The sequence below is a fragment of the Strigops habroptila genome, chromosome 8, assembly GCF_004027225.2.
Source record: "Strigops habroptila isolate Jane chromosome 8, bStrHab1.2.pri, whole genome shotgun sequence".
Taxonomy (NCBI): Eukaryota; Metazoa; Chordata; class Aves; order Psittaciformes; family Psittacidae; genus Strigops; species Strigops habroptila.
In genome coordinates, this window is record NC_044284.2 from 20071048 (window position 1) to 20308716 (window position 237669).

A 237669-nucleotide genomic window follows, 5' to 3' on the forward strand; every position below is an offset into this window, starting at 1 on the left:
CACGTTAGAGGAAAGAATATGATTCAAAATAAAACAATGCCAACATTTCTGTCCAGCTGTGCTCTGGCTGGGACTTGGTGCTTGGTGAGAAGGGCAGGCTGTGCCAGTCAGAAGGACCACACCCACCCCCATGGCAGGAACACACCCCACTAAGTATTTGCTGCAGAACTAGAAATCCCAAACCCAAATCATCCACCATAGTCCTCTGTACGGCAGGCAGGAGGCATCTCCACTCCTGGTATCTTCCTTCTCCCACTCCCACATTTGAGCAGCCCTCAGTTAAGAGCTGGGACTCACAGTCAAACTCTCCTTTGTCAGCAGGAACCTCTGGCTGAGTGGATGAAACAGGAATTTCACATGCTGATTCACAGCAGCTTTGGTGGCAAAACATGCCAGCAAGTAAAGTAACACATGATTACAGCTCTGAGCAAAAGTTGAAGGTTTTGCCTGATTTTGCCTTAGGTCAAAAAGACAGATACATAAATGGAAGGACTCTGGTTTGGGGGTTTTTTTCTGATCAGCATATAGCCCATACATGACCCTCCACTTCTGAAAGAACATTGTGGGAAGGAAAAACTAAATCATTTTTAGAGCCATATTTGCAAACACTGGGTCCAAAGATCCAGAGAGAAGCAGTTCTGAAAGACGCCAGCCTGGTGTTTCATTCCCCATCCCACCATCTAATGCTGCACCTGAGCCACTCTGCCATTCCTGTAAGGGCAAGATACTGCTCCTACTCAGCAGAGCTCATTCCAACTGGCCAGGCGTGTGAGTGGGGTGGCATCTCTGCCACCTCCTGCAAAACAGAAATTATAAATCATGTCCACACATAGCCAAGTTAAAAAAAAAGAAATCTCACAGTAATAATTTACCTAAATATTTAAAAGAAAATACTTTGAAAATATAAATGTAATTATCATGGAGACTGATGTCATACTAAACGGAATAAAGCACCACTTTCATTCCACTAAATGAAACGAACACAGAACCCACATATAAAAAACAAAACCACAGAGTTTGCACTGGAAAGACAGTTTAAAAATCCCAAACTTTATCTCTAGACATTTTCTTTTTTATTAAAGTATGAATGTATTTATGCTGGAAACCGTTTACATACATTGTAAAGCAACAAGCATATTTTCAAGAGGTGTGGGCCTTCAATATGTTTCCATGCTCAATCTACATGCTTTAACATGGACTCACACATACACTCTCACATACAAACCTATAGACCCACAAAAACACAAACATAGAGCTATCTGCTTTGATTAGCTTTCTTTTAAGGCTTCTGTAAGGTGCCCTAGTGCCCCTAACATTACCATAATTACAAACAAAATTGTACAAAGGAGCAGCATTACCTGCAAACTATTGATCTGCTCTTGGCCTTAAAAAATATTAAGTGAAACAAGTTTTTCCATTTATTTGAGTTTTATTAAACATCTGCATTTAAGAAAGGCATGACTGTATATCTGCAAACAAGGAAAGAGACGGGAATCTTTAAGTGAGCTTCTCAACCAGAACAGATGTTTAAACCTGACTCCTAAGGGACCATTTCCTTTGATTTCTACAATACCGCAGCCCTGGATGTGTGACGAAGAACTACCAGCTCCATCCCACCAGGGCCACTCGACCAGCAATGCGGAGATCGGTAACACGGAGTTGAGTCTACCATGCTCATATCACTTCAGACCTGAGGTTGATGAGAAGTCACAGTTCAAATACTGACAGACCCAAGCATCCCTCAACTCCTACCAGTGGTCCCTCCCCTCCTCAAGAGCACAGCAGGGTTGGAAAATGCACAGATAGTGGTGCTGGCTCGCTGCACCCCTAGCCATCATGGAGCATTTTTGCCCACCCCTTTTTGGTATCCTGCAGTATATAGTCTGAAACTGCAGCTACTGGTGCTGGGTGAAAGATGTGGCAGCAGGTATATTAAGAAAATAGGTACAACGAATAAAATAATGGATAGCATATGATATAATGAGTACATACAAGCATCAATTTTTATCTGTGAAATGTGAATTAACTGCAGAATGCCAGGTCATTAGTCTAAAAGGCTATGTATGGCTGTCTTAGCCTATGTTATGTTCAAAGAATTTTTGTGATGCATCATGGAGAAAGATTCTTCAGGAGCCATTAGGGCTTTCCAGGTCTACTTGCTCTTGTGCACCAGCATCAGACCCCAGCTTGGAATGCCAGAGGAGCAACTAATAAAATTGCCTGACCAGTCTTATAAGACAAACAGGAATGACTCCACTTCTTAGTATGCACCTGAACTACAGAGATGAGAAAGGAACAGTGATGGGTTGGTGAGAGAAATGGGGGAGGGAGCTTTTTTCTCACTTTTACAACAGCAGCAGATTTCAATGTAAAGTAATTACTTTAATGATGCATATCTGTAGGTACTGAATTGCTCTTTTGATTTAAAAAGCTGGTCAGAGAAGTGTTTGTCAGTCCTTTCCTTCCCCACTTTCAATTGTTACTTATTCATCTATCAGCTCTCATTCCCTAGGCCATTTCTGCCTTTGCTGAACCGTGATTGAGTTCAGTCAGCCATCATCAGACTCAAATTCATGAGACACTTCCTCTGACGAGCTGTTCCTGTGGATCCGGCCATCGCTTTTCATGCTGTGAAAAGTTTTCTTAAAGGCCTCCATCATGGCATGGGCCAGCTTCTTGGCCTCCAGCTTGCTCTCACACTCTACAGCATGGCAGTCCATCTGGTAGGACAAGTCATCGTTGATCTCCCGATAGACCCAAGCAAAGATGTTTGGGCTGATGTTGTGGTCAGCAGTGCAGTAGGCTATACGTGCTACCTGAAAGGTATCCATGTGGACTGTCGCCTCACCTTTGAGGTCCAGATGATGCAGCCAGACTTGGAAAGGGCGAATTTCCAGAAGGGCATTAGCTGGGTAAATATCCTCCCTGGCGAGTGTGTGCTTCTTCCATAATTCAATGACTGGTTTCTCTGTGCACCCTGACAAAAATTGCATCCCTGTTGTGGAAACCTTACCCAAATATGTAACCTGCAAAGAAGAGCAAAGACAAGTGAAACACAGACAGCAGACTCCAGCATTGCTTTCTGCCAGCCCAGGAAACTGAACTTTATCTGGAAAAAGCACCACCTCATCCCACCCCCCCAGCAAGCTCCCCAGTTACCCCATTATCTTCCAGAAAGCAGTTTTCACACTGCTTTGCAGATTTTTTCCAGATGCTGACTTCATCATTCAAGCCTAGATATTAAAAATGTTCAGTCTCTTGAGTTCCAAGGGATTTCACTCTCTCCCATGTAAAGCCCAACCTTAAGAGCCCATAACTCTACCTCTAAGCTCATACTAGAAGTCTAAGCACCAGTGGAGCAGGCCCCAGGCAGCTGCAATACTAACCACTTTTATTTTCTTTCTACTTTATTCAGATGATTTATTTGTATCATATTTCAAACATTAATACTAGGAAGACTGAGACATTCTCAGTTTGATAATGCAAGGCTGCAAGGGGCCAGAAAAGCATGTCGATGGCAGAGGATTTTGAAGTGTTTGAATGTTTTTTTCCAAAGTGATCCTGTTTATCTAGCACTTTTGCTGTTTCTACTTAAATATTAAGCCAGGAATATCTCAAAGCTGGTCAAAACTCTAGATTTGAGCAGAGCTGAGACATTATTACATCAATTTAAGAAAATACGCTGTTAAAAATATCTGGTAATAAATCTACCTTAGTTTAATCATATCATCTCACGGCTTTTCTGTCTAACTTTCTCGAGTAAATATCCTGTTACCTAATCTGCACAGTAAAGTAACGTGGTTTTAATGCCCTTACTTTATTTTGTTCACCAAAATTCAAATTCACTGAGAGCTCCATATCAAAAATCTGTATCAAGCCCGAGCAGAAACATTCCCCTGAATCTGTGCAGCTGCTAAAGAGGCTTTCTTCCACTTACAGCTAAATGGAAGGATATTTTATCTAGAAAAAGGGATTTTCTCTAGAAAAGACAGATCAACACCACATAAATACAATTGTGCAGATTATTCTATTTATTGCTGTTATCAGAATGATACATTTAAGAACAACTATGTGTAAGCAAAATTGCTTACTTGTCTTTTGCAGCAGTAACTGCTTGAGACGGCATCTCATGCCTCTTGCTTGATGTCTTATAAATTCATGTGCATTTTACTGAAGGCGTTTGGAGAAAAAAAAAAAAGTAGTCGCATGCCCTTTCCAAACTAATTTCTTCAAAGTTCTGTATTAAACATACAGTATCAGCTATTTTTATTTTGTATATGCCTTAATAAATGCAACACAAAAAGGGATTTCCATATTTAAACACATTTAAAAAAATCATACCCACAAGGAATACAGGATTTGTATTCCATGAAAACAAAATTTTTCATAATAAAAATATTTTGCTGCAAGCTTCATAGGTTTTGTTAAACTCACAGACCAAAATTAAGTATAATTAAGGAAAAAGCTTACAAAACATTATTGGAAGTCTGTGTGGCTTAATCGCGCCCGCCAAAAAAGCAATTTCATAGCACCGACATTTCAAAATGGGCAGTGTTATTCTTTGCCTATAAATATCCATTCTTTGCTCTGGGAATATGGTATATCTTATAAACCTTTATATTTTTTGAACAATGGGAAACACAACATCTAGAACAGTTAACAAGGCAAGACCTACCAGTGTTTCGCTTTATTTTATTGGTGATGAGAGTTGAGTTCCCTAAAGTACTGTAGAATAACTTAAAAGAAAACCTCAGAGCTCATAAGGCCAACTAAATACATACAAACAGCACATACAAGACCAAAGAGGAATGTGTTTTCAACAGACTGGGGGGTATTTCGACATACATCCACAGTCATATTAATTTGAAAAGATCAAGAACAGTGTGCAAATTCGCACATTCAATATATTCTCTAAAGGTTTGCTCAGCCCCATTTCGTATTCACAAGCCAGCTAACAAATGACTAACGCACACTGTAAATTAAATGAGCATTTGAGGTTAGATTTAAAGCCCATTGCTAACAGAAGTCCTTCACTGACTTCAGAGAGATCCGCACAAAGCCTTTAAACCCTGAGGAACAGGGAATTAGCCTTTTGCTCATGCACTTTGTCACTGTCCAAATACAGTTTACAATCCCCAGCCACCGGAGAGATGCTGCCACCACTGCAACATTTTGTCCCTCCAACTGCTGTTTGGAGAAGACCAGTATCACTTGCAGCATGCCGAAATAAGCACTTCTTGTTAGAGTACAACAGTAAATGCAGGGAATTGTTTCATTACAGGCTTGTGTGCAAGAGGAAGTTGCTGACAGCATGTGAGCTGCCCTGCCACAACAGCATGAGGAATGGGAGAGGAGAAGGAAGCAAAGGCAGCTACATCCCACCGAAGAAGCACTACCATGGGTTTTCCCAGGCAGATAGCGCTGCTAAGCTCAGTGCTGCAAGTTCACCCCCAGCACACAGAGCATCAGCTTCCCAGCATGTATGACTGCCGAGTGATGCTTGGGGCACCTCTGGCAGCTGAGGAGCAAGCAACACCAGAGCTAGTTGTCACACAGGAGTACAAATTGAGTTTGTTTTCTCTGTTCCTTCTCTGCCACTAACTGCAACCCCCTACTGGCCACCAATCCGTGTGTGGCCTGACTAAGTGTGAAGTTAAAAAAAAAAAAAAAAAAAAGAAAGAAGAAGAAGAAAAAGTATTTCGTTACAAATAAAGTATTTGTATCTTATGAAGAAAAGCAGTGAATTACTCTGAAAGCAGCAAAGGCAAAAGTAACTAATAAGAAAGATGGGACAATGGCTTGTTTACCAAAATGGGATGTAATGGTCTGATTTACTGTCCCAGTTCTGTCAAAATATAACTGTGTAGGAACCTTTGGCAAGTTGCTTCCTCTAACACCACTTTGCAACTCCATTATATAAATTTCATTTTCCTTTGATGATGCATTCATAAATATTTATAAAATACTTAAATATTATAACAAGGAGTTCACAGGAAAGAGAATAAACAAAAAACCTTTTGTTTAGTGTCTCTCCTGTACTGTGTCTTACATAGAAACATCAACACCTACTAATGTTATTTTTTGGGGTTTTTTTAAACAAATGACCTTTCTTTTCCTAGTTGTGATGCAAGCATTTCACAAGAGTACCATTACTGAAGCTCTTAGTGATGACAGATGTCTAACATTTCATCGCTTTATGGTCCCCTGCTAAATACAGAACAGGGAAACAGGGGCTGACAAGACACCTCTAATATTTGACACAAAAAAAGGCAGCATCCTGTTAAGAACAAAGTTTTCTTCATGATTAACTATAATCTACTATAATCTACATTTTACCCATTCCATAGTAACCCATCCGACACTGGCCAATTTAGTAACTTAGATATTAACATCTGTGTAATTGCAGAGACAGTACCAGTAAAAGATGGATTTATAGGGCACTTCTCTCTGAGCTCTCAGTTACAAGGTTATTCTTGTAACTGATGCTCCCTGCATTTCAGCTCCTACCTCATCACATCCCACAGCACACCCACCTTTATTTAAATGCCTAGAAACCACTGACCACACACATCATTAGAGTAAAGCTATTACAGTACAACCATCTTCCTTTCCAATTTCCAAGTTTGCCAACCAAAGATCAAAGAATGTATTATTCCTTCCATTATCAGATGGAGAAGAAAACTATTTTGAGGCAAAAATTCCCACTGGTGGTCTTTTCCATTAAAACTGATGGCATCTCATCAGTGTAAACCCAGCAGGAAGTATATAAAAAAAAAATGCAATTTCATCTTTAATACTCGTAAGAACCAGATGTGAAGGGCACAGAAAGACATTGTTGATGTTGTTATTACGTGTGTATGTGCAAACACACACTGAAGAACTGCCTGAACAGAATCAGCTGTGTGTATAGCCTTTCTAACTAGAGAGTCTTTGGCAAGGGCTAGCAATGGCTACAGCTCAGGCTGAAAGCCTCAACTGTGATAATACAGCTCAGACCACCACCCAAAGTTCACCAGGACCGAATAATGCTTCCTCTTCACCCAACACCAGAGAGAGGTCACTTGGCAGCAAACATCAGTCCAGGAAGATAACTTATTTGTGACAGCATGCATGTCCTATAGCAAGTGCCATTCTATACATGCTCAGGCCAGCAGCTGCGTTCCCTCCTCTCTACCCTCAGTGCAAGACAGGGTGGTGGTAATGTGTAAATTATGATCAAGCTGTCGCAGCCTTTACTTGTTTCGGACACTGTATTTGAAATGAGAAAAGGAATGGAAAAGCCAGCTCAATGCGACTTTGTTAGTGTTAAGCAATAAAAGCATTTCATTCCGTATTTTCTTCTAGGGGCAGGACTAATTTTTTTTATGGCACTTTCAGTCCTTTGGTTTGTGTGTTCCATCTTTCCCATGGATTTCTAGAAGATACAACTCACAGCAACTTCTTGTGCATGTTAAAAATAATTCACATTCTCTCTGGCCTTTCTATGGCAAACTGGCATTTTCCATCTGATCCTTCACTCCCTGGTGAGCCACTGCCACCCAACATGACACAAAATACACCTGTGGTTTCGGCACTTCTATGCTTGCAAACATTCAAACCTTTAGCAAAAGCCAAGATGCTCTGAAGAGCTCCTTATTTCACCCTAGAGACTTGCCAACACCAGTGTCTTTTTCTGACAAAACTGTCCTCCACAGAAACATGCTGTGCCTTTGCCCTTTCGTAACACAGTTATGGCCATCTGACATACAGCTATGTCTCATGTCAAACAATATAAAGATTAACCAATGTCATCTTTCACGCACTGTCCTGAAAACACAAAAACATCTGAGTATTTTGACTTTGTTTTCAACTCCTTCAGTCCATAATGTAGACTGAATATATCTTTTAATAACTAGGCTCAAGAGATTACCAACTTTGAAGAGACCAATATAGTAGCTGCCATAGACATTTTCACTTCTAGCACTTCTGCATGATTTTTCAGAAGTAATAAGGGAGTTTTTCTTTCCATATTCAATTCATTTCTTTATCATTGAACTCACATTTTTTACTTGAGATGAAGAACAGCTCAGCTCCTGCGTCAATCTGACTTCAAATCTGACTCCCCTATGGATAAGTCCGTAATGCTCCTAACTCACGAGCCTCAGTTGGGCATCTGAAGTTAGGCAGCCCAATTTCTTTTTCTCTCTCTGTTCTTTATCCCTGGTGCATAGAATTATAGAATTAACTAGGTTGGAAAAGACCTTTAAGATCAAGTCCAACCATTACCCCAGGACTGCAAAGACCACCAATAAACTATATCACCAAGGGCCTCATCTACATGGTTTTCGAACCGTGATTCAGGTTCCAGGGACGGTGATTCCACAATTTCCCTGGGCAGCCTGTTCCAATACCTGATTACCCTCTCCATGAAGAAATTTTTTGTAATATCCAATCTAAACCTCCCCTGGCACAGCATGAGGCCGTTACCTCTTGTCCTATTGCTTGTTACTTGGGAGAAGAGATTGACCGCCCCCTCACTACAACCTCCTTTCAGGTATTTGTAGAGAGTGATAAGGTCCCCCTGAGCCTTCTCTTCTACAGACTAAACACCACCAGTTCCCTCAGCCGTTCCTCATAAGACTTATTCTCCAGACCCTTCACCAGCTTTGTTGCCCTTTGCTGACTATCACTGCTTCAAGAAAGCCGATCCAAGTTGTAAAGATCCATAATTATTACATTACACAAGGACAGATGCTCTCTTGGCACAGGACTCTGGCATAGAAACGTGTACGCGCACAGGTCTCGGGGCTCTCTCATTATTCTAGACCAGGATCAAAGGACCATATGGAAAAATAACTACTTAGTTATTTCTTTAATACAAGTATTTCTTCCACACCAGATAATAAGGGTCTTTGTCAACAAAATTAGCAAAGAAAATGAAAAAATTAAAACAAATAGAGTACTTAACTTGAGCCAGTAGGTATTTACTCTGCATATTTGCCATCACCAGAGGATGCACTAGAGGATCTTAATCTTATACGAATCTTAGTAGCAGGTGACTGTCTCTTTTTTCAATCTGTCTTTTAAAATAAACATTCTTTTAGCCTCAAATCTGGTCTAGTTGCAATTGATTGTGTTTGATCCGAGACGAGAAGATATTTCTCTCACTTAAAGGCAAGGCAAGCAGAGACAATGAGACATTTTGTTCCTGAAATCAGAGGATTTCTCCCATGGAAATTTCAGGAAGTGTGGTAATGAAAACGCAATTGGAAGGGTCTATGTCAGGAAATACAGGCATAGACCTTCCAGTCAGCAAGTACTAGGCAGCCTGGCAGGACGACCAGGATGTCTGTTGGTCCCTTTGGAACTGCAGCATTTGGAAAGCCAGCAAGGAAACAAGGTGGCCAGCAAGAAGCTCCACTGCAATGGCAGCATGCACAAAGCCCACAGTGCCTCCCATGCAGAGTGGGCAGGGAGGGTCAGGGCTCACCGAAGCATCGCACAGCTTTGAGTACTGAAACTGAATTTTTTTATGCACAGTGGAGCTGGGATACGAACAGGACAGGCCTGCAGCAGACTGACTAGCAGCTCAGTCAGCATCTTTCATTTCAGTAAAGCAAATTTAGCTGTAGAGACATTTGCAACATCTTTAATTAACACACCCAACTCATGGCACAGAGGGAGCGCTCTGTGCCAACCAGGGTGCCTGTCTCACCACAGCACCACAGCAGCGCAACTGTCCTCACCCTCAGGCACAGTGACTTTGCCTCAGGCTGGCGGCTTTAGGATTTAGAGACAAAAACTTCTTTTTGGCTCTGGAGGAAAAATAAAAATATCCCAGACATTCCACTGGATCACTGAGCAAATACCGTGAACTGCATTCAAGCAACGTTTGCTTAACTAAGACCCAACAAACTGACTCAGTTAAGGAAAAAGGCTGCACAGTTTCCCTCTGCCTGTCACTGCTTCCTCTCCCACATTGCCCACTATCCAGCCAAAGCCTTTGCAGCACAAACACAAGGGTCTTTGCAGGAACCACAGGGCTCCTCAGCACACAAAAGTACTCAGTAAATGCAGTAATGTGGCTTATACAAATATGTGCAGAACTGTTTTATTTTGAAGATGAAATTCAGAGCAAGAACAGACTGAGCTGGGCAACCATTTAACGGAAAATAGCCATTGGCTCTGACAGTTGCCCTCCAGTTTAGGAAGGAAAAAGAAAAAAAATCAGTAATGTCTGATTTATTCTGAGGAATCAAAGAGTAGCTCCAGAAAAAGCTGAAACTGTCAGCACCTCTTCAGCAGTTAAGTCAACAGCCAGCATCTGACTCCTTTAGTGGGAACAAAGCTGAACCTAAGTCTTAAAACAATGCTAAAATTCCTCCTCAAAACCAAAAATAATAAACAAGCTCAGCAAGAAATGCATTCAACTCTTTACATCTTCAGAACTCCTTTGGAAAAACAACTGCTGGGCAGCAGCTGCTCCTTCCCTCTCTTCCTTTGTCCATCCATCTGTCTCTACAGCCATGCTCACAGCAGTCCTTTACAGGTGCCTTTATTTTCCCATGTGTTTCTCAGCTGTGACCATGCAGCAGATCCTGCCTTAACTCAGTCCCACGAAGGGTTCATCACACAAGTAAGGTGTAAAGTGATAGCACGGGGCAGTAACTTTGGGCATAACTCAATTCTCCAACTAAAATCCTCTGAAGGACTCACCACCTCTGGTTATTCTTAACCCATCATTATTCTTCCAGGTGTTACAGACTCCATGCTTCCAGGTAGCTGTAGTAGGCGAAGGAGAAGGAGGAGCTGTAAAAAGTCCTTTTCTTGAAAAATACTCATTCCCAGTAAAAAGAAAAACATATTTCCAATTTCACTGCTGCTTCTGAGTTAGCCCAGGAACACCCATTAACATGGCAGCAGGCAGAGCAGCTGAGTTACTGTGGTCCAGAGTGGATATCCCAACATCCAGTCTCATGTCTGCCTCAGGCATAGGGCTTTTCTGAAGGAGGGCAGAGCTCACCCATAAAGAATCTCTAGTTCCTCAGGCACTGAGCAGAACAAACACTCCACAGACTGCAGACAACAGACATCGTGCACCAGGGCACATCTCTCAGATCCTGCCCCACCTCTGAGTGAAACACCCAAGAGCACACAGACATTCCACTGCCCCTCTTCCCGGCCAAATAACCCCCAGTCCTCCCGGAGCAGAGCTCTGCCAAGCCTTCCACTGACAGCACTTGGGGAGAGGAGCAGAAGACAAAAACTTCCATGGAGTGCTGACAGGAGCAGAACCCTCTTTACACCTTGTGACCAGCCCCACCGACACCAACCCACACTGCCAGGGGGAGTGGAGGGAAAACATTGGTATTTGGAAAGTTTAAGATTCAATAAATAAATGTACTGGAAGATTATAAAAAAAACCCAAAATCCCCTTGAGGCGTTAATATATAAGCTCTGAGAGAAACAAAAGCAAACAAGTAAAAGCCCAATAGCTCCACAGGCCAAATAGCCAGTGCAGGATAAATAAGACAGCAAGCAGAGCTCTCCTTCAGACACATAAGCCTGAGAAATGCAACAATCCAAGCTTTTCACCTTTCATTACATCAAGCCACTGCTCAACAAGCCTCTTTATAAACTACCCTGGGTATTAAACTACTATCCTCAGCTAGACCTAAGAGCGTCTAACTTATATCCAGCAACCAGGAGTTCTGCCTAATTGGCAAAATGGTTAACCAAGCCCAAACACAACTGCAGCAAGAGCCAGCTCTGTTCCATGCAACCTCCCATTAGCAACAAAAGGATCGCCTCTTGCATTTCATTATCCACTGGACAGGAAGCTCTTTTTGTGGTTTGGCTTGAGGGGATGAGTCTGAAATGAAATCAAGTGGAACTGGCAAACTGCAACTAGCTTGTAGTCAGAGAAACTTGAGTCCTGGTGTGAGTGGAAGATTTATGCTGCACTGTTTAAAACTCAAGAAATCAATTTAATTCTAGCAGTGATTTAAAAATGTTGTAGTGCAAGACATAACTGAATGAGCAAATACATTTATCATACACAACCTCAGTGGGGCTGCTGGACACCCTACCGTACAAGCTGATGATTACTTTTATTCCCAAATATTTTCTTTATGTTGCTGTTTAGCTAATTTTTCTCCTTTGTCTGCTTCCATTGCCTTACATAACTTCCTTTCTTTATGCCCTGTTACCACTGGGTTGAAATTAATTTTTGGACAAGCCGGACATTTCCCATTGCCCTTCAGGAGTCTTCCCAGTGTGAGGAGAGATGTGGAGGTAGCCAGGGAAAGAAGAAGAAAACCAACCCACACTTCAGTCACTACTTGCAATTACTTGGAGTTTCCTTCACACAAAGTCCTTCCAAAACCTCTCTTCTGCCACCTCAGAACCCTCACTTTGAGAACATCCCTTCTGCCAGAACATCCCCTGCTGAGACTGCAGTTTAAGTTTGTATGATCATGGTCTCCCCCCAAGTGGATATTTACCTTCATGTTTATGTTCAAATTACACCCAAGCCTTTTTCCCCTTTTGCATTCTTTATTTACGTAAGGTTGAAACTGAGCATGGAAATCTGATTAAGCAACTCATCATGTTTAAGAAAGCTTTTTGGTCCTGGGTTCCTCACAGCTGTTGTCTCGTAGCAGAAGGAAGGAGCCCACGGGCAGAGGAAGGGAGCAGGCTGTTTGCTTTTACTTTGTTCCCCTTCCTTTCCAACCCACAGAAGGCTCACTTTGGCACCAGTCCTACAAAAGCTTCAATTTCAGTTAATGGAGCATGCAAAGAGCAAGTACAGGAATGACTATATAACTTGGGCCACTGTTTCCATTGAGGCATGTGCATTTTACATACTCTTCAAGACTTTGGACACCAAAGTATGCCCAGAAAGCCATGCAGAGTGCATGTTTTTCAGGATCTTTTATGGCTATGAGGTCTGTTCTCAAGGTTCCCTTCTTTGAGCATTCCCCATGAGATCCTTCTATTTCCCCTTCAGTTCTTCCTTTCAAAAGAAGATGCCAAGTAATAAAACTGAATAAAGCCAGTGTTTCTAAGACATTCAGTTCTGGAGACCAAACATCTCAACTGCAATTGCTTCCTGGCACAACTTGACAACACCTGAAATTAAGAGCATAAGGGAAGGAAGCCAGCTTCAGGGACCACTAAAGATGACTACAAATTGAGTTTGTATTTCAAGAGAAGTGTCAGGTCTACATCACAGGGAGAACAGAAGAAAAATAATGACGACAAAACCATTTAAGTTCTTCCTCCCCGAGTGCCGTAAAACCAGTAACATCCAAAAAAAGAAAAAATTATGAAACAAACCACAGACACAAGAGACTCCCAGAAATGGCAGCACTTACTCCTGCTATCCACACACTGCAAATGAAACTCATTCCCTGAAGTGATCAGGGGAACAGAAACATCACCCTCCATATAAATATAACTATACCCACATCTACAGTCTCCTATTAACATACTCAGTCATTAGTTTTACATCTCCTTCATGTATCACTATGTGAAATGAGTTCCATGACTTAGCAAACCCCTTAGAGATTTTTCTAGCTCTCACAAGTTTTAGCATCTCCAGGAAAAGTCTTATTTGAAGACTGGAAAAGAAATACAGTGCCTACACTGGGATGGAGCTCTTACACTGCAGCAATGAAAACCAGACCTTGTGTATTTCAACTTAATACAAAGCACTAAATACATTATTAAAAAGAAAATATAGTTAAGCAACTCTTTTTATTGCTAAATGAGCCCTTAGATAAATATGCCTGAATTATTGTTTAAGTTTGTTTGTGTTACCAGATTCTGGATCAGTGCCATAGCAACACAGGCTCTGCACAGCCTGAAAGAATACAAAGTCACTGCCTCTAAGGTTTATGACACTATATTACAATTTAACCAGAAATTTCCCACTCAACAATGCAACAGTATGTTAGCAGACTAAACAAAAGATTTTAAAATAATAAATATGTCCCATAGAGTGTAATGATGGAAGACAATGGTGCCATACAGTTTTTAATTCATTTCCAAAGCCGTAATTTTCAGTGCCTCCAAGGTCCCATTTTCACAATGGATCTAGTGCCTGCCTGTGACTTCAATACAGTCACTTTCCTTTTGGATAATGTCTTTCCAACCAGTAGAGAAAGATTTGAAAGTGATCCTTAGCCCGCATGAGCACCCAGTTAATTGGGTATTCATGCAGGCTACCTGAGCACAGGGAGGTTGGTCTCCTGGCAATTTCTCCAGGCAGAGAGGTCTTTTCCAGTGACACAGAGGGAGGCTCCCTCCTTTTCCGGCTAATTTAATCACAGCATCACCTGTACTCTTGGCATATATTTCAACTCTAAGGTGACAAGCCTACATAGCTGCCAGAAAACAGTCCTTAACCACCTGGAGCAAAACCTGAGACATGGAGACTTCTACAGTGCTAGTTTCAGCCAAGATGAAAGGAAAGACCAAGCCTTGGTTTGGAGAGCCTGGAAGGTGGCACTCCAGAGTGGAGGACTGTCTAGAGGAAAGAAGGGGAGGGGGCAAAGGTCTTCTTCTCTGGGGACAGATCTTCTTAGCGCTGCTGCAATTTAGATGATCTACTACAGCAGCTTGTCCCCAGTACAATTCAGATGGCTGCAGGTCAGACACAATCACTACTCATATCAGTTGTACAGCAAACTCCTAGGAGCTCCCTTCATATCCATAGTTCATCTCTCCAGTACTACAGAGGCCATGGCTTTTACAAAGGGCAGAAAATTAATTTTTTAATTTTGCCTGATAAAGTTAATTTTGCAAACATAAAATCTATAGTTATAACCCTGCTGTTGATCTGCTTAACAAAGGACAAACCGGTGCAAATTTTAGGGAGCAAAGAAAATAAAGAAACTATTTACAACAGAAATATATAAACCCTTCACTGTTTTTTTCTATACATATTGTCTTCATGCAACAGTAAATACCTGCACTTAAAAATATAATACTCAATGCCATTATAAAAAGGATGCTGTCTTGCAGTTCTTGACCAACCAAAACTCCTGTCTGGGTTTAAAAAATTGCTCCAATTTAGATTTGCAGAGGACTTCCGTATTTTTGTGGATAGTAAGAAAGCAAGGATATAAAGATATAGTAGCAAAACACAATAGTGAGATCAACACTGATTCAGAGCAAATGCTGAACCTCCAGACCACCACATTCATCTACTCTCTATAGCCTATGCTGCTTTAGGGGAAGTTAGAGTAAAAGTAATACAACAGCAGCTCCACTCATGTCTATTTTCTGTCTTCCTCTTTGTATCCTGACAGTTTCTAGGACTACACGGCCAAGTTGGGAGCAGAAAGCCTACCAGATGCTTTGCCACTGAAGGTCAGACACCTTTACTCCAGCTACTGCTTGGCCTACCCAGGAACAGAGGGTCAGTTCTGAATAAAGTAACACTAACTATCTGAAATTGCTCTTCAACATAACAGAATACAGCTTCCTAAAGCTTTACAGGCTGCCTGTGACATTGTCTCTAAGCAAAACACACCCATCCTATGAAACACAGACCATTCCATAGCATAATAAGCTCAATGAGGTCTCATGACCCACAAGCTAACATATTGCTAACTGCAGTATGTATCTGGTAAGGATCTCGGAAGACTGATGATGGCTTTCTATATAAACAATTACTCAAACATTTTTCCGTTAACAAGGTGTTTCACAGTTCTGTAACAAGTAAATACTTTGTCTTAGCCATTTATCATCGTCCTACACTTCGAATTTTCCATATAGTTATTAAAATTATTTATTAGAATAAGCAGATCTTTTTAAGACCTTAATAGTTCTTGGTCATACCAAACTAAGAGTTCCAACCAGTACATAATACATTACAAAGTAATTTGCAGTATCAGACAGAAAGGGAAGAATAAAGAAGAAGAGTATGAACTGACAAAGCAATGGCCAAGACTGGAATAAACTGCCCACAGGGGAAGGTTTCTCTTCCCCAAATAGCAGGAACCAAATATTTCCAGGCATTTCAAGAAAGCCCACGGGTTTAGTGTTCTCTCCCTTTACTTTGAGATATTGACAGAGAGATTTTCAAAAGAGCACAGACAGCAACACGTGTCAAGCATTTTAAGAAAAGCTGACCACTCTTTCAGTATCTAGAAACACAGACAGAAATTTGGCTAGAGAGATCAGTGTGTGCATTAGCAAATGAGGAATTACTTCTTTTAAAATTCTGTAGCTTTCCCCATCTAGGCTGAAGCAAGCAAAGTTAAAACACCCCTGTTTCAAGGAGTCTGATACAACACTGGTACAAGACACAGCTGTACTTTCACGCACAGAATCAGAGCCCTTTGTAAGTCCGTCCTAACAGTCTCATTTCCTACCAAAGTTGTTATTATTTCAGTTAAATATTTTTAAATAGAAAATAACACATATTTTAGGTTTGATAATGCATGAGCTTAAATTTGACAACACAATAGAGAGAAAACAGCGTTTTGGGTAGCAGAATTTACTTTAGATTTATTTCATGCTAAAAATGTAGATATTTACAGTAAAAGCACACACAATATATTATTTGTCCCCTACCACCTGTCTCTAGCTTTCTACTCTTTTCCTCTGCTGCCTCTTCATCAAAACAAGTTGGTATCTCTTACACCAAGTAGAAGATTCTTTAATTGTAGTGCAAACCCACAAGCAGCATTAAAGTTCAAGCCATGTTTGCAAAACTCAAATCTGAACAGGCCAACCTAGCTATTCCTGTGAGGGAATCTTATTTACAGAAAAATATCTTGCTTCTACAAGAAACACACTAAAATAACAAACAACCAAACCAAACCAAAACAAAACAAAAAAACAAAGCACCAGGGAAGTCAGAAAGGAAAAAAACGTGTTTCTTACTCCAGGCAAGGGCAGCAAGCACATTATGTTTCTTTGGAGGATCTTGTTTACTTTTTCTTTCACAAGGAGAAAATGAGGCTAGTCCCCACCTGAAAACTGAGTACTATAGCAGGCAATATGGATTAAAATTTGTCTTCATGTTTTGTCATTAGCAAGGAAAGATTTTTATTTTCATTTAAAAAAATATAAATACAAAACAACTACACCTCCTTTCTCACAAAAGCACCAAACAGAGATTATAAAAATCTCCACATTTAAAACAGCCACAGCAAGAAAAAGACAGTCCCTCCCCACAGCAGCAAGATCACACAACATGCACAAGTGAACTGGAGCACAGCCCTTCTGGGAATGAACTTGCTAACGCCCAGAAATGGCATTAATGCATCATATTGTAATGCCTGTCACAGCCTTAGGGTCCTAAGATCCCAAATCGTTCATCTGTGCATATAGACAGCTTCCTATCTGCATGCATAAAGTGACACTATGCTATTCTACCAGGATATGATATACATATATATGTACTACAAAATAATTCCGTTGAATTATTTATAACACCTTTCTTCTTAAAGAAGCATTTAGTAAGCTGTATCATTAAAATACAAACAGCAGCTGCCTACACATCCCTGAATACCCCAAATCCAGAGTTTAGTAGAGGAGGTGACGAATAACCATTACTGAAGGAAACTGCAAGGGCAATTTAGGAGGGAGCAGTGTAATTAATGGAAACAGAAATTGGGCTTTAGCAGCCATGCTTAGAGTGCTACCCTTGCAAAAAGAGACACAGTTTTTTAATCACTGCAGTGCTCGAGACACTGTTCTCAGTCACAGCACAGTGTTGTCAGGAGTGATGTCTCCCATCAACATGACGGAGCACTGCCTTTACACCACCACATCTGCTACACTCCCACTCCCTTTGCAGAGCAGGTCCTGCTCCATAAAGACCCAAGGATCAGAAAATGCAAAGGAGAGGTATTCATGAAGCAGGGTATAACTTCACTACTTCCTTGCACCTACCTTCTTTCCTGCCTACCTGCCATTTGCTCTGCTTCCTTTCTTCGCTCCCAGGAAAGCGCACTCTTGGCAATGGGTAAGTGCCCCACCAGCACCGCCTGCATCGGCTGGGTGATGGAAATAGGTGTGAGCTGCATCTGCTCGGGACAGAGCCCAGACAGAGTGTGGAAGCTATGAAAACTACAGCAAGAGGGAACTTTCTATAGGGAAGACTGAAAATGTGTGGAACAGGGACAGAGCCATGACGCAACCCTGAGAAAGCTACTGCTGGGTATGCAGCTGTTTCCAGAGCGGATCACAAACCAGAGTATACCCTTCACAGGGAAGTGCATGGGTGCCCCTGGATGATCCGTAAAGATACTCCTATATAGCCACTCACATGGAGTTAATCTGATTATAAACCAATGATTAGAATGAACATTGAAAGGTTTACCCAGGTATTTTTAATTTAAGATATTGGATAGAAATTTTAGAAGGTGAACAGAAGAAATTCCATGGAGTGGTCCAAAGAAAGTCAATCTCAGGGGCAGGTCTACACTGTAGAGGATACCAGCCAGAAAGGCTAATAAAAACAGAGAAGCTGTGAGATCCCAGCAGAACTGCCACCTGTTTTCTCCTCAGCTGGTCCAAGAGGATGACAGCACAGTACCACTCGCCAAAGCAAAATCTACTCTCCATTATACAAGGCTGCTGCACTTTGGAAAAATACATAACCAGCACGATTACGTTTAGCAAGCGAGAACTTGAAAGCAGGCAAAAAACACTTTGGTTGCTACTTTGAGATTGGGTTTGGACTTGCGTTACAAACTGTCTGGGAGAGATCAGGAAACCAAACATCTCTCTTTGATGTAGAGCACAAACTGCTCTGTAGTTTCTTTTTAAAAGGAAAATAGCTTTTTCCTTTCATGCTTTAGGCAAAGGAGGCATAAAGTCCTTCACACTTTCCAACAAACACTTAAAACTCTCACACAACACCATGTCAGGTATAACCAAGATCTTGATTTGAACTAATTAAATCATGGACGCAATGGCAAGAACAGGTTTCATCTTGCTTGTGTTCTCCAATTCCAGCAACTAAGCTGCCACATTCAGGCACCTAATTCTTTTTGAAAGGAAAATAAATACACACAAACACACCGTAAAGGAACAGAACAAAAATTTGTATCCAAGGGTGTCCTGCTAGTGTGGAAAAGGAGATAAAGCTCTGGGCTTTGCAAGGTGGCAAAATCATCATCTTAGGCCTGGAAAAATTCTGCAAAAATCAACAAAAGACTGACACAAACTCTTCCGCATAGATGGATAAAGCCACACACATAACACTTAAAGACCTTGACATAGGTATGTGTACAGTCAGCCTCCTTGTTCACTATGTAACCTGTTAGGTAACACAAATGCTTGTAATCCCAGTTTCTTCTACTTCATATTCACTTCTCAGCAGATGATTCTCAGGTGAGCAAAGCCCTAATCACACCTGAAAGAAATTATCACATGCAATAGCACTGCCAGAAAACCAAACACCACCTGCTCTGAAGACCCACTGAATTCTTGGTTAAAAAGAGTTATCACTCTTCTCTTTTCCAACAGATGGATCAGCCTAAAGTTATTAAAATGTTTTTTTTTTAATTGAAAAAAGATAGACTAGTGTCCAGGTCCTCGATAGCAAAGCAACAGACAGCAGGAACTCACCAAGGTCACAGAACAAAAATGACCTCGGGCTTTCCAGGGCTCTATGTCAGCCCAGGTGCATTTACTGGGTGTTCTGGCAGCAGAACACAGGAGTGCTCTTCCCCACGCCCCTCAGAATGAATTCATTCAAAAGAGCAACAGGTGAAAAGTAAATGTGATTTTGTCACCCTTGAACATGAAAAGCTGTAAAAGCTGGGTAAGATACCTGAGCCAGGGAGAAAACCAAGGGCAGAGCTGAGGGCCCTAGTAACACATGAGGTAACTCCTGCTAGCAAACACCGCAGAGGGAAAACAAACAGTCCTCTGCTCAGCAACAACCATAGTAATACTTTCCCAAAAACCTTATGATATGGTCTTGTTTGAACTATCATAAGCAAGAAAAGCTAGCCAGTACAGCAACTTGAAGCAACTGCAAAGCCCTCGCTCTGGTTCATGGCTTGAATACCAAGTTGTCATATGGATGTCTAAGTGAAGTATTTCGTACTGCCCAAAGTTATTTCTAGTCGTTGCCTAAGAAGAAGGTTGTTTGGACTTTGACCTCCTCTGCGCTTAATCACCAGCATTTGTGAAGTGGAAGAAACAAATATGATTTTAACCTCTGGCACAGAACACAGCAGAAATGTAGTGTCCAGCACAGTCTCTTGTGCTCTGATGTCTGTCATTTGAAGCAATCACCATTTTTTAACCATGAAGCCTTTTTGAGTCTGCTCCTCCACTTCCTTCAGCTGCACAGTCCACAGCCACGCACATTAAAGGACTTAGACTGAAATGCAAATCTGAAAAGCTCACAGAGAACTCATTAAAAGACTAAAAAAGGCTTCAGAAACTATGTTTTCAGTGCAGAAATCTGTGTTTAGTGCATATAGCTAGATGCCTGATACACCAGGTTTATTCACAGTGTGGTAGTACATCAATGTCACATAGGGAAATGTGGGACTACTACGGCATCTCCCATAACAGTTAAGTCATGGTGCCATATGGTGAAGAATAACCAGGAGCCAAGATAAATACGCTGTGCTTGTCCCTAATGTAGCAGAGGCACCATTGTAACAGCTGTGTTGCACTAAAACCAAAACAGAAGGGGATCAAAATCCATTCTGTTGGCTTATAAAGTTTTCTGGCATGATCAAGCCTATTAGGAAGGAAAGCTCATGATCATACAATGACGACACATTTGCTTGGATGAGCTAGATTAGTAAGTTAAGTGCTGAGAAGTTATTGTGCAAGGCATGTGTGACCTCTCTAGGCTGAAGAGAAGGAAGGGAAAAGGACATTGTACACTAAGACAGAGCAACCAACAGCATCCAGAAATCCTAAGAGGTCAGACAGAGTGCTGACCTTCACCGTAGCACTGGTACAGCTGTAGCATGAGTAAGACCTCCTTCCCAGCTCCCAGTCATGCCCCACAAAACATTTCTAACCATCACGGGCTGGCCTGTTGGGGAGGATGGTGCAGGTGGGGAGCACTAGCCCAGGCAGAGATGGCAGCAGGGAGCCTAAACCTGACCACCCTCCCTAGCATTCCATGATACTCCCATGTTTACCCAAACTAGAATGGAGTAAGAGTAGCCCTGTACCACCTTGCCTCCTGGGTGGTGAGCAGGGTGCTTGCCCAGACAGCAAGAGATGGGGTTCAGACATTGTTGTCCTGTCTCCTAGCACCAGCTGGCAGAGATCCTCAGTCACTGGGACATGGGCTGGAGCAGCATCTGCTCCTTCAGAGATGCTACTGGGGTCTAAGCACCTCTACAAGACTGGGACAGGGAATCAGACCTTTTGTTTGCTTGCTTGTTTGTTTGTAAATAAATAAATCCAGAGTGATCAAAGTACATAACTGCTCAGCATTTTATAATCCACACATGTAAATGCTAAAATGTAAATGTATGTTCTTGTTGCATAACTATCAGAGAGCACCAATCAAAACTCATGATAAAGTGAATGAGTCCACCAGGTTACATGGAGTACTAACAGTTCCCAAATGTTTGGCTTAACTTCCTGAATGCCTGTTTCAACCCCTAAATCATCACTGGAAATCAGGTTCAAGAACAGAAACTCAAGACAAATTAGTCATACATTTTCCCATGACAGTCCATTGCTACTTAGAAGGAAAATGTAAAGTGTTTTCTTCATTTGTTAAGATAAAAATGAAGAATGGCTTCCCATCTTAAGCCTTTAAAAGATAAACTATTTCTGCTGCACTTCTGTTAAGCTTGTTTTATAGTTCTACTACCATGCAAAAAGGAACATCACACTTCCAAAATGATTGAAATTATCAGTCATTAAGAATGCAGCTCACAATGCAATACAAATCCCTTATTAAATATTATAACTTCAGCTGATAATGTTTAATTTTATCCCAATTAAGCAATAGTGTCCAGGGCAAAAAGCCTAAAAATCATTTGCCTTCTTAGCAACTTGAATACAAGCCAGAAAGCATAGGCAGATTTTGCTCTTGAAATGGTTTCATACCAATCTCTAGAGTATACAATGTCACAAGAAGACAGCCTCCATGGGTACCCATACCCAGTACACAGCCACTTGTGAGATGAACTTATATAACTTGAAAAGAATCGAAGATTCCTGAAAATATCAACAGAAAACACAATTGGTATTTGCAGTCAAAAAAAAAAAAAAAAATTAAGAAAAAAATTCTGAAGCTGAAATTTCAGTCCTGGTCTGACACGGCCTCCCATCACAGAAAGCTGACATTCAAAAAATTGTTTAGAGAAAGCTGGATGATGTCTGTGCCCAATGCAAATCTGTAGCCACACAGATGTCAGTGAAGCTGCAATCATTTATCCCACTTCGGGCTGTGTGATCACCACCAGGCACAATGTGAGACAAGGAAGCTATCTGCAGTAGATTGGACCAACTTTTCCCTCTTTTCCAAAAACAGTCATTAAACTTCACGTGCTCTGTGACAGACATTCTCCAGAGGGAACCATAATTCTTTCTTAGCTGCAGAGATATCCCATCTTCATTAGGAACTGGAGCTCTATCAAGTGCATTTGTTCAGAAATATTGCTGAAGTTCCTCTTCCAACAGCTGCCTTCATAGTTACATATGCAAAATAGTACGTTGGAGTTACCCATTAATCTCACAATAGAGAATTAGATTGTTGTCACGTAGTTTGAATAGTAATTATCAGATAGAAACTGTTCATGGTAATAAAAATGGTTATAAGCAATTCTAGATCCACAGAGTAGGATGGATGATTTGTTATGACACTGAATAATGTTTTAAATATTGCATTGACTAAATTCCAGCACACTGGACCATATTAAATTTAGGGTAACTTGAATTTGATTCACAATAGAATTTTGCTTGACCTGTAATACCTTAATACAAACATATGACTACAGCCAGGTACCCACAAAAGTTTTGCCAATGAGGTCTATGAAATGTGATGTTTTATTTGAATTTTGCTTGGTTAAAAAACAAATCTTGGGCAAACTACCAGGAGGTTCTGGTCCCATAAGCACAATGCAATCTCAAAGTGTCAAAATGAATCTTGGAAGCCACACTAAAGCTGGATGAAAAAAAAAGCACTGCCCAAATCACAATAGGTTATATCCAGCAACGGGTGCAGCAGCTTGATCAGCTGCCACCAACAGCGCCACTCTTCGTAACAGCACCTTCTGGGAAACAAATATTCTAGCAACCCAACCAAATATTGTTTTCAATGGATATTTTTAAATTTCAATCCATCTTTGGCAACTAGCTATTTTTTATGATTCCTCCTACTATTTTTCTGGAGTAAAAATGATGGAAAGATGTTGGTGTATTTTTGTTGCTGCCTGACAGCTAACCAAATTTGATGTTTATATTGTACTGAGATAATGAAATGTCAAAACGGTTATCATAAAAACATTTCTGAAGATAGTAATTTAACCTTCAGAAATTCAGTTTGATTCAATGGTGTTTACACATGCAAATAATTATATTTTAGATCTCTGCGACTTGATGGCAGAAATAGACCCTTCCCCTTTTAGATTGCTGGGTCTGGAGTGCCACTTGCTGGTCAAATACAAACACTCTTGTTGTAGTAGACACCTATCTAATGGCAGTCAAGCAGCCTCATAGAGTCTACAGTTTGGGATACACTGGATTTGGAAACAATCATTCTGCAGTTGCTTATATGACAGCCTGATACAATAAGAAACATTCTTGTTCCCCATATAAGCACTGGTCATGGGACTCTGGTGACAGTCAACTCGCCCTCAGTGAACTGGAGAACCTCCAACTCTAAAAGCTGAATCTCTCACCTATTGTGCAAAAAAAGCAGCTCCAGAGCCAGGCTGTAACAAATGTGTCCTCTGCGCACCAAGCACAGAGAGGGACCTGTAACCCATCCTCACCAGCGAGTAACTTTGGATCCTGTAGCACAGGGGTTCTTTGTTTATTTATTTATTTTAGCCTAAACAATCAGTTTCTTCACATAAGCCTATATGCCTATTTTAAACAGAGAAGGAATCAGAAACTAAGATGGGGCACATAACAGCAGCTTGTAGAGCTGTGAGGGTCTCATTATGGTATCATTTGTACACTACATCACAGGAAAATAAATTACTACTTATTTATTTGCTGTACCTCATGCTGTACCTCATAACTCCAAGTCAGAATTGAACTTGTATCACTCTGATCTGGCCAGTCTCAAGGGCAAAGCACACCCTGTACTGTCAGAAAACCTCCACTTTCCCTCACTCAGCTGCCTCCCAGACACTGAGACACAACAGGGGGTTTTGTCTTCTTACTTGCTTCTTTACAGAAGCAGCAGACACCAGCAGCGCTGCTCAGGTTCAGCATAAGCATCACACAGCAGGCAGGCGGTAAAGACAGAGAAAATTAGTTTATGCATGACCACACATTTGATCCTTCAGAGAATAAGGAAGAATTTCAAGTAACACTATGAAAAATTGATAACTTCCTTACAATCACCTGAGTTAGTTGCACTGTTCCCTTTTGTCTTGAATAGCACAATATATGGGAATGGAGAGCAGAAGTGAGTATCTTGGATGAATAATTTTAACTATAGAAGTAAGATTTAATTACATCAGTTTCAAACATGTATTATTATTAATATTTTTACTATGAGCTTTCCAACATGCTGGCCAACCTCCCGGAATGTTTATACCTCTTGTTTTCTCTTAAAGGTAAATGGCTCATGGTAACATTCAACAAATCTAATCAGAATGCACTTTTATGATAAATATTACTATCTGAACAAATCTCAATCAGATCAAATTAGCCGAATATTCAGCCTTCTTCAGTAACCCATCCACATGAGTTTAAAGAGATCAAAAAAATACCATCTTATTACAACTTCATATCAGACCATAAACAACTGTCAAATACAACACAAGGCAGGAAAAGACAAAGAATTCTTAATTCAACAAGACATTAACTCATCCTGCATCAATCCCCACCACTGGGCAAGGCTACTGCCCTGACATGGCTATTACATGTGCATCAATCTAAAGGAAGAAGAAGCTGCTTGTAAAGCCAGAAATTGCTGCATGGAAGACTTGTACCCATGTGAGGAAACCTCAGAGCCTCAGGACTTACTACTTAGGAAGGCATGTTTAACACTACCCATTTCAGCTGGGCCTGGGGTGCAGGAAATATTGACAATGACACAAAGATCACTACAACTGTGCCTAAACTGTGGCAGCACAAATGCCTTTATTTTAAAAAAGAAAGGGGGGGAGGAGGGGGAATGGGAGTAGAAAAAGGTAAAGGCATCAGAAAAACCCACATGACTTTCATAAGTCATGGGAGCTCATTGTTCCCTATGATTTCTTTGCATGAGGGGCCACAAGAAGCAGCTCTGAAATGCAGAAGGCTGAAATGCAGAAGGTGCTACAGCATCATTTTCTTCTAACCAGAAAGTTAGAAACAAACAGTGATGGTGTACTGAAACTACACCATCCTTCCACAGAGGAGCTGCTAGCAGAGCCTTGAAAGATGCCAACATTTCCACTAAATCAGCTACAAAGCCATCATTTGGTTTTGCCCTCAAAGATATCAAAAGCAGCATATTCCAAATACCTTTAACCCCTATGTCCTAATAAAAAACGTGGTCCAACCAGTGAACATCGGAATGCAGCTGCATCCTTTATTATTCAGCACTTAAGAATGAAGAAGAAAAACACGATCTGCTGAGAGTACGTGAGCTACACACCCGAGATGCCACATGTGCCACAACCGCTTTTCAGGGAGGCTCAGGTCCAACCAGTCTCATGCTTGAGGAGGGCAGTGGTGGGCTGGGACAAGCCCACAGAGCCCACTACACGGAGATGCAAAGCTGGTCAACTGCCCAATGAGTAGCGGCAAGCTGAGCTCACCAGCTCCTTACGCTTTTCATACAACATCAGTGAGGTGCTTAAGTACAGGAAAGCACAGGAACCTACCACATGCTCGTTGTATAATAGGAAACATTTACTTTTGTGAATGATTACAAACAGAAGGCTCTTGAAAGAGCTTATTCTCCAACAGGACCACTTAAATATTTACATTCTGCAGGCTGATGAGCAGCAAGGAGTGTTTACTGCCGAGGCTGCTCTGACCATGCTAGATGGAGAGCTTGCAAACAGCACACGGCTGTACTGCATCTATCACAGCAGGGGCTCAGCTTTGGGAAACAGGATGCCACGGTCCAGCTTCTGCCTAAACTGCCCCTCACATTCATTTGCAAATAAGCCACTAGTATTTTTATCTCCCAGGTCACAGCTCTGCAACCATCTCAAATGCCTCTGAGCAGCCCTGACTGGGGACTAGATGCAACTCTGCCCTTCACATCACAGCCTTCTCAAATCAGCAGAAATAATTCACTGCAACCGATAGACCTTAAGCGTAGGGGGTTCCTCCATCCCCCTTATTTTTCCTCCTATGGGAACTGAAGCTGACTGTCAAAAGAAGCTGCTAATAAAGCCCTTCTTTCCCTCCCAAATGCAATTAGTATATTGGTAAGCAAGAAAATGGGGAAGGAATGATACAGGGTCATTTAGTCCTTTTGAGTCACTTCTGTAACGTAACTGAAGCTTTTACTAATTGTGCACAATGCCCATTCACCATCCCATTTTTGAGATTTCCATTTAGAGAGAGAAGCAGACACTTGCCAAAAGCAAACAAAAATCCTGAAAATTCACAATAGGTGGTTCCTGTTCTGAGACAGCTCTAGTTTATCAACTTTTTCTTTATTGCTATTTAATGGCTCATATCATGCAACTCTTTCCCCATTCCTAACGTCTGCTGCTGCAGTCTCCTCTAGAGAGATAGTACTTGGACGCCTGAGGGAAAGTCAGAGTCTAAGATAACTACCAAAAAAATCACGGGAGTCATCATTTCCCTAGTCCACATTGAAACAGATACAACTTCCACTGTCAAGATCAGCTTCTACAGTACAGTATATGGGGAGATGGACAGATCTCTTTACATGGGATGATAGGATGGAATCTTTCCATCAGATATACAGGCAGACACATATGAATTAACTTCTCTGAAATCAGCTGAATTACTTTGGATTCACAGCCAGAAATCTAAGGTCTTACATGAGCTTGCTCTGTGACTTGGGAGCTGGAAAATCCAACTGATTGTCAGAGAGAAGGTGCGACTTCTTTTGGGATAAAGCCAAGAACTGTAGGCAGAAAAACAAAACCAGATGTTATCATGGCATAAAGACCTATTAGTTACTAACTAATTTCATGCATGATAACCTGTTAAACTAAAGTTGTAGCTGTCACAAATGGTCCTATACCTATTTCATCATTGCAGGTTATTTGATTCACCGTGGCTAAATATGAACCATACTGAACAAAGTTGCCATGAAGCCCAGCTCTTCACTTCCGTACATTGCCTAGAGTATGCAGAGCAGTCCTAAACATTTTGGTATGGGCTCTGTCATATCATAGCAACTAATACAGCTGCCTCTTGCTCTCAAAACTGCAAGTAATAAATTTGTTTCCACAAATGTGTATTGTTTCACTGCTGGCCAACATCCCTGGCAGCACAGGTAAGTGAAGATGTTTTATACACTACATAAAATGGGAAATCAGAGATTCATCTTGTGGAAATCAATAAAAAACACACGATTTCACAACGAGGCTTGCAGAGATACTTCAGGGATTTCCCTGGAGAGCTATGGTTAAGAATTTTAAAACTGAGGATATTGTAAAACCAATACTAAGGCATTTCCAAGTGGGCAGATGACTTAATTTAGACTATAACATTGCTATGACTCAGTAAAAGATACATCATAGCTAAATAAGAATTGAAACTCCTTTTGAATTAAGCCTGGCTCATGCTCTTTGACCAGTTCTGCACAGCTTTTGACAGCCAGCCAAGAAAACTGCTATGAGCAGGTCACATCCTCCCTTCCTGCCTGCCAGCACCTACCTTGCAGCCCTGAACCTGTGTACCTCACTGTTCTGCCCTTCAACAGTCCTTTGTCCCACCTGTGCTGGCTGGATATCCACAAATCTACCTACAAGGTACTCACTGGTGGATCATAGTATGGTCACATCCTCTATGCTTCCCCTGCCATGTGCAAAGGAGCACAAGGGGATTTCCCAGGTGGGACCCTGCAGGAAAACTGGAAAGAAAGCTGCATACTAGCAATTGCATGCCGAAAGAAACACTGCACAAGGTGGTAGAAAATATTTTCCATGTTTTCTATCTTCCTCATGAGTCTGTGGAAGTTGCACCAAAAACGTCTGGCTCCTGCTGAGAGAAAACAACTGCGCTCAATAGATAATATCTTTAGAAAAAACTGGACAGGAATGTATTCTGCCATGGACTGTGGCTGAAGCAGCAGACTGCCAGCCTTTTCACAAGCTTCATGAACCACTAAAGGAAATGAATTGCAGAGGTGAGCCCGAGGCTTCCCCCTGCTTCTCCAAGGTGGCATGAAGCAGTGGGATGCTGGGACAAGTCAGTGTGCAAGGACCAGAGCCAGACCACATGCACTGCATTCCTGAAGCTCCATTCACACCTACTCTCCACACAATACTGAAGGTGGGTTTGCCATAGAAATCTGCTGGGATTAAGATTCTTCCTACAGTCTACTACCCAACATTTTAAAATCTGGCTTGGTTTGACTGTAGTTACCTACTTCCCCACTGCTGCTGTTACTTCTTTTACACATCATTGACTACACAGATGTAGATCTATATAAAGAAGAAAGTGTACCCCTTCGTCCTCCAAGCATCAGCCGATGCTGCCTGTCCCAAGCTGCCAGCTGAAGCTCTACCCACCTTCTCAGGGCTCTTGCCATGCAAAGCCTCCAAACAGCATAATTAAAGAATTCCCCAACTAAGCAGGAAAGCAATTTATTCTTGCAATTATCAGAATGTCTCACAAACCTTCCAAGCACCCTTCAAACAGCACTGGATTTGAACTGACAGAAGGATTAATTGATTCCACTCTAGCAAAGGTAGAAAATTCAGGGACACATTAGAATTAGTCTGTGGTTAACACAGCTGAGATGAGGTGCCCTCAGGAACACCCTTGGCCTCCTCTAGGTCCAGGGACAAAACCATCCATGCTATAATGCTAAGCTGCTGGAGATGAGCTCCTTGAAGTGTAGGTCTTTCATCATGGATGCTTATTTGATAATCATCAGTCCCTAATGTAAATAACATTACCATTTCAATTGATAAGCATCATTTAGTGTGCATCAAAAGAACCTCTATTGGTAGAAGGGATTAGAGAACCAGGCGTTGACTTCAGAATGCTTTGAAGCTTTACTCTGATTAATCTCTTTTCCCACAACACCATCATTTGCTTATTTCTATTGCCATAAACAACATTATTTTATCCATCAAGTGTTGCAAATTCAGGTAATTTTGGTAGCAACTCTCCTTAGGTGAGGAACCCAAGCCCAGGGTTAAACAATGCTTTGCCAATTTTGTAATGTTATTAAAAACCAAGGAAAACATTGTGCTTGCCATGACTTTGATGTGAAATACATTTAAATGAAGAAGTTTAGGCTCAGCTTGGGGCAAAATTAAAACCCCACATGGGACACAACCACATAGGAAAGCAAATTCAATGAGCTTTGCAGAAATCATTATAGCAATCCAAGCAAAAAAACCCATTGTTAACTTGCTGTAAGAATGGCTAAATTACAAAGACAACAGTGAAACATTATAGTCAAAACACGTAATCATGAAAGAATTTAGGATTTTTTTTCCTTGAGACTGCTACAAGCCCAGGCCCCTAGTGGGTCTGTGCACAGAATTTCTATTGTCTTCAGCGGAAGACTTTTGTATGGAAGAATCACTAACCTAGGGACAACCCTAACAAATGCAATCCTTTAATCAAAACCAGTTCATTATTTTATATACTGGTTATAAAGTACAAGGATATTTTCATAACAAATTTTACACCAAATTAGTTTTGGGGGAAAGAAGGAGGTAGACCAAACAAACCCAGAGTAAACTTGGTAATAGAAAACGGAAAGGGTTCCACAGCAGCATTTTTATGCCATTGAAGCAGGTTTCAAATGTTTATATATAAATACATACATATACACAAATACACACATGCATATATATTTTTTCAAAAATTCTTCAAAAGAAAGTATTACAACTTTCTCAACCATACAAATTTTCTCAACCATAAGAACAGGAAAGGGTACCTAAAATCATTATCAAAAGAAAAACAGATTTTCTAGAAATAAAAAATAAATAATTTAAAAAAATAACAACAACAACAAAAAAAAAAAAAAAACCCAACACTTCAAAACTTCTTCCAGAATTCAGCTCATCTGCTAAATACTGCCATTTCTACTACTTTTCTTTTTCCTGAACCTATTAGACAGAAAGGTAGCCTACCTCCTTTGTAACTCAGTGAGCAAGAAAGCCATCTGGCCATATGTGGCAACACCTACTCTGATATCAGAAACTATGTATTGCTCTTCATTTTGACAAGCAACTTTAAAACAATAAATTGCCATGCCCTTACTATGCACTGCAGGACACCTCCTCAGACCAACAGCCCCTCTGCAGCAGTGCTGGCTGCAGCAATCATTGGGGCTGAGTGTAGTTGTCGCTACTTATCACCTCAGCAAAAGCGTGACCCAAAGAAGGGACCTGTCTGCCCCGCCACTGCAAAGATACCTGGAAGAGGTGTTCATCTTGGCCCATGCTGACAGTCAAGAGATTTGTGGCATGCTAGTTATCGTAGTTTTGACTCTATGGATGGGGTTTGAGATTTTCTGAGACTAAGAGAATGTTAAAATTAAATATTAATTACTCTCAGTATTTTGTTTAGGAACTGTTCCTTAAATAAGACAAAACTGCAGTCAAATCAACCAGGGTTTGTTAATCTGGGTAGCCCAACAGCATCATCCCAGTGCTTTGGGATGAAGCAATTTCACCATTGTGATCCATGGCCATGCTTAAGCCTTAAAAAAAGAAAAAAGGAAAAAAAAAAAACAGAAGAAACAAACAAAACAAAACAAAACAAACAAAAAAAACCCACACACACAAAAAAAAACACAACAAAAAAACAAAAAACTTTTATACATGGTTGCAGTTGGTTACCATGATCCAAAACTGTATGCCAGACGCCTTAAGATATTCTGCATGTTTGCATTCAGGCAGCCTGCAAACATTACCTCTTCTGCATATATGATGACCATTTATCCTGCAATGCAAAAACCCTCTGTAAGACAAAATGGAAGAAAAGGCCCAAGAATAGGCATGGATGCTCTGTTCATGGGCAGCTCTCACCATGTTCATGTTGCCATGGACATACTCCTATCCTTGGATATACACAGGAGTAACATGGCAAAAGTAAGCATCTGTGCAACACAGACCCAGATGTAAAAATAGTTAGTTGAAGTCATAATCTTTCTAAAAATACCCACTATAAAAATCTGGTTTATTCTGAGCATTGTTAAAACATAATGCAGTGCAAGATAAAGCAAATTAGAACAAAATCAGAGAAAGTTCAGGATCTAGAAATAGCAATGTAATTCTATGCTGGATTTTCATTCAATTTCTGCCCTGGAACAACTCCAGGTTTACACCAGCCTGACAGACTACAATTTGCCACCATATATGTGAAATCTTCCTCTGAGTCAGTGCAAAGAAACTCTACAAAACACTTGAAGAACTCCAAGAATCTCTGTACAACAAGACAGACACAAAAAGGAGTCCAAGAATCCTAAGCAAAAATATTTTCCTTTGTCCAAGTATGCACATGTGGAAAAAGTGCCTCTTGAAACTGTAGTTTCCAAAACACCAGCACACAGAAGTGCTGAAATTACCTCTCCATTGAAAAGCGAAGCATTTGCAGCTGCTGCTGTACCCTGTTCTGGTCGGTTGGAAACCTGCATGCTGCACTCCCTCCTCCTCTCCTAAACCTGGAGAGGAGAAGGCAGAGCCATGACCTTTCTGTTTGCTTTTGGCTTTTCAGAGCCAACTACAGTCTTTCTAAAAAATAAGCTGCGTGTCAAGAACCAAAAATTCCTATTCTTGACAGATGATTGCTTCCAGTCTGTGGCATGGAAGACCACCTTCTACTTATTAAAGCAGCTCCATAAAGCAAGCTATATTTTAATCAGCATTTTCTGCCTAGACAGTATTTTTCACTGAGAATTTTCCCTTAGGAGACTGTCCTGCAAGCTACCAAAATGTAAGTGTTTTAGAACCAGAGGCTTTTAGGACCATGAGATATGATCTTAAAAGCCTCCTGTCTCTGGCTCCACCGTCTGTTTGGGTGCCAGCCTTAGCAACAGCAGAGTTCAGCAGAGGGCAGGGACAGATGAGACAAGCAGCTCAGCCTTCCTAGCTGGCGTGTGCCAGGAAGAAATACCTCAAAGTTCTCGGCAAAGCCCATAGCAGCAGCAGCCCTCAGCCATGGACTGAGGACAGGCAGCCCGAGCCTCTCCAAGCTGTGCCACATCAGGGTGCTCTCACCCGCCGATATCACAGGGCTGTGACTCTGCAGTAAATGAGTGATCTCTCATACAAATTTGGAAGGCTGTGATGCTTCTCATTTTCTTGTGTTTGCTGGTTTGCATGTCCAGAAGTAGCAAAGGGCACTTTCACACCTCTGCTCTCAATCCGAAAGCAACACGATGGAGAAAGGACAAGCTCCAAAGAGGAGGGGCAAGGAAAACCTTGGATGCCCTAGCAGCCCTTTTAGTCAAAGAAGCAGTTTGCATGACTATAGGAGCCAACCAAAACTCAATAAGCATGTCAGATATAAAGGGCATATTCTGCTCAGCTCCAGCCTTTTCGTACCTTACCTCAAACCATGCCCATGAAAGCTGACTCAGGAAAAACATGAAGCAACATGACAGTGTGGGTGCCCTTGCTGACCATACCTTGTTATTCTGTCCATGAAAGCTATCTGTAATTCAACACACCCAGATGACAGCAAATCAAGAAACACAGCACAAGAGAAAAGCAACTGACATTTTCTCAAATAAGACAGATGTGTGTAATATCAGCAGTAACAAAAGGAAACTGTGTGTAAGTACGCCGGGTTAACAGATTTTTTTGTGAACTCCTTCCTTGCCCTATTCATATTTCTGTAAGACAAGAATACAAAATAATCCTGAAGGAAACAGTCCTCCCAAAATGATGATGTCCTATCAGTTGTCACATAATTGCACAGCTCTTCCCTCCGTGTGGGCACTCAAAAGCTTCTCTCCTCCTGTTTCACATTGTATCTAAAGCACATGCACAACAGGTCCATACTGAAGTGGAAAAAATTGCTTTCTTTGGTAAAGTCTCTTGACTTGCTTTTATAACAGCGTACATGTTTTACAGTTTTCCTTGTTCCTTCACCCTTCGGATCACTGTCACCTTGGCTCTTTTGCTGTGCTACTTTAGCTAAGGGAGGGGAAGAGGGTGGAAGAAGAGGGTCTAATTTTGACTCCAATTTACTCTCTCCAGAGAAAAGAGCCTGAAAACAGATTGGCTCCTGCTTTGGAGTTGACACTGCAGAAGTCCTAGGAAAATAAGCCTTTTCCAGATCAGAATCTTGGCAATTCAGCAGCAACATGCATCATTAAAATCTTTCCACTTCATCAGCAGAGACAGATCTATCAGTATGACCAGCATCTGGGGTCTCATGTTAGGAAGTGTATTATTGTCTGAATGACTGGAAGCAAAAAGGTGTCTTCGTCTGGATTACTTACTTTAAAACTCTTGTAATTATTCCTTGCTGCAACCTACTCAAAAAAAACATGCAGCACTGTCTGCAAAAGAGGCTGAACACCAGAGTGATGTCCCTGGTTCACAAGCCTTACAGAGAAGCCAGTCACTGAAGCCTGCAGCCCACATCCATGAAGAATCTTCTTCCCTTGCCTTATTCCCACAGGCTTCTTGAAACTGCATTACTGAACTCACACACTGGACAAAGAGCTATGCCTGCATGTGCAAAGTAAAATCTTATTAAATTGTTAGTCACACAGAGCCTTAGGACAGAGCAGAACAACATAGAATCATAGAATAGTTTGGGTTGGAAGGGACCCCCAAAGGTCATCTAGTCCAATCCCTCCACAATGAGCAGGGACATCTTCAACTAAATCAGGTTGCCCAGACCCACATCCAGCCTGGGCTTGAATATCTCCAGGGATGGTGCATCCACCACCTCTCTGGGGAACCTGTGCCAGGATTTTACCACCCTCATTGTAAAGAATTTCTTCCTTGCATCCAGTCTGAATCCCCCTTCTTTTAGTTTAAGACCATCACTCCTTGTCCTGTAACCAAGTTATTCATAGCTGTTTCAAAATTGGACACTGACTGTGATGCAATGATTACACTTTGAGTCAATGCTGGTTGGCCAATTTCTTCCATGCACAACACAGGGGCTGCCACCATGCTGAATACAGCCTCGTGGCAGCACATGAGAACAGTCCCACCATGTCCTCCTGCTCGAGGCCCTGAGACAGTCTCCCCCAACCTGCCCATGCTTGTCAAGGCCATGTAGAGCAGTCGTGGACAGTGACTGGGGCCAAAGCCACAAGGACTGTTTTCAAACAGACTTGTTAATCATGATCAGTGTATCTTTTCTTATCTGTATGGAACTACTGCCCCTTTCAAATTTGAATGAATATATTTTATTTCAACATGACTTTACAAGTCCTCCAGTGTGATATTCACTTCATCAGTGCTCTAATATTGCACAACAGTCATATGATCCAGTGTGTGTGTTTTATGAGACAGACATGACACATGAAAATTAAAACCAGGTTCCTTGTCTGGAATACAGAGAGGAACTGCAGGGGAAAAAGGAAAAAAACAATGAGAGCATGCACCCAGAGATTAGGGTGGAGGGAAAAGGGGAGGAAAAAACAGGATGAGACATCAGAGTAATTTCATCCTGTCCAGAGTGAAAACAGCTTTCATCAGTATGAAAAACAATTAATTTGCAGAAATCTACTGCAGAATGCAACTGAACTGTACTGCTGCTTTTCAGGACTGACACTGGAAATAAGGATTCCTATGCCTATGGCCCAGTCATCTATCAATAATTTACAACACTCCCTTATGTGACCAAAACTTTTTACTTGCCCTTGCACATCAAATGACATTTTCTGTATATGTTACATACCAGGAGAAATACGGACAATCGGGTTTTAAATGCACAAATGCAACCCATGATCTAAGCACTCAGAACCTGGAGGTATTTCCTACTATCTATCGACGGCATCCTTCTAAGTGTTCTGCTTAATTGGAGTATTCAGAGGTATTTCAAATATCTCAGCCCTGATCTGAATGCACCTCTCATTCAGACACATCCTCCGGATTGCAAGACTGAACCATTTATAAGACCACCAGCAGATGCAGTCATTTTTATCTGTTTATCTTTGAATATATTTGTATTGCCATGTATGCACCATATATTATACTGGGAACAGCACAGGCAAAGCAGGACACCTCCACCTCTGGAACACTGCGTAACAGATGTTGTCTATGAGATTTTGCATAGGTCACAGCCAGAAAAACCACTTTTACTTTGTCTGGCCTGATGTTACTGGCTGAGACAAAGAGGTTCCTTCTCAACCAAGTGTATTTCCTTAGTTAAAGGGTTATAAAATCAGGTAATTTTACGAAGTTAGGTAACATAGCAGGTGTTATATTCACAGCTATGTAAGCAAAACCAGAAAGACCTGAGGTAATCAAATTTCATGCCTGAAGGATAAGAGGATTCATATGATTACCAGCCAAGATCAGACACAAGTTACTTTATCCCACACCCTTTTAGACACTGAACAACTGGCCAGGTGCAGGCACTGTCATCTTGTTTACTTTTTAGCCTCTTCTTCAAGGCATCCACTGTTGAAGGTCAAATATGAAACAAGATGACAATCCAGGTCCATCTGTTTCACCCCATATGAGCAAGGCGCAGATGAGACACAAATACCTCAGCATATACAGATAGTGCAGAGGCAAGCCTGGCTAGCCAAAATGCTTGCACTTCTCCATGTATCTCAAACACATACCACAGGATTAAATGAAATTCAAAGCATTCTTCCAAACATGTGAATGATCCTTCACTTTTGCTGTTTCTCTCATTGGTAATATCCCTAGAGATACTTAGTAACATTCCTAGAGATACTTAGTAACATTCTTTTAGGTAAACATATGTTACACTGTACGGAGATAGATTGTTTCTCAAATGAGTTCGCCTCTGTGGGGGTTTTTGAAACATACACTTTTAAATTAATGCCATCACATCCAGATGCATTTTATGACAGTCTGCCTTCAAAAAATGTTTTTAAACATAGATGTTGATTTTATAGGAACTGAATGCCAAGAAGTAAATAAGCATAAAAATATATAACAAAAGAACAAATACAAACATTTCCTTATAATGAGAAAAGCCATTGAAAACAAACTCCTAAGAAGTCATTTTTATAACTTCTGTTCTACAAACTACTCTGGACATGCAATACACAGAACATCAGTGGGCTGTGCCTGCTTATGCAGTTATCCCAGCTATGGTTGCAAGGGAGTATTTCCGCCAGTAAACAACCACTACTGTGCCTGCTGGGACTCTTTGCATATACAAATATAAAGAAATAGACAAGTACCTCAAGTGTCTGATCAGTGTGAATTTTCAATTTGTTTTTCTCTGCTTTGCAGCTTCTTTTGTTAATAGATTTAATGAGTGATTTATCTTTGTTTTTTCTAGTATCCATGTATCTACAAAATGCCAAGGTCAGCATCTGCTTGTCACAGATATGTTATTTAATGGATAGAAAAGGAAAAAAAAGACTAACAGGAGTCATAAAATGCAATACTACCCCTTCAGTGCAATCCATGTACTACCAATATCAAAGGAAGATTCATCATGAACCTCAAACAGGACTAAAAATTGTATCTAAAACTACAATTAAAAAAGCAGCTTCCAGACAATGAAAGCAAGAGAACTGATTGTATGAACAGGAAATAATAGAAGTACATTGACTTAATGGAATCTACATTCATTGAGAATCAAGATCACCACTAAACTGCTTGCTTCGTACTCTCCACTGCTACTAGCGCAGAGTATCACAGCCTGTTTTTTCTCATCCCAGAGGAGCAATCAATGTCTATTCAATCTAAAGAAAATGACAGAGGAAAAAAAAGGCAATAACCAATTTTCTTCATGGCACTCTGCAAAGAGGAACAAAAGGGCCCCAAGATGGTATGATTTCTGTGGGCTTCAAAAGAAAAAAGGAAAAATATCTTCATAATCTTTTTTTAAAAAAAGAAAAACAAAAATAAACAAACAAACAAACAAACAAAAAAAACCAAACAAAACAACAAAATAAATTGGAAAATTGTTTGAGCCAATCTTTTGGAGAAAGGGTCATTGATAAATGTGAAAGTACATCTCCAGCCAATGCTACTTGCCTAAGACAAATCCATATTGCTCACAGTCCTGCAAAACTCCCTTGATCTGCTTCGAGACAGGTGCCCATTTTAGCTGTCTGGAAGGATGCTAAAAATACCACAAAGTAAACTGTAATTGTTCTAGTGTGAATATAACCTTCTGTGTGTATTTTACCACCAGGAAGAAACATGAAACCTGATTAAATTTTGTGCTTAAATGTAGGCAAAGGTAAATAAAACAATGTCTGTCTTACAGGGGGGAAAAAAAAAAAAAAAAAGCACAATGTCCAATTCTGTCATCACTTCATGTTGAAGTGAACCAGTAAATCAATTTTGGTTCACCGAAACTTTGAGAAAATGAAATAACTTCACTTCTCACCACAAGGAAACCATGAGGGTTTAGTCATGGTACCGATACCAGAGTGTAATGCTATATATCCAGCATAACCACTCTCCCAGTCTTTCTATATGGCTTCTACAAAATAATTCTGAGATGGACAGAACTATATGGCCAGGGTCTGTATCCGCAATGCAAAATCTGAAATCTAAGCAGAAGCTGCCTGCCCTTACCAGGAAGTGGTCAGAACAGATTTGTAGGGACACACTTCTAATGATGTGCAACCTGAAACCACCCTCACACCCGTCTCCTGCCTGAATCCATTCATTGGGTGTGCAAGGTAACTGGACACAGGGACAAGTCAGGGATATAGGCATTATTTACACTTTATAAGAGGATCAGAACAACAGTGGCCAATACTACCTTACCCTTCTTTTATGTTTAGCAGGGGAGAATGAGATACTGAATTAAGTTAATATATATTATCTGTGAGGAGTGCATAGCTTTTTAGTGGGGATTTAATTTTCTACTAAAGATCCCTGAATTTACAATTCGGAATAGCAGCCCAGGCCATACTTTTTTTAGATGCTGAATAAGCATCTTAAATATCTTACATACATGTTGATTACATCAAACTGTTCCAGACATGAAAAGACCATGGCTTGCTTTGTGCTATACAGCAGTGGCCGCAATCATTTATATGATCTGGACACTCAGCAAAAGAAATAAGAAACAGATTTCACTTGGTAGAATATGAACAATATGTCTTCTATATTACACAATATGTAGGGTTTTTTTTAATGTAACACTCATCTTGGAGAAACTTAAAACAGTGCTTTATATTACAGTGGTGGGATAGCAGAGCAATTCTACAAGTTTAGTGCAGTTGCCGTGGAGTTATACTGCTGTAAAACGAATAGGGAATTTGCTTATGATTATACAGCACTCTATTAAAAGCATCTTTTCATATCCGTATAATCAGGCACCACTTTCACCATCACCTGACACATGCATCCTAATATATTTCATGTTATTCATCTCATCAACTTTGGGAGACTTAATTGGAAAGATAGCCCCGAGATGTGAACCAACACACCACCTTAACCAAACCCGAGGGGTTAAACCACAGGGCATCTCCAGCTCATTCACAATGATGATTCTCATTTATACCATCAGTCATACCTCCTGTCAGCTGCAAATAAAGAAACACTGTTCATATCTTGAGGCTACAGTCAGGCATGACTACAGGATAATTTGTCTATACACTGTCTGATTTCAACAGCAGCATGAGATACTAGGAAACTGGGCAGTTTTTCCTATGAATTCCCTGCTCCCTTTATAACAACCTTCTAGGGAAAGGAGAAAATTAAAAAAAAAAAAAAAAAAAAAAAATGAAAAGGAAAAAGTAAAACTCCTCCTTATCACTCTGAAATCTTATAGACAAAGGCCACGTACTTTAGAGATGATATTTCTGACACCTCCCTCTCAACTATGGCCTGCAGTCTCTCCCCCTTCCTCTCCACCCCACATGTGATGATGACAGACTATCCAAGCATCATAAAGTCGCAAAGCAAGGTACCAAGCTATCACCCAAGGATCGGATCATGGCTCTGAGGAACTTCTGAGTTAGCCACATATTTGTGTGTTTTCATTGCACTTTCTTGGTCTTTGAAGACTACTATGGAGAACAGACTGCAGATCGTTTTTAGGGGATGCAAACTTCAAAGAAAGTAGTGAAGGCCATTTGCTCATTTCACACACAGGGTCGAATTTGGCATGCCTGCATTTTTGCATTGTCATGCTCTTAGAAGAAGAAAGCATCTATTTACAAACAAAAAAAAAAAAAAAAAAAATCCATTTTCTCTTTTCTTGAGAAGAAAGCAAGGCTTCCTTTCATGTACTGGGAAATGTCATTCCTTGTCTATGCAATTATCCAAGTACATCAACAATGTACTTGAAGTAGCGAAGTCAATTAATGTACAAATTACTTAATCCTTCGTAGTTGTCCTTCATGTAATAAACAAATCTTCTTTCTATCTCATACACTGTTTAAAGGCATTGCTTCATGAAGGATGTTCTACAACATACCACATAACCACTGCCGTTACTTTTATGTTGTATTCTGGTTTTCTTTCTGAGTGAAGGTTGTGCTGCCTTGCAAGGACACATAGTGCAGGATGGAACTGATTCACTGTGCAGCTACGGATTAGTCAAACCTCCCCGATTTGCAGTCTGCCCATGTGTATAATGGTGCAGCTCTGCACAGGATTGTTATAAGGATTAACTAAGTGACACTAAAAGGCTTTGAGACCTGTTCAGTAAAAATTATTTCTATAAAAGTGCATATGCATAAAAGCTAATTGATGCCAGCTGGCCTTTCATCCTGGGCAGCAAAAACAACTTCTTACCACACACATTTCCTTTAGTGGGCACCAGCAGCATATTTTTTACTTCTAAATTCCTGGGGTTTGCCTTAAAATATAACAACCATTTGATTTCCAGGAATACTACAATTAGGAGATTGAAGCAGAAATGTATTTCAGTGATTATCTTGATTAACCCTGCATAGGCAAGAACTGTAAACATTGTAACACCCTTCAAAATGAGAAATGAGCCCTATTTGCAGTGTACAGCTCTGGATTCAGCAATTTGCATCTTAGAGGGTCTGCAGTGAACTCTGCATTTCAATACAAACCTGACAACTGAGTTACAATAGCCCTTGAAATGAAGCAGAAAGCTGCTCTTCCTGGACTGGCCTTATACGACATGGCACCACCAAATTAAGACATATAAGTAATTATTTTTCCTTTTGATTTTCCCTCTGTGCTGCAAACGACCATTTTTTCTGGAGCCACTCCCTCAGCTGCAGAAACTTGGATGTGCTCCACCTGCTTATGTTTGCTGACAGACGCCAGAGGAATTTTCACTTCATCTGTTTCACAGATGCTCAGACTCTTTTCTCAAGACACGTCATACAAAAATGTCTCCAAAATAATTAGCAGGATTTCAGTCAGCATGACTGTGATGGCTGCATGTAAGGTAAAGCTCAGACAGCTCTTAAGAAATTGCAGCTCTGGAATGAGTGTCTGGGACCTTAATAGCACTCATTTAAATCTTTCTGCATGACACATTTATAGTTTTCCATGTAGTCAAAAGGGCAAAGGGGGTGGTATGCAGAAAGCTACTACAATGTGAGAAACATCATACACTTCTATAACCTCTTGCACTCATACTGACACGAAGGTAATCGCTAACGGAAAGCAAACATGCAATTTAATCCTAAATGGAGGGGGAAGAGGGGAGAGAAGAATTACAGAAGGATCTCTGTGTTCATAATCTCTATATCTCACTCCAAAATAAAATTCACGACTTTACTAAGGAGTTAATTAGAATAAAAATATTCTTACAAAATGTGTTGCATAGTATTATTTTAAATACTAAATTGAAAGATTCACCTCCCTTGGTCATCTGCCTTGCAGCACAAATGTCAAGCAGGACTCTTGACCATTACCAGCCTGCCCCTGCCTCGCTGCAATTCACCCATCCCCAGCAAGGCACCCATCAGGCGTGCCGTACTGAGTCACACAGCAAAAGATGACAGCTCAACTGCAAAATGAGGGCAGGCTAACAAATTTAAAGAGACAGCAAGAGTGCCTCATGATTGTTCACAAGGCTCACGCTACAAAGGCCAGGGGCGAAATTACCTACACTTCTCTCCTCCGGCTTCACAATGGACTTTCAGAGAGTCCTTTAGTGTCACAGTGGAAACTCAAACTGAAACTCTTTTGTCTGAAATGATAGGAATTTAATTCCCATTGCATAAACTCTTGATGAGAGTATTTCAAATGGCCACATCTCAGAGGGCTTTCTTTTGTTTCTTTTTTTGGGGGAGGGTAGGAAGCGCTTACTGCTGTTGACTTCAGTTATCAAGACGACAGAGGTTGCAGAAAAGCTGCAGGTGCTCACATACAGCCCTTGGGCACAAGCAGCTGCCTATTTCAAAGATGGTGATACATTTCTGAGCACACACAGGAGACTCAGGACCTGTCTCATACTGGCCCTGGCCCCTTGCTGTGGGGCATCGCTGGGGCCTGAGGAAACCTAGGTCAGCACAGATCTCTGAGGCCTCGGACAAGGCTGGAGATGTCCTCACCCTCCTCCGTACCCAGATGGCAGGAAAGAATGCCTGTCCCTGAAAGATAGGACCACCTGAAGGTGGAGAACATGCAAAAAAACCCAAACCTGCTCACTTGGCACTGCCAGCAGCCATCGAGAAACACACAGCCTCGCTATAGCCCCACCACAGCCCTGAGGCAGAACTCAGTGAAGGGCCCCGGGTGCATGGAGGCAATAGGCTGTGCTGGGCCTGGGCAGGCCCATCCCTGACGGATGGGATGAGCATCCCACAGATGCACACGAAAATCCCAAATCAGTGGTTTGTTCAACTCCCATTTATTTATTTACTTATTTAAACCCAGGCTCACTTGCCTGTGACATGACCACACACAGAACCTGAAAAGTTGACACAACTACACCTGCAGAGCAGGGCCAAGCCACAAAAATCCCACCATATGTCTTCCATGCCAGATTTTAGTCACCCACCCCCCTACACCCACCCAAAAAAACCCAACAACAACAAGAAAACCCCCACATTTGCACGTTATGTAAATATGCACGAGAGCATTCAGTCATGCAACACATCAGTGTTAGACAGCAGCAGCGTGAGCCGTGCCAGGGGCAAACAGGGCTGGGTGGGACGTCATGCAAGACAGTCCCTTGGGGACTGCAATCACTCAAAGAAACTCTACTGAGAGGCCATGCGACACCACAAAGCCAAGTAGTGACAGCAGCTGCTGGGATGAGATTCAGGCTCCTTGCCCCCAATGGGGGGTGCATCCGGGAGCGATGCCACATGCCCCTGCATAGGGTTTCTGCTGTGGGATGGGACAGCTGGGACTTCAGGAGTGGCCAATGCCCATGCCTTCACATCCCACCTCAGAAGAGTGGCATGGAGCTATCAATGTACCTCCCACTCCAGATAACACTCACCCGCCTGCTCCATGTTAAACCCCCTTCAGAGCACAGCCACAGCAATAGCTGTCCACTAGTCCCTTTTCCTGGGACAAGTTTCACCCAGGAGACACACACTGTCTACATAAAAGTGATAACATTAAACAAAAAACTATATACACAGATAAGGAAAGACTTGCAGAACAAAAGCCTCAGAGCAGTTCATCAGTAAGTCACAGGTAATTAAAGTCACTCAGTTTATCCTCAGTATTTCTAAGGAAGTGCTGAAAACTATTACAAACTTAAATTATATATACAACATATTTATTAGGTAATGCAGAGTCACTCTATTTGTTTGGCCTCGTATGAAGACCTCCAAATGCAACCCAAGGCAAACATCTGGGGTGAAAACACACCTTTCTTTAAATCACTATCAAGCTGTTTCATAAAAGTAATTTCAAGAATTACTTACTATTTTTAACATTTCAGCCTAATAACAAATGTCCAACAGCACTGGTTCACATATGCTGTACTCGATTACTTTGACTTCATCACCAGACTGCTTTCAATCACTAGCAATCCCAAGCCTCATGTCAAACTAAAAGGCCAAATTCTTAGGCAATCTAACTTCACATGGCAATCAAGTCAAAGGAAGTATGCCAATTTATACCATAGCAAAGCCAACCCCAAAACTGCATTTCATTAACAATAATTCCCATATGGATTCTGGCCACTGTAGTTACAAACAGGTGACAAAGCTGAAGTGTATTATTGTGCTATTTATAAGAGTAAGTCAGATGTCAGCACAACAGAATTACTTCCAGCCTATAGGTAATTCCATCAAGAACTAGAACCATTTTATTTTCTGCCCTTCCTGTCCCAGAGGATACTCAGAATAAACTTCTATGACATTCTCAAAATAATCAAGACACACATATCTTACCTTATTCTATTTTGTCTTTTCCTTATCACCTCTCTCAATTTAGTACTCAACCATCCCAGTCTTTATACAGATCCTTCTTTAATCTTGGAGATATTAATTTAAATCTGTTTCTGACTTGAAGCTTGCTTTTTTCCCCCCTCCTGTTTTCTCTCTGCTACTGAAAAATAAATTTGGGGATGGGGAAAACCACAACAAACACTGATATAAAACAAGTCTCTGAGGATGAAAAAAAAAAAAAAAAATCCACCAAATAACTACCCATTGACAAATATTTCTCAGCAGTCTGATGAATCTCCAGTGCATTTGATAAAGTACAGTTACAAAGACAGTTCCAACTTGCTCTTCTTCCAAAATTTGCTCCTTTTAATTAAAGTGGTTTACTTCTACTTGAAATTTTTGTGTATGGGCACCTGTTAAATGTAAGGTCATTCACATCCCATGTTTGTTATTATCAAGTCCAGGCCATTCAAATCTTGAGAGCATCTTAATCAGATCATGTCATAGCCTTACAGGTGAAAAAGCCCTGAAAAGCATAATGAATTAAGACCATCTTTCAGCTGATTAATTTCCCCCCTGCCACTCCCCAGTGTCTTATGCTGTAGCAATCACAAAGCGATCCAGATATCTAACAGGCAAACGGACATCAACTCCCAAGAAGGGATAGACCATACTCTCAGCGGATATAAAATGGGATTTTGTACTATCAAAGTCAACAGAACACTACAAATTCAACATTAGTTTTTCATTCACTGATAAAGCATGATAAACTTCATTCCAGATTTACATTACTGTGAAATTCAGTATCTTATTTCTGTCACAATATGTATTGTTTAATAGGATCTTGCTTTTAAATTATTGAAGATGAATAACAGAGATAACATGAAAAAAGTAGTACCATACTTCTGTTGCACTTCTCATTTCCTCATTCCTATACAACCTAGAATCTCAGAGAAGAAAGCTTACTGAATTACCACAAGCCTGAAGTCAAATATTCACAATAGATTACAATAAAGGTATTTATTAGCAATAGATAACATATATCAAAAGCCTTAAAATTGCTCAGAAGTATTGCCTAAAGATGGTTATTGTTATGAACTTTTAATTAACTATGCAAAAAGAAATATTTTAATGAAACAAAGAAAAAGTTAGTCTCTGACACTAACACCCAACCCCAGGAATGGAAAAATTTCTTTCCTCTTCCAAGCTAATGTATTTATACATCACAAACTATATTGCAATAGTACAAGAACAAGATTACTCCTGGGACCAACAGAAATGGAGGTGGCACACCCAGGACATTCTTTTCTCTGATGATATAGTATTATTTTGATTACCAAAAAAAAAATCTACATTCCAGCAGCCTGTGCATCTATGAACACGGCCAGCAGTACCTCATGTACAAAAGAATGGATCTGTAATCCAATTTCTGCCTCCATTTTTGCCATTATCATCTGCTTCAGTGGGAAGCTTTCAAGACACAAGATCAGTCCCAAAATAAGAACTGATGGCTTGCAGCATAGTACAGCTGTAAACAGAGATTATGAATTCCTGAGAAGGTTCACATTGGCTCAAACCAGTGTAAGCAGTGGATACTCACTGCCAAATGCAAATTTTGCAGTATTCTAATGGAAATCAAAGAAACAATATCCATGGCTTCAGGGGAAGAGCCACACAGAATACCTTCAGAATAAGCATACGTCTTTCTTGTGGAAAAGCATGCCTAGAGAGATCTGCCAACAGCTCTCCCAGAATGTTTCATGCTGCTGAGTGGGGAGGTGCCTACTGCAATAATACAAGGGAGCAACAGCCGCAGAACCAGAAATTCTTTTGATTTTGTTAAAGAATAACCTCACGTTCTACGTAGGAAGGGTGCCTCCTCTCCTGAAAGCCAGCTCACAGCACAGCCCATGCACCAAAGGGCCGCAGAGAAGTACCACCTTCCCTGTGCTCTCCAACAACACAAATCACATCTCCATCCTTATGCTGAAATAGCCACACTAAGATGGAAATGTTTCTCAAGGACACACTAGAACAAAACAATTGACAGTGTGTGCAACATCCAACATCTCAGGGTAACAACCACAATAAATTTCAATCTCATTCTAATTTTTATATGTCAAAAGCTATTAGGTTTTAGATATTTGAACCTTAATTACTATGGAAGCAATTAGCTCCTATAACCACAAGGCCTTGCCTGAGCAAATGTGATGAGCACAGTATTTTCTACAGTATAAAAAAATAAATATCCTAACGTGTAGCTACCTAAGACCCTACAGTTGCCGCTGTTAGTATCTTGGCTTTGTGCCAGAGTGCAAAAGATGGAACTTACTGGCATGAACTTACTATCTGGCATTATGTATTTGTGTAATTGAAGATTATCTCCTAAAGAATTCTGGAATTTAGACATTCAAAATTTAAATATTTCCTGCTGTAGAGAGATTAATTAAAAAAAAAAAAATCATATATTCTTTCAGAGAAAACTATTTTGGTATGCTATCTCCTACAAAGACAGCAATAATTAGACAACAATTCCAAGTACCTTGAAATGTGGGATTTCTAGAACTGACAAAAAAAACCCCACCACATTTTTGTTTCAAGATACAAAATTATTCCATGGAGTTTTATGTATCAAAGGAATTTCATTAATATATATTGCTTTTTAGTACCTTTTTTCGATTAATGACTACTTAATAGAAGTATGCATTTTAATTCTCAGCATCTTTTTTAGTTGTCACGTACCATAATTTATCCACAGTACAGTGTGGCCACCACACAGCCTTCCCCAGAGCTTTGGTGTGCTGATCTGACCTCTACAAACAGGGCTGCTGGCCGAGAAAGGCAGCTGAACAGCAGGCGACAACAGACCTGTTTTAGAAGGTATTTTAGAATCTTTCTGGGTGAGAAATACTATGGAAGTATAAATGACACATAGCAAAGAGCTGAGCATTCACTAGCACACAGTGCCTGTCCTCCTTGGTACCTCACAAGTCTCCCAGTTGCTTTTACAAGCAAGGGTGAAATTCTTAACCAAGTCTCGGGGAGCATTTTTAATTCCAATATATTTGCATTTTACACTGTGCTTTTTGAATGTCAATCACTATCTCTTCCATAACTAATTGAAATATAAACTGTTACTGCCTTGTTTTACGTTAAGAGGTTTGATTAAGATTACTTCTGCTGACAAATACAATTTGCTAATAAAATTGAGGGCTCATGACTTCCAATTCAAGCTTTTGTTGAATCAAAGGCAGCTAATAACATCAAAGCTCTGAAGCCAAAGGAAATGCTTTATTTCAGTCAAATGGATTTCTGTTTACGCTAAGAAGTCTTTTTCCCAGGCTCCATATCATGTATCGTCACCCATTTTCTTCACTGGGACTCACTGCATCCAGTACAGGCGCAGAACTACAGGGATAAGAAGAAATGTAAGATACACAGCAGTTTTGCAAGCAATACAACACATGTACCAAAGGGAGGAGTAAAGCAGTAATATGTTACTGGATGCTCTGATTTTTTATTTCCTTGAGCTTTTCCAGGGGTTTTTGTTGTTTAAGGGATATTTTCTGCAGCCTAATTCCAAGGAAAATGGGTTTGAACACATATATTTGAGCAAAGTCTGGCTTATCTGGTGCAACATTTCTGGTCCTATTTCTTCATGCAGGACAAAGCAGTGCGCAAACAAAGTCAGGGACCCTGGGCCTCACTCCCAGGAACAGCTGAGAAGACCCCCAGCACACTAATTGTCAGGACTTGGGAGGGACCTTTCTTCCCAGGGTACTGGTCCAGGCATCGTCTCCATGGTCCACAACAATTAGAAGCCTTCCTACACAGCCCAAGGAGTAGAGGACATAATCCTGTAGTCCTCTTGGGAGGGCACGTGCACACACATACACAACTATTTTCATTGTACATCCCTCTTGAAGCAAATCCAAGGGGAACCACAGGGAGAAGACCCTGCATCCAGGGTAGTTCAAGCCCTGTGCTGGTCACCAACATGCAGGGCTGCTCCCAGAAACCCTCCTGTCCTCCCCGTCACCAGCACTCTGCTCCCAAGGAGAGTGGAAGTCTTATTCTTTCTATGGAACTCTTTAAAATAGTTTGAGACACAATTCTTAATACAGATCCAAAAGTAAACAGAAATAGGTAAAACTGTTTTCCTTTAATTAATATGCATATATTCAGAGCAAAATAATTCCACCGTATGTAGAAAGCAGTCATGTATGTTCTCCTATAAAGGTATTTAATCCAGAAGCATGAAGCTGACTGAAATACATGACCATTTTTAGATGTAAGAACTTCCTGAATAACAAGATGCCCTTTACTTGAACCATGGCTTGAAAAATACTAGGAGAAAAATATACCACCAACGTATCCGACAGGACATAACTTCCACCGTTCTCGGAATACATTAGTCTTAGAATACCACTTTACCAGAAAGCAAATAAAATTACGCCAAAATACATCCAACACAGCAAAACTGAATACTGCAAAAAATCCTATTTAAAGCAGATTCAGTTTAAGATTAATTCAATTGCTTTAGCCAATTCATATTCTCCACTCAAGACTCCTGGACTACAGGAAATGAAGCATTATGATGCTTTAACTACATTCTCCACTCGAATCTACCCTTCATATTTCTATTAGTTCCTCTGCACTCATTTAAAGTATAAATCCTCACTGACGTAAATGGGTTTTCCATGCATGTAATAAAAAAAAAAAAAAAAAAAAAATCATATGCAAAAGAGATCCTCTCTGAAGCTGAAAGCTGAGAACAGCCAGTGCCAAACACCATGCAGTGTATGCTGCCTGAGGCAGGGCGTCTGCCATCCTGCATGGCTACATCCCACCGTGCTCATAATGGAGCCCACGGCAAAGCTCTCATTAACTTCACAGGTGCAGAACAGAACCTTACCATATAGTTACATGAAATCAGCACATGCAACTCTCCATTTTCAATATCAGAAGAAGACTTGGACAAATCATCTAAAACGCTCTGGGATACAGTCATGTGTAAGGCTTCTGCAAGCAGCTTACATTTCCCTAGCTTCACCATTAAGCTGTCTTTTTTTTTTTTTTTTTTCTGTAATACAACACTAAGTAAACAAGATACTTCATCTTTACATGGCATACTTGTTGGGGCATGAGTTTATTTGATGCACTTCACTTTTAAAAAACACATTATTAAAACTTCTGTATCTCTCACCAATGAGCACTATATCTAAATATACTGAAGATATTGAGATTTGTCGCATTCAAGAGTTCACGTGTCCTTTTGGTTCATTTGATGAGGGGAGAAAGAAGCAGAAAAACAAGCTCTCAATTCACAGTACAAAATATGTAATTCTGAAGGATAATAGCAGAAGGCCTTTAATGAGGCAAGAAGAAAATAAGCTCTGTGCTTCACACTCCCATTAAATATGGTGGAAAACAGTAGGCTGGGATGTGATGGGACAGTTTATCTTGTCTCATTTAATATGTTTCTTTATTAAAGTTAATGGCCATCTTAATATTACAGGATTACAAAATCGTAATGAAGAGCAGGCATGTAGCTGGACTTGTATTTACAGCTGGATAAACTGCACTCACAACAATCATTCCTGACAATGCTATAGCTGCAATGAGAACATTTTTATTAAGCTTCATAAGGATAAAGTGAGGCAGTTTTAAGAATATGTGCAGTGTCCAACCAGCTATGATTTCAGTAGCCAAAATAGCAATAAATGTTCAAGAGGAGTACGTTCTTTAAATTACCTACGGAACTTTCAGCAAAACACTAGACTGCTAACCACTCATTTATGTCATCTGGAGTTCCCCATCTCAGAAAGTCTTAGAGCACACTTTCAGCCCTTTTGAGCCAACAGGAGAGTACAAACAGGGAAAATCACCTTGGTCTCGGAGTATTTCAATGGGAAACAACATTCTCTTTGCATTAATTTTGATTTATTCAGTATTAAGACACACAAAACCAAACCATACCCAATAACAGTGCAGCAGTAGGGAGCCATTTGCCTTATCATCAGCTGGCCAGAGCAAAAATTTGGGGTTTGGGGATCAACGAAGAGGAAGAGGCACGGGGCTGGGGTTGGCACCACCAAAACCACACTGTGTGAGCTCCTGGGCTGCATGAAACTGGGAGAATCGTTCATCAATTTGAGCATTTTCTGAATGTTGAGGGGCCTCCATGCCTTGGAGATGGGGAGCACACTGTCTTCTGAAAGCTAAAACAATAACGTATTTGACCACCACCATGGCTGAGCTGATTAGGATGGGACACAAGTGGCACAGATTGCATGGGACAGAAATGCTGGGCAGAACAACTTGGGAAAGTTTCCTCTTGAGGAAAATAAAAACCAAACAAAACCATCAAGCCAAAATACAAAGAACAATACTCTAAGCTTTAAAAGTGCAATGACGAATAAGAGCAGCAACACAGCATTAATAAATTTGCTGTGGAGGCATCTGAGTAGAAGTGGGGTATTTTGCATGCATATGGTAAGACAATCCCACTGCAAGGCCTTTGCAATCAAAATTAACAAGGCAGAAAACCAAAAATAGGCAGCAATATCTGAGCAGACATTATTCCTAAATGACTCTCTTACACAAGGAATTAGAAACAGGCCTAGCAGGGCAATTTTAAGACAGTATTTTATTTATGTAATAAGTATCCCAATAAGAACATTTTATTTCTATGCATCATAACCAGACCATGATCAGTATTACTCACTATTCATTCTATAAATTCATTAATTGCTTTTCCTGTGCAGTCTAACTTCCAGTCTCTGCTACCCTGGTGTAAATCCTGTTGCTCAAGTATCTTGAGACAGTTTCATGTGCACAGAGATTTATTAGTAGGGCCCACCATTGACAGCATGCATTATGTCTAATGGTGAAAGTTACTTTTGAGAAAAGAATAAAAATAGAAGAAAGACAGAGACACAAAAAGGAAAATGAAAACTCTTGGCAGAGGCCAGCAAGGCCAGAACAGCAGCAACAAGAGCAACGGGCTGACCCAGTGGCTTTGGTGAAAGGGCACAGAGCTGCAACTGGAGGGCAGGCTGCAGGAATGCAGGGGCAGCTCCTTGGCATTGCACAGGTTAAGGCCCCTCGGGCACTGCCCAGCTCTCCCAGAAAACACCTGAAATCCAGTTAATAGGTTGACACAAGTGTAACAACATCAGGTGTGCCTCAGAGTTGCAATAGTCAAGCTCTGTACTTAACTGCTGATACTGCACTGTGCCAGGGAAGCCCAACCGTGGCCATGGCCCCTTCCTGCTGTACAGACCTTGAACAAACCACACTGTGCACACCACGCTGCAGCAAGGTTAGTATAGGAACCATTTTCTTTTTAAGTGAAGTAATTGAGCTATTCTGAAAGATGAAGCTCCATTTATTTATATTACTTCTTTGCTATTTTTTAAATCTCTATCAATGTGGGCAAGGCTTGATTTTAAAAAGCTAGTAGCACTCTAATGTCACTTATACAAATTGCTAAACAACACTTTCATCAATCTTCAACTAAGATACACTATCACAGAAATTTCAGCATTATACCTTCCACAAAGCCTGAGTTAATAATCTCACCATCTCAACCCAAGAAGACAGGCCTGCAAACACTGTATCATTAATATATATTTTCCCATTTAATAAAAGCCTAGTCTTAAGAATGCAATTATTTGCAGTGTTTACGCTCCCCTCATCTCTGCCTTCCAGCTGCTGAGAAAAGCTTGTCCACTGGTAGGAACTAGAGGAATAAGATCGTTTAACCCAGGTGGATAACAACAAGCTACTGATTATTCAGCACTGACCTCACTTTGGAAAGCCTTCCAACAGAAAGATTAAAAACAAATAAATAAATAAAAAGTTAAACCTATGACACCACTTCAAAAATCACAGGCAGCATTTTTAACCTCTGTCCTTTCATATTACTGCAGCAGTGCTAGAAAAGCTACAGCAGAAGAGGGAGCGTCATTCAGGCAGTTTCCTTCATGCCACCACCATAGCCCGAAGGGACAGAAAGCAAGAAACATTAGAATCAGTGTAAACCAATTAGAACATTAAGGAAGAATAAAACGCACAGAACTTAAATCAAATCTGTTAAAAGGCACAGAGAAAGCACACATTTCTGAGTAGAGAGCAACTTATTTTCTGGAGATACTCCAGATTTTCAGTTTCCATCTGGTGGTTCTTAGTGTTGTGATAAGGGAAGAGGGTTTCCAGCTGAAACACAAGAGTGCACAACATCTGACATGAAAGACCTACAAGCAGGACAGCCACAGTCTAATCAAAATCCTTAGAATCTAAACAAGGATAAACACATTTCTATATACACACATCTAAATCACAGTCATGCCTTTATATAGAAACATGCTCTATTTAAATAAAAACAAATTAGGAACTAGCTAGTAAGAACAAAAGACTTATTCTCACTCTTTTTTGTCCTTCCCCAGCAATGGGTGGTTTAGCTTAAAAGCTGATACTTGCCATTCACAAGTATACAATAAGCCAGTTGGGTTTTATCACTCTTCAGAGCAGCCTTAACTGCTTAACTGACCTTAACACTTGGTGCTCCAGCATTCACAAATGCCACATCCATCGCAGGGAAGAGGCAGGATGCACATGGGTGCTCAACTGTGGCTGCCAGAGATGACAACTCACTGGGCACAGAATTCCACTGCCCTGCCTCGGTGGTCTCAGCTGGAGGACAATGAGAAGCTGTGGTTTCTCTGGGGCCAGAGACCTGCCTCTCACCTAACATATACCATGGCTCAAACAAAAGCAAATGACCCTCCAGGAAAAACTCAGAGTCCGAATGCTTTATTGTACCCAGAAATCCTGCTCTGTTTTAGGCTGTCTGCTGAGTGGGGCTGCAACACCAGAGTGCAGGGCTGTTGGTACCCTGTTCACAAACAGGACTGGTGGGGAAAGGAGAGGAAGGGGGGCAAGAAGGTGCCCTTTGGGAACTACAGCCTTCGAGTCAACCCCTGTCTCTCTGCACAACCAGCACCACAAACCCCAAAACATGTGCACCTAAAGCTCTGTGCTGCAAATAAGTGCCAATATTGTCTATTTGTCCTGTTTAGTAAAATCCTGCCCACAATCCTACCCTTGCCCACAAGTCTAGAAGGGTGGGAATGGTGCCAGCAGAGGCAGCCCCAGCAGGCAGGTGTAAATGTGCAGTAACAGAAGGAACAAGTCTTCAGCCTCCTGCTGTAAGTAAAAATGTATTTTTTAGGAAACATGATGGTAACAAAGTTGCTTTGGATCTGGAATTGGACAGGAAAGAAAAGCTCTCCAAATTTCTCAATTATTTAACTTTCCAAATTTTGTGGGGCTTCCCCCTAGGCTACTTCAAGCAAGACATTTCTCTGCTATTCTTAAAACAACCCCATTCAGTTGCAGAATGAGATTGGATCTCAGCAGCAAAGTTTTGTTTCTTTGGAATCAGCAGCTAACACCAAATGAAAGAGCAAAGAGAAGCCTGTCTCACAGTGGAAGGAAAACGAAAAGAGCAATTGCATAAGAAAACCAATGCCCAGATCTCTGAACAGCAAAGCAATTGCATGTGTCAAATTCCCATAACAAGCTGGTGCCAGCTGAGGCTTATGTTAAAACTGTGCAATAAAATTAGATGTCTGGAGCCTCTGTCAGAAGAATGATGCTATCTCATTAATGGGATTACATAGAAAAATTGGAGCGATTTCAGTCAAGAGGAATAAAATGATTAAGGATCAAAAGAGTGTGACTCATGAAAGAAAGCGAAAACTGAATGCTGTGCTCTTGCCTGAAAAGCCCATGTCTCAGAACCAGAGACGCTCGGTGGTACCAGCCTTGGTGACACACAGCACCTCCCCTCCCTTACACCTGGAATAACAGTGGTAAATCATACCCCACTGAGCGAAAACTCATATTATAAAATACTGGCTTTGTTATGGCAACATTATTATCATATCACTCGACAAGAAACTAATAAGCAGAGGGAAAAGAGGAGAAGCCAGCTAATTATTTATAAACTGGAGCTAATTATTTATAAGCTGGAGGATACAAGGCCCATAAAAGAAGAATATATTTTTACAAAGAAAAAATAAAAAAAGGGGCAGGGGAGAAAGAAAGAGATTGCAACTAGACAGACTGGGTAAAATCAGAGCCTTTTAGTTAATGACTGGAGAGGGTTTCTTAGCCAGAGGAGCAACATACATGCAGAATCATCTTCCTAAGGCATTTCCCACTGGAAATCACAACTGCTGAATCATCTGAAGAGGGGTTGGCCGCCACCCCAAAAACACCACTAGGAGTCTCCAGCACTGGCAGGGGGTGAACTAGTTCACAGGGGAAGGGAAGAAAGTGAAACAGTGCAAGCAGGAAAGGGGGAGCATGGTGGCAGCAGATGTTCCCTAGTTACCACTATGCTACATCACAGGAAAAACAAATGAATAAATAAAAGAGATCTCTAAATATAAATGAGATCTTCTTCACTGAGGGGTTCAACGTCTCTCCGCAATCCATCTTTTCCAGTTGAAGAACTTCAGGTTAAGTAAAATGATTCACTTAAATTCTACACACATTCACAGAGATAAACTGATTTCAGAAAGTATTATTATGTCTGAACCCTCTCTCACTAGGGGTGAAAATTGGATACTTTGTGATCCATTTTTTTATGCTAGCTAATATTCTCTAAAAATTCATTAGGTGTCAACATAAAGGACAAAAGACATCACCATGGAAGAGCAGATGCTATGAGCTACCATCCAAAGCATATTAGGGTCACTTGCCCTGCATTCCTCTGTGTCAGCACAGGGCAGAACTGCTTCAACACCCAGCAGTGGTCTGTTTCTTGGCTACTGTGACAGGCAAAAATTCAAACAAAAATGACACTTCCCAAGAAGAAACTTTGCTGAGGAAGTGCCCAAGCAAAGCCTTGCACAGCATGCACACAGCCCCTGCTATCTGCACAGTATGCCAAGAGAAGCAGGGGAACACACCAGGAATCAATTTCTTCAACCCCATCTCACTCACTTCAGATCTTACAACAAGGAAAAATTCACGCATGTGTGTATATAGGGGAGGGGGTTAGGACATTTAATTGCACTTTGGACCTTTTCCAGTACATATAGCATCAGGCAACTGCTCTTCTAGAGCTGACACTTTACAGAGCAGTGGAGGCTGAAGCCCAGCCCTCTGCATTTTCACTAAGACCCTCAAGGGCAGGTGGATATTCCCTACAACTGACAGCTGGGCTGCATGAAGAGGACTTGGCTGCGAAGCCCCCTCAGTCTGCAAGGCTGCCCATGGCTCTGCAATGGTAGGCGAGCTCTGCCACCATAGAAAATGGCTCCAAGAAAAGATGCAAACAAAGCAGATTCGTTGGCTATTTCCAAATGGTTTCTTACCACAGAAGAACATACTCAAGGCTCTTAAGCCATTAAACTTTAAAGAAGAGCAGCTTTTCAGAAGCTGTGCTTTGATGTAACTGGGCAAATTCAAATTCTTGCTTAACCAAATCAAGATTTAAGTTTCCTCCCCACCTTTTTCCTTTTCTTAAAAAAAACACAAACCAAAAACCAATAACCAAAAAAACCCCAAACCAACCAAACAATAAAAAACCCCACCAAACAACTTTTTTGATTTAGAAACTTTATAGTAATAGTAGCAGTTAATGGGGTTTCCAGAACAACAAGAGGGACCACGTTGGTTACTTTGGGCTCTTTAGAGCCCTCACACACACATGGGACATCTCCAAGTGGTCTTATTCCTGAACATTATACCCCCAAGTACCTTGCATCCAGTGTGAGTCCGGGTCCTCATGAGAGGAGTTGTGGTGCACAGCTCAATGGCTTCTGGTTCATGGAAGATCACTGTCGGAAGAGGTTCTTTCCGAAGAGTTAGGACATTCAACTTAGTCTTTAACATGGTCTGAAAGTGCTAAACAGAAAGAAAAGCAATTATCTCCAGTTCTAGTGCAGAAAAATGAGAGTTAACAGTTGGACATGTCTGCATATTTCATTTGCTGTTCAGTGTCTTGGAGGTTTCCATGGGGAGAGTTAAGAAGTTTTATAATGTAAGACAGTGAACATACATTATTACTATTCACAATGTGAAGACTGTTTTTAATAATATATATATACACACACACAAAATAAAAGGATTCATTAGAATCCATGTATGTCCCAAAAAGGGTCTAAATTCAACCTCTGATCACTCCCAGGCATATTACAAAACTGCTCATAGACCCAGTTCCTCTACTAACGACCATATGGAGGAAAGAACAGGGGATCAAAGACCATTCAAAGAACTATGGATTCATCCATTCTTGTTTTCTTTCCTCTGTTCTTAAACCTCATCCCATTGACCTTTGCAGATGTTATTGTTCCCACTGAGTTGAATGCCTCATCAGTTTATCTCTAGCATGCGAATTTTAAATTCTCTTCCTTTGTAAGCAATAGTTCCTCTAGTCTCCAATGTAAATGCCACTACTGGTACTAACAAATAGGTATCATTCAAAACTTGTCACTTGCTATAATACACAAGAAATAACTCCCCAGGCTTGGGTGAAGAACTATCCAAGTGGACAGGAATGTCACTGAAAGAAAAGTTTCTCAGCAATTGCTTAGAGTGATGAAAGCCAGCCCTTGAAAGATTTCCAAATCAATTAAGTGGAATCAGGGGAGTCAGAGAGATTCTTCAACATTTAGATGTTTCTTTGAATTGATCTTCATTTGAGAAACTGAACATTTTCACTTTCTACGTGTATCTAAGGAAGAAAATATGCAGGTATGAATCAAATCAATGTAGTATTCCCAGCTAGTAACGTACTGCAGCACTGTCTAAAGAGATGTGCATTTATTAAAGCTTCATAATTCAACTCTTATAAATCAGCAGTTACTAGACATACGTGCAATGATTCCAGATCACTTTCATGAAAACCAAACCATTTGTTCTGTCTTCTGATGGGAGATTCTTAACTTGTTTTGCAGTCACCCCTTTCCTCAACAAGGCAGACAAACATTACATGGTCTGGCTTGCAGAGAGATGCTAAGTGATTTCCTAGAACTGTACAAGAAGTCTCTATCGGAGCTAGAAAATCAACTCAGGTCCTTGCTTTTCAGTGCTATGCTTTAAGTGAGGAAAGTGCCTATTAAATATTTTATTTATACACAGAGGATGAATCAACTACTCAGATACTATGCTGTTTTCATACGGATTTTTGTAGATTCAAGTATTCCACTGAAAATGCATGAGATTTTCTTGGAAAAAAACTTCCTCTTCAATTCATAAATACTTTACCATTAGCTACCTGAAAGCCTATTAATACACTTCTAAAATAATTTAATCCTTAGCTCATCAGTGGTTAGGTCGAATAATAAATATTATGATACTGGATCTACAGCACCTTAAAGACTCCCATAAGCTTGTTCAAGGCCTGTGAAAATAGTACTTGTTTTCCTATGTCACGCATGAAGTTACAGCCTGTTAGAACAATACTTTATGGCCTCTGTCCTGTTTGTGCAAGCATTCGAATTTCCATCCAGTAAAGAAATCTACTTATATTATTTTTCATCTGGCTCATATTACATGTTATCCCATTCACTCTCCTGAACACAGCTCCAACAAAAGCCTACTCCATTTAAGATGATTATACATTAAAGAATATTCGTTGACACATGTTTCTGAAGATAACAGCACTTTGCCAGCCAGGATTACTAAACTTACTAGAAAACCTATTTAATTTAAACCTTTCAGTTGCGATTAACAGCCTTTTGTTCAGAATTTCCTAGGCTTCTCTGGTGAAGTTGTTAGCAAAGGCTAAACAACAAAAAAACAGATGTGATGAGTGTAAAGCAAGCTTAAAGTTTGAGATCCTGAGTTTGAAGGAGCATCACTGATTACCAACCACAGCACTGGGCTTGCTGGTGCCATAAACTAATCATTGTCTACTACAACTGTAGCCTTCTCTATTAGCTTGACTTGCTTTTATATATAGGCTCTAAGTCTGTGCTAACTTGCTGCAGAAGTGGTATTTCCTGAGGAGAAATGTGCAGAAGGAGAGGGTGCTGCAGACCTGTTGTGCACAGGTTGTGGCAATTCTCCATCTGTGACTGGCCTCTTTTCAAGCATGGGGAAATGCTGTGTCCAAGGTCATCTGCTGCCTTGGGCATGCAGGTGATGGGAGAGGAAGGCAGAGGTGGAAAATTTACTAAATGTATTTTTAACCTGAAGTTGTACTATTTTGCTGGTGGGTAATTTTGAATCAAAGCAGAGACAATGGTTGCAAAATATCAGGTTGAAGAAGATCCTGTCCTAGCATTTAACTTCTCCCTCCCTGCGTGCTGAAAGAGCTCCATTTACCTAGATGATCTGTTTACAGAAGTTCTCAAATAAAGAACAGTGCTTCCAGTAGATACGCAATAGATGGAAAAAACTCTGTTTAGCCCCTCTCAGCACTAAGCTTGGATCTCCAAAATGGTGGTTCTCTTCTGCTAGCATCTCTATCAACTTCAGTGGGATTACTGACAGAGAAAGCAGAATTTGGCCAAAACCCAGGAAAACTATAACAACAACCTACTTTTTTTTTCCACATTGTAACAACCACACATAGTCTTAAACAAGGAAAAGACTACTCTCTGCCTTAAGAAGGCAATTCAATACTTGTATGAGCAGCAAGTTGGAGTGGTTGGGTGCCAAAAACACTAGAGCACAATTGGCAGCAAACAGATAATTAGTTGCCAGAGAAGTGCAGGGCGAATTGGGGGTGGACACACAAATAGCCTTTTGCTTTGGACTGCATAGCTAGCGCAGACAGCACTGTGCTCCCTGCACACAGGTCATATGACAGCTGCCATAAGAAAATCAAGTCTCTGCCAGGAGACATCACGCAGTGAGCCCCCAAATAAGCAAGTTACTTAAACACATGCCTAACTTTCACTGTGTGAGCAGTCCCAGTAAAGCACACGTGGGTAGTCAATGGGATTATTCATGTGCTTTACGCCAAGAACAGGATAAAGTGCTTCGCTCAACCCATTTCTTAGTTTCCACTCCAAACTGGCATCTCCTGCGGAAAATGTTGGCAAATGCTGACCTATAACAGTAGCCAATGTATTTTTTGAGAAGATGCATTAGCTCTCTGCTGCTGTGAACCCAGAATATTTCTTTAAAGTGCTTTACGTTCACAAAGCTCTTGAAAAGCATGACTTTGGCAATTCAGTGAAAAAAGGTTCAGGGAACATTATACTGTTCACATTTCATGTGCCAGAACTGCTAGGTTCATTTGGTAGCTCTTCTACTGAAAATCATAGAAAGAAGATATTCTTAACTGACACAACCGTAACAACGGTTCAAAACTGCACATCATTCATCCTTTTGTCTGTTTAAATGGTGCTACTGATACAGACTTCAATTTGAAAGAAATGCAAGGAGCAACATAACAGTAAGAAATTGCCAGCAAGTTTTAAAATTCCTTGAGCAAACAAAAATATTTTAATTGCCAATGAAAGGATCAGAGCTGTAATTAGTATTGTATTTTCCTATTTGCTGAACATGAAATAATTCAGAGTAAAATTTGCTGAACATGGGATAATTCAGAGTACAATTTAAGCAAAGCCTCTCATAACGTTGGAAAATTATCTTAATAAAAAAACCCCATAGTTTTGCTTATTCAAGGATTGAAGTTTCATCATTTTCTTTTGCTTAGTTTACCAGTTTTAATAGCATCCTCTCTCTCTATATTTTCTTTTATAGAAGAAAACTAAAGGGTGTATAACTGGTAGCCCAAACCCATAGCAAGCCAAGAATGTCACTACAGAGGTTGTACTTGCCTCCTTTGTGATATTCAAAGTGTTCTCTATTTCAATGAAAATGCTGTCATCACTAACCCTCTTAGCTACAGGTTAATTGAACATAAGAATCAAGATTTCTAAATTGTTTTCAACATATACTTTGTTATCAGCTCAACAGTCACACATTAACTTTAGATTACCTATTTCACAACATTCAATTTTCAAATTTTAGGTGCTATATATTTAGTCCAGGCAAATTTCTGTTGCTGTTAAAACTAAAAATTAACAGCATTTGGGTTTTGGTTAAGTTTGTCAGCAAAAATACAGTCACTGCCATAACTGAGGCCAAATGTCTTAGAGAAAACAACTGTGATTCTATACAATTAAACATGCCTTGGAAGATAAAAGTATGCACTGACAACTTGTAATAATAATGCTTCATACTTCTGCACAGCTCTTCATCTTCAGGTCGTAACTAAACAGTCACTGCTGTTCAGAATATTGACTACTCAGCAGCCAAGACTGGACCCAGTGGATCTTTTAATTTTCATGATGGAAATAAAACAAAAACTCAAATTCAATAAACTTAAGAAAGGCTTATCTATTGCATGTGAATATAAAAATAAATGTCAAGAAAGAGGGGAAATGTAATCTGTAATCCAGCAACAGGGGATCAGCAAAATGAACACATTCTACAGGCTAACCAGGCTGTGATATGGTGAACATAACAGTCTTCAGCACCTTTTGGGGCAACAAATCCTCAGCCTCCATTATCTCTTAACATCAGCATTACGACCAAAACAAAACTGCATAAACTGGCATAATTGTTTCCAGATGACCTGTATGTGGCCAAGTTTTGCCAAAGACACACATTGAGTGCAAACTCCAAAAAGATACTATGTTGACCTGTAAAAAAGAGTTATTCTAATACTTCAAAGCCTCTGAAAGAGCAGTTTGCCAGAATGAGAAGCAATCCTCTGGGCAACTCACCCTTCTACAGCACCTACAAAGGACTTCCCAGATGAAATCCACATTAAAGCATCAGCAAGAGATCAGTCCCTAGCAAATAATCTCAATAATTTACTACTTCAGTGCAAGTACTTCCTCTGCCTTTGAAATCCATTTAGTTCTGGAATGAAACCAAAACTTATCAACAGCATCCCACAGCAAGACACAGCAGCCTGGGAGAAAGTGAAAGACACAATCAAGTGCAATGAACTGCAAGAGAATTTTAGAAAGTCCAAATGTCCCTTTTTCGCCTGCTCCCAGTGGAATTTGACTACAAGTGTATCCAGTCTGAGATACAAGACCACTCTGTTACTCATGGTCAGAGGAAATGACAACACAGCAGTCCTTTAGCAATATGGTTACACCAACAGTGACATGAGCACAGCTGTAACCCAAGGACCACCCCATCCCAAGCCCAAGAATAATTCTGACACATATGAAAATTGATCCATTTCAAGGCTTTTTTTTGTCTAAAGCAAATGTTATCCAGTACAGATGTCCCATCTGATACATTTCTTGTTAAAAAGAATATTGCTAATACAGTTTAAATACTTTCCCCTCCCCATATTAAGCTTTACTGGTTTTATCCTTTTCTTTTTTTTTTTTTTTTTTTTACTGTATTTATCCTTTACTAGCAGTTCATATAAACATTGTACTGAACACTACAATAAAACCCGCTATAGAGGGGATGGAAGCATTTATCAAAGTCACAAATCATCCCATCAGCAGCCTGCTCTGTAACACAAAACTGACTGGCATGCACAAATCCGAGATCATGTCATGACTCTTTATACTCAAGCAGATCTGGCCTGAGTAATCTTCTTGAAACCAATCCAGCTCCAGAAATCTGGTTATAAAAAGTGTATCTCATCTAGCATGTCGAGAGCTATATTTTGCCAGCCTATCAAACCCAATCTCTTCAATCTCTTTCAGGCAACAGATGCTATTTCGGTGAAAAAGCAGATAATTGTGTCTGAATTTATGTCTCTCAGTCACAACGAAACGGCAACAGGCATGAGGGTAAGACAGACTTGCCTGCAAAAAGCCTGTGGCACACTCTGGAATTTGAGGAACTCAGGCAGGCCCATGACACAACTTGTCATGACTCTGTGTGCCTGCACAGTTGTACATCAGAAACTGAACCAGTGCTTGCCACCATTTCTCCCCTCATGTCCCCCTGCTCCTACCAACCCTCACCGGATAGCATAGCAGAGAGATCAGAGGGGTCAGAGGGAACATTTTGGCATAGAAAAAAGTAAGCACATTTGCCAGGGTAAACTCAAATCTGTATGACCAAGCAGAAGACGGCATCAGAGCAAGCAAGGCATGAGACTGGGGAAAAGAAAGTGCCAGGAGATGCAGCACCTAGCCTGCTACTAGCAATGCTGCCTAGTGCCAGGCAGAGACCCTCCTGGACTTCTCCTGCCGTTACTGAATGTAACAAGAGCATTGAGGACAAAGCTCTGACGGAAAAAACAATATACAGAGAAAAACAGATGAAAGGAAGGGGAACACTGCAGATAGAAAAGCATAACAAGGACATGGGGAACCTTATTAGGATGGCAAGCCCAGCTGCAGTGTATGGTACAGATGAAATCGAAAACAGTTGGTGTCAAAAAGCCTTTCAGCAAAGATGCTACTGGATCTTTGCATGCAAGTACTGAGAGCTATTCCATCTCACTCAAATACCATTTTCTTGAGGAATATTCTTCTTCCTGCACTGATAAGACATATCGCTTAAAAACACACCACTATCAAGATTTCATAAATAAAACTTGCACTCCCTATCAATAGGCCTGATCACACAGCTGCCTTTGTGATGATGCTCACATTGCCTTGTTTTCTTACAAGTTTAAAGAATTTCTGTTTCCTCACAATTTAATTCATGTGAAACGTTTTGTTCTCAGACCCTGTGTACTTTGAGTTTGCTCTGGCTGGATGCCTCCGTTCTGTTGCCAAGCTTATGCGATTCCAATCAGCAGGATCGCTGCCCAAACAAAACACAATCCCAGATACAAACACCCTCCAAACTGCAGGGAACTTCAGAGCCAGATGAGAATTTCATGACGGATCCTCTAACATCTCTCTACACTCAGCCACACTAAACCCCCTGACCTAAGCAAATCTGAATATACAGGATATCCAGAGACTAAAACCAGTTTAGCTATAATTGCTCAAAACCTGAAGTCCCATTACAGAGATTCACATCCGAGTAAGGAGGAGTCAGTATTTCAGGACACTCATAATCGTGAATACAAAATAAGACCTCCCTAAAACGTCAGTGGAAGAGGTAAAAGAAGTCACAGTACTGCAATAAAAAGTTCTCTGATCAGTCTCTATGTTACAGTACCTAAATTCCCAGTCCATTTTGCCAGTGGAAATTATGCATGTGGGTGGAACATGAACATCCAAATATGCCTGTTCAGATTTGGGCTTTTACAGTTTATTATCTTCTGATGACTGTTAAGTCTATTTTTAAATGAGTTGTAGTTTCCCATGTCTGATGTTCATGGCATATATTTTATACCAGAAGACTGTTTTTAGCATCAACAGAAATAAAGCATAATGATTTTCACCAATGTATCAACTGAACTGCTCTCTTCAATAACTGCTTCCCAAACTTTTGGCCCCAGAAATCACTGTTAACTCTCAAATTTTAGTAACTTTGTCTCAACTGAACCAGCTCTCATGCCACCCAAACCCCATCAAGAGAGCTTTGTTGTGTAATTTATTAAATGCAATCATTGTAAAGAACATTTACACTTGCAGTAACAACTCTGCCTTTTTCTTCTATCCCATCCCTGATGATGTTGGTCTTCCAACTACAATGAGAAGTTCAGCAACCAAAATCTGCCTGGGAAGCACAGCTCCATTACACAGAACTGAAGAAAACTAAAGTCATCTCCATTATCTGCTGTTCATCTTCCCATCACCAGAGGAGCAGTACCTCCCCAAAAGCATTGTGTCTGTATGCAAGCCTGGAATTTTAAAGTAGGTTACAATTTCAAAAGTACCAGTATGCTAAAATTTCTCTGTGCAAGCAGAGTTATGTATCAGCCCCAGCATTTTTCAGGATGAATGGCAGTCAAGATACAAGCCCAAGACAAGACAAACAGTTAACAAAAAGAAGAGTGGAAATAAATTAAGAAATAGGAACTGACAAGAAGAAAAAGAATAAAATAGGACATGCAGCAGCACAGATATGTCAAGTTCATTCACTTTGATTTTTAGCTGACCCCTTAGCTGCTTTCCAACATATTTTTCCCCTAACATGAGTTTCCAGTAGATGTATTATTTGGTGTAGTTGGCCCAATATTAAAACAATGGAATCCTGCAGTATGAAGATGGCTGTTGCTTTTTCAATTTGCTCTTGGAGGCTTTCCAATAATTTCTGTGTCAGACGATGCTTTAAAAAGTTCTTTCTCCTCACTCTGTGCCTGGCAGAGCAAGCCCATCTCATACAATACCTGCCAGCCAGCCACTGCATTCCCCAATACAGCCCTTTCAAAACCAGCATTTCACTCTCTCACTCTTCTTCAGCTTTTGCCATGAATCAATAACTTGTTTAGTTATGTAGTTCAGTGACCTCTCTCTCGCCTTTCTTAGACGTGTTGTCTGAGATTGGATGACATAGGTGCCTGCTACAAACGGAATTTGTACCGATTATTTGCTAGAGGTATCATTGTGCCAAAAACTATGCAGAAACAGATGGTAAAAAAAATAAAAATAAAAAAAGCTTATGTATTGCTTAAATATAAACCAAACAAACTTTTGGTCTAATGAATTACTCTATTTACAGCTACAGGATAATGAGAATCCACTCCTTCTTCTAAAGCCACCCATTTTATCACTGACCTCTTTGATGCTAATTTACAGCACTGCCTTTTCCAGGTCTGAAACACCTCCAGGATTTAAGCCCAGCATTCCCAAGGGTCTCAAAGAAGGCGTCCTCCTACTTCCCATGGACACAAGCCATCTCTAAGTGAACAGATCTGCTTCTTCAGCAAGTCAGCCATTTTGGAAAGCCTCCATTAGAGTGCATCCCCCCAAAATCAAAGCAGAAAGCAAAGAAAGAAGCCTAATGGTTTCAGTCTTCCCTCTCTCCACGAATCCCCATGAGCACCATCAGTACATGCTCCAGAGCATCCCCAGAGGAACCATGATTGGCCAGCACTGCTGTCGCATCACATGCACCTTCCCAAGGAGAACTTCCCAGCCCTAACTACACTCATGGGTATTTAATATCCTGCAATATTACTCCTTTCATGCCTCCACCAGCAAATTATTCAGCATGAGGGAACGCTGCCAGGATCCATGTCTATGCAAACCTTTGAGCAGATAATGCAAAATATAGAAAAAAATTGGGTCCCACTGCAATGCAAATGCAGAACTCCTATCCCCAGGGGGACTTCACACAGTAGGTCTTCCCACTACTCAAAGCTGAGAATAAGAGTAGCTCACCAGAGAGCCTACATCAGGAACAAGGAAGCCTATAGAAAGTGATCAAAAATACTCTTCTACAAAGCATCTCATTAATTCAGCAAAGCTCGAGAGTTGGATAATTGACAGGATTTGTACCAAGAAACCTTAACAAAAGAAAATCAAACCAACTCATTTACATTCCTGCTTCTCCTGCAACTACCTTACTGGTTAAACTGAGCCAAAGTAGCCAGATGCAAAAATCACTCTCTTTTTTCCAGGGCAGAATGCGTCAAGTAAAATGGCTGAGGACAACGCTGCCCTTTGCTGGGGCAAAGCTAAGGCACCCATGGACAGGGCAGCCCTCTCATGTCCACATCCTCCAGTTATAGAGGTTAAACCTGCATGGTGTTTCCAAGGTTTTTCAGAGTAGTTAAGCTTTTCTGATGTTTCCATTTTTCTGATTTTCAAAGGACAAGTTCCTTAGTGCTTGGCAAGAAGGGAGATTAAGCTTCCAAGTTCCTGCAATTTAAGCACCCAAATCCAGAGATACTCAGAAACTCCAGCTTCTCTGTAAAACCTCAGTTACTTCTTCTTTACTTGTCAGCAAAGTTCATACAATTTTGCAGAAGCTTAACTAATCCCTCAGCTGAGTATAAAGCTTCAAAATGCTAGTGCTTATATACATATATTCATATCTACAGTTCTTAGAACAAAGAAAGAAAACCAAAACAAAAGCAAATCCCTCCAGAAAAATAAATAAAATATGCACCGTGAGATTCAACCAGATGCCCTTATTCCCCCAAGGCATGGTTAATATACTATCTGCCACTACATATGGGACCAATTAAAAAGAGCTAACTCCTCACACAGGCGCTGCAGCATCACTCTGGAGGAAGCCACAATTGATTAAACAAACTGAAGTAATTCCACTCTGGAAACATGTGCTCATTCATAACCAAATCTCAGTCTTTAGAAATCCCATATGCCACAAAAAAACCCATCCCTGCTTCCTCAGAAATCTATGGCAAAGCAAATCTGAAGTTCAACAGGAACAGAACTACACTCGTCTTTACTGCTGCTTTACATGTGTTACCTACATGAGGCATTACTACTACTTTTCAGGGGAGTAACTAAATTGCTATTTCAGTCTTATAGTTCAGAGTCAACAATGAAATGAAGAGCATCAAATGATGGAGATGTTAAATTGTTTAACTGAAGAAATCAGAAGAGCTCAAAACTATCCAAGTGTCGCCTTCCAGCAAGACCAGCAAAATTGGAAGACTTCAGGCCTGTACAAGGATCATCATTCAATCTCCCTATGTTGTGAAAGCTACTTCCTCTTTTTCCAGTAATTATACTCTCACTTTTGTCCAATTTGCTCAAAACTCTGTTCAACACAGCAATGACTTGCAAATTTTCCACACAGAAAACAGCTGCAGAATAAACAATCCCTCAGAGCAAGAGGAACACCCTTTTACTTAGTACAGCCTCAACCTTTTTCCCCCTCCATTGATTGCTGGCCACCTTAAATACCATCCATTCTCAGCCACTTCACAATTTAAATAATTTGCATTGAAAAAAAAGCAAATTTGGCTCAGCTTTGAGAAATGAAGTTGCAGAAGAAATAGGAATGTAAATGAGAGGTGCTTTTATTATTATTATTAAATGTTTCTTGGTGCAAACCCTGTCAATTACCATAAACAATATTTTAACATGTTTCAGGCTTAGGGTAAATGAAACAATACGGAACATCAATATTCAGGGAAAAGGGCCTGGGCTCTTAAAGCCTTGAAGATCTGAAGAAATGCAGATCTAATATATATTCCTGTAACACAACACAATGGAAGTATTCTGAATAGCCGTGACATTTACGGTCTCCACTGTACCTATATTGGGCAGCTAGATAAACAGATGCGAAAGAACCAGCAAAATCAATATAAATGAACTGCCTGCCCAGCATTTCCCCACTGTCTTCTTCCTTTGCCCCATTCAATTTTACTTAGAAGCTTTGCTGATGTAGTTATTCCAGAATCTCTCAAAGCACACAGGGCTGTAATTCTACGGGAGATGTTAACAAGGTGGCTTTTATCAAACTCGATGATTCTGAAACATAAATTATTTACCCTGAAAGAGAAGAGAGTGAAAGAGTTTAGGGGCCTCTGATAAAATACTGAAGTATTGAATCTTGTGAATACCAATTAGTCATTCCTCTGGGGAACAAAAAAGTTTCAATACTAATATTTTTTTTAATTATAAAAAAGCATGTATTTGGCTGAAAAAAACCACACAACTGTGATGCAAAAATGTTTGAGCAGCTTTACAAATTCAGCCCTCTATAATTATACCAAAACTGTTCAAAATTCTACTTTGACAACCACCACCACAAATAAATTGTCAAAATAAATCCAGCAGACTGTGATGCAAAAACGTGTCTTCTACAGCTTAATCTTGTGACAATGTTTTTTATAGCATGCCTCTGCCCAGATTTGCAGCTTCTGTTATTTACATTCTGACCACTAAGCACAAGGGTTATCAACATTATAACTGTTTTTATACTTACAGCTACTTGCATATATAATGACCATACACGTCTGACAAAAAAATCTTCAAGCCGAACTAAGTGATGTCAATGACAGTAATATGGCCAAAAGAAAAAAAGGGGGGTGAGGGGAAGCCCAAGAGCAAATATGAGGCAGATGGATTCAATATCAAACTCCAATGCCACTTCTGTATTAGCCAGACACAATTCTGTAATGGAAGAAGAATACATAGACTTTTTAAGGGAATGGGTCAAGTTTGCTTCCACAAATACTTCTAGGAAAAGTAGAAGTCTACCTCACAGGATTTATTGCTGTTTCTTACCTTTGCAAAGCAAGGATCATTTAGGAAGCAATTAAAGTAAATACCAACCCCTGAGCTAGGATCATCAAGGTCAGTTACTTTGATGAAGCACCACCATCATAAGGGAACTGTAAGCAGAGGGCTTCTCTTGGTGAAGCTATATGGCTTACAGGGAACAATGCAACAGCTACACAAGACTTCTACCTCATCACCACTCACTTCCATCAGAGTTATCATTTTCATTTTCCATCAGCTGCTGTGATCCTCAAGACCGTCCAACGCAAAACATCTCTACCTACATGTTAGTCAGGAACATTCAGCACAAAACATTCCATGTGGGCACAAAATCAGGCTTTGCCTTTAGGTCTCCATTTAGGAAGCCAGAGGCACTCAGAGCTGAATGCTCAAAATGAACATTTCTCTTCCTGAGGGTTGATTCTGAGCTAGATGACAGGGGGCTGTTTTCTTGTTTTCCAATCATTACCATTATTTAGAGGAAAGTAAAAAAAAAAGTGTCATTTCAATCCAGAAGCAAAGCTTGAAATAGATAACCTCAGAAGTAGAAAGTCTGGGCAAGTCGTTAACTCAAGTCACAGAATCTGAGAAGGGACTTTAACTCCATGTTAATTAATTACCGCTAATTCCCCTCTGACATACTGACCTTTAACCCAACTACACTATTTTCAGTCTTAGATGGCTGTAAAGAGAAGAAGGTTTCCTTGTTTGATTTTTATTTAATTTTGGATCCCAGGTTCTCTGCCTTGAACAGATTTTCAAATGACACTAGAAAATCCTCTAAAATAACATCCGTCAAGTTTTGCATGCACAGCTATTTGCACAAGCCAATTCTACAATTTTACAAGACAATCAGTTAGATAAACATGTCTGCTCCATTCTGAGCAGCTGATGAGTGCAGGAGACCTTTGATCATTCAACAAAGCCTGTTTCTTCCTGGGTAGAATCCAGCAACCACCATAACTGAAGTGTTCCAAGTTTTGTTTTTTCCCATCTTTAAATGCTGGTCGGATATCACATGCATCTCAGTATCATACACACTACAATGAGCATAACAGAGAAAAATCACAGGCTGAAGAGCTACAGCATCTCCCTGCAGAAACAGGAACACAAACTACCAACATTTTCTGTTGTTCAAGCCAGGCAAGCATATGCAGTAGTTATCCATCAAGGATGACTGCGGGTTTTGACTGTGGCACAACACAAAAACTATGACAAGTGCATCTGCTTAAACACTGATTTTTAAATAGAATTAATTTGTTGAAATAAAGGTTAGAAATAATTTGAAAACCCTAATAATCCATGCAGTGCTGCGTCCCTAGTATAAAGACTAAAAAGAAACCAGCTTCAGCCAGCACATGAAACAGGGCTGTGGTTATAATCTGTTTTCCCTGAGGCATCTGTAGAAAAGTGATTAGTTCCAACTCATGCCCTACGACATAAGCACTTCCACTTTCATGTTTCATCACCATTATAGTCAGAAATTAACAAACTCTGGTCGCTATCACTGATATTCCCAACCCAGCAGAGTAAAGCTGCTTTTGAAGCAGATTTGGGATTGCCTTTTCTGCTTACATGGTAGACAAATCACAAATGCACTCTACTGTGAAGCTGACAATATTTAATAGTGTTTAATGGTGCAGTATGTATCTGAGTTGGAAAAGGGTGCAAACATCTATCTAGATAAAAAAGTAGTCCATCAGCTCCAGTACAGTTTCCCTCTTGCCTTCCTCCCTAAATGCATGCTGCACTATTGGACAGTGGGAGTAACATGCAGCTTGTGGGCTATTTATTTGCTAAAATACCATCTCAGACAAGACAATTTTGGGGAAAAAACAGGAGACAATTCTGAAAACGGTATAAGCAATACAAGCACCATTGAAGAAACAACACATAGGACGCAGGGGTAAATCTCAGGGTAACTTGGCAGGGCTACCTACGGCAACCCATGTCACCTGCCCTAGGTTGTATAAAAAACTCCCAGGGTGTTGCTGCCCCATAGTAGGTTAGATTGTAACTAGCCCAAATGCTCCCCCACAGCTGCTTCATCATCATGATCAATTGTCATAGGGGCTGGCTATCTTTCCATTTATTTAGCTGTACGTGTGCATACACAGCAGAAGGAACAAGCAATACAAGGCTCATTTTTCCCCAGCCCATTCAGTTTGGAAGAGATTCTTCTCCAGTTCGGCACATGAAGTGCTCTGGCTTCAGCCTCTTTTCCGTTTGGCATACAATCAAACTGTACTTAGAGGAAATCCAATGTTTCTATAAACATTGCATATCAATAAATTGTGTCTTACCTCTCTCTCTTCCCTATCTATGTTCAAAGGGAGAGAACACTGCATGGCTTCCAAATCCACTCCCATTTGAACATTACTTTCCATCTGTACATGTTTCAACTTTCGAAACCGCACTCAGTATGAAAAACAGCACAGCAAAGAAGCAAGGTTGTCTTACTATATTATATTCACTGAATTTCTCAGAGAAGTCCTCCAGGCAAAGTTTTAATGTTAAAGCAATTCTTGCTTCATTTTAACCATCCACTGATGCAGAGCTGATAGCCCAGCTCATTAGAAAATACAAGGCACTATTTCAAGAAATGCCATAATTTATCAGGCAGAGGTTAGTCATGCCTCACATAGCAGCCTGGATGCACACTACTAACTGTCTCTTACACTTCCCAAACCCAGCTCTGAAGTGTCTCAGTTTTGGGCTCAGCTGCCTATGGTGCATGAAGTCACATGGCAAAGCTTCCTACTACCACGATAAAGACATCATCTTCTACCTGCGTTTTTTCCAAGAGGCTTAGCTACATTTAAAAATGCATTAATCCCACTTGAGTGACAACCCTTTCTTCAGGTTAAGCATTTGAATCCATATAACCAGCTATAAAACTCATTACAGGAAGAAAGTTGGAGTAAAGACAAATATTCCAATTTTCTTTTTTTTTTTCTTTCAAACTTTATGGTGTTTTCATAGCATGAAAAGTCACATATTGGTTTGATTAAGGACTTGAGCCCAAAACGGTGACAGAACTCTCATTTTGTGCTGCTGGACATTGGTTTTTGGTCAGTTGATCTGATATCCCACTGATTAGATCCCACACCTTAGCCATGCAAATTATAACAGGCAAAGCAAAGAATAGTTAGTTACCTGGGATGAGGTTTAATCTAATCCCCAGAGTATTCTTTTGAGTGATTGTTTTCACTTCCCACAAGTACTCCCCAATACTTAGGAGATACAGGTCTTTGGACTCACATAATACAGGAATGAAGCACCTCTCCTACCCACCAGAAAGTATCCTTCCAAGAAATCAAGGATCAGAAGGAAGTGGTAAACGCTTCCCAAGCCCTCATTACAAAGGTGCATGTATGGGACCATAAAACAGTCTTGACAGCCAAGTGATAATTCCCTCAGGAAACTCAAGTGGTGGCTCTGGTAAACTAGGTGCTACTCCCAAGCAAGACACTGCCAAACCAGAGTGCCTTCCTGATCTGCATCGACTCTGCAAACATCACACTGTTCTGCTTAATGTTTTGTGATGCTTTCTGGAAGAAAACCTTATTTTTAACCTAAGCCCACTAACAAGGGGATTAACTGCCCTTAAAAAATACTTCACAATCCTTTGCTTGTTATCGAGTGGCCCATACATATGCCAGATGAGCACTGTAGACAATGATAATGCATTAAATAAACACTACTGTTAAAATCCATAAGCCTACTTATTACTAGTTTGAGACATACAAATATCTACAGCTTATTCAGTTCAAGAATCCTCTGCTCTCAAAATGTCCATTCAGCAGCCTTGCCAGATACTGTTTCACAATACTACAGGCTCACTTATTCATAAACAAATCATTAACATTCTTGACATAAATCCATAGCGTACAACAAATCCCAGCTATGATAGTGTTTTACTACATTTGCTGTGCCCATCATGAATGGGAGTTCTGTTTTCACAAAAAAAAAAAATACCCCTCAACAAATAAAAGCCAAATTATTCGCTGTGAGAAAACTGCCTGGATGAAATGCCTATAAATGGATTACAAACTAATTATCAAGTTCATAGAGTAATAGACCTGGTATTCATTTAGTGAAAGGGACTGCCACAATTTATGCAAGAAATTTTCTCTGTAGAGCTCTAATAATTAAGAAAATCTGATGGTAAAATATGCCATTACAGACTTATAAAATGTCCTCAGCTACAAGGGGAACCTTTTAAACATGCCTGGTTTTCCACACACCGGTACAAGTATCATCTGAAAAGACACTTCTGAAGCCCTTCAACATTCACTCACTGCCAAGGGTTTATTTACAGCCCTGGATCACAGGGTTTCACCCAAGCCCAGAAATGATCAAGGCCCATTTTTACGCACATACATCACAGCTTAAATTAGACTAATTAAAATGAAGAGAATATTTTAACGAATGCATCAGGACCAGGCTGCTTATTCTCCCTGCAGATACTCTGCATAGATGGCAGCACTGAGCAATAGTCTAAATGACGATTTCCCCAAAAATCACGGTCCACAGGTAAAACCTTTCCAAGTGCCCCAAAAAAACCTCCATCACACAGGCAGCATCCCCCACACCAAGAGGCACGGGAGCACAGCGGGACAGGATTCCCTGCCCAGGGCTGGTCTGCAGCAGTGGGGATGCTCCTGCAACACCTCCAGGACAGACCAGGCATCCTCACACGGCATAAGCCATCAGCAGTGACTGTCTGCCAGCAAAGCTTCGGGAATTACGGGGTTAAACCCTCTATTCTTAATTCACTAATGCCTTCCTCACCATATTTAAAGAATTAAATGTCACCCTGAATGGCCATATTTAAGTAATAAAAAATAAAACAGAGAGAGTGGGAGATAGTTAACTTTCTATAGATGCTCTTCGCAGATGAGAAATGCTCACAAGAGCTAGACTTCTCCCTGGATTGACAAACATAAAGCAGACTGCCTTCTGTGCTGGCTGCCAGCTCAGCCCAGGAAATAAAAGATGTTTTCAATTCCAGAAAAGATACGTGTGCATTGAAACACTGAATACTTCGCAAGGCCTCAGTCCTGCAAGAAATCAGACCGTTACTTACCATGCAGGGCACAGGCCTGTGGGCACTGGTGGCTGCTCGCAGTAGGCAAAAACACACACATGACTGAAGTTTTGCAGAAATGAGACCTCTGTTACTGTAAATACATGCACACTTTTACAACAATTACACTACAGCATTTATTAGGGGCATGCCCCCTTCTTTTTATTATTTCCATTGGTATGGCTTTTCCATTTCCAGCTTGCTTTATTTTCAGTTTGTGATAATTTCACTGCAGTGCCCCCACATGTCAATATATACAGCATGAATAACTCGCAGTCTTTAGGTGTAACCCACTGAGAGATGTTCTGCAACTCAGGAGAGCAAGTTTACAGGATCTATTTACGGGTCTCACTCTATACCCAGCCTTCAAAAACATTTCAAACCTATTTTTGCCAAAGAACACAGTTACTAAAGAACCACCAGGGTTGTCTAGCCTGGCTTGTGGTACCACGGAGGCTGCCAGCCCTAACAGTTCTTCCTTTTACCCCGATGAACCAAAGTAGTAACATATCTGTTAGTACAGAAACTGTCACAGCTGAAAGAGTACAAGGGATGAATAAGTTTAGGAATAATCTCATTTGCCAACAGGTTTTCTGAGCATCTCAGAATCACAGTTTTAGATGTTGTCTACAACACTAGCAGGTAAAAGCCAACTTAAAAAAAAAAAAAAAAAAGTGACAAGAATTTAAGTCAGAAAATCACAAGTGATCACACATCTGTAGAAAATGAGGCACTACAGAAATCCCAGACTATGAGAGTAAGGCTAAAGGGATACATGACTTGAAAGAAGGCAAACAGCTCTGCTGGGAATCAACAAAGAAATCAGACAAGCTAAGCAGTCATTTGCAGTATGATACAACATCAAAATGATACCGAAACCTTAGTGCCAGGGGACCCAAGAAAATGGCCATGCTGCAGAGCCACCCAGGAAGCACCCAGTTAGGAAATACACACCTCACAGCTTTGCTGAACAGTGGCCGGGAGAGGGCAGGAGTGAAAACAACTAAGTAATACTGGAAAACTCAAAGGGAAAAGGGCACTCACAATTTGGAATAATTTCATGCTCCTGAGTTACGGGTAGCTCAGGGGGCCTTGCAGAGCAGTTTTCTAAGAGGGAGTACTGCCAGCCAAATACTGCCTGGAAAGTGCCTAAAGCCCCTACACTGGCCCATGAAGAACTGCAACTGGCAAAGCCAGAAGACAACAGCAAAACCCCTGCACTAACGGGGAGGCTGATCAGAAGTCACACGTTTGTGACCTTTTCTTTCTCATTTTCTGGAAATACCTTTACTGCCAACCCCAACTTTCCTTTGCTGACTGGTAACAGCATAAAAAAAAACCCCATCTTCTAACCTCTGCAAACCAACAGCTGCATGTCACCTGGCACAGCAAACAGCTCTTCATTAACCTGGTTTAGAAGCAAGAATAAACACTACACTTCTGTTTCTAAAGCAAAAGCTGGTCATCAAAACCCATCTGTCACTGGTTGTGCTCCGAAACACATCTCATGGCAAAATCCAGCTTGTCCTTGCAAAAGCATGTGTGGTGCACATCTCATGCACAGTGCTCCAATAGGCACACTCACCTACACACCTATCTCCTTCAATACAATAATGCTGTATTTTGGCCACAGATCTCATTCTTAAAAAAATTTTAGAAAAATTAAAAAAACGAAAGGAGAAAACCCAAGGCACAACCCTCAGGCTCCTGATCCAGCAGCAAAGTTGTCAGTATTTTAACAGTGATTTCAAACAGGAGCAAAGCCAACCCTGAATCCTCAGATTATCCTTTGCAAAATCCCAGCATTGGTGTTAGCAAACGAAAAGATCAAAGCAGCTGGCTCAGACGGACTGTTATTTCTGTACCTATGTTTATTAACATGAGGTACATAAAACTGAGAAAAACTGAGGAAGCGCCACAAAAACACATAGTGATTTAGTTAACCACAATGGCAATCTGAAAGTATGTACTGATTCTTTCCTTTGGCCAGGAAATATTTTCAAGCTGTTTCTTTTACAGCTAGTCACTGGGTAGGAAATGCTTTTTAGACAGACAAATATTTTCTTTTCCAGAAGACTCCATAAAAACCATGCACAGAGCACAGTGTACATTTTGATGAGAATTAATTACATGTTTACTGTGGTAGTCCAATACATGGCTAATTCCCACATATTGTCTAAACAACTTATTTCCTCCGGTAAATGAAATATGGTCAACAGAAACAAAACAGTTTGGTTTTTTTTTAAAAAAAAAGAAGAGGCAGAGCACTGGCAACACATCTGCAGACAGTAAAAAGCTGAAAAGCAGCATCAGAGGATATAGGAGCATGTCCTTTGTACACCTTCCACTTTTTATTAGGTGAAGGTATTCCAGAATAAAACGTTACCAAATATAATGGAATTGAGACGTCCTAATATACAAAAATAATCTCCTAAGCCCAGAGCTATTAATTTTTAAGAGCTGTGGGCTGTAGTTTATTATTTTTTATCTAGAACTGAAGGATGCTTGTGTCGATTTTGTTTCTCCCCAGTGACCAAATCATGTACTCACTAAATAATTTATTAATGTCAAAGGGTGACATTTTTCAATTAAGATAATAAGATTCTGGAGGCTCTGGCCATCTGATCTCTGTGCATACTCTTGCCAATTACAAGAAGGAAAAAAAAGGGGAAGCAGACTGACAAACTGATTTTACTTAAACTGAGTACCAAGTACTAATAATTTAGCATTAATCTTACCACATATCTGTAGCTACATACCAAGAATACAACAATAAATATACTAGTACACACATAGTGTTAGGGATTAACACAGGGTTAACAAGACATTAATCCCACATCCACTGTTTAAAATAATTCTTTATATTGACCCACTGGCCTGGGGAAAAAGAAAGAAAAGAAAGAAAGAAACAAACACAAACCAAACACAAAGAACAACAACCATGCAGTGAAAGTTAAGATAAGCTACACAGGGTAAAACTTCAAAATCCCATGAAAGTTCAGTAAAATAAAGTCTGAGGAATAACCCTGCATTGGAGACGAGTTGGTTCAGACATTACTAAGCACTGGCCAGACTCCATATGCTTTCTCTTTGCTTTATTTTACTTACTATTAGTTTGCAAGAGATGATGATTAGCTAAAAAAACCACACATTCCCTTTTGACCTCCAGGTGTACGAAGCAGAACAGCATTAAATATTTCCTAGAGCAAAACTTGGGTCCGTACACAGGGTGCAGTAAGCCACCACATGGGATAACCAGCCCCAGCAGTGAATCACTGCACAGCATTTACTGCACAGTCCTTCACTATAAAGCCCATTAGCTCCTGGTCAGGTCTATCAAGGCAGGCAGGCAACTGAAGGCACTAGGTGACACAGCAGTCTCAGGCAGGCACCTGCCTCCAAACTCTTCCAAAGCTTGGTTCAAAGGCTGGACCCACACAAACCACCACGTACATGAGAATTTTACAGAGCACAAGATTACAGCCCAATTCTCTACAACAGTGTGTGCTGCCAGCCCAACTCCCTGCCCTGCTGGAGATCTGGACTTCAGCATCTCCGTACCCTGTCATCTCCATACCCTGTTCATGTCCATATACGCAGGAAGGATTAGAAGAGCTAAAGAATGTGACAACAATGCCAAGTATTGTGAATCACCCAGGCAAAGGAAGTGGTGTTATTCTGGTGCAGACAGCATCACATCCTCTGTTCACCAGGATAACGTCACTGCACAGCATAAAGGATCCAGTGCACGTCACCTTGGCATTGGTGGCACTGCAATCACCTCCTTTACAGTGGAAAAACTGATTATACTAAGGAGGTGATGATATGCTCCTAAGTCATTCCTCCACACCTCCAACAGATGGACAAGTTGTTCTGTGTCAGTTTGTTCCCATTGCAAAATTGTGGCCAAATCCCCTGGAACAGTCCCAACAGCCCTGCTCCCTCCCTGTCCAGCTGATCTCACTAGCACTGTGAAAGGAGCCTTTACCTGCTCCTTTAGCCAGAGAGTCCTAATAAAGGGGCTTTAACAAAACTCTGACTTAAATAAAACTGCACTACTGCCTGTTCACACCTACTAACTGGGATGCTACAAAGACTAATTTTTCTGGAAACTGTGTTACAGAGCAGAAACGCTCTGCACTGACAGCTCTGCAGCATAGTTGCAATGACTAACAGTGAATAACTTCATTATCTGACTCCTCAGACTCACATCATTTTACTATCAACATGGGAAGTCATGTATGGCACCAATGTGGCACCGTAAAGACTAGGTCATTTTAAAGCAAATGTTTCAGTCTGATTTTATGCAGGTTTATACCGAGTTTTAAAACTCAGTAAAGAGACCAGAAAGCTGTTTAAAAATTTTAAAATATATATATAAAAATAAAAAATACTAGATAGATTTTGGGGTAATAGGGAAGAATATGACTGCACTTTCGTGTTGTCCCATGTATGTATTTGAGACTAAGAAAACACTGGGAACAATGAGGTTTTTTTCTGAGGAAGAGGTAGGCTGCCCTCTAACTTCAGTAACAATGGCTTTTGGGTAGGAAACACTTTTCTGTTCCCCAGAAATGCTGAAAAACAATAAAAAGCAGAATGGGCATTTAAAATCCTTTACATAAAGTTTTCACAAGAAAATATGCAAATAAGAAAAGGCCTCAGAAACAGACTGAATTCAGAAATACGAAATATGGTTTTCAGCTGAAAACCAAACATATTCTGAAGCCGGGCGGCAGGCTGCACGCTGTGCCGGGAGGCGGCTGCGGGCACCATGGGGCACTGAGGCCAACAGCCAGTGATGCTCAGAGACTGCTGCCAGGGCAGCCAGCACTGCCATGCACTGACCCTCCTGCAAGGGACCCACACTCTCTTTCCCCTTGCAGAGGAGAGAAACCATGCCGCTGTAAGGCTTATTAACGCTTCCATAAGTATTTTGTAAAGCAGTTTCCCCCCTCCCCAAAGCAAGCAGACAGCAACCTCACAGTGCGTCACAGACGTTCCTCTGTCAGATACATAGCAGCCCCTTATCCAAACAGCATTAGGGCCCAGTTCAGAATAACTGGCTCTTTCAGACATGAAATCTTTTTGTATATAGCTACTCTTTAAAAAAAAAAAAAAAGAAAAAAAAAAGAAGAAAACAAATCAGATAAGATTTTACTCTTAAAAACATAGTAAGTTTCTTCTCAATCAGAGTTAAAGAAACACAGAGTAGCTCCACTGGCATTAGCAATGGCATTTAAATTCATACCAACATCCTCGAGAGCTAAATTTGGACCAAAAAACGGCCCACATATAGGCAGGGGCAAAGTTTATGCCCAAGTGAACAAAATGACATCTCTTTAGACGTTAATAGCTTCTGAAATTCTCTAGCTTGACACAACATTAGTGATTTAAATGCCAAACCACATTCACTTCGTTTATCTTGGAAAGCTCCACATCCATGTAAGAACACCCTCAGACCATAACAGAGGAATGAAAGGTCAGGCTGTTACTTCCACAACCAGGGCAGTAAACTTCAGAACAAACAAGGTACAGGCATTTCCCTGGCCAATGCTGCCCACTGCATGTGGTTATTTTTCTAGTATCATGCAAACAGCATGAACAACTTCTGATGTTGAGAAATAAAAATCATAACCTGGAAAAACAACATAAATTCCCTCTGAAAAATAATGTAAACCAACCGGAAGCGAGCTGTTTCAGTGCAAGGTTTCTAGAGAAATCCTGGACTGTGCCTGACCCCAGATCGCCCACAGCTTACCACTCTCTGGTCCCCAGCTGCTTCTCCTACTCCCAGAAGCTCTACATCTCTACAAAGCTTTTAACATTAGTCCAAAGCTTTCTTTGATTCTGCCTTTCTGACAAATGTCCCCAGATACCTTCACCTACACCAATCTCCGTGCCCCAGAGCACCCCTGCTCTGACCTGCTGCAGCCCAGTCCCAGGCTCAAAAAAAAAAAAACAGTGGGAGCTTGCCCAGTCACGGGAGGAAATCTCTAAGCTGCAACTCTGGGATGTCTCTTTCCAGCAAATCTTGCCATAATTCATTTCACCTAGCACTTGCAGCTCATGATCTCTTCAAATCAGACTCTTCTTAGAGGAGATGAACTCCATCATTTCTTCAGCCTGAAACTTGTGATCATTTTAAACATGAGAAGGATGTGGGAGAGTGGCTTCAGGAAAGGAACAATTAAGTAGTAACTAACCACAACTTCAGTGAACATTTTTCACTGTCCTGAAGTACCCAGTCTTTTCATCACCCTTGCTTATGAGAGGCAATCATCTTGTTCATTTAGAGGCTGGTCCCAGGCTTGCTGTGATGCCCAGAAAGGCTGTCCTTTGCCTCTGCAGACCCTGTAGCAAGACTGGTATTCTGAGGTGCTATTTCCTACACCAGGCAGCCCCAGTCTCCACTGGACACCCCCAAGGAAGCGATCTGAACTCCATCCATTATAGCTGTTGAGGAAAACAAAATCCCAAGTCTTTGCAGCAGGGTAACTCCTTGGAACCATGCATCCTCTTACCAAGCCAGGAGCTGCAGGATTGTGAAGGGGAAGCACAAGGAGTCACATGCAACCTCAAAGCTACAAGAAAGAGAAAGAAGTGAATATTGCAACACTGGCCTTGTGGGGAAAGGCAACGAGAGAACATACATGGGGTTCTGTAACCTTTTAAACTGTGCGACTCTTCCTTCTATGGCAACTCTGTAATTTAGAGGTACAAGATTAAAACGTTGTCCTTTGAAACTGTTACACGTCCTAGCACAGGCTTCAGGCTCTTTAACAAGAAAAAGAGCCTCTAAACACCAGATCAAAATCAAACAGTCACTCACAAATAAATGCTTCCTGACATTCCTTGTAAACCACTGAAAAGTTTCATTGCCATCTCAGATGGTAAGATGAAAGTTAATGGATTCAAAGGCATATCCCTCTCTGCAGAGATAAGGCTACATTCCTAAATCTGAGTGATTTAACACACATTTATCAAAGTGAACTGTTAATCTCTTAGAAAGCAGCTTTCCTTCTGCAGACCTCAGCACTGATGCTCTATCAAGAATGTGACAGAGAGGGCTCTCTGCTTCTCCCATCATCCCAACTGCGTATGCCAACAGGCAGCTTTCTCAGTGGCAGTGCTGCAGAGCCTGGGGGAGCCAGGGTCACAAATCCACAGTTCCCAGGGGCAGCGCAGCTTCCAAAGGGGTCAAGCTCAAAGCCTGGGTTGACCCCTGTGCCTTGTCCTCAGCTGGAGGATCACCAGGCTTCGGGTATCTGAGGAATCACTGCTGAGTTGACTCTTCACTGCCTACCAGAAAACTTTAACACCCAGCACTTTTTAACAGCACTGCACATCCCTCCAGCAGTTCATTTTAGCAGGAGGCACCAAAGCTGTCTTTACTATCAGAATTTTCTCAAACATGTGGTTCCACACTCAATAGGCCCTTTCAACCAAACTATCAAGAGGACCGACATAAAATTTTCAAAATATCCTTCCTTCTGATTCTAATCCAAACAACAGAGCACAGCTGTGAAAACTGAAGCTTGTGCAGATCCATGCTGTACAGGCTCCTTCTTAAAAGCACTGGGACAAGATTCAAGCTTCTATATTTTCTGATTCAAATTTATAGTTGGGCACAGAAAATTCCCATGGACTAGGGAAAAAAGAAAGATGCTTAAAATGACATTTTTCTGAAAGATGAAAGAAATTCACCGCGATCTTCTGCTGATGCACCGTGCAGTGAGCCACAGCAGAGGTACCTGCCATGCCCCAACACCCAGGCAGCTCGGAGAGCTGTGGCTTGGTGTTTGCCTAAGTTCCAAAAAGTACTTTTCTGGTTAAAAAAAAAATACCAAAAAAAAAAAAAAAAAAAAAAAATCCAGATGGAAAAGCTAAAAATGGGCAAAAGGTTCTGTTTAGTAAATAGTCTCAAATGAGGGGAAAAAAGATTAAAACCCCTGGTTTTGTAATCTGACATATCTTTTTCTAACAATTCTGCTGTTTGCTTTTACACTCTCCAGCTCCAAGCTCGAACCAGAAGAACCGGTACATCATAACACAACTCTTCTCATGGTGTTCTCCCCAACAGAAGAAAATCCTAGAAAACTGAGGACAAAATTCTTAACAAAACACTAGAAAACAAGTTCAGCACATTAATTTGGACTGGACAGTTTTCATGAATAATAACAGAAATTTTGTTTGCCTGTTTTTTTAACCAGAATGACTGGAAGGAAGGGTACTTTCCCTCCCCAAGAAATTAAACCATTTTCAGGTCAATATCATCGTCATCATCTCAGAAAGCACAGATTAATCCTGACAGCGGAAAAGCTGGTCTGCAGCTACAAGAAAGCCACAGAGCAGCTGAGATTTGATCAGAGAGGAAATGCTGTGTCCAACCACCCTTTCTGTTTCTCAACACCCAGGCTCAGGGCAGGGGTGAGAGCTAGAAACTTGCAGGCTCAGATGATGTATTTGATGTTGCCACCATCACCATGGGGGTCCCATGCAGACCCCAAACTCCTCTTGTCTAGCTTCTGGACATTCTCAAGAAGAAGTTCCATAGCATGGAGAGATGTTTGTTTTAAATGAGACTATACAAACTTTCTGGATCTCCTGTAACAGCCCAATGGGTGGGATTGATGCCCTGCTCTATAGTCCAGTCAGGCTCAAGGTTGGTACTGACCCCAGAGGAGCTTAGACCAGATCCCACTGCAAGATCTTCACGGCAGCTATTCTACTGGTGGGACCAGACTCTGAACATCCCTTCCCCTCACCAGGCACTGAACGATTGGGCAAGTTTTCAGAAGAGCTCATTCCACCAGGTAAAACGCTCTCTGGAAAAGCCTGGCCCTAAATGGAGGCTCTGAATTCTTGGAAACTAACTCCAGGGTAATTCTGAGAGCTTTGTACAAAAAGTATGGAATAACCATCTCCCAAACGCAGAGGGATCCTGGCGTGGGAAGAAAGGAGGTGGCCACAAATCTGAGCTTCAGGACACTTAATTAACTTTCTAACTGCTCTCAGTGTTCTTGGCAGTTCCCATCAAATACCTCTGGAGAAAATGTTTTCACATGAGGAGACATTTGAAAATTGTCTGGCATGAGAGAGACCCAACACCATGAAGGGGCATGTTGCGAGAGTGCTGGCTGTGCCAGTGCTATGGTATGGAGATCCCAAACTGAACAGCACTGCACTTGCAGCACAGCTCACTCATTAAAACTCAGTAACTCAGGTCAGAAATGTAGCTGTTAACATTGCCTGGAAGGACAACCAGACAGTAAGCTGTAAGAGGGGAGGGAAACTGCCAAAAAAAGGCCCTCAACAGGCTCCAGACCTTCCACTCCCTCCACTGAAGCACAGGGGAGCAGGGGAAGCCTGTGGGGGAACAGAGGCAAACAGCTGGAAAGGCAAAATTTTTATGTTTCCAAATCAACATTGGAATTACTACCACCAATAATAATCTTGTCAGAAAAGCAGTTACTGTTTAAATCGTCCTGATGAAAACATGTATGGAGGTTTTCAGAAAGACCAACACTTCAGAAACCATCACTGAACTGCTAAGGTAAGAATTAGAGCAATGAGATCAACTTAACCATTCCAAGGATGTGTATAATTTTGTTGAAAAGTCATCAGTAAAGGAATATCAAATACTAACACTACACAACTTTTTTTTTTCCTTCTTCTTAAGATTCTACGCGTCAAAGATCTGTGTTTGCCACTCCACATTTTCAGTGTTTCAGCAGGAAACATGAACCATAAAAAGCCGTGTTAGATCTTCTCAGGACACATTTACAATCACCCGCATTTAAAATCTTTGGTCAAAGAGTTCTGATGCACTTATTCAGAAACAGCCCAGAAGACTAACACTTCTATCACCTGTAACTTTTCCAGCTATTATCTAAAGTGCAAATAAGTTCCATTATTATAGATGAAAGGGAAGGGAAAAAAAAAAAAAAAAGGCAAGTACTAAATATTGCTTAAAGAGACTTTTCAGCTACACATTTACATGTCTCCAGGCCAGACTCTCATCTTGCTTATGCAGAGAGCCAAATCACAAATGAAGCCACCAGCACACTGCTCTATGTGCAGGGATGCTAGCACAAAGACTCAGCAGCATAGCACACCTCCTATCACCTGGCCAAAGGTCTGTCTGCTGCAAACACAGTCATGCTTGGAAGGAAATTGTGACGCTCTGGATACACCACTGCTGACTGTCCTGCCGGCTGCCACCAGGGGCAAAGAGAAAATAAGAAATAGGCTGTTAAAATTCTGAATTACTTAGATTGAATGCTTTGGTCTGTCTTCCTTCAAGGAAATCACTGCTTTTTTTTTTTTTTTATTTTTTTTATTTTTCGTGGTCATCAAACAGTCTGTCAGTTTCATAAACAGAAACTACTAGTACACTACAAACCAACCCTTGAGATCATTTTCTAGGGGGCTTTCCACAAGACAGTCACTGATTTTGATTTTCTTTTGGTCATAGAATGCTTCCCAATATTAGCATTTTTCCAGAGCCATTAATTTTCTACGAAGAATAAATAATGTAGAAAAAAGGAACTGCCCAAGCTAAGTGGTGCCAGATGAGCTTTCTGGAATCACAGAGCTTTGTTTTAAAGATCCCCAACTGCTGTAAAGTCATAGCAGCAAACTAATGCAAAAAATCCCATGCCTTGAAAGATATCCTGAAGCTATACAGTGCCAAAATATTGGGCTGTAAGACTTCCTGGACATTTGCATCCACAGGACTCAAGCTTAAATTTCAAATACTTTTCACTTTTTCCTTCTGACATAATACTTAATGAAACCAGAGTTCAGTAGTAGTATCAGTCCTGCTATACATGTCTCATAGCGGTTTCTGCCTAGACAGCTGTTTGTGTGCTTTACACTTACAACCTGTTTGTGTTTGGTTTAAAAAGGAGGTTTTCCATATGCTTTTAAAAAATGGAAAACTATTATTTCTACTGATTGTACACTGCATTTTTTAACATACATATGCATCCAAACACTGGACATAAAATTGACAAGAAACAGATTTTGAAAGCACCAATAGCACCTAAAGCCATATTATGTCTGAATACACGAAAATATTTGTCATAAAACCATTGCACCTGTGATTACATCAAAGCTGTCACACATGTGTGAGTCTGCCCAGAGCTGACTTTTCTTTAGTGAAGAGTTTCAATGTTCCTGACGTGGGAAAGACATTTGATGTGTATACATGGTAGTTAATGCATGTAATGTGTGTGTATTTAGCAACAGAGTCTATAATCCCAAAATCTAAAAGTATCAGTAGATTCGAGATGCAGTTACAGAGTACCGTAACAAATCCCAACAAAACTAGCAATGTGTTTGTGAAGCCTCAGAGAGCAGCACTCACAGGCAGGCCAGAAGGTGAGCAGCAACACCCCTAACACCGCTGCTTTCATTTCTTTCTCTTCCATTAATAGTTACACTGTGTTTGTACTGCTGTATTTTAACAATGTGGAGGTAAATTACACCAACAAATCAAAGACTATGGTAAAGCAACCTTACACAAACTTATTTCCCATGGTCTTAGAGAGGCTGCACAAGTTAGAGGATGGCAAAATTAAACCTGCCCCAGTAAAGAAGGACCTGAAGCTTCCTAGCCTCCATCACCCACTTTGCCTCCTCTCATCTTGCCCAACCACAGCTCTCCCCCACAGTATTGTACAGCACACTAGAAGAGATGCAGAACTCTATTTTATGAAAGAATTAAATTCCAGCAATATGAGAATACACTGCAGCCATCTGCTATTAAATACTTGCCCAGAAATGGCCCCAAACCATGGGTTTTGGTAAGAATATTGAATTTCTAGGTGAGCAGACAGAGAATCACTGATGCCCTACCGTGAACACTTGGCCATTTGCACATCTTTATGAAGCCGCTTCATCAAATGATGTCCAACCCTGAAGCAGAGTGGCAGCAGGCAGCAAGGGGTCCAGATGATGGTAGAAACCAAGTGATGGCTTGGCCAGAGGCAACTGTCTGCCCAAGAAAAGCATCTGAAACAGCAGCCGTTTTCCCACCTAGACCCACAGGCAAGGGCAGGATGCGGTTACGGGAGCCAGCTCCGCAGCACGGCACCCCTGTCTGCTCCCTGCTACCTGACCCCCCACTTGTGTGAGCCCACCAACTGTATCACCTGCAGAAGAAAAGCGAGACCGTCTCCAAGAGGAGGGCTGGTGGGCACAGCTCAGCTCAGGGATGCCCGGCATTACAACATGAGGCCGTGTCTCCCGCTCCAGGGTAAAATGTATTTGAATGCAGCGATCCCTATTACCCACACGTGTTAAGAGAAGCAGGAAAACTTATAAACAGGCTTATAAGCAGCATGAACTCGGAAACTATGCACCCACTGGGATTTATTATCTAGAAACAATGTCTGGCATCAAGCTTCCAGGAAAATTTAGGTTTCAAAGCAAATAGCAGCCATCTCTCAGACAGGCACACAAAATCGCACGAAGATCTTGCTTGTTTTCAAAACCCACTTCAGAGTCCTCACGGGAGCATTGCTGAGGCCAGCGGCTCCAAAATCCCAGCTGTGCTGCTGAGAGCTCCTGAGCCTCAAGTCCCGAACCCGGCACAGAGGGTACATTTGGAAATAATTTTAAAGACAGATTTCAGAAGATTTCTGGCATTGTTTCAACCAGTGCCGCTGCCACAGACTTCAAGCCAAAATCAGAGCGTACTGCTTAGAACCATCGATAAGGTCTACTGCAAACACGGCAATGAAAACCATACCCAGAAAGTATAGCGATCCCTGGACAGGAGCCCCCCCGTTCCAAGCTGGGAGAACAATTCTTAAAAACCTGAAGCACCCCCCCGGTCGCTGCTCCAGCAAGGAGATGGGGAGGCACATGCGTGTTCAGTACATTCACCCACATTTTACTCAACACAAACCAGGAATGCTGCCACAGAAATTATAGGGGGAAAAGTCCTCAGAAAAGACAAAATCCCAGATCATCTCTTTTACATTAAGCATGAATAGTGCTAATGCCTGTATTACCTGCAAAATCACAATCTTCTCAAGTACCACACCAGAGACTCACTGATCTCTATGGCATATTCCTGCAACATCCCAGCTGTGCAGTTTCCCATATAACTGGCTGTCCCACTAACTCTGGAGAAAATACACATAACTGCAACGTTGCTATAGGTGAAAGAATCACAGAAGAGGAAAGAAAAGCAACAGCAGAAGAAAAAGCAGGCTTCACAGTATTACATTTTCAAGGAAATCCCAGAAAACTGAATATTTACATTTTTCTAGCTTATTCTTCTAACCCATTCAATTCAACGTATACTCCAGAAACAGTGAGGCTTCTTCATTAGCAGCAGGATAACAGGAAAAGCTTCCATCAGAGCGAAGTGGAATGGAGAACAAAGTGACCAAAAAAAATAAAAGTGATGACTGCTTATTCCAGCAAAACCAGAAACCAAAGCCGCAGGAAGGGGGCCACATTTCAGTAGCAGATGAAGCTTTCAGCAGCAAGTGGCCATGACAGCAGTGGGGACAAGTCCAGTTCATGCCGCAGCTCACTGCATTTTCGTAACAGAGCTGCTGATGACACTTCATTCCTATTGCGTATGTGTGAGCTCTGCTGCTGACCTCACTACTGGAATTGTACCCGTCTAGTCAACGCCAAAAATTTCAGCACAAACTGTGAAACTTCACAGGACTGAGCAGATTTGGAACAAAAGTAGATTTTACACAAACAGCCACAGACCAGGAACGTGCAGCCTTACCATACACTGCATGGCACTGGAAAAGCAGACCTGCAAGCAGTAGATGACCACTGCACACTTTGTCAGAACATGATAGGAGCCTTCACACCGTGATGCTCGCTGCTATTTAAGTTAAAACACATGCAGCTTGCTTTAGCAATGAGGGCAGGACTGACCCATACCAACAGGCATCCACTTCCAAAGTTGGTTCATACTTTCCCTTACTGAACCAGGCCAAAAGAAATATTCCGAAAGATGAAAATATTTTCTCTACCATTTTACTGATTACAGAGCTACAGCATGGACTAACAGCAGACCTGCACTTCGCCACAGCTGCCTATGAACACAAGACACATATGGATCAAAATTATGCCACATACACATTAAAACATCAAGAAAACCATGCCAGCTCCACACTTTTTGCACCCATACATCAGTTCAAAGGAAACCCTATAGAAGATGGGGCTGAACCTGTCATCATCAATTCCCCAAATATCCTATAGTAGCGACCCGGCATAACCTATATTGACAGAATACATGAATAGAGACCATAAGACACCATCTACTCTACTCAGTGATCAAATACCCCACACCACTACAACCAAAATCCCATGACCAACCCAACACACACTTGCCAGCCAGGATGAGCACTTGTGATGCCAGGAACAAGCAGAGGGGCCCCCTTCAACACTCTAGTGGCACCAAGATTTGTTTTACAGCAGCTGGGTGCCAAGAGAGAGGGATCCTAGGACAAAGAAAGCAACATGGGACACCTTGAACTGAATTAAGATGTTGCAGGGGAGAAAGAAGGGGAAAAAACATGTATTTATTGCCTTGCACAAGCTCTCCTCTGGGGGCCAGTCAGTGCTGCCAGCAGTTCCGGCCTTGCTGGTGGTGCACAACATGATTCTCGGGGAGACAGAGGGGGAGACCTGGCTACTTGAAATGACCAGGTTTTAAAGGTGTTTTTGGAGCGGAAAAAAAAATAAATCAAAGGTGTTGGGGATATTAGATAGTCTATTACCCATGGAACTCTGGCTAATGTTTATATGGATTAGGATTCAGCTTTCAATTACAGGATCACATCCTAGTTACTCCCAGCATCCTTCTGCTCACTGCATTCATTTTGCCCACCATTCACTATGTTGTTATTTAACCTCCTGTGTGAACACAGAATTATTATGGGCTGTTCCAAGGCTGCTTTCTTCTCCATATTTTAGGACAAGTCCAAAGCATCATTAAATTCAGCAATTTTGGATCCCTCTGGCTTGTTTTATTAGAGCATTTACAGCTCTTCATGTACTTCTCCAGCAACTCCTGTCAGTAAGAACTGCATTTACAGGCACTCGCTATTTTAGGAGGCTCAGGATGCCTGGAGCTTCCAGCCAGAGGCAATCAACAGTAGGTTGTGCAAAGTCAGTGGCCACTGCTATGAACTTTGGTGCTCACGGCTCCCCTTCAGCAACACAGAGGAGCATGGGCTCCCCTCACTACAGGCCTGCATTGTGCTGCAACAGGTAAGCAGGAAGCCCAGCAAGCATCCCCCCTGCCCTGATGCAGCCCGCGTTCCCACAGCACATGGCCTTTCCCACCCACTCCCTAAGGCAAGACCCCTTAGCTGTGCGCAGGACATACAAGGCAGCTAAATAAGGTTATACTCACAACCTTATTCTGCAAAACATAAGCACTTGGTTCTCTTTAGCCTTTCATGCTCTTGAAGGCAGCACCAGATGCTTAGGATATTAGTATCTTGTTATTATAACACCTCCTAATTCCAAAAAGGGGGCAGGTAGCTGGTTCATATGATCCAGTCCAGCACAACACTGCTGAACTCAGTTTTCCCCTTCTCTTTCCCTTCCCTCACCTCCCCTTTGTCCCCAGCTGTTGGGTGCAGCCTCACCTCAGGTCCTTGCTCTGCAGCAGCAGCCCCCCAGGAACACTCCCACCTCTACAACCAGCCGAAGATCATTAACTCCTTAACACAGGTGATCTTTGCTGCTTGTGTTTAGTGCAGAGAGGTTTCTGGCTACCACGGGGAAACAAATAAATAACAATGCGCTCACATAGTCTTTACCCTGGAATCCATCAACTATGAATATGGCACATCATTCCTATCCAGTAATAATCAAGTTTCTCATTGTAGAGAAAAGTATGTCTTTTTAGGAACTGGAATTACTCTCATTACTGGCTCATGCAGATTAAAGCTCACAGATCTGTTCAGCTTGGCTTTACTATCAACTCAAAGCAAACCGCTGAATTTTCTGCTTGATGATATCAAACTACATTCGCAATTTGAATTGCAAAGGCAATAATAACCTTTTCTTGTCATTTGCTAAGACCGTTGATTCTTATTTAAAATCGCCGGTTCTCCCTCACTAGATACTTGCTCTGGAAAACTATATGAACTCTACACAGAGGAACTACAAAGTGAGTTTTACTTCATCTTACTCTCTGCCTGTCTCAGATTTCACCCGGAATATGAAATATGCATAAAAGTATACATTAACAAAAGACAGAGCCAGGGCCAGCAGAGCCCGACCCGCTGCAAGAGGGTGCGGGCCGCCCGGCGGGGCACGGACAAGCGGCAGAGGGGACCCAAGTTCCCACGAGCCATCCGGACCTGTAGATGTGGGGGCAGCAAACGGCTCCTGCGGGATTTTGTGTGTCCCTCACAGCGCTTTTGCGGGTCCTGCGCGACCGCGGTGGGGGACCATCCCAATCTCTCCTCTCCGCACCGCGGATTCAGGCGGCGGCCGGGCCGGCGGGGCTCCCCCTCACCTGAGAAGTGCGCGGGGAGAACCCCCTAAACGGCGCTTCCCCCAGCGGAACGCACCGAGCCGCGCCGCCTCCCGGGACCGGGGTGGCCTCAGCCGCCGCCGCCGGGAGCGCCGGAGCCGCCGGGCAGCGGCAGCCGGGACGCCGCCGAGGCAGCGCCTCCCGCACAATGTGTGCGTGCGTGTCTGTGTGCGTGTGTCCCGTCCCTGATTCCCCCCTCCGCCCGCCGCACACCCACCCTCCGCGGAGGCGGGGGAAGAAGTTGCAACAAACTCCGGGTACCGGGGGGTGATGCTCCGCCGGCCCCGCTCCCGCCGCCCTCCCCGAGCAGGCCCGCGGGCTCGGCCCCCCCCGCCCGTACCTACCTGCAGCCGCTCCGTGGCCGGCTGCCACATGGTGCCGCGGCGGCGGGAGGCGCTGCCGGGCGGGCGCCGAGCGCGGCTCTCTGCGGGCGCGCTTCCCCCCGCGCCGCTCCCCGCCCCGCCTGCCGCTCCGCCCACGCGTGTCGGGCGCGGGGCGGCGGGGGCCACGCGCGGAGCCGCTCGGCAGCGCCCGTGGCGCTGCAGGCCCCCGCGGGGAGGGGCGGGGGAGCACCTGCGGGATGCCCCCGGGGGTCTCGCAGGGCCCCCAGCGGGCCCCGTCCTACCCGCGGGCTGAGGTGACACCTCCCCGGTGGCGCTCACTGTGCGCTGCCCGGGAGGGTGGAGAGGGCCCTCGGGGGAGCCCGCCCCGTGGCCGCCTGCTCACGGCAGCTGAAACTTTTTCCTCCTGTTCTGCAAGAGGTTTGAGCCTCCTTCAGCTGCCCTGCCCGTGCCCAGGCTGCTGCTGGCACTGAAGGGGCATGGAGGGCACTAAAGGGCCAAGATTACTTCTGCCCTGTCAGCCCCGGCGTGGCTGTGGGGCCTGCACTACGCTGGCGTCAAGGCCACGCTCAACTGTTTCACAGTGCCCACCAGGACAAGGACAGGCTTTGGGATCCACCTCGTCCTGTTACAGGACAGTAAAGCTACAGATGCACCCACCCCGTGGAGCACCTCAACCACCTTTCCCTACAAGCAGCCTGAACCTCTAGTGCTACATTTGGGGGTGCAGATGGAGCAGTGGGGTCACAGCACCATGGGGAGCTAGCCCAGCCCTGCTGAACCTACACCAAGCAGCATACCACTTGCCCTCGCGCCAGTGCGCAGCCCAGCCCAGGCCCCAGCTGTGCTTTGGGTTCCTCATGCCCGCTGCCCTGTGCAAGGCCTGACCCACGAAGTGGCAGAAATATGGCCATGTCCACTACCTAAATCTGGCAGAGTGGGGATCAGCAGATCAAGGCATAGCAATTGCAGTTGATGCTGTTTCAAAACACTGAGGTGCAAAAGCTCATTTCCTCCTACCCCACAGCATGTTCCACAGCACGCACCCACCCGCACCCCTGCCAAACCTGCCGAGATACACCTGCACTACAGCTTACCTGAGCCACACCATGGTGGTGCTGGCCTCAGGTCCAGCCTCCACACAGATGTATAAGGAAAATTGTTGTCAGTGTTATTAAAATATTGTATGAATCTCAGCGTTCACATCACCCTCACAATTATCTTACCTTATGTTTCCATCTATTTAGATGGATCCACTCTGCAACACCTGCCAGGCAGGAGAGGGTAATGCTGTTGTTGGCCCCAAACAAGCTATCTGCTAACAGCATCCTACACCAGCATGGGACATCCCTTTCAGCAGTAAAAGACAAAAAACCAGACCTGAGCCCTCTTTTATTATCCAAGAGGTTAAAGGCAAAACCTCCAGAAGTATCTAAATTACTTCGCTGCTTGGGCCACATTATAAGATATTGCAGAGCTGCATCCCGGCTGCCACACACAGTGGTGGGCGCAGTGCCGGGAGCACAGTGCAGCCACTGACCCTGGGTTAAGCCGTGGGGTGAGGGCTCCCCGTGGGTCTGCCCCAGCGCTCACTAGGACCCACACATGCTCTGCCCCCAGCTTATGCAGGGACATGTAGGCATTTCTCTCCCCTGTGGAGACCAAAAATGTCACAGAAAAGGGAAAGTCTCTGCAGGCTCCTGAACTGCACCAAAGAACATTTTTCCAGGCACAAAAGCCACCCCAGCCCTCCCTGCTGACCTGGGGCCGCCTGAGCCAAGCCTCACGCCCGGGTGCCAGGAATATTTGTTAAAAAAAACCAGAGGAGCATGTGTCATGCTTGTCCTGAGCATTAACCACCACACCCCGCAGCCTGCAAGCCAGGCTCCCAAACCCGCTGTGGGTGCATAAGGGCAAGTGTGATACCATTTCGATGTTTCAAATTGCAAAGCAAAGCAATATTTAAGGACATCTCAAAAAGCCAGACATCAACTGCAAAGAAGCCAGGACCATTGCAGGGCAGCTCTGTCACGTGGCCAGTATCGAGGACCAACACCCTGAGAGGCGTTGCAGGATCTGTGCAAAGCTGCATCTGGTCAGCGAACATCAACTTTTAAATTGTTTTGAAAGAAATTCACCTATACATCCCTTAACCGTGATGGCCTAATTAGTGTGATTCAAGTCTTGCAGCTTCATTTACTGATGCATCACCCTCCTCTCTCCAGGAGGGGAAGCACTAACCCTGCACCAGTTCCTGACCAAGGCACCCATCAGAGTTTTCCCCTTCCCATTCAGTGAGCAAACACCATGTCCTTGTCACCCTCTTGGTTTCTTTCACTGATGCTTATACTCCTGCACAAGGGCATTTTCTAAAACCCTTGCCCTTCCTCAAGTGAACTCAGAGTATTGATCTTTCCTGTATGGATAAATCCAGCCACCATCACTGCTTGAACCAGCTAGAAACAGGCACAACCTGGGCTGTCATCTGCAGATGCACACAAAGGAAGTTCAGGATCTGCAAGAAGCAAAAGGAGACCAACCCTATGGCTGGAGGCTGCTTTTCTCTTAGTTTACATGACTTTTACACAAACTAAAACAATTGGTGGGGAAATCTGCATTTACAGCAAAATGGGTGGTATGCTGTTAGAGCAAACAAGCAGAAACAGTCACTTAGTCAATTTCCAAAGGATATGAAAACAGAAAAGGAATGTTGTAAGACCTGAGGCTGAGGCTATATGAGAAGAAGGTAGGAATATGGTTATAGGTGGAGAGGAGCAGCTTGATTGCAAATTTCTGAAATCAAACTGGTTGATTTAAAAACTATATGAGCCCTCCAGTAAGACAAAGCATCTTTCCCAAGCCTTACCCCTTCCCAAGACAGCAAGCAGCGCTGTAGGGACAAGATAGCTACAGAGCCACTCTGCTCGGGTTTATTTAGTTTCCAGGAATACTCGAACATCACAGGGGTTATGCCCATGTCAGGAAATTCAGCCCTGCTTTTGCTCTTTTGAACATGCCCCACAACACCTCTGAGGGAAATTCATTTTTCAGCTGGACCAGGCACTGCTGGGGTGGCCAGGGCACCAGCCAGAGCCCAGATCAGGAAATGATCACTTAAACTCAGGTGACTTCATGTCACAATCTCACTAAATGAGGTCATTTTTACCTAGACTTACTAATGTTTTAATCCAAGCATAATTTTTTATTTGGTATCTAAGCTGTTCTGCATTAGGTAAATCCTGCTCCCAGCCAGTCAGAGATCTTTCGCTTTTGCTTAAATAAATAGTGCGAACTTCTATTTCCAGGATGTACTGTGTTCCAGAATGTGCCTGTAAGAAGATATTGATATTTTTTTTCTATTAATTTTCCTTTTACTGTGCCAAATTGTGGAGTTTCTCTTCTTGTAATGAGTTCCTATTAAGACAATTCTTTCCGAAGACTGCAATACATTATGCAGGTTGGTCCCACTTCTCTCAGTCTCCTTCATTTTTGTGCTCACAGCACAGAAATACTGGAGCCAAGGGAGTTCTTGCATTTCAAAAGGGAGTATTTGATACAATAGCACCAATTTCACTTTTATTCACATAGTAAATTTGAAGTGTTTCCAGTGACTTCAGGATATTTTCTCTCTTTAATGACTCCTAGTTATTGAGTTCGTCTTCCTTTTGCACTATCTCATACCCTAATGTAAGGTGTTTAGAGCAACATGGCTCCTCTGCATTTGAAAACTAAATTACTTTTTTAAACTGTAGACATTGCCTTTTTAATTAACCAAAATCGTCTAATTGCTGGTTCCAATGAATTATTTGGCTGCAGAAGCTCCATTTAGCTGTAGGAGCACTGTAACTTTTCACTGAAACATGACTAAAAGAGTCATTCAGTTATTTAAGGGCTGCTTCCTCAAATATTGTGCAGACTTTGCAAGTCCTGGTTCCAAGATCCTCTTTTTGATTACGCAAGTTTACAAAGCGTACACAAGTCATTAAACGCATCTTTTTTATTCTGTAAGAATTCAGGTTACCTTGGATTTGCTTTTGCAGAGCAAGTTTGCCTAATTAGGAAATTAAATGCTCTGTAAAGTGCTGTAATTAATAACATAATTTCAAAATCTAAATGTTTGTTACTCTTAAACATGTGTCAACTCACTCCAAACAAATGCGGCATCCTTGTGCAGGTGAAGGACACCAGGTACTCTGTGTGAGTTTTCTGATATCTTTCTGAAAAAATGTTTTGTGCCTAAGCGACACAAAATACACTATCCAAGTAATTCAAACTGTTTTATTTGACAACTATAGTTACATTCAAGTTAGCACTAAATATATTTACATTCAAGTTAGCAATAAATTTATTTTTATGTAGAACTTCATCTCCTGCAGTTGGCAAAGCTAGATAGGATGGCATGATCTCAACTTTATGTCCTATAATCATGGCAGAGTCAATACTCAAGTTAGAGATTTCCAGCTCCCACGGCAGGGTGTGTGCTTTGGAGACTTGTCGGGGAGCTGTGGTGTGGGCATTGCTTGGCAAGGATACAGCCAGGCTGGGCCTCCAGCACCACGTCTGGCTATGGGATGCAGGCGAGGGGTGGCTAGGGGCAGCATCAGAGCTGGCAGTTTGCAAATGCTGACAAGAGAAACCCAGATTTTGAGAAGCCTCAATGATCTGCAGGGTTCAAGGTACTGAGAAGCAACTTAAATTATATCTGCATCTAAATGGCAGATATATGCCCTTGGATAGATACAGCAGCAACTAAAGTACTGGGTCTATATTCCTTACCTGGGAACTGCCCAAAGTATGGTTGCTGTTAAAGTAGCAGCAATTCAACAGCAAAGATGTTTGATTCAAATACTGGCAAAATGCAGACCACATATCTCCAAAGGTCCTTGATTTCCTTTCAGTGTTGTGTTTTGGTAAATTGAAGGGGAAATTTATTTACATACTTGCTTACCATATAATCCCAGCAGTGCAGTACTGTTATTTAGGTAGCCATTTTTATTCTGATTATGTAGGTGCATTGAGATGATTGTGCAGTCACAGGGGTTCAGCTCCCCCAAAGATGGTTCAGGTGAGGCTACTTCTGCTCTCAGCGCATCTGGCTCATTATCCCCTTCACAAGTATTTTAAAATGGTGTTATGAGATGCTATAAACCTGAAGCAATGCAGTGTTAATGATTTGTGAAATTGAGGCAGCAGTAAATATCGCAGGGAAGGGAGATGATGTAGGTTTGGATATGCCATATTCTCCCACCCATCCAGGCTGAGCTTGCCAAGTATAAAGAAGTACTGATTTCCCATTTGTTTGAGAAGCTTTTCCTGGGGTTCCCATAGTAACCAGGTGTCTTATATGACCCGTGTTGGTGCCAAAAAGGTTATGCTTCTTCAGCCTTAACTACCCCACCGTCTTCCTGAGTACCAGGATAGCTACTTCTCTTCCTCTACCAAAAAATAACATGGAGGATGATGTTGAAGGTGCTTGGACTAAATAAGTGCATGCAATGCACAGGTAGTGACCTATTTGGCCACATTTATGTGATACGCCTTTTGTCTTCTCACCTTTTGGCTTCATCTTTGGAAAGGCAGATATTTGGTCTCACTACTCCTTCATGTTGGCACTGTAACAGTCCTGCTCACAGCAGCACTGAAAATAAACCACCAAAGCCATAGCAGGTTAACAAGTGCAGAAGATAAGTTGCTTCAAAGGTCTTGGATGGGTTTAAAAGGCTGCATCAGTTCCGTGCAGGACAAAATGTATGATAATGAAGGGGCAAGCAAGTTTTATTCTTAGTATTCCCATCACCTCTGCTGGACAGCACCTCCATCACAGCTGGCGGGAGCCCTCTGTCAGCAAGCAAAGCAGGGGTGTCAGCCTCCCAGTAAACACAGTCACTCTTTCGGAGCTGCCAACCCCCTCAGATCCGTACCAACCATGCTCCTTTTTTCCTAACCAGCATCAGGAAAGAAAGGACAAATCTGTGGATTTTGGCAGCAGCCATGCTGTGGGGGGAGGGCTTGGGGCCATGGCTGCACCAGCTCCCCTGGCGAAGGCGGCCTCCTGGCTCCGTGCCCCAGTGGCCTCACACCAGCCAGCAGGAAGCACCGGTCTGCAGGGAATTCAGGCCATCTGAATCTGGGCCATGGAGGCAGTGAGAAAAGTGCCTGGAGAAAGCAGGAGGCAGCGGGTGGGGTTCACAGGCTGCAGGCTAGGCACCAGCCTCTGGGCAGGAGACGGGGGGCACACGGGTGTGGGAACAGGGGAAAGGCAGGGCAGACACTGGAGTAATTTTGGCAGTCACCAGTCTCCATCTGCACTGCTAGGTAAGGCTGAGATATCCAGGGCACAGGGGGTACAAGTGCTGGATGTGTTCCAAGGGATCACCACAGACAAAGTGGGACTGGGAGGAGAGAGACCGCAAATATGTGAAAGGGGGAAAACCCAAGGCTCAGAGCCTGAGGAAGCCAAAGGACAGAGGGTTTTGGGGGTGGTGATGACATGCAGGGGACACAAGAAAGGCCAGGAAGACGGGGCAGGAAGAGAAATCCTCACCTCCCCAGGGAGTGCTCCCACACAGCACCAGTGACACAGCTGGTGACCAGACACCTCTTTGCAGGGACAAGAACATTTCTCAGACAGCCTCTAGCAGCAAATCTTGTATTAACATACCCAAAGAAACTCAAGCCCAGCTCTTAATGCACCAGTTATTTTTGTAAGCAGCAGAAACCGAACAGCATAAAATCTTCATATTAGGACATGCCAGATACTTACGTCTTCATTCTCTCCTGGGCCCAGAAGATCTTGAAACAAGACCTGTTAAGACCACCGTCAGCTCTGTGCACCTTTGACTGTATTGTCTTTATTTGTGAATTACCCCGATGATTATTAAACTCTTACTTGTCTGTGATAAACAGAAGTATGTACATCCACAATTCTGTACAGAGATCGCAATCATCCTACACCAGTTTTACAACAAGCTAAATCCATGGTACCTTCATAGCTCTTGTCCATGACTCTTTCCTGAGCTGCACAGATGAGATTCTGATTACTTCTGATTTTTAACAAAATAAGCAAGGGGAAAATCATGTATATATAGATAAGCTGGTTTTAGAGAAAGCACTGAAGTCAATGGAATTATAAAAAGGAATGAAGAATCATAAGTGATAAATAAATATTTGGGCAATTTTATATGCACTGGATATTCCCTCAGAATAAGAAAAATTACCAAGAGAAGAGACTTTTGACAGTCTCCAATCAAATTTTTTGTTTGCAGAGCATCACTATAGGAAGAAAAAGGCTTGGATATCTGTCATCTAGATTTCGCAATTTCCAACAACTCAAATTTATCCATTAAAATAGGAAGTTTGCTAGAAGCCACACTTCCTATTTCAGTGACACATACCCACTAGTTATTCATAGGCATAAGGAGACTTGTCAGCTATGTGGCAATCTGGGAGATGTTTCTCCTTCCCCCACTTAAGTATGGGGATGTAAAGAGCCACTGTCATAACAATCCAAATTCTCCTGGATATACTTGTGCATATAAAGTCTCTTTCGCAGCTAAACCCAGATAATTTTCACATTACACTGCTGAGATGTCCATGGCAGAGAGTGTAATAGGATGTGTAATGGTAGAAGTTTATGTAGATGTTAATGCACTCATTGCAATCAACAGCTGGTACTAATAAAACACTAATATATGAGTATGTTAAAGCACATAAAGAGGCAGAAAATCAAAAGCACTGTAGGGCATGGGGCACATGTTCCCTCCTCTGCAGTGGTTCTAGGCTACAAAATGCAAGAGACAGGAAATAGCGCAGAGCTCAGGGATGAAACCATGCTCCAATTCACGCAAGTCTAAATTAAGAAAAGGCTGATAGGTAAGTGGAGTGTGGAGGGACTCTCTTTGTCCATAACCTGGGCACTGCACTGATTACTGGAAGGATTTTTAACACGTGCTGCTGAGTGGATGTAAACTGATTTGCTGGCAAATACCTATTCAGATTGTATACAGATTTACAAATCATCCAGAGAAGCCAAAGAATCAGCGTGTTGTGTACCATAATTTAGCGGGACTCTAGTCCCTTCTAAGCTTTTGGAAACCAGAGTGAATGCAGAGCCTTCACTGAAGGTATAAGGCTGATGCCATCATCACTTCACACAAGATTTTACCAACTTTTGCAACTTCAAAAAGGATTCTATTGACATATAAAATGTCTTCAACCGTAGAAGAGGCAAAAATACATAACAGAAAATTAACAAACCTCAGAAGCCCTTTGTTAAGCTCATGCTTAAATTTTGGCATGAGCAGTCCCCAGTACAGCAATGCAGCTGGACTCGCATGCTTCGCTCAGTGCCATGTAGGAACTTGTTTCAAGCTAAAAGCAAGAGATCGGTTAAACAGACTGATCTGTGGCAGTTGGAGCAGCTCTCAATGGATCCATCACATAATGGATGTATGTATGCCATGTAGCCAGAGCAGTTTTTTACAAGTAACATTACCATGTATAATTAAGAGATGGATTATTATTAGATGGTATTTGGATTTTTCCTTTCAAAAGCTTATTAAACATTGTCTTTTTAAAGAAATTTAAGGGTTGTGTGCCTCTTCGGTGTGTAACAAAGAACACATCCCCATGCTGAGGGAAGGGATTTGCCAAGTGTATCTGCAGAATATTACACAGAAAATTGCACTCATAAATCACCCCTGACACTGAAGTTTGAAGAAGAGGGATGTAAATCAGAAACGACACATAAACGGAAAAGAGAGAGAGACAATGAATTCTGAGAAATCTCAAGGCTGAGCTGCTTTTGAATGAAAGGCACATTTAACTGTTAATCTGAAGTCTGATGTTATTTCTCTGCCTGAAATTTCTGTGCTTCTTGTACTGCCAGATGGAGGAAGAGAAGACAACTATATTGCTTATGCAAAATCAGGGCTTGAAAAGCAATTGAAAAAAACATGGGTAATGCCAGCCCTACTGCCTGGGTAGGGTAGTGGCTTTGTTGGGAGATTTCAGTTTTCTCTGCAGACAGGAGTCTCCTAAAGTGGAGCAAAATTAGATAATATTAACTGATTTGTACAGAAATTTTGTAATGTGTTGCATAAAACGTAAAAATGTCATCAAAGCGTCACCATATTTACCATTCAATAATCTATTCCAAATGAAATCTTTCAGCAACTTTTATCACAGTAAAGTAAATCACAGCTGTGATACATTTGGATTTAAACCCAGTATGTCTGTCAATACTGCTAGCTTACTACCTTATTTTAAATCTTGCATGTATTAAAATATAATAACTCTTCAAAGTCATTAGGAATTAATTCTCCATGGAATTGTGAAATATTCTCCCTGTGGAAATGAAATGTGTAAAAGACAGAGGAAAACTGATAAACTCTGCACCTCATTCAGCACTTTGAAAATCTCTTCCAGTCTTTGTCCTTATTGCATGCAGGACAACACAGGGCACAGGGAAAGAAGGGAAGCCGTGTGCTGAGTACTGGAGATAAAAATAACTGCTCATCATATTTTATATGTAGAACAATCTCAATTTCAAATTTATGGCAAGACGAAAGTGGAATGGCATAATAGGCACACGCAAAAGCAGATCCTTTCTTATTTACATGATGTTTTCCCAGTTTTGTTTTGACAGACCATTCTAGCAAATGACATATAAAAGGAAAACAATGTTCAACTTCAACTAATAGGAGGTACTGGTGTAACGTACAGACCACAAATAAGATGTTCTGGACAGCACATCTTAGGTACAAAATCCTTGAAAGAAATTATTCTGCATCATGACAGTTATTGCCTGGTTGCATTCTTCACATTACAGACACAACATAGTGAGTCAAACAGCCACAAGCTGCTCTGTAGAATAAATATCAATGCCATACAATGGGGTCTACAAACACAGAGATTTCAGCAAGTTAATACCAATTTCAGCTCTCTGTAACCTATCCATGTGTTGCACTGTGTTCTTGGAGAAAGAATCAGAACAGGAACCTGTTGTATGTGCTCTGTCTGTCTCAATGCAGCACAGGAAATAAGCTGACTTCTAGCAGACTGAAGAAACTGTATACTTGAGTGATTACTTTTCAAAAAAAGAAGCTAAAGCCAACCTTCTGGAAGATGGCTGGGGTAAATGAAACTTCATCATACATGAAATTGCCTTCATGGCCCTCATACTCATTACGAAAGAGTTTTCTTGAAGCCTATAGTGGTCAGGTGTGCAGATGAAAAGGAGTAAGAACTGAGGTTCTATGTCTTTGTTCCATAGGTCAAACCCGTGTTGTCTGGTTGTCTTCGGAAGCACCTTGTGCTGATATTTTGACATAAACATGCCCTATCTTTATTATTCTTAAAAGTTGTAGATACTTTCCTCCTAGGAAGAGTTCCAAGCAATCTTGACTTTACATTTGTATGCCAAACACCCCAAAGGGGGAAAAAATGCAACTTTGCCAAAACACTGTCACTTTGAAACAAGAAAACAATAGGAAGCCATGGCTTCAGGACAAGCAAGGGCATTTGCATAGGCTACAGACTATTATCTTTAATAATGCATCATTTAGGTGCTAAATTCTACATTCCTGGTTGAGCAATGTCATGCTGAAATATTGCTGTCCTGATGCAAGACCAGAGGCAGTCTTTCATCAACCAGTGCATTTATGAGAAGAGAGGAAAAAGAGATTTAATGATCAAACACTTACAGAGAATGATGAGTCAAAAGAGTGTCATAAGTTCATCCTGGTCTGGCTTGCCAAAGAGATTCACAGCTGAGAACTCTTCATTGACCGAATTTCTTTTTTTTTACTTGCTTGTCTACATCTATGGTGCCAAAGGCTAAATTTCTCCATAAGATGCTAATGCCCTGGAGTGGCCAGGCAAAAGGTACAGCATAAGCAAAGCAAGAAAGTAAAGGATGATAACATACATTACAGCAATGATCATACCTCAAGCTATTACAAATGGAGGTGAGAACTAAGCCTGCTGGTAAACTAATTGTAATTGCTGTTGCTACATGCCAAAATCATCTAAATTGCATTAAGTTATTTTCTCTTTCCACAGCAGCTACACACATTTTTGTTAACTTGTACAACTTGTATCTGGTTCATAGGCTCATATTCTAGGCAAGTTTGTGTCAGATTACTTAAAATCCACATAAGTCAATAAAAAACTGTGGTGAAGATCAGGACAGTCACACTCTGATTTCTTTGAGCAGACGTGGACTGATATCCATGTATGATCACATAGATACACACGTGAACTTGATCATATAGAGACATGGAGTCCAAAGGTTAAGACACTGCAAATTCAGGTTATTGTCCACGTGTATACTACTCCCAGGAGGGAGAAGAGAAGTCACAGCTAGCTTTGTAAGAGATCTCTGTACTGTTGCAAGGAGCTACCTCTGAAGGCAAGTAGACCAGTCTACAGGAAAAGAAACAGATCAAAAATCTAGACTGAAGGACATCTCCTTCAGAAGATTACATTGCTTCCAGAGTAATAAACATGATCTCTCCTGGTCTGTGGGACGAGCAAAAAGTTCAGGGTCAGCAAACTTGAGCAGATTGTTTCCCTTAGACTCTTCCTGGTCTGTTATTGAAGAAAGCACAGCAGACCAGCTTATTTTCCTAAATGATTAACTTTGCTGCCTTTTCTGCTCAGCACATCAGATAAAGAAGTTTATTCAGTTAGCTTATTTATTTACATTCCTTTGCCAAAGATCTCACCAAACAAAGCCTATTTGATGATTTATTCTTTGCTAAAGGGGAAGCTTATTTACCATAATCATCTTATCATAAAAGGAAGATTTGAAACTGGAATTCATAATAACAGAGAAATCTGACTTTTTGAGAGAGGTCATTTTTGTTATCCATTTTGCACTGTAGAAGAAATGAAGCCAACTGAGCCCAGATGAGCCTGTATGTGGCATAACCACTCTGAAGTTTTGTTTGTTTTCACTGGTTGACCCACTTTCCCTCAGAAGGGATCACCTTCACCTAATTGGAGCTATTCCAAAATACGGGGGGAGGAAGGATATAAAGGTTTCAGATGATGGGTTCCACAGAGGGTGCTCTGCAGCACCAAAGTTGCACAAGAGGGATCATCTCAAGTGCAAGCAGAAGGGAAAGAGTCAAGAAGTACAAAGAAAACTTCTGACCAAGGCCTCTCCAGTGACCAGCATGTTAAGACAGAGAAAGAGCTGGTGGGAGCTGAGAGCACATTGCGCTCTGCCCATCTTCGTAACAATCTCCAGCTGTTTCAGGTGGCAGCAGTATTCCAGTTTGTTCTGATGTCAGACTTGGGCCAGTCGCATCTCCCCGATGAGATATTTAAGACAAACAAAGTTGGCTCAGAGTCAAATTTGCCTTATGCCATCCTTGCTGACCCCACAAAACTACAGTATTTTGGCAGATACTCAGCCAAAATCTCAGGGAACGGAGGACAAACTTGCAAAGAAGAGATAAAGCAGACCCGCTCCACATCTCTCATTTGGTACTGGTTGAGTCCTTTGCCCTTCTCTCACAGCTCACCTTTTTGTGCAGAGCATTTCACAGGGGTAATAGACTCCAACAGATAAACCGTATTTTAAACAAGCAAACAAACAATCCCTCAGATGCACTTTTTTTGTTATAAAGTAAAAGGTGCTTGAAAGCCATAACCTGGTGAAACTGTCTCTTAGTAGCCAACAGGTTTGAAGAAAGGGTTTGGGCATACACTGGACTGCCCCAACACTCCCGTTTCTTATGTTAGGAACACGTCTGAACTCATTAGCCCTTGATAATACTCGACACTCATTATTTTAGCAGGGAATGGCTTGAGAGATTAAAGCTTTCCCTGAGTTAAACTGGTTTTCATCTGCCTTCCACATTCAAGCACTAAGAAGAGGTCCAAGGAAGGCCTGTAGTTCTGCACCCCTTCTGAGGTCAGGAATAGGAGAACAGAGGAACATACAAAAAGCAATCTCAGCCCAGCCAGTACTGAGAAAGACGTGAACCTTAAAAACAGGGCAGTAGGGAAAGAAAAAGAGGTTCACGAAGCTGGACATGCAGCAAAGAGCTCACACAGAAACTCCGCTGGAGCCACACAAAGGGAGGACGGGCTTGGTTTGCTCAGCCGTAAGAATGGGGCATGGCTCTGTCTGATAGTGTGCCGGTATGCTCTGCAAAATCTGAGCAGCTGTGAGCGAAATGAGAAGATAATCTCAGAGAAATTTTGGACACAGAGGGATTTAGCCTCATAAAGGGTCAAAGGATTTCCCTGTAGATATCTCTGGCAACACAAGTGAGGAGGGGCTGATTAATTCCTTCTAGGCATCCACAGAGAGAATAATATTCAGAGCTGTTGAATTTATTCCTCATCAGGTGTCTATTGCTATCAAAAGAGAAACTATCCATCTTCAGGAATGTCGTAACTGCTCAGGCATTTCTCAACAAATCCCTGGTGGAGAAAAGCCAAACCATCTCCAGAAATGAAGCTGAGATAGGATGAAAACATCAATGCTGTGATTAAGTTTCACCACATGACACTTCACCGAAGCAAGCAATGTTTACTGTAGTGCTATACACCTGTGGTCAGATGTTTTATATTTTTAGACGCAGACAGACACCAAACCAGTTTCCCCCAAACAACACAATTATCACCTTCAAACTCCCATTGTTATCAAAGGGATTAACCACATAAAGAATTTTGCCATTTGAAGATGCATTTTACTGAGCTTAAATCACTTCTCTGTTCTCATTTCCCTCACACCAGTAAGCAGTTAACTACAATGGCAGTGGAGGGAGCAACAAAATCAGACCAGTGTTTTTCGTGCAGGATGTCTCCCAGCCTGGATTGACAACACGCAGGGTTATTCATGGCAGGGGCTGCCTCAGGTCTCCTTGCAACTACTCACAGAATGAGCCCCCATAAAGGGGGCACAAGCCTTCATCTCTGGCAGGAAACCTTGTCTCCTTGACAAGCTACCTGCACCCCTCAACAACATAATTTTTCATCATGTATTTGGAAGAAGATCAAGTGTGTTAGAGTTAGGGAGGATCGAGAGCCAGCTTCTTCCAAAGTGCAAGGTCTACTAGTGAAAGCTGGTCCTGGTGGTGGACCAAGGCTTCTCACCAAAGGTTCAGCTCTTTGTCATCTCTGGAGCCCACACAGGCAGCATGTGAATTCCAAAAGCACCTCCTAGAGACAAGATGCAAAGAGAGGCCAAAGCTGGGCCAATGGCCTAATTTTTCTCAGCTAAACATAGCATTATATCTGTAGGTTTTAGTGGGACTAATTTGCATGGTTTTACTCAGCATGTGTTTTCTAGTTGTTGTGCTCGAGTCTTCCCTTGAGCCTTATGTTTATCATACTGTAATTAGCCCAAATACAGGGACAGGATCACTGTCTTCATAATTTTGAGCTGAGTCCATCAAAATCCATGTAAATCGTGACATTTTCTTGTTAGCACATGTATCACAACTCTGAGCTGTAATCACAAGTTTCACACCATCTTAAGAAGCATGCAAGAATAGATGTCGATGCTACTAGGCAAAACCACTCAGCGATGTTCTCGTATTTCCAGAGAGAAGAGGAAGAAAAAAGAACCAAACCTGGGGTGTGCCCAAGTACTGGAGGTTAATGACAAGCTCAGAGACTTGCTCCCATCTGCAGGAGGAGTTGGACACTGTTAACCCATTGCCAGGGGGAACAGCACATACATTCACCCGTTTCTGTACCTGGATGATTTACAGAACAAAAAAACAAATGTGGAGTAGATTAACAGCAGGTGGTATTTGCTATACATCTATATTTGCTCCCTATACAGAAGAAACCTTCTTGGGTTTGGCAAAAGAATATGGAATAGCCAGTGTCCTTTGTCCACATGCCTGTATACCCTCAGAAGTACATGATCTGGCATATGAAGACAGCAACCAACTTGTTCTAGCTGCTTCGGAGCTGGGATAAAAACTCAGGATGGGTTTGCTCCCTCCAGGTCTGAGGACTGCTCCATCTGGCAGTCAGTGCAGTGCCTCACAAATATCTCAGAAGCACACAGATTCAGGCATAGTGCATGCATAACATGCCACCAGAGTTCAATAAAATAAATTGGAAGGAGCAGAAGCAATTTTCAAAGCACAATTCACAGGAAGCCTGGGATGATTTACAGAAGCTAGAGGCTGCAAGCTGACAGGAAAATAGCTCCTCACAAATTACTTATCTTTCAGGTCAGTCACTTGAGAGAAATATAGGATGGTCAAGAATCACTACCAAGGTTTGATTTGTATGCAGAAGGGCTGCTGTTCATTGCAACGACTCTCTTGTAAAATACAGACTATGAATATGTGTGCTTCCTAGAACAACAGAGTTGCTTGTTTCCCTACTTTGTATAAATTTCAAGTTCTTCAAAGATAAACCAATATTTTACAGTTGAAAAAGCAAAAAACCTTGCAGAACTAGTATTTCATTTCTATCTGATTAACAACTCAATTATAACAACACTGTATTTGCCCTTGTTCCACACAAGTTACAAAAATGGCATAGGGTATAGCTTGTTCTTGACCCCTCTTTCTAAGGGGTTCTTAAAACATTCCTAAAAGTCACCATAAACAAAAGTTTCCATACCTAGAATAAAGCAGCAGCAGCAAACCAAGAAAAAAGCTAGTCTGACAGCCATGACGTGCAAATGCATGACCTTTATAATAGAAAACCGTGTTTGAAGACGAAAAGGGAGGTTTGAATTTAGTTTCTTTAGGTCTCTTATTAGTAATTATTGTTGTGGGCCAACATCATCGAAAGCTGATGGTAGTAGATACAGGATGTCAGGAAAGGAATTCTGGATTCCTGAGATGCGTTTGGCATTTCCATAATTTAAACACAACACACTGTTACGAACCTGCATATCCACCACCCAGCCATTCCAAGCAGTAAGAGAATCCTCTGAGCTTCCCTTTAACAGTTAACGGTTCTGCTAAAATATATTTTCATTTGCTTTCCTTTACATTTCAAATTTGGCCCATCCCTGCTGCATTCACTTTTTTTTTTTTTTTTTTTTTGGTGGTGGACTAGAATGTAACCTCACAATAAAAATTATGTTTTAGCAGCTCTAACAGCTTGATTTGCAATAATTCGTCTACATCTTTTCAGCACTAATTATGCAAGATTCAATTGCTACAACTGCAACCAGAAGCTGAAATAATAATGAAGTTAAAAATTAAAAGTAATGTACCAGATGTACTCTGCTCACCTAAACAAGAATTAAAACCAGTGGCAGCCTTTTTATCTTTACAATTCTTAATTACATTTGTCTTTAGTGGCTGATCTGAGGTCTGGAGATGTCAGCAGTTGCAAGGAAAGGGAATGACCACCTGAGACAACTGCTGTCCTCACACAGCAGAGTTCCTGGTGACATCTTTTTTCTGTCTGGAAATGTTATTTATGTGAAATATGAAGATTTTGGATGCATTTCAAGATTTCCTAACATTAAGAAGCCAACCAGAGCTTGGCCCTTCAGTGCTTATCAGCCTGTAACAAAACAGTACTAACTGGATGCAGTACAGCACCATGCAGCAGGATTTATAGGTAGCTACAGAATTTCCCTCTATACCATGCAGCCTTGGCTTCCCTGGTAGCAGGCCTCTTTGAAACAAAGTCAGACCAAGCCTACCCACATAAACAGGTTGCTCTGTGACAAAATGTCACTCTTGCTATAACATAGAGCCCAGATTTGCAGTCAGATCCACTCAGGAACAGGTTGTAGTGCATATGGCCTGGACTGCCTCTTTATTCTGGTTCTGTATTTGTCTCACTTCTGAGAGATTACCTTGATATAAAACCCATTTTTTTCCTTTTCAAATTAACAGCTGGAATATCTTATTTTGGCATTATTTATAGCACATTATATGCTCATGTCCTTTCAAATTTATAGATAACACTGCACTTTCAAATGAAGAAAAACAAAGAAACAATCTTCACTTGATAACATTTATTCAATATTTTCTGAAATAAGCAAGAATTTTAAGAAGCCCAGAAGCCATCAAATACAGCCACAAAACCCCCATACTGATCCTAAATAAGAAGCACTATGAGAAATACACAACATTTCATGAAACGATACTGTACATCAACAACCTTTAGGAAACAAACAATTCAAACCATACGCTTATTTTACTCACAATATAAAAAACTTTAACCTTTAAAGAAAAATATAGATTCAGTCCAATTGTAGGATCCAATCCCATGTCCACTGAAGTCAATGGAAGTTCTCTCATTGATTCCAATGTTTAAAGGATCATGCCCTTACTTTGCCTCAAGAGGCACTTTAATTATTATACAAGGCCTAGCCTGAATACTATTACAAAAATGTCAAACATCAACTGAAGAGTATGTTTCAGCAACTTTCAGGAAATAATGGAGAAATAGGTTATCTATCCATGCATGGAATAAGGCAAAAGCTAATTCATTCAGATTAGGAATAATAATTTTTTACTAGTTTCTTTTTCACAACACAAACATTTTAGACTTTTTTAATTAATGGATATATTATATATCATATTATGCTTCACGTTTTTCCTACCTCTACTGAGAAAGCTGGCACTGATATGTCATAAAGAACTCCTCATTAATTATTGTTTTCTGTTCTGTAACAACCACAAGAAACTCATCTGGGTTTAGTAATAGTGTCTACCAAGAAAAAAGCACACACTATCATAAGCTTATAGTTTATAGAGCTCAAGGTACATTAAAATGTAATTCATGAAGTTAGCAACTTCTGTTTTAAAATATTTTTCCAAACTAAAAGCTGCAGAAAATTGGTTCTTAAATATTCTACAGAAAATTCTGAAGCATCTAATGGTTTAAATTACTTATGCTTTCTTCTTAAAAATCTTTAAATTAGGTTAGTAGCCTATCCTTTTGAAAAATAATCCAAAAAAGATACACTAGATTACAAATCTTTTGTCTTAATCAGTGTAACCAAAGGTTTGTCATCTGGGCTGTAATCTTCATAAGCAATGGGTGTTGCATCATACATTGCAGGTCGGGATTTCTTGCCAAACCTGGAAACAAAAGAAAGCTTTTGGTGACAAACAGAATTATGAAGGAGTTAATGACAACAACCCACTGAGTTACGGTATGTGCTTTATCAGAGAGCAAGAGTGAAGCTGATACAATTTCAGGAAGGCCAGTATTTTATTTTAAAGCCTGGTCTAACAGCCAATATTAAGGTCATGTTATATATATTTACAAAAAGTAAATAATGGAAAACTATGTGGTATTTGCATTTGGAAATGCAATATCTGTGCACTGAATTGAGTTAGAAGCTAGAGTAAAAATTTAAGTCTTTGCTTACCTGACATCTACTTGAGAAGCATATCTATGTTATCAACATGCTGCACTATGCAACACTAGCAAAGTTAATGGTAGTTAGGATACTGCAATGCCATATAAGCATACTAGTCTAGCAAAGGTTCACAAGCAACAGAATCACATCCGCAGCATGCTCCTCCTGGGCAGCCATCACTGCTAAGGACCAGGCTGTATCTGCCCATGCAGAGAACCACTGCAGCTGTATGATTGTGGCCCCAGTGCTGGCATATCTGGAACTCCTTTAGGTGCTTTTGCACTGCATAGACAGTCTATCACCCTTCTGATCATTTTTTAAGATACAAAAACAGTGCTAAAAATGCAATTTGAATGTGGAAAAATTACTGAGGCGTTCTGACTACAATTACAGGAGCTTTTAAATAACAAAAAGGATCACATGAAAATGAGGCAGAAAAAGGTCAAGTCTGCTTTCCTTATGGACCTGATGCAGAGAAAATATTAACACATAAACAGAAATACTTATTTATGTAGTCATCCACTCTTTTATGTACCATATTAAGTCTATATTAAAGATGTGCACAATGGAAGATGAGATTCAGAAAATTTAGATTTTGAGGATACTTAGACCAAACCAAAATAAGCTTGATTTTCTTCCAAGATTTTTATGCAACTTCCCAACTCTTCCAATTTAATTCTTGGCTTTTTCAGTGATCTAGAATTGCTGACAAAACTAAAATAGCTGGAAGAATTATAATCAATATGGTGGAAATTTCATTTTTCAAAATACTTCAGCTGTCAGTAAGGCCACACTAGATACATTTCCATGATAGAATGTCTGCTTTCTTCTATAGTTCTCTTTAATAAATACAGACAGGCCATGTTTGCTCATCAGCTTCATGATGGATAAACCTGATTTTCTTTAAATGATATAAAATTCCAAGAATTGAATTAAGGAATTAAATTATGGCATCTTACTAAATCAGAGGCAGCAATGAATTCTGAATCACCCTTTTTTTCCCATCACTCTCAAGGGTTTAAAGGAAATAGAGCTTTGCATAGATACAAATGATGGTGAATCTTCTCCAGTGATTAAAGTCATATTTTGCCATTTCTGACAGGGAGAGAACACACGGCTTGCTGCACACAGTGAGGCAGTACAAAATCTGTTCTCTTTTGTAGGTCAGGGTTGACATGTGGCCCTGATTAGAAAATGCTGAGAAAAGACCACAGCACATGTGTTAGTTGTTTGTGGCCTGGTTGAGCCATCTAGCTGGTAGACCACATTGCTTTGATCAAGCAGTTCAGAAGCCAGTCCCTGCTCGTAACAGTAAACAGAGTTAACACAAACCTCAGAGGTCTCAAAACAGAATTGTTAAATGGGGAGTCTTAGTTCAATGAGCGTGTATGTGGTAGGATTGCACAAGGATGCTATTTTATCATTTAATTGATGACATAAAAAAAAGCATAAAACAATTACCAATACAATCTGCAAGACATGACAATTCAAGGGGTAATAATGAAAAGATGCAGGGCCCTGCTACAGAGTGTACTGGATCAATTAATAGGCTGCTTACAACAAAAGCACAGACAAACGAATAAAGATTTCTTCCAGTGCAACCAAATACAAATTATTCACCATACAGTCCTGGGAAGCACCATGTCTGGAAAAAGACTGGAGCGACATGACGGATAATCAGTTTAACATCAGCTTTAATGCCATACTATGTTTCATGAAAAATTATGCTCTTAGATCAGGAAACAGAATGTATCAGTAGGACTAGGGAAGTTTTACAGCCTCTAGGTTTAGCATTGATGTGTCCATTCATGAGTGATTATAGCATTTCAATGTGAACTTACCAGTGGCATAGGGATCATCACAAATCAAGTGAATTACAATGAGAATTAGAAAACATATTTTGCAATGAAACACTGAATAAGAGTGACCTGTGTAACCTGACAAAGAGAGACTGAGGGTTCTATGACAATTTTGGTGACAGCGTAGGAATTATTCTTGGCACAGACAACTCTATGCATGAGTGTGTGCATATATGTGTGTAACAGAGACTGCAAATTCTACTTTGCATATGGAATGGGGTTGCCTTTCTGCTTCCTTAGAAGGACATTTCAAAAGATGGGTAATCATAGAGAGTCATTAACCTCAACAATGCCGTTTAGGTAGAAGACTTTTAAGAACATTGGGTGGCTGAACCCTAAGGAAATGGTATCCTCCAACTTCTGTGGGATAGGCTGGAGTTTCAGAGTTTGCCCAGAAGCAGAAGAAAGAAACCATGTGTTGCTACTCTGTTCAAAACAGCAACTGGTAAAAGGAGCCCACAAATAATGTTTAAATGAGAGAGACCAGACTTTTTTTTTTTTTCTGTAAAGCCTCCACAGGAGGAGAATGAGAATATTAATTTCCTTTGCATTATTCAGAGAAAAGGCCATGTGCACAAGTGGTGTTTTGAGTTCCTTAGTACAACTGAACTACAACTCTAGAGTTCTCACAAAGTTGAGACCCTAGCAGAGGATGTATACAAGCAATTGGCATATGCTGTGGAGAGCAGAGTATTATGCATGTGATCATACTTTCACAAAGAGGTAGCAGACTGAAACTCATCACTGAAATCTCTGCCAGGTAATGGTAAGAACCGAGCATGTGCTGAAGCTCATCAGATCCAGGAAGCTCAGGACACTGGAGTCTAACACAGCCGATTTGAACACAGGAATATGGAGAATGCACAGTGGAGAGAAGCTTACCCTGTTGTGACAAAAATCAGTCTGATGAACCAGACTCTTCAACCCACACACAGACAGATCAAAAGCCAGCACATGAATGTAAAAATTAAAGAAACCACACTAAGTAGTGCATGAAGTCTACAGCTAACACTATCTAGACACACAAAAAGTTTACAGTAATACAGTCTCTGTAACCAAATATTTTGTGCACTCAGTGTGGATGCTTTTCTAAAGTGAACAATCCAGTTTCAACAGCAGATCCTGGTACCAATTCAATGAAGTCTTATGGCTGCAGCAGCCAGTGGTCAACTATTTCATTACCATGTGCTCTGCTGGCTTTAAAATAGATAGGCTTTAGCATAAAAGGACTATTTATTTACTGTCTGCATAATGAATACTACAGAGATCTGTGCTTCAGCTAGTTAAACTGTTTGGTTCTAATCTGCTATCCTAAAAACATTCACTAGAAGTAGATATTTATTAGCGATGATCCTTGAGCATATTCATTTTCTCTCACAGCAAGTACTTTGACTAGTAAGGTCCAATTATAAAAAATAATTAAGAAAAAGTCCTGCTGAGAAACATGAATGAGTAATTTTAAAATAATTCACTGGACATGCAACAGGCTTCCACACTCCCTGGACACCTACTGACTTTAACAGAAAACTTACATTTAAAGAAAATAGTCTACTCACTATTACCTAGGCCTCCATTTTCCAAAATTACTAATAAATTTGGGTATCTAACTGGGAAAGGGAAAGATTTTCAGAAAATGCCAAGAATCTAGTATTTGAAAGTATACCTCTTAGATACAGCAATTCTGAAAATTCATATCTTGGTATTTTTCATATATAAATGTAAGAGTTCACGCAAAAAAAAACAACCTATAAAAGTTGTGCTCTTTTTCCTGGATTGAAATGACCAAAGCAGTGTTTTATAACCTTCTGAAACCAAAATAAACACAATAATCTTAACAGTAAACCTCTGTGAATTACCTGACTTGGCAGCTCTATCTTGGATTTTTATAAGGCATCCATTCTCTGAGAGGCACAGGGAATTATTTGGAATGAGAACATTTCTTTTCATTTACATTAAGTAGAAACACCTTTCTCAAGATATGGAAACCCTTTACTGACTGGATCCAATAACGTAATTTTTAACTGAATAGTATGGATCTGAAAAATCATCATGAATATATCCCAGTCTAAGAACTTCTTTGAAATGTTAATTTAATGTTGATGAAAATATGTTTTTCTAAATTCTGCCTTCAGTAACAAACAGAGATTAATTCAGAATAATCCAGACAGTAGTGATAAAGGCCTCAACTAGCCCAGCTTCCAAGATTTGAAAGGATTCATACAGCAAACATTTTACCATTTCTATTACCTGCCAGTGAAAGTGTAAAAGCCAGGGAAAGTTCAGATTAACAAGATCCTGCCTTGCTTGTATGCTTTTACTTGGTACCCTTAGATAGAAAGCTGCCTAGTTTGCTTTAAGAAATAATTAAGAAAACCCAGGTGTTTCACACTGATCCTCAGGAGATCAATTCCAGTCCTTGGGGAAATGCAAAGTACCACTTCAGTGAGTAGTAACTGATCAGGATTGACACATTTATCACTGCTGCAGTAGTAGGAGGGAGATGTTTAATTTGAACACTATCATTTTGCACCTTGCTCTCCACCCTTGGAGATATGTAGTAGACATTCAGAAGGCCAAACAATAAAAAACCATAAAGCTTCTTATGGGCCATAGAGCAACTCCCTCCTCTTCCAGTACACTACTAAAGGCAAAAGGAGTTCTCAGAGTGTACATGGTATGGATATGCTGAGCTCCTACTGGGAGAGATGTAATGCTAAGTGGCAAAGGTGAATTCAAGGGAAGGCTTAAAAGAGCACTGATTTTATTGTTATGTTAAATCAACTATACACACTTTTCTTTTTAAAATATTTACTAATATATTTTGACAATAAACAAATGTTTTATTGCAATCTAGTTAAAACAGTTTAAAGAGATACAGCTCAAAGCTGCAACATAATTCACCAAGTCTGTGGGAACTCCTCATCCATTTCATATAGCTTTGATGACTTCAGCGGTGGTATAAATTAACCTGTTTAAACTAAAACAGAACTGGAGCATTCAGAAAACAAATTACTAGCAATCACCAACCAAAATGCACGCATTTCTCTGTCAATGCACAGGAACGTGTCTCCCTCCATTCTTTTAAAAGCATTTTAATGGTAACATACATGAACCCTCTTGTTGGAATTTGAAGTGATCTTGACAAATTGAAGAAATGGGAAAAAGAAATAACAAAAATGAAAGTTCTATCCTATTAAGAGAGATGTCAAATACAGAATAAACAATATTGGCTAGAAAGCAAAATGGCACAGAGGATCTTGGGATAAGGAAAAGGTCTAACAGGTCACAAAATGAAGTCATCAGTTGCTGGTGTAATACAAATTTAAAAAAAGAAAAAAAGCAAGCACGCTTTATTTCCAGATGTATGAACAGGAATGCCATAAACAAAGTGCAGGAGGTGATTACTCAAGCCAGTTGATACAGGTGAAGATTTAGCTGGAGAACTATTTCCCGCTTCAGGGACCACCCTTCAAAAAGAAAAAGAGTGTGTCCCAGGGAGACAATAAAGAAGCTGATATGATATCCCTGGCAATGTTCAAGGCCAGGTTGGACAGTGCCTTGGGCGACACTGTCTAGTGTGAGGTGTCCCTGCCCATGGCAGGGGGGTTGGAAATAGATGATCTTAAGGTCCTTTCCAACCCTAACCATTCTATGATTCTAAGATCCAGAAGATCATATGTTAGCTTAGAAGAAGAATGTGTTAGCTTAGTCTGGGGAAGAAGGAGGTTGTTCTGCTTTGTTTGTTTTCGTTATGAAAAGGAGGGGGTTGGACTTGACACCTGTTGTACACAATTACTATAAAGGGAACAGTGATAAATTATTATTTGTGACAACCTGAAAAGCAGTAAGAAAGAAGCAGCTTAACTCACAGAAAAGAAAATTTAGGATGGATTTTAGACAAGCCCTTTCTAACTTTATTCAATACATTTGGAGGTTTTTAAACACAGTTGTTGGCAGGAATCTAGGTATAATTAATGCTATATCAGTGCAATGGCTACACTTGAGCTCTTGAATCCCTTCCATACCTACTTCTGTATTATTCTGATACCCAATGCCTTGGCTTGCAAGTGCTCCATTTCCAGGAAAGCAAGTTAGAAATTTTGAGGCAAACAGGAACAAAAAAAATGAGGACTTGGAGACAGTCTTACTAAATAATCTGGTAAATTAGTCTCAAAAATCAACATGCCTTTGCTATGTAATCAAATTACTTATGTGTATCAGTTAAGGAGTATTTACAACCCAAATAGAAGGTCTTACAGGCTAAGAACTCTGCATCTGTCCCTCTTCACCACTTGCACCAAATAAATTCAGAATAACTCCCTGTTTTTAAGAAGTTATGCTGGATGAGACTGGATGAGTTATGCTGGATGCACTTCAGATGAGAACTGAATAGGGATTAAAAAAATACAATGAGCTACGCCAGTGGTCCTGTCTTTTCACACTGAAGAAGCTCAGTCTCTGCCAAGAGCAGTTAGATGCACTATGCATGGACTGAAATTTTATATTGTAATAGAGTTCCTTTAAATTACCATCCCCAGAACAAACCTGGCATGTCGGATAGAAGCAATTGCACTACTGAATTCACTGTCAATGCTTCTACAGTTGTAAAATTCTTCATAGGCTGGTCTGGAAGAGCCTTGATATTCAATGCGGCTGATACGACATATTCCCACAATCAGAATGATCAGCATCAGGACAAATGCCACGCAAAGAGCCCCAATTATGATGTACAGGGAGTGACGAGGCATATTTGTTAGACTTTCTGCCATATGCCCGGACTTCCACTGCAGATCTGCCAAGAAATAAAAGGTTATCATTAATTAGTAATTTATATCCTTCCTGCTGAATAGAATTCTTTTATGATATTCACTTTCAGTATTTCTGTGGGGACTTTTGAAGCTAGGGGGATACATAATTTGAACCTTCCCAGTCTCTGTTATGGATATGTCATCATGCCTAACTTGAAACGAATTTGAATAGCACTATCTTGATGCTTCACCCAACTTTTTTGTACATTTCATAGGAACACTTACCCAGTTTCATCTCCTGTATAACCCAAGTCATAGAAAGTCATGCAGTTAGTCTTGTATTATGTTATAATATATTATAGGCTCTCCAAAGGCAGGCAGGTTTTATGTAAAAGCTTCCAGTAATTCATCGATTCTCTGTGCAGTTTGTTCTAATAGTTGGTGAACCCTTCCACTAAAATGTGGGATTTAATATGTATTAAACATGCTTGGTTTTTAATTTGAAACACAGGCTTTTGTTATGCCTATATCCACCAGACTGCAGAGACTTCAAAACCAGCATTTCAAGAACAAAAGGGGCATCTGATAAGGTGCTACAGTTCTGAGCTTACTGGAGTCCTCTCTCAAGCATAGTTTCCCTGAGAGGTCTCAAAGCAGACCTTAAAATAAAGCAAATCTGGAAGAAGATTCTTATATTTATGTATGCCAGACTTTCTTTATAAATATTCTTGATGCCCAAACTGTTGTCTATCAATGCCAAACAGATTGTCTATTGCTTATGTTCTCAGATCTTTTTTACTCTAGCATAGGTCAGAGTATTTCTATTAACCTGTACTTCCCTCTAGAGTTCATTTTTGGCAGTCTTTTAAATAAGTCTACGGTCTCACAAATTATTTCAAACCAGGAACAAACTTGAATAATTCTGACTGCAGAAATCTGACAGACTGCAAAAGTTATTTCTAGCAGGTGACTGTTCCTTTTTCAATAGACTTCTCCTTTGCACTGGTTTAGAAACTTCCTTTACTTAATCACAAACATTCTGGGAACAGGGCTATCAAGCATGTGCTTTGGGAATGTGAAGATATTCTTAGACGCCAGTTCTCGGGGACGCTCAATGATGACAGAGAACTGATTTAAGCACCTGAGCTGTAATCACAAGTTTAGTGGCATCTGTGGATATAATCTCCATCTATGGTAGAAATACAGGGGAACATATGAGTACAGAAAACAAAAAACAAAAAATCCATTTTAGAGGAAGGTAGGGAGAAAGCCTGAAGCTGTAACATGTGGGATTTGTCTGGGCAGAGATTGAAGAACTGGTTGCTCTTTGTTTACAATACTAAAGGTTGTCTCAGAGCACCTCTGAATTTGGGCTTGCTTAGACTTTTTGTCCACAAATGTGAGGCGAGTTTAAAGGACTGACTGCTTGTTGGTGTTTTCTTCTATCACTAAAGACTTGATCAGCCTGAATCATTCAGTGATTTAATGTTTCTAAAGTGATGTTACAGCAATATGCCCAGTTAGGATGTGAGGGAAAGAATATAGCTGTGCTCTGTTCCATTTTGAGATGGGTTTCTATTTCTGTTCTGCAGCACATTCGTCACACATGGTAGTTTCTGTCAAGTTGTCAGACTAGGCCAAATTCAGATCTACCGTGCACAGATATATGGTAAGACAGTTCTTATTTAGATTCTGTGTCTTCCACCTCTGGATGATAAGGGTGAGAGAAATTTCTTGCTTTCTTCCTCACCAGATAAAAATATGAAGATTGACAACTTATACTCCAAAGATTAGAAAGAATACATGACAAATCAAAATCACAGTATTCTCAGGTGTCATAGTAATGTTTGTAAAATTAACTGAAAATTAGATTTCAATGTCATGTACACAGTCTGTACTAGAAATTCTTCATAATGTTAGTTTTCAAGTAACCACATGGTTTGGCCTACCTTGGTAACTACATTAATAATTACAAAAGTGGCAGAGGTAATGATATTAGCAAATAACCAGCAGGCATTAGAGAATTCATGTGAGACATTTTGTAAGCATTTTTACAGTGAATGCTGCATTAACTTTTTAGGCAAATACATTTCATTTTGAAAGGAAAAATATCCTCTTTATAATTAAGACGACCAATTTAATCCTATTTAATTGGAATTGCTAACACTGGTAAGGACCATAAGATGATATAATAAATATCACAGTTCATCCAGGCAACGTAAATCTTGTCCAGTTTCTTGTATATAGAGCACTTGAAAATTAAAGAGTACAGTTTGACAAGATAACCCTGAAATCCCATTAGGGTAGTCACTGGTGAAAAAAATGGGGAACCATTAAAATAGTAAATAGAGAGTTGTTCTACAAAAAAGACTAAGTTTTAACAGCCTGCTTGATGGCTAGTAATAGAAAATCATGAAAGATAAAATGTGATCTATTTACTCAAAGCACTCCTGAACACCAGCTTGTCTCCCTCTTGAGAAGCCTGAAGTCTTACTTCCTTATGTCATTCTCTAGCATTCAGAGGGACAGCCCAATACATAGGAGGTCACAGTATGCGGTGTTTAAATTTAATTTCCAATACATTATTAACCATTATGTACCCATTGCTGAAACAATATGTTAAATATGACAAGGAGATACAAAAAGATGAACAGCAGCAGACTCAATCTTTAGAACTGAACAGAAATCCACTGCACCATTGACTCAACTCCAGTAAGATCAGAAGTGCTGCACCTATTTGTAAAAGAGTTGGACGTGGCCTTACTAGACATGATTAGAATGGAGTTTACGTCAGTTGGTCAACCGGTAGCTCAGGGAAAGTCAGTGAGTGCAAAGATATTCCCATGGACACACAATTATGCAGAAAAAAATGTGCAGATCAAAATGCTTTTAAATCCTTTCTGCAAAGTGATTTCTTCAAAATTCGATCCCTCTCTGTTTGCATAATCCTTTATATACTTGTTAAGATCCAAGAGATTTAAGAAAGTTTCTACAGCTTTATGTATAAGCCCCTGCACTGGTTAGCAAGGCTGGATATCCACACTTATATCTGACTATCGTGAAGTATCATGGTGTCCCATAACAACACATCATTTTACTTTGATGCTGTGTCAAAGTGACATTTGCAGATGTTAGGCTTATTGAAGAAACTATGGTTAACCTTCAAATTTTAAGCTTAATTGTACTTTAAAATGTATCTTTATGTGACTACGCAAAGATTTTTTTTTCCATTTTCATTCAAGACCAATCCAAATCAGAATTTTCTAGATTTTTTTATATCTCTCATATTATTATTACATATATGCACTCTATTAGCTATCCTGATTTGTTGAATAAAAAAAACCCACCACAGTAATTCCAACCTCTTCAACTAAGAACAATTGCCATCAACAATACTATAAAATTTATTCTTCAGATATTGATATGAAAAGAAAAGGTCTAATGTTTCTGGTTGAGAATCAGCCTTGTAGTGTTATCAATGCCAGTTAACACTCAGATAATTCCCTGCTTCCTGTCATAGCAGTCATAAGATAAGAGAACAGATCAGTCAGTAAAAGCTACAAACAGTTGCCAGTAAAAAGAATAAATCAGTCAGTAAAACCAACAAAAAAGTGCTGTTGCTTCTTCTCATCATTTTAACTTACATAGTTTGCAAGTGTGTACTACAAGCAGAAAATCCAAGTTCTTGAGCAGCAGGCAAGGCCACTGCAGTTCAATTATAAACAGATCCTATGTATAGAAAAATAAGCACTAAGCAGAGACAATCTCCTTGCTTAAGAGAACAAAGTTTAAGTAGAGTTTTATCCACTGTCTCTCTCATACACTTGCAAAAGTGTAAGAGGTCAGAAATGAGTTTATATTGACTAACCACAGACTTAAGCTTGAACCTGCCTGTCATATACAGTGCTTAGGAGCATGCATCCCTCATAGGGGGAAACAGGAATAATTGAATAGCTGGACAGTAGAAAAGGCTCCTTCCACTATCTGCTCTGCTTCTCTCATTTTCCCATATATTTATATGCACAGTATGCATATAAATATGCACAGGCTGGGGTGCAAACAGCCTAACTCTTAGTAACTAGAGCATGCCAGCCAAAGGAGAACTCCAGAACAAGCATCACTGAGCCCTGCCGGTAGGCTATATGAAATCGGAAAGCACACAAACTCGTCTGTTTCCCTATGGAATCTATTCATTCCATAACATAACAGGGATGTAATTGTTACTACATTGAGGTGCTCCAGGAAGTACTTTTCCAGGATTATTACTGCTTTCTCCAACAACTGTACTCACCTCTCTCATCAGCCCACTACTTATTAGCTACAGCAGACAGAATTGCATTGCCTTCTGATCAACTTGGACATCCATGTTTCAGGTATCACTAAACAGCAGCCTTGGCAGTAAAAGCTCATCTGAGCATCTTTTAGCATGAGCAGTATGGCATACAGACAGCACTCACCATCACACTCCCAACGTTCCAATGGCTCTGCACCATGCAGGGAAGTGTGTGTGCCATTCACAGAGACAACAAAATGGCAGAGCTGCCACCATCTTTGGGTTAGCTAGCAAGGCTCCTCTGCAGTCTTTGCTTTCAACAGAAAGCACTGAAACTGAATTCACAACAAAAAATTACAGGGAGAGGAGGTCATAAACCTGTCAAGATAAAACTTTTGTGTCAGCCCAGGTGTGAACAGAGTTGTCTTCTGTATTAAAGTTCCACAGTTGGGCTTCATACTTTCTTCTTCTCATGGACCCTCTGCTGCTCCATAAGGGGCCAATTAACATTGAAGCTTTCCTCTATACTAAGAGGCAAGATAACACTGAAACTGTTCCTTCAATAGACCCACCAGTGGAACCTCTCTAAATCTCAGTACATGCTTAGGAAACATTTTGTTTTGGAGATCTTTGCTTTTCTAATGGCTTTGGTGGAAATCAGCCTGTGGTTGGAAAAGTTATTCCTGGAAAAGCTGGTAAATGCATGCACACACATGTTGCAGCACAATTACACAGGACTTGTTTCCTTAGGTAAGCAAGTTCAAAATTGTTCTGCTGAAACATCACTAGAAGTGCAGGTGCTCAGAAGCCAGTACAAGTCTGTTAGGACCGTAAGCTCAGAAACATAAGTGCAATTAGAGGCATGCAATTTAGAGGTTAAAGACAAACAGCTTAGTGTCCAGTTGTAAGATAGCATCTCTGACAATATAGTCCAACACATTCCAAAGCAGGGTGCCCAGAAAAATAATTTTCTAACTTTCATAACCACTTTTGAAATGCTATGGCCTCAAATAAAATGCATTTAACAGAATTTTGGTATCTTACAGATGATTCAGAGTATTTGTGCGGATATGTATTCAGAGTCAAATACAATTTCTCCATTATAATACATCATTTTTAGAAATATTTAGAAAACAACTTACGTATTTCGCAGTTTGCACCGACCCATCCATGTGGACAATGGCAGGTGTAACCACCAGGCTGATCTATGCAAGTTCCAGCATGGTGACATGGGTTGCTGTCACAGTCATTTACATCAATTTCACAATCTTCACCTTATATCAGAAAAAAACCCAACAAAACCCGAACTTCTATATAGTGAGTGCCTCGTATAGCAGGTACATCATCAATCATTCGATTTCTCTCTAATACCTTATAGCTCAATAGCATCTTTATTCTCAGAACATCAAGTGTTCTGTAACTGTTTCAAGAAAAGAGACTCACATAGCCTCCAAGAAGGAAGCATTATCCTCATTCATCCGGGTGAGTGCTAGATGACTTGACTAACCTCACTCAGATTGCATGTCTCCTTTCTTTAAACATAAGTTCCATTCCAAGAAAATATGGTATAACAATTTATCATGTATATCCTCAAGTTCTATACAACAATGTATCGCACTATATAATAATGCATTGCTGAGAAACAGCCATTGTACAATGGAAAGCTAATTCTTTACAAAAAAATGCCTGTTAATTAGCACAGATCAAAAAGCATTATTTGATCTGCAAACCAGCTATGAATGGGTTTATCTTTTACTATCACATTGGATATTACCTCACATAACTAACAGAACATCAGGTTGTAAATTACATTGACAGCAGATATTTGGATGACACCAACCATGTAAGTTTAAATACAAGGCCAAAGGATGAAATGGGCTGCTTACCACTACTCTGGAAGTGTAAATTGATCCATACCAAGCACTTAGGGTTTTTAGCAATTGCATATTGAGGTCATGACTAAGTTGTTTCGTCAGCTCACAGTAATTAAGGTCAATGTTACAACATTTTCCAGTTTCAACAGTGTCCAATTAGTATATTGGCTTACCTGGAAGTCTTCCAAATGTTATTTTTAAAATGGAATCTAGTCTCAAGCAGTAAGGTCATGAGGCATGTGAAATAGTTGTTAGCTTAATGAATTCTCTGTTTTCTTTTCTGAAATTTTTTTCAAGTTCAAAGCAGTTGCAAGTAGTATCAAGAACTTTTCATCCTCACTAGCCTGATTACAATTCAGCAAAGTCCAAATTCATTTCTTTCCTTGAAGAAACACAGTCTTACTTGGTCTGTGTCTTCTTTTGGACACAGAAAACACTGCCAACCAGACATTCTGTGTAATGTAACAAATTACTTGCCTGTATATCCAGGTGCACAGATACATGTAGCATTTAGACCTTCACTGTCACAAGTGCCACCGTTCTGACAGTTGATGTTAAGACAAGGATCTTTGTACAATTCACAATGCCTTCCTGAAAAGGTGAAATTAGTAATTGCCATTAACATGACATACACTGACAGCACGAAATCAGTACATGTGATAACTTAATTTCACCTGGATGAGCACAATGATGTGCACCCTCTAAACCTGTCCTATTAGGTGAATGCCATAAGATTAAAGCCATATATTTTATGGTGCTTAAACTTTTTACATACATGCCTTCTCTCTGCTCTTCCCACATGCTGAGACTTTGGGATAAGAAAGGTAGGAAAATTTCTGCTTACAAGAACAGCTGGAATATCTATGAAAAATCAATGGTATAATAAAGCATAATCTGATCAGCTATCTAATATTCTTAAATAAAATGTAAACAATAACAGTCTTCAGTAGGAATTTTATGTAATAACTTATTTAATAATACACATAAGCATTCTGATGTCTCTCACTGACTTTTGCAGGAAAGTGAGTATAACTAAGCAATAAAAAGATAAATTCATTTGTTCAAATGTATAGCTAAAACTAAATAATTGGGTGGCTCAACTTCATGCCACTACCTTTGTTCTTTCATTTTCAGGTGTAGTCTGTGTGAATTCAGTGGCTTTGTGTTGCAGAAGACAGTGCAAGCCATATGTGGCAAACTGAACATAAAGCACAGGAGACTCCCACCTGGAGATAGGGACAGAGGCTCTACTGGCACTGCTACATGCATCATTTTCTCTGGAGCTACTTTTCAGATAAAACCAGAAAAATAAATGCATGACTGATCTGATCAATGCATGGATGGCATTTCATACACAAAAGTAAATGTACATATGTGAGTAATGAATGATTGGTGGGACTTTGTTTATAATGTATCTAGTACAGTGAAATTAGCTTGCATTTAACATACCTGCTTAAATTAATCCATTAATGTAAGTTTTAAGTCTAAATCTAAGTGTTATTACAATTCTTTGCTTGCGAATGAATCCAAAATTAATTAAAATTCATCAAAAACTTAGCTAAGATCTTAAATTGTCTCCCAAGTTTTCCCATTATATTTTTTACAACAATTTCAACTGAAGAGCAGGACAGAATTTTAAATGCTTACATGTGATAACACTTAAAAATTACAAACACATTTTTCACTTTTTAAGGTGGTTCGCATTTCTAAATCCTTACTGCCCTGCAAACTATAAAGATGCATAGTCAATCGAAGCATAAAATCATACTGTTTATTAAGTGTAAAAACTGTAATGCAGCTTTGGCATCAGGAAAATGTTTCTAACCATGAGGTGAATGACAGTGAAGGAATTATGTTGCTTATGGAGGTTACAGAAGCTATAATGATGGAGGACGAGAATAGGTTAGAATACATGTGAAAAGTAGACATGCATTTGATCCTGCCTTATTCCTGTCCAACCTCTTTCAGTTGTGTTCCACTGGAATAAGGTAATTTGTGAATTTGTATTTGGAGAGTATGAGACGCAGAACTATAGAGAGGTAAAATTAATGAGAAAATAGAGTCTTTAGAGAAAAGAATATGAGAAAGAAAATCCATACCAAAAAAGGAAGAAATTGGACACATCAGACATATGTATACAACAAATTTATTTGATGAGTGAGTGATTAAAAGGAATGAACTTAATTCTCTAGTATTCAACACTGCAGTTATGTACAGCAATGCAAGCTTACATAAGTTATATTTTTTAAATTCTATTTTAAAAAATCCTGTAAGTTAATTGTGATAATTAAAAAAAAAATATAAAAGCAACTTATTTAAAATGTATGTAGCTTTTATTTACATATATATACATACACACACACACACATGTACTCACTAACTACAGACCTACTAAAATAATTTGGTCAGTCTGTCAGCAGCAAAAAGGCAGAGCACTCTGCTTTGAGCATCCTGCAGCTAAGCAGCAGAAGCCAGCAGAGCCAAAAGCCTGCAGGTACATGCTGGCATACACTTCAGTCCAGACAAGCGATAACAGCTCTTGTCTATTTGCCAGCCAGGGGGACATAGAGGCAGAAGCGGGGACTGCAGATGGGGGGACTGGGTTGGTGGTAACAAAATTGAGGCCTCTAACGGCCCACATATTATCTTGAGCTGAGTACCTCAGCTCTATTCATTAGTGCCGCTGAATACCTTAAGAGCTGGAATGAAGAAAGCTCAGTAATCAGCAAAAACTGCTTATGGGACCAGGTCCCCTGCTTTCACTTAAAGCAACATGTGCTGCACACACAGTGCTTTTAGCTGCATGTACAGGTTGGATGAGAACAGAACATGAAGTCATAACATTGTGGTTAAGTGATCTTTAAACTGTCATGAAAAGCTGAGGGTCATTTCCTCACTAAGCCTCTAAAATGATTAATTCTGTATCTGTTGTCAAATAGCAGTGAATGAACCAACATGAAATACATATTTAGCCTCAAGCAGTTATTAATGAGAGTTACTCATCAACACAGATAAGGACTGATACACTTAATGAGAAAATGGGGTAATGTTCCTTAAAAGATAGTCATTGTATCTAAAAAAAATACATATATTAATACTAATACCATATAAAATTACATTCAAAATGCTCTCTCAGCATGATTCAAAACAGAATACACAAAAAAGTATCAGTTTAGCCCTCCACAGAAGGACATGTCACAGGCAGCTGATACATGCTACTCTGTGTAAAGCTGAAATCCACTGCAAGATAGCAGATCTTGTATATCAAAACACATACTTTTCTCCTCTATTTTATAAATTACTTGAGAAATGCCAGACCAGTTCCATATGGATGTATCTAGGAATAGCTGTAGGTAATATATGAAAGCAGTCACAGATCTATTACTGTCTCTTGGCTTTATGATCTTCTAAATGAACAATCAACATAAAGCTTTCATTTTTACTCCATTGTGCTAATCTGTTTCAAATACTAACATTTTATTACTAAGTTTTTAATTCACTTCACCAGAGAAAATAAATAAAAACAGAATTTTGAAAGGCCTCCATGTAATGGCTCCTAGCAATAACTGATGAAAATATGTATTTACCTGTTATGTTTTCTTTTAAAAACTCATCACTTTCTAACATATCTTATAAACAGCAGAAAAAAAAGTGCACATAAGAAGAACAGAGAGAAGCCATTTGTCCCCAGACAAGGACATGCATTCCTCACAGATCCACTAAACTACTCTTTTGAATAAAGATTAGAAGATCAGGATCTACATCAATGTTTCTTTCTGTTAATTTTAGATGTGGGATTTATTTCTGCTCAGTGAAGGATATTATATATCTTGTCTGTAACAGAATCTACCATGAAAAAATACATAGAACAATTCAAAAAACAAGACACAAACCCCATCCTACCTTCATATTCAGCAAGGCACACACACTCATAGCTGTTGACGAGGTCTCTGCAGGTGGCTCCATTCTGGCAGGGTGCAGAAAGACATTCGTTATATTCCTCTTCGCAGTAAAGGCCATGGTAACCTAAATCACACAAAGAGGAAATAAAACAAGCTATGAAACACTTGCCTGTCAAAATTAACAATTAGGCAACTACAGACTGTGGGCAGTGTATTGAAATAACACTGCACAGACAGGTACATGTTAAGATACTGATTTTGAGAACCTCTCTCAAATGAAAATTACCAAAAAAAAACAACCCTGGAAGCACAATGTTCTGAGAGAAGTCCCAGACATTGCTTCTGCACTAAACCACAGCAAGGCCAGGAGCACGGAGACTGGTGACCAAGGCCACTAAGAACAATGAGAATACCCACGCTCTAACTGTAAAAAGGAATAGACTAATATAGACATATCTCCTGGCTTTCTTGGATCCTTGCATCAAAGCCACTTTTCATCAAAGTGGTGATAATTGTGTGACAATAGTTAGAATGATAATATATTTGAACTTTAATGCTGTAACATGTCAAAACACTGTAGAAGCATTAAGATACTTAATTTTTTACAGTATTCCCAAGCTGTAGGCAGGTATTATGGCCTGATTATGAAGACATAGAAAGTAGGAGCACAGGAAAACTACAAGACCTGTTAACAGCTACTGTCATTTGTATCATTAGGTTAAGAAATAAGGAGTTAATCCACTTGACGTAGCACTTTTCTCATAATTTAGTCTGAAGTTAATCCACTTGACATAGCACTTTTCTCATAATTTAGTCTGCCATATGATCATTAGTCTTAACAGTAGTTGAAATTACTTTCTAGACATAGCATACCAGGTCTAAGTAGTACCTACTCATATTAATAACAGCATTCATCAGTATCATGTAACAGAGGAAATAAACAGCTGTAATGCTAAAATATGTTTGCCTGATAATATTGGTTATTTGGTATTAAATAGGAGGAATCATAAGCCTGGTCATTTTGAAGACTATAATATTTGATACCAAGAAACTTATTTGATTCCTCTTCAACAGTCCCAGGTATATACTTCTCTTAATGAAAAGCTTCCTCTTCTTTATTGTTACTTTTTTCTTTTCTTTCTTTTTTTCCTTCAGGGTTTTTTTTTTTTTTTTAAATCTTTCTGAAGGTAGGGCCTTTCCAACTCCAGAAACAATGTCTAAATTTATAGGCAATTAATACATCAACAAGAAAAATAGATTGGTCATAATGCTTAGTAAGCACAAATAATGCATTTAAATGCAACATGAATACTGCTTTCTTCCTGCCATACAAGCACAGAAGAATTGTAAAACTGCTAGTGTGTTTGACCAATGAAAAGAGTACTAGGCAATTTGCTGGAGTCTAAGTAGTTGTTTTCCCTTTTTTGGAGATACAGGGGGTGCTTTATAATTAGCCCAAATAAATTCTGAACCTTCCCCTAAAGGTAATAGATTAAACAGAATATGTCCTTATCTTTTTGAAAGTAGGAATAGTACAGAGATTTCTACTAAACCATGCATTTTTCAAAACGTTTAACCCTTTCCTGGAAATTACAGCAAATGACTGAGTGACCAGACTTTTACATTTTCTACATCTCTTCAACTGTTAGCTACGTGCTGTTATTAACTGCAAATCCTAGCATCAGACTTGGGGCATCACACAGGCTACCTCCCTCTCAAGAAAATCAAAGACCATGTACTTAACATCACCTGAATTGGCTGGATAATTAAAACAAGTTAGTGTTTTAGATGTTTAAGGAAATGGTTTGGCTTCATGAAACCACAGCATCATCTCTTCTTTACCCATCCATAAAAATGTGAAGATGGAAATTCTAGCCCATACTACTTTCCACAGGGTACTACCAGAGACACCTAGTACATAGTGGTTATTGAACACTTTCATGTTGGGCTGTTATTTTATATTTGCCTGGCACTGAAAAAAAAACCAAATAATAGACTGGGAAATTTTTTGTTTGTTTTAAACAACATCTCATCTCTATTTGTCAAATTTGCTCAGTGTGCTTGAGATTTCATTCTGACAAAGTCTATATTACACATTTAAAAAGGCAGTTTCAAATATGCTTTCATATTAAAAACACAGGTTTACAAAGAATAGTCATACTGAGAAGATATGCTGTGTATGTTAACAGTAGATAAGGACACTTGTCCCGTCCATACCCTGGATTAATTTTGGTTAAATCTGTTAAACATTTAACCTTCTTGACTCATCATAGCAAATATTCCCCTTGACCTCCTGTTATTATGATATAATACATTTAATATGTCCTTGAAATCTGTAATATCGTACCATACACTGGAACAGTTTTTATATACTTTTAAAAATCTTAGTTTACTCATTACATATAGCTATAAAAGCAATAGATAAATAAGCATACAGTGAATGAAGATGCAATGGGCATGAATAAAGATGCCAAGGAAAAGGCCTGAAAAACAGATGTAGATTCTGCAGTGTGATTTTACTACTTCAGACAATCTCCAGTTAGTAGCAAAACTTATAGACATGAAATGAGGATATCTTACAGGAACAAAGAACCAAAGCGAGGGGCAGATTCTCAGTGGTAATCTATATTCACTCTCCTGGTCTAAATTTCCCCCAAAATTCTCACAGAACCATAGAAAATACAACAAATGCCACCTTCACTCACCATTTTCTTTCCCCTTCCCCTCCATTATGCATAATTCAAAATAAAACTGTATGAAGACACATCAGTATTGCACAATATGATTATGCAATATTACCCATTAGATTCTTCACAAAATTGTCTTTTTGTAAGAAATAGTTGAATGTAGCTTATTAACAAACACCTCTGAACCACTTTTTCCAAAGCTGTTAGCCAGGCAATACAGAATTCATTATGCTAAATCTTATGGGGTTTCTTATTAACATATGATGAAGTTTATCTAGCTTATGACGAAGAGAATTATCCTTATGTAGTGACAGCTGTAGCCAACATACAAACTATCAAAATCAGAAAACTTAAAAGAAAAACATATGGGAATTCCCTGTAAAATTTTTCCAGTTCTCACCTTTCAAAGGGAACAGGAGGAACTGTGTGACTGAAGAGTTGCCTGGTTTCCAAAATCAATATGAACTACCGTACCACCTCCTTAGGATTAGGACAGCCCACGCTACCAGACACTGCACACGGTGAGGGAAAGATATTTTCTCTCTCCACGAGAGGGCAGATGTCGCCCATATACGATTTCACCCTCGCCTTCCTCACCCTGGTGCCAGTAGCTTCCTTCTGCTGTAACTGCTGTGATAAAGTTCTGCTGCGGGACCAGGCACCAGAGAGAAAGGCGTGTTTCTTCCCATGGAGCTGAGAGGCACCGTATCATTCTTAACAAGCATTTCTTTTTGTATTTCTACTTTTAAATTGTATCGATATATGAACCATATATTATACTGGATACACATATTTATATTTAAAAAGACGACATAATTCATGTATTTTTATTAAAGGATTTAGATGGTAACAGGAGAATTCTTCATAGAAAACTTCTGAATAACATATTCTAGTATAGTTGATTCCTCTTTTTCTAGTAACATTATGATTCTGCTGCTTTTATGTCCATAAGCAATGTCAAATACAACTATTTGCATTTTTGGTGGTGCATAACATTTCTGCGGACATACTCAGAAAAAGGAAATAATACCTACATTAACTACATCTCTGTCTTGGGTTCCTGCTGCTGTGTCCTAAGTAGGGAAAAAAAAGCCACTCTGGGCATTGCAGCTTCAAAAACCTTCAACTGATATTAATAGACTTTTTGTTTTCCAGGTCACTAGAAATTGGATATGACTTCAAAAACAGCACCTTCATGAACTCAAAGCAGAACTTGCCAGTGATGCTCCTATTCTGATGTGCTCTTTTCAGAGGCTGGGGAAAGGACAGGGAACCTAAAAAAAAAAACCAAAACAACCCCTTAAAATAAAAGATGTCCCTATGTTACGTCTTCTCCTTCGACATGACTGTCCCTCTTCTACTGGTCTTTACAAAGCAGAAACAGATCTGTTGCCACAGTCCTCTGGATTCCTAAATCCTTATTTCTGTTTCTTAAGCAACAGGAACGCTGCCTTGAAGAGACCAGGACATTTGCCTGATGCTGCCTGGCATGGTCTTCAGACAGCTACATGCCAAGGTGCACTGTCTTTGCATGTGGCCATGTTAAAAACCGAAAATGTGAAAGGGAGAGTATAATCTGTGTCATACAGGCTGATGAGGAGAAGCTATGGGTTTTGTCAAAGCCTTCAAGAGCAGTTGACAGAGCAAAAGATATAGCAGTCCGACCTCCTGAGAGTATCTGCACTATCAGATTAACAAAAGAGAAAAGGAGAAGCTTACTGTCCCCTTTATAAATCAATAAAGAACAAAGTTGAAAGCTTTCAAGGTTTTCTTAGACAGTAGCTCCTCAGTAGTGATACCCTGCCTTATCCACACTTAACACAAGCAAATCAAGGCAGCAAGACAAAAATCCTTCTTTATGGGAAGGCCTAATGGAATTCAATGCAAGAGAACTCTATTTTTCAGTGAACAGCATCAGTTCATATATATGGCCACTCACTAACAGAGAATTGCATGTTATATAGTCAAGAAATAAATGTGTTCAGTTAAACTCTGAGCTTATATAGCAGTTAAATAAGAGAGAAGAGTTGCTCCAGATGGCAGGAAGGTAGGAAAGAGTGCTTACCAGCCATGGCCAGATTGCATAGAGGGTTGTTTTAATGTAGAAGTGGAAACAAGATAAAGAAACAGAAGCAATAAAGGGCTCACAGACAGTCTTGAACTGGGATTAACCTAAAGTCTCTTCTGCCAGAGCTTGCATTCCTGCCCCAGTTCCAAACTGTGGGAAGGGAAAAGACAGAGAAAAGAAAAATGGCTACTGCTGCAAACAAATGTTGCACTTGCCTCTGCAAAGGCACCAGGACATATCTATGCTCCCATAACCATCTATGAAGCTGCATGAGACAAAAAAATCTCCATAGCACTACTTCTCAAGTTGGCACCATTCTCAATACCCTGTGGAATTTTTTCTGACACTCTTCATTTTTTATTTTCTTTTTTTTTTTTCCCAAAAATGTTCTATGTGTGTTATCATATATATTTTGAAAGTTGAGGGCAGGTGTTAAATGTCTGTACATGTGTATTGCAGTTTCAAACTCCATACCCCTATGTCTTTAAGAAAGCCAAATGCAAAACTTTTCCGTCACATTTAGTTATTCAATTTCTGGATATATTTCTTTGCTGTTGGCCAGATAAAATTAAAAGAATATATTAAATATGTGCATTTGAAATTGATAACAGCCACTCTATTAAAATAATTGAGTATAAAGAGAAAAAAGGCTTAAGAGGAAAGGTTTAAGAGAAGGAAGAAACTGCACTGGGATTCAGGGACTAACGAAACAGACACAATGGCGTCCCACCGGTTTCATAAGCTAGGTTTGAGATGAGAAATCCACCAAATGAGCACAAGAATTTTTATCAGGATTAGTTCTTTAACATGGGGTAAGCACGAAAAAACATGATACAAACTATGCATCTCATGTCCAAACAGTGGGTATTTCTTTGCTTCCTGTAAAAGACCTGGTGATAAGCATTAATAATTGGGGTGTCGAAGAATATAATTGAAGACATAAAGTTTCATGTGCAATTTAAAAATCACACACATAATACAAAAGTAGATCGATAAGTATAAGGTAATAAGTGTATCCAACTTGGAAATAACTTACGCACTTCCCTCCCTGTGCTGGAAATAGGAATATTCAAAAGTATTAGACTGCTTTCCAAGTTAACTTATACAGATTAGTTTTTCTATACAAGCTATTAGATGATGTGGATTATCTACAACAGTGCCCACAATGAAAGCCAACACATGAAAAAAATCAGTAGTAAATGCTTGGTTTTGCATGTTCTGCAAATTGTACAGATATGCAAGTTTAACTACTATCATTTATCATTCTTTGAATGTTAACACTGGCCAAAAAAGCATAGAAACCAAACTGCCTAAGCAAGGAGATTTTCATAGACCTTGGGCTAATTGGAACTGTTTAAAATTCCTCTTTTAATTTTTGAGGTGGAAGTAACACAGATGAAAATCTAGCTGACACTATGCCTGCTGGTAGAAATAGTGCATAAAGGAAGAATGGCATTCAGGTCACACATATGAACAAAACTCTGCAGCACTTCTCTCTCTAATCAGAAATTATATCCTCTGTGAAACACCTAAAGAAAAAAAAACAGAACACACCAACCAAATAAAAAAACCCAACCAAACAAGAAAACCTAAACCACTAGGGCATCCTAGAGCTGAACACAAAAAGAAGTGGCAGGTTCCAAAATTTTTAAACCAGTATGTTTCAGATATACCATATAACCAAGAAAGAAGAAAGTACTAAAATGTCATTTTATAAACTTACCATTAATCTATCTCAAAACCAAATAGGAATTCAGGGACATGTCTGAAAGTGAAAGACTCCTGTACAAAGAAGTCAGTAGTCCAGGAGCTGCCCCACCCATGCTGAGACCCTGAAAGCCAGAAAGCTGCAGGGTCTAGAGGCAGACATAATTTCTTTCCTCTTTATGTATAGTAATATATTTCTGTAGTTCTGTAAGTTTGTTATTAACCTATTAACTTTTGATAATGTTACTAAACTGCACAAAAATTTTATTCATCCACTTTACGAGTAATACAACAGAGACCGTCAAAGTCTCTACAGGCAAAATTATAAATAGAATCCAGCTTTTTAATATCCCAACACATAACTCATCCACTTTAATTGCTTTTTCATAGAGATACTAGGAATCCTCAAGTTTAATTTCTCTTATCTACATTACACACAATAAAAAAAAGTGTGTGTTATGATGCATCCTAAATGCTGATCTGCACAGAAGTTAACTCCCATTCATCTACTATCCCTTTAACTCGGGAAATCTCTGAAGATAATTGGTCCAAATCCTGCTGCTCTGACTTAAAAAAAACCTGAAAACAAACATAATGGTATGTTCATAACAATTAAAAGGCATAAAAGAAGGAAACAAATGATTCTGACTGGTTCTATCTTGCTAACACTTAGGTGCAGCTCTTTAAAGATCTTTTGAAATGTTATCCAAGTTACTAAAATATTGCAGGTTAATGACAGGCTCACACAATTTGGCTTTTTGTTTCACCTCCATATGAAACAAGTAATGATATATGTAGAGAGAATTCCTACTGAAACAAATTGTCTTTTTTAAAAGTGAAGTTCACAGCAGTCTACAAAAGGTTTGGAAAGAAATAAAATATATATATATGTGAATATATATATATTTCCAATTAAATTTCACAGATGGAGCAACACAAAAGAGTTCAACTACAGGAGTGCTATGTATGGTCTTGGATGCAACTTCTATGGCTTCTCATCTGGCTAGCTTTTAAATACACAAATATTATGCCAGTAAAAGCAAGTTTTCTTAACATGAGAGGTCTGAGACTACTTTTAAGTACTGAGAGACACAGAACTAATTCGAACAAACCTATCCAACAACTTCTAATCAGGTTTAGGTGACAAATTTCAGAAAAGAAACCCCAACTTTTATTTGTCCAAGAATATTTAATTAGCTTTGTTTGTTTGTTTGAACCAGACACAAAGTATATGCTGAAGAAGATAAAAACTTCCCTGGTTTACTTGGAAAAAGAAATGCCTAGTTTTTCCCACCATGGATGACTTGGGAAAGGGCACTGGTGCTGGACAGCTCCAAATGCTCCAGTTAGAAAATCAGATCCCTTTTTATAACAGAAAGTCAGAAGAAAAATTTCTTGCACTAATTGGGAAATCCGGGTTTGTGATGACTTGAATTATCTTCACATCCCAAGGTAGAATATCTCTTCTTGTGTTTTGATTTCTACAATTCAACACATTTAAATTGTGACAATTTTTTTCACAACTTCGCAAGAGTATACATGCACAACTCTGGTAGTCTTAAAAATGCGCCTCTTCAGTCTCTGGGGTTTTTTCAGTCAACTGTTGTTTCATTCATATATTAAAAAAACACTTACATATTAAACCATATTGATACACTTTGATCACTTTCCTTGTTGTCCAAAGTGAGGCAGCTCCTCATCTCAGTAGTTTCTCCACCCTCTGCAGAGATTTTTCTTGGCCATGCCTTAACTGCTTGTGCCATTCAACAGCTAGAAAAACAGCAGTTTTCTGATACAGACACAAACAAGTTAACAAAATACTTGCTATCCAATCAATGAATGGGTTGATGTTAGCAAGTAACTTTCATAGCCCTACCCACTGACCACTTTTTTTTCCCATCTTTCTGGAAGTTATTTATACTTCAAACTTTTTTTTCCTGTTCACTCCCTCTGCTATTTAGTCCTTCTAGCAGCTTCGTGAGAAGAATAATACCCAAAATGAAACATTAAACTATTAAATTCTCAGTTCTAAAAATGAATTTAGGAAAACAGCACCTGGCAACTTCAACTACCTACAATCAAAAAGATATTTTGTCAGACATAGAACTTATTATCAACTGATGAATTCTAGTTTGTGCTGTCAATAGGACAGGGTTTGCTAGCTCTATTTAAATATGATTAGGTCTGTTGCTCTTCATCTCAATACCAATTGTTTTCTCTACGGATTTCTCTATTATGCAAATGAACAGCAAAGCATTTAAACACTTTAAAAACTAAGACTGAAAATTTGTAATGAAAGAATTATCATCTTCACCTCCTGAAATCTATAAAACTAAATACACTAGGAAATACTCTTCTGCACTACATAATGCCATTCTTCTGTTCAGATGAAAATTGCCCACACCATTCACGGAAACCTCTGGACTGAAAACATGTGAGATCACTTAAACATCAGGACCTATCTTGCCACAACAATCTACCTACCCTCTGATATCCAAAAGGTTGCAAGCAGAAGAACTGAGGATGCTTCCTGAAAAACTGTCCATAAAATTGAGGCTTTTTTGTTGTTGCTGTTAAATAAGTAAATACATTTCAATGGTTAAAGCTCTTACATGAGATTCTTATAATCCTGTAGGTCTAAATTCACTTCTGCTGAACAACAAATGAGTTATGAGATAACACTACTATGTATTGTCTCCATTTCACTTTCATAATTTACTCCTTTATAAAGAAGTAGGTAATTTAATTATAAATCTGTCAAATCCAAAATATACATTTCCATTGGCTTCTGTTCATTTGTGAGTACCTCTCCAAAAACAACTTCTAATGGTCCTTTTCATGTCTCTAAATAGCAGTGATTAATTCTGACACCTTCTAAAGACGCTGCATTAGTAGATTTCATTACAAACTCCCCAAATCCACAAATACCCACAAATATGAGATTGGTAGAATACCTGCACATCCTGCTAACTGAGAAGGAAGAGAAAAGAGGTGGAGAATTGTGACTGGTTTCCCACAAGACAAGGCAAAGCAACAGAGAGGAGGTATTCCTCTGAAAGGAAATCTGTAGAACATGCATGTCACAGCATTATATATATGTAGAGCTACTAACTATCCAATACCACCCCTTAGTTTATTCCTGGTACACTGAGAATTTATTTTCCTCTTAACCTCTGCAGTTTTCAAGTTTATAGCTTAAAAAAAAAAATTTAAAAAAAATCATAAAAAGTGCCAAAATAATTAAAATTATTCAAATGAAAACAAATATTATTGGTTTTCACTCTGTAAGTGCTTAAGCAGTAGTGGATGTGCAGCACATGGTATCATTCATTCTAACTGCTACTTCACCTACTAATTATAATTTCTAAAATGCATAAAGGAAGCTATAAGTATCCCAATATTCTGTTAATCTGGTACAATTAAGAAAAAAAAACAAGAGCTAAGGAAAATGCTACCTTGGCACCATGCATTGTTAGGCTATATTGTCAAACAGTTACTAGCTGAATCTACTAACTATACTTATCTAAGCTTTATCACTGGAACTTCTGAAGAGAGATAATTTATGTAAACACAGGTGGCAGAACTGAACCCTTTGAGGTAGCCAATTTTTTTTCCTTCTCTACCTTTGTTCAGCTACCTCATTTCCACTCCTTCCACAATGATCAGTGTCACATTTTCTATGTGACATGGAAACCATATTTTGTAATAACCAATGACACTGATACCTCATCTTAAAAAGATTTATCCTGCAGACTATAATTTTATAATACAGCTGTAGATAGCAACTAAGCCGTATAGATCTCAGTGGGTATCTTCAGTGCTCACTCTGCAATTTTTAATTTTCCAAATGGAATATGTAGATTCTTCTCATTATTTTAAACAGACAGAATATCTGCTCAACGTGTTTTATACACCAAAAAGAAAAAAAGTAATTTTAAACTATATATGGAATATACATATAAAAATACTAGAAGATTTACAAAACAGGTAACTGTTTGGTACAAACCAGGGATACAGAGGCATCTGTAGCTGGTTCCAACACTGCGACAAATGCCATGTGCACAAGGATTCAGAGCACAGAAGTCAATCAGCTGAGCACACGTAGGTCCTGTAAATCCAGGACTACAACTGCAAGAGAAGGCAAGTCTGTCTGCATAACAGGTTCCATTGTTCTGGCAGGGAGATGACGCACAAGGGTCTATTTTTTCTTCACACGAGGTTCCTAAAAACCCTAAAAGAAATAAATGGTTTTTATAAGTAAGCATTCTGCTATGCGTACAATTTTAATAACCAAAGCAAGTTAAAAGTCATTGATATAGCTATATTCCTAATTTTTTTAGTGCCATGAAAATTACAAAATTATACACTTCCTCTATACATATTAAACTCTAATTTTACCCATTAACATGGTATAATAAAAGATGCTTCAGGTAGAATCATACTATCCTATGATTAAGGCAGTGAATTGCAAAAACATATGTTGAATCGGACAGTGCTTATCCACTTTACAAAGTACATCTGGATAGAAAAAAAAGAGATTTTCTAACAGGAACAGACTAGACTGGGAAAACAAGAAAAGCCAAAACTGACCTTTTTTTTTCATTACTGTTAATGTGTATGTTAAGAATAACAACCTCTAAAACAGCACATGAATTTGCTTGAGCTTCAATAGTTTAGAAGAGTATCTTTTACAAGAACATCCTTCTCATTAGCAGGAGAGACAAAGATTTATTGAAGCAACAGCATGTAAAAATTAGACCTAACGAAAAGGATATTCTTGCAAAGGAGTTTTTTAAATCAGATGTAGAAAAGAATAATATTTGAACAAACGACAGTATATCAACTATAGTTTGTATCCACACATACACATACATCATATATATACATAGTAACATGATGTGTAGTTATTCTACCCAAAAGCAAGGCAAGAGAAGTATATTCAAATTCTAGTATTCTTCTAAATAAAAGAGAAAATTGTCCTTTCCATTCAATACTAATATTTTTTTGATAATTATTTGGTCCATTTGTAGACACCATCAGTTTTCAGGCTTAAAGTTTTCTGGAGTATCTTACATTGTAGAACAGCTTTTAACATTACAACATATTAATCACTGGGAATGAGAAATTAGACACAAATCAGGCCAGCCTCCACTCAAGACACAGCAAGCCAGCTTTACCTACACTCTAATAAAAAGCGTAAACCACAGCGTAAAAGGCAAAGAACAGACCACATTGCCACTGCTACCAAGAAGATTGTAGCAACATTTCAGACACCAAAGAAAATAAGTAAATGAATTAAAAACTATTCTAGGATTTGAAAAATATTTATTCAGAAACAGAGAAAAAAAATTAAAAAAATCCACACAAAAAAAACCTAACCCAAACCCCCAAACAAAAAACCCACACAAAATGTGTCTGATGGCAAGAGAAAGGATCAAGATGGAGGAGATTACTCTTATATAGCAGCCTGCCAATGGCTGAGCATGAAAACCATGACAGGTGACACTTTGGATCAACACTCAATATTGAAATATTATCCCTGATGGAATGAGGCAGATTTTTGGCCTTATGTGTACAGTATTTGTATCTCTACAGTCTCACTGATGGATTAAAAGTAGTTGATGTATTAGAACTGAATTCCTATATTGTATAAAACTTATGATGAATACCAAAAGTGAGACTGAATACCACATTTAACACATAGTTCATGGCATCTCATTATCTTTTACTGACTCAGTAAATGTTTTTGTTCTAAATAATGTCATTCCACATTTCAATCAAGGTACAAATCATCAGGAAATAGTTTTCAGTTAATTTTGATAGATGTGTTACTTTTGGGGCATTTTGATTTATTTTTTTTCTTTTCTAATTATTCATTATTCACATTCAAATGAGTTTGATTTTGTTTAACTGTAGTTCTAGCACTGTAATCATGGGTAGCAAATCAGGAGTTAGCATTTCTGAAAACAAGCATATAAGAAATAGATTCATTCACATTTTAAAGTGTAACAAAAAAAACCCCAAACATTTACTAGGAAGTTTAAATTCTATAGTTTGTTCTTTATTGATTAAATTTGTTGAAATTCTTTGGCCAGAAAGATCTAGTAAACTGGGCATAACCTCTCAACGTGACTGAACTCCAAGACTTGAAGAGTGAGGGAGGGCTGAGATAGTCGGCCTAAAGGCATTAATTTTCCAGCACACAACATAAAAAACAGAAGACTAGCAATTAATTTTAAATATCCTGATGACTTCCTCAAGGAGACACACTCCATGGATCCAGAAAAGCTCAGTGAACTGCATCAGAAAGAGGGGGAAATGGAAGGTGAGTAAAGCAAAGGTGAGTAACCCACACAGAGTGTATTATAGGGATCTACTCAGAGAATTAACAAAACTTAGATTATCGTAGCTAAGCAAGAGATAGAAAGGCCAGAACTACCCTGTGAATTTCAGACAAAACTAGGATGTTCTTGGGCACTGTTGGCAGCAGGATTTTAGAAGCATCCTCAAAATATTAAATGCTGGACAAATGATTTATAAAGCCACATTTCCCTCATATGTTCATAAAACTTACACCAGAACTATGGAATGAAAAATAAAGAAAAAATAATCCAAACAAACCCCAAAAACAGAGTAATTAAAAAAAAAAAAAAAAAAAAAAAAAGAGAAACAACCTATGGATTGGACCTTTAACAGTTTAGTGGTAATTCATTCAGCAACAGACCAGGAAAGTAAAGCAAGTCTGGCAAGGCACAGGCAAAGAATCAGAAAGAGCTTTCTGCCTTCTCAATTTTGCTAACCTATGGCTCAGATTGCTTTATGGGCTTTATCAGGACCACCTGCACAGCAGTGCTGAAGAGAAAGAGCTTAAAAACAGATACTGTGGAACCTTATATTAGAGGTCCCTCCTGTAGATGATAACTGCACAACCATCAGAAACTGAAAAGAACAAAAAACCTAAAATCAAGAATCTAATTACTGCAACAGTTTGTTGGCATATTTAAAAAAAAAAAAAAAAAAAAAAAATCCTGGACAGATTAAAAGGAATCTGCAAGGACTTTAAACTATTACCAGGAAGAGATCAGTCGGCAAGTCCAGTGAAATCTCTACACTAACGCTGAAACCAGCTTAAAAAGAATCAAAGAGATCTGAGGTCACACAATGACACTAATGCTGCTTCACTACAACCTTTGCAATTATCTTCCCTACAAAGAGAAGCTTACTGGCAGATGGCTAATGTTTCAAGTGACACAGCACTTCAAGAACATATGCAGGTTTAAAATACACTAAAACATGTTGCCCTTGTGCTATCTTTGACTGCACTGGGAAATGTGTTTAGTTGATTCTGAAAGTTTGAATCTTGTGTACAAGTTAAATATCCAAAAATACTCATAGCAGCAGCAGTTGAAGATCTATTATTCTGGCACTTCTGAATGTACATTTAAATCCATATCAATAAAATTGTTGAAAATAAATAATGCAAATAACAAATTTGAAAAATCAAATTCAGAGGTGTATTGATTGAAAACAGAACAAAATGCTGAAGGAAAAAAATCCCAACCCTGCACCTACATCATTACTGCTGCAAGAGGGACATGACTGAAATATACAGACTACTGGTGACTTGAAAGATCTGAATACAAAATTTACTAAAGGAATAATACAGACGGCGAAGAGGAAAGGCAATATTTGTGCTTACATAGTTCAGACCGTTTGGCTAGTTGTCAAGAAGAATAAAAGTATGAAGTCAATTGATATTCTTTATATCTTGCTAAAGACCTCCTGGGCAGTGACTGAAAACTTTTTCAGAGATAGAAAACCTCTGGAGAAAAGCCAGATTTCCCATCATGGTGAGATTTTAATTACTTGGTTATTGAAAGCAAAAGAGCTATGTACAAATCAAGCAAGTTAAACATTTTCTGAAGATACTGTACAACTGCTTTTTATACAGTCTGCAGAGCAACAAACTTGCCTGATTGTTACATTAGACCTAATTCCAAGAATTACACAAACATGAAAAAATAAGTCTGTGAATTTCTAGGGCTCAGGATTACAACACTTTTAAATACAGTGATAAATATTAGACATACAGGCAATTTATTATTTTCCTTATAGAAAATTGTTTTGTGAGGAAATACAAGATGTCTGATGGTATTTCACAAGAATTCTGTAAAGGAAAGAAAAAAAAAGATACTCATCATAAAGAAACAAGAAATCGTTAAAATGTAGTTGTAAGATTTTGATTGAAATTCACACTAGCTAAGTCTTTACGGGTACAGATGAACAGAAGCTCAGCCCGTTAAAGCATTAAGGAGAAGTCTGTTAAAAATAAGAGCAATTTGGGAAGATGCCAGGTAAAAACATTAGATTAGCAGAAAGTACCAGAAACTAAACAGCCATAAAAATTTTTAATTAACAACAAAATATTCTTCAGGTAAATTAAACTCTCTTATGGTAATATGAAGAATTCTGCATTCTCTAATCACCAGTAACCTTGGGAAATCTTCCATATGCAACAGCTGTGTGACCTAGTTTCCTGGAATCAAGATAATAAATTGGTTTATTGTATGTAAACTTAAAGACATTAGAATCACATCTGCAAGATATAATATAGAAAAAAGGCTTTTAGATGAACAATGAAGCTCAGAAAAAGTGAAGACCTTGAAACTTAAACCATGCTTAATCTAGGCAAACAACTTCTATTTCCAAATTAAAATTCCTGGTGACAATGTGCATTTTATAGCTGCTATTGCAAATCAACGCATATGAATCACAGCTTAGCATCTTCTATAGCTGTCAACCTCTTTCAAACTACAGAAACCACAATAAGAGCATTCATAACTTTGCTGCTTTACAGTATTTCCAGAAATACCTGCAGGTATTCAGTTTTTTTCAGTATGTTGCCTAGCTGTAATGCAATAATGTTACTGTCAATACAGTAGGATGTTACACATGGAAGAAAATCAGAGGAGATATTTAAAAGTGATATGGAGTTTCACAGAATCATTCTGAATATAAATTTCGGACATCCATGTTCAGGTCAACAGATGTTTACGACGTGTAGATTTTTACAATATCTAGAAATTTCTTTGCATAATCATTTGAAGGTAATGCTTGCTAAATATATGTTTATTATCATGAAACTTTAAAGATGATCAAAGATCCCCACCCCATTTTAAGTATAACATCCCAAACATCCTTTTCACAATAATAAAGACTCAAAACTTTCAACAAATTCTTCAGTCCTTAGTGTTGCTTAAGCATCTTCACTAGAAATTTGATAATAAAATCCAATTTTCTCTTCAGTACAGGTGACTCAACAACATTAGATATCAGTTTATTTTTGACATATTCTGAACATTAACATCTATAATGCATCCCACAGAAAATGAAATCTGCAAGCATAGATATATTCTTCACTAAAGGACTCTTAAATGAGTAAAAGTGTCTAAAGACAATTAAATATTCATATCTAATCTAGGGTGCTTTTTCAGTGCCTCAGATTTCACCTTCTGTAAGCTATCACATGCTTCTTTCATGAACACATCTCATTTGTAAAAGAAATGCACAACCTCAAGATCGTTCCTCATTGTCTCCATCTCATTCCATTATCTGCCATCTTTTCCCTGTGTGAGATACTTTCCCCATCATCTCTTATACTGTTCTGCCTAACCACATTTTATCTCCAGACTTGTAGTTTTTACAATTATATATATGTGTGTGTGTGTGTATATAAAAATAAACAAACAAACAAATAAATAAATAAATGGAATCTCCTTGGCTACCTTTCCCCCATTGTGCTGAATTATCACTACAGAAATAAAGGCCTCTTCTCAACAAGCAATTACTATTAAGCATAGCAGGGTAATAGCAGCAGAGCAAGAAACCTTGCTTAAATTAGAAAAATGGGAGTTTGGTAGGGGTTTCTTAGTGGAAAATTTGAGGACATACTAAAAATAGCAAATCTGCAAGTTATGGTATCTGCAATTTTCAAGCAACTATCCTTTGTTGAATTGACAAAAATTACCACATCTCCTCAAAACTCAAACGAAAGCTTTCAAAATATGCTTCTAAGAGAGGATAACACCTCAAAGGAAGAAGACTCATGGGTAAGGCAGTCAGTAGTAGATTTAGGCGATACATTTTGTCAAATAAATCCTTTCTTTCCCTCCACAAAACATCTGAATCCCTGAGCTTGCTGGCATTACTAGATCTTCCAGAACAAGATGGAAAAGCAACACCTTATTACCTAATATGCCCACTAGGCTACTCTAGAGCAATAGCACTGGCCATTGCAGACTGTGTCAGTTCTGCATCAACGGTCTCCCCTCTTTATGTTCAGGATATGAATAGGAAGCACAGCTACGAAACTTCATGATAAGCATTCGGTCTTTGAAATAGTGGTAATTGTTAGGGCGTCAGGAAGAGTTATCATGCCCATGAGATGGCATTTGCTCCTGCAAACCTAAGGCTGCTTTTCTCATGTCCAAGGAACTGAGAATCAGACATCATGCATACAAGACTATTTTTTCTAAAGGAAATAACCTCGAGCAGTCCACAAAGTGATTCCTGAAAATTTCTATCCCCTCCAAAGGCTTTTTCTATATTGGAAATAATACAGGCCAATGTACAAAAATTATTTTAATGTTGTAAATGTATTTCAGCATATATTTTTTCTTGGGTTGCTCCAGTGCTTTTTGAAAACATTTATACTATGTGAGCATGTTAGACATATAAATAAAGAATCAGAGTAGCAACTCTTCCAAGGGAGCTTCAAGCCCTCGACAGGACTTACCCAGGAGCCGGGCAGTCTCACCTCTGTGCCTGGCAAAATCTTGGAGCAGATTCTCCTGGAAAGCATACTAAAACACATGAAAAACAACAAGGTGGTTGGTGAGAGCCAACATGGCTTCACAAAGGGGAAATCCTGTCTGACTAATTTGGTGGCCTTCTATGATGGGGCTACAGAACTGATGGATAGGGACAAAGCAGTTGATGTCACCTACCTGAACTTGTGTGAAGCGTTTGACACTATCCCACATGACATCTTTGTCACTAAACTGGAGAGACATCAATCTGATGGATGGACCACCCGGTGGATAAATTGGCTGGATAGCCGCATGCAAAGAGTTGTGGTCAATGGCTCCAATGTCCAGTTGGAGACCAGTGGTGTCCCTCAGGGGTCGGTGTTGGGACCGATCTTGTTCAACATCTTTGTTGGCAACATGGACAGTAGGATTGAGTGCGCCCTCAACAAGTTTGCCAAGGACACTAAGTTATGTGGTTCAGTTAATACACTGGAGGGAAGGGATGCCATCCAAAGGGACCTTGACATGCTTGAGAGGTGGCCAATGCCAACCTCACAAAGTTCAATGAAGCCAAGTGCAAGGTCCTACACCTAAGTCAGGCCAATCCCAGGCACAGCTACAGGTTGGGTGGAGAAAAGAATCAGAGCAGCCTTGCGGAGAAGGACTTGGGGGTGTCGGTTGATGAGAAACTGAACATGAGCCGGCAGTGCACGCTCACAGCCCAGAAAGCCAACCGTATCCTGGGCTGCATCAAAAGAAGCCTGACCAGCAGGTCGAAGGAGGTGATCCTGCCCCTCTGCTCTCATGAGACCCCACTTGGAGTACTGTGTGCAGTTCTGGTGTCCTCAACATAAAAAGGACATGGAGCTGTTGGGGCAAGTCCAGCATAGCAGTCTTCCAGTATCTGAAGGGGGCCTATAAGGATGCTGGCAGAGGGACTCTTCCTTAGGGACTGTAGTGGTAGGACAAGGGGTAATGGGTTCAAACTTAAACAGGGGAAGTTTAGATTAGATACAAGGAAGAAGTTCTTTACAGTGAGGGTGGTGAGGCACTGGAATGGGTTGCCCAAGGAAGTTGTGAATGCCCCATCCCTGGCGGTGTTCAAGGCCAAGTTGGACAGAGCCTTGGGCGACATAGTTTAGTGCGAGGCGTCCCTGCCCACGGCAGGGGGATTGGAACTAGATGATCTTAAGGTCCTGTCCAACCCAAACCATTGTATGATTCTATAACACAGAGATGGTAAAACAGGAGTAAAAACAGAAAAGAGAAGCACAAGCAAGTAACCTGGTTCTCCTGCAGCAGAAAAGCTGTTATCGAAAAGAACATTACACATCAAGCAGTGGCCCATCAGATAACATCTCCATCATTCTCTTTAGGGAGAACAGCTCTGGAGGGAGATGAAGAGAAGGTTTTTCTCTCCTGTGCTCCAGGTCTCCCACATGGCACAGGGGAATGGCACGGGGCCTTTGGCACAGCCAGCTGGTGCACTTGTGGGAGCAGCATTGCTGCCTGTGGTTATACCAGAGCCTGTGGGCCAGGCGGAGCTGGCAGCCGGCCCCCTTCCCATTCACAGACTAATTGCTGCTGGCATGAGCTCCCTAAGCAGGAGAGCAGCCTCAAACCCACACAGCTACCAAGGCATAAATGCCTTTTAGCAGGGCACTCCAGAGCTATGCTACAAGTACTGTGTCCCAGCCGCAGCACCCAAACACACCCACAGCAGGGGACGGGCGAGGTGGCCATCCAGGGACCTCAACCTACCAGTAGCCCTGTCCCATGGCCAGCATATCAAATGGCCATAGGAGAGAAGTTGAGATGCAACCAGCACATTCTTTAATAGGTCATCAGGAGAAAGCAACTGAGGTATGCCACACACAGAAACAATATAGCAGTTCTAAACCAGCCAAAAATCCCAGTATCTAATTTTCCAAGCATTTACTACTGGGAAAGATCATTTCCTGCAAAGCATCCTTAAAGATCCTTGAACAGATTTCCTAAGAAAAATGCAAATAAATTATTGACCAAGTCTAACACCTAATAATTTTCTCACTGAATTTTGCTACTAGTTACAACAATTATCAAAAGTCTTCCAAATGCAAGACCTGCACTGTTGTCAAAATGTCAGTGTCTGTGTTTCAACACAGCTGTTAAGTGGGTCATTCATTAAAGGATGGCACTTTAGAAAACCAAGGAATCAGCCTAAAGAAATTACAAATAATCATTAAGCAAGTATATGTTACCAGAGCAGTTGTCAAAGACTTGTACCCTTAGAGAATACATAAGGTGCTGTCAGAATAAAAACAACATCCACAAATCAAGTAAGAACAGAAATATAATTAGTTCAAAGTTCTAAGCTTAATTATAAATTACTAATAGAAGGCTTTGTAATTGAGAGCTTTCACTCCTGATAATTTTTTTATAAGCAATTTAGGCATCTGCCATTTCAGTCATCAAACTGTTATGAAAGCATGCATTTTAGCATTTAGCATTATGATGTCCTCATTTCACACAGTTAGTGTTTACCAATGAGAATCACTGAAATGCTTTCATGTAGAGAAATAAGAATTCCAAGTAGAAAGGAGAATGAATTAAAAAATTGAGGGATTGAAGTCATTCCTTCAGTTTTGAATTATTGCTCTTACACATATTTTAGCCAACTGCCCCATATGCAGAAACATGCAAAGGGAGGCATCTTTCTCTCACATGTTTACTGGACAACATAAAAATCAGACCACATCCTGGGTCTCCTACGATTCACCTTTCTCACAGAACTGGAGCCTGATTTCTGCTTTAGAGGTGCCAGAGGATGAGAGAACATTTCTGTGCCACATATACACCAAAACATTAAGCTCCTACCATACTTCACATACTAATGATGATTATAGAACGATTTCTCATCTTTTTTCCAACTGTGGCCTAAAGCACAATTTTAAAAATATTTACATATATATAACTGTAAATTTAGCCTAAGCACACCCTGCAAAACACCAGTTTGTATGAGGTACTAGATAGGTCTTTGCTGTTTACCTTCTGGGCACTGACAACTGAATCCATTGATGTTGGATGAGCAGGTACCTCCATTTTGGCATGGTTCCTGGATGCAATGATCAATCTCTGACTGGCACAGCTCTCCCGTGTAACCTACAAAACAGCACAGAACATTCAGAAAATCTAGCAAAAATGAGGCTTTATCACTAAATGTATTGCTAGGTCATTCCAACAGACCATTACTTTTCTTAGTGTAAAATCAACCAAAGTAAGAAATAGAATCCAGGTCAGTCTTCTAATTTCTTATAAAATGAGATTTTTAATTAAAACTTATACTTCACTGGAGAAACATAAGTGGTGAAAACCTAGAGATTATATCAATTGTATTTTACCAGCAGCAATATTCTAACAGCACTAGTATAACAAAGGTTGGTGCTGGGTCCTCATCAGCACCCATATAACCAAAAAAAAGTAATTTTTGAATGGTTTTCAAACATATCTTCAATATCAAACCAATAATCTTTCGCAAGACTTGAAATAAGACTTGACATTAGGAATTATTTGTGCATATGCTGAATGACTGTCATTTGCTCCTACTTCTGGGCTTCAAACAGAGTGTTTATTTTAAGCGAGAACTGTGAAGAACTGCTCAGCACAGTTGCAAACTCTTCCAAATAAGCTCCTTTAAGTTCACAAGCTACAGATTGTGTGTACTGTACTATTTGACCGTAAGTTTGCTTTGTTCCATATGTCTGACGTCTCTAACATGTCCCCAAAAAAATAAACAAACTTACAAAATACAATCTAAATGATTAAATACTCCAAACAATTTCCTTAACAAATGTTACACATTGCCCTTTCTAATTTTTCTTTACCTCAAAGAAACTATCTTAGATGCACAACTGAAGAAGAAACTACATACTACAAACAGAGGCATTTTATTTTTTAAAAGGAACCCTACGTAAAATTGTAAATTTCTTCCATAGAAGCATGTTTAACACAATGGCTAGTGGTAAAGAACAGTAAGCTATGACTAGGTAACATTGTTAATGCAATACATCACTATAAACAGGTACCTAAGACAAAGATCCGAAGGTGAGATATAGGACATGCCTGAACTTTGCTGATGAAGGTGGGGGAGAATCTTATTTTGATTAAATAATTATTTGAAGGCCATCAAAATAAACATTTACGTGTCTTTCGGGCAGCCTAATACTTATACCTGTTCAATTCCATTGATGTCACCATAAAACAGCTCTCAAGTCACCATAAAACAGCTCTCAAGTCACCATAAAACAGCTCTCAACATAGATTGTTATATTTGGAGTGCTAGAGCACTGCAACAGAAAAGGATTTATGAGTTTCCTGTCTGTGTACCTTACTGCTTTCATATGCTACAGAGAGCTGTATTATGATCTTATTTTCTGCAATTAAAAACCTGAAAGAAGAAATTGTTGTATGTTGTATCTGGATTAATGCCCATAAGGCACCTCAACTGGAGAAAAATAATGAGGTTGAAAATCAGAACTGTGCTCTCATGAGGTAGCTCCTCTGGACCAGATTAAGGCACTTGGAGGGATGTCAGCCTCACTCTGGATAACTAGTGATTTTCTGTAATTGTAATTGGTCTTAAATTAACAAAAAATTTACTAAAACAGCAAGGAAGTATTATAGAAGACTACATCAACTGATTCATCTATAGGCTTCATAGTTTTTCAGGTTCTCACATTCAGCTGATTAATTTTGTGAATCATAACACAGAATTGAGTATGCTTAACTCATTTAAACATTTTTCTATCTTCAAAATGTCACCAAGTTTGTGAAAGCTAAGAATTACCCTGGAATTCAATGTGTATCAAAAAGAATGTTGGCACAGAAAGGCAGAAATTACAGTGTTGCTCTGAAACTGGCTACAAAAACCTGATTTCCTACAATTGTCATCATAGCTTGTGGAAGAACTCAGCAGAGAGAATACTTTACATCAGCCCTATGAAAATAAGTATGTCCCATTTTATTATTATCCATAGGGCGTGTTTTGTTCATCTGAAAGAGAATATGATATGGGGATTTCATAGCAAATGTTTTGCAAGTGCTACATATGAAGAGGTGCTAAGCAATCACCATAGCAGGGAAAAAAGCAGTTTTCTGGTAAAATACACTTTAAGAATCATTACACCTATCCATTTTGGGCTGATATTTATCTTCATAACATTTCCTTCTATCAAGATTTGGTAAACATGATCTTATACACATACAAATGTTTCTGGAACTTGTGTATGGAAACACTGATAGTTAAATTCTTATTTACCACTTTTTTTAGTATTTTCCATATTCAATGAGTATTTTTGTATAAATTCATATTTATATGAAATCAGCTCGTTTTTCTGACTATTTTTTATCTGAAGGCACAAATTTGGGGAAAAAAATTATGAGTAGAACACCAGCCTCAGAAGTTAACAATGATTAAGCCAACCTAACAACATTAGACATCTGCTATTAAAAAAATTAAGGAAAATCATTTTTAAAAACTTAAAAGTGAAACCTAAACGTACTACGTGGAGGCAATGGAGCACAATTTTTCAAGTTCCAGAATGTAACAAACAAAGTTAGCTATGTTTGCCTTACCAAGGATTTACAGAAGGACTTGGTCACACTGTCATTCAAAAGGGAAGCTTTCATATATGGAAACCAAGTAACTTCATTCTATTTATTGTAAGCTTTGTTTTTTAACATGAGAAGTAGGAGGGGGTTTGTAGAAGGAAATATTCAGAATTTTGACATTACCTTTTTCCCCAATAGGAGCTAACAATTTCTCTAGAGACAAGGAGAAGAAACAATTATGAAAATAAGGCATAAACTGTATTTTAGAGAAATAGGATTGTCCTGGGTTCAGCTGGTTAAATGGAAATTATAAAAACCAAAGTTAAAAGTAAAGACATGAATGGAAATACACTATATTTCCAAAATATGCAGTAGAAGTACATTTTCTTCTCAAAAATTGTCATGATCTTAGTCATTGTTTCCTGGCATCTCATTATATCAATTTTTACACAATTTTGTTAACACTTTATGAAGCAAGCAAATGAAACACCTGTCCCTAATAGTGACTACATCTTTAACTTACAGAGAGCTTTTAAAAATATGGAGAGGCCAAATAAAAAAAAACAAACCACCATAAATACTTGATGCATATATCTGGGATCATAGTAACAAAAACCAAACCAAACAAACAAACAAAAAACAACAGAAAAAACAACAAAACTTCTAGGATTTTATATCATTATACAAATAAAATAAATAAAATAACATTTATTTTATTGAGGCACTATAATTTGGATATAGTTTGGAAACAGGAACTACAACAGATTGGATCTAAGTGTAACAGCAGCAGTGATACCTCAAAGTCTTGTATATGAGCTGGAAGTACATTTATGTTGCTCTGCAAAACTTAACTGTATAGCTTGAAAAAGTTCAGTTTTCCAAGTGGAAACACTCTTAGGCTTTACAATAACCACATGAGAATTGTATTAAATATCCCCTGAAAGCTTTTTTTACACAACTGAATCCAATAAAAAATTTTATTTCATGGAATCTGAGAAGGTTTTTTATAATCATTCTTGTATTTCTCCTGAGATAGGGAAATTGTAAAAGGAAATTTAGCCTAATAGTACTTGATGTAGAACAATTACCAAGATATCTATCTCAATAAAAGCAAATAGCACAAACATAACAAATACATTTTTTTCCTTTTCTAGTTGGAAAATACTTGTCACAATCCAAAAGAATTCTGAATCAAACATTCTCAACATGACAGTAATGGTAGGGGTTGTTCAAACATTGGAAGTTTGCCCCACTCTGCTCTTTCTCTTCTCATATTGAAATCATTATTCAGCTATATTTACTTATCTTATTAAAGTGAGAGTTGATCCTTTGGCAAATCAGAGTACACCTGCATAATAACTTCACATCTTAGTTTCAGAGCAATATAAATTCAGGTCATTAAAAAAAATACAAATATAGATATTTTTCTGACTGCATGTTTGCTAGTGACTTCAAGCAAAGAGAGAAAAGGTGGGAGTCCTAGAAGCAGAAAAAGTATAATTAAAAGGAAATGTCTTGGCCTTTGGAGACAATGTAGAGCCCTTAATAATTCACCATTGCTAATTTTTTGAACTGCAAAGTTCACAAAACAGTTCAGAGGATAGTATATGACACCCACATTAAAGCATCATTTCCATCCACATGCTTGTGGCTCAGTCATATTTCAGGCTGGTACTTATATATAATCTAGAGCAGCTGGAAGTTTCTCTAGTCTGTGCTGACGTGTGAGGGTAAAGAATAAGAATATTCCTATCGTTAAGGGAATATCAGAACACCCACTCCAGGATCCTGCTTTGGGGCAGAATAAAGTGGTATTGCTACATGTACCTTATATATATATTTCATGCACACAAACACCCACCCGGCATGAAATCCAGTCAACCATTTAGACACAGTCATTAGAAACCTGACCAAAAAATTCATTTTTCCACCTGCTTAGCTTCTATATTGTGCAGGTCTTAGGGGCTATTCTGGAAGCATCTTCCTCTTCTTTTTGTTTTTCCCTTGTTCAGATAAGTTCCCTTTCTCTCTAATATCAGCTGACCAGTATTACGGAAATGAAAGTATTCAGTAAAATGTTTGTAGGAAACAAAACAAATTACCTGCTACAGATCCTAATCTTAGCCAACTTTTAATTTTAAATAATTTTAGAAAATAGATTGAAGTAACTTCTATTATGATAATTGAGTTTGGTTTTGGTAAATTTCAGATAGAGTTTTCTGTAATAGCTGTTCAGTAAGAGCTTTTTCCATCAGCATGTATCTTTAATTTATCCTCCAGTATATGATCATCATATTTAGTTTAATCTTAATTTCAATTAACATGTCTATATTCACTTAATTGAATTTTTAAAACAAATGTTCTTAAAATAACTTCAGAGAACTCGGACAATTGTTCATTAATCAAACCCACAAAGTACATGGTTTAGTTTATAAATTTTTAAAACATTTTCAGGATTTAAGTTAATTCTGAGAGGAACAATCCAACAAGTGCATAATCAGGAGAAAATTTTCTTCCGTTTGAGTGGTGTAACTGAAGAAAAGTGTTTGCTAGTTAGAATGAAAGAATGTTTATTGAAAGTTAAGTTATAATATATACTTAAAATCTATATTGAAAATTAAAAAATGAAAAACAGATTAAGAAAAAGCCGATGTATACTAAATTTTGGTCATTTCTTCTGAGTAGGTGAAGTTCTATTGTTATGAATAATTCACTCATTAGGTTATGGTTCAGATGTGTGTTTTCAATGTCATTTTTCACAGATGAATCTTCCTTTTAAAAACTGCCCTTACCCTGTTGCTGTATTTTCCTTCTTTCCTAGTATCTGAAGTTGCAGTTCATTTCTCTGCATAAGATATGCACTGAATGTTAAAGCAAAAATGCATTATTCAAAGGGTAATACAAAACCTACCAGCCAGACAGGTGCAGGTGAAATTATTCCTGTCATGTTTCTGTGCTACATCAGTGCAGGTTGCGTTGTGCTGACAGGGCTGGCTCTGACAAGCATCAAATTCTTCACACAGGGAACCCCGATACTCATCCTCACATTCACAGAAAAAAGTTGCCTAAAAACAAACAGAATATGTACTTTACAATAAATTTTCAAATATTATGTTTTCATTGAGTACTCCACTGAACAAAGATGGGGTTTCGTTTTCCTGTTCATAACAAGAGTACCTGCCATAAATATATCAACTGCACAAAGTTACTTTTTGAAATCCTAAACCTGCACCAATTTTTCAGCTAAAATTTGTAATCATGCCAAGTAATTTCATCTAGACAAGGAGGCTGGGACCAGATCCATAATGTCTAAATCACTATATATTTTTTCTTCCAGAAATTACACTTATAGAATGGAATAACTGTCAGAATAAGTAATGCACAGCTTTTTCCTGCAACAAAATCCTGCTACAAAGATGCACCCTTTATGCATCTTTGTGCCTGTGAAGGGCAGAGCTGAGGTCTTAGAGACTCACTTCAGTGGTACTTCAGTAGCGACAAATCCCTTCAATTCTGTTAAAACAGGTCTTCTTCTGAATGTACTTGTTACTTTTTCCAAACCCTGTTGCTTAATTAAAGATAAAAAGCACTACACACTTGTTAAAGATTTAAAATACCTATAGTAGGCATGATAGGGCATCCCTAATCCATCTGTTAACAATAAGATAATTAAAACTAGATTTAAAAAAATCTTTAGAACACAAGGAAGTATCAAGTAATCGAAGCAAGGAAAGCTCTCTCATCTGTAACATACATTTAATTAAATCTTACTTTCTTTGTTCATCAAACACTAGATGGCAATATCACTTATCCTCATACATTTCAAAGCCAGATCATCGGGGCAGAAACGAAGCTGTCCCATGCACAAACATTGTAATGCAAAGTACAGAATGTGCGTGCAACTAGAAACAAAGAGATGGGGTTAGTATTTTATCTTCTATTTTTACTTGTGTTTACTTCATACGAATAATCATCTGTGACCTAAGTAGAAAATAATCTTCATGCAAATTATAAAAACTTTACTCCGTAAAATCCAGACTTCATTCTTCCTTACAAATATTACACTGGTAGTGTTTAAACAAGGATTAATACTATATAGCTCCAAAACTCAAAGTCATGGGCATGTTATTTATCAGGAATGCTGCAAGTTCTTGCTAAGTGCAGTCTATATATGTTCTGGTATTACCTAAGCCTCTTCATAAAACAGCTCTGAATATCTTACACATTAGCAATGACAGGCTTCCAAATAAGACTGTAGTTCAACAGAAAGGAAAGAGAGGCAAGCAAACCACAGTCAAAATTATTAAAAACACATAGAACAGTAACTTACTCTGAAGAGAATTCACAAAAGCCACACAGGAAAGGGGCTAACAAAGTGAAACAGTTAATCACTTTTATTTAAGAAGTAAGCAATTAATCAAATGCCCAGTAAGTATTTCCACATTTCCATATAGTATTAGTGGAAAACACATTAGCACAGGGATCACTTTGGCCCTCTGTTTCAAAATTAGTGTTGTCCTCAACATCTCATATCATTGGAGTCATGCAATACCATTGTGCATATATAGGATCAGGACCCAGGTAAATGCACATAAACTTGTTGCCTGCAGCATCCTTTGCAGCCATCCTGACTCTTACTGATACTAAATATTGACTTAAAGTGCTTGTGCTTGTTATTGTTGCTGGAATGGAGTGTTGAGTTTAGACTTAATACAAAATCAAGGTTGCTGCTGGTTTAAATAACTCACCTGTTCTGGATGAACAAAGTGAGATACCACAGCATGTAAAAAACAGCATTTTTTCCTAAAATCGACATGAGTAGAGCATGTGGAAAGATACAGGCATTGCACCTAGACTCTCTGCCTTTCGAAGAGATCAGATCCTTGATCTCATTTAAATGTATTACTGGTGTGTATGCGCTGGAAATCAGAACAGGCTTATCTACGTCTATCTGAAGCTTAAGACATCCCTAAGCAAGAGATTCAAGAAATATACCAAAGTTAACTGCCCAGAGAGGTACCGTGTTTGTTAGGTAGGCACAGGTACATGGTTGATGTATGCTAAATACAAGATGCAAAGTACATCATCACCTGAACCATTCATTGGAGAGGAAGGGAATGTGTGTGCTGTTCACAGACACAAACAGCATGGCTCTGCCTGCACTGAAATCTAATTCCAAAGCAATGGAAGCTGATTATTAGTATTTATTTAAACAATGCAACAGTCAGTCATTGCCTGAATGATATTAATGAAATAGCAATTTACAAAAAGGTCAGATAATACTGAAATCTAAGAGTGTGATACAGACATCTTTACATATGGTGTAGTTAAAAAGATGGGTTTTGAAAGCAGCAAAAGAAAAGCATTGTAACACTTCAGACTGAAATGTCTAACGACAGATAACAGTTCTAAGCTGCAGACAAGTTATTCTGTAGAGAAGATTTTATGTCATCTTCACTTTTCCCAAATTACACTATTAATTTTTATCCTGAAAAGATGACACATACTAGCATATTTGAGGAAAACTAAGTCAAGAAGTAGCTACCCATTAGCATAATGCTAGTAGTAAAGTCACTAGGTAAGAATTCCAAAACAAGCTACTACCCCTAGGCTGTTCATCTGTGTATTTTATTTGATTATGGGAGTGCAAACCTATTACATATCATTTTAGGTGGCAATAAAATACTTTAAAATAAAGTTCTTTAAAATAATTTGCTATTATCCAATCTGTAAGTATCATATGATAATTATAGTTGGAATATAGTACTTTTTGCCTATTTTAAGTAAGCCCAGTAATAAAGTGCTTATCAGATTCTAAATTTCAGACTACAGATACTATAAATGCCATTTATAGTATAGATACCATTTATCTTTTTTTAATATAGTAAAGAAGCTGTTAACATGACCAGGACAAAATGAATGTCTACTCTTTCTCTTTCTGAGAAAGACTTTCAGTATTTATTGCTGCTCACAGTGAGCTGCTATAATATATTTGAGCAAAACATTGCTGTATGACAGTTATACATTCTGCATTAAGAAGCATATTCTATTTAGGAACCCAAGTCCGTATGCAGGAGAGCACACCTTTAGGTATAAAGGAGGCTCTTTTATAATTGGCCTTTCTAGCCCAAAGCTTCTAGCCCATAGAGGTGGCATGGAAATCATTGCTATTCAGTTTAATACATTATTCCTCAGTGCAGGCAGAGGCCAGTTATTTTTGTGTAAATCTCAAGGGTTCTAAACCAAGCAATAACATTTTTTATATACACAATCAGCTCTTCGAGAGAACCGAAGTTATGGAACAGAGCAATCTGTGAAAGAAATCATTTTATCCCCATTGTCAGCAAAATTGCGGGGCTTAAATCTAATGGATGGCCAAGTTCTTTAAAATCCTGCATGGAATCAGAAAATCACACTAAACAAATCTCTTTTAGTTAACACCGAAATTTTTCTCTTCCATTCACAGCTAACTGGTTTGAGGACAACTTATTCTGGTGTAAAGCTGAGTACATGAATGTATAAGTGGTATTTATGTTGGGATCATGCCAAGACCAGTATTATCCTTCTGACACATTAACACTTCCATTGTGGAAGAATGGTAAGCCTGACAGGAAAGCAGAGGTACAAACTTTGTGCATAGGAAGGAAAAGGTATCATTTTGACTCAGCATCTCTTCACAGAACTTTATTCAAAGTGTTCCTTTCAGAATCAACAATAAGTGAAAAGAATTCTGCCATTAAAATCTTTCCTCTCCATATTCACACTCTATAAAAAGCACTAGCTGAGTAGAAGCTAAGTTATGTATCAGTAATAAACGAGTAAAAACTGGACAAGACTTCGAAGTTAGACCGGAATGTGTTTATAGTTTTATGCACTCCATAGATAACAGTATGCCACTGCACTTAGATCACCGCAGAGTGTTAATCACATTTAACTTTCCCATTAAGCAGATGTGTTACTACATTCTTTTACATTAAGCTAGATTTAGAATAAAATTATGAAGTACATAAAACCACAAAGACAATCGTTAATCTTCTTGGCACTGGAAGCTATCACTACAGCCAGCAGAGCTCTTAGTTTGTTCATGGTGTTAGGCCTTTTATGTATTCTTCTAAGGAGTTGCTTTGCAATCTGTAAAACTAGATTGTGCAAAACAGAATGAATTATAGATAAAAACAAACAGCGAATCACAAAGGGCAGGTTGTAAACCTAAAGAAGATTAAAGTTTCAATTCTGCAAAAAGAAGTGCAGAAGATGTGTCTTGTGGGAAACCAACACAACAGTCCGTACATGTAATTTTGGCAGTTGTTTGCTCCATCATTAGGGTAATCATCAAGATATTTTAGAGCATATCTTACCTAAGATGAGTTAAACAAGAGCAAAAATATCCTGCTTAATGAAATATGCACCTCCTATTTTGACCTATGTGGCTTATGCTGGGCCTGAATCAGTTTTTTTCTCCCTGGAGTAGGAAACTGGACATAAATTATGTATATTTCAAAAAACTTCATCTGAGTTTTTAGTGAGCTACCCCAGCCCAGCAAGCTGTCTGTCATAAGTTTGATGGCATGTGAGATGATCACTGGGGATATTCCCTCATTTGTTAAAGTCCTAGAAATTTCAGGAGCAGTTTGTGACAGTGAAAATAAAAGAAATTACATTTCTGAGGTTAAAATTTTGTTTGAAGATAAGAGATATTATTATTAGAATCCTTCTAATTCTAGTTACCATGAATTGATAGATGCCTTTTCATAAACAAGCTTCAGCGTGATTTCTATGTCCCACAGCTTCAGCCACAGGGGTGTCAGCCAACTGCAACCTAGTGCACACTACTTCAAAAACACTGTCTTAATAAATTTTCCTCTTATTACTCTTAGGTTCAAAGAAAAACTGGTGGAAAGGTCTGAAAATCCTTCAATCCTTATTTTTTTCAGGGAAATCAACACACTTACATGTGCTTAAGGGCGACTCTTTTATCAGTTCTAGTTTTAACACATAAAACTTCCAATGTCAAGAGTACAGGTGACGATATAGAGGTCCTGACTTCTGTATTTTTGAGTGACGTACTAACTCCTCTTTCTGTCCATGAAGCAAATTCGTCTTTCTTTTTTAAAGTGTATTTTATTTTACTTGCCATGTCACAAAGATTTATAAAACATGGATAATTATTAAAGGCTATATATGCATTTTCATTAATACAGAAAAGCACTTCTTTTTCTGCATAGATACAGGAAGTAATTTATTTTTATTTGTGAGATATGACATGCAATAAGAAAAAGAAATTAAATTCATGAAAATGGACAAATACCATGAAAACATGGAAAACAATAATATCAATAATATTTGTGAAAGGTTTTAACTCTTATCTGAGAAAAAAATGGAAAAAGTAGACATTTGGATATACTGTTATATATAGTAAATTTGAACATGTGAATAAACATAAATCAAATTCAAGATACTGAATTTGTAAAATAAAATTGTGAAATATATTAAAGCAGAAAAATTAAACTGGACTATGAAATAGGACATTGTATCTGAATTAGTAATTTGTTTGGATACCAGCCAGCTGGTATTGTAGAGTAACACTTACTTCTAAACACATCTTGCAATAATTGTGTTCACACATTACTGCAAGCATTTTAAAATTTCATTTTTGAGAAATTAGATGCTTAATTATTCCAGATGTTAGCACTACCATGCATATATAGATTACAGTACCAATGTAATTATTATTGTTCAAAAGGTCATTTTTCTATCAAACATGCTTATTGAGAATTTAAATCAGAAAATGGTAGCAGATGAACTAACAGTGAATTCCCTAAATATGCCAAATTTTCTTTGCTCACGGCAGGCTCACAGCTGTTAATATTTACTCAACACTTACTATTGCTTTTTACCTCCCAAATGAATATTAATAAAACCAAAGATTAACTGTGCACATTTGTGCTCTAAATTACTTTTAATCCATGAAATAAAATCAACACATATAGAAAGTAACAAGAGAATACAGGATCTCATTCACAGAAGGCCAGGCTGGTTTTGTAAAAGCAGTATATGGGCTACAGATCTGACACATTTGGTTGTTATGTTCTTATGTTACTAGATAGTACAAAAACATCACAGTGGCCAGTGGAATTTTTCTCATTATTGTGATCTCTCAGTGCGGTATCATGTAAAGTTGAAAACCGTACAGGAAAACTTCCAAACATTACCAAATTACTCCATTTTGTTTCCAAGTGAGCAATTATTGGGACATGGAGAGATAACTACTAGATTAAATCAGATCTAAAACCAAAAGAAGGTTGAAGATTTAACAAACAGGAACACATTGTTCTGGAGATTGAGGATCCCAACCCCCCACCACGTGCTCTTCATCTCATAAAGAAATGTTCTCGTATAGTGACAGTAAGATGTAGTAGACATTACCTTATACCTGATTGGAAGAATTGTTTTTATTGACAGGGTATGAATCTTTGCATCTCATCTTAGTTATTTTCTCGCTTTAAGTGCTTGAGTTTTAGGAATAACAAATAAATATACTGTTATTATTTAGTAACATCTGTGAGCTTTAGAAGCCTATTACACAGCAGCAAGGTATGCATACACTCAGAGGACCAAGTAAGACTTACCCTGTGTTTATATTATTATGGAATTTCCACACTACAGGAAATTCACCTTACCTCATCTGGTTTGGTGATACATTTTCCTTTCCCCGAACACTGGAAGTTATCTGAATGGCTTCCCACAGGCATGCAGGTACTGACTTTCACTATCACAGTCAAGCGTAGAGCCACAATGCACTTAGTAACTGAATCATTCAGAAAACCTTAGGAAAAAAAGAAAATCTTACTATAGGAGAAAATACACTTATACATACTAATGCTGTACCACTAGGCAAACAAATAAAACTGAATTGAAAGAAACTGGCAACTAAGAAGAACATTGCTTATATTTCATATACACATCTAAATTTAGTGCATGTAAATAAAAGTTAGAATATAGTTTGGAAATGAACACTCAGCATATTGATTAACAAAGGGAGGCAGGCTGGTGAAATAGATCTATATCCAAAGCTCTAATCTGCTGTCAATTTTCAGATCTCGAATAAGCAAATGCTTTTGCCCGTGACTTTCTGGCAAGTTAAAATATATTTTTTAAGTTTTCTAATGACAGCAAATATCAAAATCAAATTCAGTAGAGAAAATGTTTTAACGAATTTCTAAAAGTTACTTCAGAGCTAAAAAGCACACAGATTGCAAACTGCATTACATTGGTAACAGATGGCTGTATTTTTACGAAATTTGCGAGAACATATATACACAGCTTGACAGCATTTCTTTGTATGCTTGCAATACAAGTACTATTGAATGTCTGATCTGATTACTCTATAAGGTGGTATTCCAGGTATAGGCAAACAAAACATGAAAATGGAAACATTTGACAAGGAACAGCAAAATTCATTAATCTCTGGCTAGCAGCTCTAAATGCATGGAATTAAAAAAATGGTTAGAAGCTATTAAAACACACTGGAGCATAACATCCCTATCACCCATATTTCTAACAGATATACCTGGAAAATAAAAGACAGCAGAATAGATAAAATGAGGCACATACACAGCCCATCACATACACAATTAAGTCAGAATTCAAATCAGAATACATATACTGCTCCTATACTTCACTTGTGCTCAAACTGCATTGTTCCACCCAGGTTACAGCCCTTTCATGTGTGGCACCAGTTTGCTGTTTTGTTCTAGGAGCTTGTAGCAGAATAAATGTGCTGTGACATAAAAATTGTGAGTTTGATATAGTGTATATACTGTATGCAGAATATATGCATTAAAAAAACAAAACAAAACCAAAAAACCAAAAAACCAAAAAACCAAAAAACCAAAAAACCAAAAAAACAAAAAAACAAAAAAACAAAAAAACAAAAAAACAAAAAAACAAAAAAACAAAAAAACAAAAAAACAAAAAAACAAAAAAACAAAAAAACAAAAAAACAAAAAAACAAAGCAAAACAAAAACAAACCACAAAGATTGTTCCATAAATTGGCAAACTTCAATTTGACTTCACTTTTCTTGGTGTGGGTAGACTCCTGAGGGTCTAAGACTGTTTGTAGTATCAGAATGGGAAGTTATAGACACAGAGCCATTGCAGAACTATACTTTTCTTACAGGAATTAAAAGAGAGAATTTAATTAAAAACTGATGTGGGTTTTTTTTTTTTTTTCTAAATATCCTGAGTTTTAAAAGTAATGACAGTAAAAAGGTGCAGGAATGAATGACATAGAAAGTTTTCTCTAATATTTTTCACTTTAAATACTAGAATCCATTTACAGCCTTAACCTCAAAAGAAATTCAAAGATGCAATCTGGCTTCTTGCACTGTAGACTGGAAATCGCAATACTTGAATACATAAATAGTTAAGCAGAAAAAAAATAGTACAAGATAATATTTATAATGAACAGTAATAAACCTAAGTTTCGTGAAACTCTGAATTTCAGGTGAATTCTCTTTCCAGAACAGCTGCTAAACATTAATTTCATTTGGCAGATCAGAGTGTCCAGCATGACAAATTTTACAAATTCCATTAAAAAATCACATAGAAGACTTCCATTCTTTGTTCTCATTTCTAGGTTTTGCTTTTTAAAATCTGCATCCTTTCAACAAGTAGTGGTCTATGCTAGATACAATGATCCCTAAACCGTATCTTCAAAGCAGGAAAATCTCATGTCCCATATAGATGTCATCAGCTTGACTATTGCCTCTACAAGCTAGCTAAATATTCTAAAGGATCAGATTAAAAAAATATATATATGTATTGGATATAGTTCCAAATGTCTAATGGTCTGTTTTGGCTAGTAAACATTACTGTAATCTGCTGACCTCTTCAAAGCAAGCCAATTAATTCTGGCCTTAATACACACCCCATTTTTAACCATCTGTTCAAAGATGCAGCCAGAATGATTTCCTTTAACAACTGAATGAGATTGTCACTGGCAACCATGCAATTGTATGTGAATGCTTGAAAGAATGTGGTATTTAGAAAATGTCTTTGGGTTCACATTTGCCTATCTGAAGCAGATTGTTACATATTCTTCAGGACAGTTCCCTAAAGGAGTATTAAATCAACCTTCTTTGTACTTTCAATCTTGTTACTATTTTGGTATCAAAAGCCCTTAGGCAAACCACTAAAAAAAAAAAATCATTATTCTCACTGGAATGCCACATATTTTCCTGCAATTTCTAATTATTTTGCCTAATTTCCAAAGACTAAAAAAATAAAAACATGGCTATGTATTTTCACTCTATAGAAGTTGCATACAACTTTCTGAGATCTCCAGCTTTTAAGGCTAGAAGAAGCTTGACTGATCACCTGAATATGATACCCTGCTTAACTCAGGTCATAGCATTTCAATTAATTCCTTCTCCAATTCCCATAACAGCAACTGAACTAAAGTGAGTTTTAAGTTCTATTTTTAACTTCCAGGTAGGAGAATAATTTCAGAAGCACGTTTACAGCTCACTTCGTCTAAGGTGTAGGGAAAAACATTACAGCTTTTTATACCAGAAAGTAATTTTGTTCAGTTTAATCTTCCTGGTTTTCTAGAGCTAGTTAAAACATAATGACATCAGAGTATTTTAAGCTGAAGAATTCAGGATAGAGCTATTTATAGTAATATTACGGAACTAATTTTAAAGCCTAATAAATCATAATATGATCTGAGAAGTTATTTAGATTGCAGAGGAGGTGTCTTCAGCTTTGTGCACACACATTGATAGTCTGAGAAACACCTGCATGATTTCATTGGCACGATGTGTGGTAACATAAACTGCAGCTCATTCCACTCTGATAGTTTCACCTACTTACACCTAGGAGCACAAAGTACATATGCTTCTGTTTCTCTCACATCAAGAAAAAATGAAATATAAGGAATAAAGTCAAAATTAAAGATGACAGGTGTCATCATGTCTAGGTGCATTCAGCAAGGTCATATCGTGCCATTCAGATTACCACTACTCAAACATTAATTGATTGATTGTAGGTTTTCTAGGCTACACAAACTGATTTGCTCCCTTTGCAAGTCTCATTTCTGAACAATACCTTTTTCTAGGCACAGCAGACTGAGGTCAGCAAGCTGGTCCAAGGTAGACTGCCAAAATAAGGAAGACAAGCTAATAGGCCACCAACTCAGAACATTATCTGATTGCATATTATGTTAATGGAAGGCACAAACTGTAACTAGCTCTTGGTATGCACCTAATACTATTACACACTCTTGCTTTTGCAATCAGCTCAAGTGTATTCTACAGAGTGACTATATGTATTTCAACATTCACCTATGGTTGAAACAATACTACAAGGGTGGTGAGGCACTGGAACACATTGGTCAGAGAAGTTGTGGATGCTCCATCTCTGGAAGTGTTCAGGACCAGATTGGACGGGGTTTTGAGCAACCTGGTCTAATGGAAGGTGTCCCTGCCTGTGACAGAGGAACCGTATGATTTCAAGGTCCCTTCCAACCTGTCCTGGGCTCAGCCGTAACAGTTATTTTTCTCCTTCTTAGTAGCTGGCGTAGTGCTGTGTTTTCGACTTCAGTCTGAGAATGATGCTGATAACACACAAATGTTTTAGTTGTTGCTAATCAATGCTTACCCTGATCAAGGACTTTTCAGTCTCTCATGCTCTGCCAGTGACGAGGAGCGCAAGAAGCTAGGAGGGAGCAGAGACAGGACACCTGACTCAAACTAGTCAAAGGGGTATTCAATACCACAGCACGTCAAGCTCAGTATATAAACTGGGGGAAGTTACCTGGAAGGGACTGATCACTGCTCAGGTCAGGCCGGGTATCGGTCAGCAGGTGGTGAGCAATTGTACTGTGCATCACTTGTGTTTATTGTTGGGTTTTTTCCCCTTCCCTTTTTAAGTTTTATATTGTCTCCCCTTGTTATTTCCCTTATCATTATTGTTATTAGTAGTAGTTTTGTATTATTCTTTAGTTACTTGACTTTTATTATCTCACCTGTGGAGTTTACATTCTTTCGATTCTCCTCCCCATCCTGCCAGGAGCAAGGGGGAAGAAGGAGGGAAGTGAGAGAGCAGCTGCATGGTTCCGAGCTACCAGCTGGGCTTAAACTACAACACAACCCAAACCATTCTATGATTCTATATTTTTACAGCAGAAATACAGCAATAGCTCCCTATATTAAAGTTCCTGTTTACAAAAATATACCTCTTTGAGTCCACCTAAAGATTTCTTGGGTGAGAGAGAATGACTGCGAAGGCAGTTGGACACTCACAATGAAGCACCAGTCCCCAAGTTTCAACTTACTTTTAGCCTGGTTTCCCAAGGAAATGAGACACCAGCAAGATGTCTATCAGTTTCCATCTGTTCTGTTTTTCTCTCTTAACACTTTCCCACACCAAAAGCTTTTGGGGTCAGTAGCCGACTTCAACATTTTGCAAAGCAGTGGAGTTCTCAAAGACACTATGTGCCTACAGCTTCCCTGCGCTGCATACAGCCTCAGCACTAAGGGCACTTCTAAGTCAAAGTGAGTAGGAAAAGAGTAAGGGCCACAGAACAAGGTGATCTCATTTCTCCACTCCATTCCCGGTGTACAGTAGTTATTCACAATTTGAAAAAAGAAATTTGGATATATACAATTGTAAGAAAAACAGTATCAGTCCTTTAGGAGCAAAACATTGGTATTGGGTCTGCCTGCACCACATCTTCAGTTCATGTCATGTAGTAACATAATGAAGCTATAATAGTTCTAGACCTGATTTCAGCTTCTAGAAACAATATGGCTGCTGTCAGAACATACTTCACCATAGTTTAGAAGCCTTCGTGATCCAGAATAGAAGCTACATAAGTACGTCTGCTAGTTCATCCACAAATAATGGAAAGTTACAGAATTAACCTAAAGTGTAAGAGATCAAAGAGGAATTTTCTGTTTGACCACATCTCTCACATCACAGGAGAAAATGTTATCCAGCAAGCTGAACAGGAGTGGTCAATATGCTCAACCTTTTCTTTTGTGGCCATTGAAATTTGCAGGCACAAGAATAATTTAAAGAAAGGAAGCTGGGGAAAGGGGATTGATTACAGTACTTGCCAAGGGGGAGGGGGGGGATGGAAAGAAAAGAAAAAAAAGAAGAAAAAAGGAAACAAAAAAAAAAGAAGAAAAAAAAAACCAACCACACAAAGGGAGGGAGACTTAAATTCTAGTCCTTCTTCCTAAAATTTTATGTCCAAATTTTATACAAAGATTATTTCCTGTCCATATGACTCACACTGTCCATGTATCATATGATATAGCTAACATTCAAGACTATGAAACCCACCACAGGGATCTATACTAATCACTGCCATGCTTAAGTACCTTTTTGGATCTAAGCATGAAGTAGTAAACTCCGTTTAACTTGTAAACCAATTTCCCTCTCTTATGGCATTGCATATCACAATCTCAAACAGCAGTTATTCATCTAGCAAGTCCAGGAGAGCTCAGTCCTTCCACTCATTCATGGAAGTGATGTTCAACTCATTTTTGAGACCTAACAAATGAAAAAGCATAAGATGTCCTCATGATACATTTGATTGTGAAAATTTACCTTTACATGTTGAAATAGTAGAGGAATGTTTTTGATTTACAAATACACAATCATTTATAATTTTTTCCATGACCCTAATGGTCAAGGTCATTAAGGCCTATCGATACCCTCAGGGCCCTGACACTAGCACTGTTTTACAGTTTTTGAAAAAATGGGTCAGGAATCCTTTCCTAGTTTGCCTTAGAATTATTTTCATACATAAGCAGAAAACAGTAAGTGAGAAACAGGTAGTCAATGACATTAGCAATCTTTGATGCAGTGCTTCTGTACTACCAGTGCCATAGGATATTTGTACAGAACATCTGAGCTCATTCTGTAATGATACTGCTAGGCAACATAGCATCTGGGGATACAAAAATACAGCTGCAATAACAAAACTGCTATTTTGCCCAGAAATAGCATTTTTGATAAGTGGTACAACTCCCCCAGATTTTATCTAGATCAGAATGCTTACTGTGCTTTGTCACAGAAGCCTTGGTCAGATACTGCTTTTGAAAGTAGATATAGATTTTAGTGAGAATCAGTTCAAGAACTGTTTGAAATACTTTATTTTTCAAAAATTCACATGGAGCAGCAATTTAAATAATTTTTTGTTGTGCTGGTAAGCAACTGTAAAACTTCTCTTGCATTTTTTTTTTTTTCTCCAAACTGATATCATAGTCACATTCAGTTTAAAAATAGATATGCTTTCTTCTTTCACTACCAGTACCAAAAACTCATCCTGGGCTCTGAAAAATCAAACATATACTTTCTTCTTAGATGTAATTTCCATTACAGTGATAAGGATAAACGTGCTGCTGGTCAAGTTATATTCTCAGTAACATTACTGGAACTCTGACGGGGACAGATTGACAGTTATAGTGTTACACAGGTGTAACAGAGAGCAAAGTCTGGTAGGAAATACTACCAAAACTTTGGGAAGAAATAGCACACAGCTTGACTTCCAATCCAGAGCTCAGTTTTGCAGGACTCACAGTTAAAATACATTTATGAACTGAGCAAACTGGTTGGATTCACTTAGCATAGAGAAATCCCAAAACACATATTCAATTACTTTTCCTCTAAAACAAATAGGAATTTCTGAATTTCAATGTTACGAAACAATTACCCACCTTAATAGCTTATCTGGACCAAAACCCGTGAGAAGATTATGAAATAGTCAGCCAGCAAGAGTACTCTTACACTTATGAAACCACTTGCATACAGCTTATTAAGGAGATGTGACAGTAGCATAGAGTATGACCTTCTGTCATGGCTTCAAGGACTCTGCTTACTGTCCAAAATAATGGTGAAAGCCCAGTGAAGGGTGACAAGACTGATCTTACAGATTTCCTATATCACAATTTCCCCGTTGTGTGCTTATTTATCAGCATCTCAACAATGCTGCCAAGCTAGCAGCAAACTATTTTGGGCACAAATGTAGACCACCTGCACCTCTGATACTACACTTTGCAAAAGTAGTTAAGTGTGGTGGAATACAAATGGCATAGCTGATAAGGGGAGCTGTGGTAGATGGGATCGCAAGGTTGGCCAGGGTTTATCTATAGTGACTGGTTCAACTTAAAGACTTATGAGTGGCTACCTACATATTACAAGCATTATTAAAATGTGCCTCACATTTCCCTTTAAATTAATCCTTATTTTACAAATCAGGTTAAGCAGTGTGCCCAAGATCTCACAGTGCAAACAACCATGTGATCAACTGAATGTAAATACCTTGACTGTGAATGGGTCTGAAAAGTCATATTTGAAGAAAGAGAAATCTTAAAATTAAATAAACAAACAAAAGCTATTTTGCCAAGAATTACAAGTTTGAGCAGATGCATTTCCAAAGAAAATAATTTCCCACTGTTACTTGCTAGAAGTAGAAGTGAATAAAATTAATTTTAACAATATATTAAAGATTACTCTAAAAAGCAAAAAATATTTAGATGCTAGTTTAAAATTTAATACAATGTATTAAAAAAGTAAATAGTCAAATGTTTACATCTGTTTACACATGAGATGAGGTCCACGTAATTAGATCATGAAGGACAGTGTAGGATATTGATTTTTATCATATTTATAAAGATACCCTTTCTTATATAGCCTAACAGCATTCTTCAGAAGGATTTGGATATCAGCTGAATGCTTAACTTTTTGCCTTATAGAGTGATCTTTTAAAAAAGTGACTGAAATAAACACTTGATTGAATTTTTTATGCTCTTCACAGTTCTGCTGCTGCTATTGTTTATCAAACAGCCATTTTCTGCAAGGTTAGCTCTCATGCCCAGAACCCCAGGGAAATGTTCACAGTTGAGCACAATGCACAATACTGCCTACAGTAGGGCTCTTCCAAGCAAATTGCACACATAGAAATGAAAACCCCATTAACTGGAGCACTTGTCACCATAATTCCCCAGCAGCAAGGCTGACTTGCACAAAAGTAACTAAATAGTCATACACACGCATTACTGCATGACAGCAGAGCAGCAGAACTGCATGAACGCTCCAGCTATGGCATGTGCAAGGCAATGTGATTGAATTTAGTCCAGAGTGAAAGAGGGTTAAGTCAAACAACTGCACATATGCCATGGGCTAAGAGCTCACACAGATGCTCAGCTGACACATGGTAACTTGTTAAAGCTAGAGTAACTTGATTATGTGGCTTTCAGTGAATTCAATTTACACATCTCCTTTCATGAAATAAAATTGTCCTATTTAATTTTTGCTAAAGTAAAAACAATTTCAACATGCAGCAAACTGCTTTTGATGGAAATATGTCTCTGTTTTAAAGACATGTAACAACACAAAATACAGCATCCAAAAGACAGTTACAACTTGTTTCCTAATCTGAAATTCTGTAGCCAGATAAAAAGTGCTAGATCAGACTCTGTTCTTTCAAAATATCTCTCTAGATTGTTTTTTATATAGTATTTTGGACACAAAGTTTCATTTTGCCTGTTCAACATACCTGCAGTTATATTAGTGGTGATCACTTGTTAATGTATGAAGAGAGATTGCAAAGAGATTCATTAAATAACCCAAGGAGCATCAAGAGAGCAAATAACTAATCAGAGCAGAGGTAACAAAGAAAATACTTTGCTGCACTAGAAAGCCAGGACAGCATTTTGGGTAGGGAAATATTATCCTTTCTGATTCCATATGTACATATGGTTCACGCACTTCTTAAAATACAACTGATCTCTTGTGCTTGAGGAGCCAAGCATTAATTTTGCTTTTAAAGCAAAACTTCAGAAAGTTTTGCGGAATTCAAGCCACCTGATAGGTGCTGGCATTTGAACAGCATCAGTATTCTTCATAAAGATTCTACAGCATCCATTTCCAAATGTGTTCATACAGCTACCAAGTTTACTTAAAGAAATACTTCTAAAATACTTTACAATTATGGTTTAAATTGATTAGTTAAATTGATTAGTTAAATTGATCTAAAAGGCCAGGCATCTTGCGGAAAATCAGATTACACACCTGGTCTATACCAGTTTTTCTTTGCTGTGATGAAAATAAAGATATTAAAGATTGTACTGGAGGATTTATTTTCTATTCAGATAAAAATATTCATTCATATTAAATGTTCAACTTTCTGCTTTATTATCTGCAAGGTCTTACCTGAGAAATAGCAGATTTCCTTATATATTTATTCTTTTTATTTTATAAGCAGACAAAAAATCTAAAAAAATAAATGTAGCAATATCTCATGAAAACTGCTTTTCAAGCTGCATCATGGAAGCGCAAAGTCAAAAAGCAAATAATTTCAAGACATTTACAAGCATTTTTTTCAATATAGATATACAGGGGGGTTTATCATATTACCTATGGGGAAATGGAGGCAAAGTAACAGCACCCAGCTACTATTTTTCTGAAACAGCTCCTGTCATTGCAGCTTCAGCAGTGGGCACACCAAGGCAGAAAAGCAAGTTTTCCAACATTTTACCATGGAAGCTGACGAGAAGCAGGTTTTGTCAACAGAGTTAATATCCTAATAACCATGATACAGACCTGAAAACATAATTGCATTTTTTTGACGTTTTTGGGAGAAAGGAACAAAATAGGTTGCATGCATGCAGTCAGCCCTGCCAACTCCATGCTCTACATTACACCCAAAATCTCTAAATAAACACTTCTTAAAACTGAAGCAATAATCATGAAATATGTAATTTTATTACCCAACCTACCAAAAAAAAAAAAAAAATTGTAATGGTATAAAGATTTTAATCAAAGGTTTTAGTATATGTTGGGTTTGGGTTTTTTACTGTTTTGATAGCATACTGTGTTTTCAGAATAAATGTGCCAGTTTTCAATCAGACTGTGATTGCATGCTTGAATAAAAAAAGATGCATGCAACAAATCATAGAAGATCTTTGAGACAGTTGCCATACAGGTTGAAAATGTCCTTCAAGATCCTTCAGCAAGGCCTTTTTATTTTCTAAAGGAAAAGGTTAATGCATTTTTTTCTCAAGAGAGATATTATTTGATCAATTTAGTAAACCTTATGCACTTGCAACAAGCTTGTATAGAAAATATACATGTTCCTGTATACGTTCCCAAACCAAGTATATTATTCCATGAAAAAAAGACGTGATCAATGTTGGGTGGATTAGATTCCAACCAGAACACCCTTTAGTAATAAGCAGCACTTTCAACTCACCATAAAGATTCTTAGCTGTAACCTATTAACATTCATGAGTACTTGAGTCTGTAAGACATGCACAAACTGACAGGGTATCAGGGCACTCACCTATTTTTTTCAGACTTGAAAAATGTATTTTATCTGATTTCAATTTTTCAAGATATTTTGCAATGAAGAACAGGTGTGTGTGACAGTAACAACAAAGTTTTGCAGTTATTTATTTCAAATATTCTAGTACTATTATTGCTAGCATGAATATATGAAAATCCTGAATTAAAACAAATATTGATGAGATATTTTGTAAGTATTATAAATAATATATACAAGAATAACTCATTAACTTCAAATAATATTGGGACAAATATCATGAAGCTATAACTCTACTGAAGTAAAAGGCAGACTTTCCATGAATTAATGTTTTAAGTGTCAAGAATAACTCATTAGCTTCAAAGAATATTGGGACAAATAGCATGAAGCTATAACTCTATTGAAGTAAAAGGCAGACTTTCCATGAATTAATGATTTAAGTGTCAATTCCTTAACCATCATCTCATTAAAAGTATGTTAAATTCCCTTCTGCTTCACTTCCCAACTATCTCTTTGGCAAAACTCGACATCCACCCATAGCAATCCAAAGAAAACAAGACTTCTTGACTTCTTAACATAAAATGAAACGTTTTTGTTGCAAACAGTGATCAGAAATCAACAGTTCATCTGTCTTGTACTACAGATCAACCACTTAGTGATTGCCTTTGTCTAGTAGTAATTTGACATTAAAAGCCATCAGCACCTTGGGATATCCTCTGTGCTTCACCCTACACATACCCAGTGAGTGAATCAGTAATTTCAGGGGCTTTTTCACTTCAAAACCTAAGCCATATTGGACCTTTTTTCCATTGGCTAATAAATATACTTTCTAATAAAACATAATAAATTATTTTAGAAGACTGGCAAGTCTATAGTACCAAATCTTACAAACGCATTAAAAATACTCAAAGCAAAGCAGTCATTGTAAGAATGTGTTACAAAAGGTACAAGCCAGTCTTCAAGTTAGTGCTTTTATCCATCTACTGGGACTTATTCTAATGGGGTAAATGCTGTAATTAACAATGTAATCATGCTGCATTAATCACAGCATCATAACTCTTTTTCTGCACTGCAAGAGCCTGTTTGCAAAAGCAGCAGCCATTTTATAAATCACATTATAGAAAACAGACTGGTCTTTTTTGTTTAGTTGTATTACACTCTTCTTCCCTTAAGCCTTTCATTCTCATACAGTGCAGGTACTGTCTGTGGGGCACTATGATCAAAGCATCTATTTTTAGATCTTAGAGACAGCATTCTTTCCATCCTCTAGACATTATGCCCTGAACTGCATGATCAGCAAATCAGTACATTACTGCTGACTTCTCAATCTTGTCTAAACAACTTTAAACTTGTGCCATCATGAGGTAACACAAAACAAATAGTATTTCCCTAAATGTTTTAACTTTGACATAGCTATCTTATTCAGAAAGATTTGCAAGAGGTAATTAAAGTTCCTTGCTGAGTAACAAAACTTCGAGGCAACACAGTGAGAAGTAACTCAAATAAGATGCAGATCAAAAGACACACACACAAAAACAAAGAAAACCCCGTGCTCAATCTTCCCCATTTTTATTTTACAGTTCTATTTAGAATTTTTTTTAAAACTTGAAAGAAATGCATTTTACAGAATCCAAAAATTAAGAGAAAAAAATCCTTTAAAAATTCATTTGAATAAACAGAAAAATAGTGAGGAGGAAAAGGAGAAAATATAGTAAGTAAATCTATCAGCTGGCATGGTCCACAGCCTTCTGTGTGATTCCATGCTTATGATATCCTACAGTATCTTGTGGCCTTGTGGTTGCTCTACCTTAAGTATCTTCAATAAAAGCACATGCTGCATTATTGTTCTTTTATATACAATCATCAAATGTGACTTATCGTACCTTAGAATATGTTTGACATGTATATCAAGAATCATACAGGAAGTGCTGAAACTGGCAGTTTCCCTATTCCTTCCGTATTTCATCTTTCTTCTACTCAAGTGTTTTAATAGAAGTAAATGATTCTGGGAAAAGCTATAACTAAATTAAGGCCACATAGAATAATTTACTCCAGCAAATTGTTGAGTTATCTCATTACTTTTTTATATCTTAATATAGAGTTGCAATGCCTCAGGACTAAAAGATATGCAGAGGGAATGTTTCATATTCATTTCCTATGAAAAGCACTACAGATAATCTGTCCATTTGCTAAAATAAATAGGATTTCTAAAAATTCAAATGCGCTATATCTGCACTCATCTTTACTAAGCACTCAGATGCTCCTATTCATGAATGTATCACTGTATTATTGGAGTCTCCCTGCTGTTCCATGCATATGCATTTATGATTCATGTTCTTTACATAAATTACACTACAACTGGAAAATTCTACAAAGACTTTCACTATCAGGAAATTAAGAAGAAAGACTAAAGAAAGGGTCAAAAAAACCCCAGATGGAAGTAAAATTAGAGGTCTGAGAATATTTGTAATTCAGGAAATGAGCAAGATCATTAGTACAATTTTAATGAACTAAACCTTCATTTGTATTCATCAAGAAAAATATGTATTTTCCCAACATGTTACCTAGAACACAGTAAATTCAAAGTAAAAATCTCAGTGAGAGAAAGACAGCTACAGAGAGACAAGTAGGACAAGACAAGCTATGAAAGAGTAAGAAAACATTCATTTCAGTTATCTAAATTAATAGCTTATGCTTTATGTTATGTATAGTCAAGTGGGGCCTTCTCAGAGCAACTTAAACCTTCTGTTTGGGAGCTTATAGACCAACTTATGCCTTTAAGTACTTCACTGAGTGCATAAGACAAGACTTAGAAATTATCCTGTCTTCAGCATGTTGTTACTTCCTTTTGTCATACATTAAGTGCCACAATGCAAATGCATAAAAAGAAGAGTTTTAACTCTTATAATTTAAATACAAAAATAAACTACAGAAAAACATCTAAAAGTAACTATCTTGGAAGGAAGTAAACAATAAAGAAAATAAAAGGAACTGGAAAATTGTTTAATAAATATAAGAAAACACCACTGATTGATAGTAATTGAATTATTACATTCACAACCTTCAAACAATATCTTTGCTTTGTGACAGCTCAAAAAGGAAAGAACATGGCATTACTTCTGCATTTGTGGGTTGGTTTGGGTTTTTTCTGTATTAGCTATACACTTAGAATTTGGCCCAATGTTTCTGCATCAGGATGCTTTTAATTTTACATTTATGATAAGCATGATAAGTTGCTGAATAACAATTTGTGTCAGCTTACTCTTCATTATAAGATATACAGTATTTCAAGCAGATTACAATAAATGCTGTTATTACAATGACTTTGGTTTCATGTCATTGGTATAATAAACCATCTGCCCAGAAAACTCAATTTAGTTAAGTCTATTGTGTCTATGCACAAATAGTGTATTCAATCAGTATTATTTCCCATACAGTTAAAAATAACATATCAGCCTGTTTTCATTACATCCCTTCTGCAAAGATACTTAACATTTAATTGCCCAATGAAACGTATATTTCTAAGATTTCACAGTCAGAGACAAAAATAGAAGAGAAAAACTAATGCAAGTAAACACTGTTAGAAGATCAGATTTTCTATTATATTTCAATATATTTTTTCAAGTTTACTGCGCACAGACTTAAGCTTCTTTACAAAGTATCCCATGATACTGTATCTGAAAAAGAAACCCTGAAACATTCAGAGCTATTTACTGTAGCATTTACCAAAAGTTTTATGGTTAATTAAAACACAACGTACAAAATACCTTGCATTATCTAAAGATATCAGGCAAAAATCATCATCTAGGTTTTAAACTGAATCATGCCACCTCCATAAAAATTCAGTGTATCTCTTGCGTGGTTTTTTTTTTTTTATTTTTGAATGAACCAAGATCTAACACATGGATCTTTCAGCAGCACTTAAACTAAGGGAATTACCTCTTTGTTTCTCTAAATATTGGGTAAGCTATCAGCTGTCACCTAAAGGTGATAAACAAAATGTCAGCATGTTACTCACCAATAAAGTAGTTGTTTCCTAATGCAAGCATGTCTTCAGACAGAACAAGTCCACCCAGTGCCTGGAGAAGAGTGACACTTCTACCATCAATAAGTGAACACTGTTTAAATCCAGTGGTTGTGACCTTCCATAGCAGGATAAGAGAAGCAGTAGCATCTTGCCTTATTCTGACAAAAGAAATTATAAGAATATTTATGTTAAGGGAAATTGGTGTTACTAGGAAGTATATTACTGGGGGACAAAAGTTTATCAAAAAAGCAGAAAAACTTATGTAGCACACATGGAATCAAGAAAAGGCCTGCAGGTTTTTAGCATGTCCACAAAAATAAAAAATGCTTCAAGAGTAATATGTAATAATAGAGTCTCAATTTCTAATACTTAAAAGACATCATCTTAGTGGCCATGAAGAGTTTTGCACAAACATTACATAAAAGCATTCTTACTCAGTCTTTGTATTTATGCCTTTTTGAATAGTTCCTCCGTTCTGTATCTACATCATTTTCTGCAGCTTAACTACATCCAGCCCTCTTGTTTACTGAAGTACACTAAATATTCATTCAATACAGGGAGACGGATCCTGGTAGAAATCCTCATGTTTGACACAGCAGATTGAAGGTTCAGAACAGCTTATTCTTGTAGATCAAATTAGTCACATAATGGTCCCAAGGTCACTGAGTACACCGTGTCTTCCTAAATACCGACAGATTGGGTAAGTATCACAACTGCATATATGCGGTCGGCTCCACTAGGGAGCACTGTATCTATGTCACTGTTTCTTTCAGGACACTCTTTTCCCTACTCAACTCCACAAAATAAAAATAAAAACCTGCAATGTTTCTGGTAAGTACCCAAATATTGGCATTAATTTCCTCTAAAGGAACCCAAATAAGTTTGAACAATCCTCCAAAAATTCAAATGCAACAGCATCCAACTTCTGAAAACTGATAATTCTCTACTGCTGAAAACAGGCCTAGAAATACCCAGAGATGAAGTCCTGTTCCACAATTTCCTGTACTGAAATTGTTTCAATCCTGCTAAAAACACAAGGCAGTTTTCCCTCGACACTTCCTATTTGCATCCAAAACAAGAAATGCAAAATTTTGTAATCATGTTTGACACAAGTTGAAAAAATATTTCAACTAGCCATCATAAGAAGCAAAATTTTGAACAATATTTTGGGTCATTTTTAAGAACAATCCCCATTGCTACTCCCAAAGCTGACCACCTCACTTTGAGAACAAGATAGCAGCCAGTTTTACAGTTTAGGTCATGCCTGACAATCAAAGCAAAATAAAATTATTAAACTGAAATTATTTTCCTTTCATAGGTAGCAATTGATCCTGAGATGTTACTTGGACCTTTAAATGAAATAGAATTAAATAAAGATAGATATTGACCTGCATTAATCTACCTAGATATAAATCACTGCTAAAGATTAATAGTATAAAAAAATGACCAAAAAGGACTGTGTATTCTGCAACCTCCTTTAAAATGGGGTCACTCCAGTAAGGGTCCTAAATACAGCTGCAGTATCCACAAACACCAGCTTACTACTGATTTCATGAAAAGGCATTTGTTTGCTTACAGATTCCACCCAACCAGAGCATCCGCCCTTACAGATCTCTTCCTGACTTAAGCTTAACACTCATGAATGAGCATGATGTGGGAAGAGTAGGACAGCTCCCACGTTTAACAGTTACTGCTCCAAACTGTCTGCAGCTTGTCTGCTTACATCAGTTTGTTTTTTCCTGTGAGCATGGCCTTTTTTAGCTGAAAGCTGAGATTCTGAAAGATAAAATGACAGTATGATAAAAGTAGGCTCTTTGGGGAAAATGTGAGTCTAAAATTGCAGTAAAGCTGTGAGCCAGAGAACTACCTTGGCAGATTTTTATTTTAAATAAAATTTCCAATAAGAAAATGTCTCATCCCAGCTGACAGAATCAAATCTTTCCAGGAAATTGTGTTCTGTTAATTAAAAGAACAAAGCAAGTATTAAATCGAAAAAGTGTGAGTTTGAAAAGTGAATAACACAGAATCAATTAGAATGCTTGAGAAATGTGTTTGCAGGACATGCACAAAGATTTCACAGCTGATGATGACACCCAGAACAATACTCCAGAAATCAAATACAAGTGCACAAAATACATGCTTTTATATAGTCAATAATAACACTTTCTACCACCAAGTGCATTTTAAGATTAAAGAGGGAAATAAGCGTTCACTGCATAAAGGAGAAAGGAAATGTTGTATCTTCTCCACAATGACATCTTCAACACATCTGCCCATTTCTAATGCATTCTGATAGCCCAGAGACAGTTTACATGCTTACATCTTCTAAAGCATTAAATATGTGCGAAAAATTATGTCAAGCAAAGAGCTGACATGGCACTGCTAGATGCCTGAAGCCTGACTGAAGTTCTTTCATATACTTCTAGTCATTTGACAAACCTGCTTATCTGAAAAACTGTGATCTAAAATATCCAGGCAAATTAAAATAAAAGCATTTTTATGTTTCATCACATATGAAAAATACTCTTACTTTATTGATGTATTCTGTGGAACTTCAAAGGAGATAAGCCGGCCTCCAGCAGAGTTATTGGAACTGGCATTTCCACAAGCCACGTCTGGGGTTATCTGAAAGTAAAAGTAGTTTTAAGTAACACTAAACCAGAAAATCTGGCCAAAGAAACCATGAAAGATTTTTTAGAAAGTTACACAAAAGGTCCAACAGTCTTCTTTTAAAAATCATCAGGATGGACCAAAACAGTCACCAAAATTTTTATGCTATCAACAAATATTCCAAGAATTCACATAACTATCCTTTAGTTTCTTGTTTTAACAAAAACATCCTGCACATAAGTGTGAACTTCTAAAATAAACTTCCTTTAAAAGAGATCATGTTTAGAAAATTAATAGGCTTTTGGTCTTTTAAAATAATAAATAAAGCTCTAAAATTTGCCACTTCCAAAAAATGTTGCATCATTAATTTAGGTGATCTTGGAGGATTTATAATAGCAAATACTGTTATTGTCTTTCTATTATATTGAAATTTACTTTTTCCCAAACATAGATTAAAAAAATACTGGCCCACTTACCCATTTTTATTATTTCCAGGTAAAAGTTGCTTGGACAAACAGTGTTTTCAGATGGAAGAAAATTATGAACACAGTTGAGAGTGAAAGGATGTATTTACCAAATCTGTGGTGTCTTGTAGGCATTTCATAAAGGCAGTTTGAAAACCATTAGCGTTTCCAGTGATACCTTTATTTCAAATAAGTAATATTTTTTGTGGCATAATTGACCCTTTCTATCACCGAAATTAACATCACCAGTAATTTTAATGAAGTAGTTCTCAGGTATCTTCATCAGCTTGCCTATGAAATATCACACTGTAAAGAAACCAATCCAATTCATCTTCAAATTGCTGGGCAGTTTTTGCAATGTTATTTTTTCAGTTATCTATCTCGAAGACTCACTAGCAAAGCAAAAAATGCAACCTGACACGCTCCCTGAATTAATCATCATTAGTCATCAAAGAAAATCCTAAATTTGTAAATTTAAGTAAAATACAAATTTGTATTTCAACATTACTATGAAACATCTGTGAAAACATGAACAACAGAAGTCCAGAATATGATGCAAGTAGTAATTTTTAGGAGATTCAGAGGTGATTTTGACTCAAGCAAGGCAAATGATTATTCACATTTCCAAAAAATGTCTAGCTTACAGGATTCATTGTTAAATTCTCTGGCACATATAATAAATACTCATAGTTTATGAAAATAAAGTGAGATGCAATTTTATTGTATTTGTTCAAATAGATTTGGGGGAAAAAAAAAAATTATATCCATTACAAATTTTTCAATTTTAGAAGTCAAAATTATGGAGCTAGCATTCAAAACACAATGAATCCAAAATTATTTTAGCTAACACTCTTCATATTTGCCAACATTTTAACTTTCATTTTCTTTGTGAATCTATATTTCTACTGGGACAAAGACACGAAGAAAAAAAATGTAGAAATCAACATCTCTATTCTCACACAGTCTTCTACTACATCTAAAAATACACTCACTTTTAAAGTATTTGTGTAATTTTACAGTTTCATGCATCTATTACCTTGGAACACAAGGGGGAAAGAAATGTAATTTACATATTTCATTTACCTTACCATTCAATATTAGAAGTTTGTAAAAGGCATTGATCTCTTTGAAACTAGAATTAAAAAATAACAAAAAAATTCAGGAGGACAGAGATAAACAAAGTGGCTGCGCAACAAGAGCTGAGATTTAAACTTGTGAAAATAAAAAAAACCAAACCAAAAATACTTTGGTTTGCAAACACATCAGAATTAAGGATTACTCAGCATGAAAAGCACACATAGGCAATATTTCAATGGGAATCAGAAGATAGAAATGCAAAATTCAGATTTTGACTTTTCCGTTAAGAGATCTGTAATGTTCGATGTCTTTCTCTAGAAACTCCATTTGCAATTGACTCTGCTTTCATGCTTCAAGAGTCAGACAAAATAATCATCTAAACCAGTAGGACACCAAAGTAGAATTTTGCAATAGCTTTTTTTTTTTAATATTAAAAATCCCAGTAATAGGATCAGAGAATAAATAAATAAATAAATAAATCCAACACACCACAGTAAGAAGCAGCAGCTTTCATAAGGAAGAAAAAATGGTGCTAGCAGTGTCTTATTTCAGGCAAATATTAGGGAGACAAAAATTACGGCTTTGACACCTGAATTAGGAAATAAATTACACACAGTTTTTCTACAGCTATGGGAAATTGGAATAAAGATTTTAAGTATGTCTCTTTCCTGTCTTAACAGAGCTCTCTGCAAAACTGAAAGATTGAAGAATGAGGGTAAAAACTGCCATGGAATTACAATAAGAAAGAACACTTAGAAAATGAAAACAATCTGTAAGTCTTACTCCCAAAGGAAAAAAAAGGAAAAGAGGGAAGAGGAAAAAAACCACCACACAAACTGCCAGAACTGGTAAGAGATATTTAAAACACAAGTCACTGGAAAAATATACTTAAACATTTTTTAGAAGGTAAAATCAAGAGCATTCCTACCCTACCCTTTGCTGGAGCACCTCCCATACAAACTGTGAGTAGTGAGGCACTGGAACAGGTTGCCCAGAGAAGCTATGGATACCCATACCTGGAAGTCTTCACAGCCAGGTTGGTTCCCTGTTACTTTGAGCAACCTAGTAAAGTGGAAGGAGCCCTTGCCCATGGAAAGGGGCTTGGAACTAGATGGTCTTGAGGTCATTTCCAACCCAAACCATTCTATGATTCTATGATTCTAAAAAAGCAATAATGAAATCTCCATAAGAACAAGCTTCCTGGATTTTGATGACACAGCAGTGACTAGACTAAAATATTACCTTACCAAGCCATAGCAGTACTGCAGATGAGATTGCAAAGGAAATCAGGTGTTACCTAAGAAGAGAGCAACAGACTGTTCTTCCATATTACAACTTTTCTGAAAAAAAATAGTGTGAATTGTACAGATATTCTTATGCACTACACACCAACCAGAATAATGATACATTCAGTTCAACAAGTGCTGAAATACATACATAAATCCCAAGGCAATATTTTTACACGAGCGCTTTTACTACTTTGATAAATTAAGTGCACTAGCCTTTAATTCAATGAGGCTAAGAAAAGGAATATACAGACTCTAAGTCTATATATATGCTGGGATACACAAATGTAGCCTCTCACTACCGAAAGTAGTTCTCCGAAGATTTTTATTGTATATGAAATTCCATAGTATGCTTCTTGGAAAGCTGACCAGACATATGTAACTCTACAAGGCCTTACCAGCATGGGCAGACTAATCCTGTACAGTGTAAAATACAGTCATTCTGCTACCATGCTACATGTTTGCATTTCTGTTGTATCTCAGACCCCTGAGTCTGAAGAATTGCAGAAGGCTTTTACTTCTTACAAAACATATCACATTTTCCTCAAACTTAAAAATGGTCTGTAAGTGGAATGACCACATTCACGCTGGCCCTACCAATTCCTCACTACCTTAATAAAAAGATAGTAACAAATATCTGGAAACTAACAAACACTGGAAGAATGTATCTTGTGGACTCTCTTTGTGCTTTATTTTACACTAACTGAACACAGATCTGAGCAGCCCACTCTAGCTGACCCTGCTCTGAACAAGGGAGCTGGACGAGGCAATATCCAACAGCCCTTCCAACCTCACCTGCACTGTGATTCTGTTAGTAAATATTCACCCCATGAGCACATTTCCTATGAAGTCTTTCCTGTAAATTGCCATTGTAACTTCATTAATATAATGGCTTTTATAAAACCCCAGTCCAACATACAATAAGAGTGCTTCATTTTGAAAATACCCCCAAAGGTTACGCAAGTAAGTATGTGCACATGTGTGTGTGCATACTCACATGGACACACAGACACCTGCATGTTTTAAATTGACACTATCCTCCTGTGCTAGCTGTGAAGGTTCTCTTTGGTTAATCTCTTGTCTTTCCATCTCAAAAAAGCCATTCTCCTGTATTTACCATCTAACGGGGCAATAAAGAAATCTTGACACTAAAGCAAAATGGGGCAAATAAGTCTGGAATTATACAGAATACACAAATGCACACATCATTTCCACACATCATTCTCGAACTAAATAAGAGATGGATACAAACTCATCTTACAAAAAAACAAAATCAGTGCTTAAAAGAAAAACTCTATGCCTAAAGATTTAAACATATTAGAAAAGACATTATGTTAATAGACAAGTGTGAAAATTATTTCATTGAGAAAAACAAGGCTATGTTCTGGGTGGTCTCCAGTGAAAACTGACATGGTCATTAAGAAAGATAAACTTTCATTTCTTCAGTAGGACAGAAACTGCCACAATGAATGCATTATGAGAGATGCTCTTGCAAGTGCCAATTCTTCCAAATTTTCTTCTAAGTGTTTACTTATTAACTTTCAATTCAATAAAGCAAGTTTCATAATATGCAATTTTGCCTTTTCTAAACATATAACTACCTTTCCATTAAGATAAGGCCTGCAGGATTTTTTCTTTTCCAGCCCTCTAAGGGTAGCAAGAGTTATCTCTTATTTTCTAGGAAATAAAACATGTTTTTCAGCCTTCCTTATGCAAGAGAAAAATAATACATGAAAGAAAGAAAACAGGTTAGATCCTGACTATAAGATCGTGAACATCTGTCTGCAAAGAATTAAAAAGCAGGAAAATAAAAGGCAATATAATAGAACCATAAGAGAGGGATCAATTACTATCTTCTTGTAGTCAAGATAAACCAGGATCATTTCTGGCACAGAAATGCCATTTAGACAGAACAAAATTATACAAGGAAAATAAAAAACACAATTCTTTTGCCCTGTAGCATGGAAAAACTACCGCTTCTGACAATCTAGTGTCACGCAGCTTAGCCTCCACTTGAGTGTATTTGTTTGTACCCTCCAGTGTTTCATATGGGACAACATTTGAAAAAAAAAAAAAAAAAACAGAATAGAAAAAAATAAAGGCTTACTTCTAACATATCTCACCAGTGGAAGAAAAAAAATCAAAAGTGTTTAGAGTAGGAGTAGTGCCTCTCTGAAGAACACCAAGGGAAGACTGACAGACTGTATCCAAAAAGAGTATCAAATGAAGAAAGCTTTCCAGTTATTATAGCACTGAAATGTGATCTAAGGAAGGCTGCATATCCACCCAGAGAATTCTATATCTGGCAGTCTGTGCTTCTTGGCTCATCTGCGCAAAAGCCACTTTGTGGAGTCAGCAATCAACTGCCATGGGGATCCAGTGCATTCCAGCATTGGCAATCCTCTAGATTACACTATTAAAACTGTATTTCTGTCACAGGTTAACAATGCCAATATTACACCAAGAGGTAGATGCTTCAGCAGGCACAGTAGGTTACCTTAAACTATGATACTTTTTCAGACAGACAGCTTGGACAATCATATAAGCCAGATGCCTTCCTGTCTAAAGCTGGCCACCAAAATCAATGTCAACTTCCTAAAATCTAACAGTCTGTACTTGTTTGGGCTGGAATTGAGTTAACTTCTTCACAGTGGCTTCCATGGTACTATTTTTTGGATTCGTGATGAAAACAGTGTTAATAATGACTGTTAAGAAAACAGTCAGGGCATGTTTTAACTGTTACTGAACACAGCATCAAGGCCTTTTCTGTTTCTCAGACTGCCCTGCCAGCAAGTAGGCTAGGGGTGCACAAGAAGTTCGGGCAACACAGACAGGTGACCCCAACTGACCAAAGGGACATCTCATACCATATGATGTCATTTGCAACAATAAAAACAGGGTGGAAGTTGACCAGGGCTGCTGTTGCTCAGACACCAACTGAGCATCAGTTTTTGTTTTGTTTCGGTTTTTGCTTCATTGTTTTCTTTCTCTTTCTTTTCTAAATTATTAAACCGTCTAACTCAATCCATGAGTTTTCACACTTTTACCCTTTCAATTTTCTCCCCCATCCCACTAGGTGGGGGACTGAACAACTGGCTGTGTGGGGCTCAGCTCCCTACTCCTCGGTTAAATCTCAACACAGTCATTCGATAAATATTACTTCCATGAACAAATAAAGGTCTTATCTTCTTCCAGAGTGTATGGAGCTGTTCTATGTAATAAAGGTAAACACTGTGGAAACAAACTCATTGAGCAAAAATTCCACATAGTCAAATCTTTACACACAGTGTATGAGTTCAGGTCACTGGAGAATAAGCTAGGAAGTAAACTTCAACTAAAGAAGTCCACCAAGTCAGCCATAGACACTTCTACACCAAAACACTGACAGGCAGTAAAGCTATCAGGGTTTGGTTTGGGTTTTGTTCGTTTGTGGGTTTTTTTATTGTTTGGTAGTTTGCTTTCTTGTTTTGTTGATTTTGTCTTATTGTTCTGGGATTTTGTTTTTGTTTTTTCTCAGACTTTCAAAGACTTCAAGACAGGATGACTCCTGAAGGAGTAGAGAATCCAGATGCTTGTAAAAGACAGCATTGGATAACCAAAAGTCCTGAGCCTACCCACCAGAATAGATTCAGACAAGCAGGGCTTCAGTATCTTGACATAATTGCACTCGCTAAATTTTCTATAGCATATTTCTGTCCTTAAAGAGGATACGAGAGTTTTGATTTTTAAGAAAGCTAATATTTATAACAATTCATTAAACATCTTTTAGCAATGGAATATACTAAACTAAGGTTTGTGTGAACTTCACATTAGTTTTGTTTGAGCATATTGAGCTTTTAGATATGTTTTGTTTTGTGCTTTGAAAATAAGTATAATAAAGGATATCACCTATCCAGAGCTGCTTACAAGTTTTCTATCAGAGCGGCATTTGTACAGAAAGTTACATACACAAATACTGTAGAGGAGAGATTTAGTTAATTTACAGATTTATCCTAGAAGAAAGATAAGATTATTCTAGCAAAATCTCTTTTCTTCAGTCTCCTTATTTGCTTGTATGATCTCTTTTTTAAGAAGAAAATGAAAAATAATAATTTTCTTAACAAATCTTATATATAGTTATTAGAGCAGCTGTCCTAAGTCAAACCCAAAGTATACATATTCCAGTACTTTATTTAACTCCAGCAGCAATCATAAGAGGGAATGCCAAGAAAATAACATGAGGACAAGCCTATTTCCTCCAAACTCCACACATTTTCATGGCAGCTTAGGAAAATCTTTGTCATTTCGAAGGATAGTGTTTCTACGTATTTAGCAACCTCAAACGGATCTCTCCTCCATGATTCCATTCAGCCTCCTTCTGCACCTATATCATACTTTGGCAAAAACATGCAAGCATTTAGCAACAAATAAAGCAAAGATTCAAAGATCTCTGTTTCAGGCCAAATTATTCCTTAAGCACAGGCCATTGCTGCAGAACAGGAGCACTCTCTTTCAGAATTTTCCACCTGACCCAGCCATTCTCCTTTTAAAGGCTTACAATTTACGAAGAAAATATAAAACAAATGTTTTCCCCATTGCAAGGGGAATTACTAGTTTATTGTAGCCTTTAATCACTAGTTCCAAAAGCTTGAATCTGAGTAGTAGTATTGCAGTATAAATAAAAGGTTAGACTAGGACTCACGTGCTTAGCATTCTAATTTCTGACTGCACACCTGGTAAATCACTTTGCTGCTCTGTACTTCAGTGTCTCCATCTGTAAAATGTGAATAATACTGCTGATTTCCTTTGGAAAAAAAAGACGAGAGCTATTAAGGGAAAGTAATATATAAGAGTACAGTACTGCTATTCTTACAGTTGATTTTGTACACAGAAACCTCTGTTTGTTCTGTTAGTTGAGCAGGATTAGTGAGATGGTTTCTTTTTCTTCTATCATCAGCTAATAGAAATCTTTTCTACACTGTAAGACAAAAGATCATTGAACTGGGAAAATGTGGATTGCTAGTCATATCTCCTGCAAGTGGAACAAGTTAGTCGCCCAAAGTAGGAAAAAAAGTTCTCTTTCAAAAGCTGAGCACAAAGACAAATTCCAAAGATAAATTTCATAAAGAAACCAACAGACAATAATATTTTTCTCTTAATGATCTGTGTTTGTAGCCCTTAATCTGCATATCAGGAAAAAACTCATTTATAGCAAGTGATTTCCGAGAAAGGAAACTGTATCTAAAGACATCTCTATGTTGTCTACTGGTGCAGATATTACTGAGAACATTCAGTAAAGCAAGCACTGGCAAGTTTTATCCTTAATATCTAAGGAATACAGAAAAAAACAGTCCGACTGTAACCATACATCCTGACTCTCTTTGTTTACTTTGCCCAGGTGCTCATTTTTCGAGTTCCCAAAATTTCCTGAAAAAGCTTCCATGGAAAATTCATCCTTGCAAGATAGTGAGAGCTTTCATTTGGAGACGTTCTGCAAAATTTCTCTCTGAGCAGACAGGCAAAAGGTTATGAAGAACATTAGTTCACTTGCAGTATCAGTATAGAATAATGTGAAACAGGCTGACTTGGAAGATTAAAAAAAAAAAACCAAAAAACCAGCAGCCTTTGTTGCCCCCAAATCTCAAGGAAGATCAAAACAGTAGATTTTTTGCAATGCAAAACCTAGTTATTTAATTTTTTCCCTTTTAAGCGTGCAAGAAAGGATTAAGCTTTGCAAAGCTTTTAAAGCTATGAGAAAAGGTAGTATTTTCCTGCTTAACACTTTTTAGTCTTGAAACCTCCACCAAAGAGGCTTTGGAATACAGACATTCAGGCAAGTCAAGTCTCTTTAGTTTAATACAGATCAGAGACAATGTCTTGAATTAGCAACTGAAATCTCTTTTGGATAAGCATCTCTCTCACTGTGAATTCTAAAGAGCAGAAGGTCATTATGCTACACTAGAAAGACTGCCAAAAAAACCTATCACAATATATTAAAAACATATCAAGACAATTAATTTCATAATAGGGTAACAAGTAATTTCCACCTTTATGTTAATAACACAGTTGCAATTGATAACCTATATGTATTCCTCAGGTAACAGAAGACATGCAGAAGGGTGAGTTTCAGCTATCAAAATACGCACTTGTGAATGATTTGCTTGGCCAAAATGCTTAGTGAATCTACCTAAAATGCAAACCAGGCAGCAATGTTACTAACACTATACCCAGACCACAGATTGAGAAAGACACACAAGGGAAATCCGACACAGAGAAGGGCATGCCCTTAATTGATCAGGACACATGGAGCACCCATGCTGAGACAACACTGAGTTGAAACTAAGTGACAAAAGCAGATGATTGTTTCTGCTTCAGTGCTTTCTCCAAACTCCATACTTGGTGCCCGGCATATGTTCTACTGTAAAATAATAGGTATGGGAAATAGAATTCCAAGAAACAAAGCTCTGTTCTCCAGACACTGCCCTCCAGAAGACCCACTGAAATTGGAAACAGCCCTATAACTACTTGTACCTCAGATATAATCTGAGAATCGTAACACATGAAACAAATATTTCACACAGGTTGATTTTACTTTCAAAATTTGATTTAGATAAATGTTACAGTAAAAACATGAACAAATCTGGATTAGCAAAGAATTATGAAAAAATATACTTTTTTCCAGGATTAAACTCATGCTTGTTCACTTTCTCATTAGCTGATGTATGAAAATACCTCAGAAGAAGTACACTCCTTGAAACATATCTTAAACAGATAGAACGGACATTTTGCCTATTTATTCTTTAATAAACGTAACTGAAATTACTTTATAATGCATTTTTCACTAAGAAAAAGACATCACAAAGATTTTAATTCTTTGCCTATTGAAATTATATTTATTCAGCAACAAGCTCATTAGTTTGGTACTAAGTTGATCCAAACAAAAACAAAGACAAAAAAATTATTTGATATTTGGAGATACATTGTCATGTAAATGACTGGAAGAATATTATCCCATTTCAAAAAAATACCCAATACAACATGTTGGCCAACTTCAGCCTATTGCTTTTAACAAGTATCAAATTTGTTTGCACTTAATTTTACTAGCATATTAACTCAGGGCAGATACCATATTTCAGTCCTCTCATGTAGACATCAGTGAAGTCATGCACAAATGACAACCCAACAATGATAACAAAAGTTCTTTCTCGTGCATTTTCATTTAGACAGAATGTTCTCACCTCTGTTTCATCCCATTTCAGATCTACAACCTTTTGTCCGGCTTTTGGCTGCCATGTAGGTAACGTCACAGTTGCTTTTGAACGAGGAAGAACAATGTCAGGTTCCAGCGTGGATGAGACTACTCTGCTGTGTTCTGGTGATGTCAGCTCTGTCCGTTCAGAGACTGGAAGGCTGCGAATTGAGTGTTCACAGTTTGTTCCCACATAGCCTTCACTACAGAGACAGAGGTAGCCATCACTACTGGTGCTGCAGTTACCATGGTGACAGGGGTTGCTGGCACAAGGATCTGAAACAAACTGGGAAAAACATATGTAAGTCAATTACTGCATATAAAGGATTTATTTCTAACCTTTACAAAGATGATAAAAAAGGATTCTTTCCCCTCCTGTATTTATCTTCTAAATGTATTTATAAACCAAGCTCATCTTTGATGTATTAATCTTAATATTAAGATTAAGATTAATTTTAGAATATTAATCTAAAGAATATTAACCAGTTCTCCCAGATCATTTAATGCTAATTCACTGTTGACACATCCAAGCAAAGGGATGAACATAAAGTATGAACATGGACACTGCTGATAATCAGGAATTTTCAGAAACAGTCTTAAAAGAGTAACCTATCCAGGGAAAACAATAAACATCTAGAAATATAATGCAGTAACAGAAAAAAGGATGCGGCACAGAACACCTACAGATCATCAGGTCATGGAGCAGCTGTGTTGTCATCATGCAATACTACCTGTGGACCCAATGTCCATTTCAAAACAGCTCAGCCTTTTACCCACACTTCATTCAGTGGACATCAGTTTCAGGATCTGATTCATTCTGATGCTGAAAACTTTCTAGAGGAGTTAGAAAGTTGGTGCAAAAATGTGCATATTTTTAAAACACTATTTGTAATAGCATAGGACAAGACTGAGCTCAGTGATGCAGGGAAAATCCTGTCCTAGGCTTGCTTGCCTTCTTCCAGTTTCTGGCTTAAATTATTCTACAGCTAGTTTGTACTCAGTTTCTTATGTTATCCTTTACTTTCATGTTAAATGTCTTTTCCCTCTTCTGTGCTGATGTCTACATCTATAATGTAGTTATAGACTACATCTACAAACTCTTCTCAAGTTTCTTCTCATAGACTGGATAGGACATGCTTGCTCCTTATGAAGGACAAGCCCTCCATTCATGTACTCATTTTTGCACTCTGAACTCCAAAGTTTAGCACTGGCTTTTGTAAATGCATCGGTACTTTTTTTTGTCCTGGAAATAGCTTCCTTGATATTACTTAAGATAGATTCAGAGCAGCCCTGCGGAGAAGGACTTGGGGGTGTTGGTTGATGAGAAGCTTAACATGAGCCAGCAGTGTGCGCTTGCAGCCCAGAAAGTCTATCCTGGGCTGCACCAAAAGAAGCGTAACCAGCAGGTCAAAGGAGGTGATCCTGCCTCTCTACGCTGCTCTCGTGAGACCTCACTTGGAGTATTGTGTACAGTTGTGGTGTTCTCAACATAAAAAGGACATGGAGCTGTTGGAGCAAGTCTAAAGGAGGGCCACGAGGATGACAAGAGGGGTGGAGCACCTCCCGTATGAAGACAGGCTGAGAAAGTTGGGGCTGTTCAGCCTGGAGAAGAGAAGGCTGCATGGAGACCTCATAGCAGCCTTCCAGTATCTGAAGGGGGCCTATAAGGATGCTGGCAGAGGGACTCTTCATTAGGGACTGTAGTGATAGGACAAGTGGTAATGGGCTCAAACTTAAACAGGGGAAGTTTAGATTAGACATAAGGAAGAAGTTCTTTACAGTGAGGGTGGTGAGGCACTGGAACAGGTTGCCCAAGGAAGTTGTGAATGCCCCATCTCTGGTGGTGTTCAAGGCCAGGTTGGACAGAGCCTTGGGCAACATGGTTTAGTGCGAGGTGTCCCTGCCCACGGCAGGGGGATTGGAACTAGATGATCTTAAGGTCCTTTCCAACCCTAACTATTCTATGATTCTATGATTCTATGTTTGCCTTAGTCAGAGCTAAATCACACTGCTGACTCACTCAGCCATTTGATGAACCAAGACAGCCAGGCAGTTCCCTTGATTTGTCTTCACATCAAAGTGAGAACCCATAATTGGAAATACACATTTTCTCAGTCTTTAAACACAAATTTCACCCAAGTGCTCCACTCCTAAAGGTTACCAGCTCTCCCCTGTGCAATATTCCAGTCCTTCCCTTCATAAGCAATGCTTCTTATTATATTTCTCTGGAACACACCACAGTTTTTTATAATTAAGCATTTGTTTCAATTATCATAGGAACTACATAAGTTTTATATATCCTCAATGTCATTTTAAAAAGTACTGGGTCTACGCTATAAATTTTACCTTTCCATTGTTTAGTCTAGAGAAGAGAAGACTGAGAGGGGATCTCATTAATGCATATAAATATCTCAAAGGCAGGTGCCAGGAGAATGGTGCCAGACTCTTTTCAGAGGTACCCAGTGACAGGACGAGGAGTACTGGCGATAAACTAAAATACAAGAAGTTTCACCTCAACATGAGAAAGAATTTCTTTACATTGAGGGTGGCAGAGCACTGGAACAGGTTGCCCAGGGAGGTTGTGGAGTCTCCCTCTCTGGAGATATTCAAAACCAGCCTGGACGTGCTCCTGTGTAACCTGGTCTAGGTGGCCCTGCCTTGGCAGGGGGATTGGACTAGGTGATATCCAGAGGTCCTTTCCAACACTAATGATGCTGCTGCGGTGATTAGTTCAGAGGCCTCATGTCAGTAACACCAAATCCTATTATTACACCTTCTTATGTAAAACAGTACTATTATTGACCTCAGCTAGAATTCTTTCTTTGGCTGGATTTTTGTATATCCCAACCTCTGTAACATTTCTTGACAGAAAACAGGGGAAACATTATTATGAAAGTTAACTTCAGAGACAGTTAATGATGAATGTTAGATTTTGTACTGACTGGTGCAGAAGAGTTAGAGGCCATGGAAGACAGTCCAAAAGATGTGGTCTACTCATTTATTTTGTGGTTCAGTTACAGCTCTGAATGTTGTTTACTTTGCATGGGGACACATCTCATACGTGCTGAGTGATACATTAGATACCAGGATCAAGCTTTGACTCTTCTTCATTTTTAGAACTCAACTATATAGTAAGCTTACATATACTTAATATATAAAGTATCAAGGAAGTACGGATTTTTGTGATCAGATGGGCTTATCTCCTTAGAGTCTCTGTCTCCTGCAAATCAAGAGAATATGTAAGTTCTCAAAGAACAATTTCTAAATTGATTCTCCACAAAATAAGCAACACAAAAGAAAATAACAATTTCTAGGAAGGAACAAAGCCTGGTTCTGTTCTGTGGTTTGTCAATTACATTTTAAGCTTGATCCCACTGCCAAGCAGCAGAGATTTCCACAGGAAATTTGCTTTTAAGAGCATTGAAGATAAAAAGTGTTGATGTGTAAACAAAGCCCAGTTAAAAAAATTTTGCAACAGCTTTTTCATGTTCTGGTTGCTTGGACTAGATCTAAGTTTCAAAGACATGCAACTATCCTATTTTTGGATAAGCTCTTTACTCGTTCTTTCACAGTTAATCCAAATTCACATAACTCATTTTTATTAATAAATCAGCATTTATTCTATTCTGAGGAAATATAATTGTTCTCATCACACCTAAAATGTGGGATATTATTCTTTTCAAAAATAAAGAGCATTTTTCCAATTAGTGAATACAACCATTCACTTTACAAGCAAAATAATAAGTGTTCTGTGATACATGTTGCTTGCTGTTAACTGTTGTGAGCTCATTTGACTGGAAACAGATGCGCTTCATGAAAAGCACTGCTTACTGTTGCCCATGAATCGCCACTAACCTTCCACACACAGTGGAAATGAAAATAATTAAGGCTGTTTGGTTTAGATGAAGAATAAAAAAGATGAGTGTAGATGTAGAACTTCAGTGATACAACTCAGAATTTAGTTTTATGAAGTACTTTGCAGGATTTTAACTTATCATTCCCTTTTCTTAGTTACTGTTAATTCTAAAGCTCATTTTTCTTTCAGTAAGCCTATCAAAACAATGAAATGTCTTTTGTGCATGAAAGTTTTCTGTTGAACTACAGAAAGTTCATTTTAATTAGCAGCTAAAAAGAGATGAGGAAATAAAATTGATTAATCTCTGCTGGTTGTGATGTTTCTGTGGTTCTTCTAGTCCTGTCCAAGGCAAGAAGGAATTGTTAGCAAGGACTCTGAGAAGCACCTTGACAAGCACAATATGATCACTATTAAAAAATTCTAGATTATTTTTAGGTGTAGAATTTCAATAATCTTGATTAAGAAAGTGTATTTAGTATCTAGGTTTCTTGTTTTCATCACCATTTCTCCATTTAATAGCCTGTCAGTTTTCATAATACATTCACTGACTAAATAGGCACAGTCAGCAGTTTCAGCTGACAAAGCTGAGCTGAAAATCATAAAATGTATTTGCATGTGATTACTATTCCATATGCCTGGACAGTTGTAATCTTTGGAGTATTTTTCCAATAAAATCCTAAGATAGACTCATTCTAAGGTGCCCTTCATATTGCAGTTAATTTTCCAAATGCAGATTAAATATGGTATAAACACTAGGCTTGATTAAGAGTCACACTCACAAACATAGATTGTTTGCCAGCCAGTCCAAATGTTTCTAAGTTTTCAGTTTAAGATAAAATATAGCAAGATGTAAATCTGCAGGACTTCTCCAAATAGAAAGACAATCTTTCTGCTGGTACTCCTTGTGGTGACAGCAATTTGTCATATTTTATGTTCATTCAGCATGTCTTCAGAGTGGTTCTACTTGTTCTACCTGGAGACAGACCAAATAGATTCCCCAAGAGAGCTTCAAAAAATAGAATGATAAGCCTAGAGAGAAGGCTATAGATAAGCTCTTAAACACTGTGCAAAACCTGTCTTCCACCTGTGGCTCTCCTCTTGGGTGTGTTAGTACAAAACTAACTTTTGGGTCAATTTTTATTGCTGTTGCCTACAGCCACAAACAACGTTATACCAGCTTGCAACATTGTTAAAATACAAAAAACCAGGATAAAGCCAGTCCTCATATTAGGAATTCAGCAGATCGTTTAAATCCATTCTACATAGTGAATGTCAACCTGTTCACAAAGCGAAGCTGCCTCAAAAATGTTAAAGGCTGGTATTTTACATGTGTATAGTTCCACTCAAAACCTCCAAAATAGGCTTCAGACATTAAAAGCTGACATAGTCCAAAAGTTTCCAATGGCTCTTCAGTGGCTCCCTGAGGTAATTTTTCCAGGATAAAATGTTATGGTTTTCAAATATGTAAAGTGTCTTTAGCTGATTGCTATTTAGACAACTAGTTCCTTCATGTGTTGTGGTAACAACAGATCTTAGGAGAAATTTAAATCAGTAACACTGGCTTTGCACCTACACTGCTGAAGAAATTTCCTAATGCAAAAGCAGACAACTGTGATCAAAAGTGTTATCACCAGCAGAGAAAACGGATCAGACACATCAATTTCAAGCTGTGCACAGTACACTAGAAGTTATCAACTTCTGAATACTTTAGAAATAATTAAAATTTATGGTCTAAAATATTATTAGTTTGGTTTTAATGAAGTAAGTAGAAAATATTTTTTTTCTTATAAGCACATCTGAAATATACTATCTTTGCATGTGCATTAATTGATGAAAAAGAGATGGAATCAGATTTAAATCTTTTACTTAGCAATGGCAAGAGAGATTATCTAGAAATATAAGAATGTTTTAACTATGTTCAAATTATTAAACTCAGCCTCATTCAATTCCTCACACTGTGAAATTTTATATCTGATTCTATCACACACTAAATATTAATGCAAACTAGAAAATGAAAGACCAGAAAATGAGAATAATTTAAGAAAAAACAAACAGATGTTCTACAAAGTGTCCACAGAAAAAGCACTGAGGTGAGTATAAAATAAACACATTTTCTTCTATTTTGAGAAAAGACTTGTCTTGTGACTCAGTGAGACTCAAGCAACATATGAGGTCCTGGAAACCAGAGCAATCATGGCTTTCTTTCCCATCCCTCAAAACAATCTAAGCAAGACAAAACATTTTTATATTACATAAAACATTCATATGGCAGCTCCATGAGTTTCAGTTCTGCAAAACTAACTACAAGCTGCAACACAGAATTGGAATTAATCAAGGTTCAGAGGCTAATGTCAAGAACTGTATTATACCAAAACTACAATGTGAGCAACTTCTTTCTAGAAGTAAACATTTACTGTTTTCTTTTAGCAATTCCACTCAATGCTCCCAACCCATCAAGAATGATATCAATAAATCTAATAAAGAAGGGCAACTTTTATCAGATAATTCAGAACATGATTCTTTGAAACACCATTAACTACAAGCATTTTGGATTGCTTCCATGCTGCCATTCTCACTGTGTGAGTTTTGAATATTCAGAGTGATGAAACTGCCAGTGAATGTAATAAATGGATAGAAAACGTTTTCTTTACTTCAGTGAAGCGGCAAAAAAATGCCTAAAGAAATTGTCTGTTTAATTGAGAACCAAAGCATGGCTGCCCAAATCTATTTGAAAAACCAGCAAACATAACAAGGCAAATTTTGAAAAGCATGATAGATTTTAAAAACAGAGCTCTGGCAAAAGGCTAAGTTATCCTTGCATAATAAGTTACCATACATCAACTGCTTTGCTCTACCTATCCTCAGGCACATTCTTACCTCAAGGCATACTGAAATAACTACAAAATAAATGGATATCACTTTTCCTCTCCCTCAACAAAAGTTAAATATCTATTTCACATTAACCACAGATTACTGCTATGTATAAGCATGTACATGAATAATTATTGAGAATCACTTTACAGTTTTTCTCAGCTTTTCTCATCAGTTTTTTTTTTTATTATTATTATTGTCCTTTATCCTGTTTGGAAAGGCCATTCAAACTGTTTGCTATTTGTCTAGATGTAGTAGATTTAATATCTCATTTCAAGTAGACAAGCTAACTTATTATGTTTTTCAGCAATACCCACACTTACCAAAAATGCTTTTAAAAAACAAAATGAAGCAGAATATCCATCCTGAAGATAGGTCAACTACTTATCAGAGAGGATCTAAGAAGCACCAATAGCTCTGTGAAGATTAGAATTGAGGTTTACCACAGCATCATCTCATGTTACTCTCAGCAAGGGTTGGCAACCAACATTATAACTGTTAAATGGGACTCCAGTGGCACTCTGATTACGGCTGGTAAAGCTAGGGGACAATTCTGAAGACAAACCATTAAATTTGTTAGAGTAACACAATACATCTGTTTAGAACTTATCCTATTATTTCACTATGAAAATATCACACATGTTCTGCCATGAATGCTCTGAGTTATGATGGCATCACAACTCGCCTAGGGAGGAATACAGTTAAAATATCTTTGATCTAAACAAAAAATCCCAAATAATATACTACTGGGATTTTCAAAGCTGATTAAAGAAATTACTTATTCTAATGAAATTAAGAAGATATTGAATTCCTAAATTTTCATCTGTTCATAAATCAACTATGAACACAGCACACTCTAGCCTCTATTCATGTATATCAAGTTTTATACAATCTATGTCTGTCCACGCTTACAAATATTGACTGCTGTGAAAGCACCATATTTGATATTTTTCTAGAGATCTCAAAAATAATTAAACTTCCTTCACTTCCATTGCACGAACAAGCAACCAGATAGAGGATCAAGCCTGTATAATTGCTCTAACTGGCAAAAAGACCACAGCAGAAGTTCACTCTTTATTATATAGCAAGCTAGCTACAAGACAGAGCACTCTTACAAAAGTTCAACAGGAACAACAGCAACATTTCCATTTTCTTTAGCATCAACATCAATCAACCTCAAGACCCAAATTCATATAAAACAAGACTTCATTAGTTCAAGTACTCATGACATTTCTTGATTTAGAAGTCTGAGGCTTCAGACATTTTCTAGATAAGATACAGCAAAACAGACAGATAGATCTTGTAACAAGGACTGAATAGCTCAGTGAGTTGTGCAGTAAAACTATGCAGTTGAACCATCAACACCACATGAAAATTTGAACAACTCAATAGATGTGACAATTGGCTACTCTCATAGCTTTTTGCCCGCAAGAGGCTGTGAAAACAGGAAAAGATAATAAACACACCACAAGGTATCTAGGCAATATGATATACTCAGCAGACCACTGATGCCACATTTTCCAAATCAAGTATGAAAAAAAACCCAATTAAAATCTGGGGAGTTTGAAAAGAAGTCATTATAATTTCAAGCCACTATACATCAGAAAGGAGACATTTCACCAGCTGAGACATTCAGCAATCAATAAAATGCTTATGCACCTGGCCAAATAGATGAGCATCACACAGGTTCTCCAGCGCTTTCAAATGTCGGTCAGCATTACAACCAACATTACTGCACTCTGTGCAGTACTACTGACACCACAGTAAGCCACAGATATGTATGCTCCTTCTATTTTCTTATTTCTCATACTTAAACATCCTGCCAGATCAAAAGCTAAAATATTGGTTAGTTGTAGAAATACTGGAAAATGAAAAAAATTGTGAACACACGAATGCATTCTCTCAGTATGTGTTCTCTGTATTGCTGTGTTGGATTAAGTTATTCCCCATTATCTCTATTTTAAAAACACTTTCCTGTCTATATTAATATATACTTAATTTTAATAATTTTGGCTCAGGATTAGAATTCCAAGACTCAGCTACATTTTTCATATGGTTATTGAAGGTTACACATCAAGTACTTAATATAACACACTGAGCAGAACTGACATCTAAAGAGATTCAGTGAAAAGGGATGCCAGTCTGAAGTAGCTGCCTGCATTTCTCTGGTTGTTACAGCAGACAAAGACTTGAAGCCTTCCTGCGTCGATTAGGAACCTAAACAGTTTTCTGGTCACAAATGACTTTTTCTTTTAAGACACAGTCAGAGACAGTATAGAAGCCTTTATCTCATAACAAAGCACCTGCCTGCACATAAAGAGTTTCAAATCAACATCCAGCTCCTAATCCTGAAGAATATCATTTTACTGCAAGAAATAATTGGATTAAATATTTGAACAATGTTTAGAACAGAGATAAAAGCCCAAATTTTCTCTGCTTCTCCTTGCTTAAACATCATCACTCACTCGTGTTGACACTCATTCCCATCGTCACACTCTCTGCTCCTGTGATTTTTGCTCTGTGAAAGCAGTTCAAACTACGTTTTATCTCACATTTTATGGCAGGCTAAGAGTGAACTCAGTTACTTCATGGCAGCTAACACACTTGTTAAGGTATGACAACAGCAACATATGCCTGAAAGTTGAGAATAAGCCAATCTTCAGATGCATAAAATAGGTCATTTTATTCAGTGGTTAGAGGCAATTTTTCTTTTAATCTCATCTGAAATAACCGGTTTGCTCAGTCAGTAGAAAAACCTATTGGGGGCTATTTTTTAAATTTATCTTGTGGTCCAAAAGACCTTCTAAAATTTGTATTAAAATAAGCTGGATGATCATTTTTTCATGTCAGTTACAACAACAATTGTTCAGGGTTTTATCTTTCTAGCCTATATAAATACAATTTTTCTAATGTCAGGTTTTGATTGTTTTCTTGTAATTTCAGCTTCTTGGTCATTCTCACAACTTCTAGTTATACACACAAACTTTTAATTTCTTTCATGCAGAGAACTGTGGCTTCCTGATAGGACAATTCAAACAGCAAACTACCTCGAAAATCTCTAGGTCTAGGGAAATAGATATTTGGTGTTTAACCCACCTCTCTGGGACAGCGGTATGCAATCTCAGCTCTCTTGCACCAAGTTACAAGGAGCCTGTCATTACAAATAGGAGAACTAATCCTCAATATGTGTACTTTTTTTTTCTCTGTCACATCAAAGATAACAAGCAGAAAGTTGTTTGTTGTAAGATCTTCTTACTGATGTCTCCAGGATGCCATGCATACTCAGTATTCAACATGATGAAAGGCACATGTAGAAATAAATGGTAAGATTAGTCACCTCTCAGTAAACTAGTGCCCAGCAATAAACTCATCATCTATTATTTTAAGTCTGCCCTAAGAATCAAAGTTGTTACCAAATGCATTACAACATTAATGAACAGTTCCTGAAATACGTTACAGAATTTGTGCCCCCTCTAGATGAAAGGGTACAAATGAAGGGGTCCTGACCCTTTAGGGCATAAACGATTATAGGGGTTTTTTTGCCTTAGTTTCTCTTTCCATTGGCCTAAACACTGGCATCTACGAAATCAGATACAACACTTTACAGCCCATTTTTCTAGCACTGTAGAAAGTAGGGCTGTGACCTAAATAAGCAATCCTATTAATTTTGTGCATGAGGTCAAATATCGAATGACCTTATATCTGTCAAACTACACTGTGTGCATGCTGCCATTTTGCTGTCCCATATAAACTCTAGAAATAAGAGTATTTTTTGAAGCAATGCCATCCTACAATTTCTCTCATTCAGACAAATTTCCCTTTTGATGGTTTACCCTCATGAATCAGTCTGTATCCAGAGAAGTTGAAGCTTATGTCAGTGGTCATCGTCCATATGTTTTACTTCTCCAAATGCTTTATTACTCTCTTCGAATGACTTCCATTGTTTTAGCTAATAATTCCAATACTAATTTATGTCTATTGGTCAGGTGCCTTCATGTTTTAATGCTATAAATTAGAGTTATCTTCTTCTGAACTCCACAATACTTCATGGCATCTAAAAAAATTCTATGGCACTAACTAAACTGTAGAATTTCTGTGCTGAATGAGGCAATATTCCAATATTCCTTTAATCTTATTTAAATTTTCTGTTCAGTAATTTTATTATATGTCCTTACTCCTTATCCTGTGATATTCTCTCTTCTTCACATCATTTATGATATTAGAGGCTTCTGTCACAACTGTGTTTGGAAAGAGGTGAACAAGAAAAGTCCTAGATATTCAGAAGTTGTTACCTCTGGCTCATTATCATTCAGTAATTTTGAGGTGGAGAGAGAGTACTAGAGATGTGGGAATACCTTGAATTTGTACACATGTATAGTGATAATACCTGCTTTTTTCTCTGGTCCTTTCATCACACTGATCAAAATATTGAAACCAATTCTTACAATGACCCTCATTTGTTTTATCACTATATGTATGTCATTTACTGTATATATGACACATTATTCAAGGACAAAATTTATTGCCTTTATTGGTTTAGAGACAGACGCTCTGAGGTTCTGTACGTCTCCTGCACACATGTACAATATGCAATGGCAATTACCCACACGAAGCAGGAGGGTAAAGATTTGCAGATTTGATCATAGTCATGCTGCAAAGCTTTGTATCGAATACAAAGACAATAGCAGCAGAATTCTATTTCCCGCAGACAGCTCAGGCAGCCTTTCATTAGTTAGAGTCCTGTATGCATCCTTGTATATTTAATCATTTTCTCTCTATTTTTTTGCAAGATTCCATTAAGTCTTATAACAAAACATTCTTTTTTGGTGACAAACGTCAGGGCTTTTGAAAGGTACTCTTTCATACTGATTAATGATATAATGGGTAGAAAGACACACAAGAGTGTCTGATAGCACTCCAGAAGCAAGAAGTGTTTATTTATGGACATTCTTTTCCTCCAGATTATGGGGTTTTTTGGAGCTGAAGCACTTGCCTCCTTTTGAAACAGCTATAAGAATTCAAGAGAATACTTCCTGCTACTATAAAAGAATTCTAGGTTATTTCTGGGGTTACCATATTGCCTCAAGTCACACGCATTAGTGAAGCTCTTGCGTACTGTCACTCATGGTGCTTAGCTCTGATATAAGCATTAGTCACAATATTAAAAATGCTACTATTGAAACTGTATTGAAAGATGGTGGTGCAGGAAACATTTGAACAGGCAGCCAAACACTTAGTCTACAAATAGCAAGACAGTATAGTATACTTTACACAGAAGTGTGTCTGTCTCTGGGGACCCATCACACTCATTAAATTCAATTTGTACATGCATCTATTTACATAATGGGATTCGACAGTATCTTTTGATAAAACTCAAATATTTTTAAAATTTTTGAAAACTACACAAACACATCTTGCATCAATATTTTGTACTTCACCTTCAGCAAATATGCTTATACTAAAGCAAACTTCTAAAAAATATAGCAAAAATAGGAGAAGAAATGTAACAATTTTAAACCACTGCTATGGGCATGCCTTGCAGGAAGTTTCTGGTGATGGACGAAAAAATGGCTCATTAAATCCCTGTTGTGCCATATCCTACACATCTTATTCTGTCAGGTTACATGATATTATAAGACACTACACAACTGCCATTCCCTCTGAGGATAGAAAGTGCAATGGAATAGGATAAGATTCTTAATACTATGTTTGCAAAATCGTAAAACACAACATCACCTCATTGTGCTATAAATTCTGTCACTATTCTCTGTTCCCTCACTGTTAGTTGGTTCGAAAATTGGTTTAATTGAGATAAGGAGTTAAAAAGATAACAAAAATATGGACAGTAAAAAGAAAAGTCGTGAACATAATTTTCTCCTCATTTGTCTTGCATCTCTTTTTTTTTTCCTTATGCCCAGGAAACCTTTCAGATGTAGGAGGGGGACAAATCTGAACTAGGATAGGAAATAAATACCGGGGGAGAAAGTCTAGAGCAAGATTGAAAGAAGCTAAGAGAAGCTGACCAGGAGAGACAAAAACATATTTTGACAATACAAGTGAAAGAAGTATTCATTAATCAAAACATCTATTCACAGAATCAGTCGGATTTTCTAATATTAAAGATGATGAATCATGGGTTCACGATTCTTTATTGTAACTAGACATTGAGTTACAGATAAAATAGAGGGGAGATATGACTAGTGCTACAGTTTTTACCACAGAGAAATAGATTTGTATTGCAAGGAGAGAAGAATGCAAGTATTTTACATAAGATTATACAATCATTTAAAAAAATGAGTCAGCACTGAGCACTTGCTAAACTTGGTACTGTCTCTTTAACCTGAAATCTCTACCTACAGATGTGTTCTTCAGCATTCAGCAGCAAAATACTCCAAGAATCTCAATTGTTTACATTAAAAACAAGCAAAGTAGCACAAGTACTACTTTTTGAAATGTTCGCCAAAGAGACAAAGGGGAAAAAAAATTCTGAAGTGTTAAAAAAAAAATGTTATTTATGCACATATGCCATATATGCTTTTCATTATTACTTTTACTTATAAGATAAATATATAGGAGGAATACAAAAAAAAAAAAAACCAAAACAAAACAAAACACCTGTTGCAGGGCACAAGGGCACAGAGCAGAAAGAAGTTTTAGAACTATTGAGAACTACGGTTTGCTAGAGAAACAATCTGATAATGACCTAGTCCCATCTCTTTCCTGTTCTGGAAAAATCCGGCTGTTGCTCACCTTCCAAAAAGCTTTCCTAGAAATTCTCCAGCATAGTACTACTGCTTCTTATTCAAATCTTCCATAAGTTCTCTATAAATGCTAAAATATATATTATAACTACAGTTCCATCATGGGACATCTACTCCAATTACAGCCTTAAAAAGACTACAGAATTTTTAGACCCTCCTATTTTTATCCTTTTTTATCCAGCTCATGATCTGACATACATTGGAACAGAGCCACTTGTTTCAGGAGAAACTCTCTCATATGTCCTTGCTGTCAGCTTCTTTAGCTTATGGTTTATTTCTGACAATGAAAAGACAATGAAGCCAATTAACACTCAGACACTGAATCTTCATATATGCACCCACTTTACTAAGTGTAAAGAAAAGATGTACAGTTGCTTGGAAATACAATATGTGACCAAAATCGCTTTTCCATTGTTCAGGCTACACTAGGATACTTGGGTTACAGGTCAGTCCTGAAGCTTTCTTACTATATTTAGGCTTGCAAACCCACTCTCCTCTCCAAAAACGGTTGAAGATAAAGCGTCCCTCCTTCCAACCTTAAAGTTTGCTTTGCAAATTTACCAAATCCATACAATTTTCTCTCCCTGCTCAAACGATCTGTTGCTTAATCACAAGCTAGCCAGGAAGGATCAATATCTCTTGGTTGTAACCAATTCATTATCCCAGCATTCTGCAGTTGATTAAGAGAAAGTCCAGCCATATTTTTTTTTAAATTGTTCCTCACATATATCCTCTATAAATACCTCCTGGAATTCCAGGACCAAATACATGTTTAAAAAAAAAAAAAAAAAAAATAGAAATTGTGAATTTTTGAAATGGTACGGAAATGATGTTTACAGCCTCAAGAATGGAGAGATACAGGAGCACATGAAAAGTTACTTTTATTCTTATGGTCTCCTCTGCCAAAACACAGACTTTCTGTGACAGTAAAACCAAAAAAGAGCAAATAAAACATTAAATTCCCACTTAAATCAGATAAACCATTTTGCTCATTACTGCTTTTGCCATATCAAAGGGAACAAAGGAACAGACGACTAGAAAGCCTAATACAAAGCATGCAGTAAAATGTATTGCTTCGAATCAAAGTGTCAACACCTGCATAAATAATTAGCCAGAACAATTGTATTTAAACACAGATATACAAAAAAATACTAAATTACACCCAAAGCTGTAATTTCTCCAACAGAGAGATAGGCCCTCAATGGATTCAGAAAGTAAAGAGGAGCCTGCAAGCTACAAGTCAGAGAAATGTTAAGGAATCATTGCCTTCCTGGGATTGTAGATTAGTATTAAGTTTAGAAAAAACAAGAGAGAGACTGAAAGGTAAGAAAAAAGCAGGTGGCTCTTGTACAAGCTTTGCCACATTGCTTTGCCAATATATTTCTGGCTTGATTTGTCACACTTGTGCTACTTTTCTATTAGCCTTTACTAGTACAGACTGAATATTTTATGAAGACATTCAGGAACAATTTCTTGCACACAAAAATGCCAAGTAAGGACAAAATAATTAACAATTTCATTTTAATTTATGACCTCAAATAGGATTTGAATCCTGATAAAACATGCAATAGTTCTCCTAAAAAAGAAAGGAGCAACCTCTAGACTGCCTGAATTAGGACTTCCTCACATTATGATGTTAGTCTTATGTGGAACACAATGATATTTATGTTTAAAATGCAACAAAAAAAGCTGGCTATCAACTGAACAACTAACCTCAGAAACCTCCTGCACCATAGGCCAGTAGAACCACAGCAAGTAATGCTGTAGGTGTGCCTGGAACTCCTTGCTGTGGCATCTACCACAGAAAAAAAAAACCAAAACACCATGAAATATTCCACCACAAACATGTACAGAGATCTGCCAGATAAATACTTTCAAACTAGAAGGCCAGTATTACAAGCAGATTGAGGCGTGGTGCTATCTCACCCTAAACTTCTTCATGATACGTTCGTTCTGTCCACATTTAGATTGCAAAGTCAGAAAAATAAAATCAAAGTAAAGCAGGTTTTAGATGACAAATGATCTGGCAAAATGCCTAAAATTATTTTCTGTTTCCTCTAGAATAGCTATCCGTATGTTGGTAACCACCCATATTTTCTTGTCCCATGATACAATCAGCTTGGAACTAGAAATGAAATCTAGAGTGCTGAAATTAGAATTCTAATTATATTAGAATTATATTCACAATTTAGAATATTTCCTACTGCAACTGTATTGTTCTTTCATTTAATGTAGAAAATTCTGCCTGCTGATTTATTATTGCTTTGCAACACCAATACTTATTAGATTTCAAATTGCAATGACCTTGCAAAAGAAAGCACTGATCATCATACTGGGGCTGGATTCATCCTTCTTTTTTTTGTTTTATTAATAAAAAATACCAGATCTCTTCCACCTATTTAGCCTGTTCTGCGTATTCTAGAAATATTTCCAAAAATAATCTTTTTATTTCCATCCCAGTGGACACATTCTGTATCTTCATTAGTCTTACTATGGCCAAGCTATATTACCCAAGATTAATAACTGCAGTGCACTGAATGCTTCTTTACTAAGCTTATAACTCCCTGTTCTGCTCTCAAAGATGACTGCAATCTTTTCTTCTTTGATTTTTTGTCATAAAGAGGTCTTGCCATGTAGCAATGGAGGGAAAAAAATGCATATTACTCCATATTACATATAAATGAACTATACGATTTATCCTTTGAATGATAACTATTAGATGCACTAATAAGGCTTGTCTGGATTTTCCAACTACATCAATCCACCAATCTGTATTAGTTTTATTTACAAAACCCATCCTAACTAGTATTAAGTATTTTAATATTGAAGGAAAACTGAACTAAAGTTGCTAGTTAAAAATTATGTAAAAAATAAATAAATCAAGCCCTTGGACAGTATGAACTATTCATAAACAAAGCAAGTAAGAAGATCAGTAACGACGTGACAAGACAGCAGAGTTTATATTCTTTAAGGAATACTGACACCCTTCAACCGAATCATTGCATGACACCCACATTCTTAATATACAAGCATCTGCATAACTAGATAATATAAATTCTCTTGATTTAGCATCAAAAGTCTTTTCTCCACCATTTTTTTGTAAAGAACAAGTTTCGGATGAAAACTTTGAAAAAACTTTCTGTTTAATTAATTTATCCATACATACGTACGTAAGAATGTTTTAACAGCAGCTTTTGGTTAGATTGCCTAGCTCTTTCTCTCAGTTTTATTATTTTTAATATGGCAGTCTAAGCACTTCTGCCACAGATAGACCAATAGTACACACTCAGAAATAAACAGCAGTGTTTCAGAAGAATCAATAATATGACAAGTTACACCCATAGCAGCTAGCAGTACAGAAATGATCTAACAATGCAAGCACCTCCCACAGGACTGCAAAAAACTCCTAGCAAATTCATTTTATGTTCTTTAAATACAGTAACAGTCTCACAAAATTGGTATGAAAAAGTCAAACACCTGATAAATCACAGAATCAGAGAAATTTTCATTTTGAATGTATCGGTTTGCACACTACTTAGCTAATACTACAGATTCTCTGATCCCTGCAGTGAAAAACAGAATCAAACAGGATATCATCCCCCACTTTTCTTACAATCAATATTTACCCACAGGCAAAACCCAAGCACCAGGTAGTGTGCATGGGCATCATGAAATTGCATTAGGGATGGAAAGGTTAGGAGTAAGCAAACTGAAAGATAATGGTTATGGTTGTTTTCAAAAAGTATTGGAGAGGAAAAACAAAATTTGAAAGAGAAACAGCCAAAAATATGAATTATTTGTATAAATACTAAATACTTGAATAGGGTAGTCAGAACTAAAAAGATTGCACTTTCTACTGAATAAAATACTCCATAGATCACTTTGTTCACTGTTTATTAGTCACTTGCCTTAAAAATTGCAAACATTTTCAAAATTGCATCAGAAACTTCCCTGGTTTTTCATATGCATTTTTGTTATTTCTTACAGCAATGTATTTTAGTCACAGAATCACCATTCCAATAATTTCTAACATAATAACACAGTATATAGCAAGTTTGGGTTTTTCTTTTTTAAATTAGAGAAGAATAGCTTATGTTTAACTGATGGTGCAATAGCCCCTCTACTTTATATAACACAAAATAAAACATCTTCTCTTTACATACATGGCACTCAAAAAAGAACTCCTCAAGCTGAGACTGTCAGAAATGGGCCACATTTCTACGATTTAGAGTGTAGGTGCACTCTATAAAGGCTATCATACACTTACAGTGGAAATCTGTTTAACTATTTCAGAAATGTGGATTTATCTTCATGCAAGAAGGGGGGGCAGAAATAAGTGGTGAATCACATAAATGTCAGATATACTTTCTCTACTGGTCCAGGGTCAAGAGTAGTTGAGATTTGTCTTCAGAATGAGATGCCTCTGTCTTACAGATGGCCTTTTACTGCGTCTGTTCCGTTCATTGTTCCAGCACCTCTCTTATCTTGTTGCATTCACCCTCTCTTCCCACCTTGATCTAATGGGAGAAGGTCATATTTCACTCCAGCACTTGTTTAACTAACTAGGAATTTACTCCCTTCACAATCCTTTAATATTAATGGAATACATTATAATGTGCCTTGGTAATTAGGGAACATGTCACTCTTAGGCAAAGGCTTCTGTTACTCTTTCTTAAATTCATAAATTTACACTTCAGACAGCTTGCACTGGCAGCTCACTGTACAATGGTATTTGAGCCAAAGACAAAAACTCCCCACTCTCCTCCTCCACTACCACCCAAAGCTAAATTCTTTAAGTATGTCTTAGCAGAAACTTCTACCTTTCTACACACAAACTCTACAACAAATATTGACAAATTTTGATTGTGTATAATATCATTTAGACACAATTTTACTTCATCATATTAATCCTTGAAATGTAAAGCTTACATTCATCATTTTTATTTTAAGGAAAATGTGGCCTAAATTTTATGAGCATTTTCTTAGAGATAAGATGGAACAGTAGTAAATTTCACTGTTTAAGACAACTTTTCACATAAGCAAAAAAAAAAAATGTGCACTTACACTCTTTTGTCTATCTGTTCCCAAAATGTATTCCATTTCAAAATATTTTCAACCTTTTCTTTTTTTCTTTTTTTTATTCAGAGCCCTTTTATCTTTCAAGACCAGAAAAGTATAGAAGACATTTTTATATTACTTCTTTACAAAAAACAGAGGATTTACATTTTTCTCCATTTCCTGTGAAGATACAGTAAGTTTTTGAAGGATAAGCAAGAATAACTAGAATATTTCAAAAAAGAAAATCTTCTCATTATATCAGCTGTGTTGGTAAGGTCCTGATACTGAAGATTTGAATCCCACTCATCTACCCTACACAGTGTCCTGGCTTTCAGCATAAAAGTTATTCTGGAGTAGGTCCCTGCTTCACGCCTGAAATAAAACCTTTGTTTTATTTCAGACATGTAATGACTTATCAATTAGAGAAGGCACTTAAACTAAGTTTACCAAAATCCAGGTAAGTACCTTTCTTATAGAGGTATGGAGTTCTTCAGTCTCAGTTTCTCCAGCAGGATATTTAGTTTTTATTGCACTAGAAATGTTCCTACAGAAAGGACAATCATACATAGACTTGTAGGTTACCATACAGTTTTAAATTATAGGTATAAACAAAGCAAAGCATTGATAGTAGGCTCCTGCACACATTTATATCCAAAACTTGATATTCAGACACACATTCCCATTGTTTCCTTATTTAAATCATGTACTTTCTTCAGATCAGTTTGTTTTCAAAGAATGAACGCAAACATTTGACTGTGAGTTTTATTCACACAGGCATGCACTTATCAGAACTCCCCTCTTTTTGTTGGTGTATCAACTGGTTATAGTTTACACTAGATTATGTTTCTGAACTATGTTCTACATCTCTTCTTGTATTCATATAATGCTAAATCACAGTTTAATCCAAGCCTGACTCAACCATTTAGTGCTACCACCAACACTTATTTTACTAATGATCTGCTGAATTATATTCCGATCCTCTGTTAAAAGTATCATCTGTTTGGAATTTCTCAAAGATCAAAGAAAACTCTATAAAGGAATAATACTAATCCACTTGCTATGAAACAGAAAAAACAAACCAACCAACCAAAAAAGAAAAAAAAAGAAAACAAAACACACAAAAAAACAACCAAACAAACAAACAAAAAACCAACCACAACCTTGTTTTTCCAGAGAGATTTCATACACTGAAGGATACCACTGGTGGCTAAATACTACATTTCTAAGTCAATCAGAAGATGCTTAAAAATAGAGGGAGGAAGAAAGAACCTTTCCAGTGCATAGTCTTCTGCATAGCGATTATCCCTAGAAAAATGTTAAATATTCACTAACACTTTTTTCACCTGGATTATATGAAAAAAATCTGGCATGTACAGTGAACCTCTGCATTTCTAAGGATTCTTATCCTTTCAATAAAAGTGCTTAAATCTATGAACCTCACAAAATAGTTTCCATTCAGAAATGTAAGGTCATAGACTATAACGTCTTAAACTATAATTGAAGCCTTACTTATCAAACTTCTGGAATAAAAGTTTTACACAAGTAGCTCCCTGTTAAAATATATAGTTACTGAATGTTCACATTTTATTTTCTGTTATTTGATTTCTTTTCTTGAGTCCTTCTGGTGACCTATATAAAATGGCAAGGTCTCATTATCAGAAATCTGCAGAGCCCAGAACTGACTGTAATTGACGAACTGAAGTCACAGCTATAGCAAGAACCTGTAGTTCTAAAGCCAAGCAGGACATTTTTACTTTGAAATAAGACAGAAATAGGCTGTCCTTACCCGCACTTTGAAAACAGGGGTTGGTAAAAATGTGAAGTTCTCTTATATAGAAATAAGGATTTAGGGGGAAAAAAAATCTCACATTGATGCTTTTATCATCCTAACCACTGCTGCCCACACAAATGTGGAAAAATCACTTAAAGTCCATCAGTCTTTCAAGCGCACCATTCCTTACAGAACTCACATGCTTACAAAGGAGGGAGGGGGGAGACGTAACTTCTGTTGACACTGTTTGTGAATACAGGAGGGGATACTTCATACAATATATAAAAACATTAAGGAGTAAATCTAGTCTTAGAAAATCCATGGAATTCCTAGAAATCTAGAATGGACATACACAGACATCACCCAAAAAAATAGCTAACAAATGATCTTACTTCACATATCTTCTCACAAGATGTTATATTCTAGCGGCCCAACATTGATCAGCAGAACGAGGAAAGCACAACACAATGTTTTCAGTCTGAGAGCCCAGAAAATTTCAGCAAGACTGAAAACTGTGAGCATTACTTTCATCTTATTAACAAAATGAAAGGTGAGAGAATAATAGTTCAGTCATCCTATCTCATTCTCTTGAAATCTGAAGTACCCTTGGGACCTGCGGTGTGCATAAACCATTTACTTGGATGCACCTAACATGTATCAACTGGTTATAGTTTACACAAGACTAAGTTTCTGAACTAGATTCATATCATATGTGATATCATAAACACATAACTTCGAGCATTTATGATACCACAACCACCCAGCCTTGGTGCCCACATTTTTCTCTCCATCAAGACAGAACTTCTACATGAAGAGTTCTATAACAGGCCACCCCAAAATAATTTTCCTCCATGAGTAATTCAGTGAAGGAAACTTTAGAACTTCTAGGAAGTTCCTAGAACTTCTAGTTCTTAGGAACTTATTCCACTCTACTCAGCACTTTTCAACTCCATTTGGAATACTTTGTTCAGTTTTGGTCCCCACTATACAAAAAAGATGTGGACGGGCTGGAGAGGATCCAGAGAAGGGCCACACGAGGAAAGGCTGACAGACCTGGGTTTGTTCAGCCTTGAGAAAAGAAGGCTCAGGGGAGACCTTATCATTATGTTCCAGTATTTAAAGGGTGACTCCTTTCTTACAGGGAGTCACATTTAAAAGACAAGGGGTAATGGGTACAGTTACTCCTGGGGATATTCCAATTAGACACAAGAGGAAAATTTTTCACAATGAGATCCATCAGCTATTAGGAATAATCTCCCCAGAGAAATGGTGGATTCCCCAGTATTGGAGACTGTAAACATTCAGTTGGACAGGGTGCTGGGACATCTTGTCAAGGTCATGCTTTTGCCAAGAAAGATTGGGCCAGATGATCCTTGATGTCCCTTCCAACATGGTATTTTATGATTTTATGATTGATTGAGTCTCATGAAACCTCTCCAAACTTCTAATTTTCAAGCATACCTGAGGCAAAGAGAAACAGATCAATACATGTCTTCCTATTCTTATTTCCAAATTTTTTTGTTTAGCTCTAGCTCAGTTTAAGGAATACTTAGCTTTCAATGTTAATTTCTCTTCACATTTGCAGTCCTAGGCTGAGTTTTGTGTAAAAGACACTAAAAATTGCACTTCTTTGACAGTTGTAGGGTAAATGAAACAATGTTCCCTACATACACTTCCTGGTACTTTTACATGTGTTAACATGGGAGCAGTAACATGACTTTACCACAGAAACAAATATCACAGCTTTAAGAGATTTGTTCATTCTCATTTGTAATTGACTTTTGCAGTTTCAAAGTCTGTGTACTCCTAGCAGTTCTAGTGGACCCCCAGGGCTTTGGTTAGTTACAGCAGTGACCAATTTGTCAGAATTTCTTAGATTACCTACCATTATTTTAACTGTCTACATACATGAGACTTACGCATGCATCATATAATTTGACTACACCTGAAAACAAAATCTCCAGCTACATGCGTTTTCATGCAGAAGCCATCACAAAGCTCATCCATGTCAAAACACTTGGGTTTACTGGTAAGTAAAGTAAAATAGAAGGATGTTTGAGAGGTAGAACTCTTAACCCTATCTATAATCTATGCTTAAGGACCACGTTACATTTATAGAAGTGTATGAAATATGTATTTCATATCTTTTCCATTCTTTCTAAATAATATCTAAGAAAATAACATCGATTAAAAGAAAAATTACTTGCATATTTTAACGTGTTCACTGTTTCAGAACAAAACATTAGTGACAGCAACACCATCAAAACATCAAACTTCAGTCAAAACAGGCTCATGACACATATATTGCTTCATAGCCTTATACTGTATAATACAAATGTAATCCATATGTGTGCTGTCATACAACATTGAAAATCAAGCTTTTGTGCCTCGAAAAAAAGCCACCAAATTAGATTATTTTTATCTCTGTTTTACCACTTAAAACCTGTTTTGTTTATAAAATATTAGTAAACTGGCCTACAAAAAAAAAACCCATGATGCAGTTCAAATTGCATGTGTCATGTGGAAGGAAAGGTTTCATAACATGCTAATTTTTTTTTTTAGAAAATAATCCTAGAATTGTTGTAGATATAGATAGTACCTGTAACTGACAGGTATAAAAATTTGGTCCAGACAAATGGCTTTCCAAAAATTTCCTTTTAACAAAGCAATACAATTTTGACTCTGTGATCAAGAAGTGATTTTTTCCTTAATAATGTTCTTCAAAGTATAAAACCCTTCAAAAAATTTGGGCTACCATGACTCAGTAGTTCCAGAGTAAGAAAAGAAGGCTTAAACAAGACAGTGGTATCTCTGAATCTAATTAGCAAATTTCTAATAGCTATAAATATTCTTAAAGACCATACTAAAATCCACTTGGTCAACATCCTAGATTTCAGCAATTAACCTTAGCTAATTCATTAACTTGATCCACAAATCTGTTTATTCCTTACTTTTGCTGCAATCACAACAAAAGCACCCTTCATAATTCTACAAAGTGTTTAAAAAAGAAGTAAAATAAAAAGAAAGATAGATAAATAGAAACCACGTGGGAAGAATCTTTCCTTGTTCCTTAGAACAAATGTATACATACACTTACAAAAATCATCATAGGACAGGGTATGTATGTTTTATAAATAAACGTAATTAGAGCTGTAACCCTTCTGCCTCTGTATATAATTCTCAGAAATACATCATTTCCTAGAGAAAGATACTTGCTAATATATTTAAACACTATTGCCTTCAAATTCATCTGCAGACATAAACGCATAATACGTAAGTGTAATGCAAAAAGAACTTTTTTAGGATTGGAGCATGCACCACCACCACCTCATCACCCCTTTTTGTTTTAGAGTTTGGGTTGGGGTTTTTTTCCCCAATTCAAAAAGGCCTGTTTAGCAACAATCGTCAAAGCCCTAATTCAGGAAAAAAAAATGCGCGTACCTTTTTTTGATATGCATTCCATTTCCACTGATTTCAACAGCAAATACATTCATGGCTACTGTTCCTAACAAGGCCTAAGCCATATTCCAACAGAAATTGTTGTATCCTTAGAAGTCATTCAAATATATTTTTGTTTTCCAGATATGAACTGCTGATTTCCGTGTTGCCTTGTAACATCATATTGAACATGAGGCTGTCCTGTATTATAAACAGGAACTACTCATGAATACATATACTTAACATAAGAAATTAATATTCCTAAAATTTAATGAACAATACTGGTGTGTGCATGCAGTTCATTAGGTTTCCATGTGGAAAGTGAAAAACACAACAGCTCAAAATTAAAAACGGTGGTTGTGAATTAGCTCTTTTAGGCCTCCTTATCTTTTAACTGACAGCGGGAAACAGATGCAAGACAGCAGACGCTCTAAATTCAGTTCATTACTATCAACCATGCATTATTTCCCAACCTTACCAACAGCATGCTGATTGATTCCTACTCTTGAAGTCATATTCCTCTAGATGTATTTGGACTTGAACAAAGATTTTTCTCTGCCATATTTCAGGAATTTTAATTTATTTTCTTTTTTCTGACATATTCTTGTGTTCATGGCATCGTTTGGAGATCTCTTGTCTCAAAATACTCTCATGTAGTAGTGGAACGAAAATCATTAGTAATCTTTATGGTACTGTGTCTCATCTCCAAGCAGAAAAAACATGTTTCACACTGGAAGGGTAGTGTGCCGAGAGCGCTGCACTTCCCAGAAAAGACATACATCAGCTCGAGAAGAGCAGCCAAAACAAAGGTGCTATCATGATCCAAAAATAGGAATGATTTTCACCAAAGGTGCATGTAAGGAGTAAAGATGAGAAAAGCAGTCAAGTTACAAAAAGTGGGCAATATGAAAAGAGTTTTACAAACTACAAAATTTTAACTACAGCTGCCCTCTTTACCAAGCAACTTGTTTTTCAGTACTATATGAAAGTTTGGGCCATTTAAAAATACTTTCCCTAAATTTTTACTGAAAATTTTAAGAAAGTTTACCAAGTTAATAACAGCATCCATGACTTAAGGGGAAGGAAAAAAAAAAAAAAAAAGAATGGATTTCAGGTTTTTATTTTAGAGATTTACACTACTACAGCAGAAGTAAGTCTGCCTTGGCATATTTTGAGGCAATGTAATTTGCTTTCTTACTTCATGTCCCTATAAGACTTTACATGTCTCTGAATCGCGGTAACTAACCAATGCAGTCATACCTCTCCGTATACTTTGTAAAAGCCGAGAAGAAAAAGCATATGGGTATTTTAAAATAACACAGGTATTTTAACTGAAGTTTTTAATCAGATACTTTCAAAAGGTTTCATTTGAGGATACATACTGAAGGAAAAATGAAGGAAAGAATAAGGAAATACTGAAAAAGGATGCCCATTTACAATCGGCTGGCTACTTTGCTCTGTATTTTGAAAGGCAAAACATGGACAATAATGCCAATAAATATATTTACATAAAAACTTTGAGGTACACAGCTTTTGATATTGTTGCACTTCAAAGAATGCAATTCAAGGAAACTAAAAAATGAAAAATTAACAAACAAGAAGAAATAAAACTCCCATAGAACTCAAGAGAAGTGTTCATTCAAAATTTGTTTAGCGGTCTATACCAACTTGGATTAACCTTATCAATTAAGAGGTTATTCTACCTGTAAAAAGTCCTTTTTCCCCCATATAATGTCTCCAATACTTTAAATAAAGAATTGTGTTCAGTACCAATTGTATTTCTGCAACCAGTTCAGGGCTACAAATAAGATAGCTCTGCATCATACACGTATTACTAGCTGAAGTACTAAATATTCAGAAAAAGAGACTGCACTCTTCCTGAAACCCAAGATCCCATGACTCTGGGGACAGCATACACACAATGACCTGAAAAATCCTTCTTGACAGTTAAAAGCAAACTTTTATATCTTTTTCTCCCTGGGTAGCAACAGGCCTTTCCCTTCACAAACTTGGATCAATCTTCACATGAATATACAATGTGGGATTGTAAGGTTAAATTGCATATAGTTGGAGCAATATACAGTAGATGAACTTTTAATAACTGTTATTTAAATAGCTAATCTAACGTATTGTATTGTACATGTAAAGTATGGACCAAAAACCTCTCCAACAAAGAAAACAAGTAGAAAATCGTGCCAATTGACTGTGGAAAGTTTCCTTCTGTCATGCTTTCTTAACACACAATCCCACATTCACTCTCGCATTTTAGCAATAAATCAGACTGTTATTCTTTAGGAAGAGTGCAGATTAAACAGTTTGCTTGGGACACTGCATCCTTTGATTCTTCTTTAGGATAATTTCTAGATTCCAAATAAAACCTGGAACATATCAAGTACTATATATCTGGGAAAATATAGAATCATAGAATCATTTAGGTTGGAAAAAACCCTCAAGATTGAGTCCAACCGTTTACCTAACGCTGCCAAGTCCACCACTAAACCATGTCCCTAAGCACCACATCTACACGTCTTAGATACCTCCAGGGATGGTGACTCTACCCCTTCCCTGGGCAGCCTGTTTCAACGCTTGACAACCCTATCAGTGAAGACATTTTTCCTAATGTCCAAGCTAAACCTCCCCTGGTGCAACTTGAGTCTGTTTCCTCCCATCCTACCACCTGGGGGAAAAAAACAACACCCAACTCTCTACAACCTCTTCAGGTAGTTATAGAGAGGTGGTGTTGTAGGTCAGGTATCAGATCAGATAAGACAATAAAGAGCAGACATGGGGGAAGTAAGAGTCACACTTACATTAATAAGTGGAATAAATTTAGCAACCAAGTCCTATTTCACTTCAGGGTAAAAAGAGTAAAAAGAGAAAGCACCTGCAAATGTGAGGATGTCAGATGGGAATAAACGTAAGCCTCGGTGTTTAGCAAGACCAAAATCAGCAACTTGAACTCTAAGAACCTGAAAGTAAAACTACACTAACTAGAAAACAATGTTTAGACAGCAACCATGAATCACTGACACAAGATTAGCAGAATGCATGAAATTCCCATGGACTGTGGTTATTGGCTGTACTCAGAAGTCATGCCAGGTTAACAGAAATAGGTTTTGTTAAACTAATACATCCTTTGTGCATGGACTCTTCTTTTCAAGTATTATTTCAATAGGTTTTCAAATAGTTATTTCCACTTAAATAGTACCTGTAAAGTTGCGCCATTCTCATTGTACGAGAATTCTACTAAATCCCACTAAAGAGAACTTTTGGCTTCAAAATCCTATGCTTTTCTTGCTGGGAGAAGACAAGGCGAGTGGAGATAGGTCAAAAGGATTATTAGACTGAAGACAGGCAACTTTCCCACTAACTTTGGAAATCAGCCCAAAATATTTAATGTTCATGTCATATTAACCAAGCTTTTAAGTGTATTTTTTTTCTCAACTGTCATGATACACCAGCCATGAAGCAAACACTGCTAGGTCTCCATGTTGTGCCATTTATTTTCTTTTGTGAGAAACTGGAATCAGACAAGAATCATTCTTTCCTTCTGTGTTTATAGAAGTACAGCAGGATCCTTGTTCATGCCTAATTTCGTAGATGCTACAACAACATGTATGTACTATTACAAGCAGAATTACCAGCAAATTATGGTCTTGGATGATAGCATGGCTGCAAGTTCAGAATCTTTTTGGGGAGGTTATTGCAGTGAGCTTAAATGACCCAAATTTGACAGGCTACGCAAACTCCACCCCTTCACAACATGAATCAGCTCAAACAGCTCTCAACATGAGCAAGAGTTTTAAAGCATATTTTATATTGTCTGCTCAAAACTATCTGGGCCAAGAAGGATATACTTCACTGATAATGGTTATCTGCAAGCAAGTCTACATCCAAGAGAAACAGTTTAATAATTCAAAAGTTCTATCTGAGGGTAACTTAGGAAAAATAACATTTTGCTTTTCAGCTATTATACCTGAGAGTACCTACCATAAGAAAGCCTAAATGCAAGAGCTTTTTATGTTACATTACATCCTTAAAGACTGCTAAAAATTTAACTAGCTGGAATCCAAAACATGTGACCCTAAATTGAGAAGCTGTTAAATAAAACATGTAGGAACACACTCAAAGCTTTCATTGGGAATTCTATTGTGGCCATTCTATATTTGGAGCTTAAATGTCTCAAGGAGTACCTCAGGTAACCTATGAAAAATCTGCAGGGGAAAAAAAATAGCCAGTGGCTTAGGAGGCAAAAGAAAAAAAAAATCCTATTTTGAAACCATATATTCCTACAGCCTACATGAAATGCAAAAGTAACCAAGTGGTGAAAAGCATGCTTTGATACAACCAATAGTTTGCTTAATTAAAATTATTTTTCTGTTTACATTAACAGTGTTTAACTGTTAAATGGATATCCAGAATGAACAGCCAGCTGACAGAAAGAGACAGAGGTGAATATTAATGTGTAGGGGAAAATACCATCTAAAAGTTTTGCTATCACATTTAGTTCTTATACATAAAAATGTACGCTTCCCCTTTTTGAGGGCTGAAAGATCACGAAATAACCCGTCCTTTTGCTACTTTTCAACTACTATGACAAAACAAGACAACTCTAGTCAACATTAGCTAGAGGGCTTGTTTTTCCATTATTAGACCATTCAGTTAATTAGTAGATCCAGATATATGAACCCATACATGTAGGAGAAATCAAATCCTGATAGTCTGATAGAAGGGGTAACTGAAGACACACTTTCCCTAATGGAATCTGCAAGCTCTGTGAGCAAGAACAAAACAACACTGCATTTAACAGCCCCCAGTCATGAGCTTACCAGCTTCAGAAACTTCTCATTAACTTTTCCCTCTGGTAGAACTTAGATCTTCAGAAAATATGCTATGTTACAAGACGCTATTTTATTCAATTTATTAAGAAATAAAATGTTCATACACCTTCTGAAACAATAAAAATTAAAATTAATTTATTATGACAATATATAACAAGATTTTGTAAAACAATTTCTTCTGGAGATTTTTCTTATAAATAATTCCTGTCAGCTTCTTTCGTCCTGTCCCACATTACCTTCTGCAGTACCGATACTATGTTGGAATCCTATTCAAACATTTGACATTGTTAATGACCACAATGCTGATTAGATTTTCTAAACTAAATATTCACTGGCCCAGAATCAGCACATTATTTGTGAGCTGTTTGGTGGTTTACAGGGTTTATCCATTAAACCAAATAAGTCTTTTCAGTGCCACTTGTTTGAGTTGGAATCAGGACGCTATTTAATATTCCTACCCAAAAAAAGGTTGCATAAAAAAACAGAAACAAAAGTGTTTCACTTTAGAAGTTGTTTTAACAGTTGTGGAACTATGTGCAAAAAGCAACAAAAATAACATAAAAATCACTAGGTGAAAGTGGGTTTAATTTCTTGCTGGGAGAGTATGATTTATAGAATAAAAGTGTTTGAGAAATATCTTTGTGTATGTACTTGTTTTCACCCTCTATCAAGCACTATCTATCAAGATCTTCTAGTAAATAAAGCAACTCAGAAGGTTGCCTTTTTAAATCCTTTATTAAAATTAGCATCCCATGAGGTTTTCTTGGAAATATAAAGGCCCTACACAAAAAATTCAAAAAAATATACAAATTATGCTATACAGCATTTATTATGAATTCTCCAATAGACTTGAACTCAAATTATCCCATAAACGTAAACCACTATGTCATCCATATGATGATAGTCAAATCAAGGAACAAAAAAATGAAAATAAATTTTCTAATTTACATCCTAACAATGAAATTATTTCTCTTTTTACTATTTCACACAACTTTGCCTATCCAGCTGCTGTTATTTTATGCAAAGTAAACATTTATTGGTTTTTAAGAGTATGAAAAAATGTATGAAATCTGGATAATTTCAATGGCAATGTGAAACAATGCTCACTGGTACAAAAATACCGTTGAAGCAGCAAAAATTATCTAAAATGCAGTATTTTGGTCAGCACGAAGTTTCTTTTTGATAATCAGCTCTCAAACAGATTGGTGTGAAAAAGTAGAGAGTTTTTTCTTCGTTTTTTTTAACTACAAATGATTAAGGGTAACTACTTACAGTTTACTGAAGAAAGTACAAGCTAGCCATGACTGACATACATTTGGATTCAATTTCTCCATAATGCATAATGCCAGACTTCTCCATTTCTATTTAAATTATGACCCATAATCAAGTATTCGTTATCTATTGAATTTTATGTGTAGGATCATTTACTTTTTAATGAAGTACCAAATTACCAAAACAAAACTCCACAACAGAAAATGTTCCCTAGCTTACAAACATACCTTCATAAAGCTTCCACTTTTAATTAGAAATATGATATAAAAATCAGGTCTAATATAATTGGCAAGATCTCAAATCACATGTAAATACCTTGTTAAAAAGTTATTAGTGACATTTGTTACACTCTCATTAATTTCTGTGCTTGTCAAACTTGTCTATCAAAGAATATTCAAATTTATTCCTATGCTTACCTGTTAAAAAGCAAAAAGAAAATGTAAGAACAATATTATTACTAAAAGCTGAAGCAATCAGGACAGTGATAGTCATCCGGGGTGGGGGTGAGGGAGAGAAAGTGGAAAGTTATGGAAATACTAAAAATTGCCTTTTTGAGACATGTATTACAAGAAGGAGAGTCTAATACTTCTGTGGGCATAGAGAGGAGTAAAATAATACACTTCCAGAATTACAAGAAATATCATCATTAATACTAAGCAAGAATGTTTCTCAACATATTTTTTATTTGCTATATAACATGGAGCAAGACTGAAAAGTATTACTAAAGTGGATAAGCAAATCCAGAAATAAACTGAGACTAAAGAGGAATTACCACCAAACACCATCTTAGATACAGAACAAACAAAATCTCAAAAATTATTCAAGGTATGAGATATCAGAGGTCACACTACACTGTGCTACAACACTAGCATAAAAAGAAAGAGACAGAACATACTTTGACTATAACATCTTGAAACTACAAATAACACAACTCCTTCCTGCCCTCCGCCTCCCCAGCTTCCTATGTTTACATTATTTCATAATTGGTAATATTATTTATTATGAAGAATAACTTCCTCATCTGAACTGCGTGTCATCCCACTTTAGAATGCCTTATCCATGTTCAGTGAGTAAAGTCAGCCCTCCAGTCACAAGGTAGGGAGACCAAAGAGCACATAACTGTCAGATAGGCAAAGAAGAACTCTCTACAGAATTAATGTTAAAGGAGGTATAAATCATTTAAGTTTAAGAAAGAGCACAGTAGTACATATACTTTTGGCAGCAGTTAAAAATTAAGCTGTAATTTGCCAACTAAGCAAAGATTGAAATCCTTAATTAGACATCAAGATAGAAGAGCGCATTTCAGAACTAGAAAAACCATAACACTAGGTTTCAAAATCAGAAAAATTGGCTTTCCCGTAACTCTGGACAGGGAAAGAGCTATTTGCTTTTGAAAACATAATCCTGTTCCAAATAGATGTAAACCCTTTAAAATACCTTACATATAAACCTGTTTCACATGAAATGGAATGCAATGTAATATGAAAGAAATTGTGTCACTGTGTATGCTGCTGACAATTCCGTTTATTATTTTTTTATCATACAAGTCATTAAGCACTGCAGCTTCCAGGCCAAAAGCAACATTGAATTTTTACTTACCACTCTGGTAAAACTTTGAATATTTCATATTTTTGGAAATGTCTAGGCAGCACATGCTTGGTTTATTACATCAATGAACCAGTTCACTGACACGCATGCATCTGGGCAAAACTAAGCATTCATGAAAGAAGTGCGAGCTAGAAAACTTATTTCCTGATAATGGACAATATAACCCAGTGTGATTGACAATTTTCAACACAAACTACCACTATTACCTGAAATTGTGCCATCCAGCAAAATATCTCACACTCAGTGGCAGCAGAGAATCTAGATAATGTGACAGTGAAACTGGACAGCTAACATAGCATTCTAGCCCAAAGCAGACTTTGGTGTCCATTTGCCAAAATCGTTTATTTCATTTGATAAAGGCAAGGCTGAATATGAAGTCATAAAAAGTTTTTATCCTTTCTGAAGAAAGATGCAGAGACACATGCAAGCTACTGTTGCATAAAGTAATCAATGGTTTGAGTTTTAGCATCTAACTTGATTGCTATTCTCCACTGCAACAATACCATAGTAAGTAAAGTAAGCTCTTCATGTAAGTGAACTTCCCTCTCTCTTACTCCTTCTTCCATTCCACCTTCCTTTCTTGGCTGCAAGAGATCATCAGATGAATGAAAGATTGAAACAAACTATCTCTGTGCAGAATTAAGCATAAGCAAAGAACTTCTGTCATTGCTGAAATCAGCAGATTGAACAGTAAATGGTTAAAGATTTGAAATCTCAATCATTCACCCATTTGTAAAGGGAAATTTTTTTTTTTTCCTTCCCTGCATCCAACAATATCAGAATGGCCTATTGATACAGTTTTTACAACTAAATACATTTGGCAAAACACACTTGCTTCCTCCCACTCACAAACAGACAAGTTAGAAAACCTCCAGGTCTAACTCCGTATTTCCCAATTTTACAAACATTTTTCCATTTTATTTTAACATAAGAGGTCACATTAAGTTTGCTTTGCTGATTGTATACACCTCGAACAGTTGTAAAAAAACAAATAACATGGTAAGGATATTTCAGGAGAAAAAAAAGGGTGCAGATGGCATTGCTATGAGATGAGAATTTGTGTCTACAGATGAAACTACTTCCTAGACTGAAACCTTTTGCTAATCATTGAATTATTACAATCAGTGAGGTATTTTTATCTCCACTGATTCGCCAGCTCCCCCGGGACAGTCGCTGTGCAGCAGCAGGCAGCCAAGGTTAGAGGACTTGACCCACCGTCACTTAGCAACGAGCAGCCTTGCTTGGGCTGAAGGACGCAGGGAGCAGGACAGGGCAGCCCAGCTGCCCTTGGCACCCTCCATAGGTGCGGAATCCATGGAGTGCTCTTAATGTCATAATTCTCTCCTGATGATGGGAAGGGTTCATTTTCCAGCTATTATCAGTGGGATTTTTGTCATGGATCCTCTTTGCTGATAGGTAACAGATTCAACCATGGAAATTACTTTGATGTTGAATCAACTACAGGACCACTGCTAACCAGCCTGGTAACAGTTTTACTTCAGAGAGCTTAGGCAGGAGACGTGCTCCTGCCGTAACAAAGGAGCATCAAGGACCACAGTCTAACTAAATTTTGAGTAAAAGTGAGTCTACATAAAAGTGATAGGAGACAGTATTATTAGTAATACTTATTACTACTTAGCAGTTACCTTGTGCAATACCAAGAGATGTGTGTACAGTTTGGGAATCCCTCTTTGTAAAAAATTGTTCCACATTATTGTCTTTTAATTATAGGTTCTCTATTATTAGATTTTACTATTTTAAGTGCTTCTCTGGATCTTACAACAAAGCTGTATAAGGAGACTTGATGCTGATAGCATTTAATTGCTTCGCATGTGCATCAGCTAATGCGTGGATGATTCAAACTATTAAGACCTAGAGGCGCTGATTAGTTTCCATTCATTCAGAACCCAGGAAAATCTGCTGAAATAAAGTAATGATTCTCAACTGGACTCATGCAGTTTGAAATCATGCAGTCTGTCTTCTGAAATAAAGCATGTAAAACTTAATTTTCAATATTCCTTTGATCTGAGGTTTAAAACACACCTCCAAACAAGGTTTCACATTTATACTTTCGGACTATCAATATGAAATTAATGCTTTTTATAGCATATTTTAACACTGCAAGAACAGCGACTTTATGGATGGCTATATAAGCAGTAATTCTTCCAAATGATAGATTACAACCAAGAAAGATTATTTCATTCTTAAAAAATAAAAATCAACCAAGCATTCAATCATTCAGTTGAGACAGTGCCAATAATTTCCCCAAGGAAAATCAGTGTAAGACAAGAAAACACGGTGTCCATTATTTATTTGTCCAGTGCAGAAGGATTTCTTTGGAGAAATCCGATTGGCTTTGTCACTTTTTATCATCAAGAGCATCTATTTCAAACAGCAAAAGAAATACTTAGTTTTCACAACTACATATACACACAAAATGGAAAAATAGATAAAATAGTATTCTTATTATAGGAATAAGATGATTCTGAATTTCTAACAAGAAGTTGAAGTATGATTCCAGATAAACTGAACAATACTTGTCATTCAGTGTCTTTCACTGTAATGCAACTACAGTTTTATTTAATATTGTCATTTAAATTTTAGAAGCTAGATAATCAGAAGAACTTATAATCAGCTACCCATATTCAGAATGAATCCTGATTTTTTAGATTCATTCAAGGAGACAGAGACCTTGAATGAGTAGGGCATTCTGTAACATAACCTCATAGACTTACAGTTACTGAAATGTGAGGGTAATTTTGCCAGATAGACACCCAAAAGTTTAAAAAAAAAAAAAAAAAAAAAAAAAAAAAAGGGCAAAAAGGGCATCAGCCTCAAAACTTTTAACTAATGAGCACTTTTACTGGCCTTACCAGTCGGACAAAGGACGGAACTCACACAGAAAGTGAAGTAGGAGGTCCTGTTGAAGTTGTCCGAGACACATTGCCATGACAGTGACTGATGTGTAAATTAAAAGATATCAATTGCAAAACTCTACAATTATGAAACCTTTTTTTAAATGTGCTGAATTATATTTTTAACTTCTAGATTTAATATGCTTTCACAAAGAAGAGATTACATTCAGTGGCTGATGACAATTCAGAATAATTATTTTTTTTTATTACTGCAGCTATTACATCAAAGTTCAAAACCTTTTGTTACCAAGGCAGACTCATTTACCTATACAAAGTTCTTTGTGTAATTACTTACATCTTACATATACATATTCTAATTCCTAAAGTTTTCACGTTTCGCTTAAATATTGTGAGGCATTTCTAATTTGTTAGCAAATGTTAAGATACACTTTGTGAATCTACATGATAGCATTCACAGATCATTCAAATTTCCTGTTCCAAAACACTTTAACAATCCAGATACCTGCAATAAGTTTAATTGTAGAGGAATGGAGAATTGAACAAAGTCTATCTTTTCCATAAACAATGAGTCTCTCATCCACCAACAGTTAAGATGTTAGAGCAGTCGTACACCAAGATTGACTTTTTTTCAGAAGATGCGCAGGTGACCTGTAGGGAGATTCTCTGGGAGAAGGCTCATTCTGTGTAGCAGACTAGTTTACAGTAGGTGACTACATGGGACCCAAGGGGGGCAAGAAGAAACAGACACAAATATGGATTCTTATTTCCAAGAATGCCATTTACTATTCGCAAAACCCAATTCCACAGAAAAATTTCTTTACTTGAACCAAGTCCAGAAATGGTGTTTTGCTATCAAATACTGACTTCAGTAATTTGCAGACAATTAGCTGAGAGAAAGCTGGATGTGCATCAAACATTATAGTCATCTGACCTGGCAGCCAGGGAACAATGAGCAGAAAAAGATTTCTGCATCTGTAGGCTGCTTTAATTAGGAAAGAGCATTCTGTGAAATATTCTAGGACTCAAAACCAGAACTGGTTCATATTCATACAAAATAAGAGGAATTTCATGGGGACAATTTGATGACTACATTCAGCTTTCAGTTTTAGCAGATTTTTCAGCATGGAAAACAAGACGACTACAGATGGGGAAAATATTGGAGCTGGCTCAGCAGGGTTAATTCTGGCATGATGCTGCATTACTAGTCAGCTGCAGTGCCTCAGCACCACACTCCAGGGACCAGAGTAATTGTGCATGGAATTGGCAGGGACTCAGAAACTTTGTTAGCTCCTGATCAGCATTAACCATTCTAAATGAAGCTAAGCTCTACAGACAAATGTAGGTGATTCTGCATGATCCCCGTTAGTACCCTGGAGTTATCTTCCATGGGAAGTATGCTATTTCGCCAATAATAAAGATAATGGAAAGTGACTACTACCATAAGAAAGATTTTCTCCAAAGATGTCCCATTCCAGTTTCATCCCTTCTGCACACATTTCCGTTTCCCCAGATCACATACAAGCAAAGGAGGTTAAACAAAAATAACATGTAAAAGAAAGCAGACCCTTTGCATTGTTGCAGGTGCACAAATAAAAACCTATGATAAAATAAGAATTAAAATGTCCATTTGGCATGCTTGCTACTACAGAGGGAAAAATGTTGCATTATAATGAGAAGAGCTTTAAACATTACTGAGTATTCCAGAAGTTTCTAGTCTACACAAGAGAATGTTTCCAGAGGCACAGAACCACTCTGCAGAAATTAAGACAAACTAGATGAACAATTCACTAGACTAACATTCTGTAACAAGGTAACATGGAAAAAGCAAAAGGGAGATCAAATTAGGAGCTTGACACAACTAAATACAAGACCAAAATCTACCAGATCACTTGATCATATACTAAAAACCTTCTAGAATAAATCTGAAATGGACTATAATGAAAGTTAATTGGTATCCGCAGGTGAAAAACTACAGAATTTATCAGCTCTGAAGGGCACCTCTATGAATTCTAAAAGGTCACCATATTGTTAGACTGTACAAGAAAGTTTGCACTATATTTGAGATGAAAATTACAAAGCCCATTTTGTGAAGATCTACATTTTTCTCACAGTATCAAGAGATTTGCAGGGTGAGGAAGGAATGTGTTTGTTTGGTTTTTTTTCAATGTTATAAATATATAGAAACTTTTAGTGTTGAAGAAATTTTTTTAGAAAATTTCTAGGGACAGATTATAAGCCAAGCTTTGTAATACCAAGTTTCTAAACCTTTAGATCAAAAAGACAATGTTGACAGATCAGGCAGGAGACAAGGAAGAAAAAGAAGGTCAGGGGCACGATTTTTTCCTACATCTATTAATTATTTGTAGCCAGCACTATTTTATATTAATTGACCAATAATGCAATCTTGCAGATATTGATCACAATTGCAGACTATTGATCCAGTACACAATCAGCTGAAAGCAATGGAAACAGTCTTTATTATGAATTTAAATATACTTGCAAAACAGACTCATTTCTTCATTCACTCATCTTGACTCATATCAAATCTTTTATCTTCACATAGAATCAGACATATAACCCACCCTATATGCACAGTGAAAACAGAGGACAAGGGTAGCTAGGACAAACTGTGCTTACCACATCTATACAGCACAGAGAGTGACTCAAGGTTTCAGAACAAAGCATCTGAGCTGCGCTGCTGAAATCCAGGTAATTTCAGAATACCTGAGCGATCCGGACGTAACTGGTTGTTAAGAGAAATAAGCTTCTTTCAGAGTGTCACAGCACCACTACCCAATGTCAAAACAATTAAACCCAGTTGGCTCACCATTTTTAGTGCATTTATATATACACAGTATTGTTGTAGATAACTATTCAAAATGTTGCTAGGAAGAAGTTACAGTTACACATCTTCAACAACAGATTATTCAAAATCTATTCCAAAAATCATACAAAAATTGCACCTCAGATTTTACTTACACTATCAAGGTGCACTGAGTTATCTCAGGTATACAAAGAGAAGAAAGTTGCTATATGGTCTAGTTAGTTAAAACAGAGCAAGAAGCGAAATTGTGACACTAGTAAGAGATGCACAGTACATTTTTCATCTGATTTTTCTCTAAACTATCTGCTTCACATGTATTCTGATTCATATTTTGATGCCAAAAAATAGTTCTTACTATTTCTATTCTTGTGAAATCCTATGGCAGATGTCTAACTATGTCTGTTTCTGTATTATAGAGCAATGCTGTTTTAAGAGGAAGTAAAATTTAGAAAACCATACAGATGACTAAAAATAATTTGGGTTGCTGAATCCAGTTGAACAATGATACATAACATATAATAGGAATACAGAAATTCATAATCCTTTCATACCCCCAAGAGCCAGAAAGACACCTGGAACACTATGCAGCATCATTAATGCATTTATTCAGACCTGGAATACAGGCAGGTGCTGAAGAAAAAGCCAAGTCAAATGCTCTGAGATACATTACATGAATTTACCTATCTGAGACATAGAAAATTCAAACCATCAAAACTCTCATTTTACTTATACCTAAAGAACTGTCAGTAATGAAATGAAAATCCCACATTCCCATTGAAATGCAATTCAAGAAAGAAAAGAAGCTATCAGGCCTTTTCAGCATCTGAACCCTCTATTTCTAAAGAGAAAATAAAAATTATTTTTAGAAGTTAACTTTATTTATGCAACTCAGAGTTAAAAAGCATCAACAGAAGCTACAGAAATCACACCCCTACAACTACAGTGAAAAAATCTGAGGCACTGAACAGATGCCTAAGCATCAAATAAACTGGGAATTGAACAGATGTTTTTCTTATGAAGGTGGAACAAAACCAGGAAAACAGATTGCTTTCTGAGGGTCTCTTCTTGTATCCATTTACTCATCCAGCTAGTATTTTCAAAATTATTCCAAACACTGCAAAGGTCAAAGGCAAGGGCAGCTTGGTGGATCAGGAGCAGCACTGCTGTAGATGTGAATGACAGGACTAGGACCCCAGCCCAGTTCTTCCTTTTCAAACTAGCAAACAGAGCAATGCACACATCCCCTGCCCTGAACATATTTTGTACATTAAATCAAAGCTTCTATAACTGCCAAATTCCAGAAAACATCCACAAGTGCTCTGTGATTAAGCCTGAATGTATTGATTTCCTCATTCTATTATGAATTTCCATGGCAAATAATTCAGTTTATCTGTTTTACATGCTTAATGTTCAACCCCTAGTTTAACTTGTCCTTTTTTCCTCATGTTGCCTGTATTTCATATCTAAAGAAATGAAAACACACAATATCATATTCTATACTCTTCTTCATCCCACTTACTTCATGAGGACTTTTTATTCTACTGATCCCACAACTCAATGACTGCAACCAAACCAAACCATACCAAACGCCCCTACATCAACTTTTGTTTCCTCTTGGTTTGACACTATTGTCTTTAGAACGAAAGTAAATTCTCCTAGAATAATGGATACAAGCTCCATCAGCAACTTTCCCATGAGACTTTTGTTGTTAATACACTGGGAAGATCAAAAAATGAGAACAGTGAAGGTCAGTAATGGAAAACCAGCTGGATTATGAAGGTAGCTTGAGATTTATAGGACAAAAAAGAATTTGGTGCAATGAAAAAGGAAGATGCTTTGGATACAGAGAAAGTATGGGAAAAGGTAACTAAGTATTTTATCATACAATGTAAGTCACAGGTTCTAACATAAGAAATACACAAAACCTACATCATCTCAGCTCTGCGAAAAAAATGATCTGTTGTTCATCCCACTTCTAACTGGCATCATTTTCAGATCTTAGGTATTAGTTTCATTGATGTTTATTTCCATAAACAAACAGGCAAGTTACTACAGGATAAAATAGGAGATGAGTTTGCCCTGCATCAGCTATTTTAAGAAACATAATTATGTGCACATATTTGAATAGTTGTGCCCTACAGGAAACACACATACACCATCTCAATCTATCTTTATTTAGCATAGTATTAACATAAATAGCATCAATAGCATGAACATAATACAGCTAGCAAATTTACACCCAGATCTTTGAAGTCTTGCTCCCATGCATTCATATATTAAAGTTTTCCAAAATCAGCCTAACACCTTTAAAATTCCCTTGAAAAACATCAAAAGTCTTATCTGTGTTATTTTAAAAAGAGAAAAATAAACTGTGCAGATCAACAACTGATGCTCTAAAGTTTTACAATTTTCTCCAAAATTGGCTTAGATAATGGCAACTTTAACATCTAAATCAATGCACAACTAAACACTCAGGAAGTTTTTCCACTGGATACCACTGTACCACACTTCTTACAGTTGGTAGAAGCTTCTGGGTGAACACAGAGGTTATCAGAAAGTGTCAACTCATTGAATAAAGAGTTTTGTGCTGACACCTCTGATGAGGAGGCCAAATCGCATGGCCTGATGGAAGCTTTGTGGTGAAGCCACACTCCCTGCTGTAGCACTAGCGCTCTACTCAAAGATCTGGGAACACAGCACCTTGAAGCCCTGAGCTTCTGCAGCCCTGCTCTCAAAGTTACAGAGGAGCTATAAGATTACCAGGGTAACTTGAAGCTCTCAAGAATTCTTAGCTTCACAAAACTGCCTTGCTTAGTGTCAAGGAGCTTGGAAGAGCTTCTACCAGCCAGCAGCTCTCGTCTCGATACCTGCCTGTGTTAAAGGCCCAATCTCCAAGTGGAGTCTACTATCACTCCCTAGGTGAGGAGCTCAGAAAATCTGAGAATATAGAATAGAACTGGATGTAAGCGTATTTTGAAAAAGAAAAATTACAACCTCAGAACTAGAAATCCCAAGTTGGAAGCTGCTGCAGTGCTGATTAGAAAGTGAAAAACACACACATCATGCAGAAATCAACAAAGATGCTACCCTTATGTTTGTTCTAAGTCACTTACACAGGAAGATTTGCTAGTACATCTGTCATTCCAGAGTATCCTTCCGTTGATTATCTCATATAAACATAAAAAAAAGGTTAAATTGCTCACTAATATGTTATGGTAACAGAAATTCCCCCATATTCCTAAATCAAATATAGAGATGTTTTGGCGCATAGCCCTGTTTGCTACATGCTTCTGCTAGTAGGACTTGATGACCAGAGGGCATACCTGTAACTGATAATGGTGCTGTTCTTAAGCAGGCCTTTGTGAAAAGGCATATCTATGGTGTAACTATAAAAGGCATAGCTATTAATCTGTCCTTTCTCGCTCACCTGCAGAAAGAGTTAAAAATTGGTTTTGAAAGGCAAGCTGTTTAACTGGGGAGAAAGATGTTTTAGAAGCAAGTGGCACAGCTGGCCTTGCTCCTGCATTCATTCACCTTAAGGAGTTTCTTTGCTACATATCAGGAGCGCCAAGAAACCCAAGCTCAAATGGTTACTCAAATAACTAGTCCTAAACTTACATTTATTATTGTTATAAACAAAGAAATGACTGAGTTTACTTCACCTTGAAGAGATGTCAGAGTCTCCCACAGCCCTTTAAAGACATTCAATATTTTTATCATGCTCTATTCAAGCCAGATCCCCCTGCACCCTCAGAAAGATTATCAAGAATTCCTGTAACAACAATACGGTACTTTTCCATTACTTTTAAGAGGCAGTAGTTAGACAAATTTTAACATTAGAGTCCTATTACAGTTATGTAAATTAAGTCAATTTGTCCTTCCTTCAATTAAACATGTTAATTTCTCAGGGGACCCAACACCATTTTCTTCAGTTGTCACACATGCCATCATCACACAGTATGCTGTAGACTTAAAGAGAATTCATCAAGTATCTGGTCTTGCAGAACCTACCTATGTCAGTAAATCTCATGTAACTCAACTCACTGAAATTCAAAGGCATTTTTGAATGAGAAAGTTTCTCAGATCTGTACATACAAGAACATAACCTTGGTGTTCCATAGTGACAACAGACGCCAGAAATCAATTCTCTTGCAACCAGACAGCAGAATTAGCACTCTCAACACAAAAAGCGCTTAGCCCATAAATTGTTAGACTTCTGTATGGCCACCTTTACTTCCTTCTGCTCAATAATGTTCAGTTTTATTTGCCTGTAGATTAGAATTACATGTATATAGTCAATCACAAGTTATTAGTGACTGTCCAGTCTGTATGAAACCAAAGCCATATATTTTGGTTTGCCATTATGGAGATTCATTCATTGATGTGATTTTTATAAAAGGTATTTAACAATTTGTCCAATTTTTTCAGCAGAAGAAACCATATATATGTTAAAAGTTTTAGAACAAAATTACAAATAAAATTAGCATGATCTGCTGAATTTAAAGCACAAATTATTAGAGCTGAAAAAAAAACCATAAGAATTGCCATAGAGTTCATGGTGATAGTTGCTGTCATTATTGACAAACACCCGTACCAAATACTTCAAAGGGAGATCAAAGCAACACACCAGAAAACTACAGAAAATTGTCCGTATATTTTTCCTTAGCCACATTAATTGATTATTAGCTGATGATTATTTAGCTGTCTCATTCCTGTTGTTTGTTAGGCTTTTTTTAATGCATTGTCCTTGTTACAAGATTACCTTTTATTCAGACTCTTATTTGTGAAGTGAACAAGTTGCTTTTCCCAGGTTATTCAAATCTTTCCACATCTACTAATCACTTCTGCTGCCCTTTCCCTAGGCTATATCTATTTCTGTGCTCTCTATCTTGTAAGTAAAGTTACCTGAACTTGATTTCAGGGGATTAGGTACTACTTATTCATAGAAGGGAACAGAACTCTCAAACAGCTGCTGTTCTCTTGTGACATTATCTGCACATCTTTAAATTATTGGCGTTTTGAGTACTCGGGCTCAATGAGCATTATTCAACATATTACCACCAGAACATATGGGTCCTCCTCCCAGATAATTACAGCTTATTTGGAATACGCATGGTTAACTGAAATTATTCCTTCTCTCTTGCAATTGTCGACAACAAGCTCCAGCTTTATAAGGTCCAGTACAAAGGACCACATAAGGGCAACCTCGGCTGAAAATGAGGCTTGTTGTAAAGAAAAAGAATCATATCTTGTTACTCTCTTTACAGCTACAGTTCCTGAAGATACTCAAATTGACAATACGGTTGCTGTTGTAACTAATACATGAAGTACAACAAAGTTCCTAAAAACATTAACATTCAGCGACCTTATCTCAGTATAACAAACCTACTTGCACAGTCAAATTGAATCCTGCTCTTACCTTATTCAAGAGTACCTTGTTCACAAACACTTTTGTTACTGAAGTCTTTGGAATACTAATCATTGATCTATTGCCCCTGCTTTCAGTGGGAAAGAACATTATAAAACTAATCTGTAGACTGCTAGCCTGAATATTTGGCAGACAAAGAAATAGTCTAAAAGGTTGATTTTTTTTTTTTTTTTTTTTTTTTTAATAAGGTGGTTTTTTTCCTTTCAATTTAAATATATTCTGATAGGCCACCAGCATATAATTCAGAATCTGGTATTTTAATAATATGCTTCCTTATAAAGTGCTTTTCACTCTACATTCTTAAAGCCTTCATACACGTTTACAAATTCACCTTTTGAACACCCAGGTTTATCTGAATTTATAGAGGAGAAATCTAAGGAAGAAGGTGGTAAGAGTTTTGCCCAGTGTGACTCAGCAAAGCAGTGAGAATCCTTAGCATCAAGCCCTGATATCCCATTCCTAGTCACGATGTATCACTTTCAGACTTTTCTATAGTGTTTACAGCTATTTTTCTTAGTATTATATTCAGCAGAATATAATACTAAACAGCACAGTATAATTGTTACACTCACTACAGCCTGTATAATTGTAAAACAAACCAAGGCAAACCTGAGAATTAATATAGGGCAGCAATATATTACTGAAATCAAACAGGTTAGATATGTGGCATACAAATCAGCTTTTGAATGCAAGAGTGCTTCTTTCTAAGAGAGCAAGCTCAATCAGTATAACAAAGTAAAGAGTTTTCTTATCAAGCAAACATCACTTTTCTCAATGTTTATCTCGATGTGCATTTCCACTGTTACAAAATTGTTGGAAAATTGCAGCAATTGTATTGCTGTTCAAGATATTTTTCCTAATTAACAAAAAATATATAATTTATGTTTTGTGTAGCTCATATTGATGAGTGACAATTTTCTCTCCAGAGAACATTGATTTCAGTGTTTACATTATTCCTATAAAACATAAATCGACAAAAACATACAGAAACAAAAAAGTTAAACAAATTTTTTTATTTAAAAAAAAAAAAGGGAAACAATTAAAGACTCTTACAAATGATGCTCTACAACGTCAAATGCGTATACTAAACTGCTTTTGCCTTCAGATTGTGACCTAAATGCCACTAAGAAATTTTTAATTACATTAGCCTTACTCTTGCCGACCACCGTGCTTTCAATTGACATGGGTGCATTTTAAATATGTATGCTTTCATTTGGGAATCACCACACCGCAATCAGATACCTCCAGGGAGGTTGCTGAGCTCAGTTCACTAAAACTTAAAAACAAAATAAAAACTGTGGATATTATGGAATCCTTCCTTCTAATACAGTTGTCAAAAGAACAGGTAACCTCTCAATATACATAAAAAATGGGATTTGACACTGTACAAAACAGACTATATTATATTAACCAGCAACCAACAGGAATATTGCAATTAGCTCAATCTATTCAGTTCAGAAAGAATGCTGAAGAGAAGAAAAATATTCAGTACACGCACAGGGAGGGAAGAGTGGAATAACTCATTTTTAAAAGGGAAAAAATGCAACTAGGAAATTCGATTAAATTGAAAGACAGAATATAATAACTAATAAAATTATGTTTTCCATGCAATTAATCTGTTGGATTAATTGGAACACAAATGTATCACAGCCAAAAAGAGTTGATATGAATAAATGAGGGACTTGATATTTAACAAGAACAGAGTGAGCTATGAGAGCAAGTTCCAAAAAAAGAAAAAAAAACCCTCCAACCTATGTTTAGGATCAAGTGGACACTATTTTCAGCAGACTCATGTTTGCCTATTAAAGTGGCATTTCTTGCATCATCTTCTAAGACTTCTGGTCTCATGATCCCACAATAAAGCTGAAATCCTGCTACATGCCACTTCTGAAATTATTGATCTCAAGCAAGTACTTCTCAGAAAGGCAACAAGTAGAACATGCTATGAGAGCCCTCAAAAAGAGGGGAGCATTTCTACCACTTGTAATATGGGATGAAGTTATATAACTCCAGTATTTTAAGCAATACTCTTGCTTATTTGTTTTCCCATCCATTTTCTGTTATTTCTTGTATTCAAGATAAGGTATTCTCCTAGTACATTGGGAACCTGCTCCAACAAAGAGGATTTCCAGAACTACATAATGTCAAGTTAGATATTTCAAAGGAAAGTAAAACAATGCTGGGTTTTAAACAGGTGTATTGCAACATAATTTTCTTGGATCAAAGAACATGTACTGCAATGCAAAATGACTTATGTAAAAGGTGAAGCATCTTAGTATAGCATATCTTCTACTATTATTCAGTTTCTTTGTACCTGGTCCATCTCTCAGCAATCTTTAACCACACAAAAATATATTAAAACCAACACTTGAAACTTTCAGTTATATGATGGAATTTTTCAGAACTAAATTATTTGCAGCATGTAATCACCTGACTAGCATTTAAAAAGAACTATTTTGAACAGATTTAAAGGGAGTATTTCAAGACATTGAGAGAGAGAATACAAAGATTCACAAAGGTTAGTGTGCAGACAATACCCAGATAATAACCACTTATATAACTGAGACAGTTTGGCTATTATATTATTCCAGTTTTATTCTACAGAAATTTATAATACATTTGTTTAGAGCACATGGGAACAATCACAGCACAATTCTTTATTGATTGCTTTGGAAATTGCTTAATTATAGTTCTCCTGCTCACATATTTCCATGTGGTATGCTTCAAGGCAAGGTGCTAATTTGAAAAGCTTAATTTTCTGACTGGAAATATATTTCTACCACATTTAGAGAAAACAGATGTTATAACAGCTAAAATAAATTGCATGGAGAAACTACTTTTCACATTCATTTATTCTGTCCTAATGTTCCCCATATTCAATACCTCATATCACCATACTGCAGAACTTCATCAGTTCCATGGCAACCGTAGAGATCAAAGTTCATGAGACACCTGAACAACACTTCACATACAGATCAGAAGAACTCACAGAAAAGAAACAATACCCATCAGTCCTGTGTGACATACCATTGTTGCTTGAAGAAAAACCTAAGGAATGACTATGAAATGTGAGTATATTAATCTGTGACTAAAGGAGCTGTAAACAAAGTGGTTTGAAATTAATAACAAAGATTTTTCAGATAACTAATAGTAATATTGCCATCTTAGAACTCCTTCTTGCACACAAGTTTGTCAGCTTCCGGGTACAGTCTAGACTTGATACAAAACATATATGTGTAATAACATGGAAATAATTTCAATATCCAGCAAAGGGGAGGCAGGAACAGGACAAAAGTAGTAGGAAAATGCAAAATCAAGGGGGTAAATAGACGTGTGTATATATACAGAATCACAGAACAGAATCATACAATGGTTTAGGCTGGAAGGGACCTGAGGGAGTTCTCTGGTTCAGCCTGTGCTCAGGCCAAGGCTAATACTAGGCTGAGGTGCCTGGGGTCTTGGGCACTCAAGCCCTGAATCTCCAAGGATGGAGATCCCACAACTGTTCTAAGTGCCTGTACCAGTGTTTCACCACCATTCTTGTGAGGAATGATGGTGGGATTTTTCTTCCTTAGATTTAACAGGAACTTCCCCTGCTATAACATGTATGTCACCTCTTGTCCTTTCACTAACCATGTCTGAGAAAAGTTTTGCTCCATCTTTATGACCACCCACTAGGTATCTGAGAACGGCACTTAGTTCCTCCTTAGCCTCCTCCAAGAAAAACAAACTGAGCTCTCCCAGCTTCTTCTCACACACAGTATATGCATCAATGCAAATATTTAAATTCTGCAACCTGAAAGCACTGCAAGAGTTAGCAGAGTTAGTCAGCAGGAAATTACATGGTATCTCGAAAGTCAAGCTAAACTACATCCAAATAAACCAAGAAAACTCCAGGGCATCTAGCAACTATGCAATTTACTCGTATCAAAGATAAAAGAGCCAACAGAATGGTCACATAACATCATCACAATAACCAGATAATCGAAGTATACACCCTTCATTAATGAGTGCAGAAGGGAAAAAACTGCATTTTGAATTCAAGGATTATTTAGAGATCTTTCAGAAGAGATGTCATTACTTCATAGAAAACAGGATCCTGTGAAGAATTAATCAGGATACTGATATGAAGGTAATTTAGCAGTTAGATTAAAGGATGTCATTTTACATATCACTGTCCAATGCAACCTGAAATAACCTGGCCAATGAAATTTTGTAGTATTCTGAAGTATTAGACGAGTGAGTCGAGAAACAATAATCCTTCTTTGTGCAGCAATTTGCTAACCTTGGATTTCTGCATTCAGCATTAACAGCACATTGTCACCAATCTACTGAGAACACAAATAAATTCAAAGAAAAAGAAACAAAAATTTTACACAGGATAAAAAAAATGGAAGGAGCAAGCACAGAGGAAAAAAAAAGTGAAATCACTGCAGTGTAGTCTACAAACATTCAAAGGCAAGAATAAATACACCTGGCATTCAAAAGTACGAAAAAATGGATAGAATGGAGAAAAACAGAATCAGGGAGAAATGGAAGAGTGAAAACAAATAAATAAATCATTCTAAGAACTAAATGTAAAAGATAATCTACTGTCCATCTGTTTTAGTTTTTATAATGTCAGTTCCTTCCTTGATTTTTTTTAAACTGAGGTTAATCTTTCTAAAATTACATTTTAAATAATTATATTTTTAAAATATTTTCCACAATAGGTGTGGAAAGATAGCTGTTAGAGTGAACACAACAAATCCTCCCCATGACCAAAGAGATCCTTTTAATCCCAAAATAATAATTTCAATACTAACTCAAAAATGCTATTGCATCAGTGCCTACCACATCACGCTTGGAAGTGGAACATCCAGTCATCACTAATCAGGCTCTACAGAAGAGAACTGCTGTAAAGTCAGGGTGCTGGTCAACCAAAGGAAAGGGAAAAAAAGAAAGAAAAGAAAAAAAAAAAAAACCAGAACAGAAACAAGAGGAACAACTAAAAGAAAGTGCATATGATAGCATTATAAAAAACATTCAGAAACTAATGTTTCCTCATGTGATAGTCTTTTAATGAAATTAACACTAGCTTGGAATCAAATAAACATCACACAATTTAATGCAATTAGCTAAGTTCATGTTCCATATTTTTAAGAAAATAACCAAATCTATCACGAAATTTTTCATTTCCTATTTAGTTATTTCATACCCTATGTCTCTAAAATTATTTCATAAGGCACCAACGCAAATCAATTTTTTACATAAAGCTTTCCTCATCAAGAAAACTATTTTATTGAATTATATAAGTCATTAGAAATAACATAGTAGTCATTAGAAATAGAGGTTAAAAATTGTTTTTCAAAATAAAATATATGTAAAAAATTAGGGAATATAAAGTATAGGGAACTTTCATACCTGCTACTCAGTTTGTTTCAATTTATTTCTAAGTCTCCCAGTGTAAAGCTCAGAATTGGCCAATTTCAAATTCCTGCAGAAAGGTAGTTGAATTCACTATAATTTCGTACTATTTCCTTTGGAATACATGCGATTTCTTTGCCCAGACTAAAGTTTAAGATTCTTCAACACATTAATTCTATTTCTTCTTTATAGAAACTAGAAGTACAGTAGAGAGAAGTGGGGAAAAAATCACAACCGTTAAAAGAAACTAAGTTAAAGTTAAAGCAATGTCCCACAATGTGAAACCAAACAATCCATAACAAAACAAACATGAAGTTTGCAAAAGAAAGTTTATTCAAACTGTAAGTAATGTGAGAAACATATACATGCATAATTCATGGAATGGATATATTAAGAGGACCTGCAATTTCTGTTGTTAAATAAATAATGAGTTACTAAAGCAATTATAAGATCATGGAATTGGCTTAAGTCCAAGCTAAATTCGTTATTTAGTGATAGGAAAGCTCTGGACTTGTAGTAGCACCTGATGTGTATGTGGTGTCAGTTTCTTTCTTTTCCCACACCAGCAGCAGCATCATCAAGTCCATCAAACTCAGTTACAGTAAAAACTTCAGTAACAAAATCTGTGGGAAATATCCAACTTTGACTGTTAGCAGTCCTTCTACGTTATCAACTTCACTGTGCCCAGTTGACTTGAAGGCACATTTAGTACACATTTTTCCTTCATTCTACATCTCAAAACATCTGAGCAGAATCAGCAAAACATTGTCTTCGCTACAAGAAGTAGTAGCCTGAAAGCAATTCTATATTTTTAGTGAAGCGGCATTCCCAAAGATCTCCAATTCCATCACAGATTACAAAAATGCAAACTTACCTGCTATGATCTGGGTATGTAAGCATAATAATTCCTGTTCTTTTTTTCCCCTCTTGGCTTAAACCATGACACCCCTCTTGGCATTCCCCTCTCTGAGTCCAACTGTTCAATAACAACCTCAGCAGTAAGATGAACTCCCCCCCCATCTAAATATATCCCAATGGTCCCCTGATTCAGCCCACAGATGAAAAAATCATCATCACTATTTTAAAATCCTTACAGTTATTTACTGTCATTGAATTAGCAGACATGACTGAGTTTACATTTCTTTGTAGAAGTTTAAGCCGTTAGGCATCTGTTAAGCTGTTAGGCATCCAAACAAAAGAGCAATACAAGAATTCATGCATTTGTACAATACTTATTTTCTATTACAATAAAATGAGGAGAAAAAAAATAAGCTGTGGGTATATTGTGTTTATGTTACCCCTTTAAAAAATTAAAAAAATAAAAATAACAATAAAAACCCCTGTCTGTTCTCTAGTTAATTAAGGTTACATTTCAAAACCGTATTAACTTTTTATAGCTAACTGGCATCCATACTTCCACTGCTGACACAATCGCTAGAAGTGGCATTCATTCATTTTTCAGTTTTCCTTGTAAGGGTCATTACTCACTATGTTATAAAAGAAACAAAATGTGTGACACTTTAAGCCTCCTCTTATTAGTTAACAAAAAGCATAACTGCTATGAAAATATTGCCTTTCTATTTTATTAGAAAAACAATTAAATCCAGTTCCCCAGGCACAACACTTCACAGGAGGTATGGTGCCTCCTGTGTTACATTTTACTAAGTCAGTCAGTAAAAGAGTCATTAATCTTTTAGTTATGGATCTCAGACATTTACGTCTAACAGCAACAAGCAGAAGCAAACACCCAGCACTCTCTTTCTCTCTCTCTGGTGATAGAAAAATAGTAAACTCTTAAGATGACAAGAGCTACAATTAGCCAGAAAGAAATCGATTTAATCCACTTTCACCTCTCTGATTTTACAGAATCTCATTAGCGTAAATATTTTCGCTTTCATTGTTAGGCTGAATCAGCTGAGACATTTCAAGGCAAGCACAGAACTCCGTACACAGTGCTCCTACTTTACAAAGACTTTTACACTCACCTACACATTAAGTCTTCAGTGAATGCATTATCCCTTTCATCTATTCAACTGTGTAGTTCAGATACTACACAACCAAGGAAAATTTAAGAAAGGAAAAAAAAATAAAAAGCAAACCGAATTTACTTGAATTCATTTGCTCCTTTGCCAAATCCACTTAAAACAGAGAGCACTGGTAAGAAATGGTAGCCAATCCATAGAGCCTTTTGTACACTGCTGTCACAGAAAGTAACCCATCATATACATATATGCAGAAAACAAACCTCTTTGTCCCTGTGCCTGCTTTCCCTTATCTGAACATATGGAAGATTAAGTTTACGTGAATTTCTGAACGTGACAACAAGGATTTTCGTCCTTAACACTAGAGACAAAAATCTTCACGTGACAAAAATTAAATTTTATTACATTAAATCCCCATATGACCAAGCATGTTAGAAAGATTATGCCTACTGCCTCCCCATATTGTAGATCTTTATCCCTACTCTGAGCATTTTGACCTTCCAGAATTCGAAACCAATCCAAGAAGCACCCGAAATGTGGGAGCAAGCGCTCCTAGCCTATGAAAATGACAACTGGAGATACGATTTAACGATTAGTATTCGGTGCAATATAACATCCACTTCCAAGGAGCATGCTTTCCACCCTAAAATAAGTCAGTACTAAGTAGATTGCCGGGACTGGACAGTGGAGACTGACTACAGTGCTGATATTAACCTGGAAGGCACTGGCCGAGCTCAGCCCCATCCTCATTCACCTCTAACCGAGCCCTGCACGCCGCCGGTCCGGTCCGTGCCCGGGGCTCTCCGCTCGGCGCCGAACGCGCTCCTCGCAGCACCGGCACCCACTTTACGCGTCTAGGGGCACGAAGCGCCGCCGGCCCCCGGAAAGCCCGGCGGGAGGGAGCGGCCGCGGGCGGGGAGGGTGCCGCCGCCCGCAGGAGAACGGGCACCGGTCGCCGTTCCCGGCAAACGGGTACCGGAACAGCTCAGTGCGGAGCGGACCGGGCAGGGCGGGCAGGGACGCCCGCAGGCGGGGTAGGGGCGAGACAGACCGAGAACGGGAGGGAGCCAGCCGCAGACCGAGCGGGGACACCCAAGGGCAGGGACTAGAACAAGGACGCAGGGCGGGAGGAAAGGAGGCGCCGGGGGGGGGGGGGGGGGCGCGCAGGGGGCTCTGGGCGCGGCCCTTACCTGGCAGGAGGTGCCGGTGACCCCCGCGGGGCAGGCGCAGCTGTAGGCGGCCGGAGGCTGAGGCAGGAGCAGCTGGAGGCGGCTGGGCGCGGCGTGGCTCCGGGCCGGCACCGGCGAGCAGGTGCCGTTGTTGCGGCAGGGCTGGCTGAGGCAGGGGTCCCGGTCGGGGGGCGCGGCTGTGGCTGGCCCGGGAAGGCAGGCGCGGCGCTGGGCCAGGGCGAGCAACAGCAGCAGGAGCAGCGAGGAGGCTCGGGGCATGGCGGCGGGGCGTGCGGGTGCCGCTCCGCTGCGGCCACCGGCGGGGAGGGAAGAGAGGGAAGGAGAGGATGGAGGCAGCGGCCACCCGGCTGCTCCCTACCCTCGTTCCCCGGGCAACGGGCGGGCGGGAACTGGGCGGGGACGAGCCGGCCGCCGCGCCGCCGCGTACCCGGCAGGGGGCAGCCGGCAGCCGCGCGTCCGTCCGCAGCGCGTCCCGGCTCCGGCAGGAGGCGGCGGGCGACGCTGGGCGGCCCTGGGCCGGGTGCGCTACCGGAGGGGCGGCAGGACCCGCAGCACGGGCACCCCGGCTTTATTCCGTCCCTACAGCCAAGGCGGAGCTCAGGTCGGGCCGGACGGGGCCGTGCCCGAGCCCCATCTCCCCCGGGCGGGGGAACAGCGGCTAGGTTGCGCCTAGCTGCTGGGGCCCGGGTACCGGCGCTGCGCGCCCAACCCGCTGGTTTAGAACGGGAGCAGCGCGCTAATAAACCGCCCGATAGGCATTGCTGGTCTGCCACTGCCTCCAGTTGGTGTGGCGGGTGTAAACTGCAACGCAGCCGGGGCCGAGCCCTACCTTGGGACAGGCAAACCCCTGGAAGAGAAACTCCGCGTTCAGGACCATTCACCGTTTGCTTCTCATTTACTGTTTCACAAGTGTTATCTGTGTACAATCACTTCGAAGTTCCTTTAAGACCCAAGCAGGTGCGGATGAAAAGCATAAAATGAGTTCCGTCATTTCTCATGCTGCAGAAAAGCCGTGGCTTTTCTCAATTGAGGTTATCTACAGCTGAATTTTAAAAATCAATTTGTATTTGGCTAGGCATCTGGGGGTTTTTTTCCTGCCTCTGGTTAGAACTGAGATACATGGTCTGTAAATCACATAACATAGAGCAGGAAGACAATCCAGAGTCTCTGGCCTTCTCTTCATTTGCTTCTGCAAAAGTGAAGTATTTATATCTCTTGTAACTAACGACTTCTCGTATATCTGTCATACGATAAGGGGGGATTGCTGGCACCAACATGCTACAGCTCTCATAAACCCCAACACTTCACTGTGTGGCTGAGACCCGTATCCCGAGCATAAATGACGGCTAATGCTAATTGAACTGGAAGTTCATCACGGGTGCCAGCAGCCTGACTGTGATCCTCCGCCCCTCCAGGAGGCTGGCGTGAACCGCCCCTGCTCCGCCGCCGTCCCGCCAGCCCCTTTGTCGCTCCGGTTTCTCCCCTCGTCCCGCTCGGTGCCACTCCAGCTCCCGCCGCCTCCGCCGCCCTGAAGCGACTCCTTCGTTCAGAAGGATCCGACTGTCCTCCCCCTATTCCCGACACCGGTGTGTTCCGATGTTGACTACAGCCTGTAGGCATTGTGGTAATACAAAATAAAACCAATCTGAGCTATATATGTCGAATGAAGTTGTTTGTTTATTTTACAACTCTCTTCTGCTTAAGGTTGCTTTTTCTACCACTCTTCGTTCATCAGTGCCCATCACATGCTGCGACCAAAAAAAGCTGCTGCACCTACCAGTCCAGTTCTTCTTATCTTTTCTGATCATTATCAAATGCCATATCTCAGTGGAATACGGGAGCTTGGAAGATATTCTTACAATTTGAAACTACAGTACTACTTACTGTTCTTTAAGCATTTTTTTTTCCC

The 237669-nt window shown here is 38.5% G+C and overlaps 2 protein-coding genes across 2 annotated transcripts; both read right to left on the reverse strand.

The window, feature by feature from the left end:
* Window positions 1–1029: 1029 nt before the first annotated feature.
* PID1 (phosphotyrosine interaction domain containing 1) lies at window positions 1030–90077 on the reverse strand. The gene is made up of 3 exons (XM_030495771.1): window positions 89723–90077; window positions 55472–55618; window positions 1030–3026 (listed from the first exon to the last, which is right to left on the reverse strand). The coding sequence occupies exons 1-3, from the start codon at window positions 89750–89752 to the stop codon at window positions 2550–2552; spliced, it is 654 nt and encodes a 217-aa protein (XP_030351631.1). The 5' UTR covers window positions 89753–90077; the 3' UTR covers window positions 1030–2549.
* Window positions 90078–106667: 16590 nt separating this feature from the next.
* Window positions 106668–236145, reverse strand: DNER (delta/notch like EGF repeat containing). The gene is made up of 13 exons (XM_030494671.1): window positions 235761–236145; window positions 184568–184864; window positions 174444–174538; window positions 171905–172071; window positions 157234–157379; window positions 150465–150618; window positions 144992–145105; window positions 135163–135387; window positions 124696–124818; window positions 121270–121383; window positions 120061–120192; window positions 114443–114689; window positions 106668–107754 (listed from the first exon to the last, which is right to left on the reverse strand). The coding sequence occupies exons 1-13, from the start codon at window positions 236016–236018 to the stop codon at window positions 107643–107645; spliced, it is 2184 nt and encodes a 727-aa protein (XP_030350531.1). The 5' UTR covers window positions 236019–236145; the 3' UTR covers window positions 106668–107642.
* Window positions 236146–237669: the final 1524 nt, after the last annotated feature.

Bases quoted from the DNA above. Each gene is read 5' to 3' on its own strand.
- DNER (XM_030494671.1), bottom strand. From the start codon at position 236,018: ATGCCCCGAGCCTCCTCGCTGCTCCTGCTGCTGTTGCTCGCCCTGGCC. The intron at 184,865-235,760 runs GTAAGGGCCGCG...TGTTTTTCCCAG, and splicing joins TCACCGGCACCTCCTGCCAG to TTTGTTTCAGATCCTTGTGC. The intron at 120,193-121,269 runs GCAAGTAATTTG...TTCTGATATAAG, and splicing joins CTGTGCACCTGGATATACAG to GTGAAGATTGTGAAATTGAT.
- PID1 (XM_030495771.1), bottom strand. From the start codon at position 89,752: ATGTGGCAGCCGGCCACGGAGCGGCTGCAG. The intron at 55,619-89,722 runs GTAGGTACGGGC...CTTTCTGTTTAG, and splicing joins CGGCCACGGAGCGGCTGCAG to CACTTTCAGACCATGTTAAA. The intron at 3,027-55,471 runs GTACTTGGGGGT...TCTTCTTTGCAG, and splicing joins GGACTCACACTGGATGCAAG to GTTACATATTTGGGTAAGGT.